This window comes from Trachinotus anak, unplaced genomic scaffold (genome assembly GCF_046630095.1).
Source record: "Trachinotus anak isolate AG129_WGS33_773 ecotype Australia unplaced genomic scaffold, CSIRO_AGI_Tana_v1 ptg000010l, whole genome shotgun sequence".
NCBI classification, from domain to species: Eukaryota; Metazoa; Chordata; class Actinopteri; order Carangiformes; family Carangidae; genus Trachinotus; species Trachinotus anak.
The window spans coordinates 11,624,548-11,912,905 of NW_027273861.1; the positions used below are offsets into that span (position 1 = coordinate 11,624,548).

At 41.6% G+C, this 288,358-nt stretch overlaps 11 protein-coding genes and 1 long non-coding RNA gene across 25 annotated transcripts; 3 read left to right on the forward strand and 9 right to left on the reverse strand.

Annotated features, from left to right (window-relative positions):
* Window positions 1-28,911: 28,911 nt before the first annotated feature.
* On the reverse strand, window positions 28,912-30,910 carry org (oogenesis-related gene). Of its 3 annotated transcripts, none has more exons than XM_071487554.1 (6): window positions 30,752-30,910; window positions 30,525-30,596; window positions 30,221-30,440; window positions 29,575-29,735; window positions 29,087-29,191; window positions 28,912-29,005 (listed from the first exon to the last, which is right to left on the reverse strand). In XM_071487554.1, exons 1-6 carry the CDS (start codon window positions 30,803-30,805, stop codon window positions 28,958-28,960), a joined length of 660 nt encoding a protein of 219 aa, XP_071343655.1. In that variant the 5' UTR covers window positions 30,806-30,910; the 3' UTR covers window positions 28,912-28,957. The 3 variants fall into 3 exon arrangements, with proteins under 3 accessions (XP_071343655.1, XP_071343654.1, XP_071343656.1); XM_071487553.1 differs by having other exon boundaries at window positions 30,525-30,626; window positions 30,752-30,878; XM_071487555.1 differs by lacking the exon at window positions 30,525-30,596 and having other exon boundaries at window positions 30,752-30,897.
* Window positions 30,911-37,245: 6,335 nt separating this feature from the next.
* On the forward strand, window positions 37,246-41,491 carry LOC139626971 (inactive tyrosine-protein kinase PEAK1-like). The gene is made up of 4 exons (XM_071487559.1): window positions 37,246-37,514; window positions 37,855-38,000; window positions 38,441-39,000; window positions 39,375-41,491. The coding sequence occupies exons 1-4, from the start codon at window positions 37,450-37,452 to the stop codon at window positions 40,470-40,472; spliced, it is 1,869 nt and encodes a 622-aa protein (XP_071343660.1). The 5' UTR covers window positions 37,246-37,449; the 3' UTR covers window positions 40,473-41,491.
* On the reverse strand, window positions 41,294-46,799 carry oaz1a (ornithine decarboxylase antizyme 1a). Its single transcript, XM_071487562.1, is given in 6 exon segments — window positions 41,294-41,955; window positions 42,381-42,466; window positions 42,854-43,029; window positions 43,747-43,833; window positions 43,835-43,901; window positions 46,681-46,799. Coding segments are annotated over 6 exon segments (666 nt in total). The 3' UTR covers window positions 41,294-41,824.
* A 44-nt stretch (window positions 46,800-46,843) lies between these two features.
* On the forward strand, window positions 46,844-51,270 carry LOC139626975 (uncharacterized). Of its 6 annotated transcripts, none has more exons than XR_011692478.1 (7): window positions 46,844-46,981; window positions 47,300-47,348; window positions 47,484-47,557; window positions 47,809-47,892; window positions 47,979-48,113; window positions 49,703-49,779; window positions 50,678-51,270. It is a non-coding gene; the product is annotated as an uncharacterized lncRNA (long non-coding RNA). The 6 variants fall into 6 exon arrangements; XR_011692476.1 differs by having other exon boundaries at window positions 46,967-46,981; window positions 47,431-47,557; XR_011692477.1 differs by lacking the exon at window positions 46,844-46,981 and adding an exon at window positions 46,993-47,007 and having other exon boundaries at window positions 47,431-47,557.
* amh (anti-Mullerian hormone) lies at window positions 50,883-53,969 on the reverse strand. 2 transcript variants are annotated; one of them, XM_071487561.1, is made up of 7 exons: window positions 53,750-53,969; window positions 53,329-53,424; window positions 53,073-53,242; window positions 52,760-52,871; window positions 52,582-52,681; window positions 52,063-52,493; window positions 50,883-51,869 (listed from the first exon to the last, which is right to left on the reverse strand). In XM_071487561.1, exons 1-7 carry the CDS (start codon window positions 53,853-53,855, stop codon window positions 51,463-51,465), a joined length of 1,422 nt encoding a protein of 473 aa, XP_071343662.1. In that variant the 5' UTR covers window positions 53,856-53,969; the 3' UTR covers window positions 50,883-51,462. The 2 variants fall into 2 exon arrangements, with proteins under 2 accessions (XP_071343662.1, XP_071343661.1); XM_071487560.1 differs by having other exon boundaries at window positions 53,329-53,550; window positions 53,750-53,967.
* Window positions 53,970-56,202: 2,233 nt separating this feature from the next.
* Window positions 56,203-81,088, reverse strand: dot1l (DOT1-like histone H3K79 methyltransferase). 3 transcript variants are annotated; one of them, XM_071487556.1, is made up of 29 exons: window positions 80,634-81,088; window positions 75,178-75,221; window positions 74,977-75,051; window positions 74,535-74,598; window positions 73,803-74,031; window positions 73,477-73,571; window positions 72,929-72,991; window positions 72,725-72,780; window positions 72,283-72,362; window positions 70,997-71,065; window positions 70,796-70,902; window positions 69,791-69,832; window positions 69,602-69,697; window positions 69,258-69,477; window positions 68,960-69,073; window positions 68,418-68,509; window positions 67,802-67,903; window positions 66,969-67,106; window positions 66,593-66,718; window positions 65,846-66,285; window positions 65,661-65,748; window positions 65,377-65,526; window positions 65,012-65,054; window positions 64,174-64,799; window positions 63,723-63,928; window positions 63,330-63,403; window positions 62,545-63,237; window positions 61,007-61,829; window positions 56,203-60,824 (listed from the first exon to the last, which is right to left on the reverse strand). In XM_071487556.1, the coding sequence occupies exons 1-28, from the start codon at window positions 80,712-80,714 to the stop codon at window positions 61,171-61,173; spliced, it is 4,872 nt and encodes a 1,623-aa protein (XP_071343657.1). In that variant the 5' UTR covers window positions 80,715-81,088; the 3' UTR covers window positions 56,203-60,824; window positions 61,007-61,170. The 3 variants fall into 3 exon arrangements, with proteins under 3 accessions (XP_071343657.1, XP_071343659.1, XP_071343658.1); XM_071487558.1 differs by lacking the exon at window positions 61,007-61,829 and having other exon boundaries at window positions 80,634-81,083; XM_071487557.1 differs by lacking the exon at window positions 56,203-60,824 and having other exon boundaries at window positions 61,466-61,629; window positions 80,634-81,084.
* Window positions 81,089-85,574: 4,486 nt separating this feature from the next.
* ell (elongation factor RNA polymerase II) lies at window positions 85,575-118,302 on the reverse strand. The gene is made up of 12 exons (XM_071487563.1): window positions 118,112-118,302; window positions 105,469-105,513; window positions 99,508-99,629; window positions 97,934-98,097; window positions 96,221-96,471; window positions 95,979-96,103; window positions 92,663-92,744; window positions 90,426-91,044; window positions 89,942-90,008; window positions 88,655-88,826; window positions 88,492-88,536; window positions 85,575-88,401 (listed from the first exon to the last, which is right to left on the reverse strand). Exons 1-12 carry the CDS (start codon window positions 118,244-118,246, stop codon window positions 88,279-88,281), a joined length of 1,950 nt encoding a protein of 649 aa, XP_071343664.1. The 5' UTR covers window positions 118,247-118,302; the 3' UTR covers window positions 85,575-88,278.
* A 754-nt stretch (window positions 118,303-119,056) lies between these two features.
* On the reverse strand, window positions 119,057-126,087 carry fkbp8 (FKBP prolyl isomerase 8). The gene is made up of 9 exons (XM_071487564.1): window positions 125,947-126,087; window positions 125,090-125,360; window positions 124,675-124,844; window positions 124,417-124,505; window positions 123,965-124,185; window positions 123,521-123,693; window positions 123,359-123,436; window positions 120,899-121,045; window positions 119,057-120,624 (listed from the first exon to the last, which is right to left on the reverse strand). The coding sequence occupies exons 2-9, from the start codon at window positions 125,346-125,348 to the stop codon at window positions 120,538-120,540; spliced, it is 1,224 nt and encodes a 407-aa protein (XP_071343665.1). The 5' UTR covers window positions 125,349-125,360; window positions 125,947-126,087; the 3' UTR covers window positions 119,057-120,537.
* A 646-nt stretch (window positions 126,088-126,733) lies between these two features.
* On the reverse strand, window positions 126,734-209,820 carry ssbp4 (single stranded DNA binding protein 4). Of its 2 annotated transcripts, none has more exons than XM_071487566.1 (17): window positions 209,665-209,820; window positions 199,703-199,775; window positions 195,279-195,340; window positions 187,700-187,784; window positions 150,589-150,678; window positions 140,497-140,580; window positions 138,110-138,236; window positions 137,904-137,971; window positions 136,565-136,629; window positions 135,863-135,908; window positions 135,724-135,759; window positions 135,532-135,586; window positions 134,004-134,074; window positions 133,758-133,836; window positions 133,287-133,315; window positions 133,098-133,199; window positions 126,734-130,040 (listed from the first exon to the last, which is right to left on the reverse strand). In XM_071487566.1, exons 1-17 carry the CDS (start codon window positions 209,718-209,720, stop codon window positions 130,011-130,013), a joined length of 1,158 nt encoding a protein of 385 aa, XP_071343667.1. In that variant the 5' UTR covers window positions 209,721-209,820; the 3' UTR covers window positions 126,734-130,010. The 2 variants fall into 2 exon arrangements, with proteins under 2 accessions (XP_071343667.1, XP_071343666.1); XM_071487565.1 differs by having other exon boundaries at window positions 129,608-129,838.
* A 50,718-nt stretch (window positions 209,821-260,538) lies between these two features.
* On the reverse strand, window positions 260,539-273,559 carry tmem59l (transmembrane protein 59-like). Its single transcript, XM_071487578.1, has 9 exons — window positions 272,965-273,559; window positions 271,857-272,153; window positions 270,504-270,609; window positions 269,562-269,656; window positions 269,185-269,337; window positions 264,277-264,382; window positions 264,040-264,154; window positions 263,313-263,430; window positions 260,539-262,413 (listed from the first exon to the last, which is right to left on the reverse strand). Exons 1-9 carry the CDS (start codon window positions 273,415-273,417, stop codon window positions 262,255-262,257), a joined length of 1,602 nt encoding a protein of 533 aa, XP_071343679.1. The 5' UTR covers window positions 273,418-273,559; the 3' UTR covers window positions 260,539-262,254.
* A 1,852-nt stretch (window positions 273,560-275,411) lies between these two features.
* On the forward strand, window positions 275,412-284,329 carry crlf1b (cytokine receptor-like factor 1b). Its single transcript, XM_071487579.1, has 7 exons — window positions 275,412-275,955; window positions 277,233-277,362; window positions 277,611-277,783; window positions 280,231-280,388; window positions 280,787-280,955; window positions 283,026-283,207; window positions 284,055-284,329. Exons 1-7 carry the CDS (start codon window positions 275,799-275,801, stop codon window positions 284,076-284,078), a joined length of 993 nt encoding a protein of 330 aa, XP_071343680.1. The 5' UTR covers window positions 275,412-275,798; the 3' UTR covers window positions 284,079-284,329.
* A 513-nt stretch (window positions 284,330-284,842) lies between these two features.
* On the reverse strand, window positions 284,843-287,767 carry rex1bd (required for excision 1-B domain containing). Of its 3 annotated transcripts, none has more exons than XM_071487584.1 (5): window positions 287,612-287,767; window positions 287,045-287,127; window positions 286,650-286,800; window positions 285,563-285,651; window positions 284,843-285,315 (listed from the first exon to the last, which is right to left on the reverse strand). In XM_071487584.1, exons 1-5 carry the CDS (start codon window positions 287,612-287,614, stop codon window positions 285,243-285,245), a joined length of 399 nt encoding a protein of 132 aa, XP_071343685.1. In that variant the 5' UTR covers window positions 287,615-287,767; the 3' UTR covers window positions 284,843-285,242. The 3 variants fall into 3 exon arrangements, with proteins under 3 accessions (XP_071343685.1, XP_071343684.1, XP_071343683.1); XM_071487583.1 differs by having other exon boundaries at window positions 286,650-286,854; XM_071487582.1 differs by having other exon boundaries at window positions 286,650-286,878.
* Window positions 287,768-288,358: the final 591 nt, after the last annotated feature.

Here is a 288,358-nt window from a genome sequence, read left to right on the forward strand (position 1 = left end):
TGCGCTGCATTCACGTCCTGTGGGAGAAAACGGAAGATGAGCTCCCTGCTTAAAAATTCAGCTCACTTTAGCTTTCAGGTGGTGGATACTCAAAATGTGCAGGGACAGCAGGGATTGTATGGAAATCCATGTGGGACAAAATTGAATATGAAAATAAATAACGTCTTTAAAAATAATAGTAATTAAATAGGCCTAGATTTAGAAATAATTAAATATAATGTATTGCAAAACAGATTTTTTAGTATAAAACCCTGTTTCATAATATTTATTAGTTTCTCCAATTATTACTTTATAGAAATGTTTGATTTTTGAAAATACTATTTTATTTCAGAAAGTTTATTTCAATCAAACTAACAAAATCAAGTGTTTGCATCACACATTGAGATTACTAAGACCCCGAGATGCTACTACACAGATCCGGGCAAATCACTGATATAATTTACTGTTATGTTGAACCCACTATTCCCCTAAACCTGCTTCCTCTAACTGAGTTGCATTTCCAAAAACAGATGACTTAGGGCAAGCACAGCAACAACAGAGTTCAGTGTTTTGTTCAAGGACATACAGGTTGAGCTAGGGCTTGAGCCAACAACTCCACAAGTAATAACTGAGCCACTTTACCAACTAAGCTACGGTGCATCCATCTCTACTACAGCAAAGAGGTGGCGTGCCAGCTGGTTAAAACTATAGGAAGCATTAATATCTCATTTCATGGTAAGTGTACAAAGAAGCTACTGCTCTTTAAATCTTAACAGGACTGATGCCATTTTACTGCTAATGTTTTACATTAAAAAAAAAGTCCATCATACAACAACACTAATAAGTTGTTTTTAACGACCAAGTCATTTCTAATTCTTAAAGGATAATTTGTGTTGGAGCCTCTTTGACATGAATGCAAAACTATTCTCACAAGTCACTCTGTTTGCCAACATATTACTTAAAGAAGAAAGAAAAATCTGTGTATTGATTTATTATCCATCACAAGATACATTACAGCATACAAGAACAGTAAACATGATCACATTACCATAGTGAGTAGGTCTGGACTGAAAAGATGTAGAGATATTTTTACAGTTTGAAGCAGACTGGGCACTTTTCCCACTCCATTCATTCTTAACTAAAGTGCTATGAGTTCCATTTTACTCTTTAATGGGCTCAGATGCCGACGAGGAGGGGAAGACTTGTGCTCTTCCTTCAGGCATCGTCACACATCTTTTACATTTCACTGCCGCTTTTTAACAGAACATAAATCGGAGCCTGAGGCAGTGTAGGAGTGTCATATACAGGTGAAAATGGAGGCTGTGCCATGTTTTATCCTATCTGCAGTCTGCATTGCTGTCCCCAAAAGACACAGCAGAGTGTACCTGGGCTGGTTTCATCTGTGCTGCAGTCTGCATGTGTGCATGTGTCGACTCTGAGCACTCTCCACAACACAATGTAAAAAATGAAGTGAATTGTTATTCAGAATCTGAGCACTGCCGCTGGTTATTGCATTTTTAGACCCAAACTACTGTGCTACAATAGCCTGTGGTACAGTGACCTTCACGAATGTCATTATCCCCTTCAACCATTTCCTTGGGAGGCTAATGTATGGTAAAAGCTTTGATGTGAGGTGGAGGATATTATGTCACTTGGCTGAGTGCTCTGATGCAGCTTTATAATAATACCATGGCATTGTAATAATCACCATGCCTCCCCATGTGCTTCACACCTGAAGACAGCAATGAAATCCAGTCCACTCTGGTTCCAGGAGCTTTTCTGGCTGAATATTTTTAAGGGTTTCTGCAGAAGTATTGAGGGGGTGGATGTTGATAAATACGTTGTGCATAAAACATGAAGGCAATGTACCTGCCTATACTGTGCAGGTTGAAAGGCGGCACATCAATTCTAGGACTCTATCCTCATTTGCCAAATTGAACATGCTGCTTACCCCCACTTTGCTAATGCTGGTGTGAGGAGCTGAGTTACAAAGCAAATCATAGTCACTGTCCTATGATCCAAATGCCGTGTTACTTAGATAGAGGTCTAAAGCAATTTAGTACATCTATGGAAGCGCAGTAATCAAGTACCGTTTTGAAGTAATGGTACTTTGTGGGATTTACTACATTTAGTCCACAGCATTTCAGATTGAAATCTTGTGAGGAAACCAAAAAAACCTGCTCATTGTTCTCACTGTAAAGACGTTTTACAGTCAGACCTATAAAATGTATATAGTCAAGCAGCACCACAAGCATATGCTGCTCGATTATATGAAGGTAATCTGATAAAGCTCTGAGGTTTCCTCGCTTGCAACTGTCAATAAGGCTTTGTGGTGTGCAAGAACTTTGTCATTATTGTTACCTAGCAGTAAAAATACTGGGGGGAAAAAACATTATAAGCATTACTTTGAATCCTTTTGATAAATTGTGTGTACGTGCAGACTTGATCATTTTAATTTTAAAAGATTTAAGTATAGTTTCACACCTGTAAACAGTGTAACCATACATATAAACTATAATAATACACACAAAATCACTGTATTAACCAGTCCTTCTACTGCCTGATTAAAGATGCAACTGAGTGGACAATAGATAGCTGAAATTTTTACTATGTGTCCGTGTTATATAGGTTATATTGGATAACCTTATTATAACCTAAGTTTGTATTGTTGGTAAAGTCTATTCCTTTTACCACTATAACCTTGCAGTTTTGAGGGAGTGAGCACAGTAAATTACAATTATTAAGACAGCTACAAAAGTGAGTCATACTAACTTGAAAACCAGTCAGCAGCTTTAGTAATCAACTGAAGTTTTAAGTATGTTTTTGCAGGTTTAAGTAGATTTTTGAGCAACGTTATGCAGCTTACAGAAGTAGAACGTGTTTCTTTCCTTAACTGCTGGTTCACCAAAGTCACAGAAAAAATACAGAAATCCTACATTAGCAAGCAGAGGTCACAATTATCTTTGCTTGAGATCAGAAATCATTGCTTCGAAAGTTCCCATTAAGCTGTATCAACAGTCATGCAGGAAAAAAAACCCATTATGAGCTACACAGCATTATTGCTCTAAGCTTTACACATCTACGACCACAGCTCAACTTGACTAAGGCCATTAGCAAAGACTCACCAAAGTCTTCTGCCAGTTTTACATTCATGAAACTCGCCCACTCATACATACAGGCAAACAACAAGCTAATGGCCTCGGGCAACTTAGTGCAGTTTTGCCCATTAATGCACACCCACTCACTGAAAACAAAACACATAACGAAAACTCAAAGGTGGAGATTTCAGTGAATGGAGGACAAAGAGATGCACAGCAGTGGGATGGAGCACACGCCTACTTCACATTTCCTGAAAAGTAATTCTGCCAGAATCTAGAGACGAGTGGGTGAGTAGGAAATTTTGAGAGCAAAAAACAGCAACAACAAAAAACAATGTCAAATATAAAGTATACAAATATACAGTATAATACCTGTGATCCTGTGGATCAGTTGAATCTGAGAATTAAAAATCACAGAAAACATCAAATTCTGAAAGTGCTTACACAGAAATTCCTGAGCAGCTTCTATTGTTTTACTGGCCTGAAGGTAAACGCTTCAGTACTTTACAATAAACGCTCTGTGAGGCTGAACTTAGCTAAATGCTAATGTCAGTATGTCAACAGGCTGAGCTTTAGCAGGTATCATATTTCCCACGCTGACCATATTTCAGTTTGAACCAAAGTGCTGGACCAACTGACCGACATTGTCAGCAGTGGGGCCATGCATAACTACACACTCTTGCTAAATTTATTTTGCAACTCTTTCTGTGGAGTCATCTTCTCTCTCTCTGGGTACCAACACTATATTATATTAGAGTACATAAGACAGAAGGATATTCATGAGGCATCATATTTTTATGCTTTTATGTGTGTCATACCTGCTTTGCATGCACACCAGTGTGTGTTCAGGAGTGTGTCCCGCAGCCTCACAGGACAGTGATTGCCGTGCTGAGCTCATCTGGCCTTGGGCTGCTGCTGGACCGGGCAGACAAGCAGCAGAGCTCCCGCTGAAGCTGTGAACCACACTACTTACAGAAGCTGGATATGTGTGTGTGTGTGTGTGTGTGTGTGTGTGAGTGAGTGAGTAGGCATGCGAGCACAATAATTTTCACTGCAGCTGTTAAAAAGGCTGCGTGAGTAGTCACTGCTGCTCAGCTCATCTCCCTGCTTCAGACTCCCTATGGGTGAGGCAAGCTCGGAGGTGGCACATGTACTTCACTAACAGTGCAGACATATTCACGCAGCAATGACATTCATCAAACCACAAGCATGATTATACACAAACACACACACGCACAAAAAGCATCTGTCTCTGCTGGTGCTTGCGAGCCGCTGGTTTCTCCTCTGTTCTCTCCATGGTGCAATTAGGACAGACGTTGAAAGGACAGAGATTAAGTGATAATGCTGCGTGTGTAACACATTACGCAGGACACATCAGAAGACAAGTCAAAATCAGATGAGACATGAAAGAAATTTTATGCACAAGCCAAAAACATGATGCAATCAAATATGGTGGCAATCACATGTGGTGTTTCACTGTGGGCTCTGCGAAATTGTAAATTGCAATGTCCTCATCCTGCAATGTCTCATCAATTACAAGGCTGTCTGTCAGTGACACAAGTGAACAAGCTATTTAAACTTTTCTTCATAATAGTGAAGATTTTCATTTCATGCTGTAGCCAGGCAGAGGCAGGATGAGTAACATACTGGTGCTTCAGTGTTTGCGTGACATATTATGGTGTGTTGTTTTGCGTGTGTACATGTGTGTGTGTGAGTGTGTGTGTGTGTGTATGTGCGTGTAGGCTGGATGGTCCCACACCAGCAGGCTTGGACAAAGGTTGGTGACTCACCAGAGCTCAGCGAAGCAGGAAGAAAAAAAACACATGATGATACAGAGTAGGCATGGAACTGGATTAGTGGGGACTCTGAGGAGAGGAGAGGAGGGGAGAGGAGGAAAGGATGGAGGGAAGGAGGTGTGCAGGGAGCACAAAGACCCAAAGGGACAAGAGAAATGTGCGAGCAGACAGTAGAAGGAGGTGGAGGATGCAAAGAGTCTGCTTCCCCCTGAAGGCAGCTGTATGGGGAGAGAAGGAAAGATGAAGGAGTAAATAAAGAAGGGAGAGACCAGAAGGGGAGGCTAAGCAGCACCCACAGGGACTCTGAGAGAAGCAGCAAGGAGGAAGAGAGGAGACAGCTTGGAAGGAACTCTGGAGACTAAAGGCAGGCACACATACATACACACACATCCTTGTCTTCCTATATTTGTGGGGACATAATTAATTCCCTAGCCCCTCACCACTTATTCTAACCCGAACCCTTAACCCTTAAACTGCCATGTAAACCTGTGGTGTCCAGCATTTTGGTCCCACAGAGCTGGTGGATCCCACAAGTATAGTGGGCTACTGGTTTTCATACCCCATGAATATGGTAAAACAAGGCAACACACTCTCACACAGACATTTGAGAGAGAGAGATTCCTTTTGGATTTGGGTAGGAGACCATATTTGCTCAAGTAAATAAGGAGACAGCTGGGACACTGTGTGTGTGTGCGCTTCCATGTGATTACACACTTTCTTTTCTTACAACAGTGTTTACATAAACAGGAAGCAGGGACTGCAGTGGCTCTGGGCCTCGAGCAGCTTCTGACTTCTTGCATTATATCAGACTGCTTTGCAGATCATTGCAGCCAGAACTAGAGAGTTACGTAGTTAAAAAACAGACTGAAAAAAACTTTCACTGTCTGTGGTGCGAACTCTGAACATCATCTGAAAAGCACCCTGCGGAGTATTTGACCTCTAGTGGTGGTTTAATGCAGAGTTTTGATGAGTGGATCTCTGCAGGCGGTATAGTCCATATCAACAATTGGTGGTTGCAGTTTACAAGATGAAGGAGGAGAAAAAAGACCAGAGGCAAAAAAAAAAAAAAAAAGAGCAAAACACTGAAAACTGATTTTTGTAAATGTTTTATGGAGTGGTAAATGAATGAACATGATTTTACAGATAGGGTAGGAATACAACACTCACAAGCTCATAAGTAAATTTGTTAGTTAGTTATTGGTCATGCTAATCACTGATTATCATTCATGGTTTGACGGATGGTTCAGCAAAACACTGGAAGACCATAAACATAACAAGCAAGCGCAATAATAAGAGCTTGAAAAAACAAAATAACACCATTAAAATAACACTACCTCCATGCATGTCACTCAATGTCAAGCACTGCTCTGTGGACATTACAGCTACAAAGACATGACTTAGATATAGCTGAGGCATGAACTGTGCCTTTAACACTCCACACATAAAGAGCCCTTATACACTACTGATAAGCATCTAACATAAATTGAGCAAGGTGAAACATTTGTTACAGTATACTGTTAGGAATGATAAGGGAAAGTAGAAGTCCTCTCTTTCATTGCTGGACTGGTTTTCATGGAGAAGCACTGATGGAGGTTAATCTGTATTGATAAGAGGTCACTATGCTATCCTGAAGTCTCAAACACGTTATCTGTGAGGCGTGTGGAGCAGTTCCGTGGTTCCTTAAAATGACACAACAAGACTTAGGTGTGTAGCAGCTGAGTGGAAGTCAGCACGTGAAGACGCCACCCGGTGATGAAAAAGGCTATCGTGCTTGACTGGGGTGAGAAATCAGGGGACCAGTTTGTTAATTTTCCAAGCAGTCTGGTCCAGTCCTGGGGGCAAAAAACCAGCACAGTCAAGGCTATAGGGAGCTGCTACTCGTCTGTTAGCCTGGTTAACCACGCCGTTGTTTCCACATTCATAGCAACCAGTTCCAGCTTTGTTTCTTTCCTGGTTTTCCCTCTATACACACTCTGGTTTGGACTAGTATTGACGACCACTTATCCCCAGACTTGACTAGTCTGTAACAATACTCACTAGTGCATGAATTCCAACAGGGTAGCGTTTTTCCGAAATTAAACACAAATGTTGGGCTGTGGTGTGTTGTGAAAATGATTATCACAACATGTGACTGCAATTGTCAAAATATCTGCCAACTGCTTTGCTTTATTTGACTTAAAAATGAATGTTTTACTTTCCTGTGTGTGTCCCCTGTGACATGCAACATAGAAATTTGCTGCCATCGGCTTCAATGACATATCTTCCTTCCTCGCCTGCCATTTTCACAAGTTTGAAAATCAGTTGATGCTCCCTCGCCTTCCACACTCAGTTTTTTGAAATTGCGTTGTAATGGACAGAAGAACAGAAGTGCATTTCATATACAGGTGACTTTCTTTTCTCCTCTGGAATTGAAGGGACACATCTAGTTGTCACTCTCAGCTACTATGGATAGTTAGAAAAATATTTGAAACTGAACTTAATATTAAAATAAGTTAATATTAAACATAAGTTTCCAATAAAACCCATGCAAATGAAGGCATGTTTTACGAAAGCAGGTTTCACTAAATATCTTACAAAGTATATGGTACAGTAAGACTTGATCCCCAGAGGGAAAATTCCCATTTGGAAACAGTAGGAAACAATAAAGAACTACTTAAAATTACATCCTAAAAAAAATAAATTACATCATAATCCATATACATTACAATACATAGGCCATATACACAACTTGTGCATCATTTAGGAGGCTGCACAAAGGTAGTTTATATACAGTGCATCCAGAAAGTAGTAGTAGTAGTTCACTTTTTTCACATTTTGGCACAGATCAGGGGAAGGGTACAGAAAAATTTCTGCAGCATTGAAGGTCCCAATGAGCACAGTGGCCTCCATCATCTGTAAATAAAGGAAGTTTGGAACCAGGACTCTTCCTAGAGCTGGCCCCCCCGGCTAAGCTGAGCGATCGAGGCAGAAGGGCCTCAGTCAGGGGGGTGACCAAGAACCCGATGGTCACTCTGACAGTGCTCCAGCGTTGCTCTGTGGAGAGAGGAGAACCTTCCAGAAGGACAACCGTTTCTGCAGCACTCCACCAATCAGGCCTGTATGGTAGAGTGGCCAGACGGAGCCACTCCTCAGTAAAAGGCACATGACAGCCCGCCTGGAGTTTGCCAAAAGGCACCTGAGGGACTCTCAGACCATGAGAAACAAAATTCTCTGGTCTGATGAAACAAAGATTGAACTCTTTGGCCTGAATGCCAAGCGTCATGTCTGGAGGAAACCAGGCACCGCTCATCACCTGGCCAATACCATCCCTACAGTGAAGCATGGAGGTGGCAGCATCATGCTGTGGGGATGTTTTTCTGCAGCAGGAACTGGGAGACTAGTCAGGGTCGAGGGAAAGATGAATGCAGCAATGTACAGAGACATCCTTGATGATAACCTGCTCCAGAGCGCTCTGGACCTCGGACTGGGGCAAAGGTTCATCTTCCAACAGGACAACGACCCTAAGCACACAGCTAAGATAGCAAAGGAGTGGCTTTCTGGACAACTCTGTGAATGTCCTTGAGTGGCCCAGCCAGAGCCCAGACTTGAACCCGATTGATCATCTCTGGAGAGATCTGAAAATGGCTGTCCGACGCTCCCCATCCAACCTGATGGAGCTTGAGAGGTTCTGCAAAAAAGAATGGGAGAAACTGCCCAAACATAGGTGTGCCAAGCTTGTAGCATCAACTCAAAAAGACTTGAGGCTGTAATTGCTGCCAAAGGTGCTTCAACAAAGTATTGAGCAAAGGCTGTGAATACTTATGTACATGTGATTTTTTTTTGTTTTTTATTTTTAATATATTTGCAAAAATTTTAAGCAAACTTTTTTCACTTTGTCATTATGGGGTATTGTGTGTAGAATTTTGAGGTAAAAATTTAATTTAATCCATTTTGGAATAAGGCTGTAACATAACAAAATGTGGAAAAAGTGAAGCGCTCTGAATACCTTCCAGATGCACTGTAAATCTGAAAAATTTTAGAGGCCCTATTTAGTTTTAATTTGGTGCGCACAGATCAAACAGTCCATAACAATCCATGCAGTATGCTGGCAAGTCAAGATGTCTGTATAACCCAGTTTCTATTGTTTCAGATATTTTGTCCATCACATGACAGCTACAGTCAAGCCTGAAGGGATGGGAAATAAAAATGTCCAACCTTTCAAGGATGAAATCTGACCTGCCCACACTTTGCCAACACGCACATAAAACAGTGAAATAAAATTGACTGCAAGCTGTGTGTTTCTGGGTCAATGTCAGCCCTGTTACAGTGGGAGGTTAGTGCTGCACTTGAGAGACGGTCCCTAGCCTTTAGTGTTGAGGGTCAATGCCTCCCAAAAGAGACCGTGGAAAATCTCCCTGCACACATCACTGCGTCACATGAATAACCCCGGCAGCTTCCTGCCAATGTCAGGGACACACAGGGCATATAAACACCCACAGCGACAGCAGGGAGAGGAACCAAGAGACACACAAGGACACATTTGTGACAGATCTCTGATTAAACACAGATTTACAAATATAGTATTTCATTTCATTTTTTTTTTTTTTTTTTGTGTAATGCTCAGCGGGACGAAGAGCTAAGCTCGACAGATCCAGAGCCATGTAGGCAGCTTCAATAAAATGTTAAATAACTGATTGTTGCCATGCAATGAGAAAGAAGCAGGTGTGTGTGTGTGAATGCTGCTCATAGTATGGGACTCTGGCTCAGGCAGTGTGTGAATTCATTAGTTAAGGCTTTGGGACTAAAGCAAACCCTGTGGATGAGAATAAATTCCCCTGGTAGGTTAGCTAATTAAATCACAGAAATTATTTATAACACAGTCATAAAGTTAAATTAATGTTTAATTTTATATTAAATGTTGAGAGCAGTGTATGTACGTAAGAGAGAGTAAGGAATACAGAGAGGAGGAAGCTAAGAAATTTATAACCAATGAGATGTTGTTCTCATATTAGTGATGGTAACATGATTAAAATAAAATAATACACAAAATACTACACGTAGGTCAGGGATAATACATAACAGTTGAGCTCATCCATCAAATAAAAGCTTTTAGCCCTGAACGAGCTGAGGCAGCAAATGAAGGTGCGGGTGAAAATCAGTCATGGATTTGTGCCTCAATAAAGCTGAGGTTGGCAGAAGTGAAGTGAGCGAGGCGAGCGGCTGCCATGGCCGAGGAGGAGGAGGGAGTGACGTACAGTAAGCTGCAGGAATGTTAAGACTGTGGAAGCAAAAGAATAAACAGCCTGAGTGAAGAGCACATTAAATTCTATTTAATCATTCAATGTCACTGTCATGTCAACAACTATTTGTCCAGTGCTGTAACAGACTGGCAGCTCCAGGTCATCATCATCATCCTTGTCCCCCTCTCTCTCTCTCTCTCTCCCTCTCTCGCGCACACACACATACACACACAAGTCTGAGCAGACAGCCGTGGCATGTATGTGTATTAAAAATGGCTCAGATTATTGCACAGCTATGAAAGTCTGTAAACAAATATGCTTCTTTATCCGCCCAGGAAACTGGATCATGCTGTCTTGTGTAGACACGTCCCGCCAACAATGCTCAGCTGGATGTTTATTTCCAGGCTACATGAAATCATAGGTCATATTAAATCAGAAGGGTGGAGCGTTCAGTTTAATCTCAGGCAAACAAAGATTCAGACCTACTTGCACCCACAGCTCTATAGGGAGAATGGCATGTTGCTTATACACAGGGGGAAGGACAGCAGACTGCTTATTAGGTTTAAATGAAGTATTGTCACCACAAGTTGCCATTAATTGCCTCTTTCTTTATTTGACATGCACATTTAGCAGTGTATGCATGACACGATCATTATTTTGCCCCTGGCAGAACAAACCCCTGCAATTATTAAAGCACCAAGCTTGACATTCAGCTAAATGGGAGTTTAGCAGTATAGCGTCTGTTCTTCGCTGCCTGCAGTGACTGAATGCTGAAAGTTGAAGCTGGGAGGAGAGAACAGCCTTTATATGAAATGTAAATTAAGTGTTAGATATAGATTTTTTGCTCCCTGCACAGCTCCTATACATCTGGCTCGATGACATCACTTAGTCACTGCCAATGCACATGCAAACAACTCCTAACTGTGTTGTTATTTGCACCATCTGCTCTCCCTGATACACAAGGCATACAGGCCTTACGCTCCACTTCTACAGTTAAATACACACATTATTATTACAATTGCCATTTCTATCTCCAACAGACTCTGTCCATCCGACTTTCTGTCAGGAGATACCAATGTCAAATCAAATAAATTTCTTGTTTTAACAGACTAAATTCATGCAAAAGAAAATGTCGAAGTCTTGCAAACTGTCTACGATGAGTTTGTTAGAGATATGTTTTTTGGGGAGACTAAAACTAGTTGTTGTCCAATCTGCCTCCCTTATTCTCCATTTGAATGCATTTTCATATTAATATCCCTCTCTTTCCTCCTCCTGTGAATCGGTACAATGAATCATCTTGAACTTGGGGGCAGTTACATAATTTATTGCAACCAAATTTGACCTGCTCATCCACTCAAAATATAAAACTAAACCTGACCGTTAGTTTGTAGGTCGTACTCTAGCAGATAAATATCATCGTAGGAGCTCTGTGCTTGAATATCAGTTCGAAAAAACGTTGTTTACATGTCCAAAGAATGAGGTCTCAGTTATTCTCTTCTGATCTGATCATTTTGATGATCTAACAACACAGGCGAGGGAGGTGTGTGTGGAGGCTAAAAGTCCACTTTTGAGTGATCCAATCAGAGCTAAAGGATGTGATTTTAGATCGACATATTCTGTTTTACCTAGAAATATATCTACAGTAAGACCTGAGGGGGATTCAAGACCTTTCTCAAGGACACCATGAGAAGGACACATGGACATGTTGAGCACATGTGCAGGAGAGAGATCTTGCTGTCTATTTTGGCCCGTGCATGGGTTCCCATGTTCATCTCAGTTTGCTGCCCGGTGTGCCACTGGGGCAGCTAATGAGCAATGTGAAGCCCAGCCAAGCGCTCGATCTACTGCCCACAACATCACGAAAGTCTGGGCACAAAGCCAGGACTCTGACAAAGTGCCTGGCTGTCATAGTCACCCCTGTGTATACGCTCTGGCTGTAGGCTATAGGTAGGCTTTCTGTTATCCTTTTAAAAGCAAGTATGTGAATAGACATGTATGACATTTGGGGGCACACGTGAGTTTAAGCTTGTGCGTGTTTGTTGTGCACTGAGATAAATCTGATGTGCATTTAATAAAGAGAAAACAAAAGGGAGGAAGATACTGATTGCCTTTTAGCCAATTTTTGGATTTAGATGTTGATGTCTTTGGTGTGTGTGTGTGTGTGTGCGTGTGTGTGTGTAAAATTGTGCATGCTCAGACAGAGCCATCTGTTCTAGTCTATAGATTTAATGTATCATCCACTCTTACTGTCTTACAATATCTGATTTTGCACAGTTGAACTGAGAGATTTATGTATGGATTTTAGCCAAATACAATACCTCTAAAATCAGTATGTGCTTCTTCCTGGAGGCAATCCTTGAATAAATCTACATCGCTTTACCCACAGTGTAAGAACAAGATTTTTTTTTTTTTTTAGATAGAGACAGCCTATATTTACTCACCAGGCAGGAGCCTTTGCTCCCATCTCATCAGACGGTAATGACAGAACTGTCTGTAGCTGTCACCCAGAGAGACACACTGGCCTTGATTAATCCACCTCTTCTCTCCTCTGTTGTCCTAATCCAATCTCAAATCCACTCTGTCTTTTTTTTTTCCTTCAATCTTAACAAATGGACTGTCCAATTCACAAAGAGAAAGAGGGAGAGGGGCTGGAGGACTTGCAAAAAAACAAAAAACACAAAACAATGCCAGGGTCAACTATTGATGAATCCCTGAGGGCAGCTAGCAAACTGGGACTGGAGGGAAAGAGAGATATCAGGAGGGAGAGACAGGGAGCGAAACAAGAGAAGAAAAAAACTCACTTCACTGTGTAAGGCTGGTCGGCTCTAAAAGTGAGCATAGCTGAGAAACAGTGTGGAAAATGTGATCACAGTTTCAATTCGAAGCTGTCAGGAGTAAATAAAGAGTATGTGGCTGCAAGGCATAGAGGGCAGGATTACTGAGCCCCGCTCTGCTGCAGCTCATTTCCACCTTTCCCTACGAAAAAAAAAAAAAAAAAAAAAAAAACCCAGAGTGAGAGACTTTAAACTGCTTAATGCCAGCAGGAGGAAGGATAAGCCACCAAAATATATAGATCTAGTGTATAAAACTCCAAATGCATCATAATGAAAACTCGTGGGCTAAATATGGATTATTATGAGGAGAATCCTGCATCTTTTCAAGCTCGTGCATCTGCGTTTCCTCTACCAAGAATCAGCTGCAGATGTGATGTGATGTCACCCTCTGCAACTTCTCAGCCAAGACAAAAATAACTTCAGCTTGGATGAAAAATATGTAGCCTGTAGAATGTGTCAGCAGGGATTAGCATAGCCTGGTCAAAGTGATATTGAGCACTATGTTGGAAATCTTCGGGGTGCTTAGTGAGGGGGGAAGAAAACAGATGAAAGTTGGGGAGAAAAGCTGTATTTTTTGTCACAACTTCTTTCCTCTCAGCATTTTTGTGGCTGATTTTTGAATGGGTGAGGTCAAGCGTGACATATGAATGCACATACAAAATCGGACATGAACATATGAGTTTGCATGCAGCTGGAGGCAACAATTGCTCATAGAGATTCCTCTGAGATCTCTATCACATCTATTTAGGCTTACAGAGAAAAGCATGCTATATCAAAATAAAGGAGAGAGGACATATTGTCCTCAAATTAAATACTAGTACATCAACATCCCCAGAGTATCTTCAGCCTCTGGCCATATTTGCTTCAAATATGCAATAACAACAAATGCTTTATATTTCCTGTTTGTTACCAAACATTTTAATGCAGATATACCCAGAGAACAATGACTGCAGGCAGTAAAAACATATTATAGGTTGTGCAAAAACATGTAATACAGTCCAAATCTCTCTCTGCACACTTCATTTGGGGCCTTGATTACAGTTCTGGTGCCTTTACTGAATGATAAGTGGTTATGTCTGCGTGTGTGTGTGTGTGTGTGTGCGTGCGTATGTGTGTATGTGTTGCCCACACTTAACATGGCATTAGATCAGTGAGTTCACACAATAGCCTCCCACATCGTGTGCAGATCGAGGCAGAGCAGAGGATAGTGGGTGGATTAGAAAGCTCTGGGGTTATGTTTCTCTTTACTGTGGTTTCCAGCCGGTTTTAACAGCTCAGACAAGAGGAATCCATGATACAAGCAAATGAACCGGGGTAGATACAATAAAAACCAATTAGATTGACACAAAAGGACACATTTTCCATGCTCAGGCTTTGCTGAAGAGGAAAAAAATGTTATCAGTAAGTGTACATTTCAGAAATTGGATTTTTAAAATTACTTTAAGGGAGCAGAGAGATCATGTTCTCCCATTGGCCTCTGCAGTTTTACTCAAGTTAAGAGTAAAACAAAAGATATGATGATATATGCATGTGGCTTTATTTATATGCAGGATGTCTTTTACAACAGGAGAAACATTCATGAATACACAATGGAGTCTAAGCCGTCTCATTTGCAAAACACACACACATTAAAGCACTGATGGTCACCAGCAGGGCAAAAATATCCGTGACTGGCTGTTTTTTCTTGCTGACCACTGCTCGGTTTTGCTTTAAGCTTGTTAGCGCTCAGGCCAGCAGAGCCGATTAGGATGGGTGGCCAGCTGAGTTAATCTGAGTGCTGTAATGCACACAGTTCACATAAACACCACTACAAATTTCAGGAAGCGAGAGGGAGAGATAGAGCGGGGCAGGGGCTGGGTTGGGGATTACAGAGTGGAAAAAGAAAGGAAGGATGGGAAGTCCTCCCCTATGAATCAAAAGTTATGCAATCCCTATAGGTACAAGACTTCACAGCAGGGTGCTGCAACAAACTAAACTCAGCCTGATGAGTCAGCTGGAGCTGGTCAGGTCTGACATTATTTTCAGCTACTATCAAAGCCACACAAAAGGCTACTGTTGGCCCCCGGATACATTTCACACAAAACAGAGAGAAAAGACAAAAAAAAAAAAAAGATTTTCCCATGGTACTGGCACGCTCTGTCTGTCACCACATTGTTCCTATCTGCTGCTTATTTTCAGACCTGTCAAATGGCCTCTGCTTTGCTGTCTCCAGGTATCGGGAGCGCTCCATGCCCAGCAGTTCATCCGTCCTGCTCACACGCCTCTGGCTACTCTCTTCATGCTTTTTATGTTATGTAAGGAGGCTGCATCCAAGCGGCACATCTACAGTTGCCAGGTTCGGTTGCTGCTACTAACGCTACAAAGCTACTCTGACACCACTCTCCATCACTGCATCTCTCACTCTCTCACACACTCACCCCAAACAAGTCTCTGCTCACTCTGGATGCTTTTGTGTGTCCTTATTTCCATCACAAAATATTCAAATTCAAATAATAGACACTGAGGCAGGACTGACGCTCTTTTCTAGAGCTCCATCAGTGTGGGTGCACAGGCAATGAAGAGGCCAAATGGGCTATTGCCCTTCATGGCCTTTCACAGTTAAATCAATCACACTGCTAAAAAAAAAAAACCTTTTGAAGGTTTGGCAGTATAAACTCACTGCAGCCAATAACCAGTAGCCAGACAGCCAAGGTGAGGAGAAATGAAAACCTATTAAAAGCTGAGGTCTCCAGACAGTACAGTTTCCAAAGAAATATGTCACAAAAACCAGCACGTCTGTGTGGAAATGTTATTTTCTTTGGCCTAAGGCCTTTTGTGTTGTCTCAACCTTGAAGCACAGTTGAGGCTATGAGGTGTTACTTCCTGGTTTAATTTCCTGTTGACTCACCAATCACAGATATCATCAACACCGACAGGAGCCAGAGGAGGTCTGAGGGCGACATTAATATACCACTTAAATCAATAAAACACAAACACACACACACACATGCACACACAAGTGTACGCACCTGCACTTGCTCTGCAGCCACAAGGGAAATTCATATTTGAAATGAGCCGAATCACTGACAGGACGATGTCCAACAAACTACAGTCATTCAGGCTGCAGCCAGGGAGCGTGTACCTTTAGCTCCAGTGTGTGTATGTGGAGACACGCAAACAGTGGACAAGGACTGCAGTAATTCTGTCTGAAGAGATGACAAATCTCATTAGAGGCAGTGGGCACATCAAAGATGCAGGTTTAGGATTTGACTCTCGCACACTTTGTGTGTGTGTGTGTGTGTCTGTGTGTGTGTGTGTGTGTGTGTGTGTGTGTGTGTCAGCCCTCCTGTGACTAATAGGAAGCTTAACGTTCACTCTGCATGTTATCACTGCTGTCACTCAGCTGTGCCTGGCACATTCTCAAAAAGTGCAGGACTACACAGAGCTGCGAGAAAAACATAATGACAAACAAAACAACAGCAGACAGCAAACTACAGAGAACGACATCCCAAAACAACCCCGACATCTAGGAGACACACAGCAGAAGAATTTGTTATTTCTGCAGGATACATTTTGCCACAAAATAAATACTGTTCTCATAAGCCAGAAAAGCTGAAGCTCCAACAAAATCCTCTGCAGTGCATGTCCAGCTTCAACCAACAGAAGTGCTTACCATCACAAGCCCACCATCCTTTCATTTATCTGCCCTACATTCTGCAAACAGCATCGTCAATACAAACTGTAGTCATATAACAGAAACAGTTTCACTACAAGAACAAGAAACAGCCAAAAAAAAAAAAAAAATGGGTTAATTGGACAGCTGGTAAACAGGAAAACAGGAAAGTGGGGGATTTGGGAGAATTTCAAGCTGTTGATGGCCTAAAAACACTCTGGTGTGATGAAGAGTAAAATATTTAAGAAGTGTGGCCTTAAAAAATGAGGCTATCACAATCCAAAATAAATCACATCAAAGAGTCGGGGAGTCTCCACACTAGACTTTATCAGTCATAAAAAAGGATGTCTCTGTCAAACTGATTTAAACATCAGAGATCAGAGACAACAAGGCTAATTGTAATTTCAGCTGTTTCACCAAGGCCATCTCAGGATTCTGTCATTTAAGAAGCATGAGAAACATTACATGACACTTCATAGTCTTCAAAAAACTTTTTTTTTTTATGCTGGGCTCCAAAACAGTAGTTCTTTATTACTAATTATTGTCATTTCATTGAACAGCCCACTCACTCTGCTCTCTCTTACTGCATGCTTTGTGTGTGCTTTGCTTTCCCAGTCACCAACACTGCACCACACACAATATATGGAATATAGAATAATATATTAACAACAGTACTGTACTTTTTGAGATACTTTATTATAATATTATTATTATTTTCATTTTATGTTTGTTTATACTTCACTGTATTTCATAGACCACTGCATATATCTGACAGCTATTAGTTACCAGTGTTGGGCATGTTATTTGAAAAATATAGTCAATTACTCATTGAAAATCATTACCTTACTAATTATTCAAAAGCAAAAGGAATTTACTTCATGACATTCGTTGTTATATTTAACAGCAGTCAAAGTTTTGGGGGCATCTACTGACCATCAGCCAACAGCTGGTTTTGTAATAACAATATATAAAAGGACAATGTGAAAGGGGGCCCTGTTAGTGATGAACCTACAGAGGACTTTTTAGTCATGGACTGTAGATAAAAATGGACGAGGCTCCGGGTCTGAAAAGTGAACCCAATGCAGAAGTGCAATACCACTGAGAACCGCTGGGGGCTGGCTCCAAAATAATCTGGCTCCAATAAAGAAATACTAAGTAAATAAATTTCTTCCAAAACTCATTGTGGTGTCATTGGCTAAATGATCAGTGTTCTGGTGGTCCATCTGAAGACTTGTCTCTGATTATTTAGATATTAGGCCAGATTAGACAAGACTGCATGTCTAATAATATATCCACAATCGGAATATACTCTGCTAATCCTTGGTTAATGTTTTACCGGTATGTGCGTCGGCCATGACTACTAATTATACCAAAGACAGGCGATAAGCTTTTATTTTTAAAATATATTTCATGTTTATGAGGGACACCTCGCCTTCCCGCTATGTAACAACCGCAGGATTTTTCAGCTTTGGCCTGTGAGTTAAAATTACAACATTAGCATGTAACAACAACAGCATGTGTACAGTATGCTAGTGATTTCATTACCTGTGTCTGGCGTCTTTGCCTAGACACTAAAACCTGGTGTGCACCAAATGCCAGAGTCCAGGTGGAGAGAGAAGAGGGAGAGACAGGTTCATTTCTAAAGCTAAAGCTAGGACTTGCTTATAAAACCCTTTTTGTAATGGAAAAGGGTGCAGGGCTAGGATTAATTGGCAATCTAGCAAATCCATGTTTTCCATATTTTACCAGGGTGTTTTTGGTCAGGAGGTACAAATATGGCTCCATATGTTTTGACTCCTTAGCAATTTCAACTGCTCTTTTTTCACAAAGCAGTCCCTTCCACCTAGAAGAGAGACAGGGCGACATGGAGAAAGTCACCAGAGAAGTAGGATGTCAGACAGATGGGTTTGTGGGGAAAAGGACTGTGGCCACACAACTGTCCCTGGGCACACTGGGCAACAGAAAGAATACAGGTAGGTTTAATGTTTTTGTGAATGTCTGACCTTAATTAACTTAATGGTGGAAGGACAGCAAAAACGTTTTAGGAGTCTGTTGTATTTGTATAAATCCAACTCTCTTAAATATAACACTACACATAAATCATTCTTATTAGTATTACTATCTGTATTTGAATATTTTACAGGTTCTCAAGCTACAGTAGCCAACACTACATCCCAGCTTTGTCCATTCAGTTCATCTACGCCACTAAAGTGCGAAGTGGTCACATCTGAGTGTCCACCGTCAAGGTGTTCTCTTCTGGAGACTTCCTCTTTTCAGGAATGTGACACCCGTTCTGACCCTGCAGATCCCGATGGCTCCACCTACTTCCCTACCATGTCAGCATTGGATGACAGCGAACAGTGAGTAGACTTCCTCTTTTTTAATCATAGTACATGATATGAACAAACTTTTAATCAACTTTATTTGATTTTACGCATTTTTATGTTTATATGAGATTTCTGTCATATTATTTCACTATGAATGTGGATTTTATAAATAACATCCCCTGAGGGACGTTTTTGTGGTCATTGACACCAACCAAGACACCGCAGGAGATGGCGAAGTATTTGGTGTATGAGGAGTGCCCGCTTGAGCTTTTTAAAATTTGCCCACCTGCTCAAGAGTCTGCAAGCTGCAGACATTTGTAAAAGGAACATTCCTTTCCGTAACGCAGAGATACCTCCACCAGAGTTGCTGTTACACCAGAAAATGGAAAAGCCAGCCACTTCTGGGAAGCTGTCCAGCAGGGAATCTGCACCTGTCAGCTACTGTCTACTTCACAGGCTGTTCTTTTGTCCAGACTAACAAGGTCTGTACAAATGATGAGGTAATCTAGTTTGTCTTCTCTCACAGTTTTCTGTTTTTTATCCTTGCAAGGATCTTACTCTACTCACGTTTCTATGGCCAGTGCATCCAACAGAGCTACACGGGTGGAGTCACTGTGAAGTGCTGTCACAATTATACTCTGTTTTTACATTACAGTTGCTCAGTGCGATGCATGTGAGAACCTTTAGCAGAATGACGCATCAAAATCATGTACATAATCTCATTCTGCCCTCCGTGCTGCATAAATGGTGATCGCACCAAACAAAGGGAAGCTGTATCTCTTGGTGGTGACATGAGAGCTGACAGTCCTGGCCACTGTGCAAAGTATGGATCATATTCCATGATGGATCTCAGCACAAACAAAATTGTTGATATCCAACTTACCTACAGGTAAATAAATTATAAAAATGTATTAGGTTGTGTACAAGCACCAGTAAATGTCAGTAATTACATTAGTAGACAATTTGAGAAATTACATTTTATAGTTTTGAAGTCTGTGTTAAAAAGACATTTTAAACCTGAAGTGGGAAGCAGTGCCGGTATGGAAAAAGAAGGGTGGATCCGTAGCCTGGAATTTCTTGAGAGATCTGGTATCGAAGTGGCTTCCCTCGTGACAGACAGGCATACCCAGGATAATGTGTAAAATTTGGTTCATTGATTATATGTAGCAAAGCAAATCGTGTGCAACATGAGCTCTACTCTTGCTTCTCAGCGCTCACCAAGAAGGTGGATGCCATCTCCAAGGAGAAGAACTGCAAAAAGGTCAAATTGTGGCAAAAGAGCATGAAAAATCACCTCTACTGGTCAGCATCAGGTTCTTCCAGCTGAGAGGAAACAGTGGCAAAGTGGACATGTCCCCTAAACCACATCCAGAATGTACATGTCCCCACGTGCCTCCACCCCCCCCTTTCCTCTGACAAAAACAAGTGGTTGAAGCCTGGTAGGCAACTTTTCCATGGCAATCGAATTAGATTTTAATTAGAATCCTGTAATGTACTGTCAGCGGCTGTGCTGTTATGCATTTGTTGTTCTCTTTCTCCCCCTAGCAACAAAGGCCAGCTACAAGCTGGAGAAGATGCTGATGAACAAGTGTGTTCTGTGTGATGTGACAAAGCTCACCCCTCTTTACCAAACATCTGCACTGGAGGGGTTTCACAGTCCGATCCTGAGGTCTGCACCGAAAAATGTGGCGTTCTCATACTTGCTGTGCAGGTAAAAGTGTGTTGATCATGTTGTCATTGTACAGTAGTGTAGTAACAGGACCCCAGAGTGCTGCAATGTAAATGTTTAGTATCTAGCCCTTTCACAATTTTGCACTAATCCCATTAAAATCCTTCTCATGTAAGGCTTTCCCTTGCAGCACTGCATTACAATGAAAATTCTGTGCGCACACAAGCGAGGACATCAGCAGGAGAACTGCGGTTCAAAATTACATTTCCCGAGGCCAAGAAGGGGGAACATGTTCTTTCTGAAGACCATTTACACTACTGGTTAGTTAATTTTTGATTCTCTGATGCAGGTTTTTATTTCCACATAAATACTGCATACATGTTTACCAAATTTGCAAGATTTGGGCACCACATAAGAGACAGACATAAGGACATGTCCCTCGAACACATGGTGACCCAACACCCGTCTAACATCTCAGTGATGCTTTCTGCTGCACATGCAAATCAGCATCACCATAATACCATTGTTATTATTTAAATTATTAATCAACACGTTGTTACTTGTTTTATGCATACATCACTCAAATGCTCTTCCTTTGTGTATTTTACAAAGTGAGCAGTGAAGTTAATTGTCTCAAAAACAAACACACCACAGATGCAGATTTTCTGTTGAGAAAAATGCCAGAAGGTTTGTAAAAGTATTCATCTCTCTCATCTTATCTCTCTATTCCTTGTTCTTCAAAGAAAGATTCCAGATTTGACAACAGTGTTATCCCCATGAAACATATTACTCCAAAGCAGCTGTGCAAGGCTTCAGTGAAATTTATTAGACGTGCATGAAACAGATGAACAATTTGTACATTAAAAAAATAATAATAATAAGTAGAACATTACAATATTTACATTGTTCATTAAACAATTGCTGGGCAAGGATATATAATGCGTAATTATGCACTCAAGGGTGACAGATCCCCATGTTATATTAGTGTCAGTGAAGACACCCCATTCTTTAAGTCAGCGCCGAAAGAAATGAGTGAGGCGCTGCAGCGGGAGGCAGGCGAGCTTCTGAGTCCCACCTCCAAGGAATGCCACCTCAAAGACACCAAGGAGTCAGTGGGGTTTGTAACAGTGGACAGAGATGTTGTGGAGGTCAGTTATTTCGTCTCATATATATACACCTATTCATTGTTCAGGCCAAAGTTACATGCTTACATTGTGGTCTTGCATGTGAGTATAAAATACAGGCCACACATTGTCCTTACTGTTCAGGTATCAAAGATAAAAAAAGATTCAAGCTGGGAGGGATGATGTACCATTAAAAAAATATAACAATGGACCAGGTAGGCTATGAATGTTATTTATAGTGACCTGTTTATTATTTATTTATGTTGTTGTTTTAGTGAGTTCCAGCTTAGTGTTAAGCTGTCCAGACACAACATCACTGTTCTGGTTCACGCTCACCGCTGTCATGGCGTAGCTTTCAGCCGCAGCGGGCAGCTGTTTTCAGAGAAAACCTTTTTCTTGCAGTTAGCAATAATACCCTTAAAATGTACAAGTTATCTCCATAGAGTCTAACTTTAAGTATACATCCCAAAATATAATACTGAGATTTCAAAGGTAAATCAAAATTCAAAATGATTTTTATTTCATTTTTAATGTCATCATCGATCCCTGTGCTTTTCCTGCTATGTCAAGCCAAAACTTCTGCTATGAAAAAAGAGACAAACCAACAGGTAAATGAGGAAAATGCACAATCAAGCACAATTTGACACCAACACTATCCTCATGCCTAATTAGACAACATAAGTCATAACACTGTACAATGGCTTTAAGATTTAATGTACAAAATATAATCTATAAAGTATGACATATTATGATTTATTGAACTACCAAACAGTATAATAACTGGTTTTTATTTTTTAATTTGCTAACACTGGCAGAGTTCATTCTGCATAACAAGCACTTTTACTTGGATACTTAACTTTAATGCATCTTCTTCTAAAAGGTCGTAAATATTAATGGCAGTTAACTGCTGCTAATGTTAACAGATACACAAATCTCGCTATTTGTATTATCTGAATGTTCATCTTCATCATCAAGATCAAAGCAGTCTCATAAATCAAGCTAAAAGTTAAAATCATCTGTCTACGCAATATGTGAACAGGTGGTTGCACTGTTGGCAGTGTTAGAGGAAGCAGCTGCCTTCCCATCATCACTTGAGGAATATAAATCCCTTGTGAACATTTCTTGAAACCAAAATAAAAAAAAGCCACAGCTATGGTTGACTGGCAGCACTGTCACTGCTGTGTTCAGACAGGGATACCAGTCACACTGTCCTACTACAGCACATGGTCATAAAGGGTCCACTCACTTCACTACCCCAAACATAATACGTTTTCTCAGTCCAAACCAACCATGTCCCGACCAGAGCCTTTTAGAGCACCAGTTTTTGTCAAACCAACAACTCGTTTGTACATTTTTGCTGTGAACAAAAAACATCTGAATGTAAAATAATGGGGAAAAAACCTGAATTAAAGCTAAAATCTCGCTCTCTCTCTTCTCTCCTCTTTAAAGTACAATGTGTTACTCAGCAAAATGAGCTGGTAAGGTGATTGTTTGGGATCAAAAGCTGCTAGGGAATGGAAATTTAGAAGAGAGGAGCATGTATTCAGGCACGATCTCTACTGCAGTTGAAGATAACACAAGGTGGAAAGTGTCAAGGTGTCTTTATTCAAGAGCTGAACCCACTGTCAGTACAGTTTTGAGGTGCTGACACTTGGATTTTTTTCTCAGAATAGAAGATTTATACTTTTCAACCTTTGACTTTGAAAGTGTTTCTCACTCAGTTAAAAGTACATCATACTGCAGTATGACATACAGTTGAAGGCAGAGGTTTACATACACTAAGGTTTAAGTCATTAAAACTATTTTTTTCAAACTATGGTTTTTGCATGTCCATAAGGACATCTGTTTTGTGCATGACACAAGTTAAGTTTCCAACTATTGTTTAAAAGACAGATTGTTTTGTTTTTAATTCACTTTATCACAATTCCAGTGGGTCAGCAGTTCACATACACTAAGATGACTGTGCCTTGAAACTGGAAAGTTGCAACAAATGATGTCCTGGCTTTAGAAGCGTCTGATAGGCTAAGTGGCAGCATCATGTTGTTGCTTTGCTGTAGGAGGGACTGATGTACTTCACAAATTAAATGGCATTTTCAGGTAGGAAAATTATGTGGATATATTGAAGCAAGACATCAGTCAGGAAGTTAAAGCTTAGTCACAAACGGGTCTTCCAAATGGACAATGACCTCAATCATACTTCCAAAGTTGTAACAAAATAGCTTGAGGACAACAAAGTCAAGGTATTGGAGAGGCCATCACAAAGCTCTGACTTCAGTCCAATGGAAAATTTGTGTGCAGAACCGAAAAGGCTTTTGCAGGCAAGGAAACCTACAAAGCTGACTCAGTTACAACAGATCTGTGAGGAGGAATGGATCAGGATTCAGCAACTTATTATAAAAAACTTGTGGAAGGCTACCTGAGACGTTTGACTCAGGATAAATTACCTGTCACAGTTTACTGCATCTATATTTATATTTATACCTTTGATTAACCTATTTTAATGTTAATACTTCTATACGTCTGACTTGCATATTTTTTTCTACCTCAGTCTATAGCACCTCCATCTGTAAAAATTCATTATTTCATGTAAATCAAAAAGGCTCGGTCAAGAGTCCCTTTACTAAAAATACACAATGAAATACATTTTATGAGTGAAAACGGTGGGGAAAAAAAAAACTTTTCCTTCTGCTGTCTAAAGTGAAGTGTTCAGTAAATTCAGATATTAAGAATTATACAAAAGCAGCATTTGGCAGATATTCTTATTCACAACAGCTTACAGTGCTGCACAGTATTCATGGTTAAGACACCAACAGATCAAGTGAATGTGAATCATCCAAGTTGATTAGTTTGCTTTAAGTGAAAGAGCTTCTTCAAGATTTAAAAAGTCTAGATAAATTTCCATTTTGTTTTCATATTTGTGAATTTTTAAGTCACAAGTTTAAACCTAGTACCCAAACATTTTAATATCTACCTAACCACCACCAAAAAGCCAGTAAACTAGAACCGGATGTTTCAGACTATGTCTGCATTTGCAAAGTGAAATCAACAGCACGTACCCAACAGCCCAATAATGAGACTGAACCACCACTTTGTTTCACTTCATTCATTATATAATAAATCAGAGATGTGGGAACCGGGCTGCAGCAGAATCTCCCTCCTCCGAAACTTTACCCAAGTTCAGGAGGGCACATTCAAATAAACAGCACACCTCCAAACAATCTGCCACACCTCCACCAGAGGGCAACAATAAGCCAAAACTTGCACATTTCAGCTTTATGATCAATCAAGAAAAAATATTAAAAACTTTAATAATAGCACAAATTGCCTTGTTAATAAAACACAATTGTATTCCATCTTGTGATTCTTATGGCACCTGATGTGACCTGAACACCAGTTAAACAGCTTTTCGATGCGGTCTACATGTTTGACATTTGACCTGTCAAACTCAGAAGTCCCCCATCTGGTGTAAACAAATTTAATAAAAGTGAATTCCTGAACTGAAATAGTACATGCTGAGCTCTCTCACCACCTCTCCCTATCTGTCTGCACACCGTATCTCGCTGCTCCCTGGGCCTCAGCTCAGAATAGCATCCTAAATGTGTGAATGGATTTGCTTACCGGCATCAGCAGGGGCTGACTTCGCACACTTTGAGGGCCCTGCACAATTTGCTGGTTGTCTCGGCTGTGAGTCAGAAGTGTTACTGACCTCTGGACAGACAAGGACAATCGCAATCATAGATAGCGGCAAAGCCTTTAAATCCTGCTGAATTGATCAAGGAGCACAGTGAGACGTGAAGTACACTCATCCAGATGAGAAGCTGAGGTGACGCTGGCCTGCAGCTCAGGAGGACTATGAGGATAAGCTGGCCTGTGATAGGGCAGGGCATCAGATTATCATGTAAAACTATTTGAGGGGGATAAAACCAACATTAAGGAAATGAAAAATGCTGCCATGTCGAATTATCTCTAAAACAAATTTACTCGATTCTGTCTTGTTCCTAAAGCTTGATTTGATTTTGCGAGACAGTGCCCTGAGGTAACAGCTGCTCATCCACCAACAGTTGATGCCCCACTCACTCAACACCACTTAGATTAACATTGATTACACAAAAATCGGACTTCCAAGTAGTTTTTCTTTGCTCTGAAACTTCTTGAGAGCCTTCACTGTCCTTGGCATCAAAGTTTATGACTAACTGAAGGCTGCGTCTGTCTGCTTCATTTTTCATGCCTCTTTTCCTGCTCTACTTCTCTGAAGATGATGGATGCTCTTGAAATCTACGGGGACAGCTAGTCATTAGGCTGGAGGTAAAGCGAACCACACTGCATGACTGCAGAAGGGGGGGGGGGGGGGGGGGGGGGGCTGCAGAGGGGCGGCAAAGAAAGTTAAAGTAAGAGGCAGGGGAGTGAGTTTGAGTGCTTTTGTCGGCTGACATTACAGTGTCACATTGTAATGCAGCAGATAAAGCCTGCAGGTCAGACTGGGGGGCCTGGGGAGCAGCCGGCACCTGCTGCCATTCATCCAAGGTGACAATAAACCGATGTCACCAAGTCCTAGTTGTGGCTCTGCAGAGTGCTGAGCCCGCGGGTGTATGTGTGTGTGTGTGTCAGAGAGCTTTTATAACAATCTGCACTGCATCAACACTAAAGCTGCTCACATAAATCAGCTAAAAAACAAAACAAAAAAGAGCTGTGACATAATATGAAAGCACATGCTGGCTGCAACATACCCACCCTGCATCTAGACTGATCACCTCAACAAATCACTCTGCTACAGCCATCCACTACAAACCAACGAGACCACCACCGCATTCACAGCATGAGGCAGGTTGCCTTTGCTCTATAACACACCTTGGAACCATGCATGAAAGGTATAGCCCCTTCCAGAAGCCATGTTTTCACCTTGCAGTTGAAAGGCAAAGACAGAGCTTCTGGTTTAAAAAGCAGTCTCCAGCTGGCTCCAAACACCAGATATAGAGGTCGATGCTCTCTATTGTTGCCTCCGCTGAGCAGTCTACCCTTCAAACGTTCAGACAGCCATGAGAACCCCCAGAGACCATCAGTTCCTGTTCTGTATCCAGCTCTCACTGCTGTTGCTGCTGCCCTTCCCACAAACACATACACACACATCAAGCGTTTAATTCATAGCAGTGTGCTCTCCGTTGCTTCAGTAAGGTGGCAGCTGCCTTTTGCACCCAAACATCAGGGGGTGAAAAACATCTGAGGGGGAAACAAAAGAGGAAGTCACATAGTTCACTGTCAAAACACCCTCGAGTGTTTTCAGGAATTAATTGAAGGCAGCTGGATGTTGGTGCAAACTGAAATAATTCCCGTTTATACTGGATTTGGTCCATTTCAAACTAAGTGCTGTCATCGGATTGTTATCACATTAAATATACAGACACCACACAATAAAATAAAGCTTGAGTAAACAAACAGCTTAGCAGAGCTCATAAGGTTGAGTGTTTGTTGAAAATGTCAGAGGTGCTGTATTTGGATTGTCCTGTTTTGCTGCATGCTTGAGGTATTATATAATGAAAAAGCACCTGTTTTCCCAGGCTGAGCACTCCTAATGATAAATAAACTGAGTTATGAATAAAATAGGTGAAGTTCCCCTTCTTACATAACAGCCTAACACAATCATTTGATAAATACATCTTCCAGCCCGTCTCACTAAACCTTCAGTGTAAAACTTATGTGAACCAGATTTTTAAAAAAAAGAAAAACTTGTGCATGCGTGTATGGAAATCACCAGTTGACAGTACAAAAGACCAACATTAGCTCATCTCTTACCATGATGTTTTCTGCTCCACCATCAGTGACAATGGAAAAAGGAGTGAGTGGTAGCGTCTGATCTGCAGTGTGGGAGAGTGGGTGCTGATTGTTGGACAAAGACGAGTACTAGTTCAGTCATTTTCAAGCAGATCGCGGGGCTCTTCACAGTAGCCTGCCACCTACTCTCCTAAACACAGCTCACACTCAGCGGCGAACAGTGAGGGACGTGCGGATGGACACAAGAGGTTCGACTGTGGGCAGCACAAAAGTACGCTCAACAGCCTCTCCTGATGCCAGTCATCTGAGAGCCACATGGCGGCAGCTTCCCCCTCACCTGCAGCAGAGAGCCAGTGGGATGTGAGCTCTGTGATAACACTCATTTTCTGCTTGGATGAACTCAGGTCAAACCACTGAGTCACATGCTTTAAGTCAAAAATAGCTCTGGTTTATCTGCTGTTAAAGTCAACACCCCAACATAAAAATGCAGCTCATACATTAAGTTTCATTCTGAGTCATTCACATGTGACAACAGGAGTCTTTAAAAAGTGTGGTAAAAATCATTTTTAAAGTATGACAGTATTGCTGTTCTTTTATAATCAACCCGCTCCATGCCACACGTGTTTTTCAAAGTCCATGATCACTTGTGAATAGTGAGCGGCAGTGATGCATATTTGTATTGGGCTGTTTTGATAGCACAGCAGACTAGAAATGTGACAGTATCAGGCAAATGTGAAGGAGAGTCATTTGAGGGTTTGCCAGCTCAAGGCTTTACGTACATTAAAGCAACCCCCCAGTAAATCCCAACATATCACACACTGTCATTAGTTGTAAGCACACATTATGGATTAGTGAAGTCACAAGTTGCAAGCTGTCACATTGCTTGTTTGGTCTGAAGATTTTAAGACCATTAATTGAAGTGGGCATTGACTATATACACACATCATTTGTAGACCCATGTGTATTAAAAACCCCAATTACTGTGAAAACTTTGCTCCTCACAATTCAGCTTCTTGTTTTAAAATTCATATAGATGTAGAACACAAGTCTGCATCTTTGGGTAAAGAAAAAGAAAATCCCTGATTTGACAACTTGGACAAGCAGCTTAATGGCAGGTTGTGTGTTCTTTGTCTTATCAAGCAATGTACATATTTGGATTCTTGGTGACAGCAAATGAGGTAGAAACTGGAAGCATAGTTGCACTGGTTAGTAACAGAAAGCCTAAACCCTGATATTTTTGACAAAGTTTAATGCAGCTGCTGCACAGCAACTGTTGATACCAGCTGTATTAAAGAGAAATTGTATCTAGAGTACTGAGCACTTACATCTACTTCATTTCTCCTGCACCTCACAGAACAAATATTGTTACTGCCATCTAGTGGGAGACCACTGTGTTAAGGCAAAGGACAAAGTTTTATTGTATTAATATATAAACATACAAAAAAAAAAAAAAAAAAAAAAAAAAAAACAACACTCAACAGTCTGACATATTAAACAGGAGGACAAGCAACTTGAGCTGGAGCAGATGGCTCAAAATCCTGTAAACACAAAAGTCAAGTTAGTGCATCAGTCTGATCACTGTCCACATCCGTTAATTAAAAAGTGTGCTGTAGTCTTACCGTGCTTACGTCTTCAATAACGACACCTTTCCCCTGCACCTCAATGTCACTTTCCGTATTGTTATGCGAGCAGTACTCTTCGCTCTCCGTCTCTACAGTACTGGGCTGAGAAATTTGTCAGCATTAAGATATTTGTGATGTTTCCTTTGAAGCCGTTTTGTGACGAGCTTTTGTAAATGATGAACCTGAGTCAAATGATGATGTAGATACTTTTCAGTCTAGGCATTACATTTTCTACAGACTGAACAGGTGTTGGAGATGTTTAGACACTCTACACCACACACACACACACACACACACACACTCTAAAGAAATGAGGTCAAGTGCTTTCAGTACATAACTCATGCTATTGTAAAGGCACTATTGTGTTTCACTTTAGATATGAATGAGAAGAGCCAGTCATCCTGATTCCAATTCCAGATTTTCATATCAATCTGCATTCAGCATTAAACTGGGACTAGTATACACGTTTGGGATATAGCACCGACCTCATAGTCAGGATCCTCCTCAGGGCCTTCATCGTCAGCAAGCTCCTGAGTGAGCGCCTCCACCCAGGTCTGATGCTCCTCTTCTTCCTCATCCTCATCCAACTCATCCTGCTTTCTCTTGTTGCCCTTTCCACAAGGTTTAGTAGGAGAGACTCTGATTTCTGTTGGGAAACAAGCTCAGTTTTGTTTTGTTTTTTTTTGTTTTTTTTTTGTTTTTGTTTTTTTTTATTAATACTTTTCATCTCCTGCCACTTCTGTGTAGAAACAGAAGCCTAACTGCCCATCAAATCATCAAGTTGAAAATTAGACTTATTGCAAGACAGTAAATTAAGTTGGGGGTTTCCAGTTATGCTTGATAACAGAACAACCCTAGTTAACCAAGTTAACAGTTTACAAGTTAGTTCTTTGAAACTGCTGCACTTGAAATATAATCCTAACGTTTTCTCATTGTAAATTAATTGATTGCTCAGTGTTTAGTTTAATTTTGGTTATTGTGACTGCACAGAAAGTGACTGAAGGTTGAGTTGTGTTTCTGCAGACACTGACTAGTCACTGGTTTTTGCAGGCGCAGCCAAAGAAACCACAGAAGTTCCTGCAAGAGAGTGCTGAAAGGGGTTAGCTCGATTAATCTGTAAGCCAACAACACCTGGGGAGAGGGAGCGCCCAATGCTGCTGGACACCGGGTAGCCCAGGGCGCTCTGCACCCAGCGGGGCAGGATGGACAGCAGCAGGCGGGTGACCCGGTGCAGGCGCTTGCGGCCGGCGAGGCTCTGCCGTGCAGGACTGGTTACAGCGGGGCTAACGGGGGCCGTCTCCCTCGGCTGCCGGAAGCCCATGACCCACCAAACCCCGTGGTATGCACGTACCTGTAAGCCAGAGCTGATGTTAGGTCGAGTGCAAATCTTAGCAGGGCTGGACACAAAGTCAGCGGAGGCGGCGGCTTCACTCACCACGATGCCGAAAGGCCAGAAGAGGCCGCGCAGCACGGAGCGAAGCGCACCGTCCCTTCTCACAACCCTGTCCTGCAGGCGAGGAGACCAAACGGGACAAAACTACCACAACAGCCGGGCACACACACACAAACACACGTCCTTGTGTTGATACCTGTCGACTCCAGCAGCTACAGCGAACTGAATGGCACAGGCGACGGTAGCTTTAGTTTACCGTCCGTCTTTACCTCCGTGTCTTCATGCTCCTGCTCCACGGTGTCTCTGCGGGGATCACAAGCCATCCTGCTGCGGGTCGAGAGTGGACCGGCCGGGCTGCACAGAGGACGAGAGGCTGACGAAGGACTACAGTTTGCGTGGCTTTCAACCGGGGGGGGGGGAAATGTACTCTGAAGTCACTGCTGTGTAGCCAATCAATACAAACAGACACACCTGTAGTAATCAGCGCGGGAAAATGGACAAATCCCGCCAATTAACACGCAACAAGCGAAGGGGGGTTGGTCACATGACCGGGTTGGGCTCAATTCAAAGAGATGTGAAAAAAATAAAAATAAATCAGGAACTACACTAACATGCAGAAATTTAAAACCTTTTTTTGAAATGTGGTTACAAAAAAGCAAGATATTGAATTAAATAATGATTTGATTTCAAAATTATTAGAATTCAAATTGAAATTATAAAAACGAACATACTTTTCAAAAGCTGACCCATGTTTGTTTTTGATGTATTTTCAATGATTATGAGTGCTATATCTTAAGTGAACTTGATGATGATTTATAAATAATCAGAAGACTAACTGTTTACTAAGGTTTTTGTTGATGGGGCTTTTTAAATAATCCAGTGAAGAGGTCATGTTAGGTGAGACGTGATGAACAGAGAACTACACTGTACAGAAATGGTTTGTAGTATCTGACATTGACATTTCTACACGTTCCAGCTTAGTCTATAGTTTTGTGATAATTCATGCCAAATAAAATTATTCTTATTTATAGAACTGCAGTTGTTCTTCTGTAGTGTCCTACAGATTTGAACACAGCGGTGAATCCTAGTGCACATTTGAGTTGATGATTAGTCAGTTAACCAAAAAATAATCAACACATTTTAAGTTCAACTTCAAAGGAGCTATTTGCAAGTTTGGCTATTGCTACAAAGCCAACATTAGCATTAACAGCTGTTTACTTACCACTCTTGCCAAGAACTTCAGCCATAGTTGTGTTTATAATACAAGAGGTTATAATACATCCTCTGAGCCGCACTACTTCTTCAGGGCAGACGCGGTATCAGGAAGAGGCAGGACGGTCCAGCCAGACTACCGGGTTAGCGTGCAAACTTCAGTGGAAGAAAAGAAGTGACAGAAATAGAAGCAAAACAAGAATTAACATAGGTGTTGCTTTACTACTGGAGGCAGCACCTGAAGGCAGGCCTGAAGTTTGTTCCTGAATTCACAACATTGACAGCTGTCAATGCTAATGTTGGCTATGTCGCAATAGCAAAACTTACAAATAGATATTTTAAGTCAAGCAAAAATACTATCTAAATACTATACTTAATACATTAATGTTGTGTACTGTTGCTCAGACAGAACGATTTTAAGACATCACGTTGGGCTTAAGAAAAGTGTGTTGGGCTGTAGTCACTATTTTCTTACATTCTACAGACTAGATGATTAATCGATTGCTTGAGAAAATAATCAGCAGATAATGTAATAGCCCATAGTTTTAGCCCTACTGAACAGAAATAAAGCAGCCTGAAACTATTCAACTATGACAAATTACATGATTAGTTCGCAAAAATTACAAGTGTTTTAAAGCTTAACTTGAGCCTATATATCACACATGGAGCCACCAGACGTTGTCAGAGGCACAGGACGCTGCTCTGTCTGCTTTTTAGCATATGAAGAGCTTTATGAGAGAGGCCACACAATTATGCTTCCATACTTGACAAGATCCCTAATTGGTCATCATTTCCGGCTCTGGCTTTCGTCACATTTACGTATCTGTTGATGCATTTATTGAATGACATAACGTTGTCAGTAGTTATGTATAAAAGCTGCTTGTAATCAATCCTCTTGCCAATTTACAGCCAGGCAAAGAGAGTGGAAGACATTCAGACATGTATAAGAGAGACATGTATAAGAGCACAGTCACACGGACGTTCAGCATTGGAGCACTTTGCAGTGGAACTGAAGCTTCAGATGATTTCTCCTCAGCACGCAGGCACAGCAGTGCAGGGATCCGTGCACTCTTGTGGGCTACCAGCAGTGCAAAGTCCTTTGGTTGTTCTCTGGGATCAGACTCCCAGACAAGCCGGGAGAACATTTTTCCAAATATCCTCACACCCGACAGCATCCCACAGTTCACGATACCAAGTCTCTCTGTGCAGAATAGCTTAAGATCGCTGGACAAGGAGACAGAGCAAGATACTTCAGAGTCAGAAGAAGGTTTGGGGAGTTCTGGGACACAACAGGAGTCATCCAGATCTGTATCTCCGTCCTGCTCCACCTTATCATCAGCAAAATTATCCTCAGGCTTCAGTTTGGTTCTGTCAGACCGCAGAGCTGAGCGGAGTGTCTCAGACCCTTTAATGCAGAGGAGGTCTCCCCTCCAAAGGGAGGCGTCCTACCCATGCTCTCACACCAAGGACCAGCACTGCCTGGACCCCGCCAGCAGAGCCGCCCTCTCCCTGCCACACCTGACCAAAGTCACCACCCCGTATGGCTTCGTCACCTTGAGCCAGAGCCCTCAGATGGCGAGCGAGGAGGCACTTCTCTGCCAAGCCGGGCTACGCCGCTTAACCAGGGACGAGGACACTGCATGCTGTCTCAAGAGAGCTCCAGGGACAAGGACAGGAGACATCAAAGGCAACTCCTCCCACCTGTCTGGGGCCAAGAAAAGACTGTCCAAAGACTCAACTGACTCACAGTTTAAGGGAACATTAGCAAAGGCAGAGATAAAAGCTTCCTCTGCCTCCTCCACCAAGGCAACAGTGTCAGCTACTTCTGCAGCCACACAACCAGATGGCAAGATTAAACGTCGCTTCTACGAGGTTATAAAGAAACACTTCACATCCTGCCATTAGGAGCGAAATCATGACACAGAAGAGCTGTTTTAATACAACTGAACTCAGTTTAAATTATGCATTTATTCATCTAAAAAAGGAGCCGATTGCCATGAACCCACTTATGAAACACAGTTTTTGTCTGACAAAAATGTCAGTATGACTAAGCTGTAAAAAGTCATGAAAAATATACCAGTTGTAGTCACATCAAAAAAATAAAACAGCAAAATCAACAGACTGCCAATATTGTGTGTGTATTATGTGTGAGTCTTTCATTGTCACGCTTTATATCACAGTTCCTTTTTCTTCCAAAAGCAGTTTGTCTGGCAGCAAAATCAAATTCATGTGTTGAGGACCATGGAGGGTCACCTTTAAGGTTTTCATAATGGTCAGAGTGAACACCTTACATCAGCCATGTGTTTAAGGTTAATGAATTCCTTTACCGCTAATCTTAAATGTCAGTCCCTCTCAGGCTCCTATTCACTCCCCCTGTTAGAAATATCTGTATTGTCTCCATAGTTGATCCTGAGCCGTATCCTGCAGCAATGAATGTGTGTTCATGTATCCCCAAGGCAGAGAGAAACCAAGCCATTCTCCTTGCTCCTTAGCATATGAAGAGGTTCAGTGAAGAGAGCCTTAATGATGGCCACCTAATGCACCCTTATAGCCTCTGTTCTCAGCTCTCCCACACACTGAAATTTAGTGGGTAAATATCATTATGACGCAGAATGCTCCATTTTAAGTGGAAGGCGAGGGAAATACAAGAGTGAGTCCCTGGACACAAGAATAGATTAAGGTGATCTAAATTTATAATCATTCGCCATGTAGTTGGTTTTTGTGCATGACCTCACTGATTTTACATTAATGCTTTAAGGCAAATAAGGCTTTCCGCTCTCATCAAGTTCACTCACAGTTCAGTAGTTCAAAAGAGAGCAAACTGCATAAACTCTCGTCAGTCTACTATGTTTTATCCCACAGTCTAACTGTATTGTGTTACACTGAGAGGCATTTTCAATGGTATTAATGGGATGGACAGAATAGTAGAAACACCTTTCCATTCAATGCAATAAAATTCCAAAACACCACAAATTATATCCACCAAAGTTACCCTACACTTGAATCAACACCCCTCTAAAACAGTTTCAATGCAAACTGAACATTATAATAATCATATAGGGGAAGATTTATTGCAAGACTGTTGTATTAAACTGCATTGGATTTACCTAATAAACTGACATATACATAAAACAACCTTAGATATTTGTCGTTCTGCAAAACTGAAAAAAATAAAATAAAATCACACTCTCCTACTACACTGAAAATTCAAGATCAAGAGAAGCTTCTTCTATCTGGATTTGACTGAATATTTCCATTTTATGCTACTTTATATTTGTACTCCATTACATTTCACAGGGAAATATTATACTTTTTACTCCACTACATTTATTTGACTGGTTGCTTTGCGATCAGCCATGTACATTAAAAAAAAAAAAAACATATAATAACCTTATAAAATACAATTCAAAATTGAATTGTTCAAAATTGAATCAGTGCTCCCCAACCTCTGTTTGCTTGTGAACTCTTATAACAAAGCAGTGTCTGGTTGGGGCTCACATCTTTGATGTCTGTGAGCTGCTAGAGTTCTACCAAGGGGTGACTTCCCCTCTAACCTTAGATCAGATGGTTTCATCTGCACCAGCTAACACAGTAAAATGTTGCTTACATACTGATGCCATCAGTATTAACAATATGATAACTTGATATATAATAGCATATCAGTCACAAGGGACATGTTCCTGAATAATTACTTTTATTGCGATGCAATTCAATAATTCGTAGTATTAGTTACATCTGTGTTTAATAAGTCAAAAGTGCTGTGAACAAGTCTATTAAACTGAAGTTTCACTTCACTTTTTCCTGTGGTCACCTGTGCTCTCTTGCTTTATATACTGCCCTGATAACATGACCTGTAAGACATTTTTGACCTGCAAGACAATGACACACTGTGTGTAGAGCAGGTGACTCAGTGTGATCCTCTGATGTGTGCATCCTTTTCTTGTTTTCTGTTCTCGGTGGAAGTGAAAAGTAAGAAGTTGCCTTTACCAAAGAAAAATGTAAGCCGGAGACATTTAACACTGAAAAGCAATCAACACCACATGTAAAATTTCTATGTTCCATTTTCTCCGTTCAGCTCCTCATTTGGTTCTTTTACATTTGGTAATGCACAGTATCGTCAGTCACAACAGGTCCACACATTTTCTCATCTTTTCCATTTATATTTAGATTGTAGGTGTTATGATACAAAAACAACAAAACTGGTCATGAAGCAAACAGCTGCCCTTTAACAAAGGGGATGTGTGAGTCATTCTGGGATGTGAGTACTTCAGCAGCACACACTCTGCCTCAAGAATACACTCTATCCAGCACGACAGCACAAATTACAACAGCACTTAGATATGATAATATAATATCATAGACATATTTGTGTGGGCCAGTTTTCTACGTATCACACACGTGCTATTACACCAGCAGGATATCCAAAATTGGTTGGTTGTTTATACTTGAGTGGCTTACTCACACCATTGGTCTATAAATGGCACCATGGTGTGAGACTTGATTAGTTTGGGGATTGTAAATATTGTAATTTATATTCAAGATGACCCCAAAGCCTCACCATTTATAGTAGCATAATCTCTAGTGTAATTTGTATTAGCATAGTAGCCAATGCTGGCTTTGCATGGTTTACCACTTTGGTCCAGACTAAATTATCTCAATAACTATCCAATAGATAGTTTATGGTCCCCAAAGGACAAACCCCCTGACTTTTCCCTCAAATGATGCAACCGTCAGGTAGTAGTCTCAACATCTGCAGGATGGATATAATTTGTATGGACTCTGAGTCATGTTTGGTTATAGCCTTCATAAAAGCCTTTGTGTCACTAAATCCTGATTATTGTGAACTTTAGCATCAAAACTGGGCTCACAATGACCAGCAAACTGCATAAATTCTCTTTGCTTTATCCCACAATCTAACTGTATTGTGTTGTACTGAGAGGCATTATATTTCAGTTTTGAAAAATGCGAAACAAAAACCTTGAACTTGTTGAAAGACATGCATTATAAAATCCAAATCCTAATCCAAGTTATTAGACCCCCTTCTCAAATTTGCAACTGACATTTGTTATAGTGTGCTGTGCTACCTAAAGAGGTATTATTTGCACCTTTGTACAGGCCACACAGTGTTTACATCCATTAAATGAAGTTTCTTAACTGTAGATATTTGTCCAAAACTTCCCTGTGGTGTGCAATATGTGGACATAATAAATCACATTTTTCTTTCTGCTAAAAGATTTTACATTTCCTTTAACATCAATGAAAATAAGCGCCAAGCCCTGAAGAGCACATTGCATGTGTAAAGGCTTAAACTGCATCATCCAGGAGAGAGAGGTTCATGCTGAGGTTTCACACGGCGAATATAGATCAACTGCTACGGAAAGAAAGAAAGTGCAAATTGAAGGGCCTCTGCTATAACTGCTCTGCCCCACTCTGTCAGGTTGAGGTTAGCTCAGAGAGCAGTTTTGCCCTCAGAACAGACACTACCTTTCCGGTGCCAACCTCAAGCTCAGACTAAAAGCTATTAGAGCAAAAGACAAGCAGAACAGACACATGAAAATGAATTCACCTTATGACACACAAGAGAGAGTGACAGGCAGAGAGAATTGACACAGGGAGTAACCGAGAGACAGGAAGTCTCTCAGTGAGAAACTGAGTAAGCCACCTGTAAGCTTCACGTACACAGTGTTCAGTGGCAGCAGTGAAGTTTGAGGGAGGTGGAAGAGAGGGTTAGCTGCTGTAACTTTGTAGGTTCCTGATGGCGTCTGGTTCGGCCGGCAGAGCAGAGGAGCTGCCACCAGCACTGCCTGTCAAACAGCACAGGTAAGACAAACAAACAAAATATTTTGTCTGACTCTTACAGATCTTAGCAGTTTGCAATTATCCCACTGACTCATTGTGGTTAATCCTAATCTTATTAAAAGATATCAATTACAAGGTATAGAGGTTGATTGTACAGCTTATTTGATAATGTCAAGTATCCTGCAGTGGATGCACTTAGATGTAAAATGCACCTTTTCTACATCTTTTTCGAACTTTCAGACATACCTTTTGCAGACACAAAGTATTTATCTGAGAATAGTTGCAATCTGCTTATGCACTAAACATATATTCATAGTAGAAGGGTAAAAGTTTTTGTTATGCCATTAATTGTCTTACACAGGAGTCGTTCCTCCAGTCGCTCCAGCATGGAGCCTGACTGTGTCATGCTCAGCCCTGTGGGACTGCAGCATCAAAACACGTATAACGATGTCTTCTCTGAACCTACTGATTGTCATGCAGCCCAGTGCCCTATACACCAGCGCTACGGTAGGTTTACAGAGTGATGGAGTGAGTTTAAGTGAGGGAGAGTCGTCTCATATAGTAAATACCACTGTAGGAGCAAAAAAGTTTAATATAACTTAGTACATCTCCTTATGCAGTTGGTTCCCCAACTCTAAAAAAAAATTGACGCACAACTCACGTATAGAGCTCAGTGTTGTGGGAAAAGTGTGGTTCAGCCTTCTCAGTTTGCCTTACAGTTCGTGAGAAGTGAAAGAGAGGAAGTAACCATCTGAAACTTTTACTTGCGACAAGATACATGTGATACTTGGGGAGATCACTATGACTTGCAGAATAACGCTTTAGTGCTTTTAAAGCTTTGGATGAAGACAGCCTTTTTTTATTCCAGAGATGCTGTGTCCAAACTGTTGTCTCTTCATTGCTCACTGTTGCAGTCTGACCTAAATCCCTCTGACTGTGTTGCTCAGATCCCTTTCGACACCAGGTGAGGTTTTTCTCTGATGGCACCCCACCACCTGTTCCAAAGAAGAGGTTGGCTCGCACCCTCTCCCTCCCTGGCTCCAATGCATCTCCGCTCACCCCTTTGTCTCCCCTGTCTCCACTGCAAAGGCACCCTCAAAACTTTGACAACCCTTTGTACATGCTGGCGCCTATACCTGACAGCTGTCTCCATCAGCAGACAGAGGAGGTTAAGCCAGCTAGAAGGAGTCCTGTCCCCTTACTGTCCTTTGCCCAGCTGTCCTTTGACACCCCAGACGAACATCTGCCGTACCACTTCAGCAGCTTCGACGACCAGAGGGTTGTTTCTCAGGGCATTCAGCATCGCCATCTACTCTTTCTGAGAAGTATGGCGCAGAGTGTGGAGGCCAGGATCATGCTGCAAGGAGAGGCCACAGAGAAGGATGTCAGTTCATGCCAGCCTCAGGATTTCCTGCTGAGTGAGGGCAGCCAGCCAAAGCAGATCGGAGACACAGTTTACTACAGCCTGCATAGCCCCAAGTTCCCACAGAGGGTGCTTGGTTTAAGGGTAATATTACAGCTCATTTATTCACTGTACATAGTCTTCAGCATGTTCGGTTTGCTTATATGCACAATGTTTTGGATGTATTGTACTATCATCACTTGCAGCTACATTGCCCTTGGAATTGTATGCAAAACAAAGTGGTTTTCACATTGCACATGGCAACCAGTCATACAAACATGATCTTTATCAACATAGGCAACTGTAACTCTGCGGTATCAAAAGCACTTCCTCTAAACTGTCATCAGGTGTCACAACTGTTACGGGAAGGCTGCAATGAATACATCTTTGTATATTAAAAAACTAAATACTTTGCTGTGCCTTGTAGTGCAAGGGTTTGCTCATTATCACTCTTGATTATGTGTTTTCTTTCTATGCAGGTACACAAACAGACTCATGAAGCTCCCACGGCTCACGCCAAACACAAGACATCACATGTCAACGTGCAAAATGTGGTTGCACATTTCCAACCCAGCAACATCCCAAGGAATAATTCCTGCACAGTTCAAGCTCAAGGTGTCTCTGGTCCTTTTCAATCAGACTGCACTTCTGCTAAACCCCCAGGTGGAGGCAGCACAGAGCACGTCACAGATCCTGTCAACATCAGTGTGACCTCAGTTCAGTCTTTTCTCCAGAAAGGACACGCTGTGAGCGTTGAGAGAGACCTGCCATATGCCACTCTACAGGACTTTGTTCAGGACAGCAGCTTACTGCAGAGCTTGGTATATGACAGACAGGTGTGTGTTCTGTTGCTGCAGATATTATTGGGCTCTCAACATCTGTACAACGTCAGTGCCACTGCAGCTGAGCTCAGACCTCAGGAGATCTTCCTAGTGTGGCCTAGCAGCAAGAGGGGCGAGGGAGAAAACAAGCTAGGGCAGCATGAAATGGAGAAAAGTTTCAGGACCAGAAGACCAAAAGAAGAAATGGGGTGGGAAAAGACAGAGAAAAAGGAGAGGATCCAGATGTTGTGGAGGATACAAGGTTCCCCTCGTGTAGTTCTAAAACCACTGTCTTCTGCTCTGTCTGCACCTCACCCCCTTACTTCCATCAAATCCAAGATGGTAGCCCTGATTCAATACTGCTTGGCCCCACATGAGAGTGCGACCTCTCTGAACTCAGGGCCAAGTCTGTCCAAGTCCTCATACCGAAGGGGTCTTCTCCATCTGTCCTCACAGCTGCAGAACGGAAGCAGCGGGACCCAGATAGCAGACATGGTGACCACTCTTCAGGTGCTGCTCTGGGGCCCCCGTGTTCCACTCTTCAATCACAGAGGCTCCACGACCACAGCTGTACACAACTGGCTGACAATCAAACGAGCCCTGCTGGTGATGAAGTTAGCAGAAAGAGGGCTGGTTCAAGATCAGTCTGCTCTGGACTGGGAGGACTGTATGTGCCTGCAGTACCTGTCATTTACAGACCCTGAGACAGTTGTGAGTGTGACCAGTCAGACATGGTTCAGTCACAAGGTGGACTGATGTCTATAGGCAGTATGTGAAAAATGTTCGAGTCCACCGGGAAATGGAATTGTTCTTAAATGACTCATGGGTAGCTACAATCCAACATAAGTTGTGAGCTGTCTTTGTGCATTATGTACAATAGTTACAAACATGCAACTTTTTGATTGAGGGGGGAAAAAAAGCTATTTCCATCCTTGCTTGTTTTTTTTGAGCACAATTAGGATGTTCCTGTACTGCTCTTCATAATGTGAAACTGGTCTGATAAGATGCTGCACTTTGAACTTTATTGCTTAACCATTAGTAATTAAATACACTGAGGAAGTAGTTTCTCAATCTTGAACTTGACTGTCTTTGGTCAGTTCAAACTGTGTTGGTCATTTCACAAGATATTTCTGCAGTTTCATTTGTCTCTGTGCCTTTCTCACCTATTTGAAGTGGGAATTCTGGACAAATGACACCGTAAGATTTTTAACTTGATTGTTGCTTATTTAGGCACAGTTGAAAATAATAGTTATGATAGAGAAATACTTAAGGGCTTTAAAAGACTTGTCAATCAAAATCTTTGCTTCAGTTCTCTTGCTTGTCCACACTTTATTGTATGATTATTTCAAATAAATCAGCAAGATGACTACAGTAACAAATCCACTAAAGGGCTCAATATTCTTTAAAGGATGCCATTGTCCGACCAAATTATTGCATCTGAAAACCCCTTGTGACCTTTAGTAACAGGTGAAAACACTGCTTTAATTGTGGTCGGACAACTCATAGTAGCCTACCTCCTTAGAAGCACGGAGACCGTTAATTTTTTACAGGCTACACGTCTACATGAGAGGCCAGAGTCTAGGGTGAGCACTTTTATTTAGTACAGTTACAACATGCAGATTTCTGTCAAGTGAATCAAAGCAACAAATGAAAATCATGCACACATTAAAAAAAAAAAAACTCAATATAAACAGGAGAATCAACTGATAATTACTATGAAGACATATCTACTTACATGAGCAAGATGAATTTAAATTGATCATAAATATTACACTGGAGATGATCATCAAGGAGTTCAGAGGGTGAGGGGGGTGAATAGGAAGTCAGCACTACACATCATGAAGGGTAATACAGTGGTGAGGACACAATGCTCGGATATTATGTGGGCGCTTGCTTTACATTCCTGGTATATTAACATCTTACCCTAGTGCAAATATCATTGAAACACAGCACATGGTAGGTGAAGGTAAAAAGAAATAGGAACCGCTGACAGGAAACCTCAACCATACTGAACTTGGATAATATATTTAATATTTTCTAAAATGATAAAGATGCATGGGTATGGATCGAAATAAGAACAACAAACATTTGTAACTGCTCAGCGTCATTTAATCATCATCCGAGGAATCTCGCTCGATGCTGTAAGCCATGAAGAAAGCGTCAGGGCGGGAGGGGACGAGGGGATGACCCGGTCTAACAATCTCAAAGCCCAGGAAACTGAATGTACGCAGCAGGGATGCTGGGGAGAGACAAGATGTAAACAGATGTAAATCTCTAAGACTAGTTAACTAACTGATTTTGCAATTTTGCCAGGAGGAAGTTTGTTTCTTGCTATACAGTCATTCTTCCACAATTTGTGTTAGTATGTTACCTCCTCTTTGATTTTCACATCTATTTCCTTTGAAAACAAATACATGCAGTTATAATTACATCTAGTTAATTTTCTTTATAGTGTCTACAAATTATACATGTGAATAAGGTTAAAAGTTAAGTATTAATATAGTATTAAAAGTATTAAAGGTATTACTGTACATTTTACATATGGTTAACTCCAGACTCAGCTACTGGTTCAAATTCCAAATGCTGATGCTATATCAGAGTTTTTATTTTAAGCATTAGCAATTAAGGAAACCCAGACCAACAAAAAAAAAAAAAGAGTCTTACCTCTATCATCACGGCTCTTGTGGAAACAGATGAACACGTGATCAACCTGCAGCTTCTCTTCTGCAAATTCCAGCAGAAGGGCAAAACTGTGTCGAGACAAAGCAAACAAAAACGTGTTAATGTATCATAGGAGGGATGTTAACACATTTCACCATCATTAGTCATGATGGTCAAAGTACATTTCTATAAACATAACAACTCTTAAAAGCAGCTCTAAAAAATAGGGTTACACAAAGGATTCAAGCCTGTAACTTGATTTTAATATTCTTAATCATTTGGTCAATCAGAATCATACATTTATCTCATTTTACAAATTATTTGTGTTTTTTTTTTTTACATTTATAGACATTTTGATTTTGATAGTTTTTTTGCAGTAATTTTGCAATTCATCTATAATTTACCTTTCGTTTCATTTCAATAATAAAACAAAAGATTTTCCCTTTAATCACCAACAAAAATGTTTTCCTACTGACCTGTCTTTGCTGCCCTCGGGCAAAGCTCCAGGAGGGATTTCAACGTAAAGGTTCCCCCCTTTCAGCGCTGCCCTCCAGACACAGTGCTTGCCTTCAGAGCGACGGGGCTCAAAGAGCAAGAAACGCACTCTGTTGTTGGCAGTGGGAGGCTCTTCAAGAACCAGCAACTGAGCATCCTAGAGGATAGTGAACAAAGTTTGAAACAACAGCTCCCACAATGAGCAAACACTTGGCAACAGTGAAGAGGAAAAATTCCCCAGTTATGACTTTGAGAAAGCAGTTTCTCAAATTCACTGACTGTTGATAAGAAAATTATGATGAGAATTACAAAAACTGTCCAAGGCAAGTGTTGTGTTTGATCCAGATTATAAGGCAACAACAACTGCAGCTGTGCCAACTGCATTAACACATAAAGCAATAGGTAAAGTAAGTAACTAAAAGTAAGTAAAGCTAAAGAGCAAGTGTATGAAGTTCAGTACAAGCGACGTAGTTTGTTTGCTCTGCAGGGGGGGAGAACACTTTTGGACGCACACAAGGCAACAGCAGATTTTTCGATTAACAGACAAAGAACATCATCTGAGACATCCTGATTATCATCAAACATGTTTGATCAGCAGCCTTGTAGAAATTATGTGTCAAACCTTATTACATTCAGTAACCATAAAAACACAGATGTAACATAACAAAACAATGACATCATTAGCTTCACTGAGGTGAGAGTGATACAATTCAACGTGCTGAAATGCAAACAACCACCTTTGTGTTTGTCTCTGTCCCAGTCAATAAGCTTATCTTTCTGCGCCGTCAGCTTGAGGTAGGTAAACACTGGCCCCAGTCAAAAACACTCCTTAGAGAGGAGGTCAAATTGATGTAATAAAAGTGGTTCAACTTACAGAATAGAATAGCTTAGCTGAAAGATTGCGATCCCGCTGGTCATTCCCTCGCCCACCTGGGATCTTCAGGGGTGGGAGAGGGGCATCAGGAGCACCACAGAGGCCCCGGACACGGGTTACTGCAACAGTGGGAGCACCTCCTGGGACTGGAGATACTGGAGGGTAAAACAAACACACAAACGGATGGAGCCATTAAAAATGCAATATTTACTCGAGGTTCTGAAGCAAACACAAACCAAACTCTCAATTTAAACACTGGGCTTAGCATACATTACACTGTTGAGTGATTCATCTGTGACATGACAGTCAAACATTTTCTAAAGCCTGAGGGGGACAGTTCAATCAGTAACTATTCCCCATCTTAGGCACAGACATTTTTACGTGTTGACTGATTAAGAAGACTTGACTTGTGCACGTTAAATTAACAGATGTGACGCAAGAGTGGTTTATGTTAAACTACCAAATTACCGATGACTGATGTTTCACTTCCCAAAACTATCTGAATCGTGTGCCTCAGTTTCTCTGGGCTAACTTAAAGCTTGTCACATGATTCTTCGGGGAAGGCTGCCAGAAAAACAGGCTGTTTGTCTAGCCATTAGTCTACTTAAGCCCTGCACCAAACATGTTGCTCCAGTTTACAACAGACAGGGACAAACACCAGTCTACCCAGTGAGATCATTCATTTTAAACCCAAGGCCAGTGTGGCTGCATAAAAATTACAGCATTGAGAGGGACTATTCTCAGGGCCCCAATCGGGAACAAAACCCATTAGTAGCAGCAGCAGCACTGCCACAGCAGCTTTCAGACGCTCACAGATGCTCTTACGCAAATGCCACTGCTGTGCTATATGTGGAGCAGATGTGTGAAATCCAAACGAGAAACACTGTAACTCGCAAAGTCAATTTGCACTTTGCAGCCTATTGCCTGATATAAGCAATGGAGATTGCACACCAACATAGGTTCTTCCTAAATCCCATTATCAGATTATGTAAAACAGCCAATTACCATTTTATATAAAACATTGCCTCTTTTTCTTGCCAACACACAGTACAAGGTTTTCAATCAATTTCTCCATTCAGCGTTCTTTGAAATCCCTATGTACACAGCAGGCAGCAAAGCATATTCGCACCGCCGGTTGTCCTGGTAAAGACAGCTGCTCTGGTCACATGAGCGATGAGTGTCTCGAGCCTCTGCTTGCGTAACAGCACCATTACCGTGCATGAATATCATGTAAAGCAGCAGTCATCTCTAGGAGGTTATTATTATGTAATAATGTTATGAGAAAGTGTTTCAGGTGGACAACATGCTGTTATACCAGCCTTGTGTCAAAGTAGATAACAAGATCAATAGTAGTGAGTGAACGAATATTTAAAGGCATCTGCTGGCATCTACAAAAATGCATTACACTAATAGGTTTTGTTCCCCATTGGGGCTCTGAGAATAGTCCTTCTCAACGCTGAAAGGGTGAACTGCTTATTTTACACAATCTTCAACTATCTCTCTTATTGTATTATTACATAACAGCTTCTATATTGTTGTTACCATAAATGCCAGAATAAACAGAACAGGCCTGGAAATAATCAATTGTCTATTGAATAAGGAATAGCTTCTATGTACAATATGTCATCGCTGCACTCAAAATTCCCCTTACCACCACCCCCTCCTTCGCAGTGCAGTGGAAATTTCCTACGAGTCCTTCACAATACTACAGAGCCAGACAAACAGCCCCGACCAAAATCCTGTCAGGACACGACTGAGGTAAAAAGAAAAAAAAAACACCCCTAAGCAAATCGTTCACCTGTTAATATTTCCAGGCATCAACCTCCACTGCCTCCGCATCCCCAGTCAGTCAACACATTCAACTGGAAGTGAACCAGCAGACAAGCCGTCTCCGGTCCACTGGCTTCGCAAATGTCCCCACAATGGTTAATTTAACACTAAATTTGATTAAAGCTCACGGGAAAGGTCATTCTTAAATTATGGTTAACTATCTCGACCGACTGCCCCGCTGCGAACCAAACTGGTTCATCTCATCCATTAGGAAAGGTTACAGGGTTTCTCAATACTGGCTAGCACCTGAACCCAGGAGCGAAATGAAATAAAAAAATAAATTAAAAAAAACAAGCCATGAAGCCACAAATGATCAATTCAGCCATTATTTCAACCAGGGTCGTTAGCTACGAGATAACTTTACATAATATTACATAAATGTGTGTACTTGCCCGTGTAATCTCACATGGACAAATAGTCAATGTGAAATATAATGAAACTATTGTGTTATTACTGCCGCTGATCGTTCTCCCTCCAGCCTCTGAAACATGTAAACATTAGTGTTATACCGACGCTGTAGCGCTAGCTGTTAGCTCCTGCAGTTAGCAATTCCCCTACGTTGACGTACATGGGAAAGATAAACCAGCACACGCCAAAAAACCGAAAGGAATACAGATTATAAATTCATTTTACACACTGTATTTTAAAGTGTAACATTAGCTGGATGAAATGTTATTGTCAGCAGCTAACTCGACACTTTTGACGTTAGCTTGCTAGCACCTCAGCAGTTCACCAACGCATATCTGTGGCGTTTCACATATTAGCTTTTGCGTTAGCATTAGCTTAGCGTGGATATCAACAGTAGCTTTGACCATGATTTTGTCCATTTGCTGGAAGCCAGTGTTCAGTAAACGCTGCATACACCGCATAACTTTCTGTAATTTAGGGTAATTTTAAATGAAAGCTATCCAACACAACGCAATTGACAACGTGTTTCAGAAACGTCAACTAGGACGAACAGTGCTGTTATGTAAACAAGAAATATGGGGCGCACTGCTCGCTATTCCTGGAAAAACACCGTGTCTCTTAGCTAGGCCGCGGTTTTTAAACTTAGCTTAGCTTGCTAAGTTAGCGCGCAACAAACCATCGACTACAACAACATACCTCTCGCTTTCGGGTTTATTACTGGACTGCTCAATAACAGGCATCTCGGATAAGTTTCTCTCTTTTTCTCTTACAAAACAATGACTATTCAAAATCGTCTGTAGGTTAGATTTAACCATCCGGCCAGCGTCCACACCAGCTGCGCTCTCTGTCCTCTCCTCGTCGCCTACTGTGGGGCTGAGAGTCTGCAGGCTGCGGTATTTGTCAGGGGAGTGTCCTATCATCGACGTGTTCCTGTCAAAATGTCACGCAGTTCATCACCCTCTTCGACACAACACTGCTCAGTGTACGGCTACAGCAGGTACAAGGAAAAGGTCATGTTAGAAAGTATGTATTTTATTGCCAGACTTTACCTACAAGAATTAAAAGTAAACAAACAAACAAAAACAAAAAAACAAACAAGCCCTTGAGTGTTACACTGAAGTACGTATGATTACTACTGACGCATTAATATGTAAGCAGCATTTGCTCTGTTTTTGTACGCAAAAACCTGAAAAATGATAACTGCCTCTCAAATAAATAGTCTCAAAAGGTAGTGGAGTGGAAGTATAAATGTAAGCGTTTTATTTTATTATTCTCCTACGGGACAGGGTTAATAATGAATCTTTCTCATTGGCAGAATATAGGGCAATGCTGGAGACACTTGTCCACCTGTAGCCTAAATGCTGGTAAGTGTCAGTGCTATCAGTTCACACCACGAATGTCATTTTCCTTTTTTTCAACAACTCTCATCTGTGCCTGTCAATCAAGAAGCAAAGAAGCATGGTGCAGGGTGTGTTTTACACAGTCTCTGGTGTCTGCAGATCAGAAATTACTATCAATACAACTGTACCAACCTTCACTTTAATGGTGAGGAGCAACTGAAGGATCAAATCAGGTAACTTTTTTTTTCTGTGTGGAGATTCATATAAAAAAAAAAACTGAGCTTCCTCAAATCGTATTTGTCTTTTCCAACTTGCCGCAAGTGCCTATTTTAAGCTGTCTTATGTTAGTCTATGACATACAGTACAGCAGAGTAGTTTGAAAGACTGTGCATGTGGGGGAACAGGTGCATATACTTTGCAGAAACTGTGATTTTCAATTGTCTGTATGCGGGACAAAAACTGAATTCTTCATCTTAACTTCCAGCCTCAATTTGGTCTCAATTTTAAACTTACACCCCAACCTGAAGGACCTAAGGAGCCAGAATTAGAACATCTGACAATATCATAAGTAAGAAATGTGTCCACCATAAAAAAACAACAGAATTTTACAGAAACTACTGAGCATGTATCTGACTCGTTCGTGTCTTTTCATAGTGTCTTATGACCGGATTCTGGCCATTGAAAACCTGAGTGATGTTCCAAATCCATGGAAGGGATGCAGTATGAACCGCTGCATTGTGCTGGCATTGGTCGTACTGCTTGTGACCTCAGGGGTGAATGAAATGCATGGTGAGTACTGTAATCATGCAAACAGAAAGAAAACAGAAATAAAGGACAAAGGAAATGTCTTGACTAAAAATAACAAATAAGATGTATCTAATGTTTACAGAAAGTTTTATTGCGTTGGTTTCTGGATTATTGCAGTAATACTTAACATGCATGGTACGGTACAAACAGTGCATCCGGAAAGTATTCACCGCTTCACTTTTTCCACACTTCTTCCAAAATGGATTAAATTTTTTACCTCAACATTCTACACACAATACCCCATAATGACAAAGTGAAAAAAGTTTGCTTGAAATTTTTGCAAATATATTAAAAATAAAAAACAAAAAAAAAATCACACGTACATAAGTATTCACAGCCTTTGTCATGACAGTCAAAATTGAGCTCAGGTGCTTCCTGTTTCCACTGATCATCCTTCAGATGTTTCTACAACTTGATTGGAGTCCACCTGTGGTAGATTCAGTTGATTGGACGTGATTTGGAAAGGCACACACCTGTCTATATAAGGTCCCATAGTTGACAGTGCATGTCAGAGCACAAACCAAGCCATGAAGTCCAAGGAATTGTCTGTAGACCTCCGAGACAGGATTGTATCGAGGCACAGATCTGGGGAAGAGTACAGAAAAATTTCTGCAGCATTGAAGGTCCCAATGAGCACAGTGGCCTCCATCATCCGTAAATGGAAGAAGTTTGGAACCAGGACTCTTCCTCGAGCTGGCTGCCCGGCCAATCTGAGCAATCGGGGCAGAAGGGCCTCAGTCAGCGAGGTGACCAAGAACCCGATGGTCACTCTGACAGTGCTCCAGCGTTGCTCTGTGGAGAGAGGAGAACCTTCCAGAAGGACAACCGTTTCTGCAGCACTCCACCAATCAGGCCTGTATGGTAGCGTGGCCAGACGGAGCCACTCCTCAGTAAAAGGCACATGACAGCCCACCTGGAGTTTGCCAAAAGGCACCTGAAGGACTCTCAGACCATGAGAAACAAAATTCTCTGGTCTGATGAAACAAAGATTGAACGGCTGTGGCACCGACGCTCCCCATCCAATCTGACCAAACATAGGTGTGCCAAGCTTGTAGCATCATACTCAAAAAGACTTGAGGCTGTAATTGCTGCCAAATACTTTGCTTCAACAAAGCGATGAGCAGAGGCTGTGAATACTTATAGACATTTTATATTTTTTCTTTCTAATAAATTTGCAAAAGTTTCAAGCAAATTTTTTTCACCTTGTCATTATGGGGTATTGTGTGTAGAATGTTGAGGTAAAAAATGAATTTAATCCATTTTGGAATAAGGCTGTAACATAACAAAATGTGGAAAAAGTGAAGCGCTGTCAATACTTTCCGGGTGCACTGTATATACTGATCTCCTGCCTCTAACAATACTTTCTACTCCAGTGTATTATTTTCAGCTTTTACAATACCACAGTTGTTGGCTGATAGCTTTCATGTAATACCTAAACTCCTTGTCCTCTGTTTACATCAACAGACCTCCACTGTCTTTTATCTATTATTATTATTATTATTATATTATTATTCACTTGTAAGTGGCTTTGCTGCTAAATGAGTAAATGTAAATATTATTTTGTTTTCTAGATGCTCTGGGTTCTTTTGTTGATGGCTCAGGTATAAGGTCTTTCTTTGGGAGTCTGCAGGATGGTTCAATAACTCAGGTATTTCCCATGACTGTCATGCTTTGACATAGCTGACGGCTTCTGTTTTGATGGTTACATTGGTTTTTTTGGGGAGCTTTATTTTTCACACTGATTCAGAGCAGTACAAATTAATACAGGCCTTGGTTTTTGTCTCTGTGTATAGTTTGAAGACACAGTTAACTGCTCACTTAGTGGATAAAACCTTGAGCAAAAAATAGTATAAAAATTATTAGGTATTAGAGTTGGCCTGTGGCACTGAAAGATGCCAGAGGTTATAGATACTGTATTTACTGTTTCAGACAAAGCTATTGTTGATTTAGGGGATTTTAGTTTTTAGGGGTCCCAAATCTCTGACAGTGTCCCTGATTACAGATAGGGTTTTCAAAAATGCTGTGTGTGTTTAAAAAACATTTATAAGGTATTATAAGTGGTATTAGGCAGTAGGTAAAGTATGTCAATACTTCTGTGCATCATTCTACAACAGTATGTCATATTTTACTAGGTCAGTTTTTTTTATGATTACTTCATTCTAGATAAAAGTTTCTAAAGTGTTAAAGGGATCATGTTATATCCTGTGACTCTGGAGCTGCTCCAGGATTTGTCTCTATATACGTCAGTACTAATCAGTCTGTCTTTGGTCAGTTAAATGTCAGACTTGACCTATTTCACGGATTAAAACTGAGCTGTACAATAGTAGGTAGTGGCACATAGAATCACTCCCATTTCACGGTGGATTTCCCTTTAGGTACAAAACTATACAATACAACTTCTACCTGTAAAATAAAACTCTAAAATCTGATCCTTGAGGTTACTTCATAATAAACAAGTTTGTTTATAGGGTTGCATAATATATGCATTGAGGCCATCGGTCTGTGAATCAGTGTGTTGTGTGTTGTCTCCTGTTGTCTGCCTCCAGATCTCCATATGGGATAGTTTGATGTGGTGGTGGGGATCTGAAGAGGTCGGAGCAATAAGAAGACGAAAAAAGCCGATTGGCAACAAAGCAATCCTGAAACCCAAACCTAAAGAATAAAACATACGCAGCTGCAGTGAAAGGTCAAGAAACAGAGGTCATCAGCTGTCCCAACAGCAAGTTTCTGAACTAAGAATGCAAATCGTAGTCACTATACATTGCATTTGATAATAATAATAGAAAATGTTACATTTAATCCATTTTTGTTTGTATTGTACAGAGCATCATGTCCAGCAAGACATGCCTTATTCAGAAATACAGTATATATTACATTTAATGCATATTCTAAATCACCCAATTAAATCGATCTAAAATATCATAGTTTTTAGAACAATACATTCAAAGAGAATGTGGATCTTCATTAAAACAGAAGAGGTTTGCCCTGAATAAACAGTGGCTTTTTATTATTCAGATAACTTCTTAGATAGATTTGCATACAGAGTAGGAAGATAATATTGATGTTTAAATTATAACATCAAATATCTGTTAACACATTTTTTTTTTCAATAAACTTGATTATTTCTAAGTGTGAGAAACATTTTTGCTGTGTGCATCTATTCCAAGTGGTTTTATAAAGAGGCTTCACTGAATGAACATGTACATGAATAAAAAAATTAAGTGACCCTTTTCCTCCACCTAGAAAGCTGCAGTCAGTGACTAAGTCAGTACTAAACCAAACAAGTAAAATATCTTTGGTGTCACAAATACACTCTGAAAAGAAAACAGCTTTAGCGGCATCCACACTCCTTTGCAACTAAATCTGGTTTAATGGAGAGGTAAGTCCCATCTTCATTCAAATCCACCACCTCCAGGGGGTCATAGGCCACAGGCACACAGCACGGAGGCCGCTCATCCGTATTCCCACTCTCGATGTAGAAGTGGAGCAGGACAGCATGGTTGTTGGCATTGGTCAGGGGGAAAGCACAAGAGCCCTGGCAGTTGTTGATGTTGGCGGTGTTTGGACCCACAAGACGCCTTTCAAGGGAGACAGTGAGGCTCCTCAGCCCGCAGACATTGCCCCTCACTGGGTTACTGGGGTCCGCTCTGGTGGCCCGCAGACCCCTCTGCAGCTCATACACACGGGCCACTGTCTGCAGGGCCTTCAGCAGGAGAAACGCACGGTACTGGCTCTCTCCTGTTATAGGCATAAAAGAGAAAACAGAAGCATCAGTTAAAAAGTGGTCATACAGGATCTGGAGTTTAAAATGGACACATTTGGAACATGACAGGTGGTGTAGGTGAAGGGGAGTTCATCTGACAAAAGTCTGAGACAAAAACAAAAGGTTGGGGCACACAGCTGTAGGACACTCATTTCTTGTGCACATCACCTGCAGCCAGTTCCTTTGTTGGTAATGTACTGAAGTCTTTGAGCCTCTCCAGCCTCTCTGTGGCCCTGTGGCCCACCTCCTTCTCCCTTATTAACTCCATTATCTGCATCCCAATCTGTTCCAACCTCTGCCTGACCTCCTCCACCAGTGCAGAGGACATGGCAAGCTGCCCTGGATGCCCCTGAGAGATGGAACCCCATCTAGGGAAGCAGAAGACAGTGGGGGAAGAGGAGTTGATCAGTCCTGCCAGCAGGGTCTCGCTGGAGGATAAGCCCAGTGACAGGGGGGGCATGGAGGGAAAGGAGTCCAGCTGGAGCGGAGGCGACTCAGGGTGGTCATTAGGCAGGACATCACCCAGGAACCGCTTCAGCTCACAGAGGAAGGAGAAGGTCTGTGAAGAGGCCGGAAATGAACTTGAAACATGTGTATGTCTGAGAAAGAGAGTGAAAAAACAAACGTTCGTGAGCAGCACTCTGACAATAATCTGGTCAATGGTTCAGAGGGGAACATGAAAACAACCTTGTATCAGTTCCCGTTCCCCCAGAGAAAAGCAGAAGTGGTATTATGCTGATGTTACTTCCTGGTTTTCCACCAATGAGGATGTCTTTTAGGCTCTTCTCTACAATGAGAGGAAATGTGAGGAGAGTGCATGTGAAACAAGAAAATGAGAGCATGAGAAGATGGGATCTTATCATACTCATATCAGGGGAATTTGTCTCAACAGAAATCCTCCATTTCTGGTGCAGGGTGCCCTCTGATGCGTTTCCTGTCAGTAGTATGTACTCTGTTCCTCCTGAAATGCATGCAGACTGCAAACAAGAACAGTGGGAAAACTTGGGCTTAGTGGGCGACAGTTTTTACTGTAGGTCATGTGAAATCTGCAGGTGTCTTAGTGTTGCTCTTTTGAAATATCATCTGTGATATCTATCACTGTAATATCTCAAACAAAGTCACATACAAGAGATCTGACAATTTCATTCTTGCCGTTTTCAGGCCAGGCCTTTGTTTACCTGTGTGTTAAGCTGCAGAGACTGACTGGTGAAAGTGACGTCGACGTCTCCTCCTTTGAATGGACTTTCAAATGCCAAGAGCAGCACAGGGTTCAGTTTGAGCAAAGGAGACGGTGGGAGGTCAAAGGTCAACATGAGCGTTTCTCCGTCATCTTCCTCTGCCACAAGCACTGATGAAGAAAACAGTTCATATTGTAAAATAAAAAAAACAAACAAACGTTCAAACAAAAATAATTGCAACCTGAAGCACCATTACCTCCAGTTGGATGCAAAACCTCCAGTCCATTTCTCTGGTTCCTGCTTGTTTCCTTAGCGAGCTCTAACAAGACCGAGCCTGATGAACTGTCAGACACTGTGCAGATTCCAAACAGAGTCAAACTGCCGTTTGTGAGTTCACCATTGTTCCCAACACCGTCACGCAATGCTGCGAATATGTCATCCACAAAGCACGGTGCATTGTGGGGGGCGTGATGAGAAACTGTGGAGGCCGATAAGGTTTTTGTTGGTGGGAAGGTGCTCTCTTCATTTTCAAAAGCAGATTAAAAGCTAGAAGCAGGAACTACATGCACACAATCCAATTTTTATCCAAAACATACTAAACTGATTAACTATAAAACAGCAACACAACATAAAATGTGAAGGCATTTCTTAATAAACTGTACAGGCATAGGTCTGACCTGTCATTGCGGGATTGTGGTCTGGCATCAGCTGCTGTCCATGTGAGACGTGCCGGGCCCAGCAGAGCATCAACACCCCGCAGGAGAGAACATTCACAACCAGCATACTTGTGCCTGTGTGGTCAGACCTTTCTCAATCGCTTCTTTTCAATGAGAATGGGAGTTATGTACTCCCACCTTCCTTTCTCACTAACTGGGGAACACACTGCCAAAATAGGAATATCACGCGTCCTTGATGATTTAGACTGTGGATTCTGTTTGAGATGTTTGCTGCACAGAAAGGTGGGTTTTTTTTTCACCTCGAAGAATAAGGTTTACGTTGTAACGAAAGGGCCTGAAAAAAAGCTGGGAGGATTCAAGATTATAGAGTGGACTTCCCATTACTTTCTCATGAACCTTTCACTGTCTGAAAAGGCCCCCAGGCTGGAAGGTGTGAGGTTTGAATCTTTAAATCCTTCATGGTTGTAGAGCAAAGATGTACATTATTCAGAGACACAGATGAGTTTTAGTGCTGTGCAACTGAGCTGAGCAGAAATGAAAGTAAAAATCAAAATAAAATATATTGTCAGTGGTGGAATGTAAAAGTACTGTAAATAAGTACAAACTCAAGGTATTCATACTTTACTTGGTTTTCCTATTTTATGCAGCTTTATACTTTTACTCCACTACATCTCAGAGGCAAATATTGTGATGAGTGACTTTAGTGATTTTGAATTTTTCTGGTAAACTGAAAAATGAAGTATTCCCTTATGGGTTGAAAACGTTCTCCAGCTTCTTGAGCTACATTAACTATTTAAAAAAAACTCCTCTTGGCTCAGCTGGAAAATTGTCACAAAGCTGTTTTTCTGAGCCGATGAAAACTTGACTTTTTAGAGACATGTGGTTCTCACAGGACAGTGACACTGCAAACATAGGATGCTCATATATAATATAATCCTGTATATTTAACTACTCCAAAGTATATAAAGTAGTTAAAATTCACTCAACCTTAAGCATCTACAGCAGCAAAAATGAAACATACACATGAATGCAGCAGTAATACTGATCCATAAACACCATATATAAGAGTATAACACTGACAGGGAGCATTTGCCTTCAGAATAAGTTGATTTTGAATAATACTCTAAATGCTTTGATTTAAGTAAAGTTTTGAATGCAGGACTTTGTACTTGTAATGGAGTATTTTCACAGTATTAGCACTTAACTTAAGGAAAGCATGTGAATACTTCTTAAATCACTGTATATTGTACTTGCAATGCAATTAAAACACAAAGTAGAAATGCAGAAATAAACCTACATAAGTGTGGATAATAAAAAGCATCCAGTCTGACTTGATCTTTGCATCACATCCTCTTTAACAAAACACTGGATTGTTGCCTTATTTTAAAATAATGCTCTCAGCATCAGGACACCACAGCGATGACCAGACTTGTGGGTTCATGAGAGGGTATGTACTACATTTTTTTCCTTGGCCAGAAGTCTCATATCGATCTTCATATCTATATTTCATCCAACTGTTCCTTTAGTTGTCATATTGTTGAGTCAGTCATCGAGGATGATTGGGAGCCACTTTATTGTTCATGGCAAGTATTCTCCTGTGGTGTGCCTCCGGTTATCCTGCAATGTGCTGATCTCTTCAAAACAATCAGATCATTCATGTTGACTGTCAGACCAGAAGAGAAGGTCAGAGTAAGAAAAAAAAAAAAAAAACAGCATTTGGATGAACTGCAAAAAGGGCGAAGATCGAGCTGCACGCAACAATATAATTGAGAGAATGTTGTCTTAAAGAATGTGTACATTAGTATAGGTTACCATTGCAGGGAGGGGAAAAACATTAAATAAGATCCTGCACTCAGAGAGGAACAGAGACATAAGATCTGATTCCTATCAAACAGACATTGCTCCCATCTCTAGTCTCGCAGCTGCAGCCTTGTTTTGCAGACGGTCAAGGACGTTTAGTGGCTGTGTATCCCAGCAGATAAAGCCAAGGTTCACTCACATACGCTACAAATCTTCAGTGTTGGAATGGCAAGAATTATTCATTGTTCTCTAATGTCATCAACAGAGTATTTGTTTCTATACAGGCTTGCTGGAGGTTTTCTCTGAGACTTTACAGGCAGTTCACACACAGTTCTAGGATCTCTGGCTATTTATTGAAGGAAACAAAAACGCAGCAGCACTCCACCAGAAACTAGTAATCACAAGCTCATTTCAGTTAAGTTTATATGATTAAAATACTTAACTCTATGGAGACAGTTTGCTGTTTTAAATATACTCACATTATTTTAAACAAGTGCTGCCTTTTTGCTTCCTCTTCATCACTTCTGTTCTTCACTAGTTAATTTCAATATAAAACAAAGACAACTAATTTTGATGTGTTAACTAAGTATGATCTAGTCCTCCATGTGGTAAAACAGAACAGAATCAGACATAAATGCCACTACACAACAAAATTCATTCAAATATTATATGAAACATCTTTATTAATAATCATAAAACGCAGAAAAAAAACATTAATTCCATTTGTTTCATTATAACATCTTAGGATAAAAGCACCAACACCGAACAGTAACAATTTTTCCATGAAAACCCGGGGCCTTTTGGAAAGTAGGTTTGCCGTTATTGCACCTCAAACCTGCCCTGGCTTCACCGATCAGAGATCACAACACACATACTGTAGTTCACCTCTGTCCTTTCATGTCCGTTTACCCCACCCGACCCCACTCCCACCCCCAATGAATGGAGGGGATCCCAACAACGGACGGTGAACCTCCTTCTTAGTGACACAAATCTAGACGGAGGCATTTGTGAGATGAGGAAGATGCTGAAAGTCATAGCCATTTCACAGCTTTGAGATCAGACCGACTCATAAAGCTTTATAAAGCTGGATTTCACTGGAGAGGCTGGATGTATGTGACAGTGAGAATGACTCTGAAAAGGCAGCGGACTTATTTTTTTACCTTGAAATACACTTACTGAGGGGTTTGTCCTGGTCCTGAGTTGGGTAAGAGAGGGACTTCATCACGTCACAAGATGGTGAAACAGGTTTGTGACATGCAGTAGTTTAAAGAGAACCATTTACACCATTTCAAGTCAATCTGGGAAGTTCCTGAGTTAAGACCTTTGGCAGGATTTAAAGTAAACAGCCTCGACTGCAACGCTCTCACAGATGATCTACCAATAATGTACCAGGATGGAGTATGCTGGAGAACTGCATAGAAGCTTTAAGTTCAAATCGTGCTCATACGCCAAAGGACTTTGAAAACAGCACCTCATCCCTTTGACTGATTATACATGTAGCTACAAAACTGGTTGAAATCTGCAATGAATGTGACATCCGCCCTTTCCACAACTATTCTCACTAGCACATACGCCACACCGCCCCACCAGGTGAAGAGAAACTTCCGCAGGTTAGAATGGACCGTCCAGAAAGCCGCCAGGCAAGCTCGTGTTGAGGATTATTAAACCATAAAACCCTGCAGCACAACAGGGGAAGAGTAGTATTTTAGTATCAATAGCTGCAATTTCCTTGTTTTAAGTGAAGGAGAGCACCGTGCTGTCTGTCTGACTAGTAGTATTAAAAACTGACAGGAATCTGAAGACAATTAAAAGCATAACAGGTAACTGCAATTGTATCAAACGCCAAGAATAAGAAAATCATAACAGCATCAACAATAATTACAAAGGACCTCTCAGTGCTGGTAACAAATGGACTCTATCGTCTCTAATTATGTTCTAAAATGACTTTCTTCTTTTCACTTGAACACTCGCAGGTGAGAAACACATTTGTGTTCACCGGGCGAGTGCACAGGACAGGAGTTTACTATAAAGCTTTGATTATTAGTCTAATCTTCCCTTAGATATGCACTGGCAAGTGGGAAAAAAAGCACACACACACACACACACAAACTGAGCTAAGTGTATTCCCACTATCAGAGACACAAAAGAAGCTTGGCTGCTCTCACTCCCAACCAAGTGATGCACACATACACCCTAACACAAGTGTTTCACAGCAGCATGTCTCACAGTATGCTTACGTTACAAGGGAGGGCCTTGTCAGTAAGGCATCTACAGACAGTGCGTGTAAAGAGGCTGACACCTCGTTCTGTATGCACCAGTAAAGATTTAGCTCGTAAAATCTGAATTGCCATTGTCTGGAAACAGAAGCACCATTTTCCTGCAGAGTCTGGGTTGGTTAAAAAAAATGAAAAAAATAAAAAAAAGACGTGAAGACATCTGATAAAAGTGATAACAATTCTAGTGCTGGAATCTAACTGTGTTCGAGCCACAGCACCTGTGTGTTAAACACACAGAACCTCCAAGTGTCTAGTTCTGTGGTGAGTATATCACAGAGACACAGGTGCTGTTGTGTGGCCATGTTGTTAGGCGCCACTGGTTAAGGTCCTGTGGTGGCAATGCTTTACTCTCCTTGGCTTCAAGCCTCCTGTTTAACAGGTTGAATTTTAGGGTCACAATGCCAGCACCAAAAACACCCCTATTCACTTATATATATACTCATATATATATATATATATATAGACTGTATATAGATACATATTTTATATACCTTTCTGTTTATGATGGAGACATACAAGGAAAAACAAAAACTTATGTACAAAAACAGTGTGTCTTCTTCACTTACAGATAAGCAGCTCGCTACTGAGAGCAAAGCGGGCTGATGCATGATTAAAACAGCTGCGTGAGAAACATGAACAGAGGCCCCTTATACCTGTTTACTCTGAGCCAGCTGTTGCAGAGTAGTTTTATCGAAAGTTGGTGTCTATGGTTGTACACTCGGCATTCAAAGAACCAGACAATAGCATATTAAATATGAGAAAGGAAAAGCCAAAAAAAGGCTTTACAAATGTCCCTGTGTACAGCACCAAGTATTCAATTTGTTTTTGATGTTTTCACTACAGAATAAATAAGTTCAGGCACAGTCCAAATTTAGCACCATTGTTTTCAGACTGTGAGTCAAGTACACACACTATTGCATTCTACAATGTCAACACATTTCAGGATTAAAAAAAAGAGAAAAACAAATACCAAGGCAAATGGAAAGACTGACAGCATAAATATAATAATCTAAATTATACACAACTATACAGTTGGAGAATTAATCACATTCACAGTACAAACATTGTTTACAAAAAACAAATTACACAATAAAAAAGCAAACAAAAAGGTGTGAAGAGTCCAGTAGTTTGTTGTGGTTATGGTTAATTGTGTTTTCCCAGTGTGTGAGGATTTGCATGCATGAGTGTGTTATGTGTGCTTGTTGTTGTAGAAACTAAATGCAGTATAATTCCACATACACGTGTCCACATTTGAGCCTTACACATTCTGCTTAAACCTGCATTTACCAACAGCAGAGATAAATATGAATCAGTTTAGCTTAAGAAAAGTTAAAACTTCCTGCTGTAAGAAGATTTCTGCTGTGGCCCCAGAGTAGTGTGATTTAGCAAATTGACTGAGGAAGAAAATGTTAATAAATACAGAAATTATTTAAGTCTTCTGTGGTTTTACTGTTTCTCTTTTACACCTGGTTTCAGCTTCACTTAACAACAGTGCAGCCACAACTCTCACTAACACTAACAGTGGGTTTCTACTAGAGAGTGGCAAACATTTATCTACACAGACCACCATCTCATTAAATTCATTTCATTGGGTCCTTAATAAAAACATTAAAATGTATTCAACTCTGCTCTGTGTCATCGGCACCCCTGGAAATGTTGCTGATTCACCATATTTCCTAAATTAGGCTGAAATCCGAACATTTTATGTGTAAGGATAAACTGATGTTCGTCCATACTCTTTACCTTTCAGTCATTCAGAGAATGTGAAATATGCCTGATTATTTAACAAAATACCAAAAGACTACTTTTTGAGTAAACAAGGAAACTTGTTTATGATATGTTTCATATCTGATATTAGAAGAGAGACACTGAACCACATTACTGAGAATATTTTGGTTTGCTTCAGTTAGTAGCAAAGAAAAGGAAAATTAATTTTTAGTTTTATGTCAAAAAAGGTCAGCAAGAAGAGCGTGTTTGGATTTTTGTACCACTTTGCTTTTAAGTAAAAAGCCTTAGAAGTGAGTAACCCAATGTTTTCATCTTCTTCAATATAAAAATATAGCAAATAATCAACATAAACAGAGTTTATCGGGTGTCAACAACCCAGCCAGGATTTGTACATTTTCTGCTACATGTGTAACTATACCTTACTATCCAGTGTGAACTGAGACCAAAATTCTCATCTTGTTTCATAGTCAAATATGCTGCAACAAACACTGATTTTCACTGAAGGAAGAAAACAGATAACAGAGCACACATGCAGAGAAGAAAAGCTGCATGACATCTGAGCAGAGTTCAATGAACTGGCCTGCATGTATGTTTGAATGCGTACACACATGCACACGTATGAACTGAAACTTTGGAGGGAGCGTGACACCTGATGACATTCAGCTCAGAAAAGGTGGACTGTGTGCTTCAATGAGTTGTTAACAGTTACATAAAATCACACAAAACTGATTATTTGGCAGAACACTAGTTGCTATATCCTGACTAAGACAAAGAAATGACAAACTATCACACTACTGAGCACCTTAATGTTAAACCAGACATGATAATTCAGTTCATTCAGTGCTGGGCAGCAGCCAGTACTTGTTTCCGTGGTGTAAAATCTTAAACACATTAACTAGCAACACTTCACACATAAACATGACCAGTACCAATGAATTCTGCTCAAGGTGACCATAGTGGTGGTGATGGTGGTTAGTGAGCGAATGAGTGAGCGTGTGTGAGTGTGTGTGTGTGTGTGTGTGTGTGTGTGTGTGTGTGTGTGTGTGTGTGTGTGTGTGTGTGTGTGTGTGTGTGTGTGTGTGTGTGTTTGTGTGTGTGTGTGTGTGTGTGTGTGTGTTTGTGTGTGTCAGAGATCCCAGTACAGAAGCCGGTCTTGGAGGCGGTTGGGTAGTGCAGACGTTTTGAAGCACCAGTGAGTGAGGAGAGTGCCTTGGTCCACACCTGGACATTTGCATAGTTTATTTAATGTTGAGGTAGTTTGCATCAATTACCTGGTGGATCAAAGAAGAAAGGAAAAAAACATGAGTAATTCTGTGGCAAATAAATTCAACACAAGAAAAAAAAAACAAACAAATGAGCCATGAAATGAACAGCAGTAAATACTGTCACTTTCAAAATCCAGATTTATCATCTGGCACAGTTTTCAAACTTTAAATCCCAAGAAATGTCTTACCTTGTTCAATCAGAACAACAGCTTGTAGAAGCACAGGGAAAACAGGCATCCTGTCCCACTCACTCCCTACCAGTCTCTCTTTCTCATTCTCTCCCTCTGTCCATCCTCTGATTGCCCCTTTCCCTTCCCCTCTCCATCCTCCCCCTTCCCCTCACCCCCAAACCCTATCTAGGTCGGGAGCCCGGGAGCTGGGAGGTGATGTAGGTACCATGCATGCCCTGAGTCCTCCACATGCTCCCACCACCACCAGAACTGGTGGCTGGAGGTGGAGGGGGCAGTCGGGGGGAGTAGTGCACTGCGAATGGACGAGACGAGGAGGACGCTGACAGAGAGGACGAGGAGAGAGACGCAGTAGCGGCAGCGGCAGCAGCAGAGACAGAAGCGGAGGAGGCAGAGGTGGAGGAGGAGATGGAGAGAGCGAGGGATGACTGTGCTCTCTGGTTATGGAGAGAGGAGTGGGAGAGACGAGTGGAGTGGAGGGAGTCTGATCGCGAGGATGGTGGGGCGTCAGAGTGCGTGGGTGCTGAGGAGGAGGGGACGCTGTGCAGGGGTGGTGGTGGGGGCAGGGAGAGCATGGGGGGAGAGGGGCTATGCAGGACCGACTGGGTGCGACTGTGCTGAGCCTGGGAGAGGGAGAGGGGGAGAGGTGAGGACACAGAGGCCAGGCGTGTGGAAGCTAGTTGGGGGGTGCTGTGCTGCTGGGTTTGGGAGGAGGTAGAGGAAGAGGAGGAGAGACTGAGCAGAGAGCTGAGGCCTCCAGGGGTGGGCAGCGTCGCCCCAAACTGATGGGAGGACACTGAGGGAACCACGTGGTGAAATATACCTGCAAATCATACAGCAGAAAATGGAGGGAGGGGCAGAGCGAGAGAGTGGAGACGGGGGAGGAGAGAGCAGATAATAGTAGCAAAGAGAACGGGAAGGAGGGGGACAAAGAGAGAAGCAAGGACTGAGCCAGGTTGTGCATAGCGCCAAGCAAGTCTTAGACAAGCACACAAAAGCAAACTGAGTCAGTCCACTCAGACTGAAGTCAGATGAAACCAAATCAATTTGGCCAATTTAGGATTAAACAGAAGGTGTCTGTCACAGCAAAATAGATTTTCTGGGTTCATTTTTGCTTACAAGTGAACTGACTCTGACATACAACTCCAACAGATACACCCACAGAAAATGACAAAGAAATAATGTAATAATTATGTTAAACATTTTATTAATTAAGATTTCTGATTCTTCTATTTGTTAAGCATTCATTCTGCTGAAATCAACATTTTCCAAGGGTGTTTCCAACTGCAGCACTCAAGCAGCCAGTCCATGTCAAAGCAAGGCAGCACAGAGAGTCAGTCAGTCAGTCAGTCAAACTGTCAGACTGAGGCAGACAGAACGACAACAGCATTGGGCCCCACTTACCTGACTATTTTCAGGTCAATTCCCTCAGACTATTCTTTATCAAGTTGACCCCAGGCTAAGACTAAGACCTCAATCTGACTCTTCAACAATCCCAAAGAAAAACTTTACACAATCACTTTATCAGTGATGCTCACCTCCAGCTGCTCCCCCTGCCAGCCCAGCACTGGAGAAGCTTCCCAGGGCAGAGTGTCCGTTGACAAGCCGTGGGGTCCCACTCACCGTGGATCCACCTGTCTGGGCCCCGAACAATGACTGTAAGACTGAGGTCCCTCCAAGTGGGAACTGAGACCCCAGGTACTGTCCTACAGATGACCCTGCGGTTGAGGAAACTGCTACAGGACTGCCTCCCACCTTGCCACTCAGAATCCCCCCTCCACTGCTGGCAGCAGCAGAAATGAAGAGGTTCTGACTGGCCAGGCTGCTGCTCGTCTTCAGCTCCCAGTCGCGAGGGGCCTTCTGCTTCTGGAGGGCCTGGCGTTGGTCTGAGCCACTGCCTCCCTGGGCTCCACCGCCACCGCCACCGCCTCCACCGCGGGTCCCTGCCTCCTGACTGAGGAAGGGATTGGGAGTCATGTAGTTGGAAGACTCTCCATCGCTCCCTTTTCTCACCTGCTGATGCTGTTGTTTATGGTCAGAATCAGAGTCTGTGCCCCGGGTCGATCCCCCCATGCCAAATGGAGAGCCCCCCTGTCTCAGGTCAGAGTTGGGTTGCTTAGGGTCGGAAATAGGTGAAAATGTAGATTTCCACTTGCTGGTAGAGGACAAGGAGGACGAAGAGGAGGCCTCGCTGCCTGTGCTGTTTCCACTGCTGCTACCAGATTTTCTGCCTGTTGGTGGTGGAGGAAAAGAGCGTTTGTCATCAAATAGTAGACGTGCAAGAGTTTTTATTTTAAATAACTGAAACATTTTATTATCTTACCTCTTTCACTATCGCCTAATCTTCCGGGTCCATCTCTGCTCTCCAAGGATATAGTGGCAATTTTTCTTTCAATTCTAGAGAAAAAGCACAGCAATGAACAATCAAAATAAACACAGTCGCAATATAATGCCAATAAAATGTGCATGGGTTCTATAAAAACTGCAAGAGTGGAAGCAATCAAATGACATGATGTCACAATTTTTTCATTAGACACATCAGACCAAATTAGAGCAGTGATTAGCAATAAAAGCAAGGAAAAATGTTGTAACATCCAAGAAGACTCCAGAAAAACGACAAAAATAGCCTGCGGCTCTAGTGAAGACCTTATAACAAGGGCAGCTCAGCAGGCACATTGTTGTTGATCTTATCTCCATATCATAATGACTGTATTACCGTGAACTGGAGCTGTCAGCAGGGTATCCTGAGTCCTCATCATCAGAGCTGGGGGCTGAGGAGTAACGACCTGTACCATTGAGCTCCAGGGGGCGCTCTCTCTTCAAGATGGGAGGTTGGTCCAGGTCAGGCCCACTGGGGCTGCGGCTCGATTGTTCTGGGGAGGAGATGGCAGAGATCTCCAGAGGCTGGTTGATGTTGTTTACCTGTTGGGACAACGAACATGCAGATTACACCCAGATGACACTCATACACCAGAAACATGCCTATAAAGCCTGATTATTCGAATACAGCATACTACCTCATGATAGTCACTAAGACTGATGTTATTATTGTTCTGCATAATCCAATAATCATTATGCAACTTCAAAGAATTGTAATATGTTATAAACTGACACCGTACGATATTATTCCCTATTGGTTTCCATCTGAAATGTTTTTGGTGACCCACCATGGAGTTAATGTTAAGTGGCGATCCTGAGGAGTGGTTGTTGGAGCTGAGCCCGGGGAATGACCTCCTCTTTGGGGATCCGCTGGCTGCGACAGTGCCTGCAGAGCTGCGTTTCCTTCTCCCCCGCTTGCGTCCCTCTTGAGAACCAAGACTGTGAGAGGAATGTGATGACAACATATGTGTGGGTGTGTGAGTGTGCTGTGTGCCGGGGGACTGGTGGTGGTGGTTTCCATGGTTACTGTGGTATCCCTGCTTGGCTGGGTTGCCAATATGATGGTGGAGACGTGATCCTCCAGCCACGCTGCCTCCACTGCCTGACGAAGAGGAAGACGAGGACGAAGAGGAGGAGGAAGAGAAGAAGATTCTCCTCCGCAATTCACTGTCCTGGGGCTCAGTGTCGGATTCACCCCCCTGGCGGTCTTGTCCGTCTTCTGGGAGAATCCTTGGAGGCCCATCTGCATACTGGAGCACACCTCCAGTACTGAGTGGGGGGCTCTGGATGGGACCCCCTCGGCCTATTGGTCCTGACAGAGAAGTGTTGCTGTGTGGAGGAGGTGATGAAGAAGCACCATTATGGTCCTCGGGGTGGGGACCTCCATTCATCAGCCCTGAGCTGGAAGAATATCCTAAAGAAAGACCAAACAGATGCACAGGAAGAACAGACAGTCAATTATCAAATACAGGACAAAACAGATTTAATGCACTCATTTAATCATATCTTACTCATTAATGTGAGGTGAGAACATGGTGTAAATAAATGTAATGTATCCTTCTATGGTAATGATACTAAATATAGTAATGTGGACAATAGACTGAGGGGTTGAGGGATAATCCTTACCATTGGTCTGACCTGCCTGAGAGACAGGACTCGGAGTACTTCTCTGAAATCATGAGCATGAAACAACAGCTGTTAACATTACATCACTATTACTTATCTTATCTTAATGTGTGTACACCAATATAATTTTTCACAAGAGAACATTATCTCTGCAGCAGGGGACTCATGTAGGCAGGCTAGACTAAGGCACAAGAGGCCTTAAACCCTTAAAATAGTCAGAAATTTAAACCAAATGTCCTATTAAATGTGTCCTGCAACAAGACACTGAACATGTACACTGTCACTCACTGTGTGGTACAATGGATAACAGAATCAACCAAAAATTAGTCACTGTAACAAATAGAAACTGTTGCGGGGGTACTCACCAGTCTCTCAGCACGACTGGGTAGCACCACGCTGGCCAGTGGGATGCTGACTGGTAGTTTACTTGGGTGGACAGTGCTCAGTGGGATGCTAATTGGAAGGCTTGTGATGCTGTTGTCCCCCTGAACAGATGGACTCCTCTCCTTACCACCCTTTAACAGGGAGCAAAGGTAAAAATGTGTTAACAGTAAAGGAACTAAAGACTGCAAGGAAGCTAGAAAACTGTGTGCTTGAAGACAGATCAAAAGTGCAAGTTGACTGACAGCAAAGAAAGATAAATATTTACCCTCTCTGAACTTTTCTGTGCATCAGATGCATTAGGAGAGGGGCAGTTCTGTTTGGCTCCAAGTGGAGAGTTAATGCCACCCAGTTCCCTGAAAAACAAACAAAAAGAGGCAAATCAACCTTCGGCTAATATTACTAATAATTCATTCAGTTCATTATTGAAAATGGTTGAAAGCGTCTACTAACCTGTGTGTGGTCAGTCCCTGACCTCTCAAGTGAGCAGAGGCAGTGGGGTCCTGGTTAAGGTGCCTCCGCAAGGCAATCTTGGCAGGGGAGAAGCGTGTGTAGTCAGGAAGAGCGTGGGAGGAGATTTGCTGCCTCTGCCGAGCATCAGGGGTGGCAGGCACGATCTCGTGATCAGGAGAGATGGGCAGGTAGCGAGAAAGAAGCTCTCCTTTGGCGTTAGCCCGGTCAAAACAGGGTGAGCTGGTGCCATTGATAGAAAGCTCTGGGCTGACACCATTGAGGGCTGGGGCTGAGGACAGGCCAAGCTTAGAGGAGTCCATGTCTACGGAAGAGCGTGATTCCAGACTCTTTCTGTATGGGGAGCCCTCACAGGGGCTGTAGGATTTGAGCTGAAGGAGCTCCTGCTGTCTTTGACTTTTCTCCAGCTCCACAATGCTAATCTGCAAACAGACACCAGGGGGAGCCATTACAGAGGAAAACAGGCATTCTACAACAATGTTTATATGTCTATAAAAATGTTTGACAGTAATTCATCCAATCTTCCTTAAGGTTTTATTTTATTCACAGTTACAATGACAAGTTTAATTCCTTTAAATATCACTGAAGAGCCAGTGGGACAGATGAAACGGTGGCAGCAGGTGGTAAGGATAGGGAGAGAACACGGTATGTATGGAGGAGTGTAACAGAGGAAGAAGAGAGTTTCAAGCATTTGGAAATTAATCTAAAAAAAGAAGGTGGACTGTGTACCTGCAGTTCCAAGCAGTGCCTCTGTTTCTCAGAGATTTGCCTGCGCAGTGCCTGCTTCTCCTTCAACAAACTTTCCAAACACAAAGAGCCCCAATCTAGCTTCAGCTCCTCGCATCGAGACTTCAGCTGGAAAACAACAAACATACACATTTGCTGCTTTTATTTGCTTTTCATTGCCAAAGTGGACAATGCTGTAGTAAAATGAAACATTTTAATGCTGCAAACCAGTGTAGAAAAAACTCGAGCTGAACTAGGACTTCAACCACCAAGACACAAATGCAGAGTGGCAGGAATGATACCAGGTGTGAACCACTGGCGATGATGCTGGAATAACAGGGTGGAGATGACAAAACAACAACAGGCTCTGAGGTCTCACCAGTAGCAGGCTGTGGTCTCTCAGCAACGCCATGTCTCTCTCAAGCTGCTTAGTCTGCTCTTTCAGCTGATGGTTGTGAGCTGATATCTCCTTCTGGGCCTGCAGCAGGTCCTCTACAGTCAGGGCTTTCACTCCCAGCTAGTCACCACACACACACACGCATGGTTACACACAAACATACACAATGTCATATAAGCTACAATAATATAATGCCCGAAGAGCAATTTCAGATAATTGAAAATCCAGTCTTTGCTGACCTCCAGTGGCTATAGTTGTCACCCTGCTACAGTAACATAGAAGTGTGTATTCAGGGTGTGATCACTGTAACTTGACATTTCTCAGGCTTACAGCGGTCGCATCCTGATTACAGCATTCAACAGCACAAGTTTGATCACGCCCAACAGAGATGCAGGGTGTGGTCTCACACGAGACAGATTTAAAACTTTTAACCACAGTAGCTTCTTGTAAAACTGCAGATCGCTGCATGACAACTCCACAGTAGGTTCTCCCTCTGTCTCGTATAAGCTGCGTTTCAATATCCGTTTAAACCATGTTCATATGCAAATAGGATAAACACAGACTGAGACTCACATTCTTCATCAAAATAGCTGCATTTATTGGCAATGTAAGAGCACTCATGCTCCCTGTATACCCTCGCATTATTGAATTGCGTCATAATAAAATAACTTCAAAAGCATGGATCATGGACAAGACAGGAGTACACAAGTGGGGCAAATTTCTGGATGTAGATGGTTTATGGATAGTTTATTGTCATGGTGCTGACTGTGCCCTTACAGCTGTGATATGGAGGGCCATAAAGTAGTCGTTCCTACCTCATCTAGTTTGGACTGAAAGAGACCTTTGATCTTGTCTTTGTGAGACTGACAGACAGAGTGGAGCTGCTCTGCCTGCCCTGACAGGTCCCTGTGTTTTTGCTGGAGACAGAGAGAAAATACAAGGATACACGTTAGAGGATGGACAAAACAAATAAACACAAAAGGCAATGAGAGTTACATCATGAAATATACTTTTTAGGTAGATAACATGTACTCAAATACTCAAACTTAAAGTGGCAATTTTAAAGATTTTCAGAGGATTGTATTTTAAGTTACTATCTATTGCCGAAAGAGGTAACTCAATGGTGATGGAGCCTCTGAACCAATGATGAAATTATATAGATGTCCTTGCATTTCACAGTTTTATGAACTGGGTGTCTGATATGACTCACCCACAAAATCACAACGAAACAAGTCACTAACACAAAGTGACGTGTGTTCCACAGTAGAGTGGTTCAAACACAAACCTGCAATTACCATGTATCGCCGTAGGTGTCACCAAAGATAACCAAACAGAAATGTTTGAGATTGATACTGTTTTATGTGTTGACATGATGTGGTAGTAAAAGTTCAAGGAAAATTGCAGTAGCACATCAGTAATGTGTGTAATTACCTTCTCCTGCTCTAAGAGCTGCTGCAGGTTGGAGCGGTACTGAGGAGTCTTCATGTAGGCCATAAACTGGAGGTATTGAACTTTGATGTTATCTGTGAAAAGATGTGGGTTCAAGACATAGGGAGCAAGGAAACAAGAAACAGAGGATACATTATGAGTTAGGTCGTTGAAATAACTGAACTAAGACAGACTGACATGGAGTCTTATACAAAGTCAAATTAATGAGTGTTATCTGATCAGGCTTTGTGACTCTCCTGACATCTCATTTGTAAATTCTGCTCTTCTTGATATCTAAGATACTTGAACATTTTTGTACACTGTAGACTGTTGTCCTTAACTTTTCATGAAGAGATCACAATTTCCATGTGGTTTGTACACAGTGGAGTTTTACTGTAAAACTACTCTACTTCCAGTTTTAATCAAATGGAATTTAAAAAAAAGTGTTTTGTTTATAGATTTCTACGACATCTGGTACAATATTTATGACTTTACAAAAACTTAAAGTATGACAGATAAAACACACTGAATCTCCATCAGCTCACCTAGCAGTTGTTGCAGACCAGGCGGAGTCGGGCTCAGCAGCAGTTGACTCGAGGGATAGTGCTGGACCTTGGGAGGTAGCTGGTAGAAGGGACTCTGAGGTGGGCGGTATGCATCTGTACACGCAGCAAGCATAATTAAAGTCAAATGAGCCATACATAGTTAAAGTAAAGAGGACATTAGTCTCTTTTGTAATATGAGGCAGCTTAAGATTTCCATCACTGGTCTTAAGTTCCCATTCAGGAGGAGGAAATGGATAGCATGTTATGAATGTATGCAAATGTGTGTGTGCGCTCTGACCCTGAGGGGGTGCCGCAGAAAGGGTCTTGGCATGCAACAAATCCAGCGCGCTCTGATTCTTCTTTTTCCTCTCAGCAGCCGGGGCAGCTTTCTTGGGTCGACCTCGCTTCTTGTTGTTCAACTTGCGACCCTTGGACAAGAGTCGGGTTCTTCGGGGTTTGGCAGAGGGCTTGACCACTGTCACCAAGCTAGGACGCTCCTCCTCACCACAGGAGTCCTGCTGTAATACACATAGACACACACATATATATTTTCACAAAGAGCACAGAAAGCTCTTCTATCTTAGTTAAGCTGACAGAACTTAAAAACTGAATGCACTAGATTAAAATCTGTGCATGGCCTACCTTGTTTTGTTCTTTCGGTTTGGTGGGCGTGGTGGTATTGCTTTTACTGTCCTTCGTATCCTTCTGCTGACGTCGCCTAGCTGCCTCTTGCTCCTCCTGGTACAAGATGAACCATTTTCACCGTTAGACACACAAAACTTCAATATGTGCAGTGACTCTGTCAATACACTGAGGAAAAACATGACTTACCCTGAGTTTAGGATTTTTGAGACTAGCAAAATAGTTTTCAAGCTGAAAAAAAAGGACAAGAAAAAATTTAATAAGGCATCACTTTTGATTATTATTATTATTATTATTTTTATTATTACCTCTGCCAAGGAGACTATGTTTTCACCTGTGTCTGAAATACAGTTTGTCAGTTTGACTTAACCCTGAAAAGTTATCATGGTGGCAACCATTTAATCCTTTGTTACGACAATATCAACAGTAGAAATATAGCATTCTCGTTACAAAGTAATCCACCACAAATGTGTGCTTGCATGTATTTGATTAGCTACCACAACGCCTTGCTGGATAACACTGCAGTGCAGAAAAAGTGAAGTGTGGCCAAGCTCTTCTGTCGGACAACCCTGTATTTCTTTGTCACCTCCGCTACACCACCAGAAAAACTGGTTCTGATTAAAAAGAATTTTTAAAGCAGAACTCATGTCAATCATGTCCCTACCTGGACGTGAACATTATTAGTGCTGTGGTAGCATTTTAAGAAGCTCCACCTCCCTCCATTGATTAAAAATATTCCTCAAAATCATGAAGAGTTAAAGGACCAAGCCAATGTACTTCAGGTGGTAACAAGAAACACATCAACAGAGTGAGAGTATGGGCAGTCTGCCAGCTTTCTCACTGGGATTCCCACTGATAACTAGGGACTACTTTAACCAATTACCAGAATGACACACACTTCAATGTTATCTAATGGGCTCATGTTACCCTGTATAACCCTGTTTGTTCTCTCCTCAGATTGCTTACTCCTGGGACAGACTACTCATTAAGGCAATATCAGCTGTTATTATGGCAGCCTATCTCTCGAGTTGGGGTTACTGTTTGTCTCTGATCTATAATGTTTGTACCACTTTGGCAGTCATTTAGTGTTCTATTGTTTTCTTTCCCCAGGTTTTGCTCTACTAGAAATTCTAGTCTATGCTTCTCTAATAATTATTTACAGGAGCAGTGATGAAGAAACGTCTCAGGGCTTACTATGGTGCGGTCTATGGTATGCAGGTAGTAGGAAACTGGTTTTCCAGTCCACGACACAGAGCCCCTCAGTGGAGAAAGCTCCACCACACGCATTATTGTGCCAATATCTGCAGGACAGAGATGAAGACATGCATGTCAGATACAAAAACAAAGGAAACTTCAGACATAAAAATCTGCTTTTTCACTACTTGTGGTACTTACCGCTCAAGTTTCGACTGTTTATTCTAAAATTTAAAGGTGCAAAAGGTTTGGAGGATACAATTTTCCCACCTGCAAATAAAAAAAACAAAGAGATAAATACATGCACTTTCTTTCTGATAAATTCTAGATGCTATACAGTGGCCACATACAGTAGCTCCTGTAACTCACTATATAAAGCAAACATAATATGAAACACAATCATTTCTCCGATTAGTTACATTAAACCATAGACACATTATTCATATTGTCATGTTTAGAATTTAAAACCAAGAGGCAAGCAGGATAGGGCTTCGCTTGTTTTCACTGAAACAAAGCCGGCATAATGCGGCCCCTGTGTGAGATTTTAGATAGCATGTTGGCATTCTGAATTCACAGGAATGACATGTAACACAATATTATCGGCATCTGTCCCACCATGTCAACTTTGCATTTCACACAAAAGTTAATCCAGCACTGTGACTACCTCCGTTGCCTGCTTAAAGGTGGAACAACAATTCCACCCATCCATGTTCAAACATTTATGGCAAGGCAGAGTAAAGGTGCCTTGAACAGGCTGACAAAAGGGGCTAGTGGCTACTTGATACCATCAGCCACTGTTATTTTAATCACCACTGAAACAGCTGAATAAATACTTCTTCCACTGAGCCCAGGCGTCACTTCCCAGTGCTACCAACACAAGCCCTTGATATTTTCTGAAAAGGTGTGATGTCATGAGAAAAGGTTTTAACTCCTGCTATTTAAAAGCCTCATTTGTCTTCCTTTGATCAAATTACACCCAAGGCCAGACAAAATGTCTCACTTTGTTGCAGATCATAAACCAACTGTTGCAGACAACATTAAAAATGGCAAACTAACAAATGGGACACTGTGGAATGAGTGGTCATATCATTTAAGCTCATTGAATTACTTGAGAGAACTTGCTGATATTAAGTTACTAAAAATATTTGAAAGGTCAGTCTTGTGGACATTAGCCTTCAAGTAACTCCTTAATTTTACACATCCAACTACTTGTCATCATAACATCATGAACAGCCACTTATCTACCTAGATTTTATTTATTACTTTTGTTGGTTGAATGGATTGTCAGAAGAATACTTAAAAGTTAAATTAACAAAATGTTTTATCTATGTTATTAACTAATTTATATACATTTTACTGTCATTTATGGTCACGTTTTTCACCTCTCCTCTGCTTCCTGTTTCACCATTTGTGTCAGGACAGTGGCGAGGATGCTCCCCAAGGGATAATCACAAAAATAATTTAGTGGTTAGCTGCAAAATACTAACCTTCCTTCATGTTAGCGAAGCGCTCCTTCAGCTGGTGATCTACCTCTGGACCAAAGGCAAAGTTATTCACAAAAATAATACTGCAAGACAGACAAAGAGGGAAATATTTTAGATCTGCAGATGGTGGCATAAAATTATTTACCAAGCAAATATAACATTTTGAGAGAGGAATACATTTTAGCAAAATGGCAAAGGGGACACTTTTAATAAATTAACGCTGATCGATATAGGAACAAAATGTCAGAAACACTTTTGCCAGTGACAAAAAAAAAGTTTCCCAATGGCAAAATTTATTACATGACTGAGCCTTTTATCAGCCAAATGTTTCAGTGGTTTCTATTTTTCTGGTTACTCTGCGTATAAATTAAGCCAATGAATGGTCTTAAAATAAATGGAAATCGTGTCTTTCAGATGATCTTTGTGACCAGATTTGGTACACCACCTTGTGTTGGCAATCCTTTCTTTCCATTCTTCAGAGAGAAAATCACCTCTCTCCAGCTGAAAAAAAAACCAAACAATAGTGTCAGGGTAAAAATCCTGAATACCCCTGGATCTGCCAAACACCCAATATTTGAAGTATATATTTGGAGGTGTGTGTTATTAAAAGTCTTGCTCAGAGTAGATGCCACACTGAGAGTGAACTTACTGTGTACTCCCCGTGTTTCTTCCCATACCATTTCATCCACTTCTTAAATTCCTTATCCATGGTCTAAAAGAAAAAATGTAACCAATAATAATAAAAGTATTTTTTTTTTAAACAATAAAAACAGCTCAGCTGTGTGTGGCCCAGAGGTGGTTTGAGAAAAAAGAATTATTATTATCAAGTTAACTTGAGCCCTTTGGGGTTTGGAGAGAAGCCTTGGTTTCTGATACCAGTAAAACTGAAAACCTGTGTATTTTAACTACCATAACTAAATCTGAGCTTTTTAATTTGGATCTACAGCTGATTAAATTAACCAAAGTTATGCTTTTGCATGTAAGGATACATTCAGACTAAGAATAGCCTCTTGTACTATTGTGCTGGGGGGCTATTTTTAGACATGGTTATTCCATGCTGTTGCTACAGGGACACTGAGAAAATTAAATACAAGAAATACAAACGAGGACACAGTGTTGTTCTTGGAATTAATATAGCTTTGGTCTCGCTCCCTTTCTGGGACACCATGTAATCCTGTGATATTTTTATGTAGTTACCTCTGCATAGGTAGCTGGAATGTCTGCTTTCTCTACACCATAGTAGTGTTTGCAGTTGGTTGCTGCTGCAACCTGCAGCACTACCTGCCCCACTCCTGTTGATAAGAAACAATTAAAAAGTTAATCATACACTCTTATCTTACACCAAACACCAGCATCCTGACCAACTCCTACAACTCTCATCTTTCAAAAATTAATACCTTATAATTTCTTTATGGAAATCTGTTCCCGCTACACTACATACACTATGTACTATTAACCTACTTAAAGAACACCATTTCAATTCTTTCTGAAACCTGGATGTCCCAAAAGAATAGCAGACTAACCACTGCCGAGGTCAACAAAGGTGTCATCTTCCATCATTTCCATCTCGTCAATGATCTGAGCCACCAGGTCAAAAGAGGTCTCTCCATACACCTCAGGGGAGAAGGGCTCATAGTTGTTCAGCTTCTCCGGGTCAGTCACTGAGTGGTTGTACACCTGCTGTAGGATGTGTCTCAGCAGCCCATTAGAAGGACGCTTGTTCAGCTTCATGGGCTGGGTGGTCCCCTTCCACTATAACATGGGATTCCCACTCATTAGGATTTTTATTCACAAACAAACATACATTATGCACAGCATAGTGGCATTCCTCATGGGTCACTATGAAGACAGTTTTATCAACCTGCACTGGTCAATCAAAGATATGTCTCAATTTGCATTTGTTCTGACCGTTAAAGCAAAATGCAAAAACAAGAACAATAATCTAAATATTCGAATGCATCTGAGCAAAAATGAAGAATGTACTGTTTTTTTGGACACAAATATAGAGTATACTGGAGAAAATGGCTGTTATGAAACATCTTGATTAATAACTGAAACCCAAAACAAATAAATACAGGTACATTTACAGGACAGCATTTGTCATAAATTCAAGACAAGTCATGCATGCCACAAATCAAAGAACACTGGAGTACACTCAAACAGTACACACTACAGTGTTTCCCACTTTTAGTGACTAATGTTTTCACTTTCGTTGCACCTACGCAACACTGAAAAACCTTCACATATGGACTCACTAGCTGATGAATGCTGTCAATGGCCCTGTTGTACTTGTCACAAAGTCTCTGCATACTCTCGAAGCTGTGAGAATAAACAAGACACAAAATTAAAGTCATCATTTTTTACAAGATCAAATCCAACTTCAAACATCTGTTTTTTTCCCCTTGATTTAACAAAACCAATTTTCACCTTAATGTAACTCAGAAAATATTCCACTTAAAAATGTGTGTCACTTTGGACATAGATTGGACTGAAGGAGAAAAAAATAATTGCCGACAATTTTAGATTTTGTCAAGAAAACAAACCTAAGACAAATTAGAAAACTTTTTTTTTTTAAAGGCTGTTAAATCAGTTGCTAGCCTGACTGAATAAAATAATCTTTATTATTTTTGGACAAGTCCTGTCAGTATGACTTCAAGTTTTTTTTTTCAATGTCAGTGACAGTGACCCAAAGCTCACCTTTTGGTGTCATAGTCAATGAGCACATAGTTTTCCATTGCCAGTTTGAGGTCTGGGATCTCCTCACACACCCACCTAGAAAAAGTACACAAATAAAATCATCACTAGATCATACACCAGTCACACACAGTCACTTACTGTCTGTGCGATGTCTGTACTGTCTGTACACAAGTTGAGTCAGAGAGCAGAAAGGTCACTTACCGAATGGTCTCAATGATTTCATGAGCAGCATCATGGTGTTTATCCTGAAAACAGAGAGGACAATCATGTTCACGTTAAATTTAATAGCACCACAAATTACAGCCTCCAAAATGACCGTAAAGTTTAATCATCACCTCTAAAAAAAGAGCCTCAACAAAAACGGGACATTATAGCTTTAATGACAGTAGGATTTATAGTGGGTCTGTTTTATTACACTGTACTGATTTAAGCTTGGTACACCTAATAAACTGGCAACTGAGTTTAGAACGCATAAAACAGTCTGTATATCTTCCTTTAAAATATAGAAAACTCTACAGGCGAGGTGGCAGCACTATGCAGAAGACTACCAGTATCAATTAGAGTTACAGTCCATTCACTTCTGTTTGCATCTACCTTTGATTTCCACAATTGTTTATACAATTTGGGGTATATATGCCATTTAAGTTTACAGTTTACTTAATTCAGCATTTTTAAAATATATATCTCAGTTGTCAGGGATGGTGAGGCTCAGGTGGGGATTTGCCCCCAAGGTGTAGTCCAAAGTCTCAAAGAAGAAGAATAGAAAGCTGGTTATTTTTTAAGTTTAAAGATGTAAGAGGAGACATATGAACTGAGGGCAAAAGGGTAGCTGGACAACCTGGAGGTCCATAACCTGGGCCAACACACATCAAGACAAATTGAGTTTCGTCATCAGGTCCACATACGACAATCTCCGAAGTCCCAGAAACCTCCAGTTGTGGTACAGCACAGAAACAACCTGCCAGCTCTGTGACCCACCAAATCCTATCCTATTCTATTTAGCTTCAAGGGCCGGCAGTGTGTCCCTGATTAATTTGTGTCAAAATGGTTTTTGAGAGGTAGAGGGACAAATACAGAGAGCTGACAGCCGAGTGCAGAGAAGCAGGCTTTATTTGTACCTTCACCTAGTGCATGCTGAAGTCACTGGGGCAAGGCAAGAGAGAGTACTAGGGTGCCTTTGGGCCAACTGCTATTTACTGGTCGTGACTGACTTGCAGAAAATTTCTGTTCTTGATATGTGTATCATGTAGTTAATGGTGAGCAAAGTTGAAAGTAGAGTATACAGTAATTACACACACGGGCGTACTGACATGACACAATCAAAGCTTCGTCTTCCTGCAGTGTAATGACCACAACAGCTTTTATGTCTGATTCATCCCTTTCATTGCAGTAACATCTGACTGATATAACAGCCGCTGAAGACACAACTGTGAGCACCACCAGTGGCAGTGAACGCTATTTTGTCCACTCAGAAACTGTGTTTACAACACATACTATACACTCTGAATGAAGCAGACTCTTAAACTCTCTAGTCTTTTATTACACAAGTCTGTACATTTACTGAGTTGTCTGTCTCCATATCAAAGCACGGTGTGTAGATACAGCTCTCAAATTCATGAAAATGACCTTATCTAGAACAGTCGATATGGTTTCAAAGTGGCTTTAAAACACAAAAGAACTTCTCAAATTATGCAGTCAGTTTACAAACACAAGAAAGTCCATAGAAAGAATAGAAAAATACTTAACAAAAACTTTAATGTTAAAAGGATTTGGAGAAAGGGCGTTGCAGGCTTTCTTTGTTGTGCCAATAATGCAAGCTTGGACTCCAGCAGTGCAATAATCACTACTGCATTTTTCTTGTAATTGTAAAAACACTCTTGGAAACAAAATCAAAGAGTGCCTTGTAATCCCAGTATGTCTTGCAGTGCTTGTTTGCACTGACAGACAGCATCCTTGTAAATTTAAATTAAAGCTTAATTTTACCTGGAGTAACTCTAACCTACTTCCGGAGGTGGGGTTAGTTAATTCAAGACTCAGCTCAATCAGACCATTGTAAATCACATCAGAGAAAACCAATTGAAGTTATGCTGGTTTAAATGGCACTTTGGTCTAGAACAAAGCTTAATAAAATTTGATAAACTGAAGTTGATTGATCTTGTGTAGGGCATCTATAGTTAGTAATCTTAGCCGGAGTGCGCTGAGCAGCTCTCTGGGAGTAACAGGACTCAAGTTACACCCCGAGCGCAGCCAGCCTGAGCCTGTTGCCTGAGCTGACCCACTGACCCACTTTCTGTCTCCTGCTCCAGCACATTGCCAAGGAGAGCCTCTGGTGGAGGGAAAGAAGAGAGGGAAAGTAAAAGAGGTGGAGAAATCAGAGGGTAAAAGAAAACAGGGCGAAGCGAAAGAAAGTGAAAGCGAGAAAGGCTAGAAAGGGGGAGGGGGGAGGGGGGGCTGTATTTGTCAGCTGTTTGAGGCCTGGCACAGCAGCCACAGCGAAAAAGCTCACAGCCTCCCGGCTTCCCGCTCAATACTGCCCGCCACTACTACGCAAACTTCCGCAAAAGCTCAAACATGCATGCGCACGCACTCAAATGTGCATGGTAACACAGGAAATCTCCTACTATTTCTGTCAGCACGCTGTTCCGGTTACAATTATATTATCAAGCTAACTGCTACCAGGGCTGCTAATAAGATGCATAAGCTCCGAATATTCTTGACTACACACCATACACGACAGATTTAACACATTGTGTTCTACTAAATAGGGAAGGTATACAAGGTGTGGAAATGTATGAAAGAGGCTGTGTGCGAGTGAGCGAATGAGATGTCGAATGGGGTAGGTCACCTGCTCACACAAAGGCAGAACACAGCTACACTGGCACAGAGCTGCTGCTAAAAATAAACACTGTCTGAAAGCGAGAATCAGACAGACAGAACTGGAGACCCTCCTCTCTCCCCACTGTGGGTACAACTGACGCATGTGTGACTCCTCCTCTGAAAACCACCTCTTCATTCAATCACTCCTAACATCAGTGTGACGCATCGTGAGTGCTGGGGTTTTACGCCACACACTGCTCCACTACGTATACCTCAGCAGCCCACAAGAACAAGTGACTAAGACAGGCGTGACACTTACACACTTGTACAACTTGTACTTGTAACAAGAAATACAGCTGATTTTCTTGGTGGCAAACAAACTAACAGTGCCTCCGTATCCAAAACAAGATTGTGGTGCTTGCTTATATTGTCTCTCATTTAAGCAAAGCAAAATTCTTTTGTGTAAAGCATCTGAAGATTACTAACATACTGCTATCCAGAAGAGGTGTCTTGACATGTCCATTTGTTATCTTGACAGATAAGTACAGCAAATCACATGTTGATGACACCGAGTGGCTGCAACTCAACTGACCTGCAGTGACTGGGTACCACTGTCAGTCAGTCTGGTCACCAACACAGAAACAGTATAAATAAATATCACTTCCACAATCACAATGGCAAGACTGTAAATATGACCGTGACTTTTTGTCTCTTCCATATCAGGGCTGCGACCGCACTTGAATCCTAATAATTATGCTCAGACACATTTGATTTTAGTACAGTAATTACAGACTTGTAAATAATAGGTGAAGTACACAGGTGAGCACCAAAACAAAGACACTTAGCAGTACTTTAGCAGCAGTGTGTCTTTGAAATGCTATGTAGGGCTGGTTAGTGCCCACACCCAGAACCAGATGGACAAAGAACTGCACCACTCCAGAGGTGCTCTTCATATGGAAGCATTTATAGATGCACAGATGTGGGGATTTAGTGAGAGACAGGGAGAGAGGGGGGAAAAACACAGACGAAAGACAGAATGAAACACAGAACCAAAGAAAGAAAGCCTATTTTTATGGACTTGGTTCTAACAGCACGCCTTATATCGCAATAGCCTGTACAACAGCCATGTTGTGTGTATGAAAACACAGACAGCACTGTGTTCATGCTCTGTGGGTGAGATAAGCAATCTTTATGCTCTGTGGGAGAGAAGAATGAATCTACATGGAGTGGGATCTGTTGCTACCAGCAAGCAGTTAAACAAAGCAAAAAAAAAAAAAAAAAAGATCATTAAATGTGACTGGAAAAAACATTTAAGCACACATACTGGTGTGTGTTTTCAAAATCTCTTAATATAGCATTGCTGAGTAAGAACAGTTGCTTCTATCCTCCTCCCTGTAGAGTTGACCATATGGACATGAGAGGAAGGGAGAAGAGAGAGGAAGTCTTTCCCCTTTGAAAACAGGGGGAGAGCATTGCATGAATAAGCTCCATATTGCAGAACCCTGCATGCAGGACCATCAGCTGTTTCCAATTCAGTGCATGACATCTAGTCCCAGTATAACAGCTATCATGCAGGACACCAGTACATTAAATTCCTGACATGCTTGATCTTGTGTTTATCTTCACAGACCATAACATGAGGAAATGGGCGAGGCTACAAATCTGGGAGGGGGAACTTAACAGACTCTGGCCTGGTGAAAAGGGAGGGTCAACTCTGTCCCTCAAAGCAGAGCTGAGCAGCTGATTACGTTGACTAGCAATTCTGACTCAATGACTTGAAACCCTTTGACTTCATGTTGAGATGATGGCATCAACAGACTAAGCAATGGAAACTGAATAACCAGACTGCCAGACTAGGTACAGTGTGGGCGGGGAGGAGATGTAGAGAAAGACCCCACACACATTCTCAGAAATCCACCTTTTTTTCAGTCAGCACCGACTGTCTAACCGCAATTACTATAAATGAGAAACTCAGTTTAAACGAACTAAAACTTACAACCGCTTCCCTTTCCGTTCATCTTCAATGAGTCAACTGCAATCAGAGACTGACGTGCTGACAGCAGGCTACATGGAAAAACAACTCAGAGAAAATCTTTAAAGAAACTCTGTCTGGGAAAGTATGACTATCACTGTCTTGAGGAGCGCTAGATCGGGAGCTCAGTGGATGTATAAAGTTCAAAATACCAAACAGCTGGTCTCAATCATGCAGATGTCATGAGATAACAAAACACAGAAAGCACTCGAGGAATGCAATACTACCAATCACACGCTTGCTTAATCGACTCCATCAACCTACATCTTGTACACAACTCTATAATGTGTCCTGTGCGATTGTTTACTACTATCAGATGGTGGGTCTGTGCACTTCTGTGCGACTTGGGTCCACTTACATGTGTTTCAGTATGAACATGAAGGAGCACAACCGAGACACTTTATGCAACAGCTAAGGTATGGACAGGCTGGCGTAATGCAGGATGAGAAAGGTGGTTTGTTTGAGTCGCTCCAGCTTCTCAACACCTTTTTCATGTGTGGTTGTCAATGCCTGTCTTGTACTTGTCGCTACTTTGCTCTACTCAAATGTACCACAGCCTGTATGTTGCCATTGTCTAGGAATGATTTACGGCAGTACGGGTGAAAAACAAGCTAAATGTCTGATCAAGCAGTGTAGGTTGCTGGTACACCATGTCTGTCACTATCCCGACCAGTATGACCTGATTCCCCGGGCGAGCGTGCCATGGCTCCCTCAGCTAGCCAGTGTTAGCAAAAAGCTAGCTAACAAAGACAAAAACAGAGACAAAATCTAAATCTATAACCAGGGCGTTTTAAGGTTTAACACTTACGTATACTGGTAATGGCCACGGATAGCCAGCAGGTTCTGCTCCAACCGGCGATTTGAGCTTGAGCTCCAGCTTTTCTCCCATTCTCCACTTCACGGCGGCTTGGCTGTGATGGATAGCTAGCTAGCTAGTAACTGCTCTCTGTTAGCCAGCTGGTCGGTTAGCGATCGAGCTACAACGTGAACATTTTGTGAGAAAAAAACGTTGAAACGCGTAAAATAAAAACGACGTCGACGCTCGTTGCGCGGCAAACACACACACAAGGCGACTGGGTGTAAAAATGTGTCTGACTCGGTTTTATATTTTGAATAAAATTCCTTTTTATGTCCACTGGCAATAACACCGCGTCCGTATCGCCGCCATCTTGCCCGGCATGAATAAATATGGCAGGGGGCCACCGGTGGCGGAGGGGGACACACACGTCACCGTGGACCGTGATCACGGCGCGTGGGCCAGCAGCGGAGAGCACGAGCGAGCTCCCGTCCCACGGCGCGTGACAGCACTAACGGAAATATTTGTATACACAGATGTGCAGGAGAGTTATATATATATATATATATATGGACATACTCTGTCTTGAGCCTGGAGTAAAAGACAGTTTCTCTAGATGGTTCCGGTGATTATTACAACAACATTGTTGATATTGGATTAGATTAATATCGGATCTACAAAATGATTTGATGAAACGTTATTAGGTCTGTTCATCATGAGACAGACTGCACCCGGCACTGCCTTTCACTCTATTATAGCTTTTTATAGCACTGTTAAACCACATCCTACACTTTTTTTTTTAGACAGTGACAATTTATACATTATGCATTATATTGTTGTTGATATGCATTTGTTGTATTATACAATATCAACCGTGTAATATATATTTAAAAAAATATATAGAGGCAAAATGTTCAGGTTCTGACTGAAAAGAATAGTTCTGCAAGTTGCAAAATAGGCTATTGTTTCAAATGTGCCACACCTAAAATTATTGTCAATAACCAGAACATGGAACACATCTGTAAACCTGGTGTTGTTTTCCTGCTTCCAAACACTTGTAGAAATGTGTAAAATTGTTCTTGGAATTTTAATTCAGCCCTAAGGACACACATCTCTCCCTCTTTCTCTCTCGTTCTCTAACTAATGACAAACGCTATAGCAGAAATTTGACAGTGCAGTATAGTGCCTGTGTTCCAGGAATGCTACTTAGCCAGTAAGTGCAGCACCATACCCCTGTCGCACCTACATGGAAGGCACACACACTTCAACAAGTAAAACATGTCCACTGTGAGGAAGGTGCATGTAGACTCCACAGTGGCTCGCAGCAAAAACTGTTGGGGCTGTGTGTAGTTTCTCCATATCTTTTGCAAATGTCTGTTGCCAGAAGAAGAGACAGTTAACTGAATTTCTTACTTATTAAACTTGTAAAATAGACATGCAGCTGACCTTTGATATATAAACGTAAATATTTACACACACACACACACACACACACACACACAGATGTGTGATGTTGGTAGACCTGAATCTGGATCAATGTTCCTGAGCTGATCAAAGTCCTAACTGAAGACAACTGACTCGCTAACATTTACAAACTAACGTTGTTTAAACACTTTTGTACCATTTCCTCAATTCTGAGAGAGTTTAAGTTGACAAGTCTTCATAAAACACCAAAAACTATAAATGTTCAATGATGAACAATATCTGAACAACCTAAATGGGGGACAATTAGACTCACAGTTCCCTGTAATATATAAAAATAAGTCATGACATAAGATGTAACCATGGGAAAATTCACATGTATTTCATCAAAGTCACTGTGCTTCTGCCTGATGCATCTCCAACAAAAACAAGGTGCATCACACTAAAACATTGTTGCCCAGCTCTATATGAAATGAAATAAGAGACATCAGTCAGTCATAATGTACAATTATTGCACCATAGAGCTGATAGAAAATGCATTGGTAGTGTAGTGGTACACACTGTACATGCACCGCGCATGACAAGGATCTCAATCAAAATATACTGTGCAGTTCGAGTTCACAGGTTATAGTCATTACTCGAACACAACACACACCACAACTGCAGGACTGAAGCATCCACAACGAACGATGATTTATACTGTATTCTGTGGTTGAGAGTAGGGATGGGTCACTATGTGGTCAAGCCACTATAGGATATTATTCTGATATTTAGTTTGCCTGTCTCTCTGCTGTTTTTTCAATACAGTTTTTTGAACGTGGCTATTGTTAGATTGCATTTTAAATGAAAGAAGGAAAGATTAAACGTGAGGATGAGTGGATGTGTTGACAGCTCAAGTAGAGTCCCAAGACAAATGTCCTCAGCTCATTCACAGAAAAGTGGACTGATTCAGCGTGGCAATCTACAACAGAGAGTGTTTAGAAGGAGGTTTAGTCATTTGCAGCACGAATTTGACCTGAAATCATTTTTGAAAAGGTTGGTTCTCAAACACAAAAGGCGAAGTTCAAATATTCATATTAATTTTATTACACTGCATGAATGGCGCAAAGACAAAATAAAGTACAAACTGACCTGCTATAGAACCTTGACTGATGTATTTATTGTTTTTATTGAATGCATACAAAATAGCAGCCAAACAAGACGATGCTTGCTTAGCATTCTTTAAGTATAATAGATATATCACACTCAAAGAGATCTTATATAAGAGGGAATATGCCTGTCTCTGCTGATTGGTGAGTTAAAATGAGACGATGACGCGGGAACAAGATCAGCAGTGAGGGGAAACAATCCTCCTCCTTGTTAGAAGTGACGTTGAAGGTCATGACAGTCAAAATGAAGCTGAAATACTGAGAATCATCCACTGTCCCACACTGAGATGCTGGGACACAGGCTCCATAATAAGGAAAGACGAAACACAATGGGCAGCAAGTGACAGAGACACTGCAGAACAATCAAGATGAGAAACCCTTATGACTAAAAGCATTTTTAGTCAGTTATACCAAGTGGGTGGGAGGACTGCAAACCGCCAACGAGAAGGTGACTGCTCATTTCAAACAGCATTGTTTCGAGATGGTAAAAGCTGAGATTGGGGAAACTGAGATTAATCATGCTTCTTCTTTCTGGGACCTAAAACCACAAAACAATCCCAGGTATTGCTCTGTGCTCACAGTGCTCGCCTCCTCCTCCTTGCAGGTCATTTGAACACAAGTGAGCATGACTACTGTTGTGTGCTCATTCCTCTGCTCCACCAATACCAAATTTATAAATGTCAGAAAATGCTTCAGACAGCAGAGCTTATCCTGGCAATCGTGAATCTTACCGTTGAATTGCAACATGTACATTTAAAGGTTTGGCAGAGCTTCACTATTGGCTCTAACAATCCATTTCTATCATACTGTCTTGGTTCATTTTCTCTGAATTAATTAACCATGTTTTATTGATCATATTTCTTTTAAATGTGACGATATAAAGGTTGTCCTTGTTTGGTCTTTTGTCTGCTCGTCACAACTTGCCAAGCTCCCCACAATTCTGGTGCCAAAAGTGGCAAATATTTCACTCTCAGCAACCTACATGTGTGAGGCCAGTATTAGCTTTTTCTGTGGTTGGCTGCAGAGATGTGCAGGTTAGATAGAAGCAGTGCAGATAAACCATTTTACCTGAATCTATTATGAAATGCCCTAATGTCTAAAACACCAACCACTTATGCCAAGCAACTGACTGACCTTTATTTCAACCGCGACCTACATTGTCACATTAAATCACTGACCTGCTCTGTTAGCAGAGAATCTTCATACAAGCAGACCCCTCTCTGAAATCCAGACTATTTAAATCTTGTCTGACTAGTACAACCCTGGAAACACAGAGGGGTAAGAGAGCTCTCACGTTCCCCGCTGTGTGTGTAAACATGTCAGTGCATACGCTGCTGTATGTTGAGGAGAGGGAGAGATGGCAGCTTGCCACAGTGAACTCGCTGACCAGGCCCCCCTCCAGCTCCCTGAGCAGAGCTGAGGCCAACTTTGGGATGGGAGCCAGTAGCAGCATAGCAAGGCTCAGGCACAGCTCAGCTCAGCCAACTGGAACACAGTCGCTATGTAGATTTCTGGGATCTTTCACAGTGTGTCAGATTACACTGAGCCCTGTCCTCTCTGTTGCCTTGCCGGAGCATCTTCTGCTCACGCTGCCATGCCAGGGCCTTTTTTGGATCCATGTTTCAGTGCAAGGCGCAGACTTGGCAGTAAACATCACACATCCATGGGTTATACGAGGATGCACATTAGAAAACAGCACATACAGGCAGAGACTACACAAGCGACTAGCTTCTTTTCCCAGCACTCCCTTGCAATAAGGGCAGTTCCTGAGGGTGTCACTGACCATGCACGAGTTGACCTCTCGGGATAAACAATGCATTGTGGAGAAAACAAGAGGGATCAAAATGTTTCTTTTCAATTTGCTGCTTTCTTGAACAAAAACAAGGTGTGCCAGCAATGTGAGGAGGCTTTAGAAACTGTGAAACTGCTGCCACCTACAGGACATCTTTGTCTCTACACAACTCAGTAATTGTAAACAAATGTTAGAATACTGACAAGTCCAATAAACAGAAATTGAAAACAGAATGAAAGCTGTATCAAACACAACCGTGTCTCATTTATATTTTTTCAGGGAATGGTGTATACAAACATGAGCCCTGCAGTGCCTCCAAAAGGTGCTAAAAATATCTGTTTTGTGTACTTGCCTAATACAAAAGTTGCATCTTTTTACCTTTGTTCAAGCCCAATGTCAAGATATGATCCAATGTTATGTATCCATCACAAAACAAGCCAAATACCATCTCTGTGGGATACATTCATAGCATCACTATCCATGTTTAACACATTAATTATTCACCTTAGCAGCACACAGAATAATTCACAGTAGAAACATTTTTTTCACCTAAAATTCTGCTTCATTATAATAACGGACAGCAACAACCGGTTCAGAATTTCACAAATAAGGATTTTAAAGAATTTTATTGAAACAAGGATCAATTTCAGTCCCAGTCCCTTATGGTTTTCAAAAAGCGTGCTTTGGGTTTTAGCGCCAACATTTCATGACTCTTCTCCAAAGCCCTCTTTGCTTATACAGCAGCATGTATATATACTCAATGAAAAGAAAAGGAAAAAAAAAAAACCCTATACAACAGGTCATTTTGGCACAATCAACTCATACAATGGTACTCTTGTGCTGGCATTTCATTTCTTTCAAACAGTTTGCTCTCCATCTGAGCAAAATGTGTTTACTGATAAACTCATTCCCATTGGATTTTGACCATAATACAGGTGTAATACAGTAATCATATCAGAATGCTTCTAGAAATGACGATACAGTAAGAATTGATGTAAGTGTCTTTCTTGTTAAGGGTTGCAGTACTGGGCGACGCTGAGTGTTGATTCTGGTGACTTAACATTCATGTCTCCTCCTGCCAAGACGTCATCAAGTCCCAGATACAGTCTCAGTATCAAGTTGCCACCGGAGCGCTGGACTTGATGTAGTGTTTGAAATAGGAGAGTGATATAATGTGAAACCTGACATTACATTAAAACACTCGAGCCCAGTCTTGCCAATCCTATCTGAAGTAAAGGAGCCTCCTTTGACTTCTCACAAGAAAACACTGAGAAAGTTCCCACTGGATGATGAACTATATGGACAAAAGAAATGATAACAGAAACTACAGAATACTGTGACATGTTCCATTGCCAACATTTGGTAGCGCGTTTCATTTCATCCAACTCAGTAAGCACTTTGGTATACATGCTGGTCATAGCCATGTCTAATGATTACATATGAACTCGGTTGGACTAGGCCTTTGCTTGGATTCTGATATCCTTGGGCAGTTTTTTCTTTTTTCAAGTAAAGATATAAAGACTGTTCATTGTAACACATTCATAAAGCATGCACTCTGATGGACAAAGAGAAAAGTGTCATTTGGACAAACCCCCCAAGTAACAGCAAGATCAGGAGAAAAAGTGCTGATTTTTCATATTCACATAAAAAGGTCGATACAAGAAATGCATTTGCTGACTAAACTTGACTTCTGAAACAGCATTTCTACTTCGTCTTCGGATACACTGAGCGAATCCGTCTTGATGCGACACTTCTCAGAGAGTAGAGCTGATCCAGGAGATTGATTTTCACGTCATCCTCTGCTGAGTATCTGACATCACACTTGAAAAGGCAAAAAGTGGTCACATGTGAGCATTCCTTCTCTGATGAGGAAGTCCACCAAGTTCCACTCAGAAGATGATCAAAGATGGCTTCATCTTAACAGTCGTCTTGAATGGACTACCATGTGGGTCGATGAGCAGACAGAACAAGAAAATTTGATCTTCTAATAGACACTGTAAACACTGTTGTTTTAATGTAACTAAAATAGTTAACTTAGGAGACATCAGATCTGTGGATCAATCAAAATTTTTGAACACTTTGAAGATGAAAAAGAAAAAGCCTGTAGATCTGAATCCCCTGTCTGCTTCATCTTACAATTAGAGGATCTTCCATAGAGTGATGAAGAGTAGAGCTGGCAATGAACTCTTCGGATAAGTGTGAATAACTCTATTGCTACAAAAGCCATCACAAACTAAACTGGAAAGACAACCAATTAAGAGCTTAATACAGATAGAATATGATGGACCATCGGTGAGGACCACCGCTGTAACTGGTGAACAAGCACTGCAGCTCGTCGTGACTGAGTGAGGAGACTGTGTTCAAAGAAAATCTACAGCTCTAGACTGACTGGAAAATTTCACACATCCCCATAGTTAAGACATCTGCACATGATTTCAAAAAAGAAAAGCCAAGCGCACAAACGTGCGTTTGACTGTGTGCATTTAGAGGCATTGTTTTGATTTAATCAATAGTAATATTTGCATCTCTTTAAAAGAGAAAAAAAATAATTAATGCCAACAGAATGACAATTAGATGGGCAAGGCAGCTTCTGAATAAAATACTGGCTGACATTCAATATGTGAGGACAAAAAATAAGAGACAGCTTTTAAGTACTGGTCTTGAGGAGTGTAAAACAGACTTATTCTCCTCAGTTAAGTGTCAAAAATAAATAAAATAAATGACAGAAAAATAAGCATCCCAACCATTCATTTAAGTATATGGGGAAAACAGATGTGTCATTAACTTAATTTTTCTTTACACAAAAACAAATTAATTGCTTTTGAAATAAATTCTGCAGTTTTCATCTCAGTGTCCCCTTCCCTCCAGTTTCAAAAGCAGGAAAGATTATTTGGATGTTTCCAAAGACAGTGGGAAACTGTCCATGTTTTGACTCTTTCAGACCCCTGTGCACTATAAGCAGGGTGGGCTGTTGAAAAAAACAAACAAAAAAACAAACAAAAAAAACAAAAAAAAACAAAGCCACACCATCTTTCTGGATGCATTGTAACTACACAGATGGACCTGGCCACACCAGGCCATCTACCAAAAGGAAAAAAATAGAAAAAAAATACAAAGGAAAGAAAAGAGAAAGAAAAAGATAATGTGTCCTGCTTAGTCCTCACTAGAGCCTTTGGCCCCAATGAGGGAAATACTCCCTTCATGGCATCTTTCATGAGAACAATTTTTTAGCGCAAGCGGAATCCAGAGTTTTCCTTTATCTGCTTGGTTTCCAGAGATAACAGGGAAACGATATCTAATAACTAATTGTTGCTATAAGTTGCTGTTGATCGTACTCTGCAATAAGTCTCTTTATATGTGCCAGTTTGTTGTGTAGATATTCACAGCGGTTCTTCTCTTGGCTATAGTTTGGATTAGTCTGCAAGGGATATGAAAAAACAGAGTCACAGTCTGATAATCTACTCGGATACTTTATACCATCGGAATAATTTAAAGCAGGAAAGCTTACCTTTTTTATTTTATGATATTCTTGAAGTATCTGATTGTGGATTGTCTGCAAAGGGAGACAAAAAAAGGGCAGCTGATGTGAATAAATTATGGTGATGTTATAGTAACTTAAGATATTTTTAAACAAAAGTAGCAGATATGTGTGTGTCCTGCAGGAAATCTACCTTGTACTTGTCTGTGCCTTGTTGGAGTTGTTTGAGCTCATTGTCAAGCACAGTGAACTGCCGGGTGATGCCCTCTATCCGAGCATGCAGACCCCGGTACTCACTGTACTCAGCGTTGAAATCGTTTTTATATCTCTGACGCTGCTCTGGAGAGCCGATTACAGTGTACTTCCTAAGGGTTGAATAAGAGAAAATATTACTGAACTATGGTGGCCCCTAAGGATAAAGCACAAACATTGTGGGAAATGCACTACAAATACAAAAACACAAATGCAAATTCGTTGCACAGGTACATCATGAAATTTCAGGAAAAATGTATATATATATAAATGAAAATGAACAGTGTGGTCTGTAGCTATATTTTTAATATATATTACAAATTTGATGACAGGGGCATCTTATACTAAACTGTCAAAAAGATTTTTCTTCCCCAAAAAGTCTGGTTAGAAAAAATGTCTATCTGTATATTGCCGTTTTTCCAAATGGAGCCCCAGCAATTCACCCTGGTGTCCCAGAGAAATTGTAGCAATTCTTGTTGCATTTGTTTTCTGAAACGTTTATTTGTAGAGCATTTCTCTTAATGTTTGTGCTTTCTGTCTTGAATTTACTTTGTCCTTGGAGGCCACCGTACTGAGAAAAATAGTAAATAAGAGGCTCAGTGAGAGGTGGCAAAACACAAACAAATTCATTTTTGATACATGTTTCAAAATTGAGACAACTGTGTTTGCCCAAAAACTTCGGTTTTCTAATCCTGTTACTTTTTCAGCCCATACTTGTTTACATTTTGACAATCTACCACCATTTAAAATATTAAAAGTATTTTTTGTAGTATATGTATTTCTCAGTAAATTAAAAGTAAATCAGCAGTTCCCATTTGCAGTGTATCCAGGGATATACAGACAACTATCTCTGGATTTTTGTAGATACTCTGGGGTCAAATACAAATACTGATATCCTCAGAAAGTGTAAGAGTTATGACTCCACAAAGGAGTAAAAGTTAGAAGCAAATTGGCAATAAGGGTTTTTAAGTTTGTGAGCTGTCTGTCAGATCAACTGCTGCAAATGTAGGTAAGTGGGCTAAATTACGTTAACTAACTTCCCACTGTTTTTAGAGCATTAGCTTGCATCTGTTCCTTGCACCTGTCCCCCCAGGCCCCTCTTCAACTCTCCTGCCTCAGTTTTAAAACCTCTACTTAATAATAATGAATTTAAGGAGAATTCAGACTCTCTAGCAGCTAGCAGCACTGCTGTAGGATCTACTGAGACCTAAAACTGTTAAATACTCACAATAAATAGTCTGCCACCTCAGGTGATGATGAAGGAATACTGGTACTGTTGCACATTCCATTCAGATCTGAAACAAGGTCACAGAAATGGCATTCATCTGAATATGTTGTCTTTGTTGTCTCCATGTGAAAACTGCTGTAGTGCAACTGGAAAGGCAACATCACAAGATCATTATATATAGATTATATTATTATTGTTTACATAATTAATCTCATAAACGCGTAATTCTCCACAGATTCTATTTGACAGTTGGATTAACAGGTGTCTATTTGATGTAACTGAATGTATAAAGCTGAACAGCAGGGGTCTCCGTTTAATCAGTGACTCACACACTGGTCACATGATGCATCACCTACTCACAGCGATGACTAAGTATCCATATGAAGTACTACTTTTATTCAGAAATCAGTGAAACTGATTTTTAGTAAATAAAGACATTCTGTGCAGAAGGAAAAGATGATCTGTGTATGCCCGTTGCTCTCACCTGTGCTTTTGTGTGGAATACTGTTGCTTTTGAGGTTTCCTGGGCTCATCTCACAGGCTTTATTAGGCTCAGGCACATGCTCCTCACGACTCTTCCTCTCCTTCTCCTTTCCTTGCTCCTTCTCTCTCGCCCTCTCCCTGTCTTTGCTCTTCTCTTTGTCTTTATGTTTTTTCGACTTCTTCCTGGACTTGCTGTTGGAGGATGAAAGACTTTTGTCCCGAGGGCCATCCAGGGCCGAGTGTCTGGGAGATGATGTGTCGATGCTTGGCGCGGAGAGAACCGTTGACATAGAGAAGAGCGAAGGAGGTTGGCTGAGCCTCTCGGACACTGCTGTTTCCTGAGAGTCACAATCTCTCCCATTGTGGCTGGAGTCATTGCTGACGTCCGACAGCGCTTCGAAAGGGCGAGGTATGTCCAGCACAGGGAGCTGCTGGGAGCTGGACGTCATTCCGCCGTCTGACATAGAAACCACTTCTGCCTGCGCTCCTCCTGCCTCTCCTCTCCCATTGGAGGAACTGAGCTTGCCATTAACTGGGGTTGTTGCAGCCTTGCTGGCGAGGTGTGATATCCTGGGCTTTTTGTTGGCAAGAGGGTCAATGAAGTCAGCAGCGGGCCGTTTCTGGCAGAAAAATAGCAATTTTAGTCGGAGAACCTAAAACAGGGTTCAATATGAAGTCAGTTCATCTGAGAGTGAGCGAAGGGAAAAGTGCAGCCCTGGTCAGAGCAAATAAAAATGGTCTGAACTGTGGGGGCAAGAGAGTGTACAGAGGGGAGGATTGTAGTAAAAGCATATAGATGGAGAGAGAAACCAAGTATAAGAGGAGAAGAGAAGAGTATTCTCAGTAGCACTGAGACTATGATTGCTGGACCGTCTTTTCACAATACCAGGGATTACATTACAGACAGGCCTTGTTTGACCCAGCTTGCACTAATGTCTTTGGGAGTGGCGACCCAGTCACTGTGTGTTCCAACAGAAGACTGGCATTCTGAGACATATCCAGACCCAGCGAGTGGCACCGTCTTTTCCCCTGCATGGCTCTTTCATTCTCTTATTCCACACAAAGCAGTTTTTTAGAGTATTTATCTTCATTTTGAGTGTTGGACATCTGCGCTATGATGTAATTCTTTAACAGATCAGGTGACAGCTGTAATGAAAACTTATTTAATTCCCCAGCCAAAAGATGAAGGAGGAGAGATTTTGCTTATGCATTTAAGTTTGAATGGAAAACTTTTTGATTATAATAATTTTAATAGTGGTAATAAATAATAATAATAAACATGGTCTTGCTTTTTTTTTGTTGCAGCACTGCCTGACTCATCCCTCACCTATTTGAGGTTTACATACAACTTTATCTGCTGCTGCTGCTGCTGCTGCTGAATTTAAAAAAGAGCCTGGGGTAATGTTTGCTTGTGTGTTTGTGTACTGTGTTTACTGAGGGAGGGAGTGGAAAGGAAGGGGCATTCAGTAGGTGTCTGAGGGAGACGAACCTGAGAGGAAGGAGCTATTAATATAACAGAGCAGCACCTCCTCCCTCTACCTAATGGAAGTGTAAACAATGGATAAACTCAAGAGTCTGGACTGACCTAAAAAGAGAACAGGACAAGGAATATGAAAAAAAATGAATCAGTCAATGAGAAGTGAAAACAAGTGTTAGTAAAATGTAGTGTATGGTGGAGGGGATTAGTTTTTGGTTTAGAAACAAAGCTTTAGTACACATGCAACCAATGTATACATGTTTGAACACATTACAGATTAAAACAAAAGTTATACTAGTCAGCTGGAACCAGTCCAGAAAACATGTATTGAAAGTAAAACTCATTGAGGGGGGAAACACAAATCAGCTTAGAGGGAGAAAGGAAGAATTTAGAAAATTCCTCCCTGGGAAATACCAGAAACCACCAGACTGCAGGGACAATCCAGTCAGCACGCTGCAGTGTTTGGTAAACTGGTGGAAAAAAAGATCCAATACATATCTTTGGTGAAAAGATGTGTATTGGAAGGGATATTAACCATTCCTCTACCATTTCTACTGGATCAGCTGGGACAACTGAAGGCAAGCTAGCTCTGGTCAATGATTAACTATGAAGAGTGTATTTACACTCTACTGAATTAACATCAAGCAGTCCAAGAGTCCATGAACTGAAATATCAAGATTAAATAATAACTATACAACTGTATGACCACAGGAAGACATTAGTTATTGTACTTGGGAACTGGGAAAGAACAGGAAGCTCACCTGAGAGGGAGAGCTGCTGGCCAGCTCTTTGGGTGGGCTCTCGGGTGGAGGGGCAGAGCTGTTCTGGGCCTGGCACTGTTTCCTAAGACAGTACACACACACACACACACACACACACACACACACACACACACACACACACACACACACACACACACACACACACACACACACACACACACACACACACACACACACACACACACACACACACACAAAAACAGAAAAGAAAATGCTTGATATACATTTCTGCAGAATATAATCTTTGCATACTTGGTGTGGCAAGAACATGACTTTATCAAACTACCTGTTCAAGTGTCACAGCATTACTATTGGAACTAATGCAGCAGAACTGGGGGCTTCAGTTAGATCTGGTCTTTCAGTCTAAGTGTTGTTTACTTGTTTGAACAGACAATTGAGTATATTGCAGAATCAATTTTATTTGCATTGATTTATCATCTTAGCACAAATAGCTTAAAATGCTCTTTTTCAAGAAATGACGCTCAAGAAAAATATCCAAACTAAAATTTTTGTGAAGCTAATTCTACAGGGGTATGAATGCATTAAAAACAAGTTACAACAGTTGCTTTGTGAGGCTGAGACGGTCGGTATGACAACTGAGTGAAGCAGCATTTTGTCATAATGCAAAAAATGGATGAGGCAAAATTTCAATAATTGAATCAGCAGAAATTCTCTACCAGTTTAAAACCTTTCAGTGTTTAAGAATATTTCATAAATAATTAGTTGTCTTTCTTTATCTGAAGAAGAAAATGTGTACTCTCATTGACAGTGGTGCATTTTTCTTTCATGGTTGAAGAATTTTGGCAGCTAGTTCATGACAAGTGAGAAAGTGGCATGACACTCCACAGTGACAGAAAGTGAGTCAGAGAGAGAGAGAGAATATGGTGCTGCTGCTCACTGGGTATGGATGTGGTTTGGGAGGTTTTGCAGGCAATATGCACACTACAAAGTTGACTAAATGGTCTTTGAATGGGATCAGGACAGTACTCCATTTGTTTTCATGCCACTCTAACCCTGACTACCTCCATGAGAGTCTGTGAACTAAGCCTCAGATTTAGTATAAAACATGAAAATTCTGACACATTTTGTACCATATTAATCTATCACACGGCAACAATGTCAAAACAAAGGAGCTGTGCCAATACACATCTATCCAACCAAGATGAAGAGTGGTTAAACAACACAGCCAAGACAAAGGTAATTTTCAGCATGACAGCCAACCTATTGATCCAGTCTTTTTTTTTTTTTTTTTTTTTTTTAAATACATAACAAATATACTTAGCTTCATTATTGAAGCTGCAGTTTGGTCTGTGTGCTTGAGAACACAGTTCTAGCTCTGGTTTAAGGATCTATCGATGCAAATAAAGAAGCCACAGCTACAGACATGACATTTCAGTCTAAAATGAAAAAGTGCACATGCAGAGATGCTGCTGCCACAGCTGATGACTTTATCAGTAGGGGGCAGTTGGATACACCAAGTCTTGTCAATGCCCCACCCTAGTTCAATCAGGGTGTGTGTGTTTGTGTGTGAGTGTCTGTGGAGGGGACAGTCAGATAGACAGGCAGGAGCTGTGAGTGAGACAGCAGGCCCACAGATATGGCTGAACTTTGGACCGGTGCCACCTCACACACAGATCAGCATGTGCTGGAACACTGTTGCATCATGTGCGTTCCAATCATGTTGCTGTGCTACTCCTGCGTGACTGACTGCATTAGCTCAAACTCTGGAGGAGCTGGGGTGGGGGAGGTGGTATTAGGTGGGAGGCTATGGTTTTTAGGCAGCTGATAAACTCACAAACAGAGCTCAAAGTACTTTAAAAACACAGACACACAAATAGACTCCAAGTATTTGCGGATATGCATGCCTTTACAAACCAAATACAAGGACATACATACATGCGCAAGCACAGAAAATATACTGGGTGACCAGAAAAACACTACACTAATGCAATGCAACAGTCCTGTACTACAGACTACCTTTATGAAACTTTTAAAAAACTGAATTGTTGCCGACACTATGTGAGACAGGCTGCAGTTTGCGTCACATATTTATACATGTGATATATGCACATGTAAATATGCCTAAGTCTAATACAACACAAAACATACCTTTAAACTATGTTAGTAGCAGCCTCAACAAAAAATGGACTTTTCAGGAAAAGTGAAGCCCTACATGTTGCAGGGCTATTGCATTGCACTGAATTGCATCTTACAAGTGTTTCTATTTTTCTGGTTACTCAGTTTTAACACTCAAGCTGTCCTTGGGGTAGCACTACAGGTACATTTAAGCTCATCATTGAGAATAGAAGCCATGTCTGGGTCCACTACATAAACACAAACTCAGCACTGAGCATTGCTGCCTGGTCTATATATAGCTAGCTGGGAGCTTGCTTTTCCTTAGTGTCCCAGATCCTGAGAAACCCAATTTTTCCACTGGGAAGAAGGCCAGCAGCTCATGCTGTCAACAAATACAACACTTAGACAAAATTCAGTGGAGCACACAGAAATATTCCTAGGGACAAATAGACACCTGCCATGCCCACGGTGAATTTTACATTTTGCACATCCATACTTAGGTTTGATATGAAACATGACAGCGGGAACAATGTAAAGTGCACAGAATTAATTCCAAGATCACCTTATATTTCCTAATCATATCTCATATACAATTATCTTAATTAGTTACATACTAAGATATTAAAAGGGACAGATTTTGCATGAAGACATGTTGTTGCTTGATAAAAGGACATTTCTCTACAATTCTCACATACCAGAGCTATCACCTTGTGGCCTCTCTCTCACCACAGTCAACACAAACAACACTTTGCAGTGTCCCAGACTTCATCCACAACACCCTGAATTATAGCTTGAAAAAAAGATTGGATTTGGATAAAAAAAATAACATCTGTTACTTTAGAAATGCAATCTACTGCTTCAGTATCAGCTATTGTTGCTCAAAGGCTAAGGGACTTCAGGTTGCTGGTATACTACGACACCTAACAAGACCTACTCACAATTAACTCCCCTAACACTGACACATAAAATTATCATTCAAAAGACAATTTACCATTTAGACAACATTAGGCTGATTTAGGCTGATACATTACACCAATCTTAAAAAAAAAGAAAAGAAAAGAATTTACATGCACTTTACTGCAAAATTCCTACTTAATATGTAGTCAATATTTCTAAAATAACTATTCAGATTGTATTAATTTATGGCTGATCAGAAATCATCATCAGAACAGGGTGATGTGTGGCTTTCAAGTACAAGTAATCCACATCTCTGACATACCTGAACAAGATTCTCTTGAGAAGCTGCTGGTCTCCCTCTGTGTAGCCTGGCCAGTCCTTCTGAATTTCCTTATACAAAAAGTCCTTCAATGTGAAGGTGCTGTCTCTCCCATTAAGGTTTGCCACCTAAAAAATGAAAAAGAGCCATGGGTGAGTCTACTACTGTCTCAGTGTGAGTTCTGAGTGAGTGAATGACTGAAGTGTGTGTGTGTGTGTGTGTGTGTGTGTGTGTGTGTGTGACACCTGTTGCAGGTGGCTGTCCAGGGAGTCTTTGTCTAATTGTGAGAGGCCATCTTTCTGCAACCTCAGGATCAGCTCAGGCTTCTTGTAAGGCTTGAGAGCCAGCAGGTGTACGAGGCGCTCTCGGAGTGGCCTGTGCTGAGTCGTGCCTTTCTTTAGAGCACTGCTAGAGATGATGACGGGCCGAGATGTTCTCCGTAACGGGGCAATGTCTGAGAGGCCAGGTGCTGGTTTCCGGATCTGAACCTTCTTGCCTGAGAGGAGTTACAGAAGTATGACATTAGAGAGGTTTGGTAAGGAATAGCCTTGTGGTGTAGATTTCAAAATAAAACAGGTTTATCTGTTAAAGGAAAATGCTGATATCATTGTAATGATATTTAACTTAATTTTCTAATTGATAACAAAATATTCGTTTATCTAACCAATTATTTTTAGGATTGCACTTAGTGTCCTATTGTATGTACCTTTTAATCATTCATTGTTCAAGTCAGATTTGGTCTATAAATTCTACTTGGGAATAAACTATTACATTGTGGTGAAAGGCGAAAGGAGGAAAAAAAAAACAAAAAAACAATGAGCAAAAGAGAAAAGCTATTTGGCTGAGGTGGTCCCAGAACACATAAATCCTTCTAAAGAAAAAAAAATAGTCTGTATAGTTTACTTTACAGTTAATTTACAAGTAGCAATGAGAATTTCAGTTTATGAGAATTGTAATTGCTGGAGGAATTTTGCGACCTATACTACAACCTAACCCTGAAACAAAAGCTCTGGCAGAAAAGGACTGAAATGACTTTTTGGCTGGCAGCCTCTGCTTGACTGTTTTCTTAAGAGCAGAAAATAAGTATAACCTCACCAAGAAATATATTTATTTGTGTCAACATCTTTCAACTCAGTGACTCTTAATAGCTGGGAAATCTGGCAGGTGACTCACAAAAGATGAATCTTTACTGCTGCCACGTCCACCCGAGCTCACCTTCCATTACAAACATCAGCTATTATCACCTTTTCCCACTGAGACTTTTTTCAGGTGATTCAGATTCAGATGAATCTTGTTTTGCCTCCTACTGAGACCAAAATACTGTTTGGTTACACAGCACAATTGAACTAAACATTCTTTGACTCATTGCTGCACAGTGAATAGGCTTATACTGGATTTTTTTCTTTGCAGGCAATGAGGCAGGGCTGCTGTGGTTTTCTACTGCGATCTGGTTTATAGTGCAGGTCAGAGACAAAAACAAAAAGTCAGGAAGTTGATGTGTTATGCCCAGAGACATTTCTGCCTCTTTGTGTTTATATTACATTTACGGGGTTAGGGAGAAAAAGGATCAGTGTGTATGTGGTGCATTACATGTTTGACCATTGAGGAATCAACCTCCATTAAATTCAATAAAGTCCTGGTTACAGATGAGGCATGCTGGCAGTGCGCTGGACCTCTGCCATCCAGCCCCAGACCCAAACAACCTGTCTGGTCCAATGTGAACCCATTCACCAGCGGCGAAAGACTACACAAACACACAGGCCATTTGGGTGTTTGCAGGGTACAGAAATTCTTCCAGTCTCTATTTGCGTGCTATTAACTCCCCACACGGTTCTGGTATATAAATGGATATATCTCTTTCAAGTCAGTGAAAAGCTGACTTATTAAATATCAGTGTGTGACTGAGAAAATGCCAGATTGACCTGTGGTATTCATGTGTCACTATCATGTCTCCTCACCGACATATCTTCCCCCAGGCTTGATGACAATGGCACTCCTACTGCGAGTCTCCTCCTCAACCTGGGCCATGCTTTCTCTGGCCTTCTGGTAGGAGTCATCTGTGGCACATACTGTAATCTTGTCCTGGATCCCACCCAAACAATCCAGCTGAATGCTCCCTTCACTGCCAAAACAAACAGGAGACGTTGAGAGAGGAAGACAGGGATAGAGTGACCAGAAGCTTCAGTAAGAAAAGAATAGAAAAGACTGGCAGGGAATTAGGGCTTTTTTCGAAGCTGCTGCATTACTAGGTTGTCAGTTATTTGAAATGGACAGGGCACAAACTAATATCATGTTATATTTTAGAGGATACTACTTTAAAATACTAAACAAAAATCCACAAGTTAATTCTCAGCATTAACCCTAAATCTCTCACTATTTGCAATAACCCGTCTCTTCAGTGTGCATTCCTGCCCAGATGAGATCCATCAAACACCCTGAGGGCACAACTATTATTTTTTCAATTTCCATCCAACTGTGGGTTCCCACAGTACGACTTAGTGCCGCATCAAATCCCCTTCTTTCCCGACTTTCCGGATCTCTTTGGTTCCCCTCCACTTTGATGAGGATTTGGCAGAAAATGAGATGGTGCTGGCGCAGTTGGTGGAAGCTGAGCTCTGTCATTTGGGTTTTAGATTGGAACTCAAGGTTGATTAGGATCCAGTCGGAGATGCGAATGAACTCCACCTGACCCACTTGTTAAAAATATTTTCAGAGTAATGGGGTCAGAAACCTGACAGTCAGAGAAGCAGAAGAGACTTGTTGTTCTTCATTCTGTTTTTCTTCTGCCTTCCACTTCAAAGAAATCCGGGTCTGCTCATCTGATTCAGCCAACATTTTTTGCATATGTTAGAGAAAATGTGCAGAATGAGGTTAATGGGTTTGATGCATGGAAGGGGGTGGACCCACATTATAATCATATCTTCTGTTGATGCAGCTGTTACAACAGAAACAGCCAGCACTTGCAGCAAGAGCAAGTGCAACAAATATCAAAGTTTAAATATATTTGAACACTAGCGAACTGAATAATTTTAATTTACACTGAAAACATAGCACAGCCAAAACCTATATCAAAAACTAAAATGTATGCACTGTTGCTATTTAGAACAACTTAATTCTTATTTTACAGCAGTGCACAAACTTATTTCTATCATAATACAATTTAGAAAAGTATGGGCAATAGGTCAGTTTTGATTGGATTTTGACTAAACACATTACCTTTTCACACCTGTTTTATAGAGAATAAATAGGTCAAGTCCATCATTTACCATGTGAAATGCGTATTTCCATGGAGCCAAAAGTGCCGCGTGTAATCATCAGGGGTGCCTGTTAAGCATCTCACTGAGAGGCTTGGTGATTCACCTCAGGTCCTAACTATGTTAAACAGATTGTCTCCTGGGAAACACTCTGACTGTTGATTATTTACACAAAGCTCAAAGTTTCTGAATTTGTGTTTCTGATTGAGAGGAATTAGTTGCACACACTATAAATGAGAAAAGAGTGAAAGTGAGTGAGATTCAGTGTTTGCTTTCACCTGGTGATGTACTGCTGGATGCAGTCGAAGCTGCCCTGGGGGTTATCTCTGCCCACATTCGACAGGTAGAAAGTAAACGTTTGCAGTTCACTGGAATTTTCTGACCGCGGTATTGAAATTTTCTGTTGAAGACAAAAAAAATAGAAAAATTAACATATCAAAACACTTGAGATATCCCTGCTCTAAACTATCTAACTGTCAAGGTATCACTAGAGACCAAATCTACATGGTATCTTGACGCTGAAATTTTCAAACACAAAAATCTGTATAGCTACATTTTAGGTCCCTTTCCATGCTTTCATGAATGTGTGTTTTCTCATTTCTTTTCATACCTGTATATTATTAACACAATTTAGATACTTTCCAGCCAAGCCTTAAAAAAAGAATGACTAACTGCACTCCACATCGCATTTATAGATTAACACATACATTTTTCTGTCTGATGTATTCAGTGCTATAAACAAACATCACTGCTGCACACCTTAAAACTTGGCAGTGAATAAGCTTGAGGCATTTTCTTGCTGGTGTCAAAAACACTGAAAAAAACTAAATGCAGCCAAAACCCACTGGCTTCTCTTTTGCCAGCTTATATCTACAAGGATGGTATGCACTGCAGTGTTCCTATTTATGTTCCCAATGTGTGATTGGAGGAACCACATTGAAATTACTGAAGCAGAAGAACTTTGGGAGGTATTTCTGCAGTGTCTGACTTTTGACACTGTCATTCATATCCTGTTCCACCTCCATAATTACTTTCTTTCCACACTACAGGTGTTACTTTTAGACAACTCTGGAGGAAGTGGAGTTAACCACTGTCAACTAACTGCTAACCTCCACAAACCTCTAATCATCTTTAAGCTGGACACTTTGTTTAAAATAGAGGAAATAATTTGACAAGTGACAACTGGAATGAGGATGCTATATTTTTGCTTTAAAACACATTAAAGATAGGCATTGGGTGAAAATGGTTAAGATTTTAATGCAGTGTAAGAAGCATGTCAGTAATCTTCTTAGACAGAAATATGAAAGGCGGTGCAGAGAAAGCACAGGGTGACACCAAAACCTGACCTTGCCACATTTGAGTCTACTATTCCACCTTAAAATAGTTTTAACACCCTATCATTAGACTGTGAATTTAAGACTGAATTCATTTCAAAAGTTCTGAAGAGAAAAACTCCAGTGAAAGTAATTTAAGACTGACAGTGAGGCCAGGCAGGGGGTTGGGTTTCAGGACACCCTGGCAGGCAGACCCTGCTCAGCTTTGTTTACCTGAGCATGAATTCAAGTGGTGTCACCACCACGAACTATACATTACACTGAGCCAAAGTAGCAGAAGACAGCAGAAGCTACCAATTAGATGGTTTTGGATCCCCAGTACAGGTCCTCCTCACCAGTGAGCAGCTCACTGAAATTGACCTAACCTACATCGAAGGCTGAGCCTGTCACTAACTGGCTCCTTCATCAGGGCTGGGACTGACGTGAGGTCAACCTGTAGGCAGCTCAGCTCTGTTTACCAAAGGCCTCAACACGTGTGAAGGCTGCAGGTGGCCAACTATAAATAAATACAATATCCTTTATTTGCTTTCCTGGAAGACATGTGCTCTCATTTATCCATAATACTGCACTTCAGTGTAACATAACACACACTGCCTCTGCTGAAACCCACCTAACGGAGATAAAATGATGAGTTTAATAATAATGACTATTATAGTGTAGTTTGGATTTTTATTCCTATCATAGTCGCAATTACCAAAACTGAACACTGGATTGAAGACCCTCCTATGGCTTGTGATGAGCTGACCTGCCACAGGCTAACAAGATACTTTAACATTACACTGTAAGTTCTAAATCTTTTTATTCTATACTTTCACTGCTGCTTCAACCCTGTCAACTGCACAATAGGCAATACACCCATATATAATGTGCCCTATATCACATTTGAAGCGAAGTCTTAGCAACAGAGATCAACCAGCCAGTGCTGCCACTGCTAGCAACAGGAACATAGTTCTGAATAACCCAGTCACGACAACATTAGCAACATGTTGACGTGCATCTCTGCTCTAAAATGTGGTTTTCACAAACAGAGAAAAACAAATCCAGATTTAAAAAAAAATTTTTTTTTTAAATGCAGCAAAGCAGCAGTGTCATTAGCTAAGCCCAGTCTCAATGGTGAAAACCACATAATAGGAACATAAAATACAATGAAATGTATGCTTTGTGGCAAGATGAGCAACAGTGCTACACACTCTACTATACTATACCGTGATGCTGAAAGACATCTAAATGTACAACTGGGACAATTTATGTCAAGTTTATGTGAAAATACTGCGGAACAAAGGAGATTGAGTACGTGAGAGCAGGGATGATTAAGAGGCACAGGAACTGACTGAAAGGCAAGGCACAGGGGAGGGACTCAGTTGACTCACACTGAAGAGGAGAAGCTAAAGAGGCTCCTCCACACCAAATGGCTTGGGGTCCAGCTTAACAAACTTGAGTGTTGAAACCAACTCATGGACGCACCAGTATACTCATCCATGAACGAGTATGGCTTCTAAAGAACATGGGTCATCATTAAGATGAAAGCCGACACACCCCATTTGTTAGTGAATGGGGCTTTTCTCTAGTTTGTCTTTCCTGGGAATCTAGACTACACAACAGTGTCCTTTGTGTACTTTCAGTGGGTCCTGCTAACGAATCATTTATTTGCAAATCTAAGCACATATGATAGTGATGTTATGTGTGAGATGTTATGTGTGATACGCATGTGTGATTTTGATGTTTGAATATTTGTAGAATGGACACACAGTCTGAAATTAAGCAGATAACACGAGTAAGAAACAATCAGAAATTCAGAGAAAGACAGGGAGGGTTTGGGAGAGTAAGAGAGAACAACAAATATAGGCCATCTCCATTCATCCATTGCTACAGGCCAGTTGTGCAGCGTTAAAGGAAGGAAGATGTTTCCTCCACACTCACTAATGCACAAACAAGTTGTATAAACAGCCAGAATGACATTGCAGGAGAAACAATATCAGAGCACGGATACAGGCTTCATTGACACTGAGGTTTTTCTGTATCATACATACTTTATGTAGCCCTCGTATGTTTTCTCCTTTGCCACTGAAAATCGGAACCAAACCTGCCTTGCATTTTTTGTCTGTTTTTACTCTTTGAATTTCTTCCTTTCTAAAAGGTGCAAGAAACTTGATATGTGTGTGCACACCTTGTCAGAGCTCAGAGAGAGCTGTACCAGATGAATGAATATGAGTGAATGAATATGGGACAGCCAGGCCATCTGCTCTGTAATTTAGCCACTTTCACACTTTTTCCGACTAGCATTCTGATCTCAAAAGCAACAGATTTTCCTCTCCTGAGCAACCCTGCTGCATCAATAAAATGCATTACTTTACTTTTGACAGCCTAAAACCATCAGACAATAAACATCAGGTCTGCCATCAGAATTGCACATTTGACAAACGTGACCACACATGAACCATATGCATGTTATTTCATGTATTCATATGCATGTTTTGTCATTACATTTCAATGAATGTTAAAAGGACAATATCTAAAGACAGCTAATGACTGATGCTCTTTGTACAACACGATTATCTAAAAGGGTCACACTGATTTATCTGGCTATTCATCTGGCTTCCCAGAGCAGACCTGTTGGTACACTAACATTTAGAAAATTGATTTTACTTGTTGATAAAGCAATGGAGTAAAAGAGTACAAAAGAAGGACTATTGATGACAGGATGGAAGCATTACATGCACCAAGATGTTGCTGGAGATGAATTTGGGAAATAAATATTACTCATGGCATTTTGTTAACTCAGAAAAGATGCATAGTGACAGTCTAGCTTAAATTCTGACTTTTCACTGTAAAATGAGGAAATCAGTACAACTGAAGTACACAGAACTAAGCTATACCAATGTTCATATCCAAAATCTTACAGCCAAATTCTTCAAGAAAACATACACACCAAACAACAAACTGAACAAATTTGCCTGAGGTCTATTTATTAGAGTTTGGAAAGCAAGTGTATTGAGAGCTTGGAAAGCATTCACTGGATTCCCTAAGCAACAGTTCTAGCCTTAAAAATACATTTTAAACAAGCTGTGTGTGTGTGTGTATGGGCAGAATGAGGTGCTTGGAGGTGTTGTACTATTGCATAAAATGAAAGTGTAGCTGTCTGTAAGCAGTTTCTGGTTGTTATCTATGTACCTTAAAGTAAAGTGATAATGTGCATGTAGGATACAATGTAAATGTTACATTTACCGCCTCCTGTTTTCCCAACCTTTACGCTTTTCCAGTGGGACAAGCTGTGTCTTTTTTTTTTATGCTATTCCATCCATTTTCAGCCATTCTTACAAGAAAATGTATGTTTTTATACAACTTCTTTGGCTTCATATGATATTAGCTATGAGTAATAACACTTTCCTAATGTCACTGCTGAGATCTGGGGATGTTGCAACACTTAAGCTCGATGGGGAAGCACTTTAGGGTAAACAACTCAATGATCCTCCTTGGCAAATGGAGAAATTTGCACACATTCAACCCGCATTTCTCAGTATAGTGACCCGTGCTGGATCTTTTTATATCACATTTGATGACCTACGATAACCTATTGTCACACGACAAAGGCATGTATGTGCAGAGGAGGCAGCAGGGTTGAATGTGTGCGTGTATGTGTGTGTGTAGGAGGAAGTAAACGGAACAGTGGCTTGTGACAGCCATGTCCATAAACAGGCTATCACAACAACATTTTGGAAAGGGATGGATAGCCAATACAATGCTTGGAGACTAGGCAAATCACTAAATGAACCAGGTGAATGGATGTCTTACCGAACTAAAACTTGCCACTACTGAAGAGCAAACAGACTGTCTGTGCATGTCTGTTGGGGCAGGCTCACACATGCAATCCCTGTCTTTCCAGGAAGCAGTCGCTTATGCAGAAAATGCTTGTGAGCATGAGGATGTTTATTGTCTGCACGTGGCAGGTTTATTGCTCATACAGGTAGTGCTGGCACCTGTGTGTGAGTTTTTTCATTATCATAAACAGGTAGATCACAGTTTCAGAAAGAAGTTGCTGACATTCTAGGACATAAAAACAATTCACGGTCAATTTCGGTGTTACTTCACTTAGGATACCAAGCGCATTTAATAGCTTGCCTCTATTGTAGTTAAGAGGCAAGGCAGGCAGTGACAGGCAGGAATAACTTTAGCACCTTTTAACACCTGCATCTTTCAGTCTGTTCTGTCTTGGGTCTGCTTTGTTTCTTTAACTATTCTCTAATTAATTTCCTTCCATTATGATTAGCACTGTTCATATTGCTGATACTTAAAGTGATTTGGCTGACACTATCACATAGTGTCTTCTTACAACCACTACATAGCAGGCCACCAACACGTTATCAGCAACAAAGAGCAGACTACAATCTGATCCTGTCTAGAAATCTTAAAAAGCATCAGTCCTTACAATAACAGAGTTATGGTAGTTGAAGAAACACTACAGTATTCTAGAGAGGTCTCAAACAGACTAATGCATTGAGATCAAATTTCATCATCAGCCAATGTACCTACTATGGACAGTAACTGACACACAACTTGGCACATTAAGGAACCAAAGCCAAATTAAACCAAATCTTGTGGTCAGTAGCAGGAGAGGCCGGGAACCATTTGCCTTACTAGTTCTCAGTGACAGTAGAGCATTAAGATCAAGCAATGTCGACGAACCACATGACACATCTGGCACATCATTGAATTTGGAACAGCTATGCCAGCATCTTTCTTGCCGCTTTCTAAGGCAAACTATTTGTGACATGGCACTGAGGTGTCATGTTGGGGAAAAAACACAGTAGCTAGCTTGCAGCTTTTATTAACAAAATTAACATAAACAAATCTGTGCATGCATGTAACTGGAAGAGACGGTGAGTGTCAGGGAGAGAGATGTCTTACCCCTTGGTTTCCATTAAATCTGATCAATGGTCGTGATGACAGGACCTACAAAAAGACAAATAACAGTATTATTAAATAATTTTCAAGGTAAACACATTAAACAATTCCATTCAGGCAAATTTCCAGATAACACTGTAGGTTCAACTTGCTCATGTAATAAACTGCTTATGCAAAGCTTTCAACTGTTAAATACGAAAAAACAGCAATGAAAGTACAGATATAATTCCTGGATACATTACATTAGCTTTAAGGCATGTGCCAGATGCTGTAATTGGTTAAATCCACCATGACCTCTGAATTACTGGAACTTCTATTTTATTTTCTTTGTTCTCAGCTATGAGAAAGAAGACCAGGTACTTTGACTATGCATCAAACTCCTAGATGAAACCAGTTTAACACAGGCAGACTGAGACAGATTTACATGAAAACATTTGTTTTACAGAGCCATTACCCACAGAGAAACCACAACATTAATATAATTTTCTACCCAAAGCTTTGAGATCATGTTTTCAAATTTGCATAAGCAAAATTATACTCATGAAGAGAACTACTCCCTAATTTTGGTATTGTGTATACCATGTTCCAGCAGGCCGAGTTTACAGTTAAGAACAATTTGAAGTACTGGTTCAGTGATTACTTCCTATAACTCATACAAATGTCTTCTATCTATGAGAAAGGCTCAAGACATTAAGATTGGTAAGGTTTCCTCCAGCAGTTTACATACATATTATAATGTATTGTAATGTCAGTGCATACAATATACCTGTCATCTGAGCAACACCATTTCTCCATCTAGGTTATATTTTGAATCTACAATTAAAAGGACTATCTACAGATTTAAGGACTGTGAACGGTTGCTATGACCTTCTCTGACAAAGGCAGGGAGGAAGAAAAACTGTGACAGAGAAATATTATGATTCTGTGTGTGTGTGTGTGTGTGTGTGTGTGTGTGTGTGTGTGTGTGTGTGTGTGTGTGTGTGTTGTCCAGTCAGCCAGTTACCCAGTGGCTGAGGCTCATCACTGACATTTTTCAAATATTTTCAGACACAGAAGCCCCAAAAAATAAAGGCTCAGAAAAGTCTGGCCATCGTGTAAGGGAGTAATGCAGTGATGCTGTAATTATACCAAAGTGTTGTGTAAACATTTAATGACTAACATGTCTACATGTCTTACATATATTGTGTACCTATGATAGTTAATAATTGACAGATTAATAAGAAATAATCATTAGCTGCGGCCCTGTCTTACATAACACACATTTGTGGGCATCTGTTTTCATTTGAACATGTTGTGTCAGTTTTGGAGCTGCAGAAAACAGAACAGGTTCTTCACTTCACTTTCAGTTGTATTCAGCTGGCCATCTGTTAATCATTTGACTTTTGATAATTCCACCTTTAGTTTCAGTTTCACTATTCCAAACTGAGTAAATCAGGGACACATTAGCAGCTTCATTCCCCAAAGAAAATATTCTAAAGAAGGCAAGTGAAACAGGACTTTTTAAAAACAAAATTAAAGTTGTTGCCAGACGAGGTAAGCTGAGCAAATTGAACCTTTAACAATGGTTCACTTCTAGCTGAATGGAGAAACCTTACCATTATTATCAGTAATTGCAGCATTTCACTGACTTCAGGAACTAAGCAGTTGTGAGCATTAAAAAGAGGAAGTCACTCTCCTTTCCTCCTTGGTGCTGCTTTAGTGGATCAAATGTGATCAAGTGAGAGACCTAAAAGTTCAAGAGAGGGTAAGCCTATCAAAGACACAACGTTGTTTGTACTGCTGCCTGATTCTCACCCAGAGATATGCCGCATGCATACAAAGACTGGTGAGCTTCTGTCCTCTACATGGCCTCACTTACATATTTACAACATAACTTTCTCTTTATTTGCTTTCAGTCCCAACTGGTATTTGGTGCCATTTATACCTGAAGGGAAGCCATGTGGTCAACATTAAAGTATGATCTTAGTACCGGTATACTCTCTATATTGGTCATAATTGGATTACAGACCATGCAAGCATAGTATGACGGGAGTTCCTGTAGATTTTCATTTGTTTAGCATTTTATGATACTTGACAGCCTAGAGAGAGATATGAAACTACAGCAGAGAGAGAAAGAGGGATATGACATGAAACAAAGGTGCAATCGAACCATGGACATTGCGGTTATGTGTTATGTGCCTTAGCTATTAGGCCACTAGATGCCAAAGGGAATTCATATAGATTTTAGATTCAAGGACCTGAAATATGTGCCAGGACCATTGGGGTATTATTTAATGAATCAGTGTGAGATATAGATATAGCGATATATGAAGCAAGTGCGTCATATATAAAGCCAGATCTATTTCCAATTGTTTCATTACTGTAATCCACTGTAATACAGGTGTCAAAAACTGTTAAAATTGTACAAAACATTGTACTCTTCTCCCAAAGCACATTATTGAGTGAGCAGAATGCAGCAAATATATTTCCAGCATGTGTAATATGTGTAATAATGATACCCATACATACAGGGAACGTCAGCAGGTGACATGATCGGGGCTGTTGGTTTATAAAAAGCATACTTCTAAAAACCTCCTAAATCTGTGACATTATGCAGATGTATCGGCCCTTTTAAATAATGCTGTTCTGTGAAAGCTGCATTTGAGCAGAGGAATTTTGTTCATGCCAGAGATGTAGAGAGGTTGTGCAAATCCTGCCCAGACCTTGCTGCAAGTGCTCTGTAGTATTCAGATAGTTTCGCTAACCCTCCTGGTATTAGTATTATTAACTTGTTTCACCAGACGCTCCAGGGACAACACCCTGGCAGCTAAGCCATCACCAAGTATTTTGTAATATTTAATTGCATTCATGGCCTTAGTTGACAATGCTGGACTATTAACGTAATCTGATGTAGTAGCATGTTCAGTATCTTTTGACACACCCACTCACTTACACAACCTTCCCTTTAACCACAAGAAATAGTCATTCACCAAGTGATCCACTGTAAACTACTACTACTACTACTACTACTACTACTACTACTACTACTACTACTACTAGTCACCAACTGTAAGCCAAGTTGAGTTTTTAGTGACCTAGTGGCATGGTTCTTGAGATGGTACTGATGGTCTGGCAGACAGTTGGTCAAACACTTTGGTCTAGTTGTACCCCAATGACTACTGGATGGCTTGCTATGAAATTTTACACAATTCACGGTTCGCCAAAAGATGAAGCCTGCTAACTTTGGTGATCAACTGGCTTTTCCCTTAGCACCACAATGAGGTTGACATTTGTATTTATCTAAACAACAATTGGATGGATTGCAATACAATTTGCCACAGACATTCATGTTCCCATAAGGATCAACTGTAATCTTTGGTGATCCTTTAGCTTCATCTCTTCAGCCATCATCAGGTCAAAGTTTTCATTTGTCCAACACCTTCTTTTACAACTCCAATACCTGCAAAAGTAATGACATTCTCATTAGCCTCAGCTGTACTTGCTGTACTGTGTTTAGTGCTAAGTAGAAAATGTTAGCATGCTAACATTCAAAACTAAGGTGAACATGGTAGACTTTGCACCTGCATGTTAGCACTGTCATTGTGAGCATGTTGCTATGCTAGCTCGAGCACTACTGTGCCTTCATACAGCCTCACAGAGGCCACTACCGCATAGCTACTTTGGGTCTTATGTGAGGACATGATTCACTACCATGTTGTGCAGGATCTCAGAGACTGAAGAGGCAGTTGGAAAAACTCAGAATATGCAATTACACCTTCCTTAACCCTTTCTGGCCTCGTAAACTAAAAGTTGAATCAAATAAAGAGGAAAGTCACTGTTTCAATTATGTTGATAACAGCCAGACGGTCTCACTTTATCCAGAGCTCCAAACACTCAGAGCCTATCCAGGCACACCAGACCTTTCATGGAGCCACACTCGCGGTATTACCCCTGCAATGTTTAACACAGCACCAGTTTTAGCACTACCACCCTTTGCCCTGCCCCTCCCCCATCCAACACTGCTAACATAGTGCTACCCTCAGCCTGTTCATTTGAATGGGCTGCTGACATGTCACTATTCTCTGGGACCTGAGCCCAGAATGTTCCACAGAGCTAACCTTAGGGACAGAGTGTGGGTCCTGACCATGGATCGATGACAAGGCCATGGGTGATCTCACACACGGCCAACCAGCATCAGTGGGGATCAGCTGGACATAGCATGCACTTGTAGCCAAGCAGCCAGTAATAAACTGAACTGATGACAAGACAATGTTGTTCAAGTACATTTCCTACGACATAAAAGCTTGCCTTCTGAGTGTACTTCCCTGCAGTATTAACAAAGCAAATGGAAATGTAACTACACAAACATGGGCCTTTCAAAATTCTCAAATAAAGTTTTGTGTGGAAATGTTTCAACCGTAAATAGTTGTAACACACAATTTACAGCTTACTAGTTGTCACAATTTAATATGATCAGCATGTACACTTCATGGTCCAACATCAGCCAGACAAATAACGGCAACAAATGATATCTAACATTATACCAATAATGCAGTCATGGTCGAAGACTCCACAGCTTCTCTATGAAGAAAAAAAGGTTTTAAATCAAGTTTCCAAACTTCAGATTGATAGTTAATTCTTGACCTTGGAAACAGTATTTGGCAAAAGTCGTTAAAAATACTCCACTTGTTTTGCCATAAGATGTCCAATGTATTCTTTAAGAGATTTGAGAGTAAGCCAGTAAAGCCCATATTGAGCTCATAAACCTCCTTGGCAAACAATCTATTTTACCATCAAAACTTGCTCAGGTTTATCAAGTGTGTGCAATAGTTTCATTGGATATATGGAAAACAAGCCCAAGCCTTTCAACTGTCCCATTAACATAAATTACATGATGCTACATTGCAGCAATGATATATGTGCCAGTAGCGTTTGAATTCACTTCTAACGTCCAGAATATAAGATAGGAGTTTGTTTATGCATGAAACTGGAAATAAGTCATGGAAAATGCCCATCTTCTTAATACAGACTTAAAAGACTACATTAAACCATATTGTCACAGTGTAACTCTCCACTGTCTCTCATGTTTCATGTTGCACTGCCAAAGGATTTCTTTGTTTTGTAGTAAATGCACACCATTATAGCCATGTCCAAATCCCTATGGGTATGGCTGTGTCACCCAAATTGTCAGGCGTTTAGTTGCATAACTGTCACACTGATGAGATGTTCCACCTGTCTAGGATTTCAGAGGTGGGAGGTGCACTTTGTGCCACGCACTCTGCGAGGGGGAGAAATGGTACTGGGTGTCCCAACTCTCAATATTAAGTGTGCCTGCATCATTGCTGAGTGTGTCCCCTGTGTGAAATGTGGTGTAAAATACCTGTGACAGAGGAGTGTCAGAGGAGTAACTGAGGGAGCACACTTGCATGTAGGCTTAATTGGACCTACTTGTTCGTGTATTTACTGTAAGTGGCTCTTCATCGCTCAAAAAAAAACCCCTTTGAAGCTTTTACTGTTTTTCATCTGGTGAATGCTGAGTTACCTTTGATCTTATGTTTGAAATGGCAGCACATGTTTCTAATGTTTTGCACCACTTCTTGGTTGTAAGGGGAGGATCAGTATATCAGACAAACAGTTTCATGTTACAAGCACAAAACCTTCTTTTTATATGATTAATGTCAAACTTTATGTCTCTAGTCCAGTTTTTCAACAATGACATGGTACTGAAATTTCCAATTTCAGGTCATTTTCAAAAATGTTCTCTGTCCATACTGAATTGCAGATAGAAAAAGTGATCTCTTTTGTCTTTTCTTCGGGTTAGCAAAATTGTGCAGTGGAGCAATCATCTGGTAAATTTCTGCATTTGGTCTCATGTTAAACTTCAGCTGATGATCATTTATTCTATGAATCATACAATTTAGTAGAAATTGAAAATCCCTGTGTTATGCCTTCACAATATAAACATAAATAAACAAAACATAAATACAGACTGACAACAGCTGTATGGTGCAACTGGCTACCCTAACATTTCTGTTAAACATCTGAAAACTACGTCATTGTTTTAATAACAGCTTGTTTTCAGATTTATCCATGTTGGAGGGCCAAACTTAATGGGAACATGACATTATGGCTTCACCTAGATGTATCTCTACTGAACTTTCACTCATCATCAAATCAAACATAATTATAAAAAAAATAAAAAAAAAAAAAAAAAAAAAAAGCACAGAATGTGAATAGCATCAATGTTTCATCAGTGTATACCAGCCTCATCCCAAAAAAGACATTTATCAGAAAGCTGAAGTCTGTATCAGCTGTCTTCTGGTAATCTGAGACCTTAACAAAAGTGATGTGAAAGTGATGACCCAGCAGGCAGTAATAATTAGAAGACTTGCAGTTTGCTCGATGTACCTGACTGGGCTAAAGGTTTGTTTGTTTGTTTATTTATTTATATATATATCCCTATATTATATATATATATATATATATATATATATATATATATATATATATATATATAAATAAATTAAAATGAAAAATTGTAAACATTGATTAAAAGTTCTTTGCTTCTATGCTTATAAAAATAAATTAAAGTACATCAATTTTCATGGCAAACAACAGCAAACAAGCAAAGTACAGAAGACCATTAAAGGTGTTGTGAGCGGCTTTAGGTGAAAATTCCCACAGTAAGTGGTAAGTAAGCAGTATCTGTGGGTTATAACATTAGTCTTGCTATCTTAATATTTTATTGCTGTGAGACCTGAACAAAATTGTGCAACTAAAAGTGGTTTTACATATCTGTAATTTATGGGTGTATGATGTGCTGTCTCATAGTTGGTTGAAGTGCAAGACAAAAACAGTAAGTCAGTGAACATGGGAACCTTTTTTTTCTTATAACAGTGTGAAAGTAACTGTCACTTGACTGACAACACTGACAAAGATAATCATTTAAACTGAGAGGGAAAGAGGGACACAATGATAGATTGCATTATTAGAAAAAAAACAAGAGGGGAAGCCTTTCATTATCAGTCTTTTTAAATTTGGAGAAGGCTGCATGGATTGAGCAGTGATTCCGTCATGTTTGCCTTGACTCAAAATTTGTAAATCGAGGCTGCAGTATTTCAGTCTAAGTCTCTGCATTGATTCATTATCACTATCCAGTGAGTGACATAACATCGTCAAAGTGACAAAAGCCATATGCATACAAAACTGCTACATACAAAAATTTGTTCCTCTAGCTCCAATCAAAATTGTACATTTGTACCTGTTTTCAAGCATCATACTGCTCCAATTGTGGTCAAAAACCACAGGCACCAAGTGTGTGTTTGCAGACTCAAGACCAAACCATGACCTTTGCACTGACTGATCTCTTTAAAAAGACATAGCAGGTCAGTGAGTCTGGTCCGTGTGCAGTGATACCAGGTTGACATGGTCACTTGTGGCAACCCTGCCACAGGACAGAGGAACACTATGACATTTAGAGTCAAATTTGGCCTTAGTGGTTATGGTCATCTCTTGCAGTGCCGCGTGATCTGCTGAAACTGGGGACTCAGCATTCCTTAAATAACCATTGCACTGGCACAGGCTGCCCAGCATCAAGCAACAAAATCCCCACCCAGTCTCCATTACTTCCCATACCATTCCCATAGGGGTCGACACAGGTGGTAGATGGGAGCCAGGCAAAGGAGCAAACCTGGCTTGGTGTAAACTGATCTCCTTAGTAAAGCCTATAGCCAGTCACCACAAGTGCCTGACTGAGGATTTATCCTGAAAGATCTCATGCCTCTAACTTTTTAAAATAAATGCTTAATTTAAAGTCTGAAGGGCTTTCAGATATTAGATTCTGGAAAGGGTGTCAGTGTTTCCTCCATAAAAATAGATAAACTGCAATCAAATGTGTTGACCTGGTGAAGAAACCAAAGTGCAAGCTGAGTGGATCAGAGCACCACACTTCATAATGCAATCAGTCTCCTTTCAGCGTTGACAAGGTGAAAAGCTCATCCAACATTACTGAAGATTGAAGCTCCATGTTATGACTTAGTTAAATGCTAAACAACATAATTTAAGTATTTCACACTTTTGAGCAACTCAGCAACCATAACACACCAGAACTTGACTGGCATGACATGCTTATTGTTGCTTTGTTTAGCTGGTGCTGGCATAATGTAACATACACCTACTACAGCTTCTAACACCAAACCATCAGGTTTTTAGAAGCTTATTATGAAAAAGAACCGGTTTAAAGACAACATTACGAAATCAGTGTGTTCATTTAAGGTACTGATAATTCATCTGAGGGCTTAAAATGTAAATGCAACACAGAATAAAGTGCTAACCACAAGATGGGTGCCACTAGTGTGATGTATGTCCTTAAGAATGCAAAATCCACGCTCCCAGTTTATAATAACCAATCCATTACCTCACCACAAGACAAAAGATGTGACTAGGGCCAACAAAAGGTTTTAACATTCAAATGGGACTACTCATCTCTCACCAGTATAATACTGCAGTGCCAGCACATGAGATTTATTGTCAGTTTATATGCACGCTTCCCTGGACTGCCTGGGAATCTTAATTTTATATATGAGACAGGCTTAATATTTTAGTTCATTGCTATAGTTTTAATTTTTGTGGCCTGTATTTTGAGGATACATGAAACTGGATGTTCCATAATGAAGAAAATGACAACAGTGAGCACTGCTGGATCAAACTAAACACTGCGTCTTCGAATACCGTGCTGTAACCACAATCATCCAGAGACATAATTATAAACTTTTATCTGCACTCTCCATAACCTTCAGCTTGATGACGCTCAAATAGCCTTACTCATTTCCTTGCTTATGTCACAGATGGTAAAAAAAGAAAAAGTGAGTCTCTGTGCTGCCAGTCCCGCAGCAGGAGCTCCAGTTCACTCTGGCCTCAGACGAACCAACAGATGAACAGGCTGACACTCACGTCTCATACAGCAAGCTGAACTATTGCGACTTGACTGTAGTTGGACAATGTCTCAACAAAAGCACACCAAGAATTACTCACAATTTTTCATAAGGTTGTTAGTACAGTGACATTGGCTACTGGACAGCTTAACTGAATCAGCTTTGCATCTGGGCCAAAATTTAGCATTTGGTTATCTTACATTGGAAGGGAATCAAGCTTGTAAACATTTTATTTCTAGATCTCCTACAATGTAGTACAATGTAGTGACTTAACAATGAGTATATTGACAACTAGAGTTTTGCTGTTCCTGCTGTATACATTTTTTGTTGCTCGCTAGAGTCTACAATTGATCAAAGCTGCTGTGCTGTACAGTATCCTGGCCTGAAAGAGCCTGAATGAAAGCAAGTGCCTGACGGAGTGGATATACTTGCCGAAACAGCAGCAAAACTGGGGTCATAAACATTACCAGCTTCATCTGTCTACATCCTTGACCACACCACAACTTTTACATTGGAAGACGTGTGTCATTCTGTAGCTCTCTTCCTCTTCCTTTGCCGAGTTCCCAGCTCACTCCTGCTGTTGGGTGCCAGCCAGTGTTTGAGTTATGAGGAAGCTGGAGGGGCTCAGCTCCCCTAAAAGATACCTGAGCCACAATGAAAGCAATACAAGCTCAAGTTTGTGGAGGTAGCATGTGTGCTAATAATTAGCCCTTACTTTTATCAATATATTACATTCCAACTCCTATAATGGTTAATATAAGATAAAAAAAGCTAGTATATTTTGCTGCTGATCTAAGTTGGTCTGAACTTGGAAAGTGACAGAACAGTGTACATATCTTAACATAGCTGGTGACCCTATTTGATTTTTAGTTTAGCCTATAGTAGATTTTCCTATATTTCATTACCTAACGTGAAAACAGAAAAACATGAACAGACGCAAATAAGAAGCCCAAAGCTTGTACTGATCTCACTCTGACATGCAACAAATCTGATACATAAGCGTAAACAAGATATCTTTTGCCAATCTGTGTTCATACTTGTGGTCTGTGTTAGCTGAGAGGCTTCACATATTTGCACTGCTCACTTGTCATTTAGCTGTGGTCTGAATTTCAATTTGTTACCTTTAAATATGCATGGCTCTGAGCACTCGTCTGTGTGTCTGACCGAGGAGACCCCTGTGTGTATGCTACCATAATATAATGTATACACACGTATAATGTAATTCATTTAGATATGTGGCACACCTGCACCAATGCTTGATTATTGTGTGCCAAATGGGGGGTTAGATGTCATCATCTGTCATTGTGTGAAGATACTGTGACTGGGCCAAAACAAAAGCTGTTAACAGTCATGATCACAGTGTCTTTATGCCTGTGAGGTCTACGTGTCTGATAAAAGAACGTACACTGTATTGTCATATATCACTAATATATCTGTTCATATAAACAGACCAAATCCAAACTAACAAATTTAAGATCCCACCTTCCAAAGGGTTGACCTCAGAGACACCCCCGCGCCACAAAAAGCACATATACCATTTGAACAGGTGTGCCACCTCAGGTGCAACACCCCCAAAATGATGCAACACATGCCTGTTCCACTGTACCAACCTGACCACTCACAACAGCAACTACAACAACAACAACAACAAGAAGCAGGCCGCCTATATGCAATGGACACATTTGATTACTCAATAGCTGAGATCTTATCAAATTGTGAGTAAGAGTTTGATCTTGGATAACAGCAAAACTGTTATACAGTAAGCATACAGTGAGCAATACAAATTGAGTGGGTAGTGAATCTTCAAGTCTGCACAAGATATACTTCTCAATAAAGGTGCATCTTAACTGTAAAACACGTCTGATTTGCTTCTTTGGTCATCAATGTATCAGCCAGCTGCACCAAAGAAAAACAGCCCAGCAAACAGATTTCCTGTTTATGATGTGCTAATCAATTTTAAAACCGTTTTTAAACTTTGTGGCAGTGAAACAATGATAACAAGGATGGGGCAACATTCAACCCCTCACGGAAAGCCCCTTTGCAAACATTAACGCCCTAGAGCCCAAGATGCTTGAGACAATCACTTGTATAGTCTTGCCTCCTTTTAAAAAATAAGATCCTATGCTGAATCACAAGCACTATAAATGATAAGACAGCGGGACAGATCCTTGTGACTGTATGTTTTTTTTTGTCAAAATAGAAAGCCAGTTTTTGTTCTTTTCATACTACTCTATTAATTTTTTACAAGAAATATTGAGTTTGTGAAAGGCAATGTAGGACAGGTTGGGTACATTTTCTAATCAAGGCTGAGTTTAGGGTAATGGCCAAGAAGTGAGGAAGCTCTCCTGAATCATCAGCAATGAAAGCTGGATGCAGTGCAAATTTCTCTGGGTGCATGTTTCAGTTATAAAAGACATGCTTTTTCTTCTTATAATTAAAAAGTACAAAACAATTTCACATGCTGCTATAATGTGCTATTGCCTGAATGTAAGAACAGTCAAGCATTATAAAGAAGAAACTAATTAAATTCTTTGCCAACATAATTACTGTAGCTACAATGACAATATCTTAAAAGAGTTGAGGGGTTGTCCTGTATTGACAATTTCTTCCATGTGTCATGCAGTTTTTGAATTTACAAGCTTCCCACATCTCCTAGTTCCTCAATTACCTGTCAGTGTTTTATTGTTCTGGGTTATCAGCTGCAGTCGTGCTGTACACAGCCACTGAAGCTGGAGATAAGGCCCTTTCGTTGTGGCCTGCCAGGTTTTCCCTGTCAAATATTTATAGAAGCTGAAACATTAGATGGGCATCACCAGACTTATAGCTCTCTACACAAGAAGCTAAGCAAGCAGCAGTAGCAGCAGCAGAGCCATTTCGGATATCACAGCTTGAATTCTACCTCTTTACGGACAAGAAAATGTGTTGAATGTACTGTTAAATAACTTTGAGGCACTTCTACAGCTGAGAGGTGAACATGAGCCTTTAGTGGCAGTGAGGGGGTTGGGAAAGGAGATGGCCATCTTTCCGATGAATACTGGGTACTTTTCCAAATTATTCACCATGTTGTCATTGTACATGCTCAACCAGGCAACGCTTTCCTTGACTTAACGGCTGAAAAAATGTATAATTAGGTAGCAGACAGGGCTTAGGTGTCCATCGGTAACTGTTACCATTATGTGTGGCTAGTTGAGCTAGCAAGGTTTGCCTGATTTTTTTGACAGCTTTAAACTTTCTGGAAATATCCGTACACACCTCAGAAGTTACTCCATGTTTTCAGTTAAAATTTCAACAGACGTTCTGGTCGGTCAAGTTATCAACGACAGCGAGTTAAAACTGTTGCGCCAACTAAAACAAACACCACAATACAATAAAAATAAGTAGTGGGGCCAGTATGCGGTGGCACTGAGCTTGTTAAATGACCGAGCACAGTGTTCAACAGTCGGTGCGGAGCGAGTCTGGGTGTAGCTACAAAACGCTGAACTGTTACCCAACATCCAGCATCGGTAAGCCCGGCCAGGCGAGAGCTGGTGGCCGCAAACCAGACACTGAATCAAGCCGAACTAGTCGGGCTCGACCAAGCCTGCTCTGTCTGCGTATCGCAGCATGAAGGCAGCCGCAGCGGCAGCAGACGGAGCAGGGGGGGAGACTGACCTCACTCCGCCTGTCACAGCCGCCCCGACACCACTTCAAAACGCAAACCGAAAAATGCCCCGGTACCGAAAAGAGCCGTTTACCTTGCTGTTCTGGTAGCCTTCAAACGCTCTCAGCGAGCTGTCAGTGAGTTTAACGTGAAAGACGGAGACGTTGCTGCCGTTGCTCACTCTTCCACAGGACAGTCCGTAGCACTGCTCCTCCTTCAGCGCCGCCATCTTGCTACCGTTCCCACCACGCGCACGGACGCGCTCTGTTGTAAACCGAGAGCTCGCGTCGCTTTTCAATGAATATTCAGTGACCGGTCCCGGGGATGAGGTCACCGAGCAGCAGCGGAGCCCCGCATAGGTGCATGTTTAACACTTATAAAGTACGCGTCGTTTTTGCAATATTAAAGACAAAAAAATATATATATTGTTGAGCATCGACTTTTTTTTTTTTTTTTTTTTTTGGTAAATTTACAACTAATTCGCAGACAACACGCAAATCAGTTAATGTTTTTGATACTGATATATTCTGTAAATATGTTATAGTTATTAATGAGTGACAAAATAACACAGTTCTCGCAGTATTCAGAAATGAGCGTTTCACACTAAAGCGTAGGAAGAGGGAAACGACAGGTCATCTCATTACGTCAGTGAAACGTCAATGTCTGGAAAACAAGCACAGTTTGGGAATATCCAGAAAAAATGGGAATGTCCAATAAAACAAATAAAACTGGAGAAATGTAAATACTGAATATTTAAGGCATGTCAAGGACTCTTCAAAACATTGAATGCAGTTGCCGTTCAAATATGACTGCAGGATTTATAAGGGAAGACGTGTCTGTCTAATAGAGACATTACAAGTGGGTACTGATATTTAAGTTTTATTAAGCATAAATGCTGAAAGCACACTGTAATAACCAGTGGGCCATGAACACAACATAAAATCAGACCAGAGCTGGAAATAGTTGAAAATCACTTGTTACTGCTGGTTGTGAGATATACTGGCAGAAATTGTAACACGATTAAAAAAGGAGACCATAGTTTGATAAGAGACAACTTTTATTCTGATGAATATAAAATTAATAAATGCAGGGAATGCCAGGAATTTTTGTGATCATTTCATTCATCATCCAGTTTAAACAACTTTTGGCTCTGACAACAGACTACTCTTGAGAAGCCGTGTCACAAAAAACAAGAGAACAAAAAAAGTGTAATAAATAAACACCTGACAGAGAATCATTTGAGGAAAACTTCACAGGCAAAACATGTAGGAGAGAAAGAAAAAACACACAAGCAATGTTGTACTTGAAGGGTCTTCCCTCAATATTTGGTCTTCATAAAAGATTGTAGCGTACTTGACTGGAATTGGATAAAAATAAATTCTCCTTCAACACTGTTCATAGCAACATCACTGAGAAACTTCATGTACCATTCTCTGCCCATTTTAAGGTAAAAACTATATCTCTACCAAAATAAAATGAGTGATTTATGGAATGCTGAACAGAAAATACAGCTGATGCTTTTATGTACAAATACACAAGTGACCAAGAGTATAGATGCATTGAAATCAATCAATCAATACAGCAGTCATGTATATTTATATAGTGCCATTGTTCTTTCTTGGTGACATTGCGTCAGACAGGTGTTCATTCAATTCCATGGTACTTGGTACTGCTGCTTGGTGTGTTTCATTTAACTGTATTAAGTTGTGAGGTCTTTCTGATGTATTTGCTCCTTCATATATGTTAATGAGATGGATACAATTCTAGCAACTAAAGAAAGTCTGTCAACAAAATCTGAAAACTTTAAATAAGTGTTCTATCTTACAGGACTGTTGTCTGGAATTACATTGTATCTGTGTTTCTACTTTTCTGGTCACTCAGTGCATGAGTCTGTAAAAAAGGGTGAGAAAGCTAAAACACAAGGAAGCATGTTGCCAGTGTGTGAATGTCAAAAAATAGAGCATCTGCATTACACCAGTTAACATTAAACATTGTACCATAAAACAAAGTGAAATCACATGTTCTCTCTTGAACAGGAAGTATTCATTTAACTGCACAATCTGTATTTAAAACTATAGCATAAAATAGGACCATATCACAATTAATTTTTATGGGAAAAATATCTTATAAATAGCTTCTACCTATGGCAAGTTATTTTTTTATTTCATTGCTCAAATAATCATTTTCTAACATCAACTACTAAAGACAAAAACAATGGCAGCAAAAAAAAAAAAACAAAAAAAAAAAAAACAGTGTCTGGCAATGTGACAGATATGCATAATCCTACACATTTATTAGGTTGGAAAGACATTTTCCATATGCAAATATTGATGTTTTACTAATTTGTCACATATACTTCTCAAACATAGCAGAGAAAGGAGAGTGACAACTCAAGGGGCAACTGACCGACTGACATTTCCACCCCCTTTGACCAAAGGTCAGAAGGCACTGCAAGATGTGCCTCTGTGGTTAGGCTATCACATTGCAGGGGCTTGGTCAGGCCATCACTACAGACTTGGTTCAGTTTCTAGCAGCTATGACAACGGATAACGCTACACCACCAATGGCTACTGCAGTGGCACCGAATAGCCACTTCCAGCTGAGACCCTGGGGAAATAAAGGAACAAAGAGTGGAGAGAGCATGTTAAGTAGGTTGAATAATGACACAGTGAAAAGCACAAATTAAGTTCATTCATTACCAATGCTCCCTGTTTATTACAACACAAAGGTTCCCTTGAGGATTACATACACATCACTCTAAAAGAAAATGCATGACAGTGCATGAGTATCATGTGATGATGGCCAGATATTCAAGCTGTATTCTAATGCTACATTTTTCACCCTTTTACACATTTGTTTTCTCAGGGAATGACTGTCTCACCCATGAAGACTTGGTCCGGTGTTTCTGTATGCTGCTGCTGCTGCTGCTACTAGTGGGGTTACCCAGCATCTTCTTATACATGGCCTGCTCTGCTCCTCTCTGCTCCGAGTGCTTCTTCACCAGCTTGGAGAGCTCTGCATGGATAGTCTAGAAAGGAGAGACAAGACGAATAGGTGTTGCAGGCTACAGTCCAATACACAAACCCTGCTCTTCTCTACCAACCCCACTATCCCAATATGTAGAAAATAAAGTCCTGATATTGTATTACAACTCAAAACTGAGTTCCTTCTGAATGGGAATTTGTCAGGATGACAGTACTGGTCCAAAAGACAAGCAAAAAATGAAGTCAATCATTTTTCTACAATAAACAAACACTGACATAAATAAATACTGGAATAAATGTTTATGCTGTTCTTTGCTATCTTACAAGAAATCACAGGCTTGCATCACAAAATGTCCACACAATTATTCCAGGATATGGGTTCAGTTATTGCTCCAGCAATTTCTCAGATCTGAGTCACTTCACTGCTCTTAAAGCTGGTGAGTGACTAAGCAAACTGCTAAGCTGCTTTCAGAGACAACAGAAATGATTATGCTTTGAAAATGTGCTTCAAAAAAACTGATGGAGTTATGTTGACTCAAAAGTCATTTGATTGCAGTCTACATGACTTTCAAAGTCATCACAGGACACAACCTGTCTTGTAATCAGTAATCTTGAAACTGTTGTGGTTTGCACACTACTCAATCGATGATCAACAGAGGGTCACAAATTACAAGACCTGTCACCAGGAGGAATCCCCAACCAGTCAGTTTGGTCTCAATACTAATTTTTGTCATGAAAACACTCTTGAGAAGTGACACAGGACATGGCATGACACCATGCACACAGGATTTGGTTTTCTTCCAAAACAGATGTCCGCAAGAAGAGAGCAATCCAAGTTGATTGTACTCTTATATGCAGCGAAAAAACAAAGAAGAAAAATAAGACAATGTCGGTAAGAGAATGGAACAACACTTTCCACCCTTCTGGATTTAGACTCCTCAATGGATCCAGACATTGAGCCTGCTAGATATCTTTCAAGCATCTGTGATGCAGAGTCTTGACTCTGATCTGGGGCTTTTCTCTGTGATCTTCAAAAACAGTCAGCAAATGGAATATCAGGGCTTAAATTATATACTGTGAATTTATCATTAGAGATTGTAGAGTCATTGTGAATGTCTGTATAAGTGTGTACCCTGAAGATTTGTCAAATTCTAATCTACTGCTAAGAGTAAGATGGTGAATTTACTGCACAGTATTTGAGCAGGGCACCCATGGCAAGTTTGCACCAATATTGTGCAATCAGCTTCCCACCAAAATGACAGAAATGACACAACATTGACCTGTTCCTGAGGCAAGGATGAAGTAGGCTAAACAAACATTTACCATCCTGTCCTAACAGCATCTGTGTCTCCAAAAACTGTGCTGAGGCAGTCTGAGGCTGTCTATACCAGAACTGTCAAGTCCGCGCACCATATCAAAAACTAAACAACCACCGACACAATAAATCTCTCCTCATCCATCTGAGTTCAAGATAGAGGGCGTGAACAGCTCAGACCAGTGTAAAAAATGCAGACAGCATGTCTCATCATTGCTGGGAGAAAAGAGAGAGAGAGCGCGTCATCTTGTCACTCCATGATGCCTGCGCCTGTTTAAGACCGCCTCATTGATTATAATGGGAGCATTCTTGTATTGTCACTTAAACACACCCACTGTACTTACTGTTAGAACATGGGGTTATTTAGGGAGTCTTTTCATTATTTCAGCACTAGGAGACAAGTCCATTTTAACATTAAAACAAGAAATCTAGTATCAAATTGGAAATGCGTTGACAAATAGACACAATTGCAATCATACACGATGGTGACAGTTATGAAATGTCAAATCTCTGGCAGTCTCTGGCAGGTTTGCAAAAGATTCTCAACTACACAGAGGCCTATTAATTCAGCAATCCACCTAAAATGTACTATTACAAAATGCATTATATATTTATACTGCATGAAAGTGGTGGCCAGGCCATGTGTTGCTTGACAGATTGGTGTAGGACTGAAGTGGGGGATTCTGGGCATGAGTACATGCCGCTATATCTTACAGCTAATCCAAGAAACCCACGCACTGATCTGAATTCTGTCAAATAGCTTTGTGTAGCCAAAGAACCACATATACCTGACTGCATAAGCAGGAGAACAGGAACTGTGGCTGGGCATTAGATATGGCTGGGTTGCAGGGCAAACCTATTTACAGCAACAACATGAAAACAGATCCTCTGAAATGATGAATCAGCAGTCCACCTGACCTTGCACTACAAAACTAAGTGATATGATATTTTACCCTACAGCACCATCTGCTGGTCATAACTGCAATTTCTCCATTCGAAATCTGTGTTTTACCAAAAATCGACAAGAGGAGACCTAAAGTACCTTGTTGCTTGGTTCCAACTTCAGTGCCTTCCTCAAAGTTTGAATGGCTTCTGTGTATTCACCTTGCAAGGCCAATACCTTGAATGAAAATACACAATTATAAGTGAATTAAACAGACAAACAAAAAAGAAAGTGGGCAGAAAGAAGATGAACAACATGTACCTTGCCCATGCGGAAAAGTGCTTTTATGTTCTCTGGCTGATGTGCCAGAGCTGAGACACACGATTTAAGAGCTGCATCATAGTGGTCCAGTTTCAGCTGAGAAGCAGCCATGTTGTTCAAACATTTCACTTTCACATCCATCAGCTCATTTTCCTCCTCAGGACTAATGTCAACTGCAGCAGAAGCAACCAACACAACAGAACAAAATAATAAGATTAAAAACAGTAAAAAAGACCACAGATAAACAGAACCTTCAAATTAAATTAAATCATTATACTGTCTATTAGTGCATAAACAGAATGATTGAACATTAGTATGTATGTATGTATGTATGTATGAGGTTTTCCCTGCTTACCATCTACTCCACCTGTTAGGCAGCCACAAAGCCCAAAACACCTACTGTAAACCTTTTACTGAATCCTGATTCCCTGACTTGTGTCTCACCTTTAGAACTAGACTCTGTTATCTGCAGGGCAATGCTGTATGAGTTCACAGCAAAAGCATAGTCCCCGCGCTGATAATGAACGTTGCCCCTCTCTCTCTTCTGGCTCGCAAGGGCAATCTTTTCTGCAGGGGGCAGCAGCTCCAGATCTGGAGCATCAGTAGCTTCTAGCAGTTCCACTTCAAGGGACAGCTCAGCATTGGGGGGGACCTCAGGTTGAAAACTGGCAAGGGAAAGAAACAAAGTCAATTTCAGGAAATAATGTGGAGAGAGACATCAATCACTGGATTACACACAAGGAATTTCAAGTGTCATATATCCCTGGCAAAAAACAAAGCTTGCCAAACAAGTAAGGCTATGCTATTTTTTTCCAAATTCAAGGAAGTAAACTTACATATCCTTGTGGATTAAATTGAAGCCTTAAAGCCTAGACTAGATTAGTTAGGCTGCTTACCTCCCACGAGTACCATATGCATATTTTGCATCCGTCTGGATGAGAGCCTTCTCTCCCATTTCCATGAGCTGCACTGTGAGATCCAGAGCCTGCAGGTAGAATAATATCACTGCAGCAGGACACCAATATGTACAACATGAGTTATATAACTAGCATAAAGCAAGTCATGCGCAACCTAGATGAAATGTAAAACATCTCTATACATTATTTGCAACCTGAAGAGGAAAAATTCAACTTATGAAATGAAACAGTTTTTACGTGGATAACATCACCGTCTCCCAGAGTGAAAGTGAGGTCAGACTGCTCCTCTACCAGTGCCCCGTCCTTAAGGAAGGTCTTAAGATTAATCTTGACATTCTGCCCTTTCTGCGGCCGACTGTCTCGCCCTTGCCCTGCCTCCAGGACTTTTTTCTTTAGCTGGTCATTACCTTGGGAAATATAAGGATATTTATTGCAGTTAGAACAAATTCTGCTCCAATCAGTTGCCAGTGTCTACGGCGCAATCACAAGTCAGAGGTGTATCAACACCTTGGGAATCTTTGTTGTAGTTTGGGAGAGTGTGTGGATTTGATCAGGCAACAATCCCATTGTCAATATTAACTTTAAAACGTCTGTAACATCTTCTACAGGACTGTACTTTTCTACATGCTACCAAGGTTATTTTGAAACATACCTAAAACATCCAGCCATTCATCAACTTGACCTGGAGGGTCTGGATCTGTGTCTGCATTTATCTTGTCAGACTCATCTGAGTTTTTCCCCTTCCCTCCCCCGGCATCTTCCAGAGGAGGGGGGTCGTCGTCAATGTCCTCATCATCTAAAACCTCAAAGTCCTCCCCACTGTCCAACAACGAGGTTCGTCCATTCTTCTTTGCTGATGGCGCACTGTCATGGATATCAGAGACGTCCATACTCTCCTCTTTTTCAGTCATTTGCGGAATACTCTGAGAAAGAAGGTTATCAACTTAAAAAATGTGCAACTTTACAATATTCAAGTTACAGAATTGACGCCTTTAACTGAATGTCCCAAAACCGGAGTCCAAATTAAAATGCAATCGCTGTTTTTAAACTTACCCGCTGGTATATCATACATTTTATTACGGTGCTAACACCGCATCTACGATATATGTAGAGTGCATACCTTCCCTCAGAAACCACCCAGGACTGAGTCGATTATTATCATCAGTTAGCAAAATCTGAAACATGATTACAACTACAACTCACCTGTGTAGTGTTTTGCTACAACAGTATATTTTGATGAACAGTAGTCAAGCTAGTCTCACGTTTCCAGAAGTTTCTGACAAGTTATCCTGCTGCTAGCTCCTCAAGCGGCTAACAGGCTGCTGCTAACATACTTGACGATAGCAAACTAGCATTAGCTGTAATCTGACTGGGTATCTAGCTAGCTAATATTAGTGACAATTAAGTGACTGTTTTGTCTTGTTTTGCAATAAACCACTGCTTATATCGAGTTCAGAGTGAGTCAGTCACGTATGATAATTCATTTTAACAGAATAAACTGAAGCTTACCTAAAAACACGAGTTGTTTATGCGGAGGCTTGTTTTGGTCCTGGACAATCTCCCCTCCAGCTCACAGTGGCGAAGTCAGTTTGCCGTTGGGAAACACGGGGCCAGTGGCGCCTGCGTGCCGTGCTGCATAAACGACGTCAAACTGACTTCGTCGTGGTCTCTACCTCATCACAACAAGCTGCTTCCTGTTAACCTTGAGCTCCTGTACCGCTATTGGACCTTTTCATGCATGTTAATGTTTATCCTCAAGGGGATCGCAAACCAGTTTTTGATAATGATACAATACGTGATCTCTTAACTTACCCTCTTTCCAAAGAGGCCTATACAAATATTTATTAATGGCGATTTATAATTCAGAAATAGACAAATATAACAGAATTTTCTTTCTTAAGATAAAAGCACCTTTAAGTTGAACCATTGCCAAATAAAAAGCCTTTAATTGCTATTTATTCCCATAAAGGACGCTATTGGCAATGACTTAGCTCCTGAATGTACACAGCAGGACCTCACAATGAACAGTTTTCTGCTGTCTATTGGTAGAACTTTAACTATAAAAAATAGTTTCAGATAGCCTGAATCAAACACGTTGATGATATATCTTTTTGAAAGGTATGTGCACAGGTAAAGTCCAAAAACCAATGCTCATGATAGGGCAGTTAAACCAGGGCCTTTCAAGCATGTAGGCGCAGCAGGTCTAGAGGTCCTTTCCTGCATTGTGTGCAACTTCCCTTTGTGTGTAAGATACCGGTTAAAATGAGAGCTCAGAGGAAGAGATTCAAACAACAAGGAAAAATCAAATGACATTTATTATTGATGCATTGTTTCTTTTTTGATAAGCAAATTATCTGTTTTTCTTTCAGTCTAAAGAAACTTTACAATATAAAGAAACATACAAAGAACATCTTTATTACCTACACAAGACACCTAAGTCCCTAAGACAAGATTCTGAACTATCCTACCATGAAATACAAAGCAAACCCAAGAGACAGACTGCTTCATATTGAATACTGCCGTGTCATCAGAAAGGACCATGAACAGTACAGGAGAATCATTTATATCCCCTTCCCTTGAATCCCCACCCCTCCCCAACTCAACATAACCACCCCACCCAACCAGCAAATCTTCCTAATGGTACAGTATTATACATCACAATAGAAGTACAGAGATGGCCAACGATCGATATACACAGAGGACTGAGAGAGGATCAGTGAGAGAGCTTGAATCTATACAAAGCTATTAAAGGAGCGAATAGCAAAGGACACAGTTTTTCCCCATAAGTATTACTTTTTATCTATTCTTAATTTAAAACAAGGTTCTCTTAAGTATTTTTCCTTTTTAAAAGTTTTCTTAAATTGATAAAAATCCTTCATATTAAAAACTGCAATATGAGGTCACATGTTTTTTTGTGAGAAGATGCCCTTTAAAAAAATGATTCAGATGCTGATTATTCACAGCCAATAGTGACATTTATCTGAAGCATATGGAGACAAGGGCAGAGTGAGGACGCCACAGCTCATTTGCTTCTCTCTGTCCTGTCCTCTCTCTGTCCTACCCTCCCCACCATACAAGTCTTTAGCATACAGTCTGCATTTATTGTGTTACTGTGTTCTATACATTTTTATGGAAATTTAGCCACATGAGCCAAATAGTCTGCGCATCCTTTCTCTATGAAAAACATGGACAGTTTTATTTATAATTTACTTTCAGCTGTATTCATTGGTAGTGACTGACATATCAAAACATGTCAATGATATCAAAATGCATTATACAGTATTTACAAAAAAGGAAATTAAAAGAAAAAGGGGGTGAAGATAAGGGGGGGGGGGGGGGGGGGGGTGAGGGATGGGATTGGAGGAAAGAAGGGAGGTGTGTGTCATATTGAAGAAACACTGGAAAGACTGTTTCCCAGGCCACTGACAGCCAAATCCTGGAGATGTCCCTGTTCAACTCAGGGTACAATCTGTTCACACTGATATCAGAAAATTGATAAGTACATCACCATCACCCATAGAGGCTACAATTGTTGTTTAGTTATTGTTGGTTTGAACACAGCCATGACACAAGTGCTGCAGTATGATGCAAGAGATAATGAGAGATAATTTATCCCTTTGAAACAGTGAGTTAATCGGGTCAAGAGTACATAACACACAGAAAGAAACAAATTAAATGGTGTAAAATGTGAACTATGATTTTCTTTGTGTGCAGATTCTATGGGCTTTATGGGCTTCGATTTTTTCTCAGTTGATACATTTCAAATAAAAACAATCTGCTGAAAACAATCCACAAAAATTGAAATACATCCATTACAAAAGTATCCGATTATTGTTCCTCTTCTTTAGACTGACGTGGCTGCATGGTCTGTTAACCCCAAAGTACATCACTCTACTCCCATCATCAGCGCTGCTGCAGCCACCCAACACTCTGGATCCATTATCCCATACATGAGGGACTCGCTGAGGCAACTGGTCGATGGGAGCTCAGAGGAGACAGTTATTTAGCCTGTCTTGTCTGGGTTAAGAAAGTAGATCATACAGGATCTGTGAGTTCAACCCAGACTCAAAGCATGAAAGCAGGCTTCACGAGCATATCAGAGGTCCCAATGTCTCCCCCAGTCGAACAAAGAAGGAGACATTGGGGAGAGACTAGAATGAGTCCTGGGTGGAAAACAGTGCCACTAAAGAGTCCACAGTAAGGCTGAAATCAAACAAAGTGATGAAGGGGAAGGAACCACATTTTAGGATTCACAGACAACTTGTAAATAACTAATAATAAAACAACCACAATACAAGCTAAATATGTTGTATTTACAGACAGACAAGACCAAATCTGTAGAGGAGACGAAAGGATCCACAAAATGCTCTCTGTTGTCTCTGTCTGTTACTGAATGAGAACTGGCACCTGTCCTGACAATCATGTCAGGATTTCATCAGAGCCATTTTCTTGCAGTAAAAGCAGAGTAAAAGGGTGTTTATTAAGACAAGATAGCTAGACATCCGACCATTCAGGTGCTTCAGCAGACCCTTTGTACCAGAAAACAGCAATGCTCTGAGATAGATTCTGTTGTGACTATATGGATACAGTAGTTTCAGCTGAGATACCAACACCTCGGCATAAACTACTTCATTAGGTGAAGATAATCAATTATTCCAATCTCTCTTAGTTTATGGAAATGGTGCTACAAAGATTTAGAAGGCAAAGACACAGGCTACAAGTTCAGAAGAAGTTTCAAGGAGAGGTATGTGAAGTGAGACCGACTGTGACAAAAACAAAACAAACAACAAATAACCTAAAATCATGTAAACAGAAAATCATTGTGCATTTTTCGAGTGTGTGCTTATTCTGTCATTGTTGATGCTGCTGCTGAGATAAAAATGTGCCCTTTACAGGAAATCATAACTACATTAGTAGAATATTATCAATTATGAAAATTATAACAATAATATTATCATCAACAACAAAAAATACAAACATTTAATGAAAACCATTCTTGCCCTAAAATAACATCATCAGTTCTTTTTTTTAATATATCGTTCCTGCCACAGGAGTTTTTGAATAAGGGTTTTCAGCCCTCCCCCGTCAGTTAACTACTTGCGTGCCCTCATAAGTTATGATCAGCATGATATTATGGAGTGGTGGCAGATGCAAGTGGGCATCTTGATTGGACTGAAATCCACCCATAGGGACAGGTTTCTGGGTTTGGGAGAGACAGGCTTGGAGCAGGTTCAGGCTCTCACTGTCCTAGGGCCCTTGTTGGTGCCTGGCAGGCGAGGAGAAGCGGATAGGAGACCTTTCCTGTTGCTTGGAGGCCGTTTCATGTTCTTACACCCATTTTGCAGGCATTGGGATGGGGGGCCTTGAGGGGAGTCCTGCTTTCCAGGGGTATCCTCAGGTGCTGTGTGGCACAGCACACCGTCCACGAGGAAGAGGAGGTAGGGAGGGAGGACAGAGGGAGGGAGGGAGGAAGGTAATGCAAGATGCAACCGGGCGGATGGAAGGGGGAGATTGGGATAAGGGGAGATGAAAGAGAAATAAAATAAAATAAAAGATAAAATAAAATAAAAAAATCACACACTCATCGTCATGTTGGGTGAATACTGTAAAGAGAGAAAAAACAGAGGGAGGGGAGAAAAGATAAGCCAAAACTATATTAAACCTCTTATACTACCCAGTTCAAGATGAAAGCAATACAACTAGCTAAACTAAATGCCATGTCCAGTACACCAGCCTTTTGCAGCGAACATTACACTAAACAACTAACCCTTTCTAATTAACTTCTTACGTCAGTAAACCAGCAGCAAGCAGAGCAGAGTCCAGCCCAAGGAGAAAATGTTAGGGAATTTCAGATCACAGTCAGGATACTGTAGCAAAATGTAGTTGTCAGTCTCATATTAATCACTATATGACAATCTCTTCATGCATTTGAGAAAGCATATTATGTGGTTCTCTTCCATGCTGTTGTGCATGCTGTGTTTCAAAGTTAGGTAAAGCTGGGAACACAGGGCACGATATACAGGACTAATAATGAAGCTCAATTCAGCCATGGGTGTTGATTTCAAGATGGTACAAAGTTTATGGTAGAGGGTGCAAAATAGAGCAGGGGCGGGTTTCACATTTCAGACCGTCGCATTAGGTCAGTCTTAGTGTTGCTCTTAGATTAGTCTAATGCAAGTTAGACAGTTTCACAAAAATGAAGACTTATTTCAAGCCTAAAATGTTCACCTTGCTACCTCAATGGTTTTCATGGTAACAGTCAGAGACATCTGCTGACCAGTGGCTCCAAATGACAAAAAACAAAACAAAACGTGGCTCACTATTTGTGGTTTTCTAGCAATGTAATGAAAGGTAGAGTTCTTAGAAAGTGTGGTAACCTGTTGACAAAACACATCAGTTGTTTTCATTGCGCGATTGCTGAGTCAGCTACAGTGTATTCAGAAAGTGTTCAGACCCCTTCAATTTTTCCACCTTTTGTTATGTTGCAGCAAATAAAGAAAATCCTTTTCCCTTCATCAATCTACATTTATTGCCCCATAACGATAAGGTGAAAACAACATTTTTTCAGAAGTTTTTGCCAATTTATTAAAAAGGAGAAACTGAAATATCACATTGACATAAGTATTCAGACCCTTTACCCAGTACTCAGTTGAAGCATCTTTGGCAGCGACAAGCTTTGCACACCTGGATTTGGGGATTTTCTGCCAGTTTTCTCTAGAGATCAAAACTTTGTCAGGTTGGATGGGGAATGTTGGTGGACAGCCATTTTCAGGTCTCTCCAGAGATGTCTGGTTGAGTTCAAGTCTGGTCCGGGCTGGGCCACTCAAGGATATTCACAGATTCGTCCCTCAGCCACTCCTGCTTTGTCTTAACTGCATGTTTAGGGTCATTGATCTGTTGGAAGGTGAACCTTCGGCCCAGTCTGAGGTCCTAAATCCTCTGGATCGGGTATTTACTGAGGATATCTTTGTACTTTGTTCTGTTCAGCTTTCCCTCAACCCTGACCAGCCTCCCTACCACCACCATGCTTCATTGCTGAATTGGCACTGAGCAGGTCATGAGTGTAGCCTGGTCAAATACTTCAATTTTGGTTTAATCAATCATATTCCTCAGAGTCTCAGAGTTCTTTAGGTGCTTTTTTTTTTACCCCAAGCAGCTTTGATGTGTCTTCACTGAGGTGAAGCTTCCGTCTGGCCACTCTAACATTAAGCCCAGATCGGTGGAGTGCTACAGTGATGGTAGTCCTTCTGGAAGTTTCCTATCTCTACACACGATCTCTGAAGTTCACCTTTTGAACCAAGGTCCTTCTCCCCTGATTGCTCAGTTTAGTCAGGTAGCCAGCTCTAGGAAGAGTCCTGCTTGCTCCAAATTTCTTCCATTTAAGAATCATGGAGGCCTCTGTGCTGTTGGGAACCTTCAATGCAGCAGAAATGTTTTTATAGCCTTCTCCAGATTTGTGCCTTGACACAATCCTGTCTGCACTCTGCAGGCAGTTCTTCACCTCATGGCTTGGTTTTCTCTCTGCATTGTCAACTGTGAACTTTATGTAGACAGGTGTGTGCCTTTCCAAATCATGTCCAATCAATTGAATTGACCACAGTCCCAAATTTGGCTATAATGTCCCAATAGAGAATCTACCTCCACTTGAAGAATGCTTATTACACTTTTATCCTTGTTGCAAGTGAATGACAGAGACAAACAGTCACACATCTGTTTGTGGGCTGCACTGTTGTCAGTGCACAGCGCCTGGTGCTAAAATAGATCTCCGTCATGGCAGTAACCGTTACCCACAGAATCACTTCCTCTGTAGCAATTTTGCTTTCAAAAAAGTGCACGGAAGTGTTTTTTTAAATTTATTTCAAAAGGTTCTGTTGCTTGCTTGACAGACCTCTGAAATAGTGGACATACGATGTGTGATATGAAAAAAATTACACCAGTTCAGTAACTGTAACAGTAACAGTTCTGTGACTGTGGGCCTCAGTGCCACACATGTGAACAATAACAAGGCAAATTCTAGTTGCATTTCTATCGATCAATTTTTAAAATTAGCCTTTGATTATCTTCTCTTCTGCCACCTAATGGATCAGAAAAAAACTGGCCAAATGCCAAACTTACTTGCTGCCCCTGAGGCATTGAGTGCAAATTGATGAGGGGAAAAAAGATTTTTTTTATGTTAGCATAAGGCTGCAACATAACAAAATGTGAAAAAAATTAAGATGTCTGAATAATTTCTGAATACAGTGTCTTCATGTCTTCATTTACCAAGAATAAATGGCAAATCGGTCTTAGTTGAGATAGTCAGGGACCAGATTTTAGATTTTGGATGTCCGTCTGAAGTCTGTTAGTTTGATCTACCACAGTCAAAGTCTATTTTTGTGAAACCAGACCTGGGTCACCGCAGACAGTTGGCACACAGAGTCACACAGAGTGTGCAGAACTGAGGTGGTGCCATCACAGTTGTATCGTGTAAACTGATTTTCTGTGACATCTGAATGTGATCCTGCTGTTTGATAACAGTGGAGATTTGTGCAGATATGACTAATCTGCGGAAGTAAGGGAGTAAATACTCTATGCGACTCTATTCCTTGTTACAGTCATACAGGATTTTTTAAAATAGTCCTCTAGTTTGTTCCCAGCTTATAAGGTGTGTTGGTACTCACACTTTCACTTTGGAATGGGTTTAAAAAGTTGCCTGCCATCTCGCCGTCGTCCCGTGGAGTGCCGGGGGGATTGTTCATGCCTGCCATGTTATTGGGAGAATTCTACAATATTGGAAACAAACCAATGAGAATACAGCCTTCATACAGACAGACAAATACATGGGCAGATGGACAGTCAGTCAGTCTTACCTTTGGCAACCCATCCATGTCACCAGAGCCTGTAATTAGAAATTTAAAAAAAGAGAGAAACCTGAATGATTATTATGTAACAGTTCCAATTTTCAGCAGCCTGCTACTAATTAAACATCCCTTCAGGATATCCAGTGCAAGCACAAAACACCCTGATCTCTCACAGGTAATGGTCTTTAATTAAGCTATATGTTTCAGGTACAGATGAGCAACAACTGCACTGGGTTCACTGACCACATCTCACCCATCCACGGGATCAATTGGCCTACTCACTGCCCCACTAATCTGTTTCAGCTTTGATCAATACACAGAGGAGAGAGAACACTTCCTCTACCAGCCATAGGAGGGCAGAGTCTTACTTCTAAAGGCCTCTGTTCATAGAAAGTAACAGGTTTCACTGAATATTCTCAGAGCTCATACCAAGTACCTGCTACACACACTGTGCACTGTGCACTATTGTTAACTACTCACCTAGTGATCCGTTCATATGATGCTGCTCCATAGCACCCATTCCACCCATTGGTCCGTCAGGACCCGGTCCCATTGGGAACTAAAGAAAAATAACCACAACGTATATAAAGATTGTGTATCTTGTTCTTTTTATGCTTGATAATGAATTAGAAATAACCATATAAATAAATTCTGGATGAAATGTAGAAACAATGAAGCTAGGCCTATTTATTATAATTCAAAAATGAACAGAACAATGTTACTCACATTAGGTCTATTTCCACCAGGGCCGATTGGGTTCATCATTGTGTAGATGTTTTCACTTGAGTTTGTTGAATCTATGACAAAAAACAGTTGGATGTTTAAAATCAGAATACTGTAAGACAGTTTGTTCCTCCTAATCAAAGAGAAATACTTATATTATCTCCCTCTGTATCCAATTGGTCTAAAAATGTCAAAAAATAAGGTGGATTTGGGGTATGAAATGGGGTCAGACATGGGAAACAATGAGGTGAGCTATGGCGAAGTCACTGGAGTGGCACTGTTTTTCACTGCATTTGACATTGTTTCAGTTTAATTTTGCCATTTGTACAATACAACGAGCTAAAACCCAGACATATTCTTGTTTCTGTGGTGCAAGAGAAAGATCACCTGGATATTACTTTAAGAGGCAGAACATAATGACAGTATCTGTCAGTCAATCAACTCACTGTTCTCTGCATTGTGCATTAAAAGAGACCCATTATCTGTAATTCCAACAATCAGGAGATTAGACCAAGTTATTCTATGGACACTCTGGCAACGTAGCAACAACCAGTACATGCTGTGTCACTCCTCATGTGTCTGTCCTGAAAAGATTCAGAAGGATGAGATGTCCTTGATCTGGCATTGCAGGCATAAAGTTGTGAGAAAAAGACGGAGAAAGGCAGGAAAAAAAAAGAATAACAAATTGAAAGACAGGGGAGGAGATGGATACAGCGTGTGCAAAGTGGTGGAGAGATCTTGCCTGAATCTAGCTTGTTATGTCGTGACTGGAGGAGGGGGGCAATACTGAGTGGGAGTTTTGTGTGTATGTGAGCGTGCATGTGTGTGTGTGCGTGTGTGTGTGTGTGTGTGTGTGTGTGTGTGTGTGTGTGTGTGTGTGTGTGTCTGTGCACACAGTCTTGGCGACTGCAGTGGAAATATGTTTTTCCTCCTGGTGTACGTGAGCAGGAGCGTTTTGTACAAAAGGTTGCCCCGGCAACGAATCACAATAGAGGTACGTATATAAATAATAAATAGTGGACACAAAAAGAAGCTCTCCACAGGCCAACAGAAACAGAACATCTACAGGATATCTGCCCACAGTGTTTTGTTTGCAGCTAATCCTCCACAGAGATACTAGACTGATGGGTCAAAGCTGAGATGGATCACTCAGTTGATTGCAGACTGACATGCCTCTGCTTCCCTTTTATACAACTGTCTTGACTGTGAGAAAACACAGCTAACACTAAAATATTTTTCTGAATGCACCTAAAGTGGAGAACAGTGACAAAATGTGATACCCAACCAAAAATTTTCATGTATGTCACACATTCAGTGTAATATTTTACAATTTTTAAAAAATGTTTTACATTACAAAAACATTCCTTCAGGCTCAATTCCTTAAGTATTTAGAGTCCTATCTCTGCCTGACTACCAAAGAGAAACGTGTATCTGACAAAGAACAGGTTTGATGTTTCTTAGAAGGAGCCCTCCTTCAGTGAACACTGGTTAAAAGTAGAAATCAGAAGGGAAACTGAAGTGTATAACTCACCTCCGGGGCTAGGCATGATGGGAGTTCCTGGTGGGCCGCCTCCCCCTGGAGGGCCCTGAGGGGTGAAGAAGCAAGAGAAGAAGAGAAATGAGTGCTGAGTGCATCTAGACAGCAGCGTGCCTGTTAGATGTCACTGCATGACAGGTAATTTATGGCCTGTGGTTGAACACGGGTCCATGACAGGACACTTACCACATAGTTGCCTGGAGATGAAGATGAATAAGCTATCTGTGGAGAGAATAGAGCCCGAGATGAAACAAAACACGAGACACAGTTATTGTATACACACTCAGTCATGTGGGTGATAAAGATGTGAGAGAGTGTGACTCACTGAGTTGGTGTTGGGGTTTGGCCATGGACCTCTTCCACCAGGACCCCTGGAAAAGCAAACAGAGAGAGCAATAAGGAACTGGACATTTAATGTAAGGACCTCTGGCACACAACAGAGGTGAATTCACATGACAAAAAGCACATTTTAAGTGTTATTGTGGCAATTTTAACTCTACACACAGACAAATATTCCAAATTATTCTGTCTAATAATTTAAGGAAGAGTTTTGGAAGTAGACCATGATGAGTATAAAACATATTTTTGCATGGTGATGGATTCTAATTTATTTTACATTATAAAGCCAGTCAGATTATTGGTATTGTATTTAAAGAAAGGTAGAAATTTCACTCCCTACTGGTGATAATAAATGTATTCTAACCAACTTCATTGCCATTAGCTTATTGGTTGATCTGTCCCCTGTAAGTCTCCATTAGATTTTACCCAAGTTCCTGCTTCAAGTTTGACAAACCATTCTCCCTGTACTTGTGTGTAAATCCATTTTTAATGTGACGAGGGATTTTGTCCCCAGATCTCAGCAACTGACTTGGTGAAGAAAGTGCTATCATCCCCCAGAAGGAGATACAGTCAAAACTACAAAAATAAGATCCAGGTTTAAAAAAAAATCTGCCTATTCCCCTAAATTAGGCTTTTCTCTGGAATGAGAATTCGCAAATACTCAAGAACTTTTTTACAGTTTACTCACATGTTCATTCCCGGCATCCCCGGCCCCATGGAGTTTGGTGGAGGCCTCATCCCTCCGCCATAGTTCTGCACAAAGAGAGGAACACACAGTCAGCACAGCGTCTCACACCTGCTCCGTCTAAAGGTTTGAATCTTAATGAAGGTCAGTGACGATCATGTCTCCCACTAACTAGTGTTTAATTATGTGCATGTATGGGCTGTGTGTGGGCTGGCTGGAGTGGGCTGTGTGTGAAAGTGGACAGCTGCGTGTGAGTGTGTTTGTGTATGTATGTATATATGAGTTGTGTGTCTCTGTATATGCGTCTCTATGAGTCCATGCTCCCCTCTGTGCATTTGCGTGTATGTTTTCATGGCAACCCAGCAGGCGGGTTTGGATGGCACTACATGTGTGTACTTGGGCAAGTGCGTGTGTGTTTGTGTGTGCACGATTGAGACAGAGACAGAGAGAGAGAGAGAGAGAGAGAGAGAGAGAGAGAGAGAGAGAGAGAGAGAGAGAGAGAGAGAGAGAGAGTAGAGGGGCAGGCCAGAGAGCAGCTCCACTCAGAGGAAGAGTTTTGTTCAGCAGACGATTACACTTGTCGAGCAGATGCCACACCAGCTGCTGGTACGCTAACTGCCAAAGTCACCATGCCAGGGTGGCACAGAGAGGGGCCGAGGGGCACAGTGTGTGTGTGTGTGTGTCTGTGTGTGTGTGTGTGTGAGGTGATGTTAGAGTAGGAGGTGGTTGGGTGCAGAATGAAGCAGCTGTCTGGCAATGGTAATTCAAAAGGACACTGTTGTTTAAGCATCTTATGTATTACACTGAATCCCATCGACAAAAATTAAGATGATAAAAGGAAACCAACAGTGCCAAAATTGGCACCGTTTTTGGTCAAAATGTGTTGGCGGCAGCTTGCTCAGAGCAGTCCGAGTATTCTGCCTCTGTCTGTCTCCCTAGGTGGGAGTTGGCGAGTAGGATTTAACATGTAGAACTGGCGTTGGCAGTGGGTGAGCGCTGGTCAGAGCCAAGCTAATCATCAAAGCGCTTCTGACATTTAAAGGCAAAGTTACGAGCTGGCAGAACCAAAACCTCTCTTCAGCAGAGTAGAAGGATCATCTGTAGGAAGTTTATAGGCTACTGGTTTGACATTATAGCTGTTTTTACGGTAGCTCTAAATGAAGGGTAACCAAACATTGGGTTTGCTCATAAACTGACGGTCCAAGCACCAAATCTGGCTGTGTGGCAGCTGCAGAGTGGGAGTGTAGTGGGCTGGTAACACTAAAGGACACATCCACTGTCATGACTTGCTTTATGACACACAGCCCTTTGAGTTATATTCTATATGACTGAGTCACTTTACCTGTGGGCCCATGCCTCCCATGCCTCTGGGGGGATTCATTCTCATTGGACCTCCCATGTTTGGATGTCCTGTGGTGAGACATAGACAGTGCGATGTGTTAGCGTGGCAGCACTGTTTAGATCAATAATAATTCTATACCTCATTCAGAGGCCAATAGACCCTGAAATCGTAGCATCTCTACAACAACACCACATGTCCGTCAATACCTTGAGGTCTGGTGGGGTCCAGGCTGTTTGGCAGGAGAGGCTGTGACCCAGGGATGCTCCCAGGAGGCTGATTTGGCATACGGAGGGCGGGCCTTGGGCCACCTGGGTACCGTGGAGACATGAATGGCTGCAGGAGGGACAGGGAAAGGATGACAATTATTTATAATTATTTCGGCATGGAATACTTGTTATGATTCTTGACAGACAGGCCATAAAATATCACGAGTATGTTTGCTCATGACCTTGTTTGAATCAAATGCACTTCCAAATCTCTTTGATGAGTACATGAAAACACAGCACAGAAGTGCAGAGTTCATTCAGTTAGGATGAAATCTAATGTCTATTTTTCCTAATTTATTACTTTATTAGCAGCTGAAGTCAATGAATTCAATGACAGAAAAGATAATGATTGGATTTCCTCTAAAAATATTGATTATGAGGACTACATTAAGATACTGTAATCCACAACATTTGATGATCTCAAGTGAAAAAAATTAAATAAAATTAGGGTCATAATCATTAAGTCATACTGACAATATCTATTTATAGAAAGGTGTGTAAAGTGAATACAGCAGGAGTCATTAAACAGACTTCTAAGGAAATTACATAGACTGACACAAAACAATGCATGAATCATAAAATACTCAAACCACCACAGAGTACGTGTCTCAGCATGCCAGTGTTATTATAAGCTCAGTGAAAATCACATTCGATGTCAAATTCAAGCTCAATAACATCACATCACATCTGGGTCTGCTCTTTGCTTCGTGTTTTAATGTGGACAAATGTTCACTGTGTTGATTCTTTCATGGATCTCTCATCATTTAATATGCTGCTTGTGTTTGGGTTTGGTACCAGTATTAGATACTATGGTATTAGTTGCCTGAATAAGGTCTTACAATATCTACACAAATCTGTACCTGTATTAGTCACAAAGCTTCTCACAGATGACAAACAGACATGGGCCAAATATTTGAAATCAAGAAGAAAGACTTCTTGATGAGTAACACTTCTAGACAGTGAACTTGTCAGATGCTACAAAAGCCTTAATAAACCTGGCTCTCTGGAACTCTCCTGTCCACTTTTTACATGTGATCATTGGTACTCAGCAGGGGGAGCCATTGTGTTGAAGTATAATGTACTTTTGTAGTTTTGTTACATTTCCCCAAGAAGGTGGGTGCTGTCATTAAGTTTTGGAAAGTAAGACCTCAGGTGGTAAAACCCATTAGGATAAAGGTAAAGGAGGGCAGATAAGAGAGAAGGAGAGAGAGAATACATGCAGGATGGAAACTTGGATTGGAAGAGTGATATGGGAGAGAGGGAGGTGGAGCAGAAAAAGAAGAGAAACATGACATAGCCGGATGGGAGAGAAGGAGTGGTACGAGCAGAAACAATGTTCTACATCGTGGCGGTTTGTCTGTTTTGTGACGTTTTCCTGCCGTGTGTGTATCACCACACAGCAGTGCAACAAAAATACGTCCCGGACCGTGTGATCCATAACAGAAACTGAAGACACCATCCCGACAGATGTTTCAGCCAAGAGGGGACAAGAACAGGCCGGCCGAGACACACACGCAGAGCCAGTGCACAACTAGTGAATAATGTAAAGCACCCCAGACAGATGGTTTTCAGAATTACCTATGAGAGTACACTGCTGCAACTCCAAATACCCACATCCAGTGAGCCATATTTCAGTGTCAGAGAAGAATTAATTCCAAACTCAATCCAACTATTTTAGTATCAAGGGGAAACATGCTGATTTGAATGCTGATTGGGTAAGAGTTGTGTGTTTTTGTCACGGAGCATGAACAGCAGAATAATTTTCATATCATCATCTTCACTCAGAGATAAGCACAACACAAATACAACAGGAGACTGGTTTTCAATGGTAATTATATACTGTATGTTTTGTGTGTGTGTGTAATTGGAGGATGAGTTATATAATCCTAGTTACCCCTTGAGGGGAGGACTGACTTACTACTATTTCTTTTGTACCATCTTCTCTCCTCCTCTCCTCTCCTCTTCTCTCCTCTCCTCTCCCCATGTTATGGTGGGTTTGTGCACGAAGGGCTGCACCATGTCAGGTTGTGCTGCAATATTAATGGTCTATTGATGGACTATGGGATGGTGAGTGCTGGGCTGAGGGAGAGGGGAGGCCCTCCAGATGCACCTCCGCTCCTTACAGCTGGGCCAACACAGCTAAATTATTCATCCAACCTACCATCATGGATGTTGCCCGTCCTGTCCGTTAGCACAACGAGGGACCTGTGTGCTGTTTGTACACTGGTGTTGTGTGAGCGAGTGAGTGAGTGAGTGAGTGAGTGAGTGAGTGAGTGAGACTACAATGCAGGAGATGAAGTAAGACAAAGACTGAGTAAATGTCTTACCTGTCCATGAGGTCCCATCATGGGATTACTGGGGTTGTGTGGGGGAGGCTGCGTGTGAGGGGAAGGCTGAGATCCTGGTGGACCCTGGTGAAGAAAAGAAGTGTGTTGTTAAAATGTTATTCAGACAAACTTACAATAAATACCTTGTCAAAGTAAGCCTTAGAGCTATTAATAGTATAGAGTATGTGAAATGAGATTTAGAGGGACTGTTCAGGCAAAAAACATATTTTATGATCCTCATCATGACAGTGAAAAAATATTGTTGTTTGTGATGCTCACAGCATTTAAAATCAAAAAAAGTAGCAATGTCCCCTTTCTAGAAACAGTTTTCCTGTCACCAGTTTTCAAAGCGACAAATTCTTCTGTAAAAAGTACTATAAGAAGTAAAGGTAAGACAAAACATATTTCGTTTGCCCGTCAGTACAATTACGTTCCAACAGCTCTCATCAAACCAACAACAGAAAACAATAAAACACACCAACAGCACTCAGGCTCAAGTACTGCATGATACCTGACGAGCATGACACTAAGGAGAGACAAAATAAATAAGTTGCTGCCAGGAAAGATGCAAGATTTAGCTCAGGAGCTGCTGTGCTAAAGCAAAGCTCAAAGGCCAGTAAACACTGTGCATGCATGTGTCAACTCCAATGAGATGTTAATGCTGCTTTGTCTGCTGAGTTTAAGGAGGGATTTGCATGCTAACATGTGACAAAAGAACCTGTTAAGCTATGATACAATAGCAAAACCTTCTGTGAGTTTGTTTCTGCTCCCTAGTGGTCAGCGTCACTTCATGCAGCTTTAAGTGGCATTTCTTCAGACAATAAATGCAGCATGTCCAGGCTAAGTGTGTAAAATTACAACACAATTATGCATATGTATTCTGTTACATCAACGAGGAATGCATGTAACGAGATTAGTCACTGGCATTTGCAGAAGCCCACATTGATTTTCATGTGCAGGAATTGTTAATTTCCCGGATGAGGTCAGATCAATTCAGGGGGTGGACTTTAATCAACACTCAGTTACAGTCATGTTGTTTTAATTCAGGTCCTTTTCCAAACACTGACTTATTTTTCCAAATTTTGCTTTGATAATGCCAGATCCAGTTTTCCAGAGGTGCTGTCGTCCAATGCTCATTTAACAGCCAACGCAAGCTTGAACCTGGTGCTCACTTTTCCCTCCACGGAGAAGGGCCAAATATTTGAAGCTCTGGATTGAAGACTCAGTCACTGGTATGTGAACTGCAGTTTCAGTTTGCATCATGGGAGTGAACGAAGCCTTTCCTGAGTCAATCTCTCAGTCAAACACTGTGTTAAGCACATTAAAGTGAATACAGTATCAGACGACTATGTGAACTCTGACCTCTCTGTCGCTTCCTACAGTAACCTCTTATGACTCCAGCAGAGATCTGTTGCTACTGAACATCAATACGGAGAAAGAGGACCACCCACTGCCAGACCAGGCTTATCTACTAGTCTGCCAGAGCCTCCGTCAAGCACTCCGCTATCAGGTGACATTACAGGTGTGTGTGTGTGTGAGAGAGTGTGTGTATGTGTGTGTGTCCGCATGTGTGTGTGCAGCAGAGCGGTGATGAGTGCGAATATGAGCTCTCCCTCTTTTTTCACAGGTGAAAGCAGGATCTTCTTCTCTCAGGTGCTGAATGTGTGTGTGCATGTACAGTATGTGTATTGAAGGGGTGTGCTACTTCAACAGGTGTGTATCTAACATCACAATGAAAAGATGAGGGATTAGGGGGATTACCCATATGCAATAGAACCTGGTACACACACACCTGCTCTGGCAGACATGTTTACACACTTTTCTATGCCCTTGAATGTAAATATGCAGGAGTTACAACATCAACTAATAATTTATATATATGTAAACTGATTTAATGTGTGAATATATTGACTTGATTAATCCAGTCATTATTTTCCAAGTAATTATTCTCTGTATAAAATGTAAAAAAAAAAATGCAACATACCCATTTAACTTTTATACAGCTGTTGTTTAATATAATTTATAATGATATACATAAAAAAACCTACAAAACCCCCCCCAAAAAACTAAAAACAGGAAATATTTTGCATTTCTGCTTGATAAATTACTTTACCATAGAACTTCTATGTGACTACAGCATTTTTTACATTATTCCAATGGCATAAGTTTGGTTTGTGGAAAACTGGGACATTCCTGGTGAAAGCCTGGTAAAAACCATAATAATAATTATTAAATATAATTTGTTTACTTAATTTTCTGTTGATTAACTTATCAACTTACTGACTAATTGACTAATCAATTCAGCACACACACATCACACACACACACACTAACTATCGAGACTTGCGCACCTCTTCACTTGTGTGCATGGTTTTTCATAGAGGAGGCAGCTGCACAGATACATGCGTCTCTCTTGCCTCACATGAACACTCTCACGTGCACATGCTCTCTTTAAAGCCCTCCTTCCCCCACTCCGTCTCTCCCTCGGATTCCCACCCTGCCCACTGTACCGCCTTCCCTGTGTGAATACTCTGTTGGCATGGCTGGGGTGGTGGAGTGCCGACGGAGCTGAGCACCAGGAACCTGTGGGCGCTGCTACAGTGGGAAAATAAACATGCCTGACTGACAGCTTGAGACAAGTGTGTTCCCACAGGCGCAGATACTGTGCTGCTGCGCTGCCAGGTACGCTGTACAAGAGCACAGATTTTGGCAGGAGACATGACCTTGTACATACATGTTAAACCAATACTGCTCATAAGCAGAAGCACTTATTTATGAACCTGTAACACTTTTCAGGTGTTTATCATAAGTGTTGAGCACAGTAGCAGCAGCAGGGTTTTCCAGACAGGTGCTTCATGTCCTTTTTAAGCATGGCAGCTTACTTTTCTTGCCACATTGATTCTAATCATCTCACTATCAGAGGACTGGCTCATTTGAGAAGCAGACAGGTCTTCAATACGGCAACTTATTAGCCACACAACATGCAGCTGGTCAATAATCTATTCAACAGTCTGGATGTTTATTTGTTGCACATACAGTGTTCTCTGAGTATGTTGGCAAGGTTCAGGTTTGACGTTTGTACCGGTGCCACTGTGGTTGTTCTGCCACTCTGTGTGTGTATGTTTTGGGTGGTTAACACCAGCTGTACTGGCTCGCTCTGTCTCTCAGCAGGTTCACACTGGGGCTAATGCAGCGCTAGCTCTGTCTGACCTCAGAGGTTATTGTTGTTGCAGAGGCAGTCTGTGTGTGTGTGTGTGTGTGTGTGTATGTGTGTGTGTGTGTGTGTGTGTGTGCGTCTAACAAGACATCCCTGCGGGGTCTGGCTGCACTGACCCAGCTGCAGCAGTCTGCTTCTCCTCTGCACACAAACACACACCAAACCCAGTTTTAGTCACTTAAGAGGACATTGCTTTGACTTACATTCATTTTCTGGAGCCTTACCCTAACTGTGACCATAACCACTGCATGTGTGACCTCAGCCTCAACTCTTACCTCAACCTAACCATAACCAAAACCCAAGTCTTAACCCTAAAACTTATTTGTTCATCATGTGGGGACCAACTCCCAAATGGGAGTTGATTCCCCATAAAGTAGCTACAGTGTGAACATATTTTTTCCTCACAATGTAGGTAGCACACCATCTCACACACACACTCTTGTTCTTCTCTATAATGTGCCATAATGGAGCATAGCTCCTCAGGCTGGGCCTCCCTGGGCCTTCCTGCTATTACATCTGAATGGGCCAGCATATGGCCTTTATGGCCATACTGTTCTCTCTGCAGGTCCCTGCAGAGAGATGGAGAGACAGAACATTTCAGCTGTCACAGAGGTATACACAGGGTAAGTTTGAAAAGTAGCTTGGATGGAGTGTGTGTGATTGTGTGGTGTTGTTTGTGTATTTGTGTAGGGGAGGGGGAGGAGGAGGGGGACACGGGGAGCGTTAAATGAAGCAATTAATAAAATCATTTTCTACCCGGCTAAGGAGATAACAGCTTGGCACAGTACCACAAACCCATCAACACAACCCCCTCGCCTCCCCACCACTCATTTCAGCTTAAGAAAGACCCACACCGCTGCCCCTGATGGACCACTAACAGACAGAGAGAGAGAGAGAGAGAGAGAGAGAGAGAGAGATGGAAGAGTACCAGTCATCTGAGTTTTCTTCTCTTGTTTACTGCTGCTAACACTAGAGGGCAGTATGTAACTGCTGTCAAACTAATGCACACACAAACACACACACACGCACACGCACACACACACACACACACACACACACACACACACACACACACACAAACAGGGAGCGAGAACACAAAGCAGCCTGCATCACTGAACACAACAAACAAAGCCAGGAGGGACAGCACCACACACACACACACACACACACACACACACACACACACACACACACACACACACACAAACACACACACACACACACTGCTGCACACTCATTGTCATTCCTTGCTAACATTCCAGGGAGAGCGGCAGTGGCAGCAGTGGGTCTCCTGCTAGCTCATGGTATATAGCACGGCCACACGTCAGCTCAAAGATGGGAACACGCTATCAGGGGATGTTTTCTCCCTGAGGACGGCCGTGAAACGCTGACAGCCATTTAAACATGTTAGGAAGGTGCCAAATGATTTATATACATCTGTTATCCCCTCCTCCTTAGCTAAGGGGAGCGTCCATGTGAAGTTTCAACAACACGCTGGGAAATGTGTATGTGTATGTGTGTGTGTGTGTGTGTTTAGTGCGAGTTCCCACGTCTGCCTGTAAACAGACAAAAACGTGCCGTATAGGAAACGTGATGCTGATAGGGGTGAAGCATGCACAGCAGGAGACAAAGGCTACATTCAAATCAGTGTTGAACTGTAGGGACTGTTATCAACATGTTTGAACTTAGTCTAACTGCAGCTACAAACAGGCAATGGACAGAGTAAGCGTTTGCGGAGGACTGCCTCTCATTTTCAAGTTGTCATTCAAGGAGAATTGAAGGAGTGTCATTTTTGCCGCTGTCCTCTCAAGGATAAGCAGTGACGATACAAGTCAGAGACTGTTTCTCCTTTCAAAGGCAGAAGTGAAAAGTTTTGCCTGCACAATCATCTTGGTTCTTAAGCATCTATCTTTTTGTATCCCCTATTCACAGCTCTACTTCTGATATGGTAAAAAAAAGAGATTAAAATGTTTTATAGAGCTTTTTATACTAAAATTGTTGGCTGCTTTTGTCCATAGGTCAAAGAATGTCAGTTATGTCTCACTTCTTTGGATTTCAAGTGCTTGGGAAATATGTGTTTTTGCAGTTTTTTTGTCCAAAAGCCACCTAACAACCTTGTATTTGTATGATTGCTCTGTCCCTCCCTCACCCAGGAACCACTGGAGGACCAACACTGACCCCGACCAAACACTGTGATATGACATTTGACCCTTACAGATAATAAATAATACCTGAGCCACCATTGTTCTACCACCTCCGCCCGTCTTCCATTCACTTTCTAAAGCACTTCACCTTATTAATCTGTCTCTTTGTAAAACAACTGACCAGGACGAACCCTGAGATCAGCCTTAACTTTGATAAGTAAATTACTCAGAGCAGATGTCTCCCTAATTCACCGTGTGCTTGCCATGTGTCAGCTTTCAGTTCTTAAATTTGTCTTTGATACCTGGGTTGCTTGTTCTTAAATGTGTAATCAAACCTAATCCTCTTGTTGTGCTTTTTGGTGTTGTCCCTGAAGAGCCGCAATTACCTGCAGTAAAACACACTGCCCTTGACTTTGAATCTTTTTTTTTTTTTGCCAAGAGGAACGATTCCAGTTTAGTAGAAAGAAGCTGCCCCACCCTAACTGGTTTATAGACTTAATGGAGCACATTAAGTTTTTTGAGTACCTGGCGCACCACGTGTAGATCAGAGAATAAGGTCAACAAAGAGGGATTTTTGGGGCGTTATTTGACAGATGGACCATATAAATCTCTAAAGAGCACATTTTATCTAATTTGCTTTTCCCTGGACTGAAGCCTAATGCTCTTATTTATGCTGCTTTCTTCCAGATTTTGTCTCCTTTTCTCATTATTTAGTCCAATTGTCTACATGTCTGCTGCATGCACATTGTGCAGAAACTCTTCTGTAAATCGTAACATTTTCCTGGTACATTTCAGTTGCTGTCTAAGTAGCAGATGGGAGATGAATCCATCAACTGTCCACTATTGTCATCCACTGTCATTTTTCTGATCTCACATCTCCGAACGCCAATAAAAAACATTTTTGATAGACTTTTCTGACACTCAGTGTCCCCTCTCCTCTGATGCTTTCTCCTCATCCTCCTCCTCACTGTCATTAACTCCCTCTCTCCTTGCAGCCTCTCCTCCTCCTCTTTCTTCTCCTCCCGCCCCGTCCTCTCCCCCCTTTGCTTGTCCTCCCCAGAGGGCCATGATGCAGCAGCAATGGACTTTCTCTGTGAAGAGGAGGATTATATGCCATATGTACACACCGCAGCCACTTTTTTCTTTTCTTTTCCGTTTTCTGCCTCCCTACTGAAATCACGTCTCTCTCTTTATCTACCTTTTTTTTCACTGCAGGAGCCTGATGTCAGACTCGTCCTGTGAGCTACAGATTAGGGGAGCATGGGAGCAGATGCCCTACTCCTCCTACCTCCACCTCCATTTTCCTCCACTGTCCCTCCTTTGCCCCTCATCCCTCTCCCAGGACTGTAGCCAGTAACAGTGTTGGGGTCACCTATGTTAATTACAGCGCTAGTGCAACTGGGAAAAATTTCTGCAACACACACACACAGATATTCACAGAATGCACGTGAATAGCTCACACACAACAGAGTCAGTGAGTAAGCATGTGTCACTGAAGCAGTGTATGTGAGAGTGAGCAAAATAATAGTTTCAAAGACAAGGGAAATGGAGAGAGTGAGGAAATGTCATGGAGAAGGATGCCAGGCGTACGAAGGAGAAAGGAGAGAGGAAAAGGTGGCGAAGGAAAGCCAGCCGGGAGTTTAGATGGGAAATGACTAAAGCGTGCAGAAAATTCTCTTTTACGAGAAGCAATTCATTCACAATTTTACACCATGAACATGATTCCATTAATAAACATTTCAGAATTTGAGTCTAATACACTCTAAGCTACAAACATGGAAATTTCATACTGTCAATCGACTGACCTTTCTTCCATTGCAACTGAGAGCAGTGAGATGAAAATATAAGTAAAATGGGAGGGAATGATAAAAAAAAAAAACGTCTTCTTCCCCTTCACCTGAAAGAACAAATCAACTACAGAAAATGCAGTAGTCTGCACTTTCAGTGTGGACTGCAGCCATTAGTTCACCAGGGAGAGAATGTCAGCCACCTTGGACAGCTGTGTGTAGCTGAAGTTGCCACGCATTAAAATATGTTGCTGTCCTGGCAGCACTGTGCGCTTGATTAGGGAAATCTGATGTAAAGTTTGGAGCATTTTCACACTTTCTTTTATTGTCTTGTTTTCTTCACCTTTGCTGGCTTTGATGTTCACTTCAGCTGAGCTCAGCAGAGAGAAGAGAGGAGATGAGAAGAGAGTGGATATTGCATGATATTGAAAAGAAACCATCCACCCCCTCTGTCTTCTCTCCGTGTCTCCCCTCTGCCCATCCTGCCCGTCTGTCTGTCTATCTGTCTGTCTGCCATGCACACAGCGGCTATTTATGGAAAGCAATGTCACTCAGGCAACACCATCAGATAGCTTTCCCCCTGCCCTGCACATTGCTCATACATCATTAACATTCTCCACGACCCCAGCATGCACGCACACACGCGCACACACGCGCACACACACGCACACACACGCACGCACACAAGCTGCACTGCACACAACATGCTGCCAATCAACCAGTACAAGACAATGCAGCCAAATGATTGGACAGTTTCACACTTCATGTACTTAGACATCAAGCAAACCAAACACCCAGGGAGAACAAATATGTGAAACATAGATGTTATTCAGCCTGCACTTTCTGAATAACAAAACATACTTTAACTACAAACTTTGACTAAATATGTACATTATACAGTTAGTAGAGCTGCAACTAATGATTGATTTTATGATTAAGTAATCTGTCAATTATTTTTTCAAATAATAATTAAGTGAAAGTAGTGAAAAGTCCATCACAGTTTCTCAGAGCCTGAGGTGACATCTTCAAATCACTTGTCTTGTCTTACCAGTGGCTAAAACCCACACATGGTACTCACTTAGCAGAGAAAAGCAGGAAATCCTCATGTTTCCGAAGGTGATACTGACAAAATATTTGGTACTTTTGCTTGATAAATGAAATGAAGTATTTACTAATTATCCAAATTTCTGGCTATTCATTTTCTGTTGATACATTAATTAAGTGATTAATCATTTCAGCACTATTACATTTTTAATTCAGAGTCATGAACAACAATGTCTGTCATCACACCTGAAGGAATAGTTCTCAACAGGGCTGCACAATTAATCGGAATATAATCAAAATGGGAATATGGCCAAGTGCAATATCCAAAACACAAAAGCTGCAATTTTTTTGATAAAGGTAAAATGTATCACAACATTATGGTGCATTGTTAGCACCATAAGCGTTGTGGTGCTACAGAGATGCTGTGGCCGATTAATCATACTCTCCAGAAATAAGGGAACATGCTTGTTTGGTAAAAGCCCCAAAAAAAATCACATCAAAACATCAACATTTTAAAATTTCTTTCACTGAAAATGATCATTCCTATTGAAATCCTTACTCATATCGTAATTGTAATATCTGCCAAAATAATCGCAATATGATTTTTTTATTGCATATTCTTCTGCCCTAGTTCTCAACATTTGGGGAAATAAAATTTGCTTTCTTGCATTTTGTGTGTTAAAAGGGAACACTGTAAATATTGTAAATGTAATCGATAGTATATAATAGTATAAAGTATAGTATATAAAGCTACAAGCAGCTGGTTAGCTCAGCCATGTGTAAATACTGTTTTTCTACAGATTAAACAAGTGAGTTAGGTTAGCTATTGAGCTTTAAAAATGCTACAAGGGGACCTTTGGACAGAGCCAGGCTACCTGTTCCTAGTCTTTGTGCTAAGCTATGTTAACTGGCCGATGGCGGTAGCTTCATATTTACCACACAGATGTGAGAGTGATGATGATGATGTTCATCTTCTCGGCCAAAGGGACAGTCTCTACACTCAAAAGACTTTTGCCTGTTCTGTCTATTAAAGCAGACACAGACAGCTTCAGAAGCTAGGACCAGAAATTGACGAAAATATTATATTTGCAAATGCCTTCCAAGTGCAGCTACTTCTTCACTTAAACAACTGTCTGGACAGAAATAAATAAATAAGAAATAAATGGACAGAAAGAAATTTAGTTATGACTTCAATATGTAAGTAAAGCACTACGATAGTTTATTATTCTTCAGTTTCTTTTCACCTTCAGCAATTCTGTGAATATCTTTGGGTGGCTGCAGATATTCTAAAACCTCAATTTTCAAAGTGTTACTAGTTAAATGTGTGTTGAAGTGTCAAATAAGGCTTGTGTGTGTGTTTGCATACGAGGGAGAAAGGAGAGAGTGATGAAAACATAGAGAGAGAGAGGAGAGTGTGTGTGTGACCTCGTCAGCCTCCGAGACAGCCTTCAGAGAACAGTGATGACAGGAGGAATTAGTGAAGCAACACAAACCAGAAAAAATAGCCTCCTCTCCTCTCCTTTCCTCTCCTCTCCTGTCCTCTTCTGTCCTCTCCCCTCCTCTCCCTCAAAAAACCATCACTAATACAAATTTTCATATTTTTGCAAGAACATGGTGTCAGATCACTCAGAAAAAGTCTGCAAGTGCATCCCAAACATCAGGCAGAGCACGAGGAGTTAACAACTCCAGCATGGACATATGGGATGGAGGCAGAGAGACAGAGAAGGGAACACATCTGGACAGGGATTAGGACAGCTAAAGAGGCTAAAAAAGGAGGAGGAGACAGAAGGATAGGCTTAGCGATGGATATGGGAGGGGTGAAGGGGCCGTCCGGGTTGTGTGATGAGTGAAGGTGGGGGTGGGTGAGGGATGAAGTCAGCGAGAAAGTTCTTTTTCTTACTTGAAAGAAGCCCGGGGGCATGGGTCCTCCAGGCATGCCATCATTGGGTGGCATGTTGCCCATCACTGGACTGGGGGCAGCGGCCGCACTCTGGAAAAAGAAACAAGAAAAAAAGTATATTTTTAGTAACTGGTGGAGCTGAACACAGTTGCGGGACAAACAGCAATCAACAAGGTGTTAAAATAACTCTGTTTTTGCAGAAAATAATAGAAAAAGTGTTTAGAAATGATTTGCCAGAAAACTTCCTAGTCTGATTACACTCGCTGAATCTCTGGACACAAATGGAGCAATTACTGTTGCAACTGATGAAGATATGATTATTTGGTCAGAGAGATAAATGATCTGATGAAAGAGACAAAACTATCTTGTGAAGATGCAGATTTAAGGGCAAGGTTCGGGCTTCTGCTCCCACAACTCGTTTGTGTGATGCAACAGACAGCCTGATCGATTGTACCTTTTCAGGAGAAGCTGAACTTGAAAATGGGGCGAGAAGCTGTCAGTTGCAGACGTTTATGAACAGTAAGGGTCATACAAATGCATAACTCGTGTTTCTAACTGAAAACAGTTAGGGAGGCACTTTAGTCTGTTCCTGCCTATATTTCCCAAACTGGTCTGTTGACCAAAATGCTGTGTGACTATGTGCAACAACCCTAAATGAACAATATTAGTCCTTAACGTCAACACATTTTCAGTGCTAACATCAAAACAGTACAATTTTCAGTACCTTCTTCTGAAGAATGTAGACATGCTTTTCTACAAAACACATTGATACAATTAAGTCTATGAATTTTATATGAAATGTCAAACGTCTGATTTCCTTTTCACATCAGAACAGAACATTTCTGGTCAGTATTCAAAGCCAACTTTCAGCACTTGACAGTTTTTATGCTCAGTGCTACAGACACACTTCATTGTGTACAAGTAGCAGCTTGTTATTGAACCCACCTCCATAATTTATAGGATTTTGTTAAATTCAAAGCACTGTTTTGGTCCCACTTCACACTGATGCAAAATTTTGATTTATACAACAGCCTTTATTCCTGCATGCAACCCCTGTTTGAATATGGCCTCCAAATATATTTCTGACAGTATTTCCTTCATCTCTTCTCTCAATTATAATGATTTTCAACATCAGGGGAGAAGACAGATGTGACACTCGCTGCTCTGTCTTTCTTCTCAGGCGGTGAGGCTGACATTCGGTGTTTGGTCATGACTGCTTTGTCAGAGCTCGATATTCACACATGGCCAGAGCGGTGAGAGAAGGAAACGAGAAAGTTACAATGAGGACACATTTTGTGGAGCAAAAGTACATGCTACAGGATGTTCCCAACACTGGGGAAGAGGGATTATAAAGCTACAAACAGCCCCCCTCTGTGCTGATGCACTGTCCTCAGACTAAAAATAACAACCCTGGTTGTATGTTCAGACACTTAAAGCAACCTGTCTTCATGTTTGTACAGTTGTGTGAATAATGACTGTCTAAGATAATTCAAATAGTGAAGGTAGAAGGAGCTTAGTGTTGTTCCACTTGTCAAAAGGTCGGGGCATAAAAAACGGCCCCACGCTCTGTGGTTTGGTTTCTTTTAACTATGACCCCAGTCTTTCTTTCACCTTATCTGAGTAGTTCTAGTTGCTGAACCATAACCATAACTTAACCATATGAACCATTATGTATGTATGTAATTATGTTGATTACTTTAAAGGACTTGTTGCACAATCGCAGAGGGACCAAGGAAGCATTAATCGTTTTAATATCCCAGTTTCACCTTCATGAAATCTGTTCTCTACTGAACAATCATAGACACACACACACACACACACACGGCTCTCCCCTGCCCCTCCCCCACTGTAACTAGAGCTTCACTCACTTCCAGAGCAAACAATTCCTCCATCCCTCGGCTGACCGGCATGGCCCAGACACTAACTAACAGGCCCCGGGGCCAGGAGGCAGGACACACACACACACACACACACACACTGCACGGGTAAGAGGGTGTGAATCGGTGGGACTCTCTGAACAAAACATAAGAGACTCAGAGCGTGGACATGGACATCCACTGGGGTCAGACACAAGCAGAAGGACGAGACGGAGACACGAAGAGACAAAGAGAGAGAGAGAGAGGGAGACATTCAAACAGATGGAGCTGGCAAACAGGAGAGAGAGAGAGAGTGAGAGAGAGAGAGAGAGAGAGAGAGAGAGATCTTTTAAAGGGTGAAGAGGTCAGACAATGAAGAACAGTCTGCTAAGGAGTGTGTGTGTGTGTGTGTGTGTGTGTGTGTGTGTGTGTGTGTGTGTGTGTGTGTGTGTGTGTGAGTGTGAACTATGTCAGTTACTCCTAGCCTCTGAAAGAAACAAATAGTAAAGAAGCATACAGCTAACCTGCTGGCAATGCCCCAGCACCACAAAGTTATGAATGAGAATACGTTTAATTCATCAAACACAGTAATGTTTAGTTTCCTTTTCTTTGTTAAAAATCTTCTAGAGGGTCCTTGTGGCCTGGTGGTCTGTAAATTGTGGAAAATGGTGGCAATGTCCCACATTTGGTCCTGGCCAGGAACCTTTGTTACAAGTCATCTCTGCCTTTCTGTCTTATCTCATCAATCAAATTCAGGCTCAAAAGCCAATAAATTATCTAAAAGAAAAGAGGCTTCATATGTCCACTAAGTGAGACCCAAACCAGCAGCTGAGTCAGAGCCTGCCCAAATCATATTCAGTCTGATGGAGTTGAATCCTATTGTATAGCTGCTGGTCTCAGGTGTGTGCGTGTGTCAATATCTGTAACACCTGTTTGGATCTGAGCAGACCTGTTGTTAGGTGTGGTTATGATCATAATCATGGTGAGATAAAAATGTGTATTTTGAGTGCAGATGGCCAGTGTGAACCATGAAGTGCAGGGAAAAATCTTAATGTATCACTGCTCTTTTCAACGACAGCTGATTATTAGTGAGTGTTCTCTGTCTGTTTGGTCTACTGGGCTCTGTTTGGATGGGTCTGTCTGTCTGTCCTTGGATCCTTCCTCTTTTTTTCCTTTAGGCATGTCTACGTTTGTTCTCCACAGGTGTGTCCAGGGTCTTCAAAGACCTCTATAGCAGACTAGATACTAGAATAGTGTAGTACTAGAATGAATGAAAACTTTACACGATCTCCATCAAAAACACAGTAGGATTTAAGACACTTCAACCGGACCCTATTAGGAGTGTAATTGTGAGCTGTTGTTGGACAATGGGGCAGCACAAACAATAGGCTAAACGCTTTATATTTACACACATGCATGCGCGCAAATACAAACATACGCACACAGTTAACCAGCTGTGGTGTATCAGAGAGCATTAAGGGATCAGCAGGGAAAAAGAGAGAGAGAGAGAAAGAGAAAAGGAAGATGGAAATGAAAATGAGAAAAGGAAGAGAGAAGGCCAGGGATGGCAGGATTAACAGCAGGGCATCTCAGGGAGAGGAGGAAGAGTGAATGGAAGTGGTGCTGGCATGTAAGTATGTGTGGCGAGTGTGTGTGTGTGTGTGTGTGTGTGTGTGTGTGTGTGCGTGTGGCTGCCTGCCTCAGCCAGCCAACGAGGCTCCACAGTACTCAGGTGAAGCAGCAGCAAAAGGCCCCTTTTCCTAGTTGCCATGACAACCCCGACCTCAGCTCCTGCTCTCCAGTGCCCATTAAAACCCTCAGGCCGTCAATCATCAGCATGGCCAGGGAGCAGAGAGAGAGAGAGAGAGGGAGAGAGGGAGAGAGAGGGAGAGAGGGAGGGAGAGATGGAGAGAGGGAGGGAGAGAGAGAGAGAAAATGAAAAAAGAAAGAGAGAGAAGACGAGGGAAAAAGAAACAGAAATGGAGTTTAAAGCAGCCTGTGGCTTTTGATAGCTGCCCTGTTTGCCACTGCTATCTCCTTCTTTTTCTCTCCCTCCACACAAACAAACCTGATACACAATACCTGCACAGTGTTAACTCCTCACACACTCCTCCATCACACTCCTCTGTCTCACGCTTTCTCCACCTCCACGAAAGCATACACCAAAAACCTATCTTCACTCAAGCTCACGTTTAACAAATGATCCTGCTTGTTCACAACACGAATAATGGAAACACCAAGCACATGTATGGTTAGGGCAAAGACTAATTACTTAAGTGACACACACCTGAATTTGCCTGATCTCTCATTACCTGATACTGAATCAGTTAATGCTCAAAATGTTGTGAGCTAAGGCTGGCTAATCTTACAAGCCGACAGTCTGTATATCCAAACTGCAGAGACATTAACAATGCATTTACTGTATGAGAATAGTAAAAATCCCCCTGTAGTTATTATGAAGCATTTTTTTTTTTGATAATTTACTCTAACAGAAGGGGTCCGCTCTCCTTTGGCCCCTGGTTGTGATCCTCTTTAGCTCCATGGCGGAGGCTGGCTTGCTGGCTGGCTGGCTGGATGGCCCACAGACAGTGAGTGAGAGGCTCTATCTGTGTGGTGATCAGACCTCGTCTTCCAGGGGGTAATGGATCTGCTGTTATCTGGGTCCAGACAAGCAGGCCAACACACTGCTACCTGCTGGCCACAACAACACTGATACCGACCTGTTAGTGCTGGTGTGAGTGTGTCTGTAAGTATATGAGCATGTGTGTGTGTGTGTGTGTGTGTGTGTGTGTGTGTGCAAGGGCTCAGTCTGACCAGCCTATCCTCTTCAGCCCCCCCACCTGACAAAAGGAAAAAAAAAAAAGTAACAGAGACACACACACACACACACACATACTCATGTTAGCTAACCTCAACCTAAATCTAAACCCAGTTGTTTTTTAGAGTTATTTTTGGGACATTTCTGTCTTAAATTTGATCGGGACAGTGAGAAAGAGAGACAAGAATGTTGAAGGAGAGAGAGGGGATGACAGAGAGGGGATGACCAGGCCGCTGCGGTAAGGACTGAGCCTAAATGGTGAACCACCAGGGTGTCCATAAACTCTAATCTGAACCATAAAATGAAGTCTAAACCCTCAAACAGCCTGTTGAAATAGTAAGGAACAGCCAAAATGTCCTCAAAACCATAGAAAGACATCTACATACACGTGTACACACACACACCCACACACACACACACACACACACACACACACACAGAGAGGCCTGTCCAACTCTTTCATGAGCTTACATTATTTACACAAGGGCTCTCTGCGTCTCTCTTATTCTTGTGTTTATATCTGCTTCATTCTCCGTTTCTCTGTCTGCTCCACAGCTACACAACAAAGCCCAAATTGTGAATAGTGCTGAAAAACAGACAGGTTGAAGCTGTTAATGTAAAGAAGTTGCCCTTGATGCACAACGGATGCAGAGAAAGAGTGAGGCTTAATCAGAAAAAAGGCAGATACTTGTGTTAAAAGTTGTGTCTCTGCAGACATAAGCTGGGATATGTATGGACAGAAGTTTTCATGCGTGAATGGAGACTCCATTGTGTGCCAATGTATGTTGTTTCTGTGGCTTGCAGAGTGCTTTGCAGACAATCTGTTGGTTTCGTCAGGGCTGCAATGCCTTACACATCTCTGCAATCTCCATAACCAAACCAGGAATTCCTCTCCACAGCCCTCCTGACTGTCAACGCCATCAGCCTCTTCTCGCAACTCCCCCATTTGTCCTTCTGTCACACCCCTCCTCCTCCTCTCCCCTCAGCTTCAAGTGTTCCAATAACTGTCAGTGAAGTCAACTCTATAAAGATTAGAGGAGAGGCAGGAGTGTGTAAGCAGGGCTGCTGGCCCACAGACGGGTCTAATCGATGGAAGACGGAGAGCTGCAGGGCTGTTCTACCAGGAACCTGACTCTGAACCTACGACATAAAAATGTCCTCGATGGCAGAAGCCGCTCCCCATGCAGGTATGTATATACACACACACACACACACACAACAGGTATGCAAAAGAAATATGCACACACACATGGTGAGTATGCATGGGAATGCACTGTACATACTACACACACACACACACACACACACACACACACACACACACACAACCACACGTACACACACACACACACAACCACACGTACACACACACACACACACACACACACACTTCTCTGGCAGCTGTTATGTCAATCAGGTGAATTAATTACCAGTAAACAAATCTGCTTGGGATCCCCCTACAGAACACACACAAGCCGAAACAGACACACACACACACACACACACATATCCCTCCTCCCCTCCGAATCATCTCCGCCTAGCATTAGGGCCCCTGGAGCCTGGAGCTGCCTCCCAGCTACCCAGGCACCGCTCCGAGCTGGAAACCCAGAGGGAAGCTGCTGTGGCTGGGGGATGTCACCTGGCTCTCCCCCTGCTGCCCTAGAGCACCCGGCTTAACTCCCGCTGCTGCCTCTCAGGCTAACCAATCAACCTATGACAATTCACACATACTACCTGAAGAAAACACACTCCTGAACACACATGGGTAAACACACATGCAGACACATGCACATAGGCCTATGCACACACAGGAGCAGACACCTGGAAAAAAAGAAACTGCTCTGAAATGAAAGAAACAAATGCAGAAACACAGACAATTCTACTTGTCAATTCCTGCCTCCTGTAAACACGATATTGATGTGGTGGCTCTCTGTGGGCTGGATGGCAGCTGACAGAATGAAGAGAGGGATCCACAACACATGACAGACAAAACAACCCGAAATAAATAAAGAAAAACATCAAACAAAAAGAATAAGTTTTATGATGATCAAAAGACAGATTTCACTTGTAATCTGCACATAAGGACAACTGCAAATTGATCTTTGAAGGATAATTATGGTTTATTATCACTTGTATCCAAAGCAGATTTGATTACTGGTAATTAAGTTTTGGTCATCAGGTAAGTGCTGTGATCTGAATGTAGAAAGACAATCACACAGGATTTTAAAAAACCTCCAGGTTAACAGTAGCTGTCAGTTAGAGACATCCAGCACAGCTTACAAACCATCTTCCTGGTTCAACTTTGACCTCTGTACTTGCTGTAGTTGTAGTTTTTGTGTGCAGTAAGTGATTACGCCTTGGACTCTGAGAAACTGTGATAGACTTTTCACCATTTTCTGACACTTTGTAGACTACATGCTTAGTCAGGAAACCAATGATTAGATTCTGATTATTGATAATATGATTAATGATAATTATTGATTATAAAAATTCATCTTCAGCTGCAGCTTCAGTGCAATGACAAGACTGCTTTATGGCTTAACTATAAAGTCGAACAAAAGTGACACAAACATGCATAAACTGTGTCAAAATATGTACCGACGTAAAGTAATTTAATACCTGGTTTCCTTACATACACACAAAGACACACACACACATTAACACGCTGACATAAACACACACACCCAGAAGCCTTTATTGGCGGTGTCGGTAGTTAATGACCAAAGGTTGGCGATGGCCTGCTGCTCGCTCTGGTGACCCTTTCTAACACAGGTCCCCCCTGCTGGCGCTGCTCTTTAATTACACACACACACACAAACACAAGTGCACATACACACACTGATATCTAGCCCCCGCCCCCTCTGCCCATGGCCTTTCACTCCCTCATTAGGCAGTTGGTGGAAAGCCACAAGAGAACCAGAGGACAGGGTGTCGCGATGACGCTCGTCCACACACATACTACACGCATGCATAGACACACACACACACACCACACACACACACACACACACACACACACACACACACACACACACACACACACACACACTTTGAATGAAAGAGGAATACCTGAACATGCACTCAAAGCTATATGCCTAATTGAAGATTATTAATGCTGCTAATTAGATAATAATAGAATGCTTGGAGCTTGGAGACAAACCCTGATTTGAAGAATACAGTAGAAGAATGAAAAGGTGTGTAAGTGTTTGAGAGAGAGTCAGGGAAAATGATTTTATCTATCTCCCTCTTGTCCTCTGAAATAACTGGCTGGTGTCATGCTACCACGGCTCTTATTCACTGATTCTATAAGTGGAGTCTGTATCCAGTCACTGCGCTGCTCTGCGGGTCAGAGAGGGCCGCAGATCAGGACGGAGCGGGTAGATCATCCCCTGAAAGGCCACTTCACAGGTGAGGGCCACACAAACATGGAAAGGCACCCTTAAACACTTTTGACAAGCTACAAAAGAAGATGTGTGTTGTATTTCTAGGTGTATTCCATGGCTTTTAGGCCAAATGTAAAGAGATATTCCAAAGGGTGAAATGTGCAGTAAGTGGCCGATTAAAATCAATAGAATAGCACAGAATAGAATAGAATCAAAGAGCGACTTTATCTTGAATCAGCTTTCCTTTTACACCAACATTCAGTAATCATACAGGCAGAAATCCCTTTTAAGAGAAGCACAGATAACTTCTGCTCAGCCTCCATACACCAGAACGCAATGCAGCCAAAAGACATGTCACATTTTGCCAACCAGGCCAGATGCTCACTATTTTCAGCTACAAAACCTCAAACTCCTCCACCACTTTCACTGTCACTTTCTCTCTTTCCTCCTACACATGAAAAAAAACATCAGAAAATCAACAGGTTCACAGCTGCTGTCTGGGGATTGAAGAGAATTGTAGCAAAAGTTGAGGGAAAGCTGGCACCACAAAAGGTACGTAAGTAATATAAACAATTAATCAGCTGAAAAAGATGCCAGAAATGCCAGAAATGACTGAGGATAAATAACAGCATTAGGATCCAATAGTAGAATTTACCTTTAAACACCAACACGTCACAAACATGCACTTAAGTACATGGGCACACTGTCAGACAACCACATTGACTCATATAGGTGTGTATGTATATGCACTACACACTATGACATTCAAGTGAGCAATACTATCTGACATTTACATAACTGCTAATATTTATATGTTCATATGTTCATACCTCCTACAAAATGTTTCACTACTACTTCTTACTTATTAATAATCACATTCTGTATGTTTAAGTATTTGTTAGATTTCTGTGTCCTTCATATTCTGCATTTGCAGTGAAACGTATTAGGGAATATTTCTTATAACGATAAAGCAGAAAAAGACCTGAGGAAGATGTTAGAACGATTTTGAAAATGGCAATTAGAGTGAGCACAGAGGAAGATGATAATCTGCAGAATTTTTCATTGATCTCAGCAACACCTTAGGGAAAAGTATTAATATAAGTACACATATAACACATGAATGTGACAAAAACACTGGGAATATAAGAAAAATGTTTTCATTAGACAGATGCCAGAGTTCAGAGTGTGTGTGCATCAAATCTGCACGTTTGCAGGGAGCACAACAGCAACAACGGAAACTAGCATGGAGGAGTGGTGACACAGTGTAAATACCCTGGATGGTGAATGCGAAGTTGCTCTTCTTGGTAGGATAATCTGAGTGCCTCATGTGGACATAAAATATGTCATGTTGAGGACATCCGTGCGACTTAAGCCCTGCGTGAAAAATTGCAGCCGACTGTTGGTCGGTCTTGGCGACACTGTGGGGTGCCAAAACAACACAGGATTGTCTGGCAAAAAAGTTTAACCTAGCTCAACTTTTGCAAAATGCAGAGCTGCTTTCGGCCTGACTGCCCGCAAAGATGCTGACCATGTACTTGGTATGTCTTCTGGTCATGTACCGTCAGCAATGTTGTGTGTTTCATCTTGTGTATTTTTGCACCACAGCAAGGACCCCCAGTAGAGTAGTTGTTTAATAACTGCAAAAAGCTTAGACAGAAGAATGACCTGATATCAAACAGAGGCTGGGATTAGTAAAATGAGAACTTCTCTGTATGAAAAACTTGCCAGTTATTTCTGATTGATCTACACTAACCTATCACTTAAGTATAAAAGCTGTAAAGAAACTTTTTTTTTTAAACATGTCTCCTACAGAAAATCTTAAACACACACATGTGTCTGTACACATGATGGAAAGATGCAGTTTGTCTAACCTACACTCTCACTTTCACACTTGCTACTGTTGGAATCTGTTGCAGCTCAAACTTTGCCAAGATTTAATAATATAACATAACACTTTATCAGCCAGACCTCCTACGGGACTATTAAAAATGAAAAGAGTCTCTGGCAACCTTGTTAGCAATATCTACCTCCTCCTTATTCTTTGGCATTCTTTCATATTCTCCCGCTCACTTTTTCTTTTTTTCCCCCCTCTCTCTTTTTTCTCATGTTATGCTCACACAACTGGATTTTATTTCTGCAGAGCTGCGAAGGTGCAAGATGAAAAGGAGAGGGAAGTGGTGGTACCGTATACTGTGAACACAAAAAAGCGAGAGAGAGAGAGAGAGAGAGAGAGAGAGAGAGAGAGAGAGAGAGAGCAGCAGTCTGAATTACAGTCAGGATGCACACATTCCATAGTGCCTGAAGCAACATGGTGGACCTCAAAGCTGAAGTCAGACATCTTTAGCTGGAAACAGTAAAAGAATTACCATATATTATCCTGCATAATGTGGTAATAGTGAAAATGAGCTGAGTGCACACTGCATTGAGGAGACTAAAAAAAGTCCAGTCCCAGCTTATGAGTGAACTTGATTCTGTTCTACTGTAACAATAGATGCAGGACTGCACATTTGACATTCAGACCAAATTGTCACCCGATCACTCTGAGCTGAGTTTGTGTCTCACACTTATGTTTAGCAACCAACAGAAACAGACCAGACATTTAAAACCATCACACGCCAGTCTGATCCACTCACCCCATTTCTATTTTAGAGTATACATGTGTCTGTGTGCCTCTATGTGTGTGTGTGTGTGTGTGTGTCGAGGCAGGCAGGAAGAAGCATTCTCATAGGAACAGTCCTCCTGAGTGCCAGACGTTGGGGGGTTGGGCATGTGAGACACACTCACGCTCACAAACACACACGTACAGACACACACTACCAATTTCCATTTTGTATCCCAGAGGCACCACCATGTGGACCACCTCCTCCTCAAAAGTCACAACTGATGCGATCTGATATTTTGATAAATATAGAAATCGCACGAAGCGTCATCACTTCCGTCATACCGATGTATCTACTGTAAGAACAACTTTCACAAGGAGGTTAAAACTGTCAGTGAACACAATAACTTAATAAAACAATGTCTTTTAAGACACTATCTGTTTTTTTAGGCACATTTTCCCTATTCATGAGCGTCTAATTTACACATTTGAGCACAGAATGAAAAATAATGTTTACGCGAGCGCACACCAAACATTTTTATTCATGTAATGATAAATCCAGTGCTTTAACAACCCAGTGTGCAGAGGGGAGGTAAGCACCTCCACACTAACATGCTTCTAACAGCAGATAAATGCACACGTATCATCTGTTTTCAAAACAGCGTTGAGATTTCCACCAAGTCTAATGCCAAGTTTAGCCTATTCAGCTGTCCTAGTCCTGGTCCTGGTCCCGGGGTTAGTAAGGTTCAAGTCTTTAAACCCAGTGGCCTTGAGGACCCAGGAGCCAAACACCACCTAACCCTGTCTCCTGCCAGACAGGAGGAGGAGGAGGAGGAGGAGAAGGAGGAGGAGGAGAGGGGAGACAGCAAACCGCATTCCCAAGACAATGGACGGTCTGTGGGACTTGCTGAGACTCTGAGGGCCCTGGGGCACGTTGAGGAGAAGGAGGGAAAATTGAGGGAAAGAGGCAGAAAGAAAGAGGGAAAGATGTTGAGAAGTATCAGAAAAGCAGTCAGAAAAGAAGGTGAGTAAAGGGGAGAGCAAATGACGAGAAAGTGTGGCCAAATAAGGGAGGACGTGTACGAGAGAGGGAGTGCTGGCACTGTTGTAGGGAACTGATAAGGAGAAAATGGGATGGAGGGAGGAGGGGCAGAGGGTTGCTTTCAGTAACACACAGAAAAAGAGGGAAAAAAGTGTTTGACTCTTATTGCTCGTTTACCTGCGAGCACTTTCAGTTCAGTCAGTAGGTGTTTCAAGTGTCAACTCAGACTACGTTCAAGTCACATCATACGAACCATAAGTTTATACAGCACTTTTCACAGGTACTAGTTACAAAGTGGTTCACAATCAAATGAATAAAATCAAATGAAAGAATTGAAATCAAAATACAACAAATAAAAGCAAAGGTAAAACACCAGATAAAAATACAAGGGGAAAACAGATGTAGGACACTAGTTGAAAGCATAAAATACCACATGCTACCTAAATGCCTGTCTCAACACACGAGTGTTTAGTTGCATTTTAAGAGTCAACAGAGTCCAAGGATCTCAAACTCAATGGAAGACTGTTCCAGAGCTTAGGACCTGTTGACTGGAAGTCAAGCTCCTAGTCCTGGGTTGCCCCTGGGAAATTGTTTAGGGGGGTAATAAGTAACTATCTAGTAAATAACTTCCAGTGATACAAATTCAGGTTTCTCTTCCACATTTCTATGGCTATAGTGATTGTTGACAGTGAAGACAACAGAAAGACAGTTGAAGACAGACTCATCAATCTGTATGAATGAATGAATGTAGATAGTTTCAAGCCAAACAAAATAATGGTCCATTAACAGCTGTTTCCTCATCTGAACCCAACTCTGTCCCTAACCTTAATCAAGGAGAAAAGTGACTTTGACTCATGACTTGAACACACCTAAGTTGTAACAGTGGGACATTTTCCAGCTCTTCACATTTTGCTCACATTGCATGAATGCAGCATTTGATAGAAGATACCAGGTCATCAGCAATGAGAGTAATGGAATAGGAGGATCACTCATCCAGGGGACAGCCAACCATACCTTCCTGCCATCCCACCTAGCCCCCCCCCATCCTGGGAGACACACTGGGTGATAAACGGCCTTGGTAAGACCCGCTGACCTCTGGACTACCAGTCGACAGGCTCCCAGAGTTCAGCAGGGCCTAGCACACAATGAGATCTGACATTAATGTGCTCTATTTGCATTCTTGCTTCCAGGAACTATTTTGGTTGCCAGGCAGCGTGGCTGATAGCTTGCCATAGCTTGTTGTCAAAGACAGCCGCGTCAGGGAGGTGCTCTTTCAAGGATGATTTAAACTTCCATTTCAGTGACACCAGCCTTTCATCCTCTATACAAGACAAGACAGAGAGCGCGGAGCAGCTAGTTCAACATCCGGCTGTTCAGAGGTCAAAAGAGCCAACACTTCCTGGGTCGGCTGCACACTGTCACTAAGATGGAGGTTGACAAATATTTACTCTGCAGAAGTCATGTAGAGGAGAGACTGAAGAAGGGGAAGAGGAGGGAAAGATTTCCAGAGAGCACCTCACTTTCTCTTAACACAGGCACACATGTAGGCAGGCGAAGTCTCACCAGCATCGCCATCAATAAATAAATAGAGGCTGACAGAAATATCCCCAGCATAGTCTCAGCCAGCATAGCACAGCACTGGCACGCACACAGAGTGAACCAGAGAGGGGACGACAGCCGCGCGCGCGCGCACACACACACACACACACACACACACACACACACACACACACACAGACTGAGACATGAAGATAAAGGCTGGGAGAGATAGCAACACAGAGAAGAGAACAAGAAGGAGGGAAACAGAGCGAATAAAAGGGAAGCATAGAGAACCGGAGAGAAGGTGAAAAAGGAAATGGAAAGATTTTAAGAAAGAGAAAGAAGATGCGTCTGTTTGCGTGTTTGAGCCTTCAGTCAGTACAAAGGATTAGTAGCAGAGGTGAAACATGCTTACTTTTCACTCCTGTTTGGAGGCAAGGGTGGGGGTGAGGGTGGGGGTGGAAGATTTTATCTAACACACTGAATGCCACACATCCCCCTTTGCCCCCGCCCCATCCAAGTCAGACTCCTTCTTCCCGCCTCTCACCTCCTTACCTCTACACCCCAACAGACAGACCAGACTAGGCTCCGCAGCACTGCAACACACCCCTACATATGCACCCAGACACACACACCCACACACCCAACACCCCCTATCTGAGCCTCTGCTCCGTCACTCTGTCTCAACTTCTGGTTCTGATTTAGAAGCGACCTCCTCTCGTTCACTGCTCTCCCCTTCTTCTCTTCAATACATCTCACTCTCTCTCAGTGTGCGTGTTTGTGTGAGTGAGTAAAACTCTGTCTCCTGCAAAATGAATCCACCAACACGTGTGCAAGCACAGCCTGAGACATTTATGCCTCCTGTGTGAGTTGTGGTTGCACACACACACACGCACAAACACACATAAACAGCATGCAGCACCCGAGATCATATTCATGGAGACACATGCTAACCGTCTTCAATGATTAGTCTAAATATGCCAGTGATCACAGAACGGCAGGAAGGCCCACTACACATGGAGCGACACACACACACACACACATACACACACACAGACACACACACACCATCCCCTCTCCCTCTGCTCCAAAACACACACACTTTTCATTTGCTGTTTCCCCTCCGAGCAGTGCCGGCAGGCTGCCAAGCTACACATAAACATGGTGCATTGCATTTCACAGCCTTTCTGCAGGTACAGTAATGCAAACACTGGAAAATATTTAAGCCACATCAGCGCCCCACACGCTCTCAGACCGAACCCAGACTTCTGTGATTCTGAAGCTTTTACCATCAAATCACAACAGCAAACAATAAAAACATCGGCGGCTGTTGTGCATCCTTCCGGGACAAATTAGAAAAAAGGACCAGATTATATTTAATTTATGAAGAAGTTGGGACTTAAAAATTTATGTTAATGGTTTTCAGTTAAATGGAACTTTTTGCCACTGTTTCATATGAATAGAGCATGATAGTGAAGACACTACTAGACAGTATTTGTACCCATGTCATGATCTGGAGGCTGCAAAACCCAAGCGTTTACTATAGTTCACATGGCCATAAGGGGAGGGGTTTAGTACGTGGAGTAATACAACATGATTTGAAGAAAAGAAGAAGAAAAGAAAAGACATGATATGCATTGGAAGTGAGGACAGTGGCTCGTGGGTTTACAAGCACACATATACATCCACATACACACAGTGCATGACTGCACAGAGAGCACACATGTGTGCACACATTTACACACAACCTGGACCAGCACAACAATGAGAAGATCATTTACACACATGCTTCCACAGCCTTTAACACACACTGGCTTCCTGCTCCTCCTCACCCCTCCCTCTCCTCTCTGCCCTCTCTCCCACCTCTTCCTCTGCTTTCTCCCTCTTTATATCAAACCTGCACATGAGCATGAACAGGCCGCGCAGCCCCATAAACAGAAATGGGGTCGTTTGCCTCTGTTATCTCCTTTTCTCGACACTGCTCCCCCCTCTTACACCCCCTTTTCTCTTTCTACCCCTTGCTTAACTTACTCCCGCTTCTCTCTCTCTCTCTCTCTCTCTCTCTCTCTCTCTCTTTCTCTCTCTCTCTTGCAGTCTTCTTTCTCTCTCTCAACTTCCCCCTCCCCCAACAGCCCTCAGCCAATGGCGTCTGGGTGTCAGGCAGCTCAGAGAAGCTGTTGTCATGGTGACGGGGCTCCTGTCTGTGCTCTGTCCCTCAGGCATCCCAGATCCAGAAAGCAGCATCGTGTTTACGTGAGAGAGGAGAGGGGAGGAGAGGAGAGGAGAGAGGAAAACAGTGCTGAGGATAGATGTGAGAGACAGAGAAGAGGAGGAAGAGAAGGATGAAGGAGGGAGAAAAGACTGCCCCACTTTGACCAGCTTTTGTTCTGCTGTGTCTTTGGATTTGAAGGCCTTGCATGCATGTGTGTTTTTTTGTGAATTTGTGTGTGTGTGTGTGTGTGTGTGTGTGTGTGTGTGTGTGTGTGTGTGTGTGTGTGTGTGTGTGTGTGTGTGTCTCACATGGCCCTCTAGACACCCCGGCATCTCACACCCCTATTCCTGGCACCTCCACCCAATCTCTGACCTTTCCTGGACTCTAGACACACACAGGCCTGACCCAGCACACAATCACAGCCCTTTATATGCCCCCCCCCCCAACACACACACACACACACACACACACACACACATTCATCCAAGATCATGTAACCAGCCCAAAACACTTGCACCTGGTGTGGCCTAAAATAAGGTCCCCAGGCAGACATGTTGCAGGGTGGTGCGATGATGACAGCAGCTCAGAGGGCCCGTGATGACCACTGTGCCACTGAAGAACACACACACACACACACACACACATGCACACACACATACACACACTGTCTAGATAATTTACTTTTAAGCTGCATTTGTTGCTGATTGGTCGATGCCATCGTCTGTGCCCTGACCATGACACTCACAGCGTGGGGCTTTACTTTTATACATTTTAATGCTGTACAGTGTCGGTGTATGTGTGTGTGTGTGTGTGTGTGTGCGTGTGTGTCTGTGTGTGTGGATACACAACTATTCCAATAGAGCAGGTGTTGAGAAGCACCCCAGGCCCTCCCTACTGTATAATGAACCCCGTCAGCTCCTGTATCTGTATCAGTGGTAGCCTATTGCTCTGTAGTCTACACACTTGACTTTTTCTTCCTTTTCACAGGACAATCCAGCACATTAATTGCAAGGTAAACAACTGAAGAGGAGCGTCCCCCCTACAGGGGTCCTTTTCCTCTTCTCTCCTCTTCTCCCTCCCGTTCCTTCCTCTCGTCTTTTCTGAGGCGAGGCTGGTTAAGCCCCCCTTCAGAATCAGAATCTGGACAAGCACCAGTTGGAAGCTAATCCAGCTCGCCGACTGGACCCCTCCTCCGAAACGGCACAGCGGGGGTGAGCTGATGAAAGGAAGGCTGATATGAGGGACATGAAAGGCATTGTAGAGGCAAACAGAGCCGCAGACACAGCCTGCCTCAGACCCCCGTGCTGTGTTCAGCACTGTACAACAAGCCATTTAGGACATTAAAACAGCACAACATCGTCCGAGTCATTTTGTAATTCAAGCTCAAGGCTGGCATCCAACTTTAGTCTAAGTGGACATTTCTACTCTGCTGCTATTTGATGCACAGGTTAAGTCACTTAATATCTAAACTGTGTTCATACTGTTTTCTAACAACTATCAACATCCTGTTTGCTCAAGGCCGAACCTCTTGACTGAAACGTTACATTTCACCCACAGTCAGTGGATTGCCACAACAAAAAGAGCATCTGTTGGAGGAAAAAGCCCATATGAGGGAAAAGCCTTGAGGTCATTCTACATGATTTGTTTTTCGCACAACTACCCTGTCAACAGTCAAAATGAATTAAGTATCGGAAAAGTTCCTTTAATTTGGAAAGGTGGCTCCAAAGTGGACCCAGCACAACTCGATTGAACAGCATGTTGTTCAGTCAAGTTGAGTGTTTAAAACTGGAGGGACTCTGCATGTGTCAACTCAATCAAGGAGTTTCCCCATTGTGGATGGAGGCATACGTCATACTCTCACACTGAAATCTTGTCTTTGTCCCCCAACTTTTATAGTTTCACTTTGGTTTATCTACTAAAATCTCTCTAAACAATATCTTCTTATTGTCCAGCTGCCAAAATCCAAAGGAGGGAAAAGAGAAGAAATGTTTCTAGTCTTCTTTTTTTCCTTTTGTTTTGCCTCTCAGGCTAGGATTGGTGGAAGTAGACAACAGACACAACTCTGTTGTATATATATATATATATATATATTTACAGTCATTATTCTCCTATAATCAATATTCTCCTAAAACGACTTCAAATAGAACAGCAATCAAAGATAAGGCTGTAAAAGACAATACTTAGTAAAGATGAAATATTTATAATTGAGTGTAAGGCGTCTATTAACAAAAACTAAATATGATTTTAAAAGATTAACAGCAATAGTGTGTATTAATAATACTGCAATTCACATTTCTATTTCTTTTATTAGTCTTAACTTGAAGAGCTTGATAACCATTTTCATAATGTGTTATTTGCTATGTGTCTATTAATATTATAACAGCATTCACATATTATTGTTTTTTTTTAATTGTATTTTTTATTTTTATTTGAATAACCTCTGACTTTGTGTGCCCCACCACCCCCACCCCCTCACTACTGAACCCAAACCAAAGTCCTTGTGTGCACCCCTACTGTTAATCGCCACATTATCCTCGCTCTTCATGTTCAAATTTCAAGAGATTAAAAATAGCAATAAAAAACAAACACAAATGACCTGCAGCCGACAGAGACAGAACGTGGTACGGTGCTCGTTGAACTAAAAAATGAGGCGAGGCCTCAGTCTTGGCGTTAACGGTGGATAAAAGCTGCATGAGTTTGAATGACTTTGACAAGATGGAGTAAAATGAGATTTTGATGTTTTCAGAATAAAGAAGAAAAATCAAACCAAGGACGTTTTCTTATTTTGTCTTTGAAACACAGAACAGACTAATTGTCTGTTAATGTCTGAAGAAGAGAATCTATTCATAGACTAAGACAGGCACACACACAGAGGACAACTTGATGACAGATGGAAAGAAATTAGAGGCAAAGTAGCATTAATATTCCATCTCTTAATAACAACCAAAGCCCTTCCCCCACCTCTGGCATCACACAGTCACACCCACACACACACACACACTCTCACAACCACACACACACACACACACACACACTCACACAACCACACACACACACTCAGATGTATGTGTGTACGTGCACACAAACAGTGCTGTCCTGGAGAGCATTTCAGCTCAGCTCGAGACAAACAGGAAAAATTCCCCAAATTCAACCGCTCCCATTCTCCTCCCTCTTCCTCGTCTTCTTCCCTTCCCTCCTTTACTGCTCCACCCGAACCCCATCCCCCCTACAACTTGGTCTCCTTCCCCTTCCTCTCCCCTCCTCCCCTCAACACACCCACCCAGTCCTGCTGCCCTCCAGCCCTGCAGCCTCACAGCAAAGTAGAGAGCAATCCCTTGGTGGGTCAGCCAGATTAAACTGCCACTGTAATCCGCTTGGCTTTCACCTCCTTGTCCTCAGCCGAAGAGAGAGAGAGAGAGAGAGAGAGAGAGAGAGAGAGGGATGGAGGGATGGAGAGGGAAAGGGAGGGGGGTAAAAGAGCAGAGGGATGGAGAGAGAAAAAGAGATGGGGAGAGAAAATGTAAGATAGCAGCAGAGGAGGAGAGACAGAGGGAGGGGAGAGGGAGAAAAGAGAGGGAGGGCAGAGCTAGGGGAAGTAGCTAAATGACAACAAGGGCATGAAGAGAGAAAAACAAGGTGTAGAAAAAAGGAAAGAAAGCAAGAGAAAGAGAGAAAAGCAGAGAGAGAGAGAGAGAGAGGCAGTGCGGGGCTGAATTAAAGGAGTATGAAAAGGAGGAAGTGAATAATGAATCTCATAAAGGAAAGATATTAAGGACGAATGAGAGTCAAATAAACTGTGTTACGAGAGGGAGTGATGAAGGACAGTTCTGTGGTGAATAAAATGAACCAAACAGGAAACCATGTTGAAATACGCCCTCATATTCATGTAATGATGAAATCTGTTTTGTATGAAATCTGTAGAAAATGACACAGTCCCCTCATGGCCCATAGGTACCAAATCCTTCCTGTAATCTTGTTCGGACCAATTGTTGTGCCCCCCAACCCCTGTTGGGCCAACTGGTTTAATAATGAAAAAGCTGCAGATCTGTGGTGAAAAGCGCCATCCCCTCAAGTTTAGTTCAAATCTCATCAGCAGTGTCACAAACATCAAACACAGAGGACGTAATGAGTGGAGGAATGAGCAATGTTGCTGTGATGCTGGCTCCTAGTGAATGTAAAAAATGATTGACTGTATTGTCTGACTCCTAAATGGAGCATGCAGGATCTGTGCTATCCCTGGTAATATAATATCTATAAATATAATGACGGAATATTGATCTCTGCTATCTAGCAAACATTTCTATTATGTTAATTTTCTCCAGTTAAACCTGCTCTTTAAAACTCATTTGATAGTCACGCCATGCTGGAACTGCAATTTGACTCCTGACTTAAAGCTGCTATTTTTGGTCACCTGAGGCACTGGAAACAAGTTGTGACCACAGCATTGATATGAAATCACCTGTTACATTGGTACGTTGAAATTGTTGAATTTACACATGACGCTAACATCAAGCAACATTAATATTCATTTGGAGTCATGCCTTAAGACCAATGTTTACTCACTTTAAGCTCTGTTTTTGGTCTCTACCAACTCCTGAGGTAAATATCTGAATCTTAAGCTGCTAAATGCTCCACTGTTCACCAGGTAACTGTGTCTGTCTGCTGTTTGGTGCTGAGCAGTGTACGCACAGCAGGTTTTTAAAGCATTTTTGCTGAAAACAGATGGTGTCGGAGTCCGAGAGTGACTCTATGAGAGCAGTGAGACAGAGCCAAAACAGTAAAGTTGTGAGCTGGACAGCTAAACAATGATCCAAAATGCTATGCAGCTCCATAAAGTCGAACAGCTGCAGATTCGGGTGATAATTCACTGTAGTTAAAGCTGGATTATCAACTGGGCAAAGCAGACAACTGCCCAGACCCCAAGGTGCCCAAAGTCCCAGGTTTACTCCATATCATTTAGATCTATGCACTTAGATTAATATTCCAGAAACCACTGCAGTACAATAGTTTTAGTTCATGTTGAGCTCATTTGCTGTAATGTTTTGTTTTTATCAAATTTCTTAATTTTTTTGTGGGTTAAGAAATGAACACACTGAAAACCCATGGAAAGGTACATTAATCCATCACAGGAGACCTGTAGACAATTATTTTGTTTCGTAGATGATTGATTGTTCAGTGAAGCAGCCCATTGTGCCCCTAAACATCCACCTGATCTCTCAATATCAACATTACTTCTGCTTTTGCTTCTGAGAGACAACAAAATTCACAAGCCCGCAGAATGCAGCTTGTCAGGTCAACGTAAACATCAGTTGTATTAGGCATTTGAATAAATCACTTTCAATCATTTTTTTTTGTTTCAGAGGACTGTATCCAACAACTTGACTTTCACGGTGAGATGCGATGAACTGTTTGGTAGTCCTGTTAAAAGTCTGGAAGAACTACATTGATATTTATTCCTTTTGGCAGTGACATTTACAGAGAACCATCACTCGAGGTAGTATGTTCACTCTTTCTCCCAAAAAAGTTTTACCCTTCTGCCACTACTGGCCATGATGCTCTGTTTTCTCTGCCTTGGAATAAACTCTCCAAGAGAGAGCAGACAAAGCTGCACACATGCCAGGAGTAATCTGAAACACTGATGAGCATCTCAATGAGCATCTCAGCCCTGTTAATCAAGTTATGATGTAATTATGACCTTAATGCGAATTAGATAAACAGGTCAATTTGTGTACATGACAATTTCAATAATCAGAGTACTGACATTCTGCATGCAAATGCACTAAGTCTTAAGACACTGTTCAGAGATTCAGTTTGTGTCCCTATAAAGCAAGTTCAGTTGAGCAAAAAGAAATAATCAAGTAGTGTAAAAAGTTATTTAGGTCATACTTAGGTTCTGGTCATGTAACTCCAAACAACACCACTGATATTTAATTAACCAAACGGACTTAAATGATGTGAAGCTGAGCTCCTCTGTGTTGTAAAGTGCAGACATCTAACATTATCATCCATTTGTGTGTGGGAGCACGTCCTCTGGGTATATGGGAGGAGTGTTGAAGTGCTGAAAAGAAATAGAGTTAACAGGTATTCCCCCCCTCCACCCCCCAGCTGACAGAGAGCGGGGTGATGAGAGAGGAAGAGAGTGAGGGAGAATGAGAGAAAGAGAGGAGAGAGACAGGAAGAGGGAGGATATCCTGCGAGGAAAGAGTATGATATATGAGCAGGCCGCCTCAAACACGCAGGGGGAGGGGGACACTCCTTCTGCAATAAAACCAGGGGAGGGAGAAGGAGGAGAAAAGGCAGAGAGAAAGAGAGCAATTTAAAGACAGAGGTACAGTAGAAAAGAGTAAAGTTGGGGGGATGTTGATGCCAGATAAGCCAGAGTGGTTGTATTTGAATGAGAGCAGGATGCTTCCCCCCTGTAGTATCACAATAAAACCCCCCAGAAGTAGAAAAGGCTGACCAGGCCCTGTCTGCAGTACAGCTGCCTATAGACAAAAATGGGAGCTGAACTCAAGTAGACCAATAAAACAGCTTCAAACTAAAGCTGCAGCTTTTATTTGATTAATCAGATAGTTGTTCAAACAACTGATTTTTCAGTCATTTAGCAAGTAAAAAATGCACATGAACATTTTTCTGGTTCTGGACAGGACATTTGTCTCATGGACATTTGTCATTACTTTTTAAAATCTTATCATTTCACATTGTTTAATGTGCCCCCAAAATATTCAGATTTTTGAAGAAAAGTGGTTCGTTTCAATCAGATTTTTATCCGATTTTTTCTAAATGCATCCAAATGTTGTTGTGATTCCTGCTACAACAGAATGCTGACCACTGGGTTTCACAGTAAACATGGTCTTTTTGTACTGTCACAGCTCAGAAAACGCCTCTGGTGATAGAAAGTGAAGAGACATTTTTGGAGAAAATGCAAATGTGCCACTGATTATGCAGCAAAACCCCTCAGACTGTAGCGTAGATACTGTTAGAAACAAATAGCATTTAAAAATCCTGTCTTAATTCAGATATTTGTATCTTTATATTCAATATTAAACAGGTGAACACTACACACATTAATACATTCTTCTGGTCTCAAGGTCTCATTTACCAAATAATTTAGCCCAAAACTACCACAGACACACTCCAAGTGACACACACACACACGTGTGTGTAAGAACACACGTGGCCTACAAGAAGTGATTGATGAGTTCATGAAGGGGCTCTCGGGCAGAGGAAGTCCAGTCTGGGTCAGACCTCATCTACACATCCAGGCATGGACACCATCTGCGTGCAATCACAAGTCACACACACTCACTGGAGCCCACCACCCCTCACACACACAGCAACACACTGCTTTCCACATGTGAAACTGTTCCTCTCGTGCTTTTTACTATATAATGCAGCAGTGTGACTGAGGGAGGTGTGGGAGGGTCGGTGGTGTGTGGGGGTGGGGTTGGGTGGTGTAGCGGGCACAGAGTCAAGGTGAGCGTAGACGGTCGGGCATGCTGGCACAGTGTGCACTCTACAGTTTTAGGCTCCGTGGGCCATTGTGGGCCAGCATGGGGCTGTTTTTGACAGCAGCTATTACAACAAATAATTGAACAGCAAATGAAGACAAATGATATGATTGCAGTGCGCGTCCCAGCAGTCAATCCGCTATCTAGGTGGTTCCCATTCAAAGCCATTGATCAGCTTTACAACCTAAGTAGCCGGCCAGGAAACTAAATGGTGGCGATCAATGCTATTTAACAGATTATTGACTGCTGACTGGTTGCCTGAGATCAAAATAGAGAGAGGGGGATGAAGAAATAAGCAAATAGAGGAATGGAATGAAAACACATGAAATTGGAATCAGTTCCTTTGCTTCAGTGATGATAAATGGGAAAGAAAAACACTGAGACAGCAGAGAGCGGGGAGAAGGAGAGAGGTTGCATTTTTTTTGTGCGTGCGGCTGAATGTGCCTGATCATGTGCATTTAATGAAGAAAGGAAGCAAGAAAGACATGAGAGACAAAGAAAAACAAACAAGACCGAAATAAAGAAAGCTCAGTTTGCATACAGTCAGTGGTATATAAAGGCTCTCACTTGTTCATGTGGGTAATGTTCATGTGGTCTATGCGCCTCTGTGTTCGTGCTTCTTCTCATGCAGGCTGCACACCTGAAAACTCCACACATTAGTGGCGCTTTAGGAAAAATCAGCTCAACAAGGAGGAACCTCACCAGAATCAGTCGTTACTTTCTGCTCCTCTTTGTTCAGCCAATCCTTGATGGAGCTTTCAAGTGGCGTGCAAGCTGGCGCATAACAACAGCCGCTTGCACCGCAATTACATCCTTTTGACTGTGTGCTCCTTCACTAGTGTTTCTACTGTCTGTGTTTACAATGCATGAACTAGACTTGAGCCTCCCGTCAGCTCATCAGGCCTTTGAGCTTTGTGTCTGTTTGGCTGTTCACCTGATTATTGCGCGAGTTCATTAGTTAATGAAAATGAGAGTCAGGAACAAAGTGCAGGTCGGTTCTTCTACAGATTGAGACAGGGGATGTCTCATGGGATGACGGGGGGAAACCTGCACTGACATTTATGTGGGTGTAAATGTGTGGGAATGTGTGTGTGTTTGTGTGTGTGTGAGAGAGAGAGAGAGAGAGAGTGTGTGGGTGTGAGGATGGTGTAGGGGTTGGGGGTGTTTAACAACCTTCAACAGTCCCAAACCACTGTAGTGTTTAATACACACAGCAGAGTGTTACCATGGTGACTGGGCCCAGCTTTGGGGCTTGACTCATGAGGCTGCATGTTTACGTGTGTACAGTATGTCTTGTGTTCATATGTGTGTGTGTGTGTGTGTGTGTGTGTGTGTATGTGTGTAGGCACTCTAAAGCTGATACTTGAAAATATGTTGATTCAGTTCCGCTTCATTTGTGATTGTTGTCCTGACTCTTTATCTTTGTCCACATTTCCTGAAATTGACTTTAAAAGAAAAAACAGTTTGTGCTTTGAAACGGCAAAAAGTGGCCGAGCTTCAGTGAATCACTGTGTGCAAATGTGAGAGTGAATACAGACTTAAATATGGCTATAGTAGAGTGTGCCTGTGAGTGTGTGTGTGTGACTGTGTATGTGTGTCTCCCCGCTCGCATCTGTGTGTGTGTGTGTGTGTGTGTGTGTGTGTGTGTCTGCCTCTGTGTGTGTGTGTGTGTGTGTGTGTACACACTCCCCTTGCCTTTTCTCAGTTCAGCAGAACCTCATTAATTCAGCAGGAATGGAAATCATTTCTGCACAGAGTGCACAGGAGACAGAAAGAGATGGAGAGGAAGACGCGTGGAAGGGTGGAGGGAGGTGGGAGGGTGGCGGTGGGGGGGGCCCCACAATGAATAGTCAAATTTCTTCATTTTTCTTTACTGAAAATCACTCAAAATTTTAAAAATAATTTCATGTTCTGTATAAATAGCACAATGAATTTACAGAATTAGTCACAAAGGGAATTCAACACATATTTTAATACCATCTAATCATAATTATAATACAGTGTGATTTAGTCATTTGGTTGGCAACTCTTGGGAAACAACACATATGTCTAATCTCAGCTTTGATTTATCTAGATAGAAATCTCATAAGGTTTTTACAGTATGTACTTAAACACAAACAAATAGACCGAACAAACAACCAAATATAGTAAATGTCCAGATGGATACATTAATAAAAAGGTAATCTTCCTTATGTAGCAGCAGATCAGAGCAGAGCCTCCTCCATCCCTCCCTCTCTCCCCTCCTCCTGCCGTCTCTCCATCCTGCAGCCTGCCACCAGACAATATGGAGCAGACAGTAATCTGGCCATGCACTGAAGAGATTACAGCATCCAGCAGAACAATTCAGCACAGAAGAGAACAGCTCAGTCCAGCACAGCACAGAGCAAAACTGAAGAAACTCAGGCTATCATCCAAACCAAGTCAACACAAAGCAGGAGTATATAGTGTATCTAACCAAACTCAACTGCTCCAGCTGTTCAGAAGAAACCTCTCTCTTCTCTCTCACACTGGCAGAGCGACGGCTGGTCGCACACACTCCTTCAGTGAAAGCTGACCTTTTTCAGAGTGCAACAGAGTGCAGTGCAGTGGATCTCTCTATTCCAAATGTCTTTTTTTTCAGAAAAGACCTGATGAAATGAAAACAGATCAAACGGCACAGACGGGACACATAAGAGGAATAACATATGCACTGTACGCAAGCATGTGCACACACACACACACACACACACACACACACACACACACACACACACACTGTGTAATGTTTGGTTTTTCTTTTTTTATGTGTGCACGCATGCATACATGAACATACACTAAAACTTAAATCAGTCCAAACAGATGTGCTGCCCTATTTATACATTGGACTTAATCACGAGAGATATAAATACTTGATCTGAAGGCTTACATCCAGACGGCAGAGTTGAAGTTGGAAGTTCACATGATGCAGTTGTTACTAAGTACACAAGGCGGATTTTTGGATTTTCAGGTCCTTTCTGAAGAATTAACCCTAAACGGCAGCAGGGGCAGACCCTGACCCTGCACTGACCTTAAGGCTGGCTAATAGCTGCGCTGCAGCTCGCGCAGAGGAAAAACATCACACAGTCGCATGCGCAGATGCACACACAGATACACTAATATATAAACACATCTATTTATAGCGCCATTGTCTTTACTATGCAGAAGATCAACTCTAACCGACTGCGACAGCAGCCAGGAAAGAAGCCTGAACACTGGCATGGACAGAAAATGTTCACAGTGCTACAATTTCTTACCAGAAGTCTGTTTTAACAATATAACAATATCTGTTGCTTTATGTCTATATACTATAGATTAATAATGTTAGGTATAAGTAAACAATGACAGTGACACCATCCTATTTTTATGCATTTTTTGGTATAGCACTGTTCAACAACAACCACCTATTGTCTGAGCAGCTTCTTGATAATGCAGGTTTAAAATATGGAGCACAAAGTGTTGTGGCTGGTCACTGGCTGTGCTAGTGTGTGGAAGGCTAACTTATGAGGGACCTTTCTTTTTAACCACATATTTACATGATAATTTTGGAGCACCAAATGTGCTTCAGTGTGCGATCAGTTACACTCTTAATCAAGTCTATAAATCAAACTTTAAACTTGTACTCAATGTAGGAGTGAAAGTGTAAAATCGAGGTTCCAAAGGTAATGTTACACTAACTGCTAGCGCAGTTTGCTTAGGCTTCTCTCCTCTTCTGTGAGTGAAGAGGGAAAGTTCAAAAGATAAGATTTAAGGGTGGATGACAGAGGAACCAAGGCAACAGTACCAGCAGGGTGAGAGCGAGAACCTTGAGAGAAATTCTGTCAAATGGAGAGCAGCAGAGGAACATACTGATTTATATTAGATTAGTCATAAAATAAAAACATGCTGACCCAAAACATTGGAATTCAGGCAGCGAGGGAAAGACAGAAACACACCATGATCCATTTACATGTTGTTCTGTTTTAATGCCATTTATTGCCCTTAACCTGATGAGCAGTATTTCCTCTTGTGAGTCATTTTTGTAAATCAAGAAGTTACCAAGAAAGTGGTGCCACTAGAAATGAGCTTACATTTAGCTAAAGGTAAGTGTTGCAAAGGTTTGCAAAGGAATGTGCAAAAAAATGTTTTAATATCTAATAGTTATAGTTATATTAGTACATTGGACATCTACCTCTGTAGAGAACTTCACAGACCTACAGAAATAAGCACGTTTTCATGCTTTAGAATCAGAATCAGTTTTATTGCCAAGTATGTTTCCACATACAAGGAATTTGTTTTGGTGATTGGTGCAATTGGAGGTTCTTGGAGGTTCTTGTAAACAACAGGTTTACACAGTTTTAGTTTCTTTAAGATGTTACACCAAAGGGGAGCAAAGGGAAAGCTATGAAGGTCGATTCAGTCAGCAAGTTGAAATCAGAGGCAAGGCAGAGGAAAGGTGAGTAATGGCGTAAAGATGGAGCGACAAAAGGGAGGGAGGAGATGGGAAGATGAGGAAGCTCTTGTAGCAGAGAAAAAGACCACACAAACCGAAGGTATAGCCCATTGTTGAATATCTAGGATGTGTAAAGGTAGACAGAGGGAGAGGGAGGAAGAGATGAAGGTGTAGTAATGAAAGGTGGAACGTTCTGAAGGTGTAATGGTGGAGAGGGAGGAGAGCTGAAGGAGCCAGGTGTGGCAGCAGCCACAGAGGTAATCAGTGGGCCAATGGGGAGTCATTCCACTCAGAGAGAACAGGCTGCCCAAGTACCTGGAATAAAAATAATCATTACACTGCATTAAAGTCACTGTCGTAAATATACCCTGGGCAGCAGTAAAGCACGCATACTGTGGCCCCCGCCATCAGGACACCCCAACACACAAGCGTGTGAATATGAAAATACACACACATGCAAATAATATAAAATGCAAATACTTCTGAGGATGCGAGTATGTCTCTCTGCTCAAACGGTGTGAAAATCAGCAAGTCCCCTGCTGATTCTGTACATTCATGCTATCATCACAAAGACAAGCTTTTAACAGAAACAAACTGTTCTCCAAATATAACTCAACCAGCTCAAAGCACATTCATTATCCCCCCTATAACTTATAAGTGTTATTTTAGCATCAGAAACCCCAGCAGAGGCTTGAATTGGATCTCCCTCACACACTTATTCTGCCTCTCAGTATTGCTGCCTTTGGAAAATGGGGATTAAGTCTGCATTTAGGAGAATTTAAATTGCAAATAAGGCTTTGTAATTGTTTTAGTCTTTAATCCTCGCAGGGAGGGCTTCAGTGTAATGCAAAGTTGAGACAGGCGAACATCTCAGGCATTCATCTGAGGAAGGACTGTGTTTGTTTCACCACTCAGTTCAATGAGACTTAATAAGCAGGGTGTCCGATCAGCACCACACACACATAGACATGTGTACGTGTGCGTGCAAACACAAGCAAACACACTCATGCACACACGCTTCCACCCATGGGCTCATTGATAGCGCGGCCAGTTTATTTTGGTTGTGAGTTTGGGTGCCCAGCTGGTACTTGAGACTGGTGGACTGGCAGAACTGTGCAGCAGACAGCAGACACACGCACACATGCAGAGACACACACCCGCTGTGCCAGGGACACACTGTGCCAGGCTGCAACGTCTGCCAGCTACAAGCCTGCCCAGTGCCACAAAGAGAGGCAGAGGCAAAGGAGAAAGAGCAGGACAGAGGGTGTGGGTGAGAGGGAGAAAGATTGTAAGAGTGGACAAAGAAATGAGGGAGAAAAAAAGGAAAAAGGCACAAGTGACTTTTAGGAAAAAGATTGTTACAGTGTACAAAAAAAAAAAAAACTCAGCAAAAGCTAAGCAGAAAAGCAGTTCTGGACTCAGAGAGGAAGTGAAGCTGAAGTTACCTGTTCACTCTGAAGATAGCAACAATCAACATTAAATAATCTTTCTAATCGAATCAGTTATTCATTAAACCAATGGCCTCTCTGATGTGACCAGTGGTACTGTCACATGTAAAGACAAGTGTTCAACATGTAGAACTAGAATTGTATGTCTCCACCAACCAGTTTACACTTAACGTGTCGTAGTTTAAACCACGTCCGTCCAGGTACAGATGATCTATACAGTCACCACAGTTTTAAGGTGGTCAGGCAAGGTTAGTGTCACCAATTCAGTATCCAAGCAAATGTGAAATACTGTCACAGTCTCCCCTTCTGTTCCTGAGTTACAGCATTGAATAATGGGCACAAAAGTGTTTTTGCAGAACATTATGATGTCACAGTGGAGTTGACCTTTGACCTTTTGGATATAAAATGTCACTTAATCATTTTACCCTAATAAACATTTGTGTGAAATTGTGTCATAATTAGTGTATGAATTCTTGAGTTATAGCCAAAAACGTGACAGTGACCTTGACCTTTGACCTCTGACCACCAAATTCTAATCTGTTCACCCAAAGTGGTTTGTGCCAAATTTGAGGAAATTCCCTCAACACGTTCATGAGATATGACATTATCTAGAATGGGACGGACGACAAACTGAGAACATAACGCCTCCAGCCTCAGCTGCTGCCGGCGCGGAGGCATGATAACTAAACAGATAATAAAACAGACAACGTGAAGGAACACAAGAAAGTACAAGTTGCAAAATAACCTCATGCTTGTGTAAGCATGAGTTTGTGTAAGTCAGGACATCTACGGCAGGAGTGCTGGTCACTCATAATGCCACTAAACCCTGTAAGCAGTGGTGACAGTGAATATACATATAGGTGGCATGAACACCTGCAGGAGTATTGGGAACTCGATGGTTAATATTTTTATCCACATATTATAAAAAGTTGTCGTTTTCCATTTTCGCCTGTGGCAGGGCCATAATGTTGAGAGTATTATCCAGATGATTTTGTGAATTGCTTTTAAGTACATATTAAATAAAAAATGTAATATATATAGAGTATACTTTTTTTTCCTAAGATTTATGATTAAAATTGTGACATCAAACACCATGAATCCCATTTCATCCATACACTTACAGCCTTAAAAGTATCTTCACACACTTTCACACAGCTTCCCTGTTTTTTCTGTCCTCCACTTGCACAGTTTGCCAAACACTGCATCCCTCAGCGGACATTTAATGTGCGCTTGTGGACCTGTACAAGAGTAGGCAATCAAGCTTGACTTAAAAATCAAACTTTCCTCATATCATGTCCACCGCAGCAGCTCCAGTGTGAGCTGATTTAATTTAGGGACTTGGCGTAAAAGAAGGAAATGGCTTCTCAACTCCCCACGTTAACCAACAGGAGTGTATGTTTAAAGATAGGTTTCACTCCCTGGGACCCGCCTGACAATCCCTGTAACCACCGTCAGTGTTTTAAACCTAATGAGGAACGGCAGTAATGGAGTGCTGCTCCAAGCTTTGCTCTGAGAAGAGAGAACAGGGAACACCACCGCTGGAAAAGTCGACTGGAGGCGAGCAGCGTCATTATAAACTGGCGTCACGATAAGGAAAAAACTTCCTCGAAACAGACTTAGTAAAACAGTCAAATCCTCTCGCACACACAAAATTCCACTCAGTTATCTCACTTTGTTATAACCTTATACCAGGTTGTTCTGCCCTCACCTCCCAGACTAGGACACAGAGTTACAAAAACACCAAGTCAGCACAGGTCGTCAAAGGAAATTTCAAACTAAGCAAAAGCAAACACAGCAGAGGGATCATAAACGCAGTAATTTATGCCATTTTGTGCAGGACAGGGTCTTTTTACACAACGGATAAATGGATAAGTGGATGTGGTTTGGGAGTCACTAGTGTTTGGGAACTTCAAAGATGTAAGAGTGATGGTGAATGTGTGTATGTAAATGTCTGAGCACAGTCAGGAGATGCAAGCTTGGCAGGAGAAACGCCACAGACAAGATGCCGCAGACATAAACACCTCCGGCACGGAAGGTCGCCCTTGAACTTCCAACCCCCCCTGACAAATTGCTCACTTCTATTCTCCACAATAAACTGGTTACAGTCAAGGCACACAAGTGATGAATGTTGCCTTTTTTTAATTATTGAACCACAATATATTTCCTGAAAATGACTAAACTGAAACAAAATTGGCAGCTTTCAGCCGAGTTTCACTGGGAGAGATAAACAAATGCCCCGAGGAGTTGCCACTACTTCCCAGAATGTAGTATTCATTTAAAGCATTCGTTTAAATTTTATGGATGATGATGTTGCAACTAAGAGGGCATTCATGGGTAACTGGGTTAGGGAAATTAAATGGGACTGGGATGGAAATCTGCATGCAAGGAGGGAAAGTAAACGCTGCAGGGTTTGGCTTCTACAATAACTTTGCACAGGCGGATTCATGGCATTTACACTGCTCTGGCTAGCAGGATGCAGCGCATAGCAAGCTCCAAAACTCGGATAAACTATGAAAAATGCAGACTTCTTGTCACTTGTCTTTCTGACTCTGTCCCCGTTTTGTACTCTCCATCTGCCTGTCTCCATGTCTGTCTCTGTCAAACACAGATCCAGGAGCAGATGCTTGCAGGGTTGAGATCAAATGCTAAACCACAGCACAGTTTAAGCTTGCCCAGAATGAACCTGCGAGGAAGGGAATCATAAACAATATTTGATCTTCCTGCTTCTGTCACTTGCAGACCTCAAGCCGAACACACACACACACACACACACACACACACACACAGCTTGAGGGCAGCACTTTCAGGCTTTGTTGCTTCCCTCAGATAGGGAAAGGTATACAGACAGAGGAGCCTACTGGCCTTTTTCATTTAGACGGTAACAACGGTAAACAATGGCACACAAAGACAGCGTCCTCTCGCTCAACGCCCATCTGCCTGCAGCCTCCACTCCACGCACTGTTTGATATTAAAAGACGACACAGGCGCGAATGGAGGTGGCAGGAGTGGGGGGGCAGAAAGATAGGAAGACAGATAGAGACGGACAGAAATGGAGACACAATGTTGTGGCATGCCATTTGTGTGTGTAGGCCATATTTAAACTGAAAATGGACAGGAGAATCTGTATGAAGAAGATATCGCCGTGCCAACGTCGACTCCATTCCCCAGCTCTCTCGCTCTCTTTCTTTCTCTCCTCATCCCTCCATCCATACCTGCTCTGCCTATTTTATGGATGTTATTATTATTCCTGCATGTCGTCATGTCGCCCCCGCTTCTCTCCTTCCCCCAAGCAAGAAAGCGGGCACTGCTGGCACCCAGCCAGATTACCCAATCAATCTCCTCTGAGAGAGAGGGAGGGAGGGAGGGAGGCAAAAGGAGAGAGGGGGAGGAGTAAGAAAGAAGAGTGTGGAACAGAGGGGAGGAAAAGGAAAGAAAGAGCAGCAGGGGGAGGTGGAGGATGTTGGGGTTGGAGGGGAGGGAGGGTGGGGGTGGGGGAGGTGGGGGGGTGGTGGTGCAAAAGACCTGAGAGGAATTGAAGCAGGGAAAACGGTGCAGGATGAGTAAATTCTGTCTTTGCAAAAAGAAAAAAAAAAGGACAGAGACAAAGACGGCTATGAAAGGGAAGGAAGGGTTTCAGCAGACGTGTGGCATTAAATTAGGCGAGTGAGCACCTGGTATGGCAACACAGGGAGTCGAGGAGATGGAAAACACACACAAAATCACACACAGAGTCCAGACAAAGGCTTGGCCATCAACGGTTGTTTACTGAGTGCAGCTCCTCCCCTTGTGCCACCTGTTACTGTGGTCCAGCCTAACAAATGTTTAACCCTCTCAAAGAATCCCCAGGCAACAGCCAACAGTGCACCTCCATCTATCTACAGTCTGTGCACTGCATGCTGGGAACAGATCAGGTTAGGGCTGCAACACTCCTTTTTATTATATTTTTTTGTAGATTAATTGATTTAGGGGTTAAACAATTTGTCGAATTAGTGGTTACGTGGATGAACAGAGATGTAATAGGCAAAAATCTTCAATCATCAATCATCGATTGATCATTTCAGCAATTTTTCAAGCAAAAGTGCCAAATGTTTGTTTGTTCCTGCTTCTGAAATGTGAGGATTTGATGCCTTTTGTTTTGTTATATGATATCATTTGGTTTTAGAGTACTGGTCACACAAAACAAATATGCAAATATTCAATTTACAATCAGGTAAAAGATAGAAAAGCAGCAAATTCTGACATTTCAGAAGCTGGAATCAGAGAATGTTTCAATTCACAAATGGATTCAGACTGGTTTTCTGAATGTGGTCTATTTTTGGATGAGGTGTGACTTTCTAAAGGAAATGTCAGATGCCCATATTTGACTCCTCCATCTCAACCATCATCATGACAGTTCTCATCAGTGAGCCGAGAGCCGAGTGGAGTCAGTGAAGCACTGCGATGTGAATGACGCACTTGTGGCACTAAATCTGTGACACTCCGCAGGCAGTGCACCCGGATTGGCATGAATCGCAGATGTTCGGGGTTGCGACCTCTGGCTGGGGCAAAGCAAAATGTCTGCAACAACAAGGCTGAGTGTATCACTTCCTGAAAGACTGTTTGTCTGTGATTGCAAGGGTGTGTGTGTGTGTGTGTGTGTGTGTGTGTGCGTGTGTGTGTGTGTCAGAGACAGAGAAAACAGAGACTCATTCTTCTCCTCTCTTTAATGTGAGCAAGAATGTGTGTGTACGTGTGTGAGAGAGAGAGAACAAGTGTGCCTGCTCGCTCGTCAATATGTATGCTTTCTTCATCACAAAACTCCAGTCTTTTAATCATTCATATTGAGTTACTAAAGATGTGCCATGTTCTTATAATCAAACACGTTTCCTCAACAAAGTGCTCTTTTGAGGAACATCCAAATTCCAGCAGAAAAGAGGACTATAAGATGTTCAGATCTCTTTTAGGAAATAAACATGATTAAAAGGCAATGTGAAGAGGAAGGACAGAAACACAACTCCAACAATTAAGACGACAAGAGAGACCACTTAAATTACTTTACAGAGGTACAAGACTTCAGGCTGTTCCAGCTCTTTATGATACAGTATCGTCTCGCTGTCTTTTTGAGAGTGAGCATTCATTTGCATACGAGTGTGGGTGTGTGATATGCACACAAATGTGCCTCCATGTGTGAGTTTTTATGCGTGGCTATGATAGCAGATTCACCATCCAGGGGTGAAGCCAACCAGCGATCCAGCTAGTCAGAGGCCTCCAGTTCTGGGAGTGTGGCCAGGGCTCCAATCCCACCACATTCCCCTGGATTAGCTGTCAACTGGTCCCCAGATCTGAGGATTAGCACATTATATTCCATTATCTTTCCCAAACTGGAGAGTCCACAAAGTCTACATCATCGCTCTCAGTGAGGGCCAGTAGAACAGGGATGAGTAAGAGGTGCCTTCAAACCAGGCCAAATTGAGCCAAACTGAGCTGAGCCAAACCAAATCTGTAACTAAGACTGTACTCTGGCTCAACGTTGCCTAGCAACCAAATTAGTTCCAGGAAACAAATAAGCAAAACTGTATTTCGAAATATCAATTTTACAGTGCCGGGCCGATATTTTCTCACTGTTATGCACAACAAACTGACAGCGAAGCTACCAGAGAAGACCATAAATTATATTAAAAAAATGCAGCATAAATAAAACAATCCTGGTTTATCTTGCACACATTCCTCTTTCACTATTCCTGCTGAGCAACACGCAGAGCTGAGTGTGTGTGACTCCTGGGAGCCGTGTTGTTTTTCACTCTGTGATCCTGGGCGACTCAGGGGAATGAGGGAGCCGTTATCAGCAAGGGGCCGTGATAGAGACTTGATCAGGCCGTCGGTCTGCGGGGACCAAGGAGACAGAGTTAATCAGAGACAGACAGACCCCTCATCACCCTGGGGATTCACATGCTTTGACCCTGACACTCTCTCTCCCTCTCTGTCACACAAAGACACACACACACACACACACACACACACACACACGGTAACAGTTACAGAAGCGCATGTTCTCACTCACACCTACTCTTGTATTTTATGTTAGCCTCTGCCACACCCTCTGTGCACGCACACTCACTTTACTCTAATGCGTCACTGCTGACTGTGGCTTTGGCTTCAATCTGAAGTCCCAGCATCTTCAAATCAATGTAAGTAAATTTAATTGTTTTCCATTATTATCATAAAATAGCATCACTAGAAACATGCAGCCCCCTGTCATTACCAACTCCTGCTGTGCAGCTTAACACTGACATCCAGAATTATTCTATTTGATAAATAAAATCACAGTCTTGGATTTGAATATTTTTGAATATTTATTTATTATTTTAATTATTATTTATTGAATATTTTACTCAGAGTAAACATCACAAAGCTTCCACGACGTATTGAAATGAGGTGGAAAAAGATTTTCCAACATTAACGCTACATAAGGGGGAAGTAAAAGGGAACCAACAACTAATTCTCTGATGCATCGCCAACAAATCAGCCCGACAGCTCGCTCGCACTGACCTCCTGAACTTGAGCCAGGTCAAAAGGTCAAACAACACTGTCTGAATCATCACTGAGCTACAACAAAGTTATACATTTGTCTGTTAAAAAACACAAGCTCACCAGACCTCATAGCCTCCTCTCAAGTCTGTCAATCCAGTTTAAGTCTACATTTCATGAATTCCCTCTTTGGTCAAAGACAAAACAGAATGACTGATCCTGACTGATTTATGTAGCCACAGACTGAATCACATGGACCTTTAAAACGCAGCTTTTACAGTGGAAGCAATCTGAAGCTTGAAACTTCAGCCATATATTGACCAGGTCTGTCAAACTGGAGCTGTTAAAGAGCTGACATGCAGGTATCCAGCTGGCCTACCTCTGGAGAAAGGTGTAGGAAATTATATGGCATTTAGATTAATTAGACACAGTTGTCAGATTTAATTAACTACTAGGTTTAATTAACCATGTAATTAATCTTATGGTTGTCCAACACACGCACACACTCTCACACACAGACAGGCGCAGAGAAACACACATCAACTCGAGCCGACACACACACACACACGCATAGTACACGCACAACAAATGTAATCTGTTCAGCTGACAAGCGCTCACACTTTTACTGTCAAACCTCATAAGAGAGTTCAACTGAATGGGCGAGCGGCTACGGGCTAATACAGCCTGAATGAAATGCGTATGGTAAGAATAGCACCTCTAATCCATTTCAGGTTTCACTTCTGCCAAGGTGGAACCATAACTTAGTAATGAAGCAGCCCGTCCAGTCAACATCATAACCCCAGACCATGTAATCCTTCTTCAAACATGACTCAAGCAACGTGATGCAAAAAAAGGTAAAGAACAGGAGGCTACAATCACAGAAAAATGGTCAATTGTAATAATGAGAGCTGGACCAGCAAAGACACAATACACACATCAACCAGCTCTTCAAAATCATGTGTGTGTGTGCGTTTGATAGGTTACTGATCGACTGCTCCAACTCCTCAGACGATGAGAGGGTCAAGGGGGCTGTAGACCCTGACCTTTCATTGCCCTGTCCGGCCCCTGTAGCCACACCTACCAAAGCCCTGTCCAGCTTTAAATGTGTCCTGTGTGTATATGTATTGTGTGTGAATGTGTGTGTTAATGTGCTCTTGTGATCAGCCAGCTGCTTTATGTGCTTTGACCTTTCCTGAAACAGTGAGTGGACCAATAAATAGCCAGGCAGTGCTGTGACCTTTCACCTCAGGCTGTCAGTTTCGCTAAGACCTGAAGGGTCAGGGGTCAGCGTTTGAGGAAGTGCGGCCAGCAGCTGAGCTACAACGTTGTGCTGCTTCTGTTAGATAACCGATCAAGGTGGAACGTGTGAAATGAGGCAGAGTGCCATGAAGACCTCTGCTTGACTTTAAAAATTTAAAGATGGAAGTCTAAGGGCTTTCCCATAAAATATAGAACTGCTGTTCATAGGTGGTGCATTTTTTAAAAGCAGCCTATTTCAGCTGTCTGGCTCAGAGTCTGTCCCATCCAGAGCAGAGGCTGCAGCAGACACAGCAGACATGCAGACAGTGAGAAACATGTCAAAACAAGAACCAGCAGCATTATCACAGTCAGAACAGTCCCTTTTCTCTTGTACACACTCCGCGTGTGCTCTCCGCTCATAACCATGTGCGAATGTGTGTGTCCAAGTGGTTGTTGTGTATATATTTGTGCCCCTTGTACACAACCCGAGGGTTGGTTAAGTTCACTCACATAGTCATGGAAAGCCTTGGCCTCGCTGGAATGTTCGCATGTCTCCCTCCGATCCGGGGCAGCGCAGTACAGATCCCAGAATACACTGTGCACAAGACAAGAGAGCGACAGTAGTTAGACACTTTCCTGTGTGATCCAAAGACATATTATGTTCCCGCTTCTTGAGTTTCTGTTGTGGATATGGTTGCAGAAAACAAGTCTGTGCACAGTGTTCTGAATGCATGTAGTTAACGTGAACTGGAACAACAAATCTACTGAGACTACAGGTTATTTTAGAAATGTTTTAGTACTGTATGAATATGAAGCAAGACTTTTGATACAATACTAAAAACACGCCTTTTTGATATTTACTTTTGACTAATATAAACACATTTTCACACCTGGAGATCACTCAGCACTAACAAAAGAACCTTTTAAGGTGATGATGAAGACAAGAATCATAAAAAGCTAAAGTGAACGATCACACACTATTCATTCGTTTTTGTGAATCAAATAGCAAATACAACAGTGACAGCAACAGTTGACATAAGTAACCATCCAAGATATTTGACAAAATATTTGACATGAGTTTGATGTACTGATTTAATGAACATCTTCAGTGTAAGAGCAACATGTGTGAGTCTTCTTTTTCTTTTTACTAAATAAAGCCCTATGAAATTACCGAAGTTATGATATAAAAAGAAAATATCTAATCAAAAAACACGTAAACATGACCTTCAAGGAATTTGACGTTAACTTTCATTGCTTGCAGAAACTGATAAAAAAACATTAAACAAAGTTTCCATGTTTCAGTTACACGTTTTGTCTGACCAACTGTCCAAACAATATCTACTTTATTAGAAGCCTAAAAAACAGCAAATATTCACATCATTAAGCCGAAACATATTTGCTTAAAAGCTGATGTAACTGAACTGCTGTTGACAACCTAACTGATTAATCAACTGTATTTCAGCTCTACTGTTTTAGACACTCAACGATAAAGATACAATTGAGTTAGCACTCACTAAGTATTGAGGTTCGACAGCGGTATTAAAAAGCCTTGTAAAATACTGAACCCTCTACAGTCAGATAAAGTGCAGACTCCCCCTTGGCCACCACAACGGTCCAGTCTGAAGCCTGCAGCTCAGCTCCACAGAGCTTTTATCCAGGAGGGACCAGTCTCCAAATATTCCTCTCAGCCTGCCCTGCTGACCTGCAGGTTATTGTCCAATCAGCTGTGATTATGTTACTTACTGCCCAATCAGCCATGCTCATATTGGTTAATTAGACCAATCCCACTCCTGCAGGGCAGCAGGAGCCACCAGGTCCCACTCCAAATGGGCCCTTAATTACTGCGCTGAAATTAAGTACCTGGTAAGCCAGTCAACATTAAGCAGTTCTCCTTCTTCAAGATATTGATTTCATGGACAGTGTATTAAAAAAAAAAAAAACAGGAACTGCTGAACTCATGAGAGGAGATTTTTGCTGTCATTTAAAGGTGCAAATAAACTGTTACATGCATTCTTTGTGCTGATGTTAGGAACAGCCATGACACTTGATATGACAGACTGCGAAATGGAGCAGAAAATATAAGCTGATTGCCCAGAACTGTCAGAGAATCGCTCAGTGGCACCCTGTCACATGTTGGTCATTTCCCACCGTAAAATATGTTAGATTTTCATGGGTTAGTGTTATTATCTCCTAAGTACGGTTATTACAAAACACTGTTGTACACTCTCCCTTATGTCCTTTTGATTTTTGTTATTTCAGGGCATAAAAAAACAAGAGTACAATAGGTGTCCTAAAAATAAAAAGAACAATAAATTTCAACCCTGTAGCACACAGTACCACCTTCTCAAAGCACATGAACTAAAATAGAAATGTGTTATTAAAGTATTTAAAGATTAAAAGACAGAGTTGGTGCCCTGAGGCGTTCAGCGAGCACTGGGGTCCCCTCTAGACAAGGAGGGCACTGAGAGAACAGAGAGGGTCTGTGCAAAGACGATGGTGAACACATATGGGGTGTGTGTGTGTTGTGCTGCCCTTCTGTCACTTGACAATGAAGCCGGTGTACATTATCATATCTATCGGTTGGTGTTAAAGAGATTGCTTCTCCGTCAGACGAGCCACAGCGAGAAGGCGCGGCCATCGCAAATTCAATCAGCTCTCAGGGAAATGAAACGGGACGCAGGTTACAGTTTGTTACCAAAAAGACACAAGCAGGTACAGGCACAGGGGCAGGGGCAAGGTGATCTAACATCTCCTGGCCTGTGCGTCTGAAATACATTGCGATTTGAACAGCTGACCTGCATCGGGCTGAGCCACGCAGGGAGATCTCATCCTGCGTTTCTCCTCATAATCTGAAGCAGGATCGCTGGTGGGCGGGACTAAACATAGAAACCAAGACTTTCATTATTCTGATAATATTTTAGGTAGCTGACAGGTTTTTCCATATGGAGGATGAAAGGAGATGAAAGGGGTCATTAGGTGTGAAGAGGTGTTATATTAGCAAGCAAAATTACTCTGGTACTCTCCTAATTAAACACAGATTCTCAGAAAACTAAATTTTCAGGGTCAGGGTGAAGTCAGGACGGGAACAAAAATCTGTTCTACTATGCCATCTCATGTATTGCTGGTACTGGATGGCACGATTGTTAGTTCTGATCCGACAGTCCCACCCACATTTAGAGGGAAAACCCATGTCATAGTTGTTGTCGCTTCCTTTTCACAGACATTAATCTTTAGAAATTATCTGGGAAGTCAACATTCGCGGTTAATTAGCACCAGCAATCTGCATGAAATCTTGTACTCTGCACACCCTGGTAATAGTAAATTTTCTATCCAATTATCTAATCATTTCAATCTAATCATCTCATCATGGGAAGCTCTTTATGGTATTATGGGTAGTAACTGGTGGTATTTGAGCCCCACAAATCTGTGAAGAGGGAAACTTTTAACTGCTCTTACTTCCAAGGGTCACAGGAGAGATTTAAATTGCAGCTCAGAGTCAAGCAAAGTCTTTTTTATTCATTCCAATGAGAAACAAGGCTAAAGAAAAAATAAGAGCTGGCACTGTCGGGACACACACACACACACACACACACAAACACACACACTTTGTATCCAGAACAGAGGAGGAAGGGATTAGCGTCCAGCCGTCCAGAAGAAGACAATTACTAAAATGAAATGCCATCACGATAATTATTTGCAATTAACTGTGGTCTGACAAAGCCAGTGGTTACAATGTGCTTTTCCATTATAATAAGGAGAGTAAACAAAGACACAGAAAGACAGGCTGCTGGTGGCAGGTCTACATGATAATCCTGTGCGTGTCTTTGGCCAGCCATCGAACCAGCCAGCAAGTCAGTCAGTGGAGAGATACAAATACAAATTAAGACAGAGATGGAGAGAAACTGAGATAAGGCGGCTGACAGACCATAACTGAAAAAAATAGAGTCCAAAAAATAAAGTTACAGCGCGCCAACCCTCCAGTCTCCTCCTCTTATCAGAACAGACTCTTCTTAATGGGACAAAATGCTGCAATCAAAGAGCGGAGGCGGAGAAACACAACCCTTCCAGTTGTCTTTATTACCTTGACTCAAGTAGCAGCTACTCTCCTGGTAGCAGCAGAGCGTTCAGCGAGCGGGAGGAAACAACATCACAGTGCCATGTAAATCAGCAACACTCCCTTTGGACTGTGGCTAATAAAAACAGCAACTGTCATTGCAAGAAGATTAACGGCTTAAGAGGGAGCAACAAAAAAAAAAATGAAGTAGCATGAGCGTTGTTAGAAGTTCACAATTACAGGTGGAGGATATTCCTGCCCTCGGGCACATGGTGGAGACTTGAGAGACTTTCTGGAAAGCTTGAGACAAAGTGTCTGAACACACAGGAACAGCTAAATGAATTCACACATGCTGCAAAATAGGTTCCGCTGCCTCTGTGATTCTTAACCCTACAGCAAGTTCACATGGGTTGTTTCTGCAAAAGCACCTGACCATCTTCTCCTGTCTCATGACTTGTTTGCAAATTCATCCCACATCTCTTTTGTGGAGCAGAGATCATTTAAATTGTAAAGTGTGACACAGCTTCTTCTATTTTTGATTTGTGTCCGTTTACGTGTTGAACTGAAATCTCTGTGTGGATTTACTCGGGTGCAATGAACTGAACTGATTTTAGTCCTAAATTTCAAAGGTATGAATGGGGTCGTAACCAAGTCCTATTTATTCCAAACTCAACCGCTTCAGGCAGTTTGTTTGCGCTTCCAGAAAGTATCTGATATCTGAACTAGCACATTTCTACAAGACTTGGATTGTATTTGGATATGGTGCATTGAGAAATGCTGGCAGACTGTGAAGAACATAAAAACTTCCTGCATTATTTTAGGATAGTTGCCCCCACTGCTAGCTTTGCTGCCGCATCAGATAAACAGCCTAAATGAGCCATTTTTGTTTTGTTGCCTATTTGTACTTTAACAACTGAAACCAGATACAAACGGTGTACAGCACCTTTTAAATCAGCTGAATTGACCGTATTGGTATTAATGTTGGATTATATTTAGATGCCAGTGATGGAGACTTTCCAGCCATTTTGCCACTATGTTGTTGACACCATACTTCTTTTTACCAAGTGTGAAATATCAGAGCTGTCACAAATTCCCAATGTGACCAACTCTGAATTACAATTAGGAGGCTGATGTGAAGGGTTTCTCCCACTCAGCTGCTCATATTTACAATCTGAATGATATGAAGTAAAGAAATGAATTGGACAAGGAGAAGAGGAGGAGGAGGAGAGGGGTGAAGAAGATTGTCTGATACCTGTGTTTATAAAGAGCAGTCCAGACATTTAAGAGCAGAGGCTGGCTGCACTCTCACTGTTTTCTCTGCCCCTCACAAACAAGAATTTCAGCCTGAGGCTATCACACCGAGGATCCCTCTACATACTGTTGTTGTGCTGAGGTTTTTGTGACTGTTAATGTTTTTCAGTGATGGGGGGTGGGGGTGTGTATTGAGGATTCAGCGGCCATCCAGTGAAAACGGGTTAAAGCAATCGATTTTGGGATAAGGAGGAGACAACTAGCAGCAGCCAATAGAGAGGGAGCTAATGACACAATCAACACCTGCAGCCGTCGCTGAGCCTTTTCTTTATCCCTCCATCCATAACAACAGATGTGGATGAGTGACCCCCTCTCTTCCTCCCCCAACAGCCCCCCCCTCCCCCTCTTACAGCCATGGTCTTATTCTGAAGGCCCCCCCCCCCCCCCACCTTAACCAACGCTGTCCTACAGGAAACAGCCACAGAGGCAGAGACAGGAGGGAAGAAAACCCCAGTGAGGCGCTGAGGAGGGGACGACGGTGGTGGGGCTGGGCTGGCTGTGGGGTCGGGGTCTTAGATTTGGCTGTTTAACACAAAAGAGGCTGGAATGCAAAGAGTTAATCCGTTCGGGGGTCTCTCTTCCGCTAACAAAGGGACAGGCCTCCAGACAAAGGTTGAGGGAGGGGGAGCGAAGGGTGAGGGATGAGGGAGGTTGGTGGCTTTCCTACCATCTGGAGCTTTTGTTTTGGGGGAGGCTGGGGGTTGAAGGGGGGCTGTATGGCATAGAGATGGACAAGGGACTCCGCGCCCCCTCCTCCCCCTCCTCCTAGCCGACCCCCGGACCCCACCCCCAGTGAGGCTCCATGTCCACGTGCTGCGTGGCCCAGACAGACGCCCCTCAGCTAGGTCATACTACACTGGAGCCCTGCCCTGCTCAGTCTGGCTAATCATCAGCCTACTCTCCAACTGCTCTCTGGCACGCACACACACACATACACACACACACACACACACAAGGTCATCTCCCACACTCTGCTGAAATATATCAATACAGTTAGAAAGTAGTCCAGTTTCCCTTTCTCTTTCCCACTCTCTCTCGCTCTCTCTCTCTCTCTAACACACGCACACACTGGGCCAGTCTCCCTGAGCCCTCTTATTGGTTCGGGCAGAGGCGAGAGCAAACCTACACTGTGCTGTATGTTTGTGTATGTCATTCTGTCAGTATTACTGGTAGCTGTCCATTTGAGAGCTGTCAGGTTGAGAGAAGCCAGGCTCTTTAAGGACCATTATGAACCGTGTCAACAGGCGGCACAATTACAACACACGCTGGGGCCAGAGAGGATGAATGAATGAAGCCGCATGTCCGGGTTTATTACACAGGGCCGGCCAGGGGGCTTTGGGGATGAGCAGGATAGCATGAATGACAAACAAAGCGAGCCCTGTCAAACCTCTTATCCTGGCTCTCTTTGCCTCTCGTGCTGCCTTGCTGGGGATTCAGCCTCTCAACCTCCCTGTGTGTCTGTCTGCTTGTCTGTTTGTCTGCAGTCTTTCCAGCTGCCCAGCTTCCTCCTTACTGCATGTCTGCTCCCCCTTCGACTCAAAGTTAGATTTTCTAGCTCTTGGCCTGACAACTACAGAGGGGAATCCTGCATTTGGGTGTTTCCATTCCCGCTTATTCAGACAAGGAGAAAAACAGTGTACGTGTCAGGCTGTAAGCCCACTGACCCCGTTCTTCCAGCAAGACAAAAAACACAGTTCTCCATTTATCGAGCATTAACAGATCTGACAGATTTGTTTAAAGAAGCTGAAAGAAAAGAGGGACAAGCCACGTCAGAGCCTTGTTCTGTTAAATGGAGCATCAAGTTAAAAAAAAATCTTGAAAACTTTGCAACAGTGCAGAAGTTTCAAACTGCAATTAAGCTACTTTAAAAAAGTGTCCAATTGCCACAATTCAAAAATGGCACTCCTTAACAAACTATTAATTCTGAACACACAGACATGATACATACACATATGTTTAAATTCACTATGAATTAAACTTTCTGAGGGAATCACAATCTCTGATGTCCAGCGCAAATAAATGTCCATAAATCCCCATAATTACCACAGAAAAAAAGAGGCTCCTTATGACTGCAGAACTTGCCTGAGAATCATCACATCTTTGAGTTTTCTTTGGTATCAAAGTAATCCAGTGACAGCTGCCTGCACACCCATGGCTACATGGCAAACATCAACTGCTAACTCTTAAATCGGCATACTTTTAATGATGCCAATTTGCAAATAAAGGCTAAAAAAAATGGTGGCTCAAATTGTAGCCCACAGCGTAACTCACTCAATCCACAGCAACATTACACATCCTATCTACATCCCCCTAAAGCATCACGAGAACTGCAGTTCCAAAACTTGGGGAGAGGGACTGTTCTGAGGAGGATGCAGTTGTCCAGTTTTTGCGTCCCACAGTGTCAGACTTTGAAAACCCCAGTGACAGAGGATCTGTCCCTGATTTGCACACTTCAATGTGAGCTTTTTTTTTAAACTGTTCAGTTTAAATAACAGAGCAAAGGAAGTTAGCTCACTTGTCAATCAGAGGGACGCCAAGAGTACAGCACTTAAACATGTGTGAGATGATGCACTTAGCATTCCCTGCAATTACTGTCGTTCTCCACCCCTGCACATTCTTTCAGACCATCAAGGGTATGTCTACAGTATGAACGTGAGCTGTTGAAAAAACATGTGTATGTGTGTGTGTGGTCAAGAAAAAGAGAGAGTTTTGATGTATACATACCACCACCACGAGTGTAAAAATCCTGGAGGTTCCCCAAGTGTGATGTTTTTCTCCCATCGGATCTGAGAGACAGAAGTGGGATAGAGGGGAAGGGTTGAGGGGAGAAGACAGAGCAGGGAAATGAAAAATTAGACACTGCAGCATGTTTTATGCATAATGTAATCATTTTGCTCAACTGTCCTTCCACCTTTAGACAGACAGAGGGACGGTCAGGCAGAGAAATAGGCTGACAGGCAGTACAGTGAAGTGTGCAGTGCAGTGCAAAGTTTGCGGATGAGACACTGTGACTGTCTTGAAGCAGCAGCCCTCTCCACTGCCCTCACAAACCAGCAGAGCTCCTGCCTGTATCTGGACACCGAGATAAGATCCAGTGAGAGATAGCAGACCCGCTGCCTGCTTCACACACTCCTACTGCCGTGACTTGGCACACACACAACAGAAACACACACACAAACACAAACACACACACACACACAGTCTGAGAGATGATTCACCAGAGTCTATGAGGACTGCATGAGAGCAGCAAGATTCCTCTGTTTTTCTAAATATATATTTAGAAAAAAGATCCAAGCTTCAGTTTTCTATTAAAGGCTCTATTCTATAGATTTCCCCAGTGCAGTTTATAGTGATGTGATGTGCCATATGTGGGTGTGGGCCTGTTGATTTAATGCTGCTAAAGAGCTGAGCGTTGCACTGTGCAAGAGAGCATAGAGTGGCAAGTCCTCCTGGGGACAGAAGTGTATTGTGTGTATACTATAAAAGCGAGTGTGTGTGTTTGTGTGTGTGCGTGCTCCTCACTGAAGGAGGAACAGAGGCTAATTGAGGCAGGAGAGTCCAGGTGATAGCGCTCTCATTAGATGAGCAGGTGTGTGTGTGCCTTCAGTCTACCTACGAGGATAGAAATCCCTTATCCATTGAAACGTTTGTGCATGTTTTTCTCTGAGTGTGTGTGTGCACTTGTGTGAGGACAGAGACTGTGATATACAGACGCTGGGAGAGCTGAACGCACTGCAGCTTAAGAAAACATCTTCAGCCCTTTAACAACATGTTGGAGTAAGAAAAACAGCTCAAATACATAAAATACCTACAAAACAATGTTACAACCCAACAGAAGTTTACAGGAAAGATTTAGCTTGACATCCTGAAGTCGACAACTCTTAACACAATAACAACCATCTTTTAAAGGTTTTTAAAAATCTGTTGCTGATTTCAACTCACACAATTGAATACGTTGACTATACTCCTACCATTAGCCTTGAGAGTGTTCATCAAAAATTTCTGTTGCGTTTTGACAAAAATGAAATCTGAACTAGTTTTTCAAGAGCTTTCCAGTTTGAAAAGGAGCTTTTACAAAGAAGTATTTGTCAGTACTGCATTGATTCAGGTCTGTATTTACTAGCATATTATTTCGTTATAGTGCATTCCTACAATCCTTATATATTCCTTTGTGTTTTATTCACTATCACCATTTCTTTTCTTATTGACACATATGGACCTTTGTTATCATGGTAACAATAATAAACAAGTGGTTAAGGGATAGTCATGGGTAAAAGAAATAATGCTGGCTATTGTGCGTTTTGTCGATCCATCCATTCATCCATACATCCATGCATCCATCCATCCCTCAATGCATCCATCCATCCATTCATGCATCCATCCATCCATCCATCCATGCATCCATCCATCCATCCATCCATCCATCCATGTATCCATGCATCCATCCATCCATCCATACATCCATGCATCCATCCATCCCTCAATGCATCCATCCATCCATTCATGCATCCATCCATCCCTCAATGCATCCATCCACCCATTCATGCATCCATCCATACCTCCATCCATCCATCATGCATCATCCATCCATCCCTCCATGCATCATCCATCCATCCCTCCATCAATGTGTCCATCCATCCATCCATCCATCCCTCCATCCATCCATGCATCCATCCATCCTTCTGTCCCTCCATGCATCCATCATCCATCATCCATCCATCCATCCATGCATCCATCCATCCATCCATCCCTCCATACATCCATCCATCCATCCATGCGTCCATCCATCCATCCATCCATCCATGCATCCATGCATCCATCCATCCATCCCTCCATCCATCCATGCATCCATCCATCCATGCATCCCTCCATCCATCCCAACCTGCTCCTTTCCTCCCATCACAATTACTACAGTGCTAGATTACTAAAGGTCAACAATAAAACGTAACTATGGGTCATAAGCTGTTTGCACAGTGTCATTTTTTTTGTTTTGTTTAACAGAAATATTGCAGTGCACTGAGCACTCTTGTTCATCGTAGTGAGAAGAGAGGAGCAGCAGAATGAGGAGGAAATAAGGAGGTGCTAAGTAGTGAGGGGGTTTAACAGGAAGCTATAGAGAGGGAAAGGAGGGAAAATGCGGATGATTAATGCGTAAAAGAAAGGGAAAAAAAATCAAAGCAAAGAGAGTGATCATCTCTTGTGTACTTCAAGAAGAGGTAGAAAGCAAGTGCTAACACGGTCACTGGATGTTGAGTGATGTAGATGAGTGTAACAAATCTGTGTGTTTGCAACCTTTCTTCAAATACTCAAGAGAAATCCCTCAACACTTTAAAGCCTACAGCTAGAAGCACATGAAGGGGAAAAGGTGAAAGGTCAAGCTGCAGTGTTTGTTCAGATGTACCCATTACTGTCGCTGTAATTCTAATACACTGACTCTGTCCATATAAGACAACTAAATAAAAACGAGGCTGTGGTTGAAATAAACAATATCATTAAGCAATATACTGTTGCAGGCGCAACATCTGAGACAACTGGCGTCAAATTGACTTAGCAGTCTTAGCATGCATGCCTTGTGGACATGGACTGTTTGTGTGTGTGCCTCTGTGTCTGTTGTTTTAATCCCTGTCTACATAGATGTTGTTTTAATTCCCGTTTGAGGCCGTCTAAGTGTGTGTGAGTCTCTGTGTGTGTGTGTGCCTCTGGTTGCCTGCGACCCAGAATTTCACCCCTTTCCAGCAGCTCACCAATAACACTCAATCTCTGAGAGAAGATTCACCCACAAGGGCTCTGAATTCAGTGAGGCTCTCTGCAGCCCGACCACTTAATCTCCCTGTGCCACCCCCCACCCCCACCTTCATATTTTAGATGTCCACTCTTGGTTGTTGGCAGCTGGGCCAGCCTTCAACAGCCGTGCCCACCCGCCTGCCTGCCTGCACACTGTAAGCAAAGGCGAACAATTTCTGTCTGATTGCATCTGATTGATGCATCTGTCCCAGCGAGTGTGATTTAGGGCAGATTTCTGTTCTTTCTGAGTTTTTTTTTTTTCCATTTTATCTTTAATTTCTTTCCTTAAAAATCCAAACCCTTTTGAACTCTGAAGGAGATATAACTTTTTAAAAGATTAATTAGGGCATAACTCAGCAAGAGAGCGGATTTCACAAAATTATTCCTTTAACTGAATATGTAATCTGAACTTCATTGCCTTCCACAAAAAAAAGAAAATTAAAACTCAACTTTCCTAAATCACCAAACCTTGTTGCTAGCTCTTTGACAGGTGACCAGCTGTACTGCTTGTTCAAACCGTCTAGCTTACGATACTCTCACTTATGTGCATCATGTGTGCATGTGTGTGTTTGTGTGTGCGACGCATCTGTGATCTTGTGCGGGTGCATCCGTATCTCTATGTGACTCTACACCGAGCTCACCTGATGAAATTATGTCAGTATTAAAGTTGAATGATATAGACCTGCCCTTGCTTGCCATTAAAGCCCTCTCTCAGTGTTGGGAAGCTTTTTAAGTGGAGCTGAATGAAGCCAGTGGGCAGGAGAGGTGTTGCACAGGAGAAGGCCTGGACACAGGACCATTAGCAGGAAGGATGTCCATTAAGGAAGAGGATGCAACACATTAGAGCCCTTACCTCGTCGACAGTTCAGGGGCCTAATATGAAACTAATAAGTCCAGCAGACCTGGGACAAATGGTTATGTTTGGAATGGTTTCAAATACTAAAGGTGCACTCGATTTAACTTACCAATGACTGGCTTCATTTTCTAAATGTCACAGCTGAAAGCGAGCAACAACACAAGCTTACAATATGTCAAACTGCTCTGATTATACAGAATTTATGATTACAAATTAGAGCTAATAATGAAGGGCAGGTAATTAAGTAGCCCGACAGACGCCATGTTTACATTGTGCCAAATTAATAAACAATAAAAAGAACACTGCTATTGTTTAACCTCTGAAAACAAAATAGGTCCTGGCTCACTAACGTTAATATACAGTTTTCAAAGTCCAGACCCCAGCTTGCAGGAAGATTACTGAACAGCTGCTTGAACCCAGAACAACCCATAATGTGAATTCCATTCCCGGTCATACAATAGAGGGGGGAATCCTTTTCCTATCAAAAGGAACTGAAAGAACTTCTTACCTCTGACAGGAAGGTCTGTGCTGATTTCTGTGCGCCGACATGGAGCAAATACTCATACACATATAAAGCTAACCTGGAAAACAGAGACAAGGAGAGAGAAAGAGAGACGTCAGTGCTGAGGATCACATCTTTCACATTACATTTGCTCCTCAAATCATTTCACTCTGGAAAACACTGCTCATTTGAAAGATTTCAAAAAGAAGAAGAAAAAAATAAAGAAAAAAATAAAAAACAAGCTCATGCTCTCTCTTCATCCTTAATTGTGTCGCACTTGTTTCAATTCATGTAGTCCATCAACTATAGTCAAGCAAATGTGCCCAACTGGCAGAAAATCATCACTGTATCATCTGAGATGGAGCTTGGATAAACATGATTTTACAGTATGGAGATCATATACGCTGTGGAGGGGCTGTAAATGTGTGATGTAAAGCTCTGCAGCTCTGAGCTAGAGAGCCTCGGTGGCACTCAGCCATTTCCCTGTGGTTTCAGGAACTCTGCTGTTGAGGCACAGAGGCTGAAAACAAAACAGCGCAGACACTGAGAGAAACATGGACAGAGGAGACGAAAAATATCCTCAGATGTGGCTGAAGTTGGACGCTCAGATATTACCACACTGCTTGCTGCATTCCTGTTATTCCATGTGTTAATGCTTATTTATGCATCAGGCACAGGGGTGGAAAAATTGCTTAACAATAAATGGTAATTTCTGAAAAGGAGAGATTCCGAAACCAACTCACAGAAACACAGTCCTCAAATATTGTCAGCGAGTGAAATATTATCATGAGCATCCCATTGGAGTTATATTTCACATCCTGACAAATACTCACATTTTAACTCTGACTTGGCCCATAAAACTCAAATACGGTTCAGTTATAGGAATGTTAGTGAGAACTTCTGAGACCCAACCTTAGGCTACAACAACAACAACTAAAACATTGCTGCTACAAGTAGCAAAGGATTGAAAAGTTTGGTGGTGACTGTGACACGGCTTGGCTCTACAAACAATCCTTTCACATCACCAAGAGTCATTTGTTTTAGTGTAGACAGCAAAAACATAAAATCTCTTTCTTTCTCAAACACAGATTGTAACAGTGGAAACTGTAGTTGAAAGGAGAAACGTGGCAAATTGAACTATTTAGACATGGGGAGAATAAATCATATTTATCTACAACTAACAACACTGATAATTTGTATTGATTTGGCTGACTATAACATTACTATACTAGAACAAGTCATTCAAAGTTTGACCTCCTGTTTCCTACCAAGAATAAAACGCTGAATAAATCGTAAAAATTCAGTTTGTGTGACACGTTGATCCAAGGCGTAAAATTGATGTTTTCACATAGCATTTGGTTGCCATGGCAACAAGATGACATGGCTCCATGAAGTCATGGCTTTTGGCCGAGAAATACAGATATACAGTACAAGCCCCTGTGAAAGCACAATGTGTAAGTTCAACATTTCAGTTTCGTACAAATTAAACAAACGTAATCTAACGTGTTAAATAATAAGCTTTCGTTGTGCCGGTGTGTGGACTTTGTTACATTGGTATAGATGCAGGCTAGCTGTTTCCCCCTGTTTCCAGTCTTTATGCTAAGCTAAGCTAACTGTCTCCCGGTTATAGCTTCAAATATAACGAACAGATCCAAGAGAGGCATCAATCTTCTTACCTAACTCTGTGCATGAAATCTATAAGCCTATTTCCCAAATGTTGAACTATTCCTTTCACCACTTTAACCTAGATCAGACTGAACAAAGGGCCTGTTTTTCTGTTTTAACTGCAGAGGCAAAAGGACAGAAACTTTACAAAAGACTGATTTATTTTATTTATTTATGATTATTTATTTATTCAAAATCACACATCTCCATATCACAGAGTGTGATTTTTTTTATACTTTCTCTCTCTTTCAACAGCTGACTCATCCTCATTACTTGTCATGGCCATCTCCTTGTTAACTGTGGTAACACTCATCCCTGAGAGACAAGAAGGGATCAAGACTACTGAAGCTGCCCCACACTTCAGGAAAGAACTACTTAATAACGATGATGTTGTCTTCTTCTGTGTTTACAACTAAATAATGAACATCTCAGACTCCTAAACCTGCAGAAAGACACACATGGACCCCTCACTCACAAAAGCAAATTTGCCTTTTTGCCAGCACAAAGACACAGTGTTTTTACTCTAATGCAGGCTACACAGACCACAGACCACAAGTAGAGGGGAGCTGCTGTGCTCCTGTGTATGTTTGTTTTTTGAGAGGATCGCATGCGTCACGGCCAGAGCAGACACTGAGATGTAATGTTTGGGTTGATGCAGGATGATACTGAATAAATCAATAATGAGCCGGGCCAGAACTGAACAACCTGATTCTTTATACTCTCGAAGATATCACTGAATTTCACTGCAATGTCTGATCAACCAGCTGCTGAATCTGCTACATCTGGTCCAAACCAGTTTCAACTAGCAGTAGACACTAGATGCTATCGCAACTTGTATTTCTCACTCTTACATCAGTTACAACTGTATCCACACTCATTTCAGATATTAAGTGTAAACACGCTGTTAAAAAATGTGTGTGTCCATGTTGTGTGATGACGATGAGGGAGGGTGGTCAGGCCTGGTCGCAGATTGCACGTACAGAAATAGGATTAGTTGGAGCAAGCCGCTTGCTGTAAATGTTTAATATTGATCTCAGATGGAGCGGCTGTCCTGGTGTCATCAAGTGAAACTGATTAGTGTTGTGTTAAGGAGCAAACCCATCACATTTAATTACGTGTTGCTGCCTGAAAATGTGTGTAATGAAATTGCTGTGTGATTTGTTCACTTCGGAGGCTTCTATTTCACTTAGTTTGGTTTCACACGAAGTCAGAGCTTCTTGTTCAGCCCTCCCACACACACACCCTCCAGAAAAGACATGCAATTCCCCACTTGTATATACATTTACATCAGTCCAGCAAATTAAGTGATAAAAGTGGTTATTGTGGTTTTCATAAGACGGCCAATTACTAACAGAGCTGTCCGTCACTTTCTTATATTTGATTGATGTAACAAGTTTTCAATGAGACTGTATTTTAGAGCGTGAATATAATTGAAACTGAAGAAATGAAATTGATTTGTCTTTTTTTGCTTGTTTTTGGTGTTTTTTTGGTCAATCACTGTAATTCAGATTAATTGTAATCAGAACATTTGCCTGTGCTTTCGCCTGAACAGTTCAGAGGTGTTTAAGTTTCCCGGCTTTCAGTAAAATGGTGAGTTTACTGGTTTAAAATGTTGAGAAGAAAAAAAAACAAAAAAAAAACAAAAAAACAAAGCCTTCTTCCAGTGTGAAATACCCAGCGGCAGGCGTCAGCTCCTATACACCCTGTTCACACTGTACAGCATCGAACAGAGATTCCCATGAGTACTGCAGCGATGAAATTTTCATGGCAGAGCCTGGTGTGATCTGAGGGGCTCTATGCCCTAGCGATGGGCACCTGCCCTGGCTGCAATGCATTATTTAAAAACACTCATTCAATCCAGGCTTCAGGGGACACCTTTTTATACTCTGTCAGAAGCGGTAAGTGTAACTCGGCTGAGGAGGAGACTTTTTTGCGAGCTGATGGAGCAGAGCCCGAGGAAGGGCAGGTAGATAAAGGAGACACAGGGGTGGATGTACTGTACGGGAGAGCTGTGTCAGAGGGAAACTGAAGGTCAGGGCGTCAACTTTTCCCTCTGTGCATACTGTAAACCTGAACTCCTTCCCTGTGAACGCTGCACTAGTTACACATGTCACTCAGGAATAAAAGATGAGATGCTTACAAGGCAAACCGCAACCACACACAGTCCACTTCACATCTCACATTTCCCCTCCTACACATTTCACTCTCTTTCCTCTGCAGAAAACGTCCCCAAATGAAATATCACAACAGAATACGGTGAAGCAACTTACATGACAAGAAGCAGGAGATCAGTCTGAGTGGGAGGAAGAACATTTGACCTTTGCTTTGACTGCTGACTGGATCGCATGATATAAACCTGGTGTGTGAGTTTACATTGAAATAACCACAAAGCCAAGCAGCATCTGCTGTCTGTTTCTCACGCTCCCTCCCTTCAGGCACAAGATCATTTGCAATAGTTGGACTGTAGCTGGGGCAAAAAAAAAAAAAAAAAAAAACTACAACACCATATCTGATCTTCTTTCCTTTCCTGACCTGAACCTCATGTGGCCTAACTAGTACTTTGCTCCATGTCCACAGATCAAGGAGATCTCTTCCACTGCCCCATTCCCTGGAAACACACCTGACATTTAGCCCCAGGCTGCCCCATCCAGCCTTCCCTTTCCTTCACTCGCCTCCAGAGACAAGGGCCTCTCAGCTGAGTTTAGCCAGCTAAAGCACAGACAGTTAGCAAATTAACTTTCATGTCTTGGCTTCAATAATTCAGCAGTGAGAGCAGGGCCAGGGTGAGGTAAGGTACACACGGAGAAAGTGATGGAGAGGGATTAAGCAGTGCACGTTACTGCATCTGTTTTCACATGTATATACAAATAGAAAAGAATAAAGATATAAAGCATCCATAATTTATAGATTCAGTGGCGTCCTCAATGTAACACAGAGCGTAACTGAATAAAAACACAAAATATTATCTCCTAAATATTAAATATTTATGGACATCTTATAAAGCAGCATAGATCTGACACTATGGTGGTGAACAGGCGTGAATGTAGTGATGTATCACTGGAAGGTGAATGAAAGGTTGGATGCCTGTTTGAGACACCTGTGATACTGTGAAGCTGTTTCACTAAAGCTTATTCCCACAGCACACACTGTTTATATTTGCTTGGCTTTATTATGGCAGTTCCTTTGTCAAAACAAATCAGTGCCTATAAGCACGTAAACACGCATGGCTTTAGCCATGGGTTAATCCACACACTGTCACACAAACACACACACACACACACGCTTACAGTATTCTCACTCTTCCGCCAGCAGCCAGCTTGACTCTGTGACGTCTGCTATCAACAGACTCACCTGTAAGTGTCCTCTAACCTCACAGTGTAACCGTCTGATAACTTGGTCATTTTCAGCAAAGTTCGATTTTCACTCTCAAATATGCTTTTTAAGGGAAAGAGGCAGAGGAGAGAGCTCTGTACTGATTTGTGAGAAGAGATTAATATTGACATAGCTGACATACTTTTGTTATCACCACGGCCTCCTCCCATAGCAGTTAATGAGGACAACAATATGAAGCAAGTTCCCAAGAAAAATTAATCCAAACTTTAGAAAGAATCACATGTTGTCTACGTCAAAAAGACTTGATATTTAGGAACACATTATATCTTTTTACCTGTCATCTGTTCAGACACATACTTCTCTCTGTATTCGAGTAAAATACATACACTCTTCTCCTCTGTGTGCTCTTTTGCCAAAGTGATTAACAACTTCAGGCACGTAGCCTCAATATTTATACTGTCTCCTTTATTTCAAGTGAGAAAACTAACAAATTTGTGCGGATGCACCCAAAGCAGCTGACGAAAGGCAGCATTAATTGACTGTTGACATATCTGAATGAAAGCACAGTCAGCCAAAGGGTGCCGAGGGTAAATCAAGGGTTTCTTTACTTTTAGTGCAGTGTTTCTGCCTATGTTGGTGCGAAGCTCTTTATGCTTCCCTCAAAAGGCTAAAATGCAGATGGCAGAGCCATCTGTGTAGAATCAAAACCATGCATTCAGACCTGAAGATCCCCATTAAACTGCATGTAAATACGTGGGAGGAGCCAGAGGCGGAGTGGAGGATGTAAAGAAGCTCATGTTCAAAACAAACTGATTAACTTTACACTTGAAGTTCTTTCCCCAAACAAATCCAGAAACACTCGAAATCTCACAAAAAGTGTCTGTAAACAGAGAGTATTAGAAAACAAACGCAGGGAGCAGAATTCTTTAGAAAACTAAGGACGTGCTTTAAAAAAAAAAAATGAGATGCTTGATCACGCAATGAAATATTTCTGTGAATGGCACCTTTAATTAAGATGCCGGATTCATCAGTGCACATTTCAAAGAGGTTCCAGTTACTAAATAATAAGGTCACATTAATATTGAAGCTGCTGTGTTACCCCTGTTCAAATTAAATTAAATAAAAACACAGAGAAAAAAACTGTGGAGAGTAATTAATTTCTTTGGTCACAAGGGCAGCAATTCTTCCTCTGTCTTTATTATTATTATTATTATTATTATTAGCATCTCTGCTTACAAAATGTCTAATCACAATAATGCTTCTTAAGGATGCACAAAGAAAACACTTCACTCCCACCTCATGCTTGATACATGTGATCTCAGCACAGCGAGAACAGGCAGCTCAGCTCCACTTGTATGGTGAGGCTTTGGTCGTGTGGAGGAATCCACAAAAGTGTTAAATGTACATGTGACTGCTTTATGTTGTATTTCTGAACAAACAGGTTGGATTGAAGCCTCGGTTCCAAGGCTTTAAAGGAAGTAAAAAAACACACGGCCTTGTGCAGCGTTGTAAACACACTTAAATGCACACTCGAGCTGGTATCTTGGAACATTTTGTATATTAAACCCGAGAACTACTCCACAGTATTCAGGTGGCTGCTGACTGAAGTATTCAGTATTAAACACAGGAGGACTTGTTCTGCTATAGAGGAGCGGTTGCTTTTTCTTTTAAACTTTCTGTGTCTACCCCTGCACACCTGCACACACCCGGTAACATGCATCAAGGCCCCAGCTGTACCAGATCTCACAAATTCCACCTGAAACAAACAAAGCATCACTTCCTATGGCGTTATGGGGAGGACTGGAAGACCAGGAGATAGAAAAAAATGTATCACCTGCAGCACTGAAAGCATGGCAGCACATAAAGTAAGCTGCAGCTCTCACTCTTTTCTTGGTGTTAGTAGAGACAGTGTTGTAAAGATAATTATAAAGATGCTGTTTCTTTTGGCTGTTGCAAGACTTCCAGAGTGAGGTTAATACACAGTTTCCTTAAAAAGCCTCAGCAGCTGGACGTCACTCAAAACGACACCAGACTGCGAACAAAACCAAGTAAGTGTGGTGTTAAAAGATACATTCTGCAGGCCCTCTCTTTCTGAAATATGATGTGTGTACTGTATGTACTGTGTGTGAAATATTTCAGAATTTAATGAGACAGCACTGGCAAATAATACTCACAGCTGCAGAAGTGATTCCAGCAACTTCACGAGGAGGCAGTTTATTAAAATTAAAATACATTCATAAATAAATACTTCCCTCTGCAACTTCGTCCTTGTTACACCAAATGGTCAAGTGTAATTTACATGTCGTGCCCATACCCTTGTATTGCCTGACTGCTTTCAACTGTACAAGGGAAACACACTGCCATAGACAAGGTACATTTTTCTCTAGTTTGTACCAGTTTCTACTCATCCTTCAACAAGTTGTTTGTATCAAGTTCAACAGCATCATAATGTGACTTCATCGAAATAAAGAGAATAATAAGCTTAAACCGGCATTACTGGAATAAAAGTATTGTGTGGAACGCACAGGGAATAATCGCTAAAGTATTTGTTTACAGCTGACGTACAGTGATGTAAGGAGCTAACCGGAACTGATTCCAGCCTTACTTTCAAGACAGATAGATGAGCTGTATTATTAATTTATAGTTTATTCAATTAAGCGAGTATATGACTTGATTATCAATCCTCTAAGCAAGAGCTGCAGCTGTAATGACCGAGTCTGCTTTAATCCGATACAAGTCCATCCGGGGCGTCCTCTTTTCAATATCTGAATATGTAAAGAGCCCAATGAATATGTAAATATGAATATGAGCTAATTCAGTGATGCATTGAGGCAGCTGTTGTGAACTCCACGTTAACAAGGAAACATGTGTTGGCCCTGCGGGGCAGGTTAGGGTGACAAGACAGGTGAGGGGAGAGGGCAAGCGAGGACCATTATGTCCGGACAATGACTGTAGGTCTGTGACACACACAGATACACACACGCTAAACTAAATATATACACAGGTTTAAATAACACGATATTTACTGTGGAGCTTCTGATAAATGAGGGCTGGAAATAGATGCAAACGAAGACGCTTAAAGAAACAAATTCAAGAAATTTTGTCATTCGCAAACAGAAGCATTCATCATTTCCAGTTTTCAAAACACTTGTATTTCTTATGAGTTAATTTATTAATCCTCCTCCTACACCATCATTTGAAATACATGCTGCCTCTGCACTGATTTCACTCCCAATAACACATGGAGCATAATCCACACTCGCTGAACAAGCAAGTGCAACTAAAAACTGTCTAAAAAAAAAAAAAAAAAAAAAAAAGCATTTAAATAACAAATAGCTTTTCGATGTGTTGAACACAGTGTTGAACACAAACAGGTGTACAAGCAGCCTGGCGTCTACTCATGGTTCATATGCAATATTGAAGCATTCTATGCTGGTTCAAAGGTCACTCTGCCTGCTGTTCATAAAGCCACATGGGACTGTTTTCATTTAGGATTCACTCCTCCACCTCAACGCAGACACAAACACACAGAGAGCTGCTCGATTTTCCAATAAACTGATGTGAATTCAGAGTGAAATTAAACACTCTTGGCACCAGACATACACAAAGTCGTATTCGAGGAAGCTTACACTAAGCACATGAGCAAGCCACATCTCTAGAAAGCTTAATCAATCGAATGTGACACTGCAATGTATCAAAGAATACAAGAGTCTCCGAAGAAATTTTGTTTCTATTACAGATGTATGAGGTGCTGTGTACCAGCACAGCCTCCCAGGACTTGACAGTGTTTTCAGATTACAATTGTATCTCAGCAGGGATTCCTACTCACTCCTCCAACCTCAGACTGTTTCGTGCTTAAAAATAGCTAATGATGATAAAAGACTATACGGATCTGAAGTGCTGGGATGCAAAGGAGGTCCAACTCTGTGAATGGTCCCACACACAGATTCCTGATAGCAAATGAAGAGCAGGTATGAGCAGCAGTGCAGCCTCCAGTATATAAGGGACAGTGACATTTAAAAGTTACATTGGATTTCTCTGTTTTATTAAAAAAAGGAGGAATGCATGCACCGACAAATGAAGCTCATACATAAAATAAAATAAAAAAAAAAATTACACACCAGCACAAACAAAAAAAAAAAGGAAAACATGTAACGCAATCGTGTTTAAAAGCACATCTCAACTATTTTTTTTTTTTTTGCAATATTTCCCAGACACAATAACCATCAATGATTACATGCGACCCCACATTCATCACACAGCTCAATGCTCGCGTCTCCTTCATGTGAGCTGATGCTGCAAAAGTTTACCACCGCTGCACGACTGCCGACCGGGACAAAACTTTTCCCCCTCATCGCCGGCACAGCGCCTCAACAACAAAAAAAAAACAAAAAAAAAACAAAAAAAAACGAACTGCAAAAGCGGCACGTCTCTATTTCTTAAAAACAACAGAGCAGTTTCAGCTGCTGAACTGTACCGAGGGGCGCGGAGCAGCCGGTCCGCGCAGGGACGAGCACCCCGCAGAAACACGTCTGAAACGAAAATGCGCTTCTCCCGCTTCAGACGCGGCAGAAGTGAAGAAGATCACACAATAAAAAAAAAAATAAATAAATAAATAAATAAAATAAAATGCATTGTTGCTCTCCGTAAGGCTGCCTCAAGTTACAGGAGAAGTGTGAGCGCTTTGCACACATGAGACAATATCAGTAAATACCCCCCTTGCAAAAAGCAAAAGTGAAAACAAGAGGTAAAATTATATATACAAACAAAAACAAAAACAAAAAGTTGAAGAGACGCACCTCTGAGGTGGTCGGGGGGGGGGGGGGGGGGGGGGGGCAGCGCTCTTTAGCACAGCACACTCCTGTTAAATTACAGCACCTAGTTTAGAAAGTTGACTCCCCTCCTCTGCCCCCCTCGCCCGCATGATGAGCAGGTAAACTCTCACACGAAGCGAGATAAAATGCACTTACTTTTCTCTCGCCTGGCTATCGGAAGGGACGACGGCTCCTTTACCTTTGGCGTACATGCTGGATCTGTTTTAAGACTTTTGCCCCACTCAACACCTGTCAAAGAAAGCAGCCAGGAGCACGCTCCATCTCCATAGCTACCCCTTTAGTGTTTTTCCTCCCCCCTCCCTCCCTCTCTCTCCCCCCCACTCCTCCCCCTCCTCCTCCTCCTCCTCTCCCTCCCTCTCTTTCTCTTCTTCTTCTTCTTTTTTTTTTTTTACATCTCCAACATTGGCCACAAATCAGGCACAGTTTCTATTGGGGGGACTTGAAACCGTCCTCTGTTGGATTTTTTTTTTTTTTTTTTCCCCTCCTCAGCCGCTGTTCCGCAGACCTGCTCCTCCCCCCGCCGCTGTGCGGAAGGAGGGGGGCTTCTTAAAGGGGAACACACGCTTCTTGTTTGCCGACCTCAGAACCGGGAGGAGAGAAAGGGGGAAGACGGGGGAAGGTATTCCGTGTGGAGGCTCTGCTCTGCGGGTCAGCTTCTTCTGGGAACCTGGTTGTAGTTGTTGTTTTTTTTCATTCGTTTTAATTTCACACACTAAGGAGGACACCCCTGTCATTTTTAACATATTAAGTGCTATTACCAATGGGAGGATTATTGTGTCCACATTGTGATGTGTTCTTGACATAACAAGTGATTTTTTTTTTTTTTGCTGTTGTTGTTGTTGTTTTTTTTTTGTTATTTTGTTTCACACAAAATAACTGCTGCACCTTATGAGCTTAGGAAAAGTGTTCTGTTGCTGTGTCAAGGAACAAATGATTTTTTTTTAGTACAGTATCTTCAGAGAAAACACTTAGGTGATTGGTGGTGTCAGAAAGGACACATCTGAGTGGGATTTCATACTGAATATGAAGCAGTAACAATCCCGGGGTCAGCTGTTTCTCCAGGGTGATCTCAGAACAGCGTAGACACAGGCTTCAGTGTATCTGCACATGTGTTTCTGTTCAGTGACCCAACCAGGTAAAACAATGAGGGTGGCTATTATAAAAACTGATGTTAAAGGTAAAGATCTTCCTAAACCACCACACCAAATGAAACAATAAACTCCATATAGATGTCAAAACATATCCATACAACAACTAATCCTCCATTATCTCACTGCTCATGACATGAATTGGAAATGAAAGAGAGCGCTATAATCTAGCTAACATTTGAGTTAGAAACGAGCTAACATGAGTGAACTAAACCAACTTAGCGCTGAAGTTAGAAACTACCTAAAATTAGTTAACTAAGTTAACTTCAGGTTAAGTTAGAAACTGGCTCACGTCAGCATTTATCTGTAGATACTTGACACAATCTAATTCAGAAACTCTGAAGGTAAAACAGTAAAAGGGCAGTAATCCAGGTCATCACAGTCCCCAATACCCTCCTATAATTCAGGCCCTAATGTAAAGCAAATTTTGGCATGTTTAGCCATCTGTTGTTATTTAAAGGATTCTTGTTCAGCCCAGTATCCTCGGACTTACATTACACTGCATCCAAGAGGGGCATTTGATTACGTGGCTGGTGGTCATAAACTTTCCATCTCCATGTGAGGAATGGGGTGGAGAAATGGAAAGTAAGGAGGAAGGAAAAGGGACACCGTTCCAGGATGGGATATAAACCACTCATTAGAAAATGCTGTTTATTCAGCCTCACCTCATTCTGACCCCTTTCCTCACCTGGCACAAGTCTTTCATAGAGGTCATTAAGGAATGAAAGTACGCGCTCAGTGTTGTATTTCCTAATTAGGAGTTTCTGCATTTTTATTTATTTATTTATTAATCTTTAGTCGTAGATGTATAGCAGAATGTCAGTCTAATGTACAGTAAATTTGTGTTATGTTTTGGGCGTAATATAAAAATACAAAATGGAGAGTAGAATACGCACAGTTTTGGTGGTGACTGACCTTAAGTGAGAAAACAGTTAATTAAATCTGAAAGATGTGGCCACTGAATCCATTTTGTTCAAAGCAATGAAAGATGATCCACAATTTAGTCCACACTGAATCCTGTTGTGCGAAGAGCTTTGGAAAAATGAACTTGGTGTTGAGAAATGTGTATTAGCATCTGTGAAAAGTGTAATATTGGACCAGAAACTTTACGATTTACCTCCAATGGCAACATTCAGTCAATGCATGAAGCACGGCCACTTATCAAATTAATTAGCAATGCCGAGAGCGTATGCCCCTGTGTCTGCATTTTCTTTGCTTTGACTTTATCTGCCTCTGAAACTCACCTCACTCTGAACACACCTTTCAGGTCAGTATAACTACGGATCTAAATAAAGCACACATTAAACAGCTTGTAGCCATGGTAACAACTGCTTATTGTTCATTGATTTGTTGTCATTCTGAAAAATACTGACTTACTATTTACTATTTACCTTTTTTTGTCCAGTGGTATCATAAACATAAGATCCTCCAATGTGTGCTGATATAGAAACTAATAGACTCAGTGGAGTAAAACCTGCGTCATATTGTGGAATGTTTTACATTGTGGAGAACTGCATGTGGTGCTTTCTATGGTATCATTAGCTTCATCCATTATTTCTGTAGATTGGGACAGCTTATTGTGTAATATGGCGTCCTTTTTTACTGAGCACAGAATCTCATTCAGTAGTGTATAAAAATTAACTTGGTAATTGGTTGGTTACTTGGTTTTTAATCTGGATGATCTGGCGTTTTCCAACACAATCTGTGTGTGACCCTTTCACACCAAACCTGATGATCCATGATATCCCTGCATCAAGGTCCTTCCACAGGACATATGGGAATATAACAGGGGTCAGGGAGAGCAACACACTGTTTTCTACTCACTGGTCCCGTCAACCCTCTTCATCAAACAACCCATATTACACATGTGGCTCAGACCCTGAACTTGATGGAGGTCGTCTATACAGGTCATGGGTAACAGGAAAAGACTTTTTCACCAACTCTTGACCCATGCTTAATGTTAAAGGGGCAGACACTTGGAACTGCCTGAGAAATGTTTATAATATTCATCACTGGTGCAAGTACTGTCACACTGGTATGAGGAATAGGCCTTTAAATAATGTTGGTTTTCTGAAAACTTTATTGATTTTTATTCATACTGGTGGGTGTTTCTGTGATGATAATGAGGTCACAGTTTATCCACCTTTTTAGTCACCATTATTTAATTCAAACTAAGAAGGAATCACTGTTATATTTTGGCCAAAGTACAGCCTATTATACAAACAGCTCTGAGGTTTACTTTATTGAATCAGCTTTCCGAGCAGCATGACCTTTGGTTATTCTGATGATTAAACAGTCAAAAATGAACAGGTTGTATGTAGAACCAGAAGCGATGAGTTAATCAAGGGCGTTCTTGGTTATCACGGAGGGGGGGCGGGGGGGCTTAAGCAGAAGTCTCCAGTGTCAAGTCATCATCACTGTTCTGCACAGAGAGTAAACTTGGAGCACAGCTTTTACTGTACATTTTATATCTAGCAAAAAGCCACAGTCCGTTTGAGAGCTTTAGCTGATTTCTTGTTAGCTAAATGGGAATGCTCGTCATTAGTCATTCCAACTCTGAAACACCAGGGACCTGAGGGCAACCCACTTTCCCGACACTCTTACACCTCCGACTTCAATTACAAAACAGCTGTAGGGAGGTGGCACACTGGTCATTCCACATCATCGAATGTGACCAGCTTGTATAATAGCATCTATGATTAGCTGCTAGTTCCTTAAAGTAAGACACGTTTAGGGTTTTGTCAGCTAAGCTTAAAGGCAGGATGTGCTTGTGATCTTTAACTTTTAATATCCTATGGCATACCGACTTATCAGGTGCATTTACTGCTCACAGAGATCAGTGTATGATACTGTGCAGGCGACTGGTGTAGGCACAAGGCAGAAACCAGGTCTCAAATATACAGGCACACTCCTTCAAATTACTTCAGTTTGTTGTGATATTTTATTTTTTTGACAGTGTGTTGTCTCTTTTTGGACTCAACTGTGTATTTTGTATCACTTCAACATTTTCACCACGCTGGATGACCAGTTACTTGTCTTGAAAAAGACCAAGTGTGCACAACAAAAAAATTAGAAAACACTGAAAAAGTGAAGCTAACTGACAAAGTTAAATAATGATCCTATTTCAGATTGGTATCATGCCATAGGTTTCAGGGTAAAAACTGTTAATCCCTCTGATAAAGTAATACATGTTTAACGTCACAGGTTAAGAGTAATGATAGTGTTGATATATGATGACTGTTTTACAATATACTTTGAAGTAATACAGCTTGTAGAAGGATATCTTTCACTGATATTTATACACTGGGTCACGTTTAGAAAGGAATGAATGTGATAGATATAAAAGAGACATGATTACGTATTATTATTTGGACAACCTGAATCGATTTTTGGAGGAACCTTGAGTTAAACTAGAGCAGTTTATTCCTGCTTCTCTCTGTCTTTTTCTCTTGTGGGTGGCCTTTCACTCACTCAGACAAACAATGTTGTTGCAAAGCCAGGGACCACCAAGCAATCCCCCTGCTACACTAACTTTCTTCACCCTGAAATGTGTGTTAAACTCTTGTTGTCCTGCTCCAGTCTGCGGAGTGCACTCCTTCCCGTCATGTTATGCAACAGCTCCAGCAGTGAAGATCCACATTAGACGTGCAGGCATCCAGTACCCCTGTTAGGTCTCTGCTCCACCCCGACATCAGCCTGCACGGGAAGGAAAAACACAATAAGTTGCAGTCCAAACCAGCAGAGGAATTCCCCTAGCCCCTGCCTTTGTGAGGCCAAATTATAATTAATCACAGGTTGAATAATTCAGCTCCGAGCGAATGGATGCCTTTCTTAGCCCATTTCTCTGCACCTGCTTCAGGAGGCGTCCCCAGAGCCTGCATGTGTGCATGCGTAGGTAATGTTTGTATGTGTGTGTGGTGGAGGAGCTTCCTCGGGGCCAGTAAAAAGAGCAACAGAACCCAAAAACGACCAAACACAAGGCAGCAGTGAAACCACCGCCCTGTAATCCCTATGACTCAGCCTTGACTCGCATTGGCCCCTTGATCCGCCTTTTCTCCTCTCCTTCACTCTCAGTCCATCTTTCCTCTCCTTGTCACCATTGACTTATAGAAAAGAAATGGCACCTTTACATACATTATGGACAACAGGATTCCTGGAGGGCCTCTGGTTCTACTCAAATATGCCTCTTTAATCTCTGATTGGGTCAACAGGAAGTTCATGTCTGAGCATGTGACTGATTGAAATGGAGACAATGGGGGGTGGGGGGAGGGGGTGGGTTTGGGGACCTTCTGTCTTTCATGTAAGTGTGAAATTTACACAGGAAACTGAAGAGAAACATCAATCAATAAATCATTGAGCCACTGTTAACATGAAACATATATTCATGTCTTGGCTGTCAGCCTCAAATTCATCTCCACAAACAAACTGGTTTTGTTCTGTTGCTGGGTTACGTCATCATAAGGTATTTACATTTTAACTGCAAAAACTACATATCTCTGCAAAAATCATGGAAAGCACTGGGAATGTAGGGAATTGTGTACAACAGTAAACAATTATATCCCCCTGCACAGCATAGCCTGGATAAACATCTACTACTGCTGAAAGATTTTTGAAGCTGTAAGCCCCTGCTTACATAACTTCAAGCGCTCTGTTATCCCAAATATGAACCTGTCTGTCTGTTTTTATGTCTGTCTATCTGCTGTGCACTCTGTCTGTCTGCTTGCCAACCTACCAGCTGCTACGTCTGTTCGCCTGTCTTCCTGTCTGTTTTGATTTGCGTCATTCCACTTGGTCACCAGGTTCGTCTGTGCCATTCCCAAACGCCTGGCACCCTCCCCACACCCCCTTTCCTCCGCTTCATACATCTGACACCCAGCGGCTATTGTGGGCCTCTGCTGTGATGAAGAAAGACTCCGTGCTCTTCAGCGCTCCCATAATTAGAGACAAAGAAAAGAAGCAAAGCTTTGGCACTCGCTGATTTTGTGCCCCTCCTCTGCAGATACAGGTTGCAGACACACATGAAAGAAATAATAATAAAATCCATCTACTATATCTCTCTAGTCTGCCTCGTAAAAACGTTCAAAGTCATTGCAAACTTTAAAAACACTGTTCAACATATTGCACTTGACAGCACAAAGGCCTTAATGGCTGAAACGCATCTGTGTTACATTTTCCCATTTTTCTTTATAACTTGTATACGCCATTACCTCAGATTTACCAGCAGCTAAAGCCACCTCACCATTAATCGAACCTTCAGCCTAGAAGAGATGAGGCCTTACCAGTCGTTTAGATATAAAGCAGAAAGCTTGGTTCAGTTTTGTTGTTTCAGGTTCCAATGAGATGATCACTGTATACTTTGCTGATGCAATGATTGCAACACAAAGTAATATACGAGGAATGAATGCTTGCATGCATTTGACTGGTCAGCGTAGCACATGCAGCATTACATTGCATTAAAAGTTTAAAACCACTTGCATCCACATAAGCGTTTCCAGAGGCCTGCACTACGAAGCAAGTTCAACATAGTTTCCCCATTTAGCCAAAGCGTGTTTGCATAAAAGGGGCGGTGTTTGCAGCATATGACCAGCCGCAAACATGGAGTCTAGTCAAGTCTACTGGCAGCAGAGTGGCATATTTTACTAATGAAGAGCAAACTATAATGCAATATAAAGAAGTTAGCTGCTAAATGCAGGAAGCAAAGCTGGCAAAAATCCCCAACTGTACGACTATGGAAATAATAGGTTTATAATACAACTGCCCCATCATTACAGCACTTGCAGCTGCAACCCCAGCGATGTAAGTCAATTTGATGTCGGAGCACATAGAAAATGCACATAAAAACATAATTCAAAGCAGTACGTGAGCTTACCTTCATATCTCATAAGTACAAGACTTCGGTGTTTCAGTCAGTCTCTGCTGTTGGATGATATTAAGATACAAAAACACAGTGAAATGACCTCAGCATAGCTTGCAGTCCAAAGGAAAAAAAGATTGAATGAAGAAAACAAGAGGGGACCCTCTGACTCTTGCCCTCCAAAGAGACCCTCTCATAATCCATGCACTGAGCTCTATGGGATCTTCTATGAATGGTGATGCCATTTTCCGAGAGAAATAATTGGTCAGTAGCCAGTGCTTTTATACATGTTGCTTTGTTATCTTGAACAATAACCTACTTCAGAGCACGTCAGGTTTGCAGCATGGTGATGAACCCTAGTAAGACGTGAACCACTGTCGTAACCTTGAAAACTCAGGGTAAAACCTGAAGTTAACTTGCTAACCCCTGCTTCATAGCACAGTCCTCAGGTCATTAGTGGAGAGACCTCTGCCCACAGTCAAACATCTGAACAACAGAAAAACAGCTAAATATGTTCTTTTCTATTTTCCTCTCTTTTTGTTTTCTTTTGCCGAACAGAAAAGCTGCAAATCACAGCAGCAACATATTCTCTTTTACACATTTTTCTCTTTCTGTTATCAGATAACAAACCTCATAAAGCTAATAAACACATGTTAACCAGCAGTCAGTTCCATGCTGCTGCACTGCAGTGACAAAATCCTTATTTTAGATAAATACAAGTTAATGCCAACAGCTCTGACAATTGACAATGACAATTAAAATTGGAAAAAGTTTTTGCCACACAGTCTCTGTCATTGTCATTGTCTTACCAATACACACTAAAACGCCAGGCTATACACTCACACGACCGTTTTGGAAAACCTGTCTTCACAGAGACATGTTCACAAATTTTACCATCTCACAGTTGATGTACTTTCCAGTTCAGATTGCTGCTGAAGCCATCTCTGTTGGCACTAAGCAGCAACCTCCGCGGCTGAAAAATGAAGTTAACAATTGCAGTGCTAAAAACTGCAGTTCTGCGAATAACCACTTGTGGCTGGCTCCAAAGGTGAGTCAGTCCTCATAGACTCACATGTGAAAATGCCCAGATTTACAGCAAAAATAAACACGTTTACAGCCTGGTACTCTTTAGCTAATTTGCCCGGTCATGACAACTTTATGGGGGTGACTTTGTCATTTTGAGTGACAGGTGGGTGAATGTATGCTTGCCACAGATGACCCACTTCTTTGGCCATTTTTGCATGAGATGAGTTAGGCCTGATCTGAATCTTCAAAACCGTTCTTCTGAAACCCATGGGTGATGTCACAGCGGCTACGTCCATCTCTATTTAAAGTTTATTGTGGGCACGCCTGCATTGTCAATACAGTGGCCTCTTTGAAAAGAACCATTGTGCTGTGTTTAATCATAAGTAGCTGCTAACGTCTATGAAGATGGCCTTAATGCTCTACATACACTGTGAATTTGTGCAGCTGAGAGTAAGATTTTAGAGCTTTGATTTAGAGCTTTGAAGACAAAGGACATGATCTTCATCAAAACTGTGGCAGTGTCAGAAAATTATGCCAAATCCTCACAATGTGACAACTGCTACAACAAACTTCTACAAACCAAGAATATGATAAGATGATGCAGAACATACAGTGGCCAACATGACATTGTTAGTGCCATTTTTGAACTGAAATGAAAGCAAATCGAGAGTGACAGTGGCACTTATGCCATGGTCAGACTACACGATCTTAAGCCCGATTTAGACGTCGCCGACAGGCTCTAGAAGTCATCAACAAAACCCCCCAATCAAAGGCAAATCAGTTGATCAGCGAACACTAATGGTTATGTGTGAACTCTTCAAAGGCACGATTATTGAGGCTTGCCAACCTATCGCATATGCTGACCAGACATCTAGCATGCTAAATATCTTGCCGAGTCGCCGATGAGCTACAGCCAATGACAGCGCAGGACACGGGATGAGGGGAAAGAGGTAGGAACCCGGAAGCCTACAACAGGAGCAGACATGGTGGAGAACATGGCAAAAAAAAAGCAAAAAAAAAAGGGCTTAAGAAACAGCAGAATTTAATAGACCTTTGGCAGGAGCACTCATGTCTGTTTGACATTTTTAACGTGCATTCATATTTTCGTCTGACCTCCATTTTTCAAACCCTGTTTTGCGCAAAGAATTGTGTATCACTTCTTGTTGGGGTGAAAAAAGTGTGTAGTGTGTGACTCTGTGTCGCCACTCAGTCATGTACTATGAACTCTTTACGACTTCAAGGCTGCCCGATCGCAAGTCAGCAAGTTGTGTAGTGTGAACTGTACAATTATCCGACACCTTGGAAGCCATATAGTCTGAATTTAGCTTGAGGGATTAAATGAGTTGACGATGCACATCTATGCAAACTACAACTGGGGGTGTGCATACACAGACCTGTCCTACACATGTGGTGCATGCATACAGTACATGGAAGTTGCATCTAGTTTAATTTTTATCACACATATTGTGTGGACAGATTCTCACGGACTTGGGCAGATGACCAACATCAGGCAGACCCTTGTGCCCGTGCTGTCATGGAAACCATGACCTGGCCTCAAGAACATACAGATCATAACAGTGAATTTGTCTTAAGCTCACCAGTTAAACTTTACATTTAACATGCGCAGAGAGTGGTATGTGTTGCATGTATAACTGTGTTTTCCTTCTTCACTTTTATTCTCCATCTGATGAATTGTCCCTGTACCTTTAAGAACCAGAAGAAGAGAGGGAAGGGGATGAGAGAGAGTGGGGAGAAGAGCAGAGAGAGAGAGAGAGAGAGAGAGAGAGAGAGAGAGAGAGAGAGAGAGAGAGAGGGAGGTGGTGTTAATGTTCTCATGTGTTTTCTTTCTGTGGGCAGTGGCACAGCCCCACCGCAGCATAAACACGCACATGCACATGCATGAACACACACACACTCACACACAGGAAGGCAACACATTTTTTGATGTGTGAGTGACGGTCCCTATCCACACTCACAGTCAGGGAAGAGAGAGCCATGTTGACAACAATATTCCACAGCTGTGATCCCATCATACTCTGCAGACATGGAAAAGGAAGGGATGGCACAGATAGGAAGTGAGACACTGAGAGACAGAGAGGAGGGGGACAGCATCGGAATGAACAGGGCTGATGTTGATTTTGTGAGTAAAATCTTTGTATGCTAGAGGATGAAAGACCCCAGATGGGCCAGTGTAGTGAAAGCAGTGCCATTGCTCTCTCTATGGCAAATTCCCTAGTCATTGATTCATCCCAGCTGACATCATACAGATGAACATGGCTGTAATGTTACCACCAGTAGCTCCCCATTATTGCTGGGTGATATCTGCGAGGAAGAATCGCTCTGGATTTTTCCAGTGTGGCTTCCTGCTTAGTTTTAGATGGGAACCACCAACAACTAGGCCCATACCCAACAGAGCCACACTAAAACATGTGGTCACATCCTCTGCCTGCTCACTCTCTCCTTCCATTATCCATTACCCACCATGCTCCACCCTGCCACCCTCTACTTCCCCACCACCACAATATATCAGCTTTGCCTTCCTCAGACGGAGAGTCAAATTACCATGACAGTGCCGAAGAGGACGACGGGCCACTGTCAACCCGGAGTGAGCGAGAAGTGAGAGTGGCAGCTAGCTGTTTCTGTAACAGGCTTTGTGGTACCCTGAACCCCTAAGGCGGACCCGGAGGGCGATGGTGAACCACAGTCACACTCTGATAAGAGCCGGCCTCGCAGTGGCAGAGGAACACACGCTGCCTGCGCCTGGTAGGCAGGCGGTGAAATTGCATCATCAGCGTGAAGGCAGCCACCATGCCAAAAACATGCCTCGGTGGAACCCGCAAAAAAATGCCGTGCCAAGTCACTCCTCCTCCTCCTCCTCCTCCTCCTCCTCTTCTTCCTCCTCTACCATCCCTGCTCTCCATTTAGCAACCTCTCTCTCTAATACCACCCCTCATTTCCCTCCCACTGCTCTGTCACATTTTTTAATTCTCTGTTCCAAAACATGCACATGAGCACCCTCGCCAGCATGCGTGCCCACACTAACGCGTGCATACATTTGGCATCACAGTTTGTCTCTGCTGCATGTCTCCCACACACCCTCGTACACCACTGCCAGCCAGCACAGAGCACTGTGACCTTCCACTGCCCCGAGGGCCCGCGCGTATGTGTGTGTATGTGTGTGTGGCAGGGGGGATGGGGTTTAAGCAGACGGGTAATGGGGGTTGTCACACCAGGGAGTCAGGGAGAGACGGTTGTCTGCTCCTCTGTGCCCTACAAGAGAGAACTGGTGCCATTATGAACATCATTCACTCCCTGAGCTTCACAACACAGTCTTCACTGGTAAAACTACCAGTCACACAGGGAAGAAAATGAAACCTGCACCTTTTACAGCCATTAAGCATTTCACTTTACTTCACTATGCATCAACTCATTTGATACTGCAGCAGGCGATTCAGATTTTTCCAAACGTATAATCTTTTCAGTCTGAACACCTGAAAATGTACCATCACAAACTAATTACTGCAGTATGAAAGTACATAGAGGTAAGATTGGTATTTATAAAAAGGCAGTGATGGGTTGATGGCGACAATGGAGTGAGACTAATACGTTGCCAGCTGCGTTTTGTTCCAAAAGACTTGTCAGCTGCTTGCACGTTTGACTAACTTGGCTAAATTGTGTGTGATGCAAAGATGGGGTCAATAAAGGGACAGCAGCTGACATGATAGCTGGAGGTGTGTGCGCGGGTAGGTGGGGATGTAAGGGTGGGCGGGCAGACTAGATTGTGGTCCTGTCAGTGTAGAGAGGAGGGTTTGGGGGGGAGGTGGCAGTGGGCTCTTTGATATGAATAATACCACACAGACAGTAAACAGCCAATCTTAATGCTCTTAACACCTACACCAGCTGACTGGCAGATAGAGATGGTGGGAGGAACGGGGAGAGACAGAAACAAACACAGAAAAGAGGATCAGGAGACACTTCTGCATGAAGTTTGCCTCATTTTTTAAGCTCCCAAAATAGCCACAGTGGAATAATGAATTTAGAGCTGCCAATGTTGTCAGGAGAGGTATTGTTTGGTTTTCTCCTCCTGACTCCTCCCCTTTTCCTCGCATTTAAACATCCCAATAGATAGAACCATGGGAACCCATCTCCTTCATGAACCCTGCTCCTGCTTTAAACTGCACGGTAAAAACATTTAAGTCTAAGAGAAGGCAGCAGGGACGGCACACTGCAGCTTTTGTCTCAGTGTGCACTGCTGTGAAAGGTAAAATCAAAACCGAGCCAACACCATGGGATGCCCGGGAATGCCACCGCAGGCTCCATACTGAGGTGGAGGCTCAGCAAGATCCTCACAGGGGCTTTTCGGGTTATATGAGAAAAGCAACCTAGTGAGTGCGTGCCTACGTATATTTGTGTGAGTGTGTGTGTCAGGAATGTAGCATCCCTTCCTCTCGCTCTTTTTCCCTCCACCTCAGCTCCACTCAAAGTGGCTCAAACTAAAAACGGGTGTTTTAGGAAGTGAGGAAGGATTTTGTGTATTGCTGTGACTGTATCTTCTGTGAGTGTGTGTTTTGCATGTGTGCTTGCGCGCTTGAATACATGTGTGTAAGTTACATGGTAAGGGGGTGTAAGCCTTGCAGAAAATAGGTTGATGTGACCTACATATCCATGTGGCTTCTTATTAGCATACACCCATATTTCACATAAACACACTCTTGTACATGGGCACACAATCACACACACACAAACACACACGCACACACACTCCTGATAACAGTGACAGTGTGACACAGACAGCCAAGAAGGCTATTTACATTATTTGCATTGTGTCCTTTGTTTGCCTTTAACCGTCTCAACACCAGAGCAGATGGCACTCACACGCACACACACACACACACACACACACACACACACGCACGCACACACACATACACACACAACATACACACACATGTGCAAGGTGCATTGAAGATGGCCATCATGGATGACTGTATGAGCAACTGCGTCGCCAACAATTTCCATTCTGAGGACTGCATACACACTAATGTACAGGATCGTACAGGACCGAAGACACTGAAACTGAATTAAACTAATTATGTGGTGCCACAGGGAGCAGAAGGTAAATTTAAGGTTAAGCTAAGATACTTTTAATATCTATAATGTAAAAAGAAAAACTGAAAATTGGAAAACAAATAAATAGATAAATCCAACTGTCCTAAATCCCCGAACCCCACCTGCAATTGCATTGACGAGATTTTTTTGTGGCAACCTTATCTTGTAGAAACTACAGATATATACTTCTAAATTGTTTTGAAGGGAAACTAATGACTGCCTGCCTGTGCTCACTGGTAACATTTTTTCCAGTCAAGGAATTGCTACCAAGCTGGGATGTTGACACTGTTGTCAGGGTTTGCATCTTCAGTCCAACATTTTGGATAACGTTAGGATATGATCATTGTTTTGGTGAAATACGTAATTTTGTGATGCTTCAACAATGGCTCCTGTCGTTTGGTTGAGGGCAATGTTTTTTACTTTGACTCTGGTAAAATACTGAAAAAGTCCTGCCTCTTGCTTCAAGTCAGCACTGACTTTTTCTGTATTTAATCAAGACCAAGATCATGACCTTACTTGAGTACTTTGAGTCCCATAAATATAATCATAAAAAAATCATACAAAAGTTGCCAGAACCAGATTTTGCAGGGAAAGAAAATGAAAAATGTCACTGAACATTTTACAGATATATTCAGTATGAACATTTTGAAACGTTGCAGATATGCCCATCAAAATGTTTCCTAATTCTGTTGATAAGTCTTAATCCTGCTGTATTTTATCTCTCTTAGAACTTGTTTGCTGATGCAAATTATTAGTATTTAAAAGTTATTTCTAGGAGACAGAGCGGCTGTGGCCAAGCAAATAGTGACTGTTGTATCTTATGAATAGTGTGATGTTTTAACGTTGCAAAACCTGCTTGGCAAGTGGTTGAAGTCACTGGATAGTTCAACAGAACCTGTGATTTTGACGCCACACAAGATAATTGTTCATTTGCCTTTTCCTCAGTGTTGTTTACTTTTAACCACGACTGTAAACCTTTCTTGACCTTAACTAAGTAGTATGAATTTTCTAGATCCTTAATTAAGTGGATCATGACCACACTTGTTCCCCTTAGACTGACTAAGTCATTTTTTAACCCAAATCACAATCTTTCATTAACCTTAGTAGTCCGTTTTTGTGCTTCAACCAAACCAATCTTAAACCATAACAGTGGTAGGTCAGAAACCTGTCTGATCAGTCCTTCCTGTTTTTTGTTTGTAACGCTTTTGGATGTCAAAGGCAAGCGATGCTGAAAATACTCATATGTGTCATTTTGGAAACAAATGAAACGGTTTTGTGTTAAGTCTGTAGGACTAAATGAAAATGTTAATATGTTAATCAATATGTAAAAAACCCTGTAGCCGTCAACAATTTCTATTTTGAAGGATGTTTGACGAACTTGCATGATGATGCTCACATTCCAGGGAGCATGACAACCAACATGTCAACGAAGAGCGTTGTGTTTAATTTAAGGCAAAACCAATCACTTAGAAAATTATTTATTTTAAAAGAAAGAAAGGGAATTTTGAAAAAAACAACAACAAAAAAAACCCAACATTGATATTTGTGATTTACTTTTTTACCAATGACACCACCCTCTTGGCATATTTGATTCATAAACCCTTTTTTAATACACAATTTTAACATAACAGGAGACATTTAGAAATCTCTGTTTCTCTGTTGAACAGTTTCACACCCCTGGGCAGCAGGAGTCCTACTCTGTCTCCCTTCTCTCATTCTTTCTCCAATGCTGTTTTCTGCTTTCTCTCTCTCTTTCCCATCTCATCCCTCACTTCATCCCCCCCCCCCCCCCCCCCCCCCCCCCTTCTTTGCAGAGCAGCCATCCCCAGGACAACTATTAATCAGAGGCAGAAATGATAGATGTTTTGCTCACCAGCAATGCCATCTATTTTGCCTAAGTACAAACGGTAGATGTGCTGTGCATATTTATGGCTAAAAAGAACACAGTGGCTCAAAAGAACACACATATCTGCACATTTACAGATGCATACACACACTCACACAAACACATATTCTCGTTCTCAGTAAACAGCCTCCACCACAGTGATGCAGCATCCAGACTTAAATATAACAGATTCAGCTCTGCATTTTTGCCTGTGCTTGTGTTTGAGTGTCTGGGTATTACTGTGTGTCATGGCACCTTGCAGCTCCTCCAGCGCACTGATGATTAAATAGCACAATGAACACTGTGGTCATTGTTGGCGTAGGATCTCTTAAAAAGACTTTAACTGGAGGCATTGGTGAGTCAGAGGACTGTAACACTGCTTTATAAATAGTCCGCTCCACAAGGCTTGAACCTATTGATATGAATCATTCACTGTCTGAGGTATCATGCAATTGGACTGATCCTCTGTTTTTCTTTCACTGTGAACTAGACATTCATCTGACAGCCAAAATGAAGCGACCTACCATAAATGTAGCACCAATTATAGCTTTTCTGCATTCGCTTTAGCTCAGTCTGAAAGTCTTTTATGCTCTTATCTTAGTCTAACATCAAGCAGAAGTGTCTACAGCTTGTTGAAAAAGATGCTGCAAAATTATAATTTTCAAGATCTGACTGATAACTTCTGAAGTTGGAGCCCCAAGCTATACAATATACCTTTCACCTTACTTACCCCCTCAGACATGGGCCTTCTGGCTTCTCAAAAGTCTAAGGTTAAGTCTTGGACTAAAGGTAACCATTTCATTTTGTTTTCAGTGCCCCCAGACTTTGGAACGACCTGTCTGAGGAGCTTGGAGGCTCAACCAGTCTCACCTTTTAAATCACCTCTTAAAACTGATTTTATAGACTTGCTTTTACATGACAAGTTATTATGCCACCGAGGCAAGCATCCACATGTACCCCCTACTCAGTCTGCTGGAGTCGATGAGGCTAGCCCCTTAATACTGACAAACTGAAAACGCCATTTACATGTCACATGGGACTAAGCTTTTTCTAAGATTCTTCCAGGAGATCATTTTTAAGAACTCATTCTGCAATCTGAAATGCCAAAACAGTAAACAGCTCTCTTCTTTTTCTTTATTTGTTTGCTGGTAAAAAGCATTTTATATCACTGCCACCATCTGGTAAGTTTCAAAGGACAGACCATTATAACAGAGATGAACAGACTCTAATGTCGATTGTCACTGACCCAGTTCAAGATGTTTCATACACATGTTTTCACTGTGGTTATTATGTGTGTTTTTGTAGTGTTCAATATTCTAGTGACATTTTCTCGGCTGATGTCGTCATCAATTGCATGCCAGCTGACAGTTGAGGGCTCTTTCCAATGGTTTCTCCATTTCCCACACAGGAGATTTTCCATCTTGCCCTGACACACCAAGCAGACATTCATTACCATTCACATCTGTTGGTGAATCAGTAGTGCAGATCCAGGTTTACCCAGTTATTCCTGGTTCATCAGTGGTGTGAAAATGATGCCCAAGTTCCTTTTTTTCTCTTTTTTTCCCCATTCTCTGGAGGACACATGCACTGACTGATTATTTCCTGTCACACAGGAGGAAAACATACGGGCAGTGCATACTGGCCATCAGTTGACTGACGGCTGTAGTCTTTGCAGTATGTTGCTACTTTTAACAGAACACACGAGGCAATACAAAATGTTTTATCAGTCTTCATTGGTCTGCAATGGTGCTAATTTGTATTTAGTAATTATGATTAGTAATAATTATACCTTCACACCAGTGACAGCCAGTGCTGGAGGCATTATGTTTTCAGCCTGTTTGTCCGTATGTCTGTGAGTCTGTCAGACAGTCCATCCGTCTTTTCGTCTGTCTGTCCTATTCTTGTGAACGCAATATTTCAGTAATACCTTAAAGGAATTCCTTCAAATTTGGTAGAAACATTAACTTGGACTCAAGAATGAACTGAGCAGATTTTAGTGGTCAAAAGTCAAAGGTCAATTTCACAATGACCTCACAAAACATGGTTTTGGCCATAACTTAGGAAATCATATGCTGACAATGACAATTTCACACACAGGTCTAATAGGAAAAAATATGAAGTGATGACATTTTATATCCAAAGGGTCAAAGGTCAACTTCACTGTGACATTATAATATTCTGCAAAAACACCTCTGATCATTATTCAGTGTTATAACTCAGGAAGGGGAGATTGTGACCATATTTCCTGCGACTTGGCTGGTTGGCAGAGGCATACAACCGCGAGGCGGTAAAGCTAGTTGTTCTATAGTAACTGAATCACATGAGGTGGGATGTTGGAGGGGTTTGGATCAGTATATATGTGTGTGTGTGTGCGCGTGTGTCACTTTGGCATGACTAATGAGGATTTACTTGGAACAAAGAGGTGTATCCTGTATCCTGTGAAGCCACAGTGCTGGCTACGAGGGAGGCACAGTCATAGCTACAAGATACGTACACCAGTGATTGGCCGAAGCAACATGGCCCACTCCTGAGGACTGCTTCCAGCCTGGCTGCCTGCCTCACTGGCTGGCTGCATGACTCACTGCCTGCTTGGGAATTAATTGACACATACTCTATGTATCGAGCTCTATCAATTTGCTGTTGGGGGGGGGGGGGGGGGGGGGTCAGGTAGAAGCAGGATGGAGAAGGAGAAAGATGATCTGCTGGTTAATAAGATTGAATGTGAAGGGTAGGGAATGGTTTATAGTGAGTTGAGGATTTTTGGTGGGGGATCATTATCCATAACATAACATGATTAATGAGGCTTGAACTCTGAGTCCATTAGAATACTATCATTAAATGAATATATTTAGTTACAGCCAAGCTCTGTTGAGATACTGTACATATACATTCCGATAGAAACATTCATGGCCAGTGTCTGAACCTCTAAATCACAGGTGTTTTTAACCACAACAAAAACCTCCTTCAGGTATTGTACAGTTTATACATGTTGATGGACAAAACATGATGAGCTGCTGTTTGGAAAACTGGTTGCACAAAATCTCACATTATTCACCGGGGGTATAAAATGCATTTATTCAAATTTCTGATAAATGCAGCGTTTGAATTTTAAATCATATCACACTACCATTTATGTCACATGTTTCAGTTGCGTGCTCTGATTATAAAGTATGTGCAAACATGAGAAACATTTTTTAAAAAATGTACAAAAATATGTTAGAATTCATACTAATATCGATTGATTTTTCTGTGTGTTGGTGATCCAACTACTGTTATGTAACTGCTCACACAACACCACACTGAACAGCTCCTCAAACTGTAACAGACAACAGCTTGTTGTCAGTTGTAGAGTCTTTAAATGAAACTGTAGCATTTGATTGATGTTTGTCATTGCACAACTAACAAGGGGGGTTGAAAACTATGTGTACACTGAAAAGGAGAACTGGGAAGGGTGTTGTAGGCATGCTCTATGAAGCTGCTTGGATCTAAATGAGGGAGAGTGAGCTTAGGTGCACTACAATGCTGTCTCTATCTCCTGGTTTTCCTGCTCAGGCTATTGGATTGCAGGTGAAATCTGGAGAAGAGACTGGCCTTGGCATCCAACAGACTGCAAAACTCTTTCCAAAACTGGGACATGACTTGAGACCCACGATCAGAGACAATGTCTCTGGGGAGCCCGTGAAGCCGGAAAACATACTAACTTGGGCAGTGTAATGAAATGAGCAAAAATGAGAAAACTGATCAACTACAATAAGGATTACTGTGTTACCATCAGAGAAGGGAACATCAGTGATGAAGTCAAAGGAGATATAGGACCAGGGACAGTGTAGATTTGGGAGGGGATGTTGCAGGCCCACTGATCTTATTCTGGGAATGGGCAGGACATGCAGCCACAAACTACACTGTATCGTGTTCCATAGTTGCTCACCGGAAATTCTCAGTAATCCCAGTGCCGGAGTACTCCTGGATGACATGCCAACTCTTCCTATTGCATAACTTGAGAACAAAGAGAGACTGGGACAAACAGGCAGTTGTCTGGACATTCACCTGGACCAAGGTTGTTACCTAAAGCCTCCCTCACTTTGCTCTCCCAGGTGATAGCTCAGATGTATGGTGGAATCTCCTCTGCTTTAGTCCTAACCTCTTTGTTGGAACTGCTGTCGGGCGATAGGTTTTGCACTAAATGGAAATGTGAAGCAGTCAACAATGCCAAATGGGCCTGATGATAGTTCAGTTGTGACTGCCAGCAACTCCCAGTTCCCAATGTCATACTTGTGTTCCACATACACATTAACAAACTTATTCAACATATTGCACAACACAACACAACACAGCACCAGGTTGTTCTGAAGGAGGAGAATTAGTCAGACCAAATGACATCATATTGATAATGTCCACTGGTTCTGTTAAAGGCAGGCTTCCACTCATTCCTCCACCTTTTATGCACCAGATGGTGAGCATTTCTGATGTCCAGCAAATGCCTGAACTGGCCTGCATAAGAGCATCCAGGGCAACTGTTGGAACGCTCAACAGCATAGCAAGATGGGCATCCAAAAAGTTCTCATTGGCCCCAAAATTGCTGCTCGTGTTTACACATTGTAAACATGATTTGCCAGGAAAAGCTGAGTGTGCAGCAGAGGTCTGGAGAGCAGTCTAGGGGAAGCACCTTGACTCATCTGGGCAGGATGTGATGAAGTGGCCAGTTTGTTCACATACATGCATCTGTCCTCACTGCAGTGGTGCCATATCTCTTCCACTCTTCCATTTTCTCTGTGTTGCTAGGGATGCTCTATGCCCCTGATTGGGCCAGGGATCCAGCCACTGGGACCAGGGACACAGGAGGAGAATTAGCAGGGGCATGGTTACTCAAGGTTTGCATTCACTCACATCTCCTCTCTCTCAGCTGGTTATTGATGCACACAGTCAGGATAACAAGAGTGCCAAGATGCATAGGGAGTACACAAGCAGCCAGTTCATCCTTCAGTTCATTAGACAGACCTCTGTAGTAAGCATCGAAAAGAGAGGAGGCATTTTACTTGATTTTGGCTGATAGAGAATGAATCTCTGTGGAGCAACCAGCCACTCATTGATCCCCTAGTCTGATGCTCAGCAGACCCTGTGCTGTGGAGGGGTGGTCCAACTCCTTCCCGAACTCCGCAGTGATCCACTGATGCAGAGATGGATGATTGCCACTCCCACTCTGAACTCACCCATAACTTGGCTTGCTCAGACAGAAGGGGAAACAATGTACAGCACCATGGCACTTTTGGTGATGCTGTGAGCTCAAACACCAGGGATCAGTGGATCAGGAGTGTGAAATACACTCCCAGTTCCCCAGAATACCATGCAGTTGTTGCCACATTAGGCTTGCTGGTCAAACCCAGCCCGACCATAGACTGTAAATAAAGATGGACATAGCCTCCACCTCATAGGTGCCAGACCCACCAATTCATCCAGTCATGTTGATTGATGATGTCATGGATTCAGCTTGCCATGGAGGTGAGTTGAAGCTCATGGCGGTGCAGCGCGTCCGCTTGGGCCTGCAATCCTCTGGACAAAGACTTTGTGTTGGCTTGGTTGATGCTGGTCAGATTGTGTGATCACATTTCAAGAAATTCAAGACCCAAAAGCACAACAGATTCAGTGATGGACAGTACAGAGTCTTTACTAGAACATTCAAAAAAGGGCAAACAAATAAGGCAGGCAACAGTACAAAGGGGTGGCAGGCAGAACTGTGTCCAGAACAGTCAAGAACGGTAATCAGGCAGATCTGCAAACTAAACTTTCGAGAGCATCAAAACTCAAAACTTCTAAACTCTTCCTGAGACGGCGAGAGAGGTAGTCTGCTGTCATATTGAGTCTGCCAGCAGAAGGATGGCATGGCTGGGTACCACTGAGTGACACGACCATTGGTGTCCCTCATTCACTGCAACCACTGGAGGGTTTTCTGATCAGTTTGCAGAGTGAACCCCATCTCCAGGAGGTACCACTAATGAGTCAAGGCCCTGCTTCTTTTTCTACCATAGCGTAGCGAACCTCCCTTGGGAACAGCTTGCAGCTGATGAAAGCCATGGGATGTTGGTCCCCTGGTGGTCACTGCAGAAGGACACCTCCAATTCGCCTTTCAGAGGCATCTGTTTCCAGGATGAAAGGTTTCTAAAATCAGGACTGTAGATTCTTACCCAGAGACTGCTGGATGTCCTGGAATGCTGCTACTCCCTGCTCTGTCCACTGAACCTGGTTGGGGCACCTTGACCCTGTCATATCATTGAGTGGATCAGCTCTGTCTGGAAAATTGGGGATCAGCCAGTGATATAAGCGAGCCATCCCCAGGAACGATTTCAGTTGCTTCCTGACTTGGTCACTCTATTTCCAATGATGAAACCTAGCTACACAGACTCAGGCCTGGCAAAGACACACTTTGCAGGGTTAATGGTCAGGCCTGCACATTGGAGGTGCTCCAGGACTTCTGTCAGCTGCTTGAGATTCTCCTCCCAAGTAGCACTGCAAATCACAATGTCATCAAGCTATGCATAAGCATAGTCATCACATCCAATAAATCCCTAATCTATAAGCCTTTTGAAGTTTTCAGGGGCATCATGCATCCTAAATGGCAGGACTGAAAACTGGGGAAGCCTGAAAACTGGAAAAGGCTCCTTGAAAAGATTAAATTGCCATTAGCCCTTGCACAGGTTTGTGGTGGCCAGGTACTTTGCTTTGTCCAAGTGTTCAATCAAGTCATCAATACATGGTGTTGAGAAAGAATCAAATAGAATTCAAATATCTGAAATCAATACCAACCGTACAGCAGTGGGGTAAAGCTTCTCATCCCCATACAGCCAGCAGATGGGGATTGTCTTAAGAGTGCAAATCACATTAGATGGAACTTTCAGAGTTTTCCCATTAATTTTGCCAGTTGTCATAAGGAAATAACTCATTATTAGATTTAAGGACACTTTGGTTAGGCATAACGCACATTTGAGGAGGTGAAAGCGCTGCTCCGTCAAGCATCCCAGGCCTCTTGCTGCCCATGTGGGTATGAAGAATGTTAGCCAGGTGAGCCAGTGTTGGTTCTTTGATGTCTGTGACCCCTCCAGAGACTTCAGTGTCTATGCCATCTGCTTGCTCCCCTTGTCTAGTCTCTGGTTCATGAAACTCAATTTCTTTTCCTGTTCTGTCCTCCATGTTGCATTGTTTATAGGCTGGGGTTGGGGGTGATGAAAGGGAGAAAGTAAGAAAAAAAAATTTTGCTCTCTATTGGTTAATCCCACACCAAGAAGTCACCATTTAAACAAACTGTAATAATCACAAAACATGTCCATATAGTGCTACAATATATGAACTAACTAATCACAACACTCCATCTGTCCTGTCCACCAATATACATCATTCAGCATATTGATTTCATCATTATATCTGATCTACAGTGGACAATTATGTTTAATTGTAAGACAAATTCAGGCCAGCTTCTAACCCTTTAATGACCTACTCACCCATGATCTCATTTACATGACTGAAATTCATGCCTCTCAAAATCAGTCATGCACTATAGACCTCAAAAACAAACTGGCAAAGCCTGAAGTAAGCCAGCAATATGGAGAGTATCGATAATGAGGACACAAACCTCAACTAGACTCTGGATCTTTGCTCAGTATGCCAGGATTTGTCCAAGTAGATAAATCAGAAATAATTGCCCAGTTCCCCTACATGTTCTGGCCACATTGAGTAGAGATGAGGGGCCCCAACACAATGCAATCAGACATCAGTCACTTCTCAGCCTTCATGGGTCAGTGGCTGAAACAATAGGGAACACAGAGTAATTGTTTACCATATTTTTTTTGGATGAAGACAGTGTTTTTCATTTTCTTTGTGTCCAAATGAAGATGCAGTTTGATCAACTGAGAAGCAAAGATGAGAGTTCTTTGACCTACTTATCAGGTTTTCCTTCTTGGCTCATCCCTACTTACCTATCAGGCACTTTGTACATGTGACTGTCAAACTCTTTATGTGTAATAATGACATTTACAAAAATTTGGAAACTGATGAGATCTGGGTCCACATCACATGATGTTAGTCATTGGTTGCAAACAAGACACTGTTAGCACTCCACAGCTTTTCAAACTGTAAAAAAAACCAACATAAAAGTAACAGAAAAAGTCTACATAAACCCGAACTAAGTGTTTTATGTGACAGTTGCATAACAGAAGTGTTTACTTGAGAAAATAAATGGTGGTGTGTCTGTGCGCTCTTTAAATGACAGAAAGCTGAAGAATGAAATCTACACTATTTACGCAAGATGAAAAAAATTCTTTACTTTTAATGTCATGTGTGAGTGTTAGGGCTACAATGGCTGACCGAGGGGAACTATAAACACAGAAAAAACAGGATGAGAGGAACAGGACAAATGGTTTATGCAGGGCAGAAATGGAGTGAATCGCTTTTTACAGGGTCCTGCCTCAGTGCTCCTGGGTGATTGAACAGATCAGCCTGACAGAGTGAAAGAGACACAAAAAACGGAGGAGGACAGGAAGAGAAAGATTTATCAGTATATGAGGGTGTGATCCTCCTACTGTATGTTACCAAAGTAGTAATTTCTGGTGTGAACACCTGCAGGGTAAAAGGTTGGGTTTACCAACGACACCAACCTCTGCCAATCTCTGCCAAAATGTTGTCTTGATCGGTTTCAATTGAGGGGAACACAAGAAGTTTAATGCAAAAGAGAGAAAATAGAAATGGCAAAATTCAGAAAATTAAACAATAACTTAAACATTGCATTTGAAGACAATCGAGAAGAAAATTTGGAAATCTTTTTGAAATTGGTATAGTTTCATTGCAATGATACAACTGTGGTTCAGATATTTTAAATGCTACATCTTCATATCAGAATCAGACAAAGTCTATTGATCCCTGCAGTGAAATTGCTTTGTTACAATTGTTCAATATGCATTTAGGAAAGAGGAAGTAAACAAGTAAAAAAACAAAAACAGAGTCTAATAAATAAAGAACAATAATGAATACACAGTAAATGGATAGAAAGATGCACAAATGCAAAAGTGCAAAAGTGAGTTTTGGCAGTGTGAAAGGCCAAAGCCTAATATTGTGTACAATTGTGGGTGTGTAATTTTTGATTTTCGTATTCTTTTTCCTCCCTTCATTGCCTGTTTGTAAACAAAACAGTAGTTCTGATGAAAGCAGATTTGGAGTTTATCATCATGTCATCGTAGGACAAATAACGACACACCTTTCTGGCCATCAATCACCAGTGAACTATGTGTTTTTATTTACATGTAAACATCTTTATTCTTTGGGGTTTTGGGTTTGTTCCTTTCAGCCTTGAATGTGAACCATTTTTCTTTTTCTGGGCATCCCCTGGTAACCCTGTGGTTTCATGTCACAACGCAATGAATTTTGGCTATGAAAAGCAAAAAATGCCCCCAAAACATTTTTAGATAAAGTAAAAGTGTGTCTTGTATGTTCTTGCTGCTGATGTGACACAGTATCCAGTTCATAAAAGCTCGTAAACTATGCTCTCCTCATACAGATTCATGCAGGTCTGTGGGGGAAAAAAGGCAAATAAAACTGATTTGATGATGCTTGTTTCTGGCAGCAACAGCAGAAGAATGGTGTATTAAGCATGAACAGTGATATGCACCATGACTGAACAAAGACTCTGCTCAGACCTAATAGCTTACATCCAGATATATCTAGATGGTGACCAGATCAATTCCAGATGGACTACAGAGTAAATCTCAAATGTGTCTCCAGTGAGCACTTCTGATGAGATTTTGCTTCCCTGCTCTCATCTGATTTTATCTGTGGGGAAACTGACCACTGAAACACAGATAAAGGAATTTACAGTGTTTTCTGAATTGATGGGCATAGGACAATCAACTGCTCTGAAGCTTTGTCATGCTTTATGCAACCTGTACAGGTGAATATGTTGTCCTTCAGTTCAGCTGTGGATGCATGTGCAATCACACCACCTTACATGGGAATGTGGTCGTGTATGAAAACAGCTTACTTACCAATTTGAGTGATTAATTTCAGGGTTGCAGGGACACAGCACAATATTACAACGGAGCCTATGAGTCATCATAAATGCAATCAGACAGGTTTCAAACAAGACCAGTTTAAACCAATTGATCAAGATGCATTTGAGATCCAAATGTTAACAGGGCTGAAGAAATTCAATAAAAAGAAAGAAAAACAAGAAAATTGACATCAAAGACGGGATGTTCAAAAACAACAATTACCACTCACCACAGATTATATTTCAATAACATTGCATCCAATTAAATGATAACATAGATATTCTGTTACCAAACCATGTACTCTTTCCTCAGGAATGTACCACGCTAGTTGGTGCGTTTTGCCTTGAAGGGGGGTTTCACCAATTAATATAAATACAAATTCTATACATATATGACAACTGTTCATTTACATCAGGATTTACGGCTATTTTCACAGCTGGATTTGATTTATGAATTAGAAAGGTATTTCCACAGCTTGTTGTCTACTTTCATTCCTATGAACTTCACTGTATCCAGTCTGTTGCTTTAAAAAAACACAAAAAAAACAAAACACATATCTACTCCCACCTTTTTGGTAATGCCATTTTTTAATTTTCATAATTTCACTTATGTATTTTTAATAGTTTCATGGAGGTGTTCCATAGTTGTTGGCATCCACCTCAATCAGAGGATACATTTCAGCTCATTAAATCTCAATATGTGTCAAAAATAAATATATTTATGCAAGTCCTGGAATATTTTTGAGAATATGCACATGGTGAGATGATCCTGGAAATACAGTACTGGACCTCCCAACTATTCATGCACACACAAAGAGAATCGTTATATTTCTCTGTGATGAACCTCTGCCATTACGTACAACTGAGACTGTTTGCTTCATTTAATGCTTTCCCCATGACTTGACAAGTTGTATTTCCATGACTGTTAATTCTGATGAAAATACGACTCAAACTGCCACACAATAGGGTACATTTCTATAATCTGCTATTCATGCATGCACATGGCTCAGTGAATCTTGGAACAGGCACAAACAAACAGTCAACACTGTGACCCATACTTTCATGTCATCAGCTTTTCATGAACAACACCTTTGTCATTGTTAACATCCATTTGCTTGACTCACAATGTGCTACAAGTCCAACCTGTTCTTTGTGGCGCCGCTGTGTGTGTGACAGTCTATGTTTTTTGTGTGTTTGTGTGTGTGTGAAAAAGACTACAGACTGTTTGGCTGGGGCCACACTGAACAGTATGTTTTCATAGTGCAGGTGCTTGGCTTCTGTATCAAAACATCAGGCTTTACTGTTGCCGCTCTGATGATATCTGATTTAATAAAGCTATGTATTGCTTCTAGTTATAATTAATCACTGCAAGAACTTTCTAGCTTTCATTCCAAATACGGTGGATTCAATAATTCAACTTATATATTTCATCAACAAAAGTAAAAACTAACTTCTTACTCATTCTCCTATACCAATCTGCAAAGATACAACAGTTGACTGTTGTTCACTGTGGCTTGTCTTGCAGGTATTTGATCATAATTATCTATTCTACATACTTTATGTCTGTACAACATTTCATGGAAATCCATCCAGCAGTTGTTGAGCAAAACCTCACATTGGTTCTTAAGGAAAATTCAGGGGATCATCATTGAATTCATCCTCTGGAGAACATGGGTGTCTGTACAAAACATTGTAACCAAAAAAAAAATAGCCATGGGAATTATTCATTACAATTATTAAACAATATGTCTTTAACAATTGTAAATTTGCAATTACTTTTGGAAATCAGACAAATAAATAATAAGGCCCTCTCTGTGTTTTCTTCACAATCATCAATAGAACAAGACTATTTTTTCATAATCATTTGTTATCTCTGTGTTTTCTTTAGGACTGTGTAAATGATATCTATTTTTAAAAAACTCATCTTCTGATCTTTTAGCTGGATTAATAACAGAGCACCATCATCTGTGGTTACTAAATGAATTCTAAGATTGAAAGGATCATTTCTTACAGTTGTCATTACTGGGAATATTTGGGGAGTATGTGATACTGAGAAAAAGACATAGACTCATACCATAGTTCCCATGGTGTTGTTGAACTTTAACATGAGTTGTAGCAGCTGAGATAAACTATTGCTACCTCTGGCGACTTGTTAGGGCTAAGCTAATTAATGGAGAGGTATGGGGGGGGGGGCTTGGATGCGAGGGGAGGAGCCAGGCTAATGAAGGATTAGACAGAGGTTGTTACCCTGTTTCCTTTTGATGGGATTACTGTGCTGAAGGTTATATACTGACTGGCTTTTAATGATGGTCATTTTGGTGTCATTGGAAACAACATCAACTACACAAGTGGCCCTGGGCAGGACGGGACAGGACAGGAAAGGAAAGGAAAGGAAAGGAAAGGAAAGGAAAGGAAAGGAAAGGAAAGGAAAGGAAAGGAAAGGAAAGGAAAGGAAAGGAAAGGAAAGGAAATGTGCAGTGACACTGTGAGATTTAGTTAATTAACCTCTATTCTGCACCGTGGCTGCTCTCTGCCATCACCACACTCTGGGAGACACACAGAGCATTAAAGGGATGTTTCAATGAAAACACTGCTGTAAAAATACTAACATTTATTCAGGGCCTGTGTAAAATGTCAACATGCTCCCCACCAACAGTGTGTGAAAATTAAACGAGAGGAAAAGCTATACATGTTGTGAGAAATATTCATATCATCGGGAGTTGTCATGGTAGCTCAGTTCTCATTGATATGCATACCAGTTTATAATTTCAGCTCTGGTGATTCTCAGAACAGGATGAGTCACACCAACCCGACTGCACCCTCTATTACTCCTCTTTCTCAGAGCTTCCTTGTGAGAACTTGAGACTGAATTAAACTACATTTGGAAGACAAACTATCAACTAATGGTTTATTGTTTGCAACGTAACTCAAGTTTGCTATGTTTCTCTGTCGCTCACATCGTCCTTTACTAATCAATATTTTTTATATCTACAGTGGATCAAATGACAGGGTGAAAGGCATCACTGGGAGTGACAAACCAACAGAGAATATTTACCTCACCTTTACAGTGGCTTTTGGTCTCTAGGTCAGCGTTTTGGTGTTACAGCCACAAACTCCTCTTTCAACAGTCTGTAACAGGCTGTTGTTTTAAGCCACACAGCTTTGAGAAAACTCCTGTAAATCAGTGCAGTCTGTCACTTTAGCATTTCTCTCTGAAATAAAATGAAAGGTGCTCCTGGGGTTTACTATCTATATCCTAAAGATAAGAGAAATGACTCTCCAGTACAACACTGAAACAGATTCATTTTTAGCATACAAAACCAAACAAAAAACTAAAGACCTCACAAAAATGGACCTGTGCAGCAGTGCAGGTACTTTCATCTATATCCATGAAATGCACAGATGCTCTCTTCTAATGTTACTTTTTCAACTTCTCAGCATAATTTCTTCCTCCCTGTCCTGCTAATATTATATTACAGACATGTCTGAACTTGCCACAAATCCTCAACTTGCCAGTGGACTCGCCTCAAACTGTCAAGCTGGTGTCGTTTAACTCAGGATGATCTCAGTCTCCTGGGATATGGTATTTGTTGAAGGCCACTAAAAACAGTAATATTAAATAAGTAATGATACTATATCTTTTTACAAAATTACCCTCCTTGTGCAGCTATATGGAGTCACAAAAATTGACATATTGTGCAAGATTATGTTTCAAAGTAAATTGCATTATCATATTGTATTACTTTTTTGCAGTCTTTGAACACAACCACAAGTCACACTTCAATGCTGTGTTCTCAGCCTGTTCCATAGCCCTCAACAACAACAACAACAACGATGCAGCTTTAAAATGTGTGTGTCAGAAATGCATGTTCATCACTGTCACAGCTTTGAGGAAAAAAAAAACCTTACACACCACCATATATGTAAACATTACTGAGCTATTTGCCTTGTTAGAACTGGATACACTCTACAGGTTTGATCACAATAATACATTCATTATACAAACATGAGCATTTGGATGTGTGGTAGTTTGTATGGTGGTGCCATAGCAACCAAGTAAGACCCCTCTTCTCCAGGGCCCAAAGGAGAGAGATGAGGAAGCTGCTTGAATCCCTGCATGAACCAGACTGACTGAACTACATGATGAACATCACTTGTCAATATTTGTACTATAGGTGCTGCCAGGAGCTTTGTATGTATAACAGTCATCTCTCTCTCCCTCTGTTGTGTGCATCAGTGACAGACTCGTCCAGGGAGTAAATTTGCCCTCTTTGCTTTGTTTTGGGGGGCTTTAATTTTGCTGCTGTTGGAAAATTACCCATAATTGCAGCCTGCGAATGCTTATCCCTCTCATTCTCCTCTCCAGCTAGTCTCTAGTGAGCACTAGCTGTACACGCCAACATCCACACACACATACATACATGAGCAAACACACACGTACACACAAACAGAGGCTGTGTAGATAAAATGGTTGCTGCTGAAGGATAGATCCGCATTTTCTCACTGTCACACTTGGCCACACTGGCACACTGAGACACACATATACTGTCTGTTTGCTTGCACAACACACACACACACACACATGCACACACACACACACACACATACACACACAGTCGCGCACATGTCCACCCCGCACCCTGAGGTTGATAGTGAGACTGGGGAAACATGATTTATGTTTCGTAGTGCAATATAATTGATTTGATTAATCACATTCTTTCTTGACTAATCAAATTACCACAACAGATTACAGAGTATTTGGCCACAAACGTGCCCGGTGGCCATGCTCTTTGTTTCAACTCTGAGTTAGAGTATGTGTTTCTGAAAAGCTGTGATCAATGAATTTTATGGCCAATAAATCATTCAAGATCCGTTCCTAAAGCAGGGTTTGTGCTTTTAATAACATACACACAAGAATTCCTTGATGCATTTGTCAAGTAGTAAAATATATGTCAGTGTAGTCAACTACTCAACACATATGATGCAATGTGTTTTCATGCTGATATTCTTGATTGTGAAATTCCACATATGCTCATGATAATGTGTAATATACAGTATACTGCATATTACATAAATACTTCTCTATTTTGCTCATCCCCAGTCAAGTGTTGCACATAAGCATACAGCATTTAGATATAGTCGCAAAAGAGAAAAGATATTAAAAGGTGAAAAACACAGTGGTTTTTACAGGAGTGCATTTAAATATTGTCTTGTGTGTTGATATGTACATGCTGTCTTTTGGCCCAGATATAGATTAGTTGATCTGTCTTATCCAAGCTTAGGCTGCACTGTATGGTTTTATTCCTGTGGTTTTATCTGTCATTCCCTCATGCTGAAACTCAGTGGGAATAAGAGTTGGTTGGTTCAGATGGTTGGTTCATTCTGAATAACATGTGAGCCTGGAATTACAAATGTATTTTGACTTGACTTGAGTAGTTTGTAGTTTAATGGAAAATAATTCCTCATTAAATTGTGTTAGATTCTTCTGTGATGATCTTGACATGTCAGGAAGAATCTGTAAAGAAAGATAGAAAGAAAAGAAATTCTTAGATGAACATCTTATCTCATCTCAAACATGGTTTGGATTTCTTTGTAAAGCAACAATGCCAGATCCTAATTTTAGAATTATGTTTCTCTAGATGTCAAATGTTGTTTTTGTTGGCCTATGCAAAAACACAAACATATTTTTTTTTTTAAAGTACCTACAGATCAGAGCTCTCTCACAAGATTGCTCCAGTGATTTAGTAGTTACATGAAGTGGAGGGGCTTGTGAGACACAAATTAAAAATTATGCCAAACTTTAAGAGCCAGAGGCCATGATATCCTAACTTTTAATATTAACTTGACTTCCCTGCATTCACTGCTTGAGAGTTAAAACTCTCCAGAGATGCTCCTCTTTGTTGTTTGAAGAAAGCAGTCGGGATGTAAACTTAAATGTTAAATCAGAATTTAACAAAGTGAAACTGAAAGCAGCCTTGCATGTTTTCAAACTAAGAAATGTATGAGGGTCTGCAAAGACTGTATGTGGGACCACACAGTCGACTTAATAACTTTATCAAACTTGTTTTATGAAGTTTATTCAACTTAACTCAGTTTTACATTTCAAGAATTCATAAAACAACCATCTTCACTAACCTTAAACAAAGTGCTGTTGTTGCCTAAACCTATCCACAGACAGGACTGTGGATGTCAACTCCAGTCTGTGGTGTTGAACACCTGCCATTAACCTCATCCACCTCCTGCTGACTCCAGACTACATTTCCCATGCAACTCAATAACCACTTTCGTTAAACCTCTCCTACTTTCATCTATAAAAGTCCAAACACAGTTTGAAATGTGAGGTTTGTGGTTTGCTTTTGGTCTCCTTTTTCGTCTCAATCCAAGTGGAGACAACTCTGATGACATCACCATGACATCATCAGGGTCATTTTCATAGATTTGACAAAGCTCCTCTAAAACCATAGAAAACATTATATAACCGTTTTCACAGGCGCATCAGAAACAGAGCTCTTCATGTGTAAAATTGGTGGCGTGTCCATTTCAGCTTCGTCAGCAAAGTTAACACTGGTCTTTCTCAGGCAAATACCTGTGTGAAGAAGTGATACATGTCTTTGCCTAAAGCCCCACAACTTGTTACTCCATTTAGATTTGAGAAACGGAAGAAATGAGGGACAACATTTAAAAAAGAGACAACAAACAGTAAAGATCATGGACAGGATTTACAGTAAACCTACAACTGCTAGAGCAGTCGATGTACTATTTTTTTTTTACCCCCATATAACAGGACACTGCACTACAATGCTATTTTCATAAATCTCACTGTCTTTTTTTATGGTTGGTGGAAGGAAGTTATAGTCTATATATTGACTTGCCTACAGATGCTGTTATGAAATGTCTATTTGCCATGTTGAGACAGTATTGACAGTTTGTGACAAAGATGGCTGCAGCACACGAAAAGTAAAAATAAATTCTGTGTGAGCGGGTTGAGGGAAAAAAATGAAAATAAAAGACAGAAAAAATGAAAAAGGGATATACAAGGAGCGCGGGACTTGTGAAGTTTAGAGGTACAGCGGGACCTTATAAAGTGGGCGAAAGAGTGTGAAGATCGCATAAAAAGAGAGCGGGGGATTGGGACGATTGGAAAAGAGAGCAAAGCCAAATAGAAGACAGATTGGTCTGCACAAAGTGGAGAGCAGGGAGATGAGAAGAAAGGAAAAGACGGAAAGGAAAGAAGAAAAAGAGCGGGACAGATAGAAAGGGAAAGGGAAAGAAAAAGAGAGGGAGAGTAAAGAGGTCATGGAGTGGTTATGAAACCAACTCTGACCTAATCTGGTGTGTTTATGACTCTGTGTTTTCCTTTTTTTCCCAGGCACTGAGATGCAGGCTGGAATTAGACTGGGCGGTGGCTTAGGAAGAGCTCACAGAGAGGAGAGAGACAGAGAGATGGGAGCATATTGTACTGTCCTTTTTACTCAGAGATGCAGCTCTGTGCATGTGTACATGTGTGGCAGGGGCTGGAGGTGGGAACATCAAGGTGGGTCAGAAGCAGCTTCACTCAAATGCACCCAGCAGCACCTGAACCCAAATCACTGAAGTCCTGTAATCGTTAACCAGTCATAACACTACAAACAATAGAGAGGGGGTAAGGTAGGTTTCCATACATTCAGAGTAATACGTTGAGAGTAAAATCTAGCTTTTTTTTAATTTTGTCACCAATTCTCCTCCTGGACTGATGCGTTAATTGCAATTTAAGTTATTTGACACAAGAGGAAATCAGATCAGGTAAATCCAGTCTAATAGACCAACAACAACAACAAAAAAAATCTGTATGTACTTTATGCTGATCATTTTCAGTTTGATTAGGGCAATGCCCCTAGTGTCAAGCTCTCAAAAGGAAAAATCAGTTGTTGGTAGCGTGGAGAGTTACAGAGGTTTGGAGTAGGGAGGAGGGTGTGGTGCCAGTGCTGCGGGCTCCGGCAAAAAAACCAGGGTCATACAACAAGAGTTGAACCAAGCTCTACATTTCCTATAAGTTCATATCTGGGTAGAAAGGCCTCCAATCATAGTGTGTCTATGTGCGTCTACACTATGTATCTGTAAAGATCAAAGCCCCTCCTCATTCATATCTTCCTCTTTGGTCCATCCCATGATAAAACTGCATCCACACTACTACATTTTAGTTTTAAAACGCATCTCTTTTGCTACATTTTTGCCTCCCGTCCACACCACTCACAGTTTTTGAGCCCCGGAAACTCTTGTTTTGGAAACGCTGCTGGCCCCATTTTAGTTTGAAAACTCCAAGGTTGTGTTGTAGTCTGGATGGGCAAAAACGGAGACCTTTGGAAACGATGACATGGTCACACCCGGTCGCTCCCTGATTGGGTCTTATTAGCCTTGAATTTGCTAGCAGCTGTTGAACAGTTAAATTGAGCATTTTAACGCTGCAGCTGCCTTTGCTGTTCCTCATTCGTAGTATTTTCTGCAACTAAGTGCTGGTGTCTTAAAGTTTTGTCAGTGTATTTATTTCAGATATGCAGTAGCTGGGGGTCGACAGTTTTATTTACATGGAGGTTGTAATTTATTAGTTATTGGAATAAATAGAGCTCAACTAACAGAGATTGACAAAACAAAACCACACCAGTTACAGATGTACAGATTGTAAAGCCTTTTGAATATATAATCAAAATGGGTTTGACTTAACTCTTTAAATATATAATACATAATAGTTTTTCATACTTAAGTCAGTTTCTCTCTCCTTCTCTCCTGTCATTGCTCTCACCTTCTTCCTTTGTGTGTAGCTCTTGTCTAATACTCCAGCCATGCTTTATGCTGAATTATAGATTTGACATCATGTTCCAGCTGACCTGCTGCTACCCCACTTGGGTAGTGAGAAGTGCTGCTTTTCTGCCCGATCGTCGTTGCATATGGATTCTACAAGAGAGTCAGTGATCTTCCTCTCATCGCAGCTAAACCACAGACAATGTGACACTAATACCCATTTACTATGCTAAGCTTTGAATCCAACCTAAATGTGTGTGAGTATGAACAACTCTGTCTAAAAGCTACTAGAATGTGATGGTAAAATATGTAAATCTGTGATGTTATCAGCATCTCAGGAGTCTGTCCACTGACGGTTTAATAACAGCCTGTGAAATCTGCTATGAATCAATCCCATTATAGAGACAACATGCAGATTTATTTTTTTTGTAAGTATTGGGTGCACTAATTGCGTATGCTTACTGTGTGTGCTTCGTATGTACACACATTCAGTGGGATCCAAAACCCTGAGAATGTGCTGAGGACCAGACTCAGTCGAGATACAGAGAAGGAGACTGTTGCACTCATCGAAGTTGGATATGTTTGAATAGCTTCAACATGACAGCTTAATCACACCAGCTTTTATAAAAAAATTCAGCTAATTTATTTTTTATATTTGACTGTCTCTTGCCTCACAACTTCCCATGTTCTCTTTAAAAAGCAAATTGTATATTGAGATTTCACTCACACTTTCAGGTTTACCACCTGATGACGCCTGAGGCAACATATCACAACAATTTAGTTCATCCTCACAACCAACGGTGACAGCAACACAGAACACAGAATTTCCAAACTGTTTGAGCAGCTCTAGATAAAAGTTGCTCATTCACAAATATATTTTCATAAACTAAATTCCCATTTTTTTGTGATATACCCAATTCTGAGAACAGAAGCTGATCACGGCCTCGTGGTTCTGTGCTGTTGGACTTGAGCTCTGTTCTGCTCGATACAAATGAGTCATCAGTTTTTACAGGGTGCATACCTGCATAGAATTAATTTGTCTGAGTGTTTCCACCAAATTGTGCAGATCTTTTGGATGACATAAAGCAGTTACATCACTGGAAAATCACCCTGGCAAATGGTACGGCGTCTAGTCACAGTTGGCCTAGTCACCGGGGATGGACCAGCTCCAGGAGGTGTTCTTGATAACATCACAGACTGCAGCACTGACTGCCCTGTTATTAGTGCTTAGGACTTCACAGTAATGTAGACTAACTCAAATATATGTGACTAAAACACCAAAAAATAAGAGTAAGATGAGTCAAATAATTACAATGTAATGAAGTCATAGTTTAATTAAGCTGTGTAATAGAACAGAACAGATGCCACTGAAACACACTAAGCATTTTTGCCATGACTGCAAAGTCATCATAACATCATCATAAGTGGGTTATTGTAACAATGACTTATTTCGAAGAGGCACCAAATGTTCTCTGTTCATGTGTCATCACAACCTCTCATCACATCATGATTATATCAGCTGAGGGATCACGCCAAGCCGGTGTAATATAAACCCTGCGTTGTGCCTTGTTCAGGAGCTGCAATTCATTAATGAACCTGACTGTAGGAGTGTGTGTGTGTGTGTGTGTGTGTGTGTGTGGGTTTGAAGAAAGGTAGAAAGAAGGGATAGAGAGAGAAAGAGAGAGAGAGAGAGTTTTGGTTGCATGTCTACAATGTGTGTGGCATGATAGACTCAGAGAAATGTAAGTGTTTCTACGTTAAGGTATGCGTGTGTGCGTGTATGCGTGTGTGTGTGTGTGTGTGTGTGTGTGTAGCAGTTTCTGGGAAACGGCAGGGAGGCTCAGCAAGTCCACAGACTGTCTGGGAAAAGGCATAAACAGCAGTGTTTTAATACTTTCCTCTGTCCTCTTCTGCCCACATCTGACTGCAAAACACCACTGCTCACAGGCTTGAGTGTCCTCTTCATTTTCTAATGAACAAAACCAAAACAGACAACACTCCTGCAGCTGCAATTCTTCTAATACAACACACCAACATAATGCACATGAAACATGTACCCTGGTGGAAAACTCAGGTGTTTCCAATATTTTTCATTTTTCATTACGATATTAACCTTCCCAAGACTAACATTCAGCCAGCCACCGTAACAGTTTGATTAAAATGTTTATCATGTTTATATGATGTGCATGAACTCCTCAGTGGACTGGTTTGAATTCATGTGTATCATGTGCTGTTTACTGCAGGGAAAAGGCCAACTAACTACCTTCAGGTTTTCTGTCTTCTCCCTTACAGGGCCTCCTCAACCCCCACCCCTTGTTCTTACACACAAACACACCAAATCTCTCTCTCTCGTCCTCTCTCTTTCTCTTACACACACAGATGTGCGCACACACCCACGCACACATAAACACACCCAAAGATGCACTAACACATTACACGCAAAGACACATGAGAACACATAGAAATGCTCACACACACTTGCACACACACAGACACACACAGACACACGCACATTCCTACCCGCTCGGCTGAGACGGTATGTGAACAAACCACAGGCAGGGAGAGGTAGAGAAGGCCAGGCCTCCACTCTTACTGATTACTGCAGGAGAGAAGAGGAGAGAGGAGGCTGCAGCCAGCTCCTCTCACAATGACCTGCACACACACACACACAAAAAACATATGCATGCAGAAACACACACACAAAACATACACAAAGAGAAACAATAAATCTCTCTGCTGCCTGCTACGCTACTGTCTGTACAAATGCAGACAACACAACATGCATGTTACCACACACACCAAAAATGAGATGCTCACTCGCAGAGATATGATCAGCAGATCCACTGACACACTCAGACACACTTTCAGACCGCGGACCACACAAACGCATGCACGCAAACGAGGACACACACATGTATTTGCACCTTTTGGTCTTAAAACACACAGTGCGACATACATTAATGCTTTTACAACTCCCACTCGGACAAACATTTACACTGGCTCCCCCTCTTCCACACCTCTCCGCCCTCTTAAACTCCTGTTCTAACACCCCTGTGTTTATGGAGCCACGCTCACACACACTCCCACGTATAACACTCAAACCCTCCATATACTGCACAAGCCATGTCACACACAGTCATCTACATCCTTGCAGCACAGATTGCTGTATGTTGCATGCCAGCAAATGCAGATCACACAAGATTGAACCCCTTTTACACAAGCAACATTTCTGCATGTGTGATGCTAAAAATCACAAAACACATTTTATTACATTATTTATTTTATTGTTTTTAGACAAAGAGGAGTCTCAAGAAAACAGATTATTTTTTCCATTCTCTTAGGTGGTTATGTAGAGTGAAAAAATCATAATTATTTAATATGTAGTATGACAGCTGTTATGTCTGGGGATGAAACAAGAAGAAAAAAAAAATGCTGTTTACCCCAATATATTTAGCTTGTTAAATGTTTATTTTGAACATATGTAACAACACAAAATAATAATTAAAGTACCACAGTTGAGACCTCAACATAGTCACAATTTATGTTTTAATTTCTGTTTTAGTCTCTTAAAAATTCTCAAAATCTCTTGCTTCTCACTTGAATCACTGTATCTCCTTTATTGCGATGAACATCAGCATGCTAACATGTGGATAATGTTTGGCATGCTCACTATTTTAGTTTACCATATTGCTAGTTAATTAGCACTATAAGCACAAAAGGTGAGGATGGTGGGAATGTCATTAGTTTTGTGGGTATTTGGTCACAAACAAAAGTATTGGAGAAATTAAAATTTAGGCCTGATGATAGCAGAAGAAAAGTCAAGAGTTCAACAAAGTGAGAGGGATTCATCTTCCAGAGACCAAAAACGCCCCCCAGAATTTTATGGCAACACATCCAGTCGCTGCTGAGATCTTTCAGGGAGTGAACTGACAATGCCACGCTGCTACTGTCGCTAAAAATTGCTGCTGTTTTTGCACACAAACACAAAAAGTTCTTCTCCACCTTTGAGAAATTATGTGCGTGAAGACTGATGCGTTACATGAATCGAGTAATGACTGAATGGTTTCTGGTCACTGTTCTTGCAAAATAACAAGCGCCAAGCTACACACACAAACACACACACGCACACACACCCATTGCTCTTCTATAGTTGTAAGAACCCCGTTCACATAAAACATTTCAAGAAGCGTGGAACAACCAAAATACCTTCACTTTCCAAAAATGTCGTCACTGTCTAAATTCACAATTATTCTCACAAAGATGGAAGTACAAGAGTTCACACACTGTGACATATTTCTCCTGTTGCTGGCCAAAACCTTTGATGTAAAATGGACAGTAAAATGTCCTCTCAAGCATTCATTCGTCCCAATAAAACATCTGCTACACAAGAGTTCTACCCCATCCAGCTGCCTGATCGGCACCCGAAAACAGAACTTCTTTTCTGGGGGCTTTACGTCCTTCTGGGTTTTTTATGTGTACACTGTTGCTCATTTATAGCTGTATGAGCTGTGTGCCAAAATCAAAGCCAGGCCCCCCCCTTCCAACAGACACCAAGATCTGTCTGTCTGCTTGTGTTTTGTCTGACCTCAGCTCTAAATCTTTTTTTTATCTAATCACTTTTCCCATTCAGTCTGTTGACAAGAAATAAATGAATAAATAGATTTCATGTTGAGCAAATTTTCGAACACAAGACGTGGCTTCACTTTTCTACAGTCGTGAATACAGACTGGGGGCTTGCAGAGATGAGGAAGGTTGGTGGGAGTTAGATTTTTGTGCACCATGTCAAAATGTGGAGACCACATGTGACTCTTTAAAGGGGCGATTTGTAAGTTTTCTCTGCCATGGAAACGTGGTCTCGTGCTGGGAGCGGATGGTGGCGATTGTCGCTTGACAAAAACTTCAGCCATTGTTGCATTTACAAGACAAGAGGTCATAATGTGACGAGACAGGCCAGGGCTAGCAACCTAAGAAAACACACGCAAATAAACAAAACACAAACAAATTCAGAAAACATCTTTATCTATATGACAAAACACGTGCTGCAAATATTAACAACACAACTAAATACACAAATGCACCGCAAATACTGACAAGACAACGGAAGTGTTTCGAGGAGACACAAAGAAAATGATGAACCTGGCTGCGTATTGTGTATTTGGTTGTGTTGTGAGTATTTGCAACACATGTATCTCAATGTGTCTTCTTGACTGCTAAACAAGCAGCTGTTAATGCTAATGCTGGATATGAGGCAGTAGTAAAACTTACAAATAGCTCCATTCAAGTAAAATATATCTTTACAAAAGCTAAATTAGGTATTGTAATGTGTGTAGTGTGTGGATGTGAACATGTACGAAAACCAAAAATAAAACAACAAAAGTCCAACCAAACCAAGTAACCTTGAAAGCAGGGAGACTAATGCCAGTGTTATACTACAGGGTGTACGCGAGGCTCTGGTGCCGACATCCACATACCCATCAATTTGTTGTGTCCACATGGCCGCTTCGCCACAAAGGTACCAATGGCGCTGAGTTTGAAGGACGGTTGTGTGAGGAGCTCCTCCACCAATAAAGTTCATCTTTAAAAGAATACGTACAGCAGGTAAAGCACCTCTTCTCCTTTATGGACGTCGGCATTTTGGTTTGATCTGTAATGTGCATCTTGAGGCCTGGAGGCCGTCACAACCAGGGGAAGATTTCAAAGATGTCCAGTGCTGTCTGCAGCTCTGTGTGATGTTTGTTGATGGCTGGAGTTTGGCACTGCTCAGGGTAATGTGGCTCTGCTCACTGTTTCACATTGCTCATGCATGCCGCCATTTGCATGTATATTGCAGACACAGAAATGCATATGGTTGAAAGGTCTCTGTACTCCCAACCCACCTTATTTCTCCTTTCTTTTTCTTTCTCTCTCTTACACTTGGCTCCACATCACCTCACCCCAACTATCTCAAAATCTTTGCAAATTCTCTCCACTGCCATTTTTTGCAATGTCTTTTTTGCCTTTTGTCTGAAATATATTATCACACCCCTCTCTTCTCCTCCTCCCCTGTCTTTATTTTTCTTTCTTTCTTGCTTAATTTCTCTTTCTTTTTCTCCTCCAAAGCTTTTATCGCGAGCCATGTTCTTTTTTTTATTAGCAGTCCAGAAAGCGTGACATTTATGTGAACTGCTCTTGGAGTTTTTCTTCCCTTTTGTCTATCAGTACAGCTGCAGACCCCTCAGCACATTGACTTCACACAGGGTCAGCTCATGCCCTCTGTCACCATTCATAAATTTCATATCAGCCAGCAATGAAACTGCATATCTTCATATCAGCGATCCCTGCCTTTTAATAATACGGGAAATTGCTGGTCTAGGTAGCTGCTTGCAATGAATATTCTGGATCTACATCAGCTGGATTCATTAGTTAGAAATCTGAAAAAATAAAGGAGGAGAGGAAAAGATCTTCTTCACTGTTGTTTAATGAAAATTAATATTGAACATTAATGATAATAAATATTTGTCATTTACAAGTGATGGGGATGTTCATTTCTCCAGGTACGTTGTGCCCACAGCTGAAATGCTTCCATGTGGTTCCTCTTGCTGTCTCACACAAGTAAATAAAATTTTATTTATACAGCACCTAGGTTACAAAGTGCTTTACGAAAGAATAAAAAGTGCACCCAGACACACACATAAACACACTCTTAGAAGTGCAACATTGTAATGATGAGTGTACCAGAGTCTTTAATGACCACAGAACATTTCTCCTGCCAAGTCTTCTCATGACAACAACCTGAAAACAGAACGTGTGTGTGTGTGTGTGTGTGTGTGTGTGTGTGTGTGTCTGTGTGTGTGAGTGTGTGTGTGTGTGTGTGTGAGTGTGTGTGTGTGCTTGCATTAACAGACACAGCTCCTGACTGATCTGTTTAAAGACACACCAGCCACTCTGATTACTGTCTCCATAGCCAGCCATAAATAATGAGATTTAACTCAATTAGGATCCTCTTGAGGTGTAAAACAAGTGGAGAGGCTACAGTTAGCCTCCAGTAATCCACACAGCTCTTGCTCGGCCTGCTAGTGGATTACAACCCCAGGGTCACTGTTTATCCTTTACGTAAACTAGCCGCTGCGAGAAGTGCTCAGCCTGCAGAGCAGAGCCGAACAGAGCAGACACCTCCTGGCCACGATAGCATCTGATCTCTCAGCTACTTGACGAACAACAGGACACTCCAGCTTCCACCTTCCCCCAGCAGCAGTACCATCACCGCCAATCCTCCATCCATCTTCCAGCTCTTACTCTGGCTCTCTATCTCCACTGCTCAGACATTGGGACTACAAGGGCAATTCAATCTCAGTCATATCTGCTGAGAAATGGTGCCTCCTCGTTATACAGAGGGAGGGGGACCACAGGCCTCATGCATGTAACACCGCACAGGGAGTCCCACACATGAAAGAAGTCATTGAAAATCCAAATCTGCTGTAAAAAACAAACAAACAAAAACACTGATTTCAACAGATTTCAATCATACACAGGTACACCATTTTTGATAAGCTGGTCGTCACCACTTTAACCTCAGCATCCCGTTTTTAGATGAAGCGTGAAAATGGCTGTTTCTCTTACAGTCATGATTCTGGTCTCATCTACAAGGTTAAATATTGGAGTTTGCTTACAGAGGCACAAAAATGTTCAGATTTATTTTAGCATTTCTGCTTTTGCACACAAAACACGCAAAAAAAGAAATAGCACAAAATAAGCAGCTGTCGTTGCGGTGTTGCTGGGATCTGAAAATGATTTGCACAGATAGAATTGAAATGCTTTGTGCCTCCAAACAATATATAGTTCATCAACATTGAGTAAGGATTTAACTGGATCTCATTGTACACCTAGCCCGTAATAAAGCAGCTGTTTGTAATGTACATTTTCCAGTTGTAAAGACAAAACATCTTTGATATAAATGTGATAGCTCTGGCTGGTCTGACCTGTCCTCCTCAGTATAGATTCTCACTGAATTTGAAAATCAATCGTCACGGTCAAATAAAGATAATAATCAGCGAATGTAGTTTATGTTAGCCATGTTTGGTGCCAACTTGAAATCAGCCTTGTTTTGGTCAGTGGCAAAAAAATGAACACATTTCACAGGACAACAAAGTGCACCAGGATGAGCAGCGTTACTCTATGTGCAGTACAGGAAAATCCATGTATTCAGGAAAGGAAGGTAATGCAGTCAACAAGAATATCAGATGACTTATGAGAATGCCACGATGATGACCGAACTGCAAAGACACAAATCGCTTGACAGTCAAACCAGTGTGCATCTCACTCTTTTCTTGGGATTGACAACTACAAGCCTTTGCAGGTGAAAAAGGCTGAAACCCTCTCAACTTAAATGTGACAGAAACTGTAGTTTTGCAGGGGGAGACTGGAATGTCTCCCAGAGAGGTGTGGTCTGTCTGTCTGTATGTCTCTTGGTCTTTTGGGCTTCCATTTTATGGCGTGTTGGTGAGGCCGACACAGATATGGTTTCACTCCCCTTGGCAGAGCCAGGCCCCGCTGCTGACAGCAGGTTTTATTTGATGTGGACGTCCCGTGTTGGGTTTCAGCGCTGGCTTCAACATATGATCTCCATTATGACCAAAGGAGGAACGCATGCTGGTGGATGACTGGTGACTCTGGGCAGACAGGAGAGAGGGGGATGGAAGAAGAGATGGAGGGAAGCCAACAGATGGAGAGTGGTGTGGAGGGACGGACAAATGTAGAGGCAGAGAGACAAATGATCAGGTGTACGAGAAAAAAAGAGAAGATGAAGAAAGAATTGAAGAAATAACTGAAATAAGTTATGAGATGTCATCTGAAGTGATACCTAAATAAAGTGAATGCGTTTGGTGTTACCAGTTCATAGCTTGACTACTTTGTTTACCTGTAGACAATTAAACCTGTGCCACACAACAAACACAACTTTATTACGTGCGAATCATCCCTTACAATAAAGATAAACAAGTCCTGCAGACAAAAATACAGAGGACCTCCCTATGTTTCAAAATGCTACAATGCATTGTCCATGGTTTGTGTTAATTTCAGGTTCTTACATTAACCAGATTGTACATAACACTAAGCAAATGTATATTTTCTTTTGGATGCTATAAATATGCAGGTTTTCAATCTAATAAAGTCATTTATTGAAAATGTAAACGTTAGCATTGATTAGCATTGTTTGCTTATGAAACCAGTTTAGCTTAAATGAAAAATTTCCGTTATTAGTACTCCATTACAAACTTCCATTACTGCAAAATTCAGTGGCACTTTTACAAAACTAAATCTTTAGCATATAACAGACTTATTCTTAACTGAAATCTCAACACATTACAAGTGTCACAGTAAACTTTATGAGTCACTGTCAGCATTGGTCCCACAGCCTTGAAAATGGGGAGAATGTAAGACATTTCCCTGCATATTTCAATTAAACCACTACTAACTCGAGATTCAAACTGTTAATGTGATACAGCAGATACTGTTCATGAAGTGTAATTATATGTTGGCATAATACTAACTAAGTACCTCTAAGTGCAGCCCTTTAAAAGCTGGAATATGTTCAACTTATAGAGTGAAAGTGTTAGATGGCATTTGTTTTAAGTGTGAAGAATTAATGACACAGAAAGTATAGCACCTGCTGTGAAAGGTCAAAAAGATAAATGAGTTAACCATACCAAGCAGAGGTTTTATTCAGCAATTGTTTTAATTCAGTGTAAATACGTCAGAGAGCAAAAAATAAAAAAATAAAAAATAAAATATACAAAGATCGCATATCACTGTAATGCATTCTTCCCATTCATCAAACAATTGTCAAACTCCAACTAAGTGGAGTGATAACTGATACAAATGGAGCTTGTGTTGACAGTAATATAAGCAAAATAGTATTATCATCAGCAACAATTAGGAAACGTTGACTCTGCATGACCTTCAGGGGCCTAAAATTTCATTCAAAAACCAAAACAACCAATTCAGATCGGCTAGTTCCTTTAGCTTAGCAGTTACCTATGGCTTCTCTCTCTCCCTGTCACTCTGTTCGGTGTGTCTTATGTTGAGTTACTCCTCTGCCCCCTTGAGTAATGATGATAAAAGTAATGAAAGTAGTTTATTTACCATTATGGAAACAAGGCTCAGTGAATTGAAAGTGCTACTCCATTTCCCTGCAGCTCTTGTGCAGCTGGGAAACCAGGGCATCAAGGTGACTGCCCCTAATAAGAGGCATAGTCCATGGTTAGCACCCATAGACAATCAAGCTATATACCTGGTTAATACCTTGTTTGAAAAAAGTCTCTAAATCTAATGACAAATGCACTTAGTTGGTAACACTTGTGCCAATTCATTTTGAAAGATGAACAGCCAATGGGGAAACCTTTCAAATTCAATGGTGACCAAAGGTGGAAATATGATCATTCAATTATGATCACTCAGTCAGTCAGTCAGTCAGTCAGGCTACATCTGCAGTACTACTTTTTCATTTTTCAATGGCATTTTAACATGAAAATGGTCCCCGTCCATACAATCACACTGAAAATGCATATCACATGACCACTCACATATGGGCATCCGCGTGCCAGTGTAAACAGGAAGCAGATTCTCTACTTTCCCGTGTAGGTGCAGGAAATACTATGAATGAGGAGCAGAAAAGGCAATTGTGGAATTGAACTGCACAACAGCTGCTAGTTAAAACAACAAGGTCAGAAACCCTTGTAATTCATTTTCCATGTTGCATTCACCACTTGTAGTCAAGACTGGGTCTCCGTTTTCGCCCATCCAGACTACAAAGCAAACTCGGAGTTTGCAAACTAAAACAGGGCTAGCAGCGTTTCCAAAAGTCTCCATTTTAGATGCTCAAAAACGCCGCAGCAGTGTGGACAGCAGGCACAGCCGAGGACACGCGTTTTAAAACTAAAATGTATTAGTGTGGATGTTGCCTCAGTCATTCAGTCAGGGGTCACTCCTGGACTTTCACGATTATAGGGCTGGTGCCGCTATTGCAGTCCAGACAAAAATAATAATTTCACATCATAATGTGTTCATTTACATCACATCACTTTGAAAATAAGCCGTTCATATTAATGCAACCACATCGGACTGCATTGCAAATGTAATTCTTAAATAATGTAAGTTGCTTATGGTATACAGCCTCCCATCTTCCCTTGTGTTGATAATAACTTGGGCTAACTCTAGCACCAATGTGTTTAATAATTTGATGGCGGAGGAGGCAGGGGGGGGGGGGGAAATCATATTTATTGGATTTAACTGTTTTGGGGGCTCTCTCTCCGTCAAATTGAGCCTGCACATCATTCTATAATTCCCTCTTATCGGCCAGAGGCTTTAGTTATTTACTTTAAAATGGACTAATTTCTTATTCCAGCGGAGGGGGGACCGGCCGCTGACTTGAACAGCTGCTTCATGACCCAAAAAACTGTCAGTCTTTCCCTGGAATAAATTGTGGAATGTTCCATTTCGCAGTGTGGGGGTGGCGCAGCCCGGGCGACACCACGCATCTACTTGAAAAATGCGTCGTCTTTCTGTTTTTTCGAACCGAAAACATTGACGAGGCGACTTTTGAACACAGGCGCTTCTGCAGCGGTGAGATCCGGTGAGGTTTCGACCCGGACAGGACGCGTCGCTCGCCGCCATCCACCCCTGCCCCCGAGAGGAGAGCTTCGTGTAGGCTCATAGTAGAATCAATTCACAGAGAGGGCAGCTTGAAACCGGCCGCTCATGCCTGGGCGCTTAGTTTGGAGAGAGTGGCGTGTTGGGCAGCTCGCAGTTTAATAGTCCGGGTAGCATCCGTGCTGTATGTACATGTCTGCCTCCCCGTGTGTACGTGCACGGCTCACACGGCTGTAACAGACCGAGAGGCAGAGAGGGAGGGAGAGAGAAAATGTGCCCGGAATTTTGATTTGACGTGTGGTTAAAGCTGTGATTGAATCTTTGTTTGAGGCGCAGCGGAGGTTTATGACAGATGTCGTGGTGAAATAAAAGTTACTGCTCCAACCAAGTCCGGTGGATGTCTCGATGCCCCCCCCCCACCACCACCCCGTCTCTCTATGTGTGCGAAACAAAGCGACCTGACAGAGGGATGGAGATGGAGATGGAGAGTGTAGCTGGAGCATTTCCCTTCCCTAAAAACACCAAAACTTTTCACTCAGTCAAACCAGATCTGACACAGAATCACATCCACTGTGACACTTGTCACACACAGTTGGCGTTGACTCAGATGGCTGCAGAGTTGACAGGTTTCATGCTTGGCTGCCATTGTTATTTGTCCATGTGCACAAAGAAACAGGAGTTTCAAAAACACAGCAACACCATGAGCATTCAGGATTTTCATTTTTTTGTCTGATTAGGGAAATAGATAACCATCCAAAACACCTAAACAGCTGGTTTATTTATCCAATATTTCACAGTAAGATAAATGAAAATATATCCTTAACTCTGTTTTCTAAAGGCCAATTTCCACATTTCCACCAAGACCCATTTCTCCAGCTTCTCTTAGAGCCTGTATTTGACTTCTCACTTTCTATACAGAGCAAGAATACATTACATTTTCATAATTTTCTCGGAGTGTAATATTTGAGATACATTATTCACAAATATACACTGCAATAGACTGTCCCATCAATCCCCCTGATGAACTCTCCCTCTCCTTCCCTTAACTGTGTCTGACTGTCGCTCCTCTCTCATTATTCTGTTCATTTCCACAGTTACACACACATGCTGCCCTGTGTGTGTTCGCCTGTTGATGTGTGTGTTTGTGTGTGTGTGTGTGTGTGTGTGTGTGTGTGTGTCAGTGGTGGTGGCTTGTTTAATGCACTGCAGGTTGGCTCCTGCAGCAGGTCTGGCCAGATAAGAGCAGCACACAGCTGGGAGGGAGGGAGCGAGAGAGAGAGAGAGAGAGAGAGAGAGAGAGAGAGAGGAACATTGCCTCTTCACTCACATAAACCATTAAATTGTAATAATGGGGCCACCGACGCTCAAACCTGGATCCATAGCGCCCCCTGTGGGTGATTAGCAGGGCGACAGCCAAAGTGACAGGATCCTTGTAACTGGATGCTCTGTGTTTGTGCACCCCACTGCACAAACAGTTATTTGTAGTAAATTAACCAAAAGATGCAACAACCTTTTTCCTTTGCAACAAAGTATACGGTGATGAGGGTTATCGAGGCAGAAAGGAAGGATGAAAGAGAAAAAGAGGTGAAGAGCCGCAGCCAAAGCTACAGCCACCACTGTGGACATATAGAGTTACACTAAAGGAAAAACTTGAATAAATCAGCGGACAAACAAAACAAATGCAAGTGCCTCCACACATGTGCACTGCAATTAAGATCCCATCATGCTCTGCGGCAGGTATAAAAATGCTGAGGAGGCTCAGTCAGTTCTGATTTTACATCAAAAGTGCTAGAGGAAAAGATGTAAGTGATGTTGAAAGAGCGTCCATTGTTGGGGCACAGATGGCAGGAGCATCAGTCACACAGGCTGCTCCACTGGCTTTTGTTTCAATGAGAGCAGCGACTAAAGGGACATCTGTATTTAGATCTATGTGAAAGACACCAGTAGATACGGTCGGCCATCATGGTCGACATATTTCATGCATTAGTGCGATATGTAGGGAAAGACGGAGCAGCTCTTCCTCATGTGACTGAGAGTGTCAGTGCAGGATGTGATCAGACTGAGTCAGCAAGAACAGTCCGTCGACAATTACATAGAGAGGGACATTACAGCAGGGTTGCAGCGCATAAACTCCTCATTACAAAGATGAATGCAAATTTGAGAGCTCAGTGGTGAAAACACCATCAGCACTGGTGGCACAGTGTGGAAAAAAGCGACATGGTCAGATGATTCATCCTTCACCATATTCTCCACAAGTGGGCGAGTGCATGCGTGGCATACACCAACAGAACAGTGCAGGCCCAAGCACTTGACCCCTACAGAGAGGAGACTGGTGGCTCTGTCAAAACAAATCAAAACAAAGTTGTTCTGAGTGATCACCTTTATTCTGTGATGGAACATTTCTATCTTGATAAGAGTGGTCTCTTCCAGGATGACTGCAGTTGTATGGTCATGTGTGTTTGTGTGTATTTATTATTTATTGTGACTGGGAACTGTTGATTGAATTGCACCATTGGGGATACATAAAGTTTTCTGAATCTGAATCTAAATCTGAATTGCCCCCATCCATAGTGCACGAGGGGTCCATGAATGGTTTGATGAGTATGAAACTGATGTAAATCACCTTCACAGTCACCAGATCTCAACCTGATTGAACACCTATTGGAAACTTTACACCAATGTGTTAGACAACGCTCTCCACCACCATCATCAAAACATCAAATGAGGGAATATGATTTGGAAGAATGATGTTCATCCCCCCAGCAGAGTCCAGAAACTTGCAGAATCAATGTCAGGGCGCATAGAAGATGTCCTGGCGGCATTTGGCCCAACACCTTTTAACATCAACACCTTTTATGTTGCTTTTACCTCTAGTTTGTCACCTGTCTGTGTGCTCAGTGTTGCTTCTGGGAATGCAGGGTTTTTAACCACCACTCTACAATTACTCACACATTTTACATGACAGGTTATTATTGCCTGATACAAAGATTTTTGACTCTCCATATTTAAAAAGAAAAAAGATAAGTTATGTTATCACCGTGCAAATAGCTTTAAGATCATAGTAAAATTCACGAATGAGGTGTGTTTTTTTTCTGGGGAAATCTGGACTCATGACCTCAACAGGAAAGGAAAAAGTAAGCATCAGGAAAAAGTAAGCATCACTTGCAGTGTCAAAATGATTCCTCCTGGGATTTGTTTGCAGGAAAGCTGGATTCAGACTCAGAATTACTGAACGGTCATCCACACACTGTGATCAAAGTAGGGACATCAGGTCATAAATGTCAGCTTGTGTGACGTGTGTGTTGTCTGAGCCTGAGGCTCCAAGGACCATAAAATCTCAGTTTATCTTTCCCTGCGTCAACAGAGAACGGCTGATTGTTGGAGACAGAGAAAGAGTGAGACAACAAGTCCCATTTGCATTAAATGAGTCAACGTGTCAGTGTGAAAAGTACAATCTGTTCCTACCCCTTTTTATTTTTATTTTTTCCGCCTCCACCACATCTGCACACAAATACGGAATCTATTTTTATCCAGATCACAGTCACACACACACACACACACACACACACACACACACACACACACACACACACAAAACCCGTTTCCTTTCTCCCTCTCTCTCTCTTCAGTTTGTTATCAATGGGACCCCAGCTGCTGCCAGACTCATTCACCGCACACAGAGCAGAGGCCGGCCTGGTCAAGTTATTGAAGTGGCACTACAGTGGGCAATTTTTCTCTCTTTGCCTAAAGTGTCTGAATGTATGGCAGATAAGTCGGCGCTCTGATGCAGCCCGCACCTCCTGTGAACAGGAAGTCAAAGACACAAATTTGCTCAGTCTACCCACACAACAGCTTGATGAATTGACCTGATGTGAGAAAACAAAGTTCAGTCTGTAATGTGTATTATCTTCCATCACCCGTGCAGTGCACACTGCAGTGTTAATGGAGAGTGTCAGTGCTGCCTTCACAGACCTATGTATGGTGGCCAGCAGCTGCACCCTTTTCCGTGCATCATCACAGGGTAATGTAATGTAACCTCCTCTTGTAGAGAAGCTTCTTCCCTTTGATGACATGTCACAGCTGACAAGAGGGAGGCATGTTTTGATATTTCCTTCTGTCTGTCTGTCTTTCACATAGCCAACCAGCATGTTATGCTAATTGGACACATGCACTGGAAGCTCTGTTGTGTTGCCCCTATTTTGCGGCATTTGATCATGAATTTATTGTCTGTGGTCTGTGTCTGTTTTCTTTTCTTTTCTTTTCTTTTTTCTTTTTTCTTTCTTTCATTCTCCAACAGTGTATAGCATTATAATCTTTTCTGCCATGGCATTGGATTGGGGTGCATGCAAATCTCCTCCTCTGTACACCCTGGGTACACATTGAGGACGTTTTGGCCACACAAACAACTGCAAATAGTTTAAATTCAGAAACCACATTCCTGTTTTCACTGACAAGGAACAAATGAGATAAATACATAATATAATAAAGCAGGTGAGTGCCCCATTTGCTCTACTAGCAGCAACGTTTGCCTTCACTCGGTGTTACAGCTTTCATCTGTAATGTCTTTTTTTTTGTGTCCCCACTTTTAAAAAAAAATCTCTTTAGAAATACACTTTAAGCTTAATTCATTTTGTGAAGTAAATGTCACTCATTTTTTTCCTCTTGACAATTTTGTCCACCTCAGCTTTTTATGTCGCTAATCTGTAATGGTACACAGCTGTCTCAACATGACTGTCTGTATTTTCAGCTGCACAGACTTCGTCTTTGGCAAAGAAAACTTTCTCTCCGTCACAGTAAGGAATGAAAAATGGATGAATGATTATGGGAGTCATCGCTTAGGCTCAGGTGAACTCAAAACAAGACTCAGCAGACGCAGTAGCACCTACAATAAATTCCTTATCGAACAGCTTAAACTCTGCTGCCTCCCAGTGGATTTAAATACTTATTACATGTCAGGGATGACATGTTGGCGGCTTTATCAAGAAAGAAATTCCTTGGTGGTATTTTAACAACAGATATTTTGAATAAACCAGTGCTAGATGTAGTTTTTTAGCTAAATGTTGTTTTGCAAATAGACTGAATGACCTACATTATATGACCAATCAGAAAACTGACAAGTTCCATAAAGAACAGTTTGGTCTTGAACTCATCTGGCCTGCACGGTGCTCTGAACTCAACCCCATCAAACACCACTGGGATGAACTAGAAAGCGACTGGGAGTCAGACCTTATAACATCAGTGCTTGACTCACAAATGTTCTTGTGGCTGAGCTGAACGAAATCCCTGCAGCCAGATTCCAGATTCCAGCTGCATATTAAAGCCTGCAGTTTTGTAATATGTTCAACAATCACACGTGCAAGAAAACTTCGGGTGTCCACCTATTTGTGGCCATGTAACACATTTATTATTAATCTTCAGGACTGGTTCAGGCTCCACCCTGCAACTAGACTGGATACTGTTTTTCTGTTTTTTTCTTCTTTATTTTCATTCTCATAAAAAAATGTTATGTGTATAATGTCAGCTGGCATGCTTCTAAAAAAAAAAAAAACCCAACTTATGTCTCTTATTTATGTACAATGAAAACACTTTATTCATCATGTCGTATACCATTTCATTGAAAATAAACAGACCAGTAAAAAGGAAACAATACAGGTTGAAATTCATATCATATTCCATGTGATATACCTTCAGTTTGAACCAGCACAGATATTGATTGAATGGCTTTTTCACTGAGAGTCCTTCCTGTAAATCATGAGGATATTGTCATTCATCATTACACATTCTATTCAATGATTACAGTAAATATGAACACAAAAAGTCACAAGTCTATAGTAGAGTCGTGCCATACTCGCATGGCGGGCGGTTAAGATAAAACTATCGAAGCGTCACTTGCATGCACGGTTTATTGTCTACATAGCCTGGATTAAAAGAGAGCGTTACAGGACATCAAAAGCACTGAGAGGAAAACAGAAAATCGTCTCTAAGACTGTGCGACTCTGTTCAATAACAAAGGTCTATGTTAAAAGCTTTGCATTACACATTGTTACAGAGGTTATCCTTCAGTATGTGCTCATAGGACATACAAAATATAGCTATTAGAAAGCACATGGCACATTTAACAGCTAATAACTCTTTAAGTGATATAAGGGCAATAATAATAATAATAATAATAATTATAATACAGTAATAGGTGTGAAATTCCTCCTCTATGTGTCTCTTTCCAGTCTGTGTTACAGTATATTTTACATACAGAGCAATTACATTTGTATGATGAATTAACTGTACATGGCACTTCAATAGCTCAATTTATCAGATGACTCGTGTTGATGATTCTGAATAAATAAAGACGAAAATAAATAACGGTGCCGAGTTTGCTCATTCTCAGACAGAGCGTCCAGTTAGAATCCAGTTCCACTTCTGAATGTGTTACTCAAAATGAACGTGTGCTGTTTGTAGCTGCACATATACTCATGCACATCCGAACACACACATACACACACACACACACAAAGAGGAATTAGGTGGCAAAAGATGCTGTTTTAGTGTTTTCGAGCAAGCATGTCTTTGTTTGTCTGAACTCGGTGAGAATGGGTTGCTCACCAAAGACCTGTTTTCCACTGTGTGAGGTGGAAAAGACGATTTTCAACTGTTAGACTACTTTCAAAGACAACGTTACTAAACAGCTCACAATGCTGATTATGTAAACTGACCATCAACTGAAGCAACAGTATCTGTTTTCTGCGGCGCTCACGGGAGTGCTCACCTGTAATTCATCTTCCTTTCCTCTCTCTCACACTTCTTTAAAATCCCTTTTCTTTGCTCTTAGTCAGCCATTTATTCATCCAAACGTCCTGTGAGAACGAGGAAAATTAAATCTAAAATGAATCTGAGCGTTTGTCTTCTCTTGTCCACACCAGACATGAAAAATGATATGAAAGCTCTCAGCCATAATCCATCCTCTCTGCTTATCTCCAGCGTAGCTCTGAGAGAAGAGTGCTGTCTTATCAGTAAGCAATGAGCAGGCTGATCACTAAGGATAATTTGAGGATGGACGTACTTGGACTGTACAAGGAAATGAAACGACAGGCGTAGCTAACTGAAAGACCTGTCTGATCAACACAAGCTAGATGTTTCAGTAAGATAACTTCAAAAGACGGGAGGGTGCCATGCTCTTAAAAATTTGTTTTTAAAAATTCTGCTGACAGGCCACAGACTTTTAGACATGGTCACCCTGTGGGAAACAAGACAGCAGCTCTCTCGTTGGTCCTTTCTAAACGCATGTTTTGTTGAGGTCAACTTTCACTGGCAGCGGCCCCGCCTCCTGGCTCTCCTCTGATTGTTTCACAGCGACAGCGATCACAGGACTCAGGTGGTACGGGTTGACTTTGTGGGCATTGTCCAGAAACTCTTTGTCTCCGTTGATACTCAGCTGGAAGGACACAAAGACAGAACAGTGAGAAAAGTGAGAAATCCTGTAGTACTTCACCCCACCTTGTCTTAACTTCGGAGCACAATTACATTTGCCCGCATGAAACAATCAAACACCAAACCGGGAATGAAAAATTCATACAGTTTTAGGCCTTTGATGGTTGCATAAACTGACAGTCCTTGCATGCAGTCTTTGATGACCATAGAGGGGGCTGATGGGAACAGACTGTCTGGAATGGTTTCAGTCAGGTAAAAAAGTTGAAAGAAGTTTAATCTGAGAAACTGTGTAGAAAATTGCAATATACTGTGACCAACTCAACCGGAGTGACGTGCACATAAATGTTTGGTTTTTTTAGCTACAGCCTGATTAAACAAGGTAACCACAATAGATTTGAAGTGCACAACCACGGTTTGACAATGCATGTCCCTCAAATTACAGATGAAAAACACCTTCGGGTGACTTTGAAGAAAAACAGTTGTGGATGAGAGATGCTGGTAAGAGTCAGACATTTATCATTACTCAGCTTCTCTGTTATCACTGCCAAACTTTTTTCTCTGTGCATTTGTTTGTTTACTGTTTGGGGAATAGAGCAGAACATAAATAAAAGGATTGTATAGATTTGGAGAAGCCTGTAAGTGGGCACCTCCACCAAATTAAGACATGAAAATATCACAAAACGATGGAGCACACGGACACAGACTAAATTGCCGGTAACACTACTGGGCCTCTTCTCACTGCAGCACACACTGAGTCAATAAACAGGATTAGGCAGATCCCTTGAATTTGCAATTGAACCTTGAGCTCATTAAGTCATCGTTTTCATTTGTATTCATTAGTGCCGGAGCTAATCTGTGTGTATGTGTGTGTGTGTGTGTGTGTGTGTGTGTGTGTGTGTGTACCTGTGTCTTGATGTGCTGCTCTGGTGCAGTGACGAGGCTGGCACAGCTGAGCCACAGCATCACCATGATGGACAGGAAGAGACAGGCCGCTAAAATCCACCGTGGAAGACCTGAGCGTCTGGAGAACAGAGGAGAGCAATGAGGGGGAAAAAAAGAGCAAGTTAGGGAATGAGAACGAGGAGGGGGGAGAATTACAGAGGAACTGACTCATTACTGCATCGAGCAGCCTCAGTGTAAATAAATGCATTACAGACATACTTTTATACACTTTCACAGTGATTCTATGAGGCAATAACAGTAACATTTAGTACATTTCAACAATCAAACTGGTGTTTTGCAAATACCCACCACTTTAAATTACATTCAGACCATATACGATATTAAAATCAGCCTGTAGACGTGAAACTTCACTGACTTCCATCTTTATGAATACCATGTCTGACTTGGTTGTTGTCAGTAACATCACCGCAAGGTAAAGCAGATGAAATGTGGATTGGTTTGAAATGTGCCCTGCCAAATCACACAGTGATATTGTAACTCTGACAGTATTAGTAGCAGACACGATGTTTGCTGTGATGGATAAGTTATCTCAAGCACCTCTCAAGCCTCTACACATTCATTTTAATACTGACATTAAACTGTCAGGAGGGGAGGAAATCAGACTATAAAACTTGCGGTTTGCTTTAACTCTTCAATTCTCGGCAGGGTAACTGTAGCTCCAGCTCACCTTGACATGCAGCCAAGGAAGTCGTGCTCAGCTGTGGGGTCGTCTGCGTGCTGGACAGGGTGCTTCCCTTTGCCTCCTGCTTTGGACGATCCCTTCTCTCCATGTCCCCTGACACCTGCAACACAACATGTTGAGAAAGAGCATGTTTCAGTTGGGGATATTTCAGCAACAAACATGTGCTGCTCATACATGCCCTGATAAATGTTTGTATGTACAGTGCGCGTGTTATGCTCTCACCATGAGGTCTCTGGGTGTGAGAGTGGACCTGAGGCCAGGGTTTGTCTGCCACGTTAGATCGAGGAGCCTGCAGCTCAGGCAGAGAATACTCCATCTCTGGCTGGCTCTGAGGAGAGAAAAAAACAACAGCATGGCAGCAATTACACAACGGTAATTCACCAGCAGAACTGACAGGAAAGAGTCTGTTTAACACTGCAAGGTCGCAGCACAGAGGAGCTCCTACTTGGCTGGGAGGCTAAAAGGAAAACGCAGCACCACAGGAGATGAATCAAACATGAGAAATGTGGGGAGAGGCAGCCTGAAGATGAAACATTACAGGAAAAGTTTGACATTTTGGAAAAATGGGTTTATTTGTTTTCTTGCTGAGATCTAGATGAGAAGATGGAAGGATGTTGAGATGGTGTCTGTGCATTAATAACGGCGATTAGCCCAGCTTAGAACAAAGACTAAAAAAAATTCACCAGAATGGTATTATGAACACTAGCACAATGATAATTGTGTTTTCATCTAATTTAGAGAATTTACTATTGTGTGAACTAATGATTTCTATGCTTTTTTCCAGCCTGTTCATTGTGTATGGGTGTCTTTCACAGCATCTTTCCCACCCACCTAAATCAGTTTAGTAAAACACTTTCTACTGGGACGGCACCTCTGAAAAAAAATATTTTCAAAGCTACTGCTACAAAGATAAAGAGCATGGTGTGCGCTGTGTTTCTGGTTCCCCTGGAGAACTCATTAAAAGGGGATTTTGGTTCCTCACTGCTGACCCTCCCTCCACCGCAACAGCGGCTGTAGTCAGTTGTAACAATACTATTGCTGGCCTCAGCAACAACACACACACACACACACACACACCTATTTAGAACAGTACAGTATATCCCACTGCAGTAGCGTCAACCTCCCAGAATTCATCGATTCTGACACTTAACCGGATCAATAAAACTTTTGCTGTGTCTCCCATTATAAAAATTCAGTTTCATTTATTGTTGTTACTTTATTCAGGAAATGATGAATATGTTTTCCACTGAATGATTTCAGTCACTTGTCCAAAGTAACAAAGTCAAGTCAAGTATCTTTATTGTCACTATTAAAAACAATGAGACGGCGACTAAACACTGACATTTGATTGTGAGATACAGCTGCTTAATTTTATATCTTGAAACACTTCCATTCTTCAAACCTTTGTTGTTGAAAAAGTATTTCACAACCGGGTTTATTACCTCTTGCGAGCCATGTTTTCTGACAAAGTGCATTGAAACCAGATGCAGCACCAACCTAGAGTTTGGGGAGAGGCAAGGGTAGATGTGAGGGGGATGATTCCCATTGGCTGCAGACTAAAGAGATCTAACCATCAGAACAAGCAGAGCCTGATCTGCATCTGTCATGCATTATGAGAAGGAGTGCAAAAGGTGCACAGAGAGAGAGAGAGAAAGAGAGAGAGAGAGAGAGAATTGATAAACATCTCAGCCATACAGAGACGGAGGTTTTAAGGCAGAGAAGTGGTGGTCAATTTCAGACAGAATCACTAATCTCTTATGTAGTTCATTTTGGGGCTGGAAACAGTCTTTTGCTGTTTTTGAGTTGGTCAAAAAATTAATGTAAACACATAATAGAAAATGACTGACTGACTCTTAACAACAACTACAAACACTGCCATACACACACACACACACACACACACACACACACACACACACACACTTACACACACACACACACACACACACACAAACACACACACAGGAGCACAGATTTGTGCTTCCATAGTGAGAGAGGAAAAGAGAAAAATGGTTACAAAGGGTATCTTACGTCTTTCTGCATTAAGTTTGATGCAAATCAATCATCAAATAAAAAAGTCTTAGGATAAAAACTAAAAAATGTACGCAAACACAGACATTTGTCCATGTGTGAAATAAACAAGACTTTCAACTGGACAAATGGAATTGGAATCAAGATGTTAAAAATGCCTAAAATCTGTAATTACAGCTCCCCCGTCTGGCCATTTAGGATACATTACATGAGGGCACATTTTATATACATATATATATATATATATACACACACACACACACACACACACACACATATATATATATATGATGAGGGTTTAGCGCTTCAGTTTTAAAAAATAATTGTGGTGATGGTTGATATTTTTCTTATTGTCAACAACTAGTAAGAATTTCTATTATTATTCTATTATTCCTCTGTGCTACAGAGCTCCATTGTTGTCCAAAAACCAGTAAAAACACATCAATGAGCTGCACTGTTGCACTAGGTAACATGTTCCTTCATTAAGATGAACACAAAGTTGATTTTGAGTCAGTCCCACACACACCACACATCCTGCTGCCATAAATAGGAATATTAATTAGAAACTAGTTCCCAACAGAAACACTATTTATTCCTATTTGAACAGTGTTTACTAAACTACAGTGCCCAGCTGCTTTAGCAGCTGTTTTCGCAAATTGCTGAGGGTTATATTAATAATAATATATTGAACTACTTTTAAATGGGACACACACAGACATGGCAGGGAAGCCAAAAAGTACTGAGACAGACTTTCACAATACTGGTTTTGGTCTTTTCATGAGGTGTGTTGATGATAAGGAAAACTTTTGTCCCAAACTCCGTTACACTGTTGATTTGTCAAAATCACAGGGAGGTGGTGAGACGGGTATGACTGAGGTAAAGAATCCTGTTTTACCAGTATTTCTTAAAAATCACAAGTTTTCTTTATTTTGCCCTTCGTTGGGGACAAACCCTAGTTCTGATCTAAAACTGACTTACGCCTTAGCTTCCTGATTGGTTTTTATGATGCTTGAGGCTTCACAAAACTAGTTATTCTCACTACTTGAGGTCACACAAATACACACATGAACGCACAGATGGATGTATATACAGCAGACAGTCTGCACATTATAGATATCCACATCATTTGTATTGCAGGCAACACTGGGTTGTTTTCCCCTTCTGCTGTCCCTCAACTTAGCTGGACTTTTCTGTTGTTTCAACACTCGGACCGTCAATCTGTCAAGCTGGTGGAGGTTTGCCAGCTGCCCACTAAACACAGGCCTGATAGTCTTCTCACAGCCCCGTGGAGCCTGACTTCCCCTCGCTGCCTCAGCCTGCATGTCACTGCCATAAAGAGCAAACATCCATCATCACGTCGGAAAGAAATGTTGGTAATTTCATGTTCTGTGGCTGCTGCATCTCTATATATGAGGTGGAGCCTCACAGCCCAGCCTGCACACAGCTGTCTTATACCTAATAGTGAATTTGAGCACATAAAAGAGCCCTCTGTTATACAGAAGCCCTTCGGTATGGGTTAGGAAGCATAAATACTCTAATTTTCCATTGAGCCCTTTAATTATGCAGCTAAAATTGCCGTCAAAGTCACATTATCCAAATGGGAAAACCATGACAGAGATGCAGGTTTCTGACCAGCTTTTGAAATGTGGAGGATATGGTTGGGTGGTGTGGTGGTTGGAGAGACCAAATCTTATTATAGCTTTAACGTATAGGTGGTTACTGCATTGACTCTCGAAATATGTTTGTAAGTTCGACCGGAAGCACTCTGCAAGTAGCGTCTTGCTCCTACAGCCCTTCCACCAAAATTCATCAAACCTTTTAACAATTTTTGAAATATAATGTGTATAAACAAGCAAACAGGACTTCCCATTGGTGGAGGTAATCATGCATGAGTCTGTCAAGTCCTTTCAGTTTTTTCATATGTTGGAAATAACCTCTAAATATTTATTTGTCACAGCCAGAACTTTATTCTTCAGCACAGTCCACTCGCTGTTAAATCTTGCAGTGTGGTTCTGTCCTGAGGCGAGTTCCAGCTATCAAATATGCATGGTGCTGAGGGCCGTGACATAATTTAAAAGCACATTTATAAACAATTAAAGTGCTAAAAAAAAAAAAAAAAAAGAAGTTGCAGTGCTCTAAATTCAACCACCTTTCTCCTCACCCTGCTGTGTGCCCTTGCTCGTTCAACCGTCACAGATGCACTGACACTGAAAGCTGTGAGATGTTTTGGCAGTGAACCAAGCTCCACAGCACCATATATCACAGGATATATTTCACACTCTTAACAGACAGCAGAGGCTAGCGCAACCAATAATCTATAAAGGTCTACTGGCTATTGCTCTCCTTGCTTTTAACCTCCAATTAAAGACATATGACATTACTTTGTAGATATTAATTTTATAATTTGGTGCCATCATGACTCAGGGAACCTTTAATACTGTATCAGGAAAGTGAATTTAGAAAATTCACTGAGCACTTGTCTGCATGTTTTGCAGACAAGCACTTATACTCTCAGCAGAATCTGACTCCGTTGTCAGTACAGATATTCATGAGGATGAGGTGAAATTCTGCAGTTCAGCAGCACAGTATAAGGATTGTAGGAAGGCACTTATATATATATACAGTATATAAAGTTTTTATACAGTATGCAGTACAAGTCATATCTTTGGATACACTCATTGGTATTAAATTTGTAGGATGAACTTTAGATACAACAAAAAGCAGGAAAGGGACACATTTTGAAATTCTCTAAATAGCTACAGCCACAGGAACCAGTGCTGCTCACCCCAAACTATAGATCTTTTGTCTATTAATTATTATAACAAACAAACTGCTGCTACAACAGCTAGAAGCACAAAACCACATTACATCCATCAAGTTTAAAAAAGCTTGAGGAGCTAGGTTCAAAAACAATAAGGTTATACAAATTGTCAGCAGAGTGCAGCAAAACATTTAGCAGAATATAACATTATTTATCTTCAAACATTACTCTTAGAAAATATAGATTAGTTTTACTATTACTTTTTTCCAAACAAAAAAATCACTGCTGAAAAAATGCAAACCCTGTCCGTCCAGGACACACACTTAGTTTGGGCTTACCTGGAAAACCACAACCTTGCCATCATCAGCCTGCAGGTAGAAAGTCCAGGTGGAGGAGATGAAGCTCTGAGCAGAACTGACAATTTCATTGCACCAACTGGACACGGCCTCCATGACAGAGGGAGGCTTCGGGCGGAGAGTCATGGCCTTCAGCTGCAGAAGAGAGAGCAGGACACAAGGGAAAGTATTGTCTGCATGTGTATGTCCTTCAGTAGCCCAGGTGTGCACACTTGTGTTCTTAGAGGTGACATTAGTATTCAGGTATACAAGTCCTGTAAGCCCTTTTAGCTGCATTTACTTTATGTGTGTGTGTGTGTGTGTGTGTGTGTGTGTGCGTGTGCGTGCGCTGCCACTGACTGCAGAGCTGCCTTCCTCACCTTCCTCCTCTTGATCTCAGGTTCAGAGGGTTGGCTGGCACAGCCGGTGCTGCAGGCCTCCTGCTCCAGCAGCTTAATATACGCCTCCTGGCAGGCTGGGGAGATGAAAGAAGACACATAATGGTACAAAAAAAAGAGAAGAGAAGAAGAGGGAATTGAGAGTGCAGATGGAGGAGGGAAAAGAGAAAGAGGAAGCACTAAAGGGTGAGGGGGAGCATGGAGCACCACAGTCGGTCGTGAGGTAGAGAAGAAGAAATAAGCAGGTACAGGATCTTTATCTGGGAGGACAGGTAAAGATGCAAGTGTGATGTATCGTCTATCCCCTACAGAGACGCTTCACGTTGCCTTTATTGAAACAGGGGGCAACGGGGCATCTGCTGTCTGGGCAGCAAATCACAGCACTGATTTCAGCAGTTCAAACAGGGAGAACAGCCTCAAAGACCCAGAAAATATCCACAGGGTCTGCCAGTTTTCAGCAAACAGAGAAATGTTAAACAGAGCTGTTGTGTCCAACATTTTGATGTTGGGCAGATGGAAATCCCCGTGAATATATTGCACCTCTCTTTTGTTTTTGCTTTGAAAACCTGATATCTAAATATCTTTTGGATTTCACCTCAAACGATCTGTGGCGCAACACATTCTGCACGATTTCTATCTAAACATGTCTTGTTGAAAGGGTGACTCCGAGAATTTAGGATATTAAGACACCTTCCACGTAACAATCACAGGAATAACAAGATGTCACGTTGCACTGAATAGATCAAGGTTCAAATTCACGGCACGGACTTCATGAAGATTCATGTAGGGGTTTGGTTCTGTCACTCATTTTGACACAGTTTATTTGGGATTGAGGCCTCAGCAGCTTCAACACGTGCCTCGGGCCAAGACCACCAAACTCATCCACACAAACAGTCCAGCTCACAGACTGACAGACTGACTCACCTCCCTGACACTCCTCCCTGCTGGTATTGAAGCCGGCGTTGCCATTGACAAACTGGCAGATGGAGTAGAGGCGACAGCCACGGTGACAGGCGTTCATTATGGAGTCCTACCAGCCAGACGGAGAGAAGAGGGAGGTTGAGGCACAAAATCAGAGACGCCTCCTGCACTCGTGGATAAACTCAAGATAACCTTGTGCATAAATATGACAAAAGATGGGGTTATGGCATCTCTTAATAACATGGTGCAGCTGGTGTATTACAGCCTGTCATAAACAGTTGATAAGAAGCTTTCAGTCACTGTTGAGGGAAACCAGTGATAGTCAGACAGTTGTATACACCAGGAGGATGAGGTGGTGAAGGGGGGAGATGCGTGTCACTGTTCTTCCTCTTGTGCCTTCAATCTCACCGCAAAGTCGGGAAACAGCGCCCCCCGGTGACCCCTCGGAGAACAGGAGAGACAAAGACATTCCCTGACCGCGACCGAGAGCGGTTGATCACAGCCCTGCGCCTGTCATCACCCTCACTGCGTTTCCCTGTTTGTCCACAGACAGCAGAGAGCCGTGCTTGTGCCAAACCACGATACGGCGCCTTATAGTTTGAAGGCCATAGCTTCTCCCACGTCTCTCCAGTCGCCGCTCAGCACAGTAACTGCACAAAGCAGGTGACTGTGATCCGCTCTGCTCCTGCTGCCCTGCGGGATGTGTGAACCACACCTGAAGGCAGCAGAGGGGGAGGGGGGGGGGTGAAGTAGACTAGGAGGAAAAACATCCGACACTGAAAATCTGTAGTCAAAGCTTTAAGAAACAGAAAGTCACAGAAATTCAAAGCCATCATCCGCCGTCCTGCTCCGGCCTTGTCCGAGCAGGACGACGCTGTGCAAACTGCAATAAAGGGTCGTTGTTTCACGATAGTCACCGATAGTCTGCATCACCACCGTCTGGCCCGGTGGATCTTAATTGCGGGTGAAGCATGGAAAATGATTGGCGCAGTCTATGTGCAAGTACATACCGAGATGAGCTTGAATGCAGTTCACTTCTTGGACGAGTCTTTAAGGTGCAGAGGAAAATGAGCTGCAACCGTTTTTCGGCCTAATGATGCGCTGTAGCATCCAGGAGGATGCAGAGAAATATCGGAGCCAGCATGGTGCCTGTCACTGATCTAAACACGCTTATTTTGTCTGAGCCCATTTGTCATTTTTATATCACATCAGGGGCCTTTCGATGCTGACTGCGCTGCGTTAGTCTGCGTTTGCAGGCGCAGAAATGTCGGACAGCAGGATGAAGCTGACAGCCCGCCGCTGATAATGCGCTCTCTGCAGAGGCAGCCTACGCTACAGCACACAGGGATAACTTACTTTAGCGGGGCTTTTGTTTTTGATGGTGAGCTGGCATTGTTTCTTGCAGTAATTGATGTCGCCCAGTTGGTTGTCAAAGAGATCCGAGGACGCCGCTGCGAGCCCAGCGAGAAGCACCGAGAGCAGGGCCGAGAAGCCGCACATCCTGCCGCCGAGCCGGAGCATCTCAAACCCTGGAGAGAGGAGGAGCGGAGAGTCCCTTTGTGGCGGTGCTGCTGCTGCGGATGCTGCTGCTGCTGCGGATGCTGCTGCTGCCTCCTCAGCCTGGTGGGTCCTGTCTGCGCCGCTGCTCCGCTCCTGTTCGTGGCGTCACACGCATCATCATCATCATCATCATCATCATCAGCACGCACACGCTGCCACCCCCCCAAACACACACACACACACACACACACACACACACACACAAACCTGCAGCGCAGCCTTCACTGCAGTGTATAATGTAGCAATGATGACATTCATAAAACTGTAGCGGACAGTGGAGAAGGGCCGAGCTGCGGCCGGCAGATGCTCTGGACAGAGCAGATGGGCCGTGTATCCACGATCAATGTCACAATTATCAGGTCAATGCAAAGAGACAACAACTAAATGCAGCCCCATATACCACCTCAGTGGAAAACTACCAACTATTTTATCACGGTGGCTCTTATTTGCGATGCACTGCATAACTGTGCTTGGAAGAAGTGCAAAACAGAATAATAAACGGTATTATTGTTACTTGTTATTGTTATTATATGACCGCCGATGTAAATATTGCAAGTGTATTTATGTATGTAATTAAAGGAACATATTGTAAGCATGTTCATACTACACCATGTCTATATTTCATATGAATAAAGTATAACATGTACTCAAAGTGGGAGGATATGCTGGTGTTCAGTAGTCTGTGTTAAAACAACCTACTCTGTCAGCTGTAAAAGAAAAAAGTATCATCAGTCATATCATATAACTTACATCATCTTCCTTCCGCAGCCTAGACACACTGTGTTGAATGTGTGTGAGCGTGTTGTGGGTGTGTGTCTGGGAGGGGACACATCGAGCAGCAGCACGATGACTTGTGAGAGTGTGGGAAACAGGAGGAGGAGAGGGAGGAGCGACCAGCGTGAACCTGAGGGTGAAGGCGGCAGAGGAGCCGCTCCGGAGTCGAGAGGAAAAGCAAACCCCGTGTTTCCTCCCCCCTCCCGCCCCCCTCCGGCCGCCTGCAGACACTTTGCTCTTCCGCTGAGTTCCTCCGGAGGGTCACATTTGATCTGAGGAGCAGCCGCTGGAGAGTGGAGCCGCGCAGTCCCTCCTCCTGAAGCCTCCTGCTCACGTCTGTGGAGGAGCCGAAGAGGACAGAGAGGGAGGAAAGCAGCAGCAGACAGACAGACAGAGAGAGAGAGAGAGAGAGAGCCATGCTTCCCTTCATGCTTCTGCTCCTGCTTGTTCCACAGGTGTTGTTCTCCTCGACACGTAAGTACAAACCTTTCACTGACGGACGGACGGACGGACGCAGCCTGCCGTAGTTTACCTCGTCCCTGTCGGTGCAGACCGCGGGAGGTGGGAGGTGCAGAGTCTTCATGAGGATCAGGGCAGAGTTTCCCGCTGTGAGCTCCTACACGGAGGCTCCAAAGCAACAAAGCGAGTTCCAGTGTTTTTAAAACAATTATTTCATTCAAACCAGCGCAAAGGATGACTCTTGTTCACAAGCTCCACCTCGCCAGGAGCTGTCGCCCCATCATTATAATTATAACACTTAACACTACACTAAATCATGAGTGACCATAAAAATGTACTTGTAAGAAGCCAAGTACACGCTCAGTTCAGGGCTCTATTAGGAGCAGACAATATGGATTATCCTCACAGTTTTTGTGATTTTTATTCATTGCCACACTGATATATATCATGATCTCAAAATCTACTGCGGAACTGTTTTTGAATATTCACCATGATAATATGGTAATATGATAATGCAAAAATATAAATTCTCTCCTCAAAATAGATGAACAGATCTAGAAATATGAATAGATGTGGTATGTTAAAACAAATGTATATTATTTCACCGTGTATATAATCATATTACTCAACCATAATGCTTTGGAAAACTTAATTGAATATTGTTAAAAAGTTTGGGAAACTTTTAATTGGATTAGACTGTAGCCAATGACTTGGCATCAACAAAAATGATGAAAAACGATTAACTTGTCGCCTAATTGTGGCATTTTCCACTAGAAATAAGTCCAGTAACAGTGACAGCACATTAAGCGTCCTCATTAGATAGGATTGTGCGCCTAATGACGAAGTAGACTGAGAACAGCGCCTGTTAGACGTGGTGATGAAGAAGCTGACGAGATAAATGGAGTTAAACAGTGTTCATCAGCGCTGTTGCATGAAGGAGAAGCAAGAAAGAAACCAATATTCATCAGCATGCAGAGATTTATTATCATGACACTCAGCGAATCATCTACAAGTAGATTCTATATGAGTGATGGAAAAAACAACCCATGTAAAACACATGTATGCTGGTTATCATTCTCATGTATATTTCATAATTCCTGCTCACCAAGGCCCAAAGGTCAATCCTCGCTCTTCTTACATGTAGATTTCATCTCATCTCTGTGCATTTGTCTTCACATTACATCCAGTGAGGATAGAAACGGCGTAGTGGCACATATGTTAGAAAGCTTGTCCACCGCCCACCTGCAGCACGGTTAATAAAACTCTACACATTAACCCTTGTGTCTCTGCGAAGAAGGAGACCAGTGGTAACATTCAAACACCCAGCACAGGTTTTCTCATGGGCATCAATCATAAAGGTAAACTTTAAATCTAAGCGGGTTTGCGGTATGGAAAAGCATTCAAGGCTTTTACGGACAACCCAGGGCGACCTTTCTGAGGCTCCATAAATCCACTTCATTACAGGGTCATAAATATGTGCCGAGCTCCTGCTCTGTTGTGGTGCAGTGCTGCTGCACTCACAAAGTTTGCTTAAGGTTGGCAAGAAATCCAGACTCCTAATGATTCCTTGTTTCCAATTTCACCTCAAGCCTCACTGGCTATGTGTTCAACTCTTGAATCCAACAGCGCAGACAAGCAGCCAGACAGGACCTAATACATGATGTTATCGAGGAGAGTCTAATTAATGCATGACAGAGCTAAACACCTAAAATGTCAATTTAATTGCACTGTGGTCTTTGGAAGAAAAACAACTTTGGCAAGTTCGCTTTCTTTTTCCAGCTCAGGTGAATTTAATGTTTTTGTTAATAGTAGCGTAGAAATGATGTATATTTAATGTACAGCTGGTAGACAGGCCCAGAGGAGAAACAAATTGCACAGAAAAAGTAGTGGACACTGTCAATACTGAATTTAATAGTAAATGTTTTGGTCATTGATTTTCATCAGGCACAAAACACACAATACAACAGTTGCCACAGGGTGCAAAAAACACAAACTGGGGAAAATCACAAGAACAATTACAACAAATTAACATTCAATCATTTGTCAAATTACTGGTAAAAAAAATTAGTTGAATAATCAGTCAGTGGATAATGGCAAATACATTTTAAATGATTTTATATTTATTTAATGATTTTAGTCATATATGAAGCAAAATGCTAAATAAAAATGCTTCAGAATTTTTTTTGTTTTATGTAATCTTAAATTGAATGTGTTGTTATGATGTTGATTAGACAAAACAAGCAATTTGAAGGCATCATGTTGAGGCCTAGGAACTTAGGGTGGGCCATAATGGATTATTTTATTGTTGCAGCCCCTTGTTAAATTCATGTGTGAAAAGAGATTAGACAGCCTTGTGTGTGTGTGTGTGTGTGTGTGTGTCCAGATGTAGCAGTGATCTCCCCCCAGGATCCGGTCCTGTGTATCGGCTCCAGCCTGACAGCCACATGCACGCTGAGCCCTGAGTTGGGCCTCCACGCCAGCACATTGTACTGGACGCTGAACGGGATGCGTCTGCCCAGCAGCACCTACAGCGTGGTGTCCTCCGACCACCTCAGTGTCACCCTGCACAACCTGAACGGCTCCCAGCAGCAGTCTGGAGACAACCTGGTGTGTCACGGAGCAGATGGACACGTCCTGGGTGGCTCTTGTCTCTATGTGGGCAGTAAGTGGAGGCTTTCTTTATTGCTGCAGTTGTGTAGGGCCAGGCATAGGAGGCAGGCATGGGGCTTTTAGGAGGTGAGGTGAGTTTACATTATATGATATAGACGGGTTTTTAAAAAACTGTATTTAGCAAACTCAGTGTAATAATGTTAAATCTTGGGGAAATATTGAAAACACTAAGCATCAAAAATTACTGTGCTGTTGATTAACTAGTCAGATCAAAAATGATTTTTACAGACAATTTTTAGAGCATTGTGTGTTTTGGAGATCTTTGTTTGGTGAGTAATGTTTGTCACTTAATACAGCTGACAAACTAACAATATATAGTTTCTTATTTTAAAACTATTAATCAAGTGTTTGGGAAAGTAAAAGGTGACAGATTTTAAGCTTGAGAAAACCGTACTGATACATCTGATTAAAACCTGATTTAAATCCCACAAGATACTTAAAATGCCACTCAAGCATAAATGATGTTCAGAAATAATTAATATGTAAATAATCAAAGAAGGTCATAAAAATAACTTAATGAAATCCAAAATTAAGATATTAAGAAGCCAGCTGTCATAGTTTGTTGTAGATATGTCCCAAAATGTAAAAAGAATTGTAGCTTCATAAACAAACATACTGTTTTGTTTTGTTTTGTTTTGTTTTTTGTTCCTTTTTCATTCCTATATAGAGCAAATCTTATTTCATGCCCCGACTAACAACTCTTAATATACAGTATGACTTTAGTTTTCAGAAGCTCAAATCCCAAACAAAATGTTTCCTGTTTGGAGCATTTTCTGTATCAGTTCAAAATGTGTAAATAGGAAAATGTAAAAGGTGACTGCTAGTGTGTTCACAGGTTCCCACTTTGGTTATCACCCACCTCCTGCGATAATAACAGTTATGCAGTTCTTAGATAAATCATAGATAATGATGTAATCTCTGAGCTTCTTTTAGACAAAAGTGCGGTATAAACTGGTTACAAAGTCTTTTTACTCTGTTATCTGTCTGTAATGCTTTAAAGCCAGTTGTATAACTAATCTGATTTTCTTTATGCATTGGCTTGATGGAGTGAATGCGTTGCATTAAAACGGCTAAGAAATTGGTCTTACGCTGTTTTCTCTCTCTCTGTCTTTTAATCTCAGAATCAAGGTCATACGGTGTCTCTGTTAAAATAGAAAGAAAAAACATTTCTTTGACTTTTCTTTGCATTTGACTGCATTTAATTTTAATATATGGACACTGGTTTGTTTAAAAGTCTTGTTCTGCTTCTAAAATAATTTTTTCCAACAGTGCCTCCAGAAAAACCGGTCAATTTAACGTGTTGGTCCCGCAACACAAAGGACTTGAGCTGCAAGTGGAGCCCTGGGGGGCCGGGTGAAACCCACATCCGAACCAAATACACCCTCAAGTACAAATTGAGGTGAGCGCCCCAGACCTGCTGCAGCTCACAGGCGATCGCCTCGTCCAACACCACTCAGGTAGACTGGCAGCAAATGTATAGAGAGTGTGTGGCACATACAGTTTATCATCTGTAACACATACTACACTAAGAGGCTGCAGTGTGTTGTTCTGCTTGTGTGCTAAGTGTTAAAAACGAGTCAGTGTGCCTTTTCAGAGACAAACGTCAGAATTTATTTTGGTCACAGTGTGTGTTGTGTTTCTGTCCAGGTGGTACGGGAGAGAGAAGGAATGTGAAAATTACAGCACGGGGAAGCAGCGGTACTCCTGCTACATCCCACGCAACCTCGCCCTCTTCACCCCGTATGAGATCTGGGTGGAGGCAGCCAATCAGCTGGGCTCTGCCACCTCTGACATCACCACGCTGGACATCCTGGATGTAGGTGAGTGAGTAAAGCCTGAAGTTGTACGTCCTTGTTTTAACTCCTGGAGGTTAATTAACACAACTTTTTCTTTTTCTTTTTCTTTTTCTTTTTCTTTTTCTTTTTCTTTTCTTTTCTTTTCTTTTCTTTTATTTGCTTTTTCTGCTCTTCCCTGTTCTTTTCCTGTCCTTTTTGTTTTTTCCTTTTCTTGTTTTTCCTTTCCTTTCCTTTCCTTTCCTTTCCTTTCCTTTCCTTTCCTCTTTTATATTTGTTTGTCTGCAGATCTCCTGCATATGGCGAACACACTTCTCTAGGGGAGAGGGGATTTATTTTTATGGTTTACTCCCTCCCGTCTGCTGCTGGAACAGCATTATGGGTTCAGGCTGCAACTCTCCAAGATAAACTGTTTTGTTTTAAAAGTTATAAAAGCAGCAGATGCCTCACAGGTGATGGCTTCACAGGTTCCCCAATGAGAAATTTAGTTTGTCATGAATGAGCAATAGCAGGCACTCCTTACTATTTATCCAGCTCTAATGCAACAGCATAGTCTCATGGCCTCCAGTGATGTGGTACATTTTCACCGCAGTGTTTATTGCCTGTGACTGAGCATCCTCTTCTTCCATTCATCCTCACTGCACACGGAGGAACAGATAACTTTGAGGCTGAGAGTGGGTTGGAGGAGGAGGAGCAATGCCATGCGTATGATGCATTGCGCTGCCTCAATAACAGAAACAATAAGCTTGGAGAATATTTGTTCTGGCTTGGTTTTCCTCTCGCCCTCGAGCTGAATGCAGTAGAACAAATAAAGTACGTCAGCTGAAAAACAGCATCACGCACCAGCAGCGGAGGATGTCTGAAGAAAAAGGTTAGAAACAGGAAACACTTTTACAAGACATTTAATAAGTTCCTTCCTTTGTCTCCTTCCTTTTATCTTTCGTCTTTTTCTCCTTCAAAGCACTTGATTTGTTTGCACACTTTATTGCAGCAGGTAAAATGTTTTATTTAATACTGCCTGAGAGGGTACAGCGTGCTCTCTGCAGGAAGCACAGACTGACCTGAACCAAACCCTGCTAGTCAGTCAGCCCCGCAAAGAGCAAGTCTCTTTGTCAAGTGAATTTTACAAAATTCAAATAAAGCAGTTAAACCCTCCATATGCTCACTGTTCAAACAGCACGCTAGAAGCTTCTGTGCATACGGTGCGAGAATGTGACAGACTTCTGGACAAGTTTTGATACAAAAATATGTGGTGCTAAAATTACAAATAAAATTCTAGGAGGATGTGTTGGTCAAGATGAGATCTCAGGTGTAATAACTTACAACTTCCAGGGTGGTGTGTTTAGCTAGAAGTATTATAATTATTCTCTTATTCTCCTTATTATTATTATTCTCTTATGTACATATGTTAATGGTATAATTTTATTTATTTCCATGTCTGTCTCTCACACCTGGCAATTTGTTCCTCAATGTATGGATTAAAGGTGTCGTGATATATCAGTATTGACGATAACCATGATATTTAATGATACACATATGATCATATCATGATGGCAGATGTTTGGCCTTGTGGATCAGTTTATCTGGTTGCCTTTTCACTACCCATTAAGTGTATTTTTTCTTTTTGTACACTTTTTACAGTTATGGTTACAGACTCTCCACCTCCCTACACCTGTATTTCTAATAGTCTAATATAATAGTCTAATTTATCTGTCAAAAAAGAGGCAAAAACACACAATAAACAAAGTTAAAGTTAATTTGACTGATAGGATTATTATTTATTTTATTATCTTAAAATTTTCTATAGATATTGTGATAATATCGTTATCATGAATTCTTTTGGCCACGATAATTGTGTCGTGAAAATCTGATATTGTGGATCGTTTACTTATAATGTATGCGTGTCTGCATTATTTGATTTATGACTATTCCCCTGCACAAGGTTTGAGAAAGTTATGATATATGAATAATGTGTTTTGTGGCATGTACAGTTTTGTCTTGATAATGTGGTAAAGCGAATCAAGACAAAGTATTTCACTGACCCATTTATATCTAAACGTTTTACTGGACAAAGTGGAAGCAGCAGTGGCAAAGATATCCAGCATCCAATACTACTCTTCCCACAATGCAACCCCGACACTCCCTGCCTGATTAATGGTCACATTTTTGAGGCACCTCGCCCCACTTTGTAATGCAGGGTAAAAATTCAGACTGACATTTTCTCAGACTTGACTTTTTTTTTTCTTTTTAAATAAAAATGTTCTGTGGTTATTACCGGACTGGCTGTTGGCTGTTAGCTCAGCACTGATTATCTTCACCGTGTGATTTGATGCTTGCCTGCCCTCAGTGTTTCATCTCTCTCTCTCTCTCTCTCTCTCTCTCTCTAGAGGTCACTCAGACCTCCTGTAGCCTTGCTCTACATACCGTACATCTGCTGTAATCAAACTTTACAGTGCTTGTCCTTGTCTGTCCAGTGACCACAGACCCTCCCGCCAACGTGCAAGTGAGCCGGGTGGGCGACCTCGACGACCAGCTGACGGTCCGATGGGCCAGCCCCCCCGAGCTCAAGGACATCCTGTTTCAGGCCAAATATCAGATTCGCTACAGACTGGAGGACAGCACTGAATGGAAGGTGGTGCTCACACTGAGACGCTGAAACACACATACTGCTGCTATGACTCCTATGACGCCTGATCCATTATACAATGAACGTAAAAGTTGCTCATGCTGCATCTTCAGCTTCTTGTTTGTGCTTTCATCATAAGGCAAATCTCACTCCAGTGTAAAAACCTTGGTTGATGCTAATGGAGCCACTTTTATACAGACTACATTCAAAATGACAGTAAAACAACAATTTAAAAAAGTGATTATAAAATAAACGTTTAATCTGTACTAAGAAAAAAAAACTGAGAAAAGATGCAGCAAATATCTCTGTTCAGTTTGTGTTGATTTTGACTCTCTCCTTCTACAGATCCAGTATTATTTGAATTTTTTTTGTCATCTTCTTTGTCATTTTCTGCCCTCTCTCAGGTGGTGGATGATGTTGGTAACCAGACGTCATGTCGGCTGGCAGGCCTTCAGCCTGGGACTGTCTATTTTGTCCAGGTGAGGTGCAACCCAGTGGGCATCTATGGCTCCAGAAAGGCCGGCATCTGGAGTGACTGGAGTCACCCGACTGCCGCCTCCACTCCCAGCAGTGGTACGTACTGAACAGAGGACATGACAAAAATTTAAAGTGATGAAAAAAAAAATAAACCCAAAACATTTTAAATTCTTTGTCATAACTTTACTCTTTTCAAGTGAAATTCATCATTAGGGATTGGTTGCAGGGCTAATTTGAATAATTGCAGAAATGTTAATATATTAACATAAGACTGTATAAACAACACAGTGTTTGTACTTTGTGCATAGCCCAGACTCAATCCACTAAATGTTTAAAGCTAAAGTCGTAGTTTTTCCTTCCTTTGGCTGTCTCGTGGCTTAAATGGCTTTTAAATGCTTCCCAAAAATCTGTGATGCCCACAAATCTTGACAGTCTTTCCTTTCTAATAATCAACCTTTCATTGCCAATTAAAGCCAGAAAAACAATGTCCTTATCCCTGATTCAACATCCTGAACAAGTAGATCTAAACCTCATGTGACCCAGGAAAAACCAAACATCAATAGGCTAGATACCTTGATAGAGATCTCCCAGCAGAGGATTAGCAGGAACTTCAAAGTGCCACGGGGACATTTGATAGATTTTGTCGTTGGCTTCAAAGATTGATCAAGTTAAAAAGCTGGTTTGTCTGTTTGAGGCACACACAGGGCCTATAAAGCTTGAGTGGAAGCAGGTTTGGGAGCAGGAGGAGCAGATAATGACTTACATAGGTTATGTGGTATTTATTCCCAGGAGGGAGGAGGTTGTTATTGGGCTCTGTTGTTTGCCATAAAGAATTGATCGTGGCAGACTTTAGGACATTAAACTGAGGAACAGTTCTGCCCATATGAAACTGCCGTCCAATATATGTCTTGTTTAGGGAAATTAAACAACATGACTCATCATAAATGTTCCCTTGGGAATTCCATGTTCCTTCAAAGCTTTGGTGGTCAGAGACATGCAGAATTGTTCTTTATTAAATTTCTTCCTCATAATGCACCAGAGCAACATTTTAGTGTTTGAAAACAAATTCTGTTTCTGATATTAGAAAAATGAAATTTCTATCCCCCTAAAAAAACGAACTCTGGTACGTTATGACAGGCATTTCTCATTACTTTGGACATTTTGTTGGCTAAAACAATTACTGGATTAATAAAAAACAAGAGTCTGCTGCTGTGAGGCAGTGCTTTGAGGTAAGTGCTAATGTCAGCAAGCTAACACGCTCACAGTGATAATGCGAACATGCGTGTTAAGCATGTATGTTTATCATATCCCTATCCCAGATCCACAATATACAAGGTCTATACAATATTTTTCTTGGTCAGATTTGCTAGTGTGAGCACACTACGTAGGCTACTCAAAACCTGCATGTTAGCATGCTAACATTTGCTAATTAGCGCTAAACATACAGGTGTGGCTGATGGAAATGTCATTAGCTTTGCAGATAACTGGCCATTAATGAAAGTGTGGAAATCTGGAAATTCAGCACTGGATGAGAAGACATGACATCACCAAAGTTATTGCAATTTATTTGTGTGAACAAGTTTTTCAGTTTGTACCAAAGCGGTGAAAAATATATTAATAAAAAAGATATTGCCATCCCTCCAGCCACGCTGTTAGCATAGCTAAAACAGTTCAGTTATGTTATTTGGCAGGTGAATTCACTCAGAACTGCTTTCCAAAGACATCTTAGTACATAAGTAAAAATCAAACACAAAACATCACAACAATATGACAATTTCAAACACATCAAACAATAGTCATGAAGATGAATAAAAAGGGAAAATGATATTTACTTGCATTACTTGGATTTTTATCTTTTTTTATGAGTTTTCACCTGATGTATATTCTCTATTTTATTTTGGGTGGTAGACAATGTTGACTGTATGAATTCATATCTATTGAAAAAGTGCCAGAAAGATGAAACATGTCAATCACGTCTGTACATAAAGGATTCGTAAGCAGGCTGTGTGTCATCCATACACCCCCTTCTACTAACACTTGTCCAAACTATAACCTTGGTGCTGTCCTCTCTCATCCTCCCTCCTCTCTTCTTTCCTTCACTTTCCTCTCTCTCCCCTCTTCCTCCTCACCCCCACATCCTTCTCCCTCCCTCCTTTGTTCTCCCAGAGCGTCTGCAGAGCGGTTCGTGTGATCCTAAGCCCGGGGAGCAGAACTCCACCCTGCGGCGGGAACTCAAGCAGTTCTTTGGTTGGGTCCGCAAGCATGCGTACGGCTGCAGCGGAATGTCAATCAAACTGTATGATCAATGGCGGGTGTGGCTGCAGAAATCGCACAGAACGCGCAACCAGGTAGGTAAGCAGAATCTCTCTTTTCATTATCTCTGCTGAGCTGCTCTCACATACATACACACACACACACATTAGGCGCTGCTGCACTGATGTCCTCAACTGAATTTCTGACCCAGCCTGTGTTATGCCATGTGGTGAGCATTTTTACAAACATAAACAGGACTGGCTCTGTGTAGTTTCAGTCTGTACTTTATGATCAGGTAAAATGTGCGGTTTTGGCTTTACTGGCCCAGAAGTGGGAGCATAAAAGTAGATTTGCTCTCAGTCATGCACCCTGATTTTATTACATATTTTAACGATGTAGACGTCTGATCTTCAGCTGATGACCACAACAAAGAGAAATGAACATGTAAATGTAATTAACAGCCCACTGTAATGTCTTCTGTTTGTGTTTTGTTTTCTCTTGGCACGAGGAGCCCTTTCACAAAAATAACTCAGGCCAAATGGCACACAGAGCCCCGGCATCCTCTGTGTGTTTATGTGACTTTGTGAAGAGTTCACATCCTTCAGCCACATCCTCTGCTGCTCAGTCCTTGAACTTAGAGAAACCTTCACTCTACCTGACTGAATAAGCTCAGCAGTCTCCAGGTTTTTTTGTGGTTAATAGGGCACACGCCGCTGCCTGAATGATGTCTTTGTTCTCAAAGCGTGACAGGTTCCCATTGATTACCTTGAGAGAAAGGTAGCAGGGGGGTGGGAATGATGCACAGAGAATCAAAAAAGAAATGATGCAAAGAAGGGGGGGGGGGGGGGGGGGGCAGACAGAGCAGTTATCCTGAAGATTATAAATAACATGGTTTTCTCATTGAATTATCCCAGTATGAACTATCTGCTTTTGTCTTTTCAGATTCTACAAGACGATAATTCATAGCACCCTGCTCAGCACCACTGTGGCGTTTAATTCAAGAACATCATCAAAAAACACGGACGGATAACTGGCCCCCAGCGTCCCAGCTGTGTGAGAGGTCCAACGGCCCGGCTGAGGGATACTGCAGTGTTTGGTCATCAGCCTTGAGTTTAACGGGCCCGGGTGGAAGATAACTGAAGTGAGACAATGCAGCCTTTTTCTGCCATTTCCGCTCACCAAATTTGTCTTTGCACAAACACTAACATTTAGGCCCACAGTCACTGCACTTTTATGCTATATATATAAAAATATATTATTATGGTAATAGTTCATATATGTTTTATTAACTTAATGCAATGTAAGATAAGCAAGTCTTAAATGCTACTTTGAAGTCAAATTGTAATAAAACATTACTCAAGAAAAAATATCATGTATTTCAGTGACGGTAACATGAGGGAATGTGAAACAAGTACCAAGTATGACCTGTGTTTGCAGGTCAAGAAATGTTAATTATTTTTTTTGTAAAGCAGTGGAGAACAAACAGTTTTATACTTTTCTAAATGCAGAATTAGTGATCAGTTATTAATCCCCAATAAACTAAGGCCCCACTATCTGTAAAGTGTACATACTGTTGTGTATCTGAGCAGACATTGTGATACAATATATTTTTATAACTGTGTATTTAAGGAATGTGGATTTTGTCTAAGTTATATACTTAACTTGTGGTCATAAAGTCTGAAACGTACTGTGTATGAATTGTGTATGAAAGTATAGTAAGGAACAGAAAATATCATGGAAAGTGTTTTTATTATTTAAAAAATATAATGTATCAAGTAAACAAATATGGATGAGCTTTTTAATATTCTTTAACTTTTTCAGTATTTAAACATTTAATCACTTTCATTACAACAGAAGCATTTTTTTCTTTTTTTTTTTGCTGAGGTATGCATTAACACAAACACATGACACACACACACATACACACACACACACACAGCCAGAATGTGAAGAGCCCCTTGGGAGGAATAAAACTGCAGCAGCGAGAAGGGTGGAGCCAGAGAGGAGGGGGGGGTCGATAAGTGCAGCTGAGGAGTCCAAGATGGAAGTTGCAGCAGGGCTGAGTTGACCCGTCAGCCCTGCTGTCTGGTGATGTGAGGGGGTGGCTGCAGGCCCTCAGGGAGTCACCTGTCAATCACACTCCTCTGAGTCGTACTTAAAATCCTGCATGATCTCACTCAGAGCCTCTTTGTTCTTGATGATTCTGGACAAGGGAAGAACAAAGAGACACATTTATTTGGATACCACAGTGTTTGATTAGTTATTTGTGAACAATCATGACAATTTAGATAATGGTGGTAACAAAGGATAGGCTGTTAAATTAGAGCGACACAGGAAGAAAGTGAGCCCCTGAGCAGTTCCACAGCTGACGGCAGGTTGAAAGTGAGTGACTGAATGGGTCAGTGGGGAGCTGACGCAGTAAATGCAGGGGTGGTAAGAGCCGCTCTTACTCCTGCTTGATCTCCTGAATCTTTTCTTGACAGCCTTCGTCCTCCGGGTGATCCTGGGCCCGCTGCCTGGCCAGCTGCAGCTTGGCTGTCTGTTGTGAAGGCACAACAGATAAGATTTATGCAAACCATTCATCAGCGGAGGATGGAGCAGAGACAGAGGATGAACTCTGAGATAATAGAAGCTTTATAACATTACAGGCAGAAAGGGAGTTGAGTTAATATTATAAAGGAGTGTAAAACATTATACAAATGTGCTACACATTAACACTGAACACCAGATGTATCAGATGCAGGCTGTTCAAGAATATGGGGAACCACTGAAATGGTTAACATTTTAACACCAAACTGTCTCTCCAGTCATGATGAGTGTTACAGACAGACAGGTTTCATGTCACACACTTGAAACAGACCCACTGGAAAAACACTGTAGCATCACCGACTGATTTTTAACTGAGCTGAAACTGTTTACTGTCCAGTCAGCGTAAAATGACACAAATATTTCCCATCACAAGTCTCGTGCAGTTTTCCTCCATTGGTGGTGTATACTTAAAACATCTATGACTGAGCCGCTGGCATAAAAACCACATCTGAACGCTTAAGGATGGAGATCAGTTATGAAATGCTTTGCATAAGAATTTTCTGCCCCCTTGTGGTTGGAGAGAGGAACTGTATCAAACATTAAATAAATACTGTGAATTATAGATGTTCTTGTAAATGGTTAAATCAACATTTATTAAAACAGTAAAAGAATAGCATAAGAAATTAAAATTAAATTTACCAATAAAAAATGCAAATAAATGAATCAATGCTTTCATACAAAGCTGTATTTATTTGTTTATATCTGGATATTCAGATATGTCCTTCACCTCTTGTACGTAGAACATCCAGTGTTGAGAAATGAAGGTGTCAGAGCAGGTAATATGTAAGTCCACCATACCACAACATGGGCAATGTAGTGTTAAATCAAAGCTATACTATACTTATTATACATTATTCTTATGTTATACACTGCAGTCTGTTTTCTTAGGTCTCTCTGTCAACTTCTGAACCTGATATAAAATCAAACCACATAAAGAGAGTTTCCTACCAGTTCAAGTTTCTGCTTTTCTTTGCTCTGCAGCTTTTCAATGTGCTCAGAGAGGTCTGGCCTGTCAAACTCATTGTGCAGCTTCCCCTTGATCTCCAGTACTTCCTTGGAGATGCCGCAGAAGGCCTGTGTTATCTCATGGACCAGCTGCCTGTAGTGGTCAAAGTCATAATGAGGCCCTGTCCTCAAGTAGGCCTCATGTCCTCTGGAAGGCAGTCGTGAGCCAAAACAACAATAAAAACAAGAGGAGAAATCGATGAGCCATACAATTCAGATTCCTCTATTTATGTTCCTCTGAATCAAGAGAAGGGTGACAGAAGGAAATATGATAGTGTGCATCCTTGTGCGCAGTAACTCAGCAGCATGTAAATTATCAATACTGGATCCAAACTTACTCTTCAAAGAGCCGATACGTCTCTACTCGCTCTGACTGAAGATGATAAAACCTCTGGATTAGGCCTTTAAAGTCTGTAGGGACCTGTACAGAAGAAATCACATCAAAGAACATAACCACAAAACATGTAGAGAGGGGTCATTTATTTTTGATCTGAGAGGAATATTAAGAAATATACAACATTTTCTGGTTACAGCTTCACATATATTTTTCTGTATATCATTATAAATTAGATATGTGGATTTTTATGGCTTTCAATAAAACAAAGTAAGCAATTTTTGAAGATATCGCTTTGAATTACACAAAAAACGTGAGTACAACTCGTTCTGATTACAATTTATCAGGGGGAAATAAACCCGGAGGTTTACATGCCTCTTTTTCCTTTACGGTGACCTCAAAGTTAGAGGCAAACTAACAAATAGACAACCATCCCTGCTAACAACAGCATCCAAGTTACCATGAGCTTAGCCTAGCTTAGCTTCGTTTAGCTTTAAGTTTAGTTTAGCATGTGAAGTGTCAGTTCTCTGAGACGTTAAGTTATCTGCTGAATGAAAAGTCAAACACTTACCATGATAACCTGTTGGCAAATACTGTGGCTGAGTTTACAGAGTCTATATCGGTGACATGTTTATGTGTTTCAGGTGCAAAACGTTGCTTTCTTCCTGCGTGTGAATCAGCAGTCCGCCCACCCGGAAATGACGAGAGAGTTCAGCAGATTCGGATGGATTTCAAAATAATTGTCATAAAATAACAACTACATAACTGTGGGACAACTGTAGCTTACATTGACAAGGGAAACACAAGAAGTGTACATTTGTTTACCCAGCTAGTAGGCCCATATTTGTGCCAGAGTGTCAGATAAATATTACTTGTTCTTAACCACTTTTTACACATATTGTCAGTCCGTTTTAAAACTGTAATCTGCATAAATGTGCCAGCTGGTGGACAACTTACTTTCTCCAACGGAATTGGAGTAGAATAAAGTAAGTATCTATCTATCTATCTATCTATCTATCTATCTATCTATCTATCTATCTATCTATCTATCTATCTATCTATCTATCTATCTATCTGTCTGTCTATGTTGGTGCTACTTTTATTTTGAAAAGTGTCATAATGCTGCTGGCTGGTGACTGACCAATCAAAAGCTCTCCTACACAATTACAGGCACTTGATCTCATATATTTAATTACAGACAGTGTATTATTAAAATATATCAATTATATACTATGAAGTGGTGTTTTAAAAGCACAACATAGCCACAATAACCTCAAAAATCATCTCATCAATGTGACAAAGACTACCTGTTGCGTCT

What these genes read in the sequence shown, in the direction of transcription:
- org (XM_071487553.1), bottom strand. Translation starts at nt 30,805, where the DNA reads ATGGCTTGTGATCCCCGCAGAGACACCGTGGAGCAGGAGCATGAAGAC. An exon ending in TGGGCGCTCCCTCTCCCCAG is followed by an intron (nt 29,736 to 30,220) that starts GTGTTGTTGGCT and finishes GTTTCCCAACAG; the next exon opens with AAATCAGAGTCTCTCCTACT. An exon ending in AGGAGGATCCTGACTATGAG is followed by an intron (nt 29,192 to 29,574) that starts GTCGGTGCTATA and finishes CAAATTTCTCAG; the next exon opens with CCCAGTACTGTAGAGACGGA.
- LOC139626971 (XM_071487559.1), top strand. Translation starts at nt 37,450, where the DNA reads ATGGCGTCTGGTTCGGCCGGCAGAGCAGAGGAGCTGCCACCAGCACTG. An exon ending in CCCTATACACCAGCGCTACG is followed by an intron (nt 38,001 to 38,440) that starts GTAGGTTTACAG and finishes TGTGTTGCTCAG; the next exon opens with ATCCCTTTCGACACCAGGTG. An exon ending in AGAGGGTGCTTGGTTTAAGG is followed by an intron (nt 39,001 to 39,374) that starts GTAATATTACAG and finishes CTTTCTATGCAG; the next exon opens with GTACACAAACAGACTCATGA.
- amh (XM_071487560.1), bottom strand. Translation starts at nt 53,855, where the DNA reads ATGCTGGTTGTGAATGTTCTCTCCTGCGGGGTGTTGATGCTCTGCTGG. An exon ending in GGTTTTGCATCCAACTGGAG is followed by an intron (nt 53,243 to 53,328) that starts GTAATGGTGCTT and finishes TTTCTTCATCAG; the next exon opens with TGCTTGTGGCAGAGGAAGAT. An exon ending in GGAACGGGAACTGATACAAG is followed by an intron (nt 52,494 to 52,581) that starts GTTGTTTTCATG and finishes TCTCTTTCTCAG; the next exon opens with ACATACACATGTTTCAAGTT.
- dot1l (XM_071487556.1), bottom strand. Translation starts at nt 80,714, where the DNA reads ATGGGAGAAAAGCTGGAGCTCAAGCTCAAATCGCCGGTTGGAGCAGAA. An exon ending in CAGGGACTGACCACACACAG is followed by an intron (nt 65,749 to 65,845) that starts GTTAGTAGACGC and finishes TTTGTTTTTCAG; the next exon opens with GGAACTGGGTGGCATTAACT. An exon ending in ATTAGGCGATAGTGAAAGAG is followed by an intron (nt 63,238 to 63,329) that starts GTAAGATAATAA and finishes CACCACCAACAG; the next exon opens with GCAGAAAATCTGGTAGCAGC.
- ell (XM_071487563.1), bottom strand. Translation starts at nt 118,246, where the DNA reads ATGGCGGCGCTGAAGGAGGAGCAGTGCTACGGACTGTCCTGTGGAAGA. An exon ending in CTCAAGAGAATCTTGTTCAG is followed by an intron (nt 92,745 to 95,978) that starts GTATGTCAGAGA and finishes GTACTGTCTTAG; the next exon opens with GAAACAGTGCCAGGCCCAGA. An exon ending in AATATCATAAAATAAAAAAG is followed by an intron (nt 88,402 to 88,491) that starts GTAAGCTTTCCT and finishes TATCCCTTGCAG; the next exon opens with ACTAATCCAAACTATAGCCA.
- fkbp8 (XM_071487564.1), bottom strand. Translation starts at nt 125,348, where the DNA reads ATGACTGAAAAAGAGGAGAGTATGGACGTCTCTGATATCCATGACAGT. An exon ending in GAGACGGTGATGTTATCCAC is followed by an intron (nt 124,506 to 124,674) that starts GTAAAAACTGTT and finishes TTCTACCTGCAG; the next exon opens with GCTCTGGATCTCACAGTGCA. An exon ending in AACAGAGTCTAGTTCTAAAG is followed by an intron (nt 123,694 to 123,964) that starts GTGAGACACAAG and finishes CTTCTGCTGCAG; the next exon opens with TTGACATTAGTCCTGAGGAG.
- ssbp4 (XM_071487565.1), bottom strand. Translation starts at nt 209,720, where the DNA reads ATGTACGCCAAAGGTAAAGGAGCCGTCGTCCCTTCCGATAGCCAGGCG. An exon ending in TTTTTACACTCGTGGTGGTG is followed by an intron (nt 187,785 to 195,278) that starts GTATGTATACAT and finishes TCTTGTGCACAG; the next exon opens with TGTATTCTGGGATCTGTACT. An exon ending in CAAACCCCAACACCAACTCA is followed by an intron (nt 135,760 to 135,862) that starts GTGAGTCACACT and finishes TTCTCTCCACAG; the next exon opens with ATAGCTTATTCATCTTCATC.
- tmem59l (XM_071487578.1), bottom strand. Translation starts at nt 273,417, where the DNA reads ATGAAGACTCTGCACCTCCCACCTCCCGCGGTCTGCACCGACAGGGAC. An exon ending in GCAAGGTTGTGGTTTTCCAG is followed by an intron (nt 264,383 to 269,184) that starts GTAAGCCCAAAC and finishes TTCTCTCCTCAG; the next exon opens with AGCCAGCCAGAGATGGAGTA. An exon ending in AGCAGCACATCAAGACACAG is followed by an intron (nt 262,414 to 263,312) that starts GTACACACACAC and finishes GTGTCCTTCCAG; the next exon opens with CTGAGTATCAACGGAGACAA.
- crlf1b (XM_071487579.1), top strand. Translation starts at nt 275,799, where the DNA reads ATGCGTCTGCCCAGCAGCACCTACAGCGTGGTGTCCTCCGACCACCTC. An exon ending in CTCTTGTCTCTATGTGGGCA is followed by an intron (nt 275,956 to 277,232) that starts GTAAGTGGAGGC and finishes TTTTTCCAACAG; the next exon opens with TGCCTCCAGAAAAACCGGTC. An exon ending in AGGACAGCACTGAATGGAAG is followed by an intron (nt 280,389 to 280,786) that starts GTGGTGCTCACA and finishes GCCCTCTCTCAG; the next exon opens with GTGGTGGATGATGTTGGTAA.
- rex1bd (XM_071487582.1), bottom strand. An exon ending in ACGTATCGGCTCTTTGAAGA is followed by an intron (nt 286,879 to 287,044) that starts GTAAGTTTGGAT and finishes TTTTTATTGTTG; the next exon opens with TTTTGGCTCACGACTGCCTT. An exon ending in ATTCAGGAGATCAAGCAGGA is followed by an intron (nt 285,316 to 285,562) that starts GTAAGAGCGGCT and finishes TCCCTTGTCCAG; the next exon opens with AATCATCAAGAACAAAGAGG.